Source organism: Schistocerca serialis, chromosome 7 (genome assembly GCF_023864345.2).
Source record: "Schistocerca serialis cubense isolate TAMUIC-IGC-003099 chromosome 7, iqSchSeri2.2, whole genome shotgun sequence".
Lineage (NCBI taxonomy): Eukaryota > Metazoa > Arthropoda > Insecta > Orthoptera > Acrididae > Schistocerca > Schistocerca serialis.
Genome location: NC_064644.1, coordinates 70,790,517 through 71,078,874, shown reverse-complemented (window position 1 = coordinate 71,078,874; position 288,358 = coordinate 70,790,517).

Genomic DNA, 288,358 nt, shown 5'->3' with positions numbered 1-288,358 from the left:
GTTGCATGATTGATACATACAGGCTATACGAATGGATAGTCGTGACACATTGGTGGTCGACGGGCTATGCTTATTCTCCGCAAATTGCGAGTTCAATTAAGATTTGTTACGTGCAATTGCACGACAGGGAACACCAAGCTTCCCAATTTCCCTAATGGTAGTTTGAACACGAACTGTTCATCACGTAAACGAAGCCACATTGACTATGTCTTCAAACTAAAGACGTAATAGAGAGAAAATAAAAGAGCTGAACTTGAGAAAAGAGTAACTATTGTAAAAAGAAAAGAATAACAAGATTTCGAACAAAGTGTAAACCTAAAGTGCCTTGGAGGCACAAACTAGGAACAAGAGACACGCTTTTCGTCGGGCCTTGTAGTCACAGAGACTAAATATTTCTTTGTAAATAATTTTAGACATGATATGTATACTAAATGTTAACTGTACTTTGTAGTAATAATGCAGTCAGTAATAAATGGACACGTATATGCTGCTGCGTGTGAACCGACTATAGACAAGTAATTAATGGACACGTATAAAAGTGGTGCGTGTGAACCTTAACATGACGACCAAATAAATGTGAACACGAATTAATAATAACGTGTGAACTGAAAAGGTGATAACTCCAAGGACACGTGTGAAATACCGCGTGTGAAGTAATGTTATAAGTACTTGTACCACGAAACCACGATGTAGAAAGCCGAAGAGTGAAAGTGAACAAGTGTTGTACTTACCACAAACGGTACTGTACGCCTTTCCACGGACACATTCTTCGAAACAGCTGCGGGAGTCGCCGCATCTGGCTGCTTCCGTAATCCAGAGTCTATGAAAAACAGTGTAAAAAACTCACACCACGGCTAGTAGACACCAAACGCTCTGCTTCTCGCAGAGTACTGCTGCTAGCGTTGTGGAACTGTCAAATTATTGTCACGTGATTGTGACCAACGGACGTAACACTGAGCGCTCAACAATCAATTTTTCTTTGCACAACGAGCGCGGATGCCAAATGTGTATGAAATGCATTCAAAATAAAGTATGATAAAGCAATGAATTAAGCACTCATGTACCTTGTGAAATTATAAAGACACTAATCGTAAGAGTCTTAAGCTCGATTTTGACAATTGCTACCGAATTTACTGACCAGGCCGAGTAATGACGAAAACGTGTCGAACCAAATAAAACCAGAAAAATTGATAAATATGAGAACTAAGCATTCCTAAGAGAATGAGACCTTATGTACATAAACAATTGTTATCCTTAACTAATCCAATTTTCTTTTAGACTAAGTCATTAGTAAGTAAGCACATCCTAATACAGATTTTTTTCTGTATTTTTCATGTACGAAAACATAAATGGAAGCACGGACATGTGTAAAGCGAAATAGAGACTGCCACCATACGGCTCAACATGTTGCAGAACCAATCTTCCAGTTCCTGACCCACGACGTATTTCCAAAGCAACATCACACCCTGACAACTACTCCAACTTCCACAGTGAAAGTGATGCCCTACTTTTCCTCCACTGTGAAAGTGTAATCAATTTCCCTACTCAAGTGCAGTGCTTTCATTTATACCCGAAGTTCTACCACTCCCAATGCAACTCATACCTACCCAAGTGCAGTGAAACATTTTTTTTTGCAGGTCATGAAAGCCACAAATAAGTAAAGTGCTACATATTTACTGCAAGAAATCTTCGACGCAACAACGACAAAAATATTCCTGTAATATGTCATTGTAAAACCAGAATGTCAATTTTTTGTAACATATTTTTTCCACGAGTGCACACAGCACCCAGACTTCCTGCGAAGTCAAGTAATTTATTTCTTTGTTATTTTTTAATATTTATTATGCCATGTATAATGTATCTATGTATGTGTATCTTTATCTTAATTTCATTATCTTTTACCGAGAAATGAACATTTGTTATCCTTGTACAATACATTACAAAGAGCACAGTTCAATTGTCATGTAGTTGCCCGAAGGACAAATTACTATCAACTTCAGTCGTACGAATATACTTACCTGATACTCTGTATGTTAACCATTTTGCCTGATGTAGTGTGTAAAATCTATTGTAAAGAATTTTTTCAAGTAATACTAACTTGTTTCACGAAAGCAATAATATCACGACTACGCGTGAGTCGCGATGATCCTGACGGAGTCATCGCTCCTCACGCGGGAAGCAATCTGATATTATTGGATTTCAGACATTTTGCATATGAGAAAAGGACAGCCATCGAGCTGTAGTTTGTAATGATACTAAGCATGATATCGTGAGAGTAAAGAAACGAAATCTGTTTATAACGTGCGCCTATACCAAGACGCGCGGCCAGCGTTTAAAAGGTACTTTTAAACACTATGACTCGCTGGGCGCAGATATTTAAAATCATTGCCGCTGCGCTTGATAGCAAGAAGCTGCGAAACAGAAGAAAGAACAATTTATCATTTGTTAGGAAAATTCTAGAGTCTTTATAGTTAGTTGTACTTCTGGTCGCCGATATGTTAACATGTACTTCATTACCTTTGATGTTTGGTCGCCGACTTGTTAAGGCGTGTTGTGTAGCACCGCTACAAGTTATATTTCATTTAGTGTGGAAACCCACGTTATCACCAAGAAAAAAAAAAACGCTTTTGTAAACCTTGTGATGATAAAAAATACTTACGCGCACGCCAGGACATTTAATTTTAACAAAATATCACATATACAAAAGCAGCGATTGTTGGACTGCTCCATGTATGAGAAAAACATAAAAATGTAAGTTTTGTATTCATTGTAAATTTGTTAATGTTTATAGTTTAACGCCTTTGTTCTTTGAGAATATATTGGTGCTTCACTGTACAGAAAACCTATGCTTATTCTTTTCTTTAAATTAACCACAAATAATGTTTATGTTTAAATGAACTTTGTTACAGGTTCGCTCTTTATCGCGGTGTCTCTATTGTATTTGGGAGACCATTAATGTGTTCAATTTCCGATCTGACAACTTTTTTTTACAAAATGTCACTGTTTTGCATTCATTTCCAATTTTTTTTATTATTCAAATAGGTTCCTTAGGTAATTTCATTGAAGAGTCTGATTGCGTGAAAGCAATCCGGGTTAAGACGTCATTTGAGAAACTATTTTCGCGCAATCAATCTGTACGTCTCCTGAACACAATCGAGAACCGACGCATCGGCGATCATTCATTAATTTTTCTCTCTTTCCAAGTCGTATCAAAAAACGGCCAAGGATAACTGCCGTGAGTACGTAATCTAGTGTTAAAGGTTGCATTCTTTATCTTGTCGGCAAACATTGCCGTAAATTATCATCATCAATGTTATATTTGGTTAAATGTGAAGAGCGAAACCTTTTAACGCTAGACTGTGCAACGCTCACTCTCAAGCGTAGAGTGCTATCCTCAGAGTGTTCGTCGCCACAAAAGTGCAAACGAACTTCTTCTTGTCCATGAGAAGGCAAGGCCTCACACCAAGTCTGCGCATCCGAGAGGAGCCCACGAAACGTCTTCGAATTGTTCTTCCTCATCCATTCTACTGCCCGGATCTCGCAGATTCGAACTTCCATCTGTCTGGCCGATTGAAGAATGCACTCTGCAGGAAGCAGTACGTGGATAATGGGAAGGTTCACCTACATCTACATCTACATCTACATTTACATTTATACTCCGCAAGCCACCCAACGGTGTACATTCGTGATCTGCTCGGGAGGTATAAGTAGGGGGAAGCAATATATTCGATACCTCATCCAGAAACGCACCCTCTCGAAACCTGGACAGCAAACTACACCGCGATGCAGAGCGCCTCTCTTGCAGAGTCTGCCACTTGAGTTTGCTAAACATATCCGTAACGCTATCACGCTTACCAAATAAGCCTGTGACGAAACGTTCCGCTCTTCTTTGGATCTTCTCTATCTCCTCTGTCAACCCGACCTGGTACGGAACCCACACTGATGAGCAATACTCAAGTATAGGTCGAACGAGTGTTTTGTAAGCCACTTCCTTTTTTGATGGACTACATTTTCTAAGGACTTTCCCAATGAATCTCAACCTGGCACCCGCCTTACCTGTAATTAATTTTATATGATCATTCCACTTCAAATCGTTCCGTACGCATACTCCTAGATATTTTACAGAAGTAACTGCTACTGCTATTGATGTAGCAAGACGTTGGTGCTGATGTCGACCAGTAGAGAGAGTGAGTGAGTGAGTGTGAGTGTGTGTGTGTGTGTGTGTGTGTGTGTGTGTGTGTGTGTTGGCGTTTGTGTTTGTGTTTGGAGCCTGCGGGCGCTCAACGTCGAGGTTGTCAGCGCCCTTACACATATTAAAAGAAAAGAAACAGCCAGTAGAGTGGTACCTTGCGGGCTAGCAGACCTTGCCACTAAGGTTGCGTAACGCTGTCGCACTGAACAGAGATTACGTTGAAAAATAGGGTTTTGTAGCCAAAGGGGGAGGGGATAATATGGTGCACTGTAATCCCGAATAAAATCATCCTGCTCTCAGAAAAAAAGTATTGCGTTGTTCTATCGAACACCTCCCGTACACAGAATGTAGATGGCGTCACTCTGCTTACTTTGTGGGATTGCGCTGCATTGCTAATCATCTGCACGTGGGAGCATGTCGTACACCTTATTGCCCTTCATGATGTAGCAAATTTAATGGCTAGGAGTATAGATGAAGGACGGCGACAAACCCGGCTGAAGAGACTGGTGAGTTCAAGAAGATGATGTGCTGTACTGAAACGATTGTGATAGAAATGCGGAGGGAGGCTCCTGGTGACGTAGAGGGGAGGCAGAAGCGACAGAGGGGAGCGGCGCCCCTCTGGCGGGCACGTCGGCCGGACTTGCGGCAGTCATCTGTCTCCCGCTGCTGCGCGCACCACTTTGGCGGCCAGGTGTGGCTGGCTGTGTCTGCGAGAGCCGCTCACCGAGGTACACGTCACCCCGAAAGCTCTATTCTCTCTGTCATCGTGAATTTAACTCCAGCTTATGGTACGGTACGCCTAGATCAGTGGTACGCAGCCTTCGGTTCAAAGTTAATCATTAAATATGTTTACTAATGACACTGATGAAGGCCGCAATGTTATAAGGAAAGACGAGACATTCTAATAAAGAAAATGAAATGAATAAAAATCATCCTTCAATACCTGCTGTGGAGGAACGTAATGCGTTAGGATTACACACAAGAGAATCACCATAACTTTCACCGTACTGGGACTCTGACGCACTTTCGACTTTCGCGGCGACTCGTAATGACGCCATTCGTTGCAATGGCGTTTCAGTTTTGGCTTCGTGGCATTCGCTTCAGAACGGTTCCATAGATTCGACAGGCAGTAGACCGCTCCATTCGCACCATCAACAGAACAGGCTCTGCTAACGTTATACTGTGCCTTCCACATCGCTGGCAACGGGTTCTACACTATGCTGGTGGACAGTAAGAGGTGGAAACATGTAACTCTTTTGTATCGGTTGTGAATAAATAGTTGCCACTATTTAAGTTGCAACCCTCGTAGATGTACGCTTTGATATAGGAAGTACAGTATTTCAGTGCGCAGAATCTTTATCAATATATCAGTTATCTTTTGAAATGTTCTTATTTAAAAGTGGATTAACTGCTTCTACCCGGCCTAATCCGTTTCAGCAATAATTTGAGACGAGGCGACGGGGAAGTCTTGATCAGGTGATACAATTGATCGGCGGCTATTTTAGTAGTCCATAAGCAAATTTGCATGATCAATCACAGAACCAGCCTTCGTTCTCTGTTCATGATATATGAAGGCCGATTTTAATTTGTTGTACGTATTTTTATGCACGCCAGCGTTGGCGATCCAAACCTTTGTTATCGATACGGATCCAGCATCACCCTGTTCTAAATCTACATCTACATCCATACTCCACTAGCCACCTGACGTTGTGTGGCGGAGGGTACTTTGGGTACCTCTATCAGTTCTCCCTTCTATTCCAGTCTCGTATTGTTCGTGGAAAGAAAGATTGTCGGTATGCCTCTGTGTGGGCTTTAATCTCTCTGATTGTATCCTCATGGTCTCTTCGCGAGATACACGTAGGAGGGAGCATTATACTGGTTCACTCCTCGGTGAAGGTACGTTCTCGTCCGCAGCTCGTGGTCGTGTGGTAGCGTTGTCGCTTCCCGCGCCCGGGTTCCCGGGTTCGATTCCCGGCGGGGTCAGGGATTTTCTCTGCCTCGTGATGACTGTGTGTTGTGTGATGTCCTTAGATTAGTTAGGTTTGAGTAGTTCTAAGTTCTAGGGGACTGATGAGCATAGATGTTAAGTCCCATAGTGCTCAGAGCCATTTGAACAATTTGAAGGTACGTTCTCGAAACTTCAACAAAAGCCCGAACAGAGCTACTGAGCTTCTCTCCTGCGAAGTCTTCCACTGGAGTTTATCTATCATCTCCGTAACGCTTTCGCGATTACTAAATGATCCTGTAACGAAGCGTGCTGCTCTCCGTTGGATCTTCTGTATCTCCTCTATCAACCCTGTCTGGTACGGATCTCACACTGGTGAGCAATATTCAAGCAGTGGGCGAGCAAGTGTACTGTAACCTACTTTCTTTGTTTTCGGACTGCATTTCCTTAGGATTCTTCCAATGAATGTCAGTCTGTCATCTGCTTTACCGATTATCAACTTTATATGATCATTCCATTTTAAATCACTCCTAATGCGTACTCCCAGATAATTTATGGAATTAACTGCTTCCAGTTGCTGATCTGCTATATTGTAGCTAAATGATAAAGGATCTTTCTTTCTATGTATTCGCAGCACATTACACTTGTCTACATTGAGATTCAATTGCCAGTCTCTGCACCATGCGTCAATTCTTTGAAGAACCTCCTGCATTTCAGTACAATTTTCCATTGTTACAACCTCTCGATATACCACAGCATCATCCGCAAAAAGCCTCAGTGAACTTCCGATGTTATCCACAAGCTCATTTATATATATTGTGAATAGCAACGGTCCTACGACACTCCCCTGCGGCATACCTGAAATCACTCTTACTTCGGAAGACTTCTCTCCATTGAGAATGACATGCTGCGTTCTGTTGTCTAGTAACTCTTCAATCCAATCACACAATTGGTATGATAGTCCATATGCTCTTACCTTGTTCATTAAACAACTGTGGGGAAATGAATCGAACGCCTTGAGGAAGTGAAGAAACACGGCATCTACCTGGGGACTCGTGTCTATGGCCCTCTGAGTCTCGTGGACGAATAGCGCGAGCTGGGTTTCAGAGAATCGTCTTTTTCGAAACCTATGCTGATTCCTACAGAGTAGATTTCTTGTCTTCAGAAAAGTCATTATGGTCGAACATAGTACGTGTTCCAAAATTCTACAACTGATCGACGTTAGAGATATAGATCTATAGTTCTGCATATCTGTTCGACGTCCCTTCTTGAAAACGGGTATGACTTGTGCCCTTTTCCAATCCTTTGGAACGCTACGCTCTTCTAGAGACCTACGATACACCGCTGCAAGAAGGGGGGCAAGTTCCTTCGCGTACTCTGTGTAAAATCGAACTGGTATCCCATCAGGTCCAGAGGCCATTCCTCTTTTGAGCGATTTTAATTGTTTTTCTATCCGTCTGACATCTATTTCGATACCTACCATTTTGTCATCTGTGCGAAAGTCGAAAGTGCGTCAGAGTCCCAGTACGGTGAAAGTTATCGTGCTTATCTTGTGTGTAATCCTAACGCATTACGTTCCTCCACAGCAGACTTTCGATACAGAGTATTACTGTTAGTTTTTGGAGCATCACCTGCGACCAGCTTTGCGAAAGAAGGGGCGACACTTTCTGCGCAGCCCACCCATCATTTTGCACGACAATGCTCGCGCGCATACAGCGCAAGCTGTTGCTGCTCCATTCGGTCGATGTGACTGGGAAGTACTGTACCATGCACCATACTCCCAGGACTTAAGTCCTTGTGATTTTGATTTGATTCTGAAGATGAACCATTTCGTGGCATTCGCTTCAGAACTGTTCCAGTGATTCGACAGGCAATAGACCGCTCCATTGACACCATCAACAAAACAGGCTCTGCTAACGGTATACTGCGCCTTCCACATCGCTGGCAACGGGTTCTACACAACGCTGGTGACTACTCTGAAACATATAACATGTAACTCTTTTGTGTCGGTAGTGAATAAATAGTTGCCACTATTTAACTTCCAACCCTCGTACATCGGAAACCGAGACAGAGGAGAATGAGGGACACTAGATCGCTCACTAAAGACACTAGAATCATTTGTTTGATTAGACATTAATTCACATATGAGGAGTTACAGATTACGTTATATCACTTTTTAGTAAGTTGCGTCGTTCCGTTTGTGGAGCGGTAGGTTGTTCAACTAATTTAGAACAAGGGGTTTATAAGTTTCGAATTCGAATAGTTCGTTCGCACATCGAGCACCCTCTCGTTCAGCATTGTAGAGCCAGTCCACACACAAGTGCTGCGACGCCTGCAACTACCCGACACCTTGGGTTTTCTGTGACATCGACCGTCCTGCGTACAGTTCCGACTTGGTCCCATGCGGTTTTCATCTGTTTCCAAAACTTGAAGAACACTTTCGAGAACCTCACTTTGATAGTGATGAAGCGGTGCAAACAGACTACATCGGACAAATGACGATCATTCGTGTCTACACAATACTCGAGATGTTTCACCCACTTTTTGAAAACATCTTTCGTAACTACTGGAGAAATTCCGGAAATTTCATCGTTAATTCGATGTTTTAACTGTTGCAAGCTTGTCGGCCGGCAGGAGTACAGTGTCGCGTCCAAATAAACCCATAGGTAAAAGTCTGGCACGGTTATATCAGGCGAGCGAGTCGGCCATTCGTCATAAGCGCGTTTACATGACAATGCATATGACACCGGATTAGCGATGAGTGGACACATACGGAATATTCGGCGTTTGGGCATGTTTCCGCAATGAACGATGAGGGCTTGCCTATGCATTGCTACACACACGTTCAGTGTTCTCGGGAGTTGGAACGATTTTCCTAGAGCCAGTTGTACTTGGATTCCATGCGCTGGCAAGTGCGCAGAAGTTTATTAACCAAGAATCTGATATCGCGGCTAAAACCTGAAATGCTTTCGAAAGGCACTTTGCACACGCATGACAGATTCACTCTATCGCGAACGCTTGATGTTGCTTAGACGAGTACGACATGATTACTGACCTGTACATGGGATGAAACTTGACACTCAGCACTACTGATGGACGGCGCCACTGTTGCCGAATCTTGTTTTTAGCGCGCATTATGCAAATATGAATTCGTGAAAACGTTGTGAAACACCCTGTAGCATTAATGCGTAACATAAGGAGGTGGAGGTTACAGTGCATGAAACAAATATCTGAACAGTATATTCCTCCCTTAGCCCACTTATTATACACATTCTTTGTACTTTGCACCAAGCATTTACGCTAGTAAAATTGAGACATATACATCACACATGCTTAAATATTTCACGAATTCTAACAAATTCTACCAGTTCGAAAGTATGGAGCCCAGCAAATCTAGTGATTTACCAACAGTAAGTGTAGTGCACGCATTTTAACTTAGTTGATTTTAAATGAGGCTGCAAGGCGTGGGTGAAGTAAGATCGCTACACAGACACAGTACGCAGGAAGGTTCAAATGGTTCAAATGGCTCTGAGCACTATGGGACTTAACTTCGGAGGTCATCAGTCCCCTAGAACTTAGAACTACTTAAACCTAAATAACCTAAGGACATCACACACATCCATGCCCGAGGCAGGATTCGAACCTGCGACCGTAGTGGTCTCGCGGTTCCAGACCGTAGCACCTAGAACCGCTCGGCCACTCCGGCCGGCTACGCAGGAAGCATCTTTTTAACAAGTGCCTACCCTTAATGTGGATAGTTAGTTTTCTTTTCGGAGAAGGAGTTGTAGGTAGCACTCGCGTTGTACTGAGGATTGTTTCATCATTCTATAAAAAGAAGCCTTTAGAAATAAGCAGTACGAATAGTAACACTGACTCATTAATTTGTGGTTTAACAAAACACCTACAGAATCTAAATATCATATATCTTTCGACATTTTAAAAATGAAAGAGTTCAAAGGTAATTGTTTTTACTTGCAAAAGTTCTGTTGGGCGGTAATGTTTAAGATGGTAGGTGGAAGGGGGTACTAGCTAATATCTGATTGCACTCAGGGGCAATGGTGTCAGAAGTTTTGGGAATCATTGGCCTAGGTGGACTCATATTGAATCTAAAACAAGATGACATACAGCTCAAATCTTACCATGCTCAAACACGAAGGAAAATCGATATTCCACAGTTATCACCGGGCAGAAAGTTGTTCAATAATTCTCTGTTCAAAATGAACTACCACAAGGAACACTTTCAGGTTATCATGTAATCAACTTTTACAGGTGTGATATGACAGAAACAACCTCTCAGAATTTGTACTGCTGAAGGTGAATGGCAACAGCCTCCTAAACAAAACATCTAGATATAGAAGAACGCATTCTCACAGCATGTATAAAGAGGCTGAATAGATACTGCAAGAAATGTCCAATTACAACCTCAACGGAAAGTTGCACATACCACCTCAATAACAACTTAGAAGACAGAAAGCTGAATACATCAATTTGTAACAAATTAAAAATTATAGTAATTCAATAATTATCCAAAATTCTTTGGTACCACACCTGAGCGTTGCTCGATGTCAGTAAGAATAGTAAGAGTTAACCGGGCAAAATCGTAACACCAGAAAGAATGTACTAGGGAAATTCTTACGAACAGGTATCTTACGTAGCGTCCCACAGTCCCAAGTGTGCTCTACCGCAGAGCATTGTGCAGCAGTACGGCGCGTGAGCAAGCACACCAACAAAACAGATGAACGAGTGAAGTGAGTCAATATGAATTGTAACTGGAATACTGAAACCCACACGATCAATTTGGTTCCATGTACTTGCAGACATCGCTCCACCAGACCTAAGGTCAATATTAGATAATAGTTGTTTGTTGTGGTCTTCAGTCCTGAGACTGGTTTGATGCAGCTCTCCATGCTACTCTATCCTGTGCAAGCTTCTTCACCTCCCAGTACCTACTGCAACCTACATCCTTCTGAATCTGCTTAGTGTATTCATCTCTTGGTCTCCCCCTACGATTTTTACCCTCCACGATGCCCTCCAATACTAAATTGGTGATCCCTTGATGCCTCAGAACATGTCCTACCAACCGATCCCTTCTTCTGGTCAAGTTGTGCCACAAACTTCTCTTCTCCCCAATCCTATTCAATACTTCCTCATTAGTTATGTGATCTACCCACCTTATCTTCAGCATTCTTCTGTAGCACCACATTTCGAAAGCTTCTATTCTCTTCTTGTCCAAACTATTTACCGTCCATGTTCTGGTCAAGTTGTGCCACAAACTTCTCTTCTCCCCAATCCTATTCAGTACTTCCTCATTAGTTATGTGATCTACCCACCTTATCTTCAGCATTCTTCTGTAGCACCACATTTCGAAAGCTTCTATTCTCTTCTTGTCCAAACTATTTACCGTCCATGTTTCACTTCCATACATGGCTACACTCCATACAAATACTTTCAGAAATGACTTCCTGACACTTAAATCTATACTCGATGTTAAGAAATTTCTCTTCTTCAGAAACGCTTTCCTTGCCATTGCCAGTCTACATTTTATATCCTCTCTACTTCGACCATCATCAGTTATTTTGCTCCCCAAATAGCAAAACTCCTTTACTACTTTAAGTGTCTCATTTCCTAATCTAATATCCTCAACATCACCCGACTTAATTCGACTACATTCCATTATAGTAAAAGGTCCGGCACCTAGCGTGGTGCTACGGGATGCCACTGGGTACACAAACGATCACCTCTGGTTCGCATAGCTGGTAATTTCGACAGCAGCCGCTGTATTTGTGACGTGGTACGGCCATTGGCTGCGGACTATCTTTGAGGCCTCCATGACGTTATCTTTCAACATGGCATGTTGGCCGTGTTGTCCCGACACACCTCGATAAAGAGGGTTTGCCACTGTTGTCCTGACCAGTACGTTCTCCGGATCTCTCACGCACTGTAAATTTCGGGTCATGGATTGCAGAAAGACTGGATCGCCATCTCTCACCAACCGCTAACACTGATACATTCTGTCACATAGAACTGAACTCTAATCGCTTATATACCCCCTTATGTTGTGTACGTGTACTAAGTTACATTTCTTTTTTTTTTTTTTTGTATCCTCTTTGACATCTAAATGACTAGTCTTGGACTTATTACCTCTTTCATCTTTTCATTTAATCATTGCTTTTGTTTTAATTTTTATTTTCTGGCACACACGCGCGCTCGCACGCACGAACACACTGTACCTCTTAAAAATATGGGTTTGCACAGTAAGCAAAAGGTTAACAGAACGGGAAGGAATGTGGCTTTGTCGAAGTAGCAACTCTAAAATCAACGAGTCCATCTGGGAGAGAGAGTGTAATGTTCGTCCCGCCTCTAGCCCCTCTCCCCCCTCCCCCCCCCCCCACCAAATTCACCAGCCGGCCGCTGTGACCGAGCACTTCTAGGCCCTTCAGTCCGGAACGACTCTGCTGCAACAGTCGCAGGTTCGAATCCTACCACGAGCGTGGATGTGTGTGATGTCCTTAGGTTAGTTAGGTTTAAGTAGTACTAAGTCTAGGAGACTGATGACCTCAGATGTTAAGTCCCGTAGTGCTTAGAGCCATTTGAACCATTTTTTAAACCAAATTCACCAAACTATACATAGGAACGGTGTTTACTTCCGGGATAGTTGTCACAGGTTACACAGCTGTACTTTCCTGCTTGCATAACGCCACAGAATCAGTTGCTCCCTGCCTGCTGTTTACTTTAGAAGCGGCTGATGCAGTGCGGAGTGGCTAGAGCATCACTTACGGCGCTTCAGCGTCAGGGGGAGACTTTAAACGCAGATTAATTGAGACACGCCAGAGACCAGAGGGGAGTAGTTGGGGGGCAGGAGGGAGGGGGGAGGGGGGAGGAGGGGAGGTTCGTGTCATTTGCTGGGGAGATGTGCAGCGAGTGCAGGGCAGACGCCACTTGATTAGAGCGAGCCGCTCCTCCACAAAGGCGACGAGACGGGACGGCGGCAGCTTAGCGGAGGCGGCGTCGGCGCGCACGGGAGTGGGGGGGGGGGGGGGGGGGAGGTGGCGCGAATTAAGCGGCAGGGAGCGCGGGCGGCACTGCGGATCTCTCCGCCTTCCGCCTGCTGGGAAAGGCGACACGTGTCGACAGCGTTTCTTGCAGGCGCAGCCGCAGTGGGAAGAAAACACACGGGCCAGCCCTCACCGGCTCCAGCAGGTCTCAACGCCTTCCTCGAGAAAGCTCGAGGCGAATGCAGCCGTTGATGGATGCCCACGTTCAATACAGGGCTATTAAAGAAAGATGGATCCAGCTTCATTAATTTTTGCAATTTTGTCGTATGATAACATGATGGAGATCGTGGCTGTTATTTGAAGACAAATGTTGATGGTGTTGACACAGCAACCAGCCACAAATTTACTTTCAGTTTCTTTATTCAAAGGGTACCGTTACCGGTTTTGAATCGTTTTGTTTCATCTTCAGACGGTTTACACGCTTTCCTTATGACATGTGGTGTTTTTTAAAGATTAATTGTCCTAAAATATAAATAATACATAATTATACGCACGCCATGCACAGATGGTTGCGTTACAGATTTTCCTTGCATATGACTTACGTGAAATGACGGTGTGGAGTGTTTGTTTTCATAATATTCATCCAACAGATGTGAATACATTCCCACTGCATTCTTATTGTTGCATGTTGTGTTGGCAGAAGAGCCAACACCGTGTTACTAGAGGAGGCCGAAATGCACGCGTTTTAGCTCACGCAGGCTGGCGTGAAGAGGGAAGAACTATACTGACGTGAGGTCTGGAACATGACAAGGAATTAGAATTCAGAAAGCGGACGTAGCTAGTTGATACTTAACTTTAATCCATTTATGATGAACGTCGCTCTTGACGGTACACGATTCACAATATTATCTGTTCAGATTATAGTAACGGAATATGGCGCCTTGCTAGGTCGTAGCAAATGACGTAGCTGAAGGCTATGCCAAACGGTCGTCTCTGCAAATGAGAGCGTCTGTAGTCAGTGAACCATCGCTAGCAAAGTCGGCTGTACAACTGGGGCGAGTGCTAGGGAGTCTCTCTAGACCTGCCGCGTGGCGGCGCTCGGTCTGCAATCATTGATAGTGGCGACACGCGGGTCCGACGTATACTAACGGACCGCGGCCGATTTAAAGGCTACCACCTAGCAAGTGTGGTGTCTGGAGGTGACACCACATTGCACACGTAAATTTTTCTCACTAAACACTTTAGATTTGTCACTGAGAAGATTTTTACCACGCACCACATGTTTTGATACATACAGAGAGCTTACAAACATATGAGTATCAAAGATGCTATGATATATCGCAACATTTGAAGATGTCCTATGTTTGGAAAGGATCATATATTCACTTACGCAACTGAAATGCCTGTACACTAGTACAGAAACATTGATTTTTTGAGTTGATACTGTTACGTTAATTATAAAGTTAGTTTTTTTAGTACTGTATAGGTAAAATAGTACATTATTTAATTACATCTAGCATTATAGTAACATATTAGTTTGCTACTTGATCTGCAGATAGACGTACTAATATTATTTGCTTTGGAGGTTGGAAAATAATTTTTGGAAATTTTTCAGGAAACAGGTGTTAGCTAACTCTGTTTGTTCATTAAGGATATAGTGTGGGGTGCTGTTTGTGTGTGTGTGTGTGTGTGTGTATTTCTATTTCTTCTAATATATTCATAGTGGCCCCTTTTTCTGCTAGATGTAAAATTTTTAAGTTGTTCTCAATTTTTCCCACTGAATGGTTTTCTTCAGCAATATGGGCTGCAAATGCAGATTTGTTCAAGTTACCAAGTTACCAAATCTCACTGAAAAATCTAAAGTGTTTAGTGAGAAAAATTTACGTGTGCAACAATAAGAATGCAGCGGGAATGTATTCACATCTGTTGGACGAATGTTATGAAAACAAACACTCCACACCGACATTTCACGTAAGTCACACGCAAGGAAAATCTGTAACGCAATCATCTCTGCATGGCGTGCATATAATTATGTATTATTTATATTTTAGGACAATTAATCTGTAAAAAACACACACATGTCATAAGAAAAGCGTGTAAACTGTCTGAAGATGAATCGCAACGTTTCGAAACTGGTAACGGCACCATTTGAATAAAGGAACTGAAGGTAAATTTGTGGCTGGTTGCTGTCTCAACGCCATCACCATTTTTTTTATTTTTTTTTTATTTTTAAGGTTGTAAAATAATTTACAAAGAGCTGTATATAGAACTGAATTACGAGGTATATTCGGAAATCATGTTCCGATCGGTCACGAAAGAAACTGTGAAAATCTGTTGAAGCCTTGCACATACGTATTAGGCAATGTATCTAGTGTGCCTGTCGATAGTGTGGTGTCGCTCTTGTCACTTTTGAGCGCACAGTGAGCTCGTAAAGATGCCCAGAAAATAGCGTCTACTGCCAAGTATATTATGAGAGCCTCATATCATACAGACCACATAACATAACTGTCATAAGGTTCCTTCTTCGTGACAATTTTCGGCCGCACTCTGCAGGGGCAATGAAGATGCTCCTGCAGCGTTCTCATTGGTAAGTGTTTGATCACCCACAATACAGCCCGTAATAGGCGCCCATTAAGTTTCATCTCTGCTCACGCGAACTGCTGGCAAGGAAGACAACGTTTTGGCGCAGACAACGAGCTGTAGATCAGCGTAGAAAATTGGCGGAAAGCACAGGCGGCTGACTTCTATGACGAGAGTATTGCAAAGTTGGTACAACGCTGCGACAGATGTCTAAGCCGGAGCGGTGACTATGCAGAGAAGTCGCCGGAAGGCGTAGCTAACTCTTGCATATAAAACATTTTTGATTTTCACTGTGGTTTCCATTTCGCGACCGATCGGGACTTACTTACCGAATAGCCCTCGTATATATACATGTAAGCAAGGATTATGGCTTCGGAAGGAAAGAATCCAGTCAGATCGGAAATAATAATATATGAGAAAATTTCAGAACAACTATCCCACTTCAGTTATCTAAGATGTGATATTGGTCTCAATTACTGCAAAGACATTGAGAATGAAGTTAACAAATATCAAGCCATCTGCTGAACAATCGGAAGAACTTTCGGAAGAAGAACGAACAAGGAACACAAATGAAATTCTTTAAACTTATGGCTGCACCTACTCTTGTACACGGTTTCGAATCACGGACAGTAACAAAAAGTCCAGAAAAAAAGGAAAATAACTTACACAGGCAGCAGATATAAAGTTAATGAGACATGTAAGAGGCTGTAATAAAATTGATAACATAAGAAATGAAACAATAATATCAGTATTAAAAATCTTTTCTGTTAATGACACGATAAAAGAGAACAGAATGAAACTGAAAGATCATGTTAACACAATGCTAGAAAATAGATTGCCAAAACAGTTAATGAATTATCGATGGACTGAAAAGGGAGAGATAGGCAGAACTCGTCAGAGATGGATGGATTGATGACAGAGACGGGAACATGTGACTACAACACTCAATGCTTTAAAGAAGATGATGATAATAATGATGATGATGATGATTATGATAATGATAATGATAAAGATTGTAAAACAAAGAGACTGCGTTTTTGTTGTACAAATATTTGTTTATTTCGAACCAAGTATTTGGCTTATTAAGTGGCTCTGAGCACTATGGGGCTTAACTTCTGTGGTCATCAGTCCCCTAGAATTTAGAACTACTTAAACGTAACTAACCTATGGACATCGCACACATCCATGCCCGAGGCAGGATTCGAACCTGCGACCGCAGCGGTCGCGCGGTTCCAGACTGTAGTGCCTACAACCGCTGGACCACTAGGGCCGGCCGCTTATTAGGTCATCACAAAGAAACAACTGATCAGAGTCCGAAAGAGACACTGCTGCATAGGAAACAAAGATTCTGTCAGCACACAGACAATCGTTGGCCGTGACATTACATGAGAAACATCAAATAAATCCCTCATGTTACGCAACAAACATGTCAAACTACAGCGTTGAATTATACACTATATGATCAAAGGTAACGGTACGCAAATTAGTGGACATGGGATGTGTCCAATCTCCGCCTTTATGACGGCTTGAACTCTGCTGGGGACGCTTCCAATGAGTTTTCGAATGCCTGTGGAGGAACTCCAGCTCAGTACTCTTCAAATGCCCCAAACCAGAGAAGGTAACGCTGTTGGACGCTGGTATCCGAAGCAAAGTCGTTATTCTAATTCATCCCGAAGGTATTCCACTGGGCTTAAGTCGGGACTCTGGACAAGCCGGTGCACCTCAGGAATGTTGTTGTCCACAAAACATTGGTTCACAGATGATGTTTTGAGACACGGTGCATTCTCATGCTGACACAAGCAATTACCGTCTCCAAACTATTCCGCTACCGCGCTGAAAATTTGTTCATATCCTCCACATATAGCGTTTTTTAAGCTCAATAAAGGTGCTCAATAAAGCTCAATATCTTAATTTCACCTCCTTTGCAATTTCTGTTGGCACTGCAAATGATGATAGGCATCGGAAATCCAAAGCCTTCCATCGGATTAACACAGCGCATAGTGTGATTCATCACGCCAAATCAGTCGTTTCCTTGTGTCCAATGTCGTCCCTCCTTACACCATCACAAGAATCGTTTAATGTTGGCTTCAGGACTGTATTGTGAAGAGCTGCTTGGTCATTGTGGCCCATTCTTTTTAATTCTTTATGCACAGTCATAATAGTCGACTTCCGTAGCTTTAGAAACGCCCATGAAGGATATGTTACTGCTGTGATACCCATTGACTACAAATATTCCACGTTCGAAGCCATGAGCTTTCTTGCCCGATCATTCTGCTGTTATCGCTTCTCTGTTGACATCTCAATGAACGGCAACAGGCAGATTCCATATTCCTAGATAACCGAAAATCTTTTGACACCTTGCTCCATTGTAGACTGTTAATGGAGGTTCGAGCGTAGGGCATAGGTTCCCAGACATGTGAGCGACTCAAAGACTTCTCAAGTAAAAGAACCCACGACGTTGTCCTCGACGCTGAGTGTTCATCAGAGACCAGGGCATTGTCAGGAGTGCCCCTTTTGTAGCGATGGATCCGCCTCTCTTCATCGTTAGTCACATCCTGATTTCATAGGGCTATCCGGTTACTTTTGATCAGATAGTTTAAATTACAAGAGGAATGTCATCAAGCACAAAAAATAACGAAAACACACAAGTTTAAAATCTAGGAGCTGTAGGATGTAAAATATGTAAAATAGAATATTTGCCAGTATTTTGCAATAACGGAAAAAAATCGACTCATATAAGTAGAAATGAAACGAACGTGTCTATAGAATCCACCAGGACAGATACCGGAAAATTTTTTTTTCAATATATTTTTTTTTAATATTCCCAAAGACGTGAAAAACGTAACTCGGCCCAGGAAACGATAGAGCTATGAAGGTGAAGCCGGAACAAGTTCCTCTAGCCTAATCAATGAATGTAGATGACAGTGACGAGAAGATGCATAACTATCATATTAAAGGATTTGAGTTAAAACAATTCGGTCGTAGGAGACAAGTTTGTGGAGACGAATGTGGTCATTTGTTATGGCTTTTCTTCAGCACATGTTCGTCAAAAGCGGAGTCTCATATAATCTAGCTGTTACAGTCCTGCCTATTTGAACACTACACAGTTGGGTACAATCATTGTAAGCGACTTTATAAACACCACTATTACTAAATGAATCTGTTTTATTCACGCTTTTGAATAAGATATATGCTACGGTACCTCCTATAGCCATTGCCAGAGGCAATAAATTTAATTGTGTCTATTGTCTTCCGAAATTCTGTTGTAACATCGGTATGGATATGAGGCTGTGCACCATGGAATGGAAGGCAGCTTGCTTGTGTGTTATCGGATGTTGTGAACAAGAACTTATTACTGAGTCTGTTGTTGTAGGCTTTGCGTAAATTTTGGATCAATGTGAATTTGTACTGATGTGTACGTTAAGATTGATAAGTTAATGGATTTTTCACTAGGTTCCATGTATTTCATGAAATACAAATTGTATATGAGGAATCTATGTACACGTGGAAGCAAGACGTTTTAAAGTTAACAAACACAGATTACAAATGTTCAGGTGCCACTCTCCCGCATCATAGTAAACATTCAGTCCGTGGCCGAACTCGTCGCGCACGCGAAGAATCATCTCTCGTGTTACCAACTTCCCTACAACTGTGATACTGCTCCGCAGATCTGCCTTATCTGTAAGTGATGGATGAATGGACTTCTGTTGGGAGCTAAACAGCATCGTCGTCAGCGCCCTCTCACAAGGTCCTGTTACTGGTAGACGGTGAAAGAGGTGTTAGTACAGGTGTGAGATAAATTGCCATCATACCATGTGTCCAATACTAACTACTGACTACTGATTCCACAAGTTCCATCTTTTTTTTTATCACATAACCGTCGACGTCCATTACAGTAGAAACCGCTTGTGTCGAATTTATTGGCTAAGGTATACGCAATTTCACCTACTTTGCGTATCATCATAACGTTAATTTCTTACTAACGTTCTTGGTAAAATGGAAACCTGTGGCTAATATTAGCGATCTTCAAGTATTTGCGATGCTGTAGCGTTAGTTTTCAAACAAACAGGTAATCGTAAGAATATAAAGGTCCTGAAATCGCATACAAGAAAAAAAGTGCGACCGCTACGGTCGCAGGTTCGAATCCTGCCGCGGGCATGGATGTGTGTGATGTCCTTAGGTTAGTTAGGTTTAAGTAGTTTTGAGTTCTAGGGGACTGATGACCTCAGAAGTTAAGTCTCATAGTGCTCAGAGCCATCTGCAACTCCTCTGGCTCTGTAAACTCATTTATCTAATACTCTCCCATTGCTGGCAGCTGTGACTATGGGATATATTTATAGGTGGCATCAACGATTGCCAGTAAGACAACACTATGCTGCCCTTTATACTCGTAGTTAAAATAAAAACTGCCTCTGTTCCGTGAAGTTTGGATAAGAATGTGTTTACCACCAGTAGCATCCAAACGTTTGGAGAAGTTCCACTTCAACTCGAATTTTTGCCAAACCTTTGCCTGTCTTCTGATGTGAAGGGCAGCGGAGGAGGCCGCAAATGAATATAAAAGACTATGTGACAATCAAGAGACATCGGAACAGACAGAGGAGATGAATCGTTCAGACTGAACTGGCCCTGACCTGCTGCGACAAACTTCGAGGGGTTTGCAGATGGTTTCTTGGGGAACAAATAGTGGATAGGAGCTCATATCTGGAAACGTCTTCCAACGACGCTACAGATCGTCTTCTGCACAGTCGATCATGGTCCGTCAGCCTACAAACTCACGTTTGCTGCCGATTGGGTGGCCTTGTGACAGGCGCCGGCCCCTGTAACTTCGACGCTCTGGAACGTCGTTGGATGACTTTTCTGGGCATTGGTTCCTATACTCGATTTGTTCTCCAAAACACCGTCAAAAAACTTCTGTATGTTCGTCGCAGCATTTCCGTTGTACCCTGTGCAAGGAGTAAAATCTGTGTTCATAATTTCTCCTCTGTCATCAAAATTTTCTCTCCATCGTTGTTTGATTTATTCAACACAATGTTTTCCATTTTTGTTTGTCAAATATGATTCAAACTAATTGCTTGTAAGGCCATCAATTCCACTAAACTTAGGTTTTTCCATGAGATTAACATTACCTATGTACCGAGCAGGTGCCGCAGTGGTTAGCACACTACACTCGCGCCGGCCGGAGTGGCCGAGCGGTTCTGGTACTGCAGTCTGGAACCGCGCGACCGCCACGGTCCTTAGGTTAGTTAGGTTCCAGTAGTTCTAAGTTCTAGGGGACTGATGACCTCAGAAGTTAAGTCCCATAGTGCTCAGAGCCATTTGAACCATTTTGAACTAGACTCGCATTCGGGAGGATAACGATTAAAAACCGCATCTAGACATCCAGATTTAGGTTTTCCGTAGTTTCCCTATAACACACCAGGCAAATGCCTTAAGGTTCCTTCGAAAGGGCACGGCCACTATCTTCCCTAACATTGGCACAAATGAACTTGCTCCCCGCATTTAATGATCTCTATGTCGATGGGACGTTAAACACAATCTTTCTTCCATAACATTACCTACGTGAATAAATACATATTTTTCAGAATTTTCCGAAATTTATCAGTCTTTATTACACACTACTTTCTTCATAAGGACTTTTCTTTCTTTCTCTCCTTTGCTTCGACTCAATCAAACACACATTCACATATACAAAAGGTGATGAAAGACATTTTTCAGTAGCTTACTAGCCTCGAGAGAATACCTCTGAAGAACCATAGAAAATGGTACACCTGCCTGATATCGTGTAGGACCCCCGCGAGCACTCAGAAGTGTCGCAACACGACGTGGCATGAACTCCACTAATGTCCGGAACAGTGCCGGAAGGAACTGACACCATAAATCTTGCAGGGCTGTCCATAAATCCTTAAGAGTACGAGGGTGTGGGGATCTCTACCGAACAGCACGTCGCAAGGTCTGGGGAATCTGGTGGCGAAAGGAGGTGTTTAAAAATCAGAAGAGTGTTGCTGGAGCCACTCTGTAGCAATTCTGGACGTATGGGCTGTCGGAGTGTCCTGCTGAAATTGCCCAAGTCCGTCGGAATGCACAATGAACATGAACGGATGCAGGTGATCAGACGGGATGTTTATGTACGTGTCACCTGCAGAGTCGTATCTAGACGTATCAGGGGTCGCATATCATTACAACTGCACCCGCCCCACACCGTTACAGACCCTCTACCAGCTTGTCACCTGCAGAGTCGTATCTAGACGGATCAGGGGTCGCAGATTATTACAACTGCACACGCCCCACACCATTACTGACCCTCCACCAGCTTGAACAGTCCCCTGCTGACATGCATGGTCCATGAATTCATGAGGGTGTCTCCATACCCGTACATGTCCATCCGCTCGATACAATTTGAAACGAGACTCGTCCGACCAGGCAGTCAACACTCCGTCCAGCCGTCAACACCCCAGTGTCGGTGTTGAAGGCCGCAGGAGAGGCGTAAAGCCTCGTGTCGTGCAGTCATCAAGGCTCCGAATCGAATATGTTTCGTTGAATGGTTCGCACGCTGACACTTGTTGATGACCGAGCACTCAAATGTGCAGCAGTTTGCGGAAAGGTTGCACTTCTGTCACGTTGAACCACTCTCTTGCAGGATCTTTTTCCGGCCGCAGCGATGTCGGAGATTTGATGTTTTACCGGATTCCTTATATTCGCGGTGCACTCGTGAAATGGTCGTACGGTAAAATCTCCAGCCGGCCGGTGTGGCCGAGCGGTTCTAGGCGCTTCAGTCTGGAACCGCGCGAACGCTACGGTCGCAGGTTCGAATCCTGCCTCGGGCATGGATGTGTGTGATGTCCTTAGGTTAGTTAGGTTTAAGTAGTTCTAGGTTCTAGGGGACTGATGACCTCACATGTTAAGTCCCATAGTGCTCAGAGCCATTTGAACCAATGTTGACTTCGGTGCTTGTGTTGTCATGCGACTCATTGCTCTACAGTACTAGCATCGACCACATCAGTACGTAGCATCAACAGGTTAGTGTTCATCACGAACGTAGTTTTGCAGTCAGTGCAATGTTTACAAATGCAGAGTTGGCAGATGCCCATTTGATGTATGGATTAGCACGGGGCAATAGCCGTGGCGCGGTACGTTTGTATCGAGACAGATTTCCAGAACGAAGGTGTCCCGACAGGAAGACGTTCCAAGCAATTGATCAGCGTCTTAGGGAGCACGGAACATTCCAGCCAATGACTCGCGACTGGGGAAGACCTAGAACGACGAGGACACCTGCAATGGACGAGGCAATTCTTCGTGCAGTCGACGATAACCCTAATTTCAGCGTCAGAAAAGTTGCTGCTGCACAAGGTAACGTTGACCACGTCACTATATGGAGAGTGCTACGGGAGAACCAGTTGTTTCCGTACCATGTACAGCGTGTGCAGGCAGTATCGGCAGATGATTGGCCTCCACGGGTACACTTCTGCGAATGGTTCATCCAACAATGTGTCAATCCTCATTTCAGTGCAAATGTTCTCTTTACGGATGAGGCTTCAATCCAACGTGATCAAATTGTAAATTTTCACAATCAACATGTGTGGGCTGACGAGAATCCGCATGCAATTGTGCAATGACGTCATCAACACAGATTTTCTGTGAACGTTTGGGCAAGCATTGTTGGTGATGTCTTCATTGGGCCCCATGTTCTTCCACCTACGCTCAATGGAGCACGTTATCACGCTTTCATACGGGATACTCTACCTGTGCTGCTAGAACATGTGCCTTTACAAGTACGGCACAACATGTGGTTCATGCACGATGGAGCTCCTGCACATTTCAGTCGGAGTGTTCGTACGCTTCTCAACAACAGATTCGGTGACCGATGGATTGGTAGAGGCGGACCAATTCCATGGCCTCCACGCTCTCGTGACCTCAACCCTCTTGACTTTCATTTATGGGGGCATTTGAAAGCTCTTGTCTGCGCAACCCCGGTACCAAATGTAGAGACTCTTCGCGCTCGTATTGTGGACGGCTGTGATACAATACGCCATTCTCCGGTGCTGCATCAGCGCATCAGGGATTCCATGCGACGGAGGGTGGATGCATGTATCCTCGCTAACGGAGAACATTTTGAAAATTTCCTGTAACAAAGTGTTTGAAGTCACGCCGTTACGTTCTGATGCTGTGTGTTTCCATTCCGTGATTAATGTGATTTGAAGAGAAGTAATAAAATGAGCACTAACTTGGAAAGTAAGCGTTTCCGGACACATGTCCACATAACATATTTTCTTTCTTTGTGTGTGAGGAATGTTACCTGAAAGTTTGGCCGTACCTTTTTGTAACACCCTGTATAGGCTTTGCCGACTGCAGCGGCGTATTCTGCCTGGTTGCACATCTCTGTATTTAAATACGCGTGCCTGTGCCGGCTTCTTTGGCGCTTCGGTGTACGTCTTCCACAGTGGACGCTCCAGTGTCCAGCTCTCGCTGCGCAGTGGTCTCCTCAGAAGCAACACGCCCACCAACTCCTCCAGAGGAGGGCCTCATCGCGACCGCGACCAATCGAGCGAGCGGCGCGGTAGCGTGCGGCCTGCTACGTGCTGTGCCGGCACGTAATCACGCGGGGCCCCGTGCCCATCCTGCAGGCTCATTAGCCTAACAAGAGCAGCCGGCGTGTACCCGGCCAGAGACACACAATTACCGAACGTGTTTCGCATCTGCAACGAGCCTCATCTCGCATGCGGCCGACCGGGCGCGCGGCCGCTTATTAAGCCCTCATTCTTCGCCCGCCGGTGTTTCCTACTATTAGTTCCCAACTGCCGTTTGCTGCAGACGCGGTCCGCAATTGAGGGGAGAGACCCACTGCGCGGCGGGCGCCATTAACACACAATGAGCGCGGGCGGCGGCGCTTCTCACCGCAGACGATGTCGCGGCGGACCCGCGCCCGAGTCTTCTTGCTGACTCAGCCGCCGGTCGTTGGGGTGATCTGTTTCCTCCAAAACGGAAGCAGTCCCAGTCTCTACATCACTTTGTGGAGAGCTTAGGGGCTGACAGAAATGGATGTAAGGCGTGATACCAGCCCAATGAAACGCCCTTCGCCGAATAAATATTCAGGTTGAAAGACATACGAGAAGATCTGCCGGTCTTTTAAGACATATCCAGCTTAATGTTCTCCTCTACTCCTCCTGAGTTCCATGAAAGATGACCACGGCGTAAGGCCTCCAGTAATTCTAAAGATCCCTTCTCAGTGAGGATAATAATAAATTGCTGGCCTTCAGTGGATTGGAAATAATAGCCAAGTAGTTGCACAATACAGATTTATTAATTCCTGATTATGGTTTCGACGCTTTTTAAAACTTCTTTTAGATGGTGATTAAGTGGACGAAACGCACATGTACACTGAAGAGCCAAAGAAATTGTTACACCTCTCTGATCTCGTGTAGGGCCCCCACGAACACGCAGAGATGCCGCAACATAACATGGCATGGACTCTGCTAAAGTCTGAAGTAGTGATGGAGGCAATTGACAGCATCAATCCTGTAGGGCTGACCATAAATCCGTAACAGTACGAGCAGGTGGATATCTCTTCCCTACAGCAAGTTGCAAGGTATCCCAGATATGCTCAAAATGTTCATATCTGGGGACTTCGGTGGCCAGCGGAAGTATTTAAACTGAGAAGAGTGTTCCTGGAGCAATTCTGGCCGTGTGCGCTGTCGCATAGTCCTGCTGGAATTGCCCGTCCGTCGGATTGCACAATGGACATGAATGGACGCAGGTGATCAGACAGGATGCTTACGTACTTGTCACCTGTCAGAGGCGTATGTAGACATATCAGGGGTCCCATGTCAGTCCAGCTGCACATGTCCCACACCATTTCGGAGTCTGCACCAGCTTGAACGTACAGAGTCCATGGATCCATGAGATTGTCTCCAGCCCCGTACACGTCCATGCGCTCAATACAATTTGAAACGAGACTCGTCCGACCAGGCAGCATGTTTCCAGCCATCAACAGTCCAATGTCGGCGTTCAGGGGCCAAGGCGAGGCGTAAAGCTTTGTGACGTTCATCAAGGGTACACGACTACGACTTCGGCTCCGAAAGCCCATATCAATGATGTTTCGTTGAATGGTTCACACGCTGACACTTTCTGATGGACGAGAATTGAAATCTGCAGGAATTTGCGGAAAGGTTGAACTTCTGTCACGTTGAACGATTCTCTTCAGTCGTCGTTGGTCCCGTTCTTGTAGAACCTCATTCCAGCCGCAGAGATGTCGGAGATTTTATGTTTTCCCAGATTCCCGATATTCACGGTACACTCGTGAAATGGTCGTACGGGAAAATCCCCACTTCATGGTCCGCAGCTTGTGGTCGTGCGGTAACGTTCCCGCTTCCCACGCCCGGGTTCCCGGGTTCGATTCCCGGCGGGGTCAGGGATTTTCTCTGCCTCGTGATGACTGGGTGTTGTGTGCTGTCCTTAGGTTAGTTTAGTTTAAGTAGTTCTAAGTTATAGGGGACTGATGATCATAGATGTTAAGTCCCATGGTGCTCAGAGCCATTTGAACCCACTTCATGGCTACCTCGAAGATGCTGTGTCCCATCGCTCGTACGCCGACTATAACAGCACGTTCAAACTCACCTAAATCTTGATAACCTACCATTGTAGCAGCAGTAACCAATCTAACAACTGCCCCAGACATTTATACAGGCGTTGCCAACTCCAGCGCCGTATTTTTCCTGTTTACAAATCTCTGTATTTGAATACAGATGCCTATATCAGTTTCTTTGGCGCTTCAGTGTTTTAAACAGACTCAACGACTGCCACAATGGATATAGATAAAATGTGATTCTACGAACAATACTTTCCAACGGACACAATTTTAAAACTATAGAAACCATGGTCAAGGTTTAATATTCCTCTATTTTGCAAGTGGTTGGGTGTTTTCCATTCCGTCGAAGCTCTTGCATGGACAGTTGCTGAAGCATAGCCATGTTCAAAATCTCAGAATTGCTAGCCATTAAAATTGTAAATAAAGTCGGTATGCAACAAATACCAAATTCGTATCAACTGTATGGTTAGAGTGTTGTTTCTCGGTATACTTGTCAGACTTTAGCATCTAGCCTCCCCAGTAACACACTTTTTATGTGCGGCAGTCCTTCTCTGAATTTAGAAAAATTGTACAGGAAAATTAGGGTTTTTCCAAATGTGAAAACATTTGCCAATATAAGGCATTGTCGTGTACCTAGGAACAAATGTTCTATTGAGTTTTAAAACAGTCGCAGTCGAGAAATTGTATTTCATAGTCCGTATGTTACATTAAAGTGTAAAGTACACAAGCGGCAAGACGCAGTCAATACCTCCGCTGCGCAGTGCCGATGGTACTGTTACCGACGACTGTGCCGCTAAAGCGGAGTTATTGAACGCAGTTTTCCGAAATTCCTTCACCAGGGAAGACGAATGGAATATTCCAGAATTTGAAACACGAATAGCTGCTTGCATGAGTTTCTTAGAAGTAGATACCTAAGGGGTTGCGAAGCAACTCAAATCGCTTGATACGGGCAAGTCTTCAGGTCCAGATTGTATACCGATTAGGTTCCTTTCAGATTACGCTGATACAATAGCTCCCTACTTAACAATCATATACAACCGCTCGCTCACCGATAGATCTGTACTCACAGATTGGAAAATTGCGCAGGTCGCACCAGTGTTTATGCAGGGTAGTAGGAGTAATCCATCGAACTACAGACCTATATCATTGACGTCGGTTTGCAGTAGGGTTTTGGAGCATATACAGTATTCATACATTATGAATCACCTCGAAGGGTACGATCTATTGATACGGAATCAGCATGGTTTCAGAAAACATCGTTCTTGTGCAACGCAGCTAGCTCTTTATTCGCACGAAGTAATGTCCGCTATCGACGGGGGTCTCAAGTTGATTCCGTGTTTCTAGATTTCCGGAAAGCTTTTGACACCGTTCCTCACAAGCGACTTCTAATCAAGCTGCGGGCCTATGGGGTATCGTCTCAGTTGTGCGACTGGATTCGTGATTTCCTGTCAGGAAGGTCGCAGTTCGTAGTAATAGACGGCAAATCATCGAGTAAAACTGAAGTGATATCAGGTGTTCCCCAGGGAAGCGTCCTGGGATCTCTGCTGTTCCTGATCAACGAATAAATGACATGGGTGACAATCTGAGCAGTTCTCTTAGGTTGTTCGCAAATGATGGTGTAATTTACCGTCTAGTAAGGTCATCTGAAGACCAGTATTAGTTGCAAAGCTGTATGGTGTGGCAGGTGGCAGTTGACGCTAAATAATGAAAAGTGTGAGGTGATCCACAAGAGTTCCAAAAGAAATCCGTTGGAATTCGATTACTCGATAAACAGTACAATTCTAAAGGCTGTCAATTCAACTAAGTACCTGGGTGTTAAAATTACGAACAACTTCAGTTGGAAAGACCACACAGATAATATTGTGGGGAAGGCGAACCAAAGATTGCGTTTCATAGGCAGGACACTTAGAAGGTGCAACAAGTCCACTAAAGAAACAGATTACACTACACTCGTTCGTCCTCTGTTAGAATATTGCTGAGAGGTGTGGGATCCTTACCAGGTGGGATTGACGGAGGACATCGAAAGGGTGCATAAAAGGGCAGCTCATTTTTTATCATCATGTAATAGAGGAGAGAGTGTGGCAGATATGATACGCGAGTTGGGACGGAAGTCATTGAAGTAACGACGTTTTTCGTCGCGGCGAGATCTATTTACGAAATTCCAGTCACCAACTTTCTCTTCCGAATGCGAAAATATTTTGTTGAGCCCAACCTACATAGGTAGGAATGATCATCAAAATAAAATAAGAAAAATCAGAGCTCGAACAGAAAGGTTTAGGTGTTCATTTTTCCCGCGCGCTGTTCGGGAGTGGAATGGTAGAGAGATAGTATGATTGTGGCTCGATGAACCCTCTGCCAAGCACTTAAATGTGAATTGCAGAGTAATCATGTAGATGTGCACTACACATCACTAATTGGTTTATGAAAGAAAAAAATATAAAAATGTATCAAATGAAGTAACCGAAAGGGAGTACAAACCACCAAACAATGAGGCTAACAGGAAGTGCAAAATGGCTAAGCAGGAATGGCTAGAGGACAAAGTAAGAATTTAGAAGCACACTTAACTAGGGGAAAGATAGATAGCGCGTACAGGAAAAGTAAAGAGGCCTTTGGAGAAAAGAGAAGCACTGGTATGAATATCAAGAGCTCAGATGGAACACCAGTCCTAAGTACAGAAGGGATATCTAGAGTTTGAAAGGAGTATTTACGGGGTCTGTGCGAGGGAAATGTACTTGAAGGCATTATTATGGAACTGGATGAGGACGCAGTTGAAGATGAGGTGGGATATATGATACTGCGAGTTTTTCATAAAGAAAGACCCAAGTCGCCACAAGGCCCCGGGAGTAGACGACATTCCGCCAGAGCTACTGATAGTCTTTGGAGATTCAGCCGTGACAAAATTCTTCCATCTGGTGCGCAATATGTATGAGGCAGGCGAAACAGTCTAGGACTTAAAAATGTGTAATAGTTCCAGTTCCAAAGAAATTACGTAGTGACAGGTGTCAGTATTATTGATTTATCAGTTTGATAAGTCATGGTTACAAAATACTAACTCGAATCCTTTACAGAAGATCAGTTTAGCTTTCGGAGAAATGTAAGAGCACGTTTGGCAATACTAACTATTCGACTTATGTCACAAGATACGTTAAGGAATGGCAAACCTACGTTTATAGCATTTGTAGACTGAGAGAAAGCTTTTGACAATGTTGACTGGAACACTCTCTTTGAAATTCTGAAGGTTGTTGTTGTGGTCTTCAGTCCTGAGACTGGTTTGATGCAGCTCTCCATGCTACTCTATCCTGTGCAAGCTTTTTCATCTCCCAGTACCTACTGCAACCTACATCCTTCTGAATCTGCTTAGTGTATTCATCTCTTGGTCTCCCTCTACGATTTTTACCCTCCACGCTGCCCTCCAATACTAAATTGGTGATCCCTTGATGCCTCAGAACATGTCCTACCAACCGATCCCTTCTTCTGGTCAAGTTGTGCCACGAACTTCTCTTCTCCCCAATCCTATTCAATACTTCCTCATTAGTTATGTGATCTACCCATCTAATCTTCAGCATTCTTCTGTAGCACCACATTTCAAAAGCTTCTATTCTCTTCTTGTCCAAACTATTTATCGTCTATGTCTCACTTCCATACATGGCTACACTCCATACGAATACTTTCAGAAATGACTTCCTGACACTTAAATCAATACTGGATGTTAACAAATTTCTCTTCTTCAGAAACGCTTTCCTTGCCATTGCCAGCCTACATTTTATATCCTCTCTACTTCGACCATCATCAGTTATTTTGCTCCCCAAATAGCAAAACTCCTTTACTACTTTAAGTGCCTCATTTCCTAATCTAATTCCCTCAGCATCACCCGACTTAATTTGACTACATTCCATTATCCTTGTTTTGCTTCTGTTGATGTTCATCTTATATCCTCCTTTCAAGACACTGTCCATTCCATTCAACTGCTCTTCCAAGTCCTTTGCTGTCTCTGACAGAATTACAATGTCATCGGCGAACCTCAAAGTTTTTATTTCTTCTCCATGAATTTTAATACCTACTCCGAATTTTTCTTTTGTTTCCTTTACTGCTTGCTCAATATACAGATTGAACAACATCGGGGAGAGGCTACAACCCTGTCTTACTCCCTTCCCAACCACTGCTTCCCTTTCATGTCCCTCGACTCTTATAACTGCCATCTGGTTTCTGTACAAATTGTAAATAGCCTTTCGCTCCCTGTATTTTACCCCTGCCACCTTTAGAATTTGAAAGAGAGTATTCCAGTCAACATTGTCAAAAGCTTTCTCTAAGTCTACTAATGCTAGAAACGTAGGTTTGCCTTTCCTTAATCTTTCTTCTAAGATAAGTCGTAAGGTCAGTATTGCCTCACGTGTTCCAGTGTTTCTACGGAATCCAAACTGATCTTCCCCGAGGTTGGCTTCTACTAGTTTTTTCCATTCGTCTGTAAAGAATTCGTGTTAGTATTTTGCAGCTGTGACTTATTAAGCTGATAGTTCGGTAATTTTCACATCTGTCAACACCTGCTTTCTTTGGGATTGGAATTATTATATTCTTCTTGAAGTCTGAGGGTATTTCGCCTGTTTCATACATCTTGCTCACCAGATGGTAGAGTTTTGTCAGGACTGGCTCTCCCACGGCCGTCAGTAGTTCCAATGGAATATTGTCTACTCCGGGGGCCTTGTTTCGACTCAGGTCTTTCAGTGCTCTGTCAAACTCTTCACGCAGTATCATATCTCCCATTTCATCTTCATCTACATCCTCTTCCATTTCCATAATATTGTCCTCAAGTACATCGCCCTTGTATAGACCCTCTATATACTCCTTCCACCTTTCTGCTTTCCCTTCTTTGCTTAGAACTGGGTTTCCATCTGAGCTCTTGATATTCATACAAGTCGTTCTCTTATCTCCAAAGGTCTCTTTAATTTTCCTGTAGGCGGTATCTATCTTACCCGTAGTGAGATAGGCCTCTACATCCTTAATTTGTCCTCTAGCCATCCCTGCTTAGCCATTTTGCACTTCCTGTCGATCTCATTTTTGAGACGTTTGTATTCCTTTTTGCCTGTTTCACTTACTGCATTTTTATATTTTCTCCTTTCATCAATTAAATTCAATATTTCTTCTGTTACCCAAGGATTTCTACTAGCCCTCGTCTTTTTACCTACTTGATCCTCTGCTGCCTTCACTACTTCATCCCTCAAAGCTACCCATTCTTCTTCTACTGTATTTATTTCCCCCATTCCTGTCAATTGCTCCCTTATGCTCTCCCTGAATCTCTGTACAACCTCTGGTTCTTTTAGTTTATCCAGGTCCCATCTTCTTAAATTCCCACCTTTTTGCAGTTTCTTCAGTTTTAATCTACAGGTCATAACCAATAGATTGTGGTCAGAGTCCACATCTGCCCCTGGAAATATCTTACAATTTAAAACCTGGTTCCTAAATCTCTGTCTTACCATTATATAATCTATCTGATACCTTTTAGTATCTCCAGGGTTCTTCCATGTATACAACCTTCTTTCATGATTCTTAAACCAAGTGTTAGTTATGATTATGTTGTGCTCTGTGCAAAATTCGACCAGGCGGCTTCCTCTTTCATTTCTGTCCCCCAATCCATATTCACCTACTATGTTTCCTTCTCTCCCTTTTCCTACACTCGAATTCCAGTCACCCATGACTATTAAATTTTCGTCTCCCTTCACAATCTGAATAATTTCTTTTATTTCATCATACATTTCTTCAATTTCTTCGTCATCTGCAGAGCTAGTTGCCATATAAACTTGTACTACTGTAGTAGGCGTGGGCTTCGTATCTATCTTGGCCACAATAATGCGTTCACTATGCTGTTTGTAGTAGCTTACCCGCATTCCTATTTTCCTATTCATTATTAAACCTACTCCTGCATTACCCCTATTTGATTTTGTGTTTATAACCCTGTAGTCAGCTGACCAGAAGTCTTGTTCCTCCTGCCACCGAACTTCACTAATTCCCACTATATCTAACTTCAACCTATCCATTTCCCTTTTTAAATTTTCTAACCTACCTGCCCGATTAAGGGATCTGACATTCCACGCTCCGATCCGTAGAACGCCAGTTTTCTTTCTCCTGATAACGACATCCTCTTGAGTAGTCCCCGCCCGGAGATCCGAATGGGGGACTATTTTACCTCCGGAATATTTTACCCAAGAGGACGTCATCATCATGTAATCATACAGTAAAGCTGCATGCCCTCGGGAAAAATTACGGCTGTAGTTTCCCCTTGCTTTCAGCCGTTCGCAGTACCAGCACAGCTAGGCCGTTTTGGTTATTGTTACAAGGCCAGATCAGTCAATCATCCAGGCTGTTGCCCTTGCAACTACTGAAAAGGCTGCTGCCCCTCTTCAGGAACCACACGTTTGTCTGGCCTCTCAACAGATACCCCTCCGTTGTGGTTGCACCTACGGTACGGCTATCTATATCGCTGAGGCACGCAAGCCTCCCCACCAACGGCAAGGTCCATGGTTCATGGGGGGGAATTCTGAAGGTAGCAGGGGTAAAATACAGGGAGCGAAAGGCTATTTACAACATGAACGGAAACCATACGACAGTTATGAGACATGAGGGGCATGAACGGAAACCACTGGTTGCGAAAGAGTGAGACAGCGTTGTAGCCTGTAGTCAATGTTATTCAATCTGTATAGTGAGCAAGCAGTAAAAGAAATAAAAGAAAAATTTAGAGAAAGCGTGAAAGTTCAGGGAAAAGAAATAAAAACTTTGAGGTTTGCTGATGACACTGTAATTCTGTAAGACAAAGCAAAGGGCCTGGAAGAGCAGCTGAATGACAGTGTCCAGAAAGGAGGATGTAATATGAACCTCAACAAAACCAGAACGACGATAATGGAAAGTAGTCGAATTAAATCAAGTGATGCTATGAGAATTAGATTAGGAAACGAGACTCGTAAAGTAGCGGATGAGTTCTGCTATTTGAGCAGAAAAATGACTGATGATAGCCGAAGCAGAGGGCATCTAAAATATAGACTGGCAATGGAAAAAAAAGCGTTTATGAAGAAGATAAATTTGTTATCGAAAATAGATTTAAGCGTTGGAAGTCTTTCCTGATAGTATTTGTCTGGGGTGTAGCCATGTATGGAAGTGAAACATGGATGATTAACAGTTTAGACAAAAAGAGACCAGAAGCTTTTGAAATGTGGTGCTACAGAAGAATACTGAATCTTAGGTGGATAGATCACTTAACTAGTGAGGAGGTACTGAGTAGAATTTGGGAGAAAAGAAACTAGTGTCATAACCTGACTAGAAGAAGGGATCGGTTGATATGAAACATTCTGAGACGTCAAGAGATCACCAGGGAGGGAAGTGTGTGGGGTAAAATTTTTAGAGTTAGGCTAAGAGATGAATCAGTAAGCAGAATGAGAAAGATTGCATTAGTTATTCGGAGACGAAGAGGCTTACTCAGGATAGAGTAGCAAGGAAAGCTACGTGAAACCAATCTTCGGACTGAAGACCACGACAACACACCAGGAGTCAGTAAATGAAATCAAATTAAGCAGAAATATTATCTAGATTTACAGTTGCAAGTTAAATACATTTTGAAACAGAAGCTACAGGAAAGTAACACAAATTTCCACTTTCATGAGAAATATAACTGTTAAGGCATTAAAGAAAGACAATGTATTTGCAAATACTACATGTTCCATGATAAAAGATCCACTGCTGTTTCAAGGCAAACGATGGTGCACGACCGACGAAGTACCGCTCAATTGTCCCCATGTCATATATTAGCAAATACACTCCTGGAAATTGAAATAAGAACACCGTGAATTCATTGTCCCAGGAAGGGGAAACTTTATTGACACATTCCTGGGGTCAGATACATCACATGATCACACTGACAGAACCACAGGCACATAGACACAGGCAACAGAGCATGCACAATGTCGGCATTAGTACAGTGTATATCCACCTTTCGCAGCAATGCAGGCTGCTATTCTCCCATGGAGACGATCGTAGAGATGCTGGATGTAGTCCTGTGGAACGGCTTGCCATGCCATTTCCACCTGGCGCCTCAGTTGGACCAGCGTTCGTGCTGGACGTGCAGACCGCGTGAGACGACGCTTCATCCAGTCCCAAACATGCTCAATGGGGGACAGATCCGGAGATCTTGCTGGCCAGGGTAGTTGACTTACACCTTCTAGAGCACGTTGGGTGGCACGGGATACATGCGGACGTGCATTGTCCTGTTGGAACAGCGAGTTCCCTTGCCGGTCTAGGAATGGTAGAACGATGGGTTCGATGACGGTTTGGATGTACCGTGCACTATTCAGTGTCCCCTCGACGATCATCAGTGGTGTACGGCCAGTGTAGAAGATCGCTCCCCACACCATGATGCCGGGTGTTGGCCCTGTGTGCCTTGGTCGTATGCAGTCCTGATTGTGGCGCTCACCTGCACGGCGCCAAACACGCATACGACCATCATTGGCACCAAGGCAGAAGCGACTCTCATCGCTGAAGACGACACGTCTCCATTCGTCCCTCCATTCACGCCTGTCGCGACACCACTGGAGGCGGGCTGCACGATGTTGGGGCGTGAGCGGAAGACGGCCTAACGGTGTGCGGGACCGTAGCCCAGCTTCATGGAGACGGTTGCGAATGGTCCTCGCCGATACCCCAGGAGCAACAGTGTCCCTAATTTGCTGGGAAGTGGCGGTGCGGTCCCCTACGGCACTGCGTAGGATCCTACGGTCTTGGCGTGCATCCGTGCGTCGCTGCGGTCCGGTCCCAGGTCGACGGGCACGTGCACCTTCCGCCGACCACTGGCGACAACATCGATGTACTGTGGAGACCTCACGCCCCACGTGTTGAGCAATTCGGCGGTACGTCCACCCGGCCTCCCGCATGCCCACTATACGCCCTCGCTCAAAGTCCGTCAACTGCACATACGGTTCACGTCCACGCTGTCGCGGCATGCTACCAGTGTTAAAGACTGCGATGGAGCTCCGTATGCCACGGCAAACTGGCTGACACTGACGGCGGCGGTGCACAAATGCTGCGCAGCTAGCGCCATTCGACGGCCGACACCGCGGTTCCTGGTGTGTCCGCTGTGCCGTGCGTGTGATCATTGCTTGTACAGCCCTCTCGCAGTGTCCGGAGCAAGTATGGTGGGTCTGACACACCGGTGTCAATGTGTTCTTTTTTCCATTTCCAGGAGTGTAGTTCTTAAAATATATAGCAGTTTACTCATCATAAAATTCTGTTCCTGGAGAATTAACAGCACATTATGAATAGCTTTAACAGATTATACAGTATTTAAATGTGTAGAACGCTAAGCAATTACAAATACCGCACAAAACAGAATCCCATATCCAACAACAGCAGAAACTATAGAAAATAAGGCAAACTGTTTATGTAGGTCTCTAGTGCGCATTCCCCACGTAATAGTAAAATCAGTCACTAGAGGAGTACCTACCAAGAAACATCGTGTGTTCCTAGGTGTACTATCCTCTAGGCACAACACTCTTCCCTCCTACATGCTTGGTTACGCAAACGTTTAGCTTTTCGGCGCAACCGCAAGAAGTAGCTGGAAGTAATGGCATCATTCTGCAGGGAAAGGGCTAGCAAAATAGTCAGTGCGGGCACAATGGCCATTTGATCTAATGAGACCGTCCAGTCTTGCAATGGTTCGGTTACCGCGTAAAGGTATCACTCGAAAACCCCGCCAGTTACGTGTAATCGTTAAGAGAAGCCATGATATAGTGGTGCCGCACAGTCACGTTTTATATGGGTCTGATTCTTTCCTATCTGAGATGAGTTCTCACATCATGTAATTATCACATACTAGGAAACCCAGCAATGCCTCTCAATTGCTATATGCGTATGGTAACTGAATATAAATCCTAAACTCTTTAGCTCCCCTTCTCTCTGCCCAGCTCCTCCTCGCCCCTCTATCCATCTGGTCCTCTTTCCCCCTCACCTTGTCCATCGCCTCCATCTCCTGCCGCATTTCTCTGTGCATCATTTCTTCCCCCTCTCCCTGCTCCCCCTCTCTACACCCAGTTCGTAATCCCCCTCCTCTTAATCATCTCACCCCTCTCTCTGACCCTGAGCCTTGTTTATTGATATTGCAAACCGAACTTCGAATGGAGATGGAAGTCAGTTATAATGAATGGGTAAATTGGTTGGTATCATTGATATACTGGGTATGAGGGACACCTCTGAAACTGCTAGACCTGTTAGGATACTGGCTTCACCGACAGTATTTTGCGTAGAATTAATCTGCAGACGAGTTAGCAGTATTGTAACCATAGGCCAGTAAACCATAAACACAACTTTACTGTTTTCTGTAAAACCGACACCGAGGGGGAAAACAAAACAAAATGACGTTGTCTACATAGTTTCTGTTTCATATATAAGCAGAAAGAACATATGTAGGAGAATATAGGAGAAACAATTTCTCCAATGGCTCACATGCCCTCTTATCGTACACTACTGGCCATTAAAATTGCTACACCACGAAGATGACGTGCTACAGATGCGAAATTTAACCGACAGAAAGAAGATGCTGTCATATGCAAATGATTAGCTTTTCAGAGCATTCACACAAGGTTGGCGCCGGTGGCGACACCTACAACGTGCTGACAAGAGGAAAGTTCCCGACCGATTTCTCATACACAAACAGCAGTTGACCGGCGTTGTCTGGTGAAACGTTGTGATGCCTCGTGTAAGGAGGAGAAATGTGTACCATCACGTTTCCGACGATGATAAAGGTCGGATTGTAGCCTATCGCGATTGCGGTTTATCGTATCGCGACACTGTTGCTCGCGTTGGTCGACATCCAATGACTGTTAGCAGAATATGGAATCGGTGGGTTCAGGAGGGTAATACAAACGCCGTGCTGGATCCCAACGGCCTCGTATCACTAGCAGTCGAGATGACAGGCATCTTATCCGCATGGCTGTAACGGATCGTGCAGCCACGTCTCCATCCCTGAGTCAACAGATGGGGACTTTTCCAAGACAACAACCATCTGGACGAACAGTTCGACGACGTTTGCAGCAGCATGGACTATCAGCTCGGAGACCACGGCTGCGGTTACCCTTGACGCTGCATCACAGACAGGAGCGCCTGCGATGGTGTACACAACGACAAACCTGAGTGCACAAATGGCAAAACGTCATTTATTCGGATGAATCCAGATTCTGTTTACAGCATCATGATGTTCGCATCCGTGTTTGGCGACATCGTGGTGAACGCGAATTGGAAGCGTGTATTCGTCATCGCCATACTGGCATATCACCCGGCGTGATGGTATGGGGTGCCATTCGTTACACGTCTCGGTCACCACTTGTTCGCATTGATGGCACTTTTAACAGTGGACGTTACATTTCAGATGTGTTACGACCGTGGCTCTACCCGTCATTCGATCCCTGCGAAACCCTACATTTCAGCAGGATAATGCACTACCGCATGTTGCAGGTCCTGTACGGGCCTTTCTGGATACAGAAAATGTTCGACTTCTGCCCTGGCCAGCACATTCTCCAGATCTCTCACCAATTGAAAACGTCTGGTCAATGGTGGCCGAGCAACTGGTTTGTCACAAAACGCCAGTCACTACTCTTGATGAACTGTGGTATAGTGTTGACGCTGCATGGGCAGCTGTACCTGTACACGCCATCCAAATTCTGTTTGACTCAATGCCCAGGAGTATCAAGGCCGTTATTGCGGCCAGAGGTGGTTGTTCTGGGTACTGATTTCTCAGAATCTATGCACCCAAATTGCGTGAAAATGTAATCACATGTCAGTTCTAGTATAATATATTTGTCCAATGAATACCCGTTTATCATCTGCTTTTTTTCTTGGTGTACCAATGTTAATGGCCAGTAGTGTAGTTAGGCTTTTATCACGTCTACACCGGTTTTCGAGATTTCTGGAAACGGCTTGTCTTTGTGTAATAATATGGACTAGAACAGATTTACATAACAAGTTATGATTTTCTAACATAATTGTGTGGAAAGAGTTGTAGTCGCCACCTATAAGCAACTTTTGTGAAATGACGTCCAGACGGGCATCATGGCCGGCCGATGGCCAATATTCCCGTCCCGAGCTAAAACGTCTTGCGTTTTATTGGTATCGATGTTAACAAGTATTGAATGTAACTAAGTTTAACGTCTATTCATAATAAATAATAACAAGTTACTACTTAAATATAAACATAATAATTACAATGTAATAATAAACAGTTGTTACTATTAGATAATAAAAAATAATTTTTATTTCCCTTACAGTGGTGGTGTTCGCATACAAGCACAAAGGAGGCAATCATAGAAGCCATGTATCTTGGAGCGGACAATACGGGCAGTGATGGACGGCACGGCTTTCAAAATTACTACAACCACTTATCACGTTCCAAGAAGTACGTTGAAAAGGAGAGTTCTGAAGAAAAATCTACGTGCTATTGATGACAAGAAGGTGTTGGGAGGTTTTCAGTTCATTTTTACCTCAAAACAAGAAAAATAAGTTTACGGCCATCTTCTCCTGTTGGAGAAAAGATTTTTCGGCATAAGCGCAGCATTTGAACTGACAGCGGGTAATAAGCTTTGTTACAGTTTTAATAAGAAGACCAGACTAGCTCGAAAGGAGTAGGTTGATTGCTGGTTTCCGGAAAAAGTCTCCAACGCTGAGGTTGAAGTCAAGTGCCAAAGATCTGCACTGGTGGGCGTACGAACAATGGGAGACTATTGGTGAGGGCGGAAATGTCTGTTTGTGTGAAAACTGTGCCTTAAATTTTATGAATCTCTTTACTACGTAGTAATAATGAATTTATTCTTAAAAAAATTGTAATTGTTTTATGTCATTAATATTTTACTCTCACCACGTGTTTTTTCTCTGCACACTTTTTCAAAGTTAAAACAGATTTTTTTAAATTTTATTTAGCCCTTTTCAGCTATGTGGCCATTACACCCTACCCAGTGGATCATTTTGGAATTACTGACTATTTAGGTGCTTTCCTTTTCTTTAACGAGAATGTAAAATGTCAGGCATGTGGGAGGGCAGTCCGAATGTACAACCTGGAGTTTATAGGTCGCGTACAAGCTAGGCAGAAATGGCCAAACTTTAGGAAGGACGTTATGCCCACACCTCCCCTAAACAAGTAAAGATCACGGAGCAGGTTTCTCATTCAGACATCGTATCTGTATATTGGTTTGAAAAATTAGTAGACTAAGATGTAGACTCAGGCACGAACGATGCAAGACCACTAATTTCACGTATTTCGAAGGGATATTTCTTTTGAAATATGGATACACATGGATCTTCACTGCATGGAATACATTTATAAACGGTCATCAATGCGAGATCGCAGTTCTGACAGTCATGTATAAAACACAAAAAAATAAATACACGTAAAAGTCATATCTCACACATTGTTTACCCCAGGACAAAGCTTGTCGGGACAAGAGATTTCTCCAACAAAAGCCATGAACTCTATTTTTCACATTAAGGACAGGAAATACATGATACAGATAACACTGTAAAGTGACCCTTTAGACTCTGTAGCATGGTACATATACTCACCACGAAGACCTCAGGTTCCCACAGTTAACAAAATAAAAATACCTTAAAGCTAACTCCCTATGAGGCAGCTTTCTTACCTCGTAAAAGCCGCACCTATTCTGGCCTCATTAAGCACTAAGTGATAATAAAGAAGGACTGGGTACATACCACACAAAATGTGATACACAAAATCTCAAATTCACGAAGAATTTCCTCTCCAGGAATTTACTAGCACATCGCTCATTTTTTATTCCAGAATAATTATGAAATACGGGACCGACAAGCGACCACAGTAACAGTAAGTTAACTCACCCGGAGGAAGATGGTAATAGACTCCAACAAACGTCTTGGAACACCGATTATGAACAGATGTATCTACGGAAACGAATAAAACACTGCAAGGCAAAGCATTTATGAAACAAACTAGAAGGGCACAATAACACTGACTTTCTGCTGAGGGCAAGGTGTGCTTTGAAAATGCCGCGCTCAAGACGATCAATTTCGTGAATTAATTTATGGTAGTGATTCCAGTAATTAAACTGAGATGAGATATGCAGTGAATCTAAAGTTCATCTTCGCTCAAGCTTCGCATCACCCAAGGTACTCCAGCACCGACGGCGCCAACGTCTGTAACAGGCAGCACCGCAGGCACAAACGTCTGCACGAGAGGTCCCACGAGACCGTGTCGGCGGATCTTTGTTCGCCCGTTTCCTCTGATTCCCTATCCGACCCTCAGATACCCTACTTCACTTGGATATGCTCATCATGACAGTCATTTGTCTGAAAACTTCCTGGCAGATTAAAACTGTGTGCCAGACCGAGACTCGAACTCTGGACCTTTGCCTTTCTCGGGCAAGTGCTCTACTATCTTAGATGGGAACAGTTGAAACTGGGGCAGCAAATACACAATGTTACACGAAGCAAACGCTCTCGACAATTTTACCCCGCGAAAAGGAATGAATACTACTTTGACAAGGTCTTAATTTACGCCAGCACTTTACATCGCCTATAAATTAAGAAGTGTAACTAAAGTAGGCCCCTTTATTTTCGTGTACAGTGAAGGAGTAAACGAGTGTATATATACCGACACTCCTCCACTATGTAAATGTACGTATATGCGGTCAGGCGCGTTTCCTTTTTCATCACTCCTTCCAAATCTATGAGCGACTTACACTCAACATTGCTTTCCCTACCAGATTATCTACGCTACCCGTAATAAATACCATGTTGCGAAACTCCGACGTATTTTCAAATATCTAGAACCTTTTTGCATTTGTGTCACTGATGAGTAGTTTTGGAATTCAAATTCGCCTTGCAATTCCTTGCTTATGGAGCTCCATTCGTGTGGACAGCATTGACATGGTTCCACAGTGCGATATTCAGTTCTATAACGATTTTTGCAGCTGTCGTCCTCCTATTTTTCTACGTAAGCCTCAGCAATGACCCTCTGATACGATCACTCAACACACACTTTCGTCCGCATTATGACGTAGCGGATGATGTTCTTCCGCTTCCCTGTGTGCGATATAAACGTCCGACGCGGTGCCTCTTGAAACACCGAATACTTCAGCTACCTTGTTCACGCAGCGCCCACCATCCAGGCACCAACCATTTTCTCATGTTCCAATTCGCTGATCTCCGACACAATGCGCTCACAACCACACGGAACACTGGCAGTGTGTTGACATTTCACGGTTGCCGTTCGTGGTCAGAGACAACAGTGCGACCTGCTGGCTTGGTTAGCATCTGAAGCTTGCATTTCTCGCGGTGGTTCCACATTTCTGTTCACCCTCTGCATCAGCGACCGCCTGTTGGCCGGACAAGAGGAGCCCAGTACCGTCCCGCTGGCGCCTGCATAATGCATGAGAGGCCCGGCAGAAGCCGAGGCCGCACACTTGTCGCGGCAAGCAGAGCGGCGCCCCCGCAACAATGCGCCATTGTGCGCCGGATGCGTGCCCCCGTGCACACGCGACTTTCCCAACAAGACGCGGCGATACCATCTGGACACCAGGAAGTCGCTCGTCCGGCCATCCTCGGCTGCGATTCTCACACCCTCGCACTGGCAGATCCGAGACCTCGATTCCGAGTTCTCAGTCACGCAATACAATTTTCACTACTACAAGAGTCCACATATTGTTCTGATTTTCTTCTCCTTTACGAGGGTTGTCATAAACTCAAACTTATCGGCTCGACAAAGTCGAGCAGGATCACGTAACTGGGTGACGTTGTCAATCCTACCAGAATTACGTAGACATCTACATCTTGAAACGAATATCTACATTTATGACGTCTGCTCAGTAGTAGACGACGATACAGTAGCGTCAAATGAACCATTCGATACCATTTTCTATTCTAACGATATTTGTAATTGCAAAACTTATTTTCATTATGGGAATTCTAGCGACTATCACCAAGTTTTGCAGTTGAGCCGTGGCGCGGCTGGCGCCAGTGTTCTCGCACTTAGAATGGCATCGCTGCCATCGATTATAGGGTCACCATCTTTGCCTTCCGTGATTCAGGCCGGTGGTCGCGTGGTTGGCGGAGAGAGAAAAGAGACAGCGGAGTGGATATTCGGAGGGTCGGAGGTGGCTTGTTGACGTTTACCGTGAGGCCTGTGGTACGACGCCTGTACGCTATGGGCAGGGTCAGCGAGAGATCCCGGCAGTGACTTGATGGGACCTCGGGTTTGGTATCGCGGTGGTGCACTGTTGTGTTTTGGGGCTTTTCTGCTGCGAGGGCATGTATAGGTTCTTGTTACTGGCCATTGAAATTGAGATGTGTCTATGGCGTGACGGAGAAAATGTGTGATGCTCGCCGCTGTTGTATCTGAAAACGCTTTGTCTGCCTTGTGTCTGTGCAGGAAATTATGGGAAGTAAAAAGCTGATACCACGGCGACCTCTTGCTCTCACGCGTTGTTGAATACATTTCGAAATTACTGAATCGTGAAGATATCCCACGTGTAAAGCAAATGAAGCCATTTGCGCCATACTAAGGTAATGTTTTATTCTGCTTCAATCTGTGTCAGTTATATGTCCATTTATATCCCCTTCTTTAGTTGCAGAAGTTATAGAAGTGTATAAACAGAGAGCTATGTGGAAAGGGATGTAAAGTTGAATCCCTTCCAATAACTGAATACACTCGAACTCTGTATTACTAAAGGTGACTTTCCGTACCAGCGCCTACCTTGGGTAATAAGTGTTATTCGGAGGTTTTCATGGTACTGTAAGTAATTATTATACACAAAATTGTTTATTCTGATTATACTAAATTGGAGATGTAAGGTCGGTTGTGTGCCGCTGTAAATTACTATATTACTATTGTCTCCTCTGTGTGGCAGTCTACTTGTTTGCTTAAGCTGACACTGTTGAGTTGTAAGACCTATAAACAGGCAAGTCAAACTGAGTATTCTATGAGCTCAAGACGATATTCTATTACGTGGTACCTTAGTTTGTTATAGTTTAAAAGTATTTTACGTGTTATTAATATTCTGCTGTTTGCTTTGTCTAAGGAGGAGCTAGTTCTGTGAAGTAGTCGTTTATATATTATTAGTGTTACGCGTTGTGCCTTTTCATGTTAATTGTTTTTAAGAAGCTACAAATGACTCTGTGTATGTTGCAGGTACCTGAAACTGACGTGTTCACGTGGGTCGCGTCCTGACAATCACCTTATACGTTGAAGTTAAGTATCTCCCTTGCCAGGGCGCGAACCTTCGTCGATATAGCCGTTTTCTTATCTGTAAAGATTGATAGTGTTATTCATTTGTTCTCGTCACATGTATGATTATTTATCTTGTTATATTTAATGTCAGTAAAATGTGTTAGCGAGGTCCGAACTGGGACGTTGTATTCTACTCTTGTGGAAACAAATTTAAGTGATTTTATTCCTTTTTTAAGTAGCTTTTAGAGGCGTACATTTTGCCTCCATGTTTGGTGTTTTTATGCCTTCCACGTTTATTAAAATTACATTAAAGGTAAATTTGGCAACGGAGGGTTTCGTGTATTTATTAGTTGCTAAGTGGACCCTAAGTTAAGTGCAGGAACCCTACCAGCAGTTATAATTTGAAATTTCGTTTATCATATTGCATTTTTAACATCATGGTTTGGAAATCCGTTTCTTTACATTCTCGCTTTATCTCTGAAAACGTTAATTACCCAACAAAATCAATTTTTTTTCCTTTGCCAGTAATCAGTAGATAAACTTACTTTTGGCAGTACTCAAATTATTAAAAATCCGTTATAGAAGTTGTATTTAAGATTACATAATCATTCATTCTTTACAAAATATGTTCGTATTCCCAACAATATTTTCAATATCAAGGTTATGCAGTCTTACCGCAGTGTCATGTAACAAAGACTTTGTACTGTCGAAATGTAATATCTTTGTTTACTTCACAATTTTTCGAGAGTCGGAGAGAGTCTGTACGAAGCGGACGGAGGAGATCGAACGTGAGGAACGAAGTCAGAGACTTAAAACCATTTTACCCGAGTAAAATGTACTTACTGAAATTGTAGGATACGTAAAGACATTTATATTCAAGACGTATATGTTCATTCTGAAATATAATAAAAGTGGATCTTAAAAACTAACTATTTCAAAAGTTTACAAGTTTATCCAGTCTCATTTTTGCAAAACTGAACAATGTCTTATTATTGACAGAACTGATTTCATGAATTTATTACAACGATCCATCATCACCAGAAAAATGTTTTATTCTTAAACACGCTAAGATCTTGGTCTCCACACAGGTCACACCTCGAATTTTTACAGAACTAAGATCCGAGCCAACATCAACAACGAGCATTAATGATGAGTATATTTCTCGACTACTGTTTATTGCAACAAACAACATAGTCGTTGTCCATCTGCGACTCTGCTTCCCAAACTATAATACTATAGAACGGAATTTTCACTCTGCAGCTGAGTGTCTGAGTGTGCGCTGATGTGTAACTTCATGGCAAATTAAAACTGTGTGCCGGACCGAGACTCGAACTCAGGACCTTTGCATTTCGCCGGCAAATGCTCTAGTCTTTGAAGGTAGGAGATAAGGAACTGGCGGAAGTAAAGCTGTGAGGAGATGTCGTGAGCCATGCTTTGGTAGGTCAGTCGCCCGCAAAAGGCAAAGGTGCCGAGTTTGAGTGTTTGCCGACACACAGTTTTAATCAGCCTGGAAGTTTCGTTTATAATACTATACATTTCTACTTCTGTCAATTCCGACAGTAATGTCAAAATCCTAATTTTGTACTCAAATAATCATCTCTGTGGTTAATGGATTGTGGAAAAAGAGTTCTTAGAATGTATACTCTGCAAACCAATGAAGTGCATGGCAGAGGCTACGTCCCATTGTGCCACTTGTTAGAGTTTCTTCCCATCCCATTTACATATGGAACACGGGCAGAGTCATGGTTTAAATGCCTCTGTGCCTGCTGTAACTGATCTAATCTTATCCTAACAATCGCTACGGGAGCAATACTTAAGGAGTTGTAGTATATTCTTGGTGTCATCATTTAAAGCCGGTTCTTGAAATTATATAAGTAAAGTTTAGAGTTCCCCGGTATTGTTTTTGTCTATCTTCAAGTATCTGCCAGTTCAGTTTCTTCAGAATCTCTGTGACATTCACCCGCGGGTCAAACAAACCTGTGGTCATCCGTGCTGCCCTTCTCTGTGTGGGGCCAATATCTTCTGTTACTCCTACTTAGTACGAGTCCCCCATTCTAGAGTGGATTGCTCAAGTGATTATAAGATAAGCCTATCACCTACTTTACCCATGACCGTGCATATGTGCTTACTATGTTTCATATCCCTTTAACGTATTACAACCAGGCCGACTGCAGGAGTGTCTCACTGATACCATAGCTAACTCTGTAGCCATAGGATACAACGTTTTTCGTTTTGTGAAGTGCACAATTTTGCATTTCTGAACACTTAAAGACAGTTGCCAGTCTTTGCACCGTTTTGAAATATTATAAAGATCTGACTAAATATTTATTCAACTTCTTTCAGATAATATTTCGTTATAGATAGCTGAATCTTCTGCCAAATGTCTGAGGTTACTATTGATATTGTCCGCAAGGCCATTAATGTGCACCATTAACATCAAGGGTCCCAAAACACTTCCTTGGGGCACACGTGAAGTTATTTCTATATCTAACGATGACTGTCCTTCCAAGATAACGTTCTGCATCCTCTGTAGTAAAAAATCTTAATCTATTTACAAATTTTGCTTAATACCGCATCTGATCGTGTTTTTGTTGATAAGCGTAGCTATGGTACTGAATGAAACGCTTCTCGGAAATCAATATAAATTTCCTCCACCTGACTGACTTGATCCAGAGCTTTCAGTCTGTCATGTGAAAAGTGAGAGCTAGGTTTCACATGGTCGATGTTTTCCGTGCTGGTTCGCAAGGAGGAGTGTATGTTCTAAGATTCTAGAACAAACAGATGTAAAAGATATTGGACGGTAGTTTTATGGATCACTTTTACTACCCTCTTGTAAACGGGTGTGTCCCCTGCTTTCTTCCAGCTACTGGACACGATAGATTATAATAAAAAGATGGGATAACTAAGCCGCAAATTCAGTATAGAATGTGACAGGGATACCGTCGGGCCCTGGAGTTTTGTTCAGTTTTAACAATACATGTTCACGCTTCAGTGTGACACATTTCTTCCTGCGGTGGATGGATGACTTTGTGGAGGCCTTAGCTGTGTGAGTCTGCATTTTGGCGGTCCACGGATTGTGTCAGCTGGTCGTCTTTCTGGAGATGCCGGCCACGTGGTGGTTTCTTCATCCGAGGAAAGGGGAGCAAATCACCGCAGGACACGTCAGGAGATTGCACACCAGGCAAAATTTGATATATCCAAGAAGCAGCATGTGAGACAGTGTCCCGAGCAGAAAGAGGCGAAACATCGACGTCGAGCAGAATCACCTCCATTTGGACAGCTTGCCGCGACGCTTCGTCTTGGTGGACTTTTTCAGTTGGTGTGAATCTTCGCGCGATACAACTGGCGGTGACGTTTGTCACGTTCAAAACGTCCAAGGTGTTCTGATCTGTGACTGATTTTCCCGTTTCTCGCTGTTACCTCGATTGCGATACGCCAGTTTTCCAGCACCAAAGCCTCCACTTCCCTTGCCATCTTTTTTTTTTTTTTTTTGATGATATGACACCTTTTTATTCGTCATCCACATTTCTTTGACCACAATGGAAGCACTTGTCTTCCAAACGTCTGTGCCATCCACAGCTACATCAAACTCTGCAAGCCACCAAATGGTGTGTGACGTAGGGTACGTCTACCCTGTTCTACTCGCTAACGTCGTGTGGGAAGGATAATTATGGTACAACTCTGAATCGGCTCTAATTTCTCGAATTTTCTCGTCGTGGTCATTACGCGAGATGTATGTGGGAGAGCGTAATACGTTGTCCGACACTTCACAGAAAGTTCTCTCTCGAAATTTCAATAGCAAGGCTCTCCGTGATGCACAACGCCTCTCTTGTAGCGTCTTCCAATAGAATTTGTTGAGCACTTCGGTAACGCTCTCGCGCCGAGTAAACGATCCCGTTTGATCTTCTATATCACTTCTATCAGCTCTGCCTGGTAAGGATCCCACATGGTGAAGAATACTCAAGAATTAATCGAATAAGCGCCTTACAAGCCAGTTCCTTCGTGGAAGAGCTACAGTTCCTTACGATTCGTCGTACGGCTCTCACTATGGCACCTGGGTTTAGTGCCGTTTACTTTATGTGCTCATTCAAATGGCTCTGAGCACTATGGGACTTAACATCTGAGGTCATCAGTCCCCCAGAACTTGGAACTACTTAAATCTAACTAACCTAAGGACATCATACACATCCATGCCCGAGGCAGGATTCGAACCTGCGACCGTAGCGGTCGCGTGGTTCCAGACTGTAGCGCCTAGAACCGCTCGGCCACCCCGGCCGGCTATGTGCTCATTCCACTTAAGGTCGCTCTCGATGGTTATTCCTGGATATCTTATGGTAGCATTTCCTCATCAACAGTGTAGTTGTACAGTAGTGTCTTTCTTTTGGTATATGTGCGCAATATGTTACACTTATTTACTTTTAGAGTCAGCTGCCAGAGTCTGAACTATTAATAAATCCCCTGAAGGTCACACTCTGAATCGTTACAGTCTTCTAGCGTTTCTACTTCGTTCTGCATAACCGCATCACCTGCTAACAGTCTTAAAGAGCATTCAGTACTTTCTGTTTGATCATTTATATATATTGTTAACAGTAACAGTCATATCACACTTCCTCGGGGTACTCAGGAAATAACCTTTACATCTATAGATTTTGTTCGGTTAAGTCTTACAAAACTAGTAGAAGCCAACCTCGGGGAAGATCAGTTTGGATTCCGTAGAAACACTGGAACACGTGAGGCAATACTGACCTTACGACTTAGCTTAGAAGAAAGATTAAGGAAAGGCAAACCTACGTTTCTAGCATTTGTAGACTTAGAGAAAGCTTTTAACAATGTTGACTGGAATACACTCTTTCAAATTCTAAAGGTGGCAGGGGTAAAATACAGGGAGCGAAAGGCTATTTACAATTTGTACAGAAACCAGATGACAGTTATAAGAGTCGAGGGACATGAAAGGGAAGCAGTGGCTGGGAAGGGAGTGAGACAGGGTTGTAGCCTCTCCCCGATGTTGTTCAATCTGTACATTGAGCAAGCAGTAAAGGAAACAAAAGAAAAATTCCGAGTAGGTATTAAAATCCATGGAGAAGAAATAAAAACTTTGAGGTTCGCCGCTGACATTGTAATTCTGTCATAGACAGCAAAGGACTTGGAAGAGCAGTTGAATGGAATGGACAGTGTCTTGAAAGGAGGATATAAGATGAACATCAACAAAAGCAAAACGAGGATAATGGAATGTAGTCGAATTAAGTCGGGTGATGCTGAGGGAATTAGATTAGGAAATGAGACACTTAAAGTAGTAAAGGAGTTTTGCTATTTGGGGAGCAAAATAACTGATGATGGTTGAAGTAGAAAGGATATAAAATGTAGACTGGCAATGGCAAGGAAAGCTTTTCTGAAGAAGAGAAATTTGTTAACATCGAGTATAGATTTAAGTGTCAGGAAGTCATTTCTGAAAGTATTTGTATGGAGTGTAGCCATGTATGGAAGTGAAACATGGACGATAAATAGTTTGGACAAGAAGAGAATAGAAGCATTCGAAAGGTGGTGCTACAGAAGAATGCTGAAGATTAGATGGGTAGATCACATAACTAATGAGGAAGTATTGAACAGGATTGGGGAGAAGAGAAGTTTGTGGCACAACTTGACCAGAAGATGGGATCGGTTGGTAGGACATGTTCTGAGGCATCAGGGGATAACCAATTTAGTATTGGAGGGCAGCGTGGAGGGTAAAAATCGTAGAGGGAGACCAAGAGATGAATACACTAAGCAGATTCAGAAGGATGTAGATTGCAGTAGGTACTGGGAGATGAAGAAGCTTGCACAGGATAGAGTAGCATGGAGAGCTGCATCAAACCAGTCTCAGGACTGAAGACCACAACAACAACAAGTCTTGCAAGGAAGTCTTTAGTCTAGTCGAAAATCTGGTCCGATACTCCGATTTTTTTTTTTCTACACGGCAGTGCAGGACTGTATCAAATGCCTTCCTAAAGTCGAGGAACGCGGCATCAACGTGAGGGGAACGAATATAGTTTTTTTTCCAGTCTCTAGGTACCCTTCGTTGCTGCTGCGATCTACGATAAACTGCTTCTAGAACGGACACAAGTTCTTTCGCATAATCTTTGTAGAACCTTAGAAGAATCCTGATGCTGTTCCACTACTGAGCGATTGTAGTTGTTTTTCTGTTCCGCGATCAGTTATCTCAGGATGTACCATTTCGACGTTCGCACGATGAGTGAAAGGTGAAACAATTTCGGAAGACCGAATTCAGTATTTCGGTCTTCTCTGTGTTATCTTCCATATCGATGCCAGTGTGGTATCAGAGTGAATGAATAGGTGATTTCGAACCCCTCACAGGTTTACGTAAGACCAAACTTCTTACCGTTTTTACTCAGATCGGTTGACAAAATGTTACTTTCAAAGTCATTAAAGGCTTCTCTCATTGCTCTCATTTTTGCATTGTTCTACATGCACTGATCAGTCAGAACTTTATGACCACATATCTAATATGAAACTTCCTGGCAGATTAAAACTGTGTGCCCGACCGAGACTCGAACTCGGGACCTTTGCCTTTCGCGGGCAAGTGCTCTACCAACTGAGCTACCGAAGCACGACTCACGGCCGGTACTCACAGCTTTACTTCTGCCAGTACCTCGTCTCCTACCTTCCAAACTTTACAGAAGCTCTCCTGCGAGGTTCGCAAAGGTCCCGAGTTCGAGTCTCGGTCGGGCACACAGTTTTAATCTGCCAGGAAGTTTCATATCAGCGCACACTCCGCTGCAGAGTGAAAATCTCATTCTGGAAACATATCTAATAGTCGGTATGTCCACCTTTGTCGCGGGTAACAGCGGCATGAAAGCAATGAGGCCCTGGTAGGTCGCTGGAGAGAGTTGGCACCATATCTGCACGCACAAGTTACCTAATTCCAGTAAATTCCGGGGAAGGGGGCGACGAGGTCTGACGCCACGTTCAAGCACATCCCAGATGCGTTCGATCGGGTTCAGATATGGCAAGTTGTGAAGCCAGCACATCAACTGAAACTCGCCACTGTGTTCCTCAAACCACTCCATCACACAACTGGCCTTGTGAGATGAAGCATTATCTTGTAGCACTTCGACGACATGGCGACAACGACAGCATTACGTAACTATCGAGCAGTCACAATCCGTCTATGGCCTATATAGTGCCAACGAAGCAGCTGTTCAGTCAGTATCTTCTGTATGGCTCGGTTTTACCCTTAACTGACGCGACAAGAAGTCCGAGAATGTTTTATATCAATAATTACGCAATTTTGTTTTTTCGAGGTGGTTATTAAAAGCTTGTGACTACCTGTTGTATCCGGTATTTACATGCCTCCCCCCTCACCCCCAAACATTTAAAAGAATAAAGTTTAGAAATTTGCTGAGGTATTGGTCTTGTTGCCTTTGAGGGTGATGATGCTGCGGGCTACAGAAAACACTCCTAGGTGAGGTTTCTGAATACAGATGGGGTTGGTGAGGATCTGACATAGAAAAGGATGTCGAATAAATATTTGAAATGGTCAAGAGAAAGGACGCAAGGGTTGCTACATGTACCAAATTTACGTTACCTGAGAAAAAATGTACGTTTACGATAAAGAGCTTGTCCCAAATATCTGGAGGCTCACTCCATAGACATTTGTGGCCTGTACCGTCCGTCCAAAAATTTCCAAGACTGATTTTATTCCTGCCGTATTAGGTACGTCAGCGCAACAACTACGATAGCAGCTTGAAACAACAGTATTCGGTTGTGAGCAGGCATTGTTGTGGACATGCGGCCTTAGTGTGCCAAGGATGTTGTGTCACAAATCGCAATGGGACAACATCTCTGCATAAAATGTCAAACATATTCTCCAGACTGATTTGAAGAAGAGAAAAGTGTGTGCTACGTCTGTCCCACACGACTTGGCTCCCGAACAAAAGCAACGAGGTTTGGCCGCCTTCCATGACTTTACAGAAATGCAATACGCGGAAAATTCTTAACCTTTCAATGTTTAATCTTGTGTACTGAAACATGAGCAAAATTAACTTCTATTATTTATACTCGGTACTGCGTTGTCGTCCTGAACAATGAAAGTGGTGCACTTACGGAAACTCTATGGATAAAATGAGTCGCCCAAACTTAAACTATACAACTGTAATTTTAATTAAGTTTGCCAAAGTAATTAGAAAATCAAAAGAGTAAAGTAAAGAAGCTATCCTGTGAAACTATTTATTGTACAGTACAGTGAGCGGTGCTACAATGCGTGACGTCACAACAGGATAAAAATGCTACATAAATTTATGAAACGAATTTTGTAAAGATCATTAACCAAAATGTTTCTGCTAAAAATCCCCTGTGAATTTAGGTACGCAATCTGAATGAGTGAATTTCCAGTCACTGAACAGTACACACTCAAATGTACATCGCTCTGTGAAAAACAAAACTAACAACATTTGAATGAAATCTGTCCTGCATTTTACCCGTTCTGACCTGGCAATGGATTGTGAAAAGTAACACCAACCTATCAATGATTTTACTATTGCGACTGTAGTGCAGCTGGCCCCAGAAAATTATCATGGTTTACCTGTGGCTACGCAATCATGGTACTGTTCCAAGTGGTAAACATAAACTATGCAGCGCAGCAGCAAACAAGCTAAAAGGAAAGAAAACTTTGCTCAGTGTCAAGCAAGGACATGCAACTATTCTAAGTAGATCATGCTTCACCCTTTAAGCAACTGTGTTCTACTGTGTGCAATGGGGCGACACATCTAACCAGAAAAACGACAATCTTTCGTGAGTAGATGGTGGTGGAAATTGAAGTTGCAATGATTAAAGGAAAAGTGACCTTTAAGGAATTGTATTGCAAAAACTGAAACCCGTTGTCTTCACAAAAATTATCTTTAGAACAAATATTACTCTACCAAGTGCTTAATTAGTGAAAATGGTAGAAGTGTTGTAGAAGACTATAATTTGTCAGTCAAGCCACGTGAATAGAAAACTGTACTTATTCGCATCTGAACAATGACACCAACTAACTCAAAGCAATAAAGAGAAATCCTACTAAAACTTTCGGTTGTTCAAAAACATTATTAACCGCAAGCAAGCAGTGCGGCAACAACTGTACCTGCACATCGTCACTCCTGAAAAAATATTTCAAAATTCATCCTTCTCTGTTTCTTTATCTCTGTGCTGTGCAAGCTATTTCAAGGCCGCTCAGTTGCACAACCAACAACCGATTCACTCACTAGCTCTTCTTAGAATGCTAATTGCAACGATAATCTTACGAGCAACCAATGATCATTTATCTTGTACTTAGAACCTCTGTGGCATAACACATCGACTATTGAAAACTATGTTTAAAAAATTTAAAATATGACACATCTATTGAAAATACAAATCTCACATCGCTTTCATTGAATACCAGAAATAAACTTGAAACCTTACAAATTCTTCCCTGGAAAAAAATCATCACGGGTGAGAAGAGTTGGTGTTATCGACACGAACTTACCACGAAACTTCAAAGTGTAGAGACTCACGCCAAGCGTCAACGCTTCAACGACATACCTGACATTCAAGCCAATGTGACGTGCGAACTGAACAACATGCCAAAGAGGGACTTTTCTGACAATTACAGACGGTTTTATGAACATTCTGTATGCTGAACTCGAGTGGTTGGGGGGGGGGGGGGGGGGGGGAAGGGGGGGAAAGGACTACGTAGAACACCATCTTAACTTGTTTCGGTTTTTTTATTAATCTATTCGATGTTACTGTTTGCAGTGAGCGCTTATACAGGTCTGAGAGACAGGTAATCTTGACGCAGTAAGAAACTAAACTTTTCAACTACCGTGAATCGATCGTTGAATCTTTCGAATACTTTCGGAGGAATAATTAAAAAAATCTGCGAACCGCGAATCAATAGCTGAGTATCTAAACTACTGGCCATTAAAATTGCTACACCACGAAGATGACGTGCTAAAGACGCGAAATTTAACCGACAAGAAGAAGATGCTGTGATATGCCAATGATTAGCTTTTCAGAGCATTTACACAAGGTTGGCGCCGGTGGCGACACCTACAATGTGCTGACATGAGGAAAGTTTCCAACCGATTTCTCATACACAAACAGCAGTTGACCGGCGTTGCCTGGTTGATGTGATGCCTCGTGTAAGGAGGACAAATGCGTATCATCACGTTTCCGACTTTGATAAAGGTCGGATTGTAGCCTCTTGCGATTGCGGTTTGTCGTATCGCGACATTGCTGCTCGCGTTGGTCGAGATCCAATGACTGTTAGTAGAATATGGAATCGGTGGGTTCAGGAGGGTAATACCGAACGCCGTGCTGGATCCCAACGGCCTCGTATCACTAGCAGTCGAGATGACAGGCATCTTATCCGCATGGCTGTAACGGATCGTGCAGCCACGTCTCGATCCCTGAGTCAACAGATGGGGACGTTTGCAAGACAACAACAATTTTGCACGAACAGTTCGACGACGTTTACAACAGCATGGACTATCAGCTCGGAGACCCTTGACGCTGCATCACAGACAGGAGCGCCTGCAATGGTGTACTCAACGACGAACCTGGGTGCACGAATGGCAAAACGTCATTTTTTCGAATCGCGGTGAACGCACATTGGAAGCGTGTATTCGTCACCGCCATACTGCCATATAACCCGGCGTGATGGTATGGGGTGCCATTGGTTACACGTCTCGGTCACCTCTTGTTCGCATTGACGGCACTTTGACCAGCGGACTTTACATTTCAGAAGTGTTACGACCCGTGGCTCTACCCTTCATTCGATCCCTGCGAAACCTCACATTTCAACAGCATGATGCACGACCGCATGTTGCAGGTCCTGTACGGGCCTTTCTGGATACAGAAAATGTTCGACTGCTGCCATGGCCAGCGCGTTCTCCAGACCTCTCACCAATTGAAAACATCTGGTCAATGGTGGTCGAGCAACTGGCTCGTCACAATACGCCAGTCACTACTCTTGATGAACTGTGGTATCGTGTTGAAGCTGCGTGGGCAGCTGTACCTGTACACGCCATCCAAGCTCTGTTTGACTCAATGCCCAGGCGTATCAAGGCCGTTATTAAGGCCAGAGGTGGTTGTTCTAGGTACTGATTTCTCAGGATCTATGCACAGAAATTGCGTGAAAATGTAATCACATGTCAGTTCTAGTATAATATATTTGTCCAATGAATACCCGTTTATCAAGTGCATTTCTTCTTGGTGTATCAATTTTAATGGCCAGTAGTGTATATCTGAATGCTTCATTAAGCAGCTGAGCCAATGCAGCCAACACAACAAAGTCTGCGTATCGCAGTCAGAAAAATTTACCCTAGCAGAAGTCATACAAACTAGTTTCCTTTCACTGCGTAACGATGGTAACGAAGGAATCTTTATACTCCAGTTCTCGGATTCAGAAGCGATTCACCGTGTGGGCAACGTGAAATGTTACCAGTATCTACCATCGGCGAAGATGCCGAAACGCGACGTACGAGACCGAAGTGCCGTAAAAGCTATACTTACGGCACATTATGCACGCACCGTACCAGATAGCATCGCCAGAAAACAATACTTAGGGCGGCGATAACGTCCTTCTCGGAAGTATCGTCCCTGACGAGCGTCTCGCCAGTCCGGCCGTCCGCCACCCTGTAATCAATTAGATAAAACAAGCGATGATGTATACAAATTACGCCATTAGATTAATACGCCGCCGATGGTGGCGCATAATTTACGGCAGGTCGGCGGCGGGCGCCAGCTGTGTCTCGGTGTGGCAGTGTGATTTGTGCCAGATGCGGGCAGCCGATACGCGACCGGAAACACGTGTAGATGCTGTCGACTTCCGGCGCCGCTGCCGGATTGGAGCGGCCCGTACACAACGCAGCACTTGTCGCCGCCCGGCTCAGCTGCCCCCATGTTCTGCGGTCTGCTGCCATTAACGCCCTTGTACCGGCACACCGGCCTCCCGCGCTAACAGCTGCGTTCACCAGGATGAGGCAGCCGCGTCACAGCAAACTGACATCGGGCCCAGACCATCACGTAGTATCGCATTACAGACGGTTACATACCCTGATGATCTAAAACATTGTGGCTATTGTCAAAAATGTGTGTGAAATCTTATGGGACTTAACTGCAAAGGTCATCAGTCCCTAAGCTTACACACTACTTAACCTAAATTATCCTAAGGACAAACACACACACCCATGCCCGAGCGAGGACTCGAACCTCCGCCGGGATCAGCAGCACAGTCCATGACTGCAGAGCCCCAGACTGTTTGGCTAATCCCGCGCGGCTATGGCTACTGTCCAGCGAGAAGTTGAATACAGGTTGGTGGCGTTACAGGCACATCACTCGGCAAGGAAAGCACGAGGTACGTTCAATAACTGATGCAGCACTTCTTTTCTGACAGCAAGCGGGCTTACCCACCACTCTTTTAGCTACAAAAACCTATTTTTCAGTGTAATATCCGTACAATGTGGCGGCCCTACGCCACCTGACAGGGAGCGCCAGTATGCCAGCAGGGTAGCCCTCAGCTGGTCGACGTCGGAACAACGTCTTGCTGTGTCAGTAACCTCCCCACCACCGACGTACTGATTCTCGCGGAGTGCATCCTTCATTGGGCCAAATAGATGCAAGTTGAAAGATGCGAGATACGGGCTGTAGGGTGTGTAAGTAGGCTGTATAGGTTTTTATGTTGGTAACGCCACGTAGCGCTCTGTATGAAAATCACTGACTGTGCTGTGTGCAGTCTGTGGCTGGTTGGATTCATTGTTGGAATATTCGCTATTGTAGTGTTGGGCGGTTGGATGTGAACAGCGCACAGCGTTGTGCAGTTGGAGGTGAGCCGCCAGCAGTGGTGGATGTGGAGAGAGATGCCACAGTTTTGAGCAGACGATGTGGACATAAGTCCGTAAAAAAATGGGAATTTGTTTAATTGGATGTCACAAAATTATATGACTTTTGAACGCTATTAAGGTAAATACACTGTTTGCTCTCTGTCAAAATCTTTCATTTGCTAACTATGCCAATCAGTAGTTAGTGCCTTCAGTAGTCAGAATCTTTTATTTAGCTGGAAGTATTGGCGCTCGCTGTGTTGCAGTAGTTCGAGTAACGAAGATTTTTGTGAGGTAGGTGATTCATGAAAGGTATAGGTTATTGTTAACCAGGGCCATTCTTTTATAGGGATTATTGAAAGTCATATTGCGTTGCGCTAAAAAAAATGAATAAATATTGTGGGTCAGTTTAGTGATGATCAGAATAAGTAATGAGAGAACTGTCTAAGTACGTTCAGTTTTACTCAGCTTTGTATCAAATAACGTAGAAGTTTAACAGCACAGTAATTCATAATTTTTCTAATGTGACGTTTCAGGTGGATGAGGAAGAACAGTCCAGTGAAGTCCGGTGAGCTCCCCTCGAGTGCACGGACTTGTGTGAGGCCTTGCGTTGTCATGGAAAAAGAGAAGTTCGTTGGCCTCTTTGCGGTGATGAAAACGCTGAAGCCGTTTCTTCAATTTCCTGAGGGTAGCACATCACACTTCAGAGGTGATCATCGCACAACGGCGGGGGGACATTAAACAGAATAACCCCTTCACCGTCCCAGAACACCGTCGCCATGACTTTAACGGCTTAGGGTGTTGCTCTGAACTTCTTCTTCGGAGGAGCGGGCGTGTGACGCCACTTCTCTGATTGCCGTTTTGTTTCCGGTTCGACTTGATGAACCGATGTTTCATCGTCTACGACGGATGTTCGACGAAAAATTATCACCATCAGCCTCGTAACGCGCAATCAATTCTTCACAGATGGAACTTCGTTGCTCTTTATGGTTTTCTTTAAGGCGACAAGGAACCCAGCAGGCATACACCTTTGAGTACCCAAACCGGTGGACGAGTGTGTCTGCGCTACCAACAGAGACGTCCAGTTGTACAGCGAGGTGTTTGATTGTGATGCGTCGACCACCTCGAATGAGAGTGTCCGCACGTTCCAGCATTGCAGGAGTCACAGCTGCGTGCTGCCGACGGGTATGCGCGACCTTGTTGCGATGATGACAGACGCCTTGCCCAACGACTCACCCTGCTTTTCGTTCACTAACGTGTCACCGCATATACTGTGCAAGCGCCTGTGAACGGCTGCGATGCTCTGATTTTCCGGCAAAAGGAAATCAATGACAGCACTCTGCTTGGAACGCACCTCTGTTACAGACACCAGTTCGAAAGTTACTTACAGCGCCTGTAATATTTCTGGCTTAGTGAGCCATCATATTAGGCTCCAAGAAGCTGTTCCCAGAGCAGTGGAGGTGCAAGAAGTATATAGATGACGAAATGTGGTGTGAGGTACCTGTGACAGATGTTAGATTCGGTACCATTCCCGTGAGAAAGACCGCTTGCATAATGCTATTGCTCTGTGATTGGCTGCTGCGTTCGGAGCAAGGGCGCCAGAATGTTAAAGTATAGTTATTATTATCAGTTAAACTACTCATTGGAATGACTTCACTTTTTAATATAAGTATCTCTCAACAGCTGACTATCAATCAGTCAATTTAGAATTTAAATCAAAAACAAAAGAAAGACAAAATTGCAGACGAAGCACTTCGGAAGCGTTCGGGTCACGCCTTTCCTGGTACGGCGCGCGAAGTGTTTCGGGCTGTTCGTCACTCTGGATTAAACAGTCGAGAAGAACAGACATGTTGTCTGTCGTTGGATGTGTTTCCAATTTTTATTTAAGTTCCTGTTCGTCACTCTTGATTAGGCAGTCGAGATGTACAGTCATGTTGTCTGTGGCAAGATGTGTTTGCCAGTATTCAGTATTAAAAGATTCACTCCGGTAGTCATGAGGCACAGACAAGTGCCACAAGTACTGTAAAGATACATTTTCGTAAACATTCTGTTTGATCATGTACTTTGCTGTATCATAAGGTGTTGTATTAAGATCATGTAGTCTTCTCGTGTGGCTATATTAAAATACGCGAGAGGCATCCCAGTGAAGTGATACATTATTTCAGAACAGAACCTCGCTAAAAGTTAGTTTCAGCCTCAAGATACAGAACCTACGACCTGCGTGCTGTTTTCTGCGTTGGGGACATCAACTTGAGGACAGCAGGTTAGTTAACTATAACAGAACCTTCGTATTCCACACAGTGCAGTGGAAACAACTAAGCGCCTCACGTGTACTGCATGCACAGAACAAATGTGCTCAGTGACACGTCGTCTGCAGTAATGCAGAGGAGGTAAAGGAGAATGATCGTTATTAGCACCAACAATCAATTCATTCTTCCTTTCTTGCCGCACGCCCCCACCTGGTGGAACTTCATGAAACTATTGGGACTGAAGCGGGAATATTCGTCGATGTGTTACAACAAATTCCCCATTTTTTCAGCCGAAACTGGTCGAGAAAAAAAAAGTGTTGCATTGCTCATTGAACGCCCACGTATATTAGCGGAGCAACGACAAATGAGAAATCGTTCCAGCGGAAAATGGGGAAATCTACTAACATAATCGACTTTGATATGGGACTTACTGTTATGAACCGTCGTCTAGGAATGAGCATCTAAGAAATGGCGAAAATGATATGGTGTTCGCGTACTGCTGTCGCGAGTAGCAACGGAAAGTGAAGAACAATAACAATATCAGTACTATATATTTATTTTTTGGTTGCAATGGGTTTCTGTTACACAATCCACCATCTTCAGATCCATCTACGACACAGGGTAATAACGTCCGCAAGGTTTAGTGTGCGTTGCGTTTGGTTGCAGAGTATCAAGGTGATGACGTAGAGTGGCCTGAAGATAGTGTACTGTATTTAAAAAAACGAGCTGAAATTAATACACACAATTGATGGTGATTTGTTGCTACACATAAACATAACAGCTGCTGTCTCATTATCCATTAGAAGATGCATTAGTAGAAATCAATGGGAAGTGGTTGAAGGACGGCGAAAATACACTCAGACGACGTGTTGCACGTCTTGACCTCATCACATAATGTGGAAGTCGGAGGCTTGTCTGTGACGTAAATCAGGATGGCGGCGATGTGTAGCAGATGTGACGACAGAGTACAACGCTGCAGGTGCTAGCGCAAGTGTTCAGCAGCACGCCGTTCAGCGCATGTTGTTGAACAAAGAGCTGCGCAGCAGATAACCCCTATGTGCTCCCAGTAGACACAACAACAGCGTCAGTTATGGCTGTAGTGATCACGGCATCATCGATATTTATCCGTGGATCCATGGAAACGTGTTGCCTGGACGAATGTATCACATTTCTTGGTACATCAGGTAGATAGTCATATCGAGATACGCCGTTATCCAACCGAAAGGTTCTTCGAAGCGTGCACGGTATTGTAAGTTCAGGCCAGTTGGGGCAGTATTATGCTGTGATGGACCTGTCATAATAGTGGAAGGCACCGTGACATTTGTGAACTACTTGAACATTATTGTGGACTACTTTCATCTGTTTATGCTTGGTCTGTGAACCAACGGTAATAGCATCTTCCAACAGGATAATTGTCTGTGTCACAAGGCCATAATCGTGCTTCAGTGGCTTGAGGAGCGTGCTATTGAACTCACGTTCATGTCTTGACTACCAAATCAAATTCGCTTGATCTGAACTCAGTGGAAAACGTCTGCGACGCTACTGGACGCAAGCTGCTCACCCACAAACCACTGGCTCGTAAGTTGGGGAATTGTGGATGCCTAAAATGAACTCTGCGAATTCATATCGCGCAGATTCAATGTTGTTTTGCGTTGCAAAGGATAGTTAACACGGTGTTAAGCTTTGGCTCATCAATTTACCTAATTTGTAACGGTTGAAAGCAAAGAATTACAAGACGTGTTGGGCAGTCTACTGAGCACAGAATGTGGACTGGGAGTAAACCAAAGAAAGATGAATATAGTACGTAAGAGCTAAAGTGAGATAAGCGGCAAACTTAAAATCAAATTTCTGCTACAATGAGTTCGTCAAATTAGAGCAGGCGATCTGTTTTGAAAAATATTTCTTCATTTAGAATAACTATAATAGTCTCATCAGAACTAAGTCTACAGAAAAGACAAAATGCAAAATTATTACTAAATATAAAAAACTGGTAGATGAAAGTAAAAATGTGGCCATTATTTAGTATCAAAAGTAACACGTCGCGCAGTTAGCTAATGTTGTCTCGGTCATTTGACATGAACTGCCGCTTCTGCTGGTACGTCGTGTGCAACAGTTTATGTTCTTAGCGGTTGCATCAACCTGTGTGGAAAGAGTAGTTTAGCAGAATAATTATATTTCAGAAACATAAAAAATATATGAATTTAATAATCCACAATTTTGAGTACTTAAAGGAACTAAGACAAACAATTTCTGGATATACGGGGAGCATTCGTTGGATAACAGAAATGAACGTATCTGTTCAGAAAAGGTAACGACCATAAGCGACAACGTGCCTGTTAGATCCGCAACAAATCCGCCAGCAAAGGGCCATGATAAAACAGAGATGAATGACAAACGTCTCACGGAAGCGGCCAACTTTCACCGGTCCATTGTTTTCTCGTTACTCCTTCCAGCTGTAGTTGTGCGACGATAGGGTGCAGGTGGGCCAGGAAAAACGGCTCTGTCGTGTCTTTCTGCTACCTTAGAAGTGGATCAGTGCGTGACGGATGAAGCAAGGAGGACCCAAGACTGAGCTTAAGTATGTGCAAGGGGACTACTTGCCAAAAGAATTCTACAGAAACATGACGTTGTTAAAAACCTAACACAAAACTGAGTCCGACCCTCCCGCACTCGCACACAGTGCAAGTACCCTGGATATCGTAACTCGTACACTTGCTGGAGTTGACAGTAAACAAATGGAAACGGAGGGAAAAGGCATACAAGTCATTACTTTTCTGCTAACTTGCATTCTCCGTAGATGATTAATATTTTCTACTTCTTTGTTGGTGTACATTGTACCCAAACAACCCTTCAACAGAAGACGGTTGACTAAATGACTGTTGTGCATTTTCCTTGTGTCTCGATTCGTTTACTGTCAACTCCAGCAAGTGGACAAGTTTTTTACCCCGTGTATCTGTACTGTGCGCGAATACAGGGAGTCAAAGTCAGTCTTGTGTTATGTTTTCAATAACTTCATGCTTACGGAAATGGTAGACTGTGATAAGTTTTCGGACGCGTCTTGATGAGAAAAAGTGGATTACCCTTCTTCTTCTTCTTGCGGATTATCTATAGCTGGCGCCGTTTCTCGGTCCCCAGTCCCCATCTTCTTCTGTCTTGACTTTCCTCGACGTTCATACTCCTTGCTTCCGCTGCCTCTCCACATCATTTTTCCAATTGCCCTTTTTTCTGCTGGGATGGTACCCATCGTAGCATCCTATTTGGTACCCTGTCTTCAGCCATCCTATTCACTTGGGCAAATCATACCAGCTATTTTAGATGTATGTCGTCACATATATCTATATCCATTTTTATCATATCATTTTTGATCCTATGCATCCTAGTACAGTTTGAGCTTCGTCTTAAGTAATCCATCTCAGTGACAAGCAGTTTATTCATATTTCTTTTGTTAACGTTCCAGGTTTCTGCTCCGTACAAAACTACACTTTGGACTATAGTCTCATATATTCTCTTCTTCGTTGTCCTTCTTACCTTTTTGTTCCACAGAAGAGAGTTCACTGCCCTTGTTACAGCTCGTCCTTTATTAATCGTAATAGTGGTTTCACCATTGCTTGTGCACTGCTAATTACATGATATCCCAAGATATTTTGCCTTTCCTACATTTATAATTACTTCTCCATCTACCTCCAAATTATTTACTTTTTCCGTTCCAACAACCAAGTTCTCACACATCTTCGCGTTTGTAAGTAGGCTGTATAGGTTTTTTTTTATTGGTAACGCCACGTAGCGCTCTGTATGAAAATCACTGGCTGTGCTGTGTGCAGTCTGTGGCTGGTTTGCATTGTTGTTGGCTATTGTAGTGTTGGGCAGTTGGCTGTTAACAGCGCGTAGCGTTGCGCAGTTGGAGGTGAGCCGCCAGCAGTGGTGGTTGTGGGGAGAGAGACGGCGGAGTTTTGAGAGCGGATGATCTGGACGTGTGTCTATCAGAGACAGTAAATTTGTAAGACTGGATGTCATGAACTGATATATATATTATGACTTTTGAACACTATTAAGGTAAATACATTGTTTGTTCTTTATCAAAATCTTTCATTTGCTAACTATGCCTATCAGTAGTTAGTCCCTTCAGTAGTTAAAATCTTTTATTTAGCTGGCAGTAGTGGCGCTCGCTGTATTGCAATAGTTTGAGTAACGAAGATTTTTGTGAGGTAAGTGATTCATGAAAGGTATAGATTATTGTTAGTCAGGGCCATTCTTTTGTAGGGATTATTAAAAGTCAGATTGGGTTGCGCTAAAAATATTGTGTGTCAGTTTAAGCACAGTCATTTATAATTTTTCTAAGGGGACATTTCATACGTTCACCTTCACGCCAGCCTTGTTGCATTCCTCTTTAAGCTTTCTTGTCATAAGACCATGTTCACCTCCTGCTAGGACAATATGGTCATCTGCAAAATACAGGCTAAGTAGCTTGCTGTCCGCTACCATCACTCCCATAACTTGGCATTTTCTATGTAAAGTCTGCAGCATTGCTCTTAGATACAGCTTAAAGAAGGTCGGTGACAGTCCATACACCTGCAGCAGGCCCTTATTCGCCTCGAATACTTCTGTCCATCTGTTCGCAATCCTTACTCTGGCTGCGTTATTTTCACATAATTTCACAACAGCCTTGAGCAGTTTTTGATCTAACTCCATCTCTTTCAACTTTTTCCACAGTTTTTTGGTGGGTGTGTTATCATACGATTTCTTCAGGTCAATCAATGCGCCATGTGTCTCCAGTCCAACTTTTGTACGTTTTTAACGTGTTAGCTTCATTTTGAAGATGTTGCCCATTACCGATACTCCTGCTCGGAATCCTGCTCGCTCTTCTTGCTGCTTGTTAGTTGTCTCTTTCTCTACCTGATCTTTCAGTACGTTCGAGAACAGTCTTCCACAGAAAGGGATCACTACCAATTCCCTTTAATTATTTGGGACATAATGTGACCCTTTCTTATGCACCGGTCTTATATAACATGTTCTCCATTCCAATGGAAAGTCTTCTCCATGTAATACTCTCTCAAGTAGTCTCCTTAGCATCTCCAACAATTTCGGTGGTCAAAACTTCACCAGCTCTGGATATATTGATCCATATCCTTGTGCCTTCTACATCTTACAGTTCCTCATAACCTACTGAAGAACTTTTATATCTAACCAACATAACTCCTCCTGTTGCATCATCACCTCTCAACTATGTGAAAATTCAGGACGATTTTCCTGGAATAAATCCTTAAAATATGTTGTCGTCCACTGACCATGACTAATATCATTATGATGCAACTTGTCAACAGTTGACACTCGCATTGGTATGATTGTCCTCCTTGCTTCTCCACATATTTACTTCTTTCTTCCCATGTCTTGTTTTTCCTTTTTAACATTTTTGCTTCTAATTCTCTATTTAGTGTTACGGCGTAAAGTCAAGCGCCGGCACGCCAGTCGGAAACGAGAGAGCAGAGAGTGCTGTGAAGAAGACGTCAGCCAGTTGCCCACTGACCGACCCCACTCCAACATGACAACGCGGCAGCAGCGGCCTCTATCCGAAGAGGACGTAAGCGCCGCTCCCGACTGGCTGCGGCCCAGTTCTACGAGAAGCTTTCAGACTAGCGACCTAGACAGAAGAGCAACTGTATTATTTCTCTTGTATTAGGATTGTTATACTGAAGAACCTTGTTTGTTTGCCATGTCGCCGTTTGCTTGCGACACATCTATGCAATGAACGAAGTTAAGCATTGTAAGCTTTACCATTTGTAATAATAATTAATACGATTTGTTTGAATGTTGTCTAGCCTCCTCCCGTTGGAGGTTCGAGGCTTCCCTCGGGCATGGGTGTGTGTGTTGTTCTTAGGGTAAGTTAGTTTGAGTTAGGTTAAGTTATGCGTAAGGCTAGGGACCGACGACCTCAGCAGTTTGGTCCCATAGTCCTTACCACGAAGGTCCAATTTTGTTGTCTAGCGATTCGAGAAAGCAGGTTTCCTAGACACCCCATATTCGACAACTAGGCAGGATTTAATATTTTACCACTAGGCATGATTCAACATCTAGTGTCCTACATCTACCTCTACTTTGACTGAAATTCATATTCAGGAACTTCAAACAAGCTTCTTTTTTCCTATCAATCATCTCTGCTATTTCTACATCCCACGCAACTGATTCCATCTTCTTCTCATCTTCTCCAAGGGCTTGTTTCGCTGCTTCAATTATGGTCTTCTTTCATATTCCTCTTCTACTCTTCTCTCTGCAATCTCCAGTTTGTTTGCAAGTTGCTGTTGATATAAGTACGTAGCAGTATCTTCCCTTAAACTCTCCAAGCCATACCTTATGATCTCAGACTAGTCAGCATGTTATGTTGTCTTCCAGTCGCCACTGCTTCACAAAGTATAGGGAATATAAATTTTACATTTCACCAAATGATGGTCGCTTCCACAATCTGTCCCTTTTTAACTCTGACATCCTGAATTTTTAAATTGGTCTTTTGCCTCAAGATCAGATAATCAATAATTGAGTTCAGCCCTCTTGTGTACGCACACCATGTGAATTTAAGTACATCCTTGTGAGAAAAGAATGTATTCTCTACTCGTAATTTACTGCTCCAAAAAAACCATCAGCCTTTTCCCATTCACATTCCTAACATCCTCTTCATGCGTCCCAATAGCCTTACTATTGCTGTTTTTCCCTGCTCTGGCTTACCCAATAAAAATATAGAATGCTGTTTAAAAAAGACGTGCTGCTGTTATGTCTTCATAACAAACGAAGGTCACAAAAAAAGGAAGTCATACTGGTTATTGGCCCCTTCATTGAACACCATGTCTATACAATTTTAGCTTATTTCTAAACAAAAAGTTATTTAGGATAGTTAAGGCAAATGAGAACCTCTGTATATAGCTGTTTATAGAAATGTAAGCCAAACAATTGCCACCCACATTATGAATACTGGGTACCATTCCATTATACTAGAAATGATCTTCATATGGTACACGAATCTGGACTAGACACATCTACATCCATACTCCGCAAGCCTCCTGACGGTGTGTGACGGAGGGTACTTTGAGTACCTCTATCGGTTCTCCTTGCTATTCCAGTCTCGTATTGTTCGTGGAAAGAAAGATTGTCGGTATGCCTCTGTGTGGTCTCTAAGCTCTCTGATTTTTTCCTCACGGTCTCTTCGCGAGATATACGTAAGAGGGAGCAATATACTGCTTGACTCCTCGGTGAAGGTATGTTCTCGAAACTTCAACAAAAGCCCGTACCGAGCTACTGAGCGTCTCTCTTGCAGAGTCTTCCACTGGAGTTTATCTATCATCTTCGTAACGCTTTCGCGATTGCTAAATGATCCTGTAACGAAGCGCGCTGCTCTCCGTTGGATCTTCTCTATATCTTCTATCAACCCTATCTGGTACGGATCCCACACTGCTGAGCAGTATTCAAGCAGTGGGCGAACAAGCGTACTGTAACCTACTTCCTTTGTTTCCGGATTGCATTTCCTTAGGATTCTTCCAATGAATCTCAGTCTGGCATCTGCTTTACCGACGATCAACATTATATGATCATTCCATTTTAAATCACTCCTAATGCGTACTCCCACATAATTTATGGAATTAACTGCTCCCAGATGCTGACCTGCTATATTGTAGCTAAATGATGAAGGATCTTTCTTTCTATTTATTCGCAGCACATTACACTTGTTTACACTGAGATTCAATTGCCATTCCCTGCACTATGCGTCAATTCGTTGCAGATCCTCCTGCATTTCAGTACATTTTTCCATTGTTACAGCCTCTCGATATACTACAGCATCATCCGCAAAAAAGCCTCAGTGAACTTCCGATGTTATCCACAAGGTCATTTATATATATTGTGAATAGCAACGGTCCTACGACACTCCTCTGCGGCACACCTGAAATCACTCTTACTTCGGATCAAGTGGATTTGCACGAAGAACTTGACATTTTCCTCACTGGTAGAATACATTAAATCACATTCATGAATGACATGTTGAAAAGTAGCAACGTAAATTTCTTTAAACATTTCTTCGCTGTTAAATGCAAATTGTCATTCACTGTTAATAAAGAAATAAATTTAGGGGAGAGCTCTCAAAATCGTTTGAAATAAAGTCAGGTGTTCGACAGGGAGATGGTCTGTCACCTCTGCTTTTCAATTGTGTCTTGGAGAAGGTAGTTCGAGAGTGGAGGAAGGCCATCAATACTAAAGGGATTCAACTGGGGAGAAATCCAAACAAGATCACTGTGGACTGTTTAGCCTTCGCAGATGACATGGCATTGATTACAGATTCACTAGACAATGCCCAAGAACAAATAAGAGAACTACAAAAACAAGCAGCCAAAGTAGGACTACAAATATCCTATGAAAAAACAAAGTTAATGACAAACATCTGTGATGCTCCTCAAAATATTGCAGTTGACAACAACACAATACACAAAACAGATTCCTTTAAATACCTAGGAGAGTGGATTACATACAGTGCCAAAGGAAAGATAGCTATAGAAACTAGAGTGCACAAAACGGAAAGAGTGTTTCATATGACCAAAAACGTTTATAATAAAAAATCCTTGTCCTGGAACACGAAATTAAGACACTACCAAACAGTGGCCAGACCTGAAGCTCTCTATGCGGCAGAAACAATTAAGCTAACAAGAAATGGAGATCTTGAGAAACTAGAGAAGGTCGAAAGAAGAATTTTAAGGAAAATACTGGGAGCTAAAAGAAACGATAATGCTGAATACAGGTTAAGACCAAACAGAGAGCTATATCTGAAAACGGAGAAACTAACTGATTTAATGAGGAAGAGGAGACTACAGTTTTTTGGACATATATTCAGAATGGATAACAACAGACTAACCAAGCGGATATTCACATTACTCAATAGCTACAAATCCAAGCCAGCATGGTTCATAGAGACTGAAAAGGACATTGAAAATGCTGGAGTTACAATAGACACAATAGAAAACAGAACACATTGCAGAAAGGCAGTTCAAAAGGCAGAATTTCTGGAGAGGAAGAAAATAACTAGACGAAAGTGGACTCATGAAGAAAGGGAACAACACTCTAAAAGGATGAAGGAAATTTGGAAACTGAAGAAATTTAATACAATGAAGAGTAGCCAAAGTTGATTCATCGTACCCTCCAAATGGGTTATTCGAAAGAAAATGAAAAGAAATAACTCCGGTAATAATATACTTCATAATTTCTAAGACTTCCCCGGCGATTTGTTGTTATCTCGTAGTATCGGGTGTACTACCGGTGGTCCGCGTCTTCATGCTTGCCACTTAAACAAAATAATCTTCTTATTTAAAAAATACGGAAATTCTGCCTTGATGAAAATATGCTGCACAAAAATATCTGGACTCATAGTGTATGTATCATCTTACAAGCTGAAGAACCTTTGTCGAGCTCTAGCCACTCAACTGTTGGCAACTTTATGACAAAGTGTGAAGCAACAGTGTGTCCGTTCGTTTGCTCCATATGTCAAGCATGCATACTGCCCCACCAATTTTATATGTTTGAGATTATTTGAATAACAGATCACACGGACATAAATTTCTGTTTCTCGATAGAGCAACAATATTTCGAAACGTTGCCACAAACAATATACAATTATTTCGCACTTAACTCGTATTTAAGTTTAAAAAAGGAAATGCGCCTGTGTTATTGAACAATATACTCATTACAATGAAGAATTTTTGGCCTCAAACTCGAACAAGTGAACAACCGGAGAAGGGAAACGACCACCAGTCAGAGCTGTCAGCTACGTCATTAGCCTCGAAGCTGAGCCCAGTCTTCAGCTTTTTAGGCCGTTAATGATCCGACACCTGTTAGCGAAACTCCAGACTCTGGCTTATACCGTTTTACTCCACGAATGATTTAGTACTCTATTAGTTGCCAGAGCCGCCTCTTCAAATATTATGAAGACTAGCTATTAGCTCGAAGGTAAGCACGCATTGGGCGGATTCAGTCCCGTATCTCAGAAGGATCTCAGGCTTTACGAGGCGGCTGTTTACACCTGGGATGCCCGTGGATTTACATTTTTGCTGTTCGGACAGGAACCTGAAGCGCCACTCGACGCCGGGGACCAGCTGAGAGTTTATCACAGCAGGTGGGGCAGGTGTCGGGGTCGAGGTGGTTGACCCGTCCCAGAGGTGAGAGCTCTCAATTTCTCACCATGTGTCAGGCGGGTGGGCCGAAATAAGAACAAGAGATGAAAGGATGGGAAAAGTTTTGTGCTGCAAAATAACTGAGAATGGCAGATCTCAACCGGATATAAAATGAAAACCGACAATAAGGGGAAAAGCATTAGCGAGAAAAAAAAATACACTGCCGGAAAAATTATTGCACCCTTTTAGAGGTTTCCAGTTCACTCATAATTAATTGTTGCAAACAGTACATATAATTGTATTTACAGATCAATAGCACAAGCGGTTCTGGGGTACCAGGTATTGACCCTTGCTGATATTAGAACGTGGTGTAACCTTCTCGGACGGCAATGCAGCCGCTGACTTTGGCGTCCAGTCGATCGTACAGATGGTGAATACCATCCTGGGATGCATTATACTACGCCTGTTCAACCTGTTCACGTAGTCCTATAAGAGTTGTTGGTCGATGACTCGCACGAGTCACTTCTAGCCCCATCATATCCCACAAGCGCTCGATTAGAGAGAAGTACAGAGATCGCAGAGACAATGCTGGCCAGATAAGTTGCTCCACATCTTGCAGAGCACGTTGAGTTTCACGGACAGTGTGTGGACATTATCCTGTAGTAACAACGCATAATCCTCCTGTTGCAATAACGGTAAAACAACGCGTCTAACAACTTCCTGCACGTACAGAGCACTGGTTAGCGTCTCCTTCAGGAACACCAGAGGTGAGAGAGAGTTGTTGCTTATCGCACCCGAGACCACAAGCCCTGGAGACAGCGCTAACCAGGTCTACGCCGTAAGCGCAAACGACCATCACTTGGGTGTAGACAGAATCTCCTTTCATCGCTGAAGACCACGGCGCGTCATTCCATCTTCCAGGTAATCCCTTGACCGCACTAGTCGCACCGCACACGTCAGTAGTGTGCCGTGGCTGTAAGACGGGCTAGAGGTGTGCATACCCACAGTCCTGCTGCTAATAACCAGTTCGCAGCAGTTCGTGTTTACACGTCTGGACTCACAAGCCCTTCTACAGGGTGACAATTATTGAACTACATGGCAAAAAACGTAAATTAGTTACAAACTACGGCATGCAAACACTTTATTCAACGTATAAACGTCACTACAGGTATTCGGATTTAGCTTGGGACGTATTCGATATGCATACCATCATTGGCGATGATGTGGCGCAGGCGAATATCGAAATACTGCATGACCCGTTGAAGTGTCGTAACATCGAAACTTTCGATGACCAACTGAATGGCTGTTTTCAGCTCAGAAATGGTTCTGGGGTTATTGTTGTACACCTTGAAACGCCTGGTTAAATCCGCAGGACAGAACAGGTAGTTGGGATTGTGGAAAGGAGCGGCTGTCAGTTACACTCGAACACATATAACTTTATTTGGTTTCCCAAACATTACAGCACAAATTTCCGAGCTTAACTATCGACTGAATATTTCACACAGTCTTACGGCTTAAGTGCATAACACGGCTGAAGCCCCATGTTTCAAAACACAACTACAATAAATTTTCAAAAGGCAGAAGGCCCAATATTTTAAATGAGGCTGACGGCCCAAACAATCTAAGACTTAACAAATAAGAACTTTTAATTTTAAGACGGCTGAAGGCCCCTGATTGAAAAACACAAGTACAATAAATTTTCAAAAGGCAGAAGACCCAAAGCTTTATAAAAAAAAAAAATTTAATGAGGCTGAAGGCTCAAACAATGCAAGACTTAACAAGTAAGGAACTTTCAATTTTAAAATGGCTGAAGGCCTACTATTTAAAACCCAACTAAAAGCATCCAGGTTCAAACCATCGGCTATGAGCCATTAAAACACTCAATCAAACACCAATAAGAAAAGGCAGTACAGCCAGCGGCGCTCAGAAGTTTCCGGGGGTCGGTCTGCACTTGAAATATTAACGTTCGCTTAGGAGAGACAAGTAGTCGGCCCAACTATATCCAACCCGCCGGCAACCCAACCAAGAGTCAGTCAACGAACCCACCGACAAGACAACTTGCTTTTCACCTGACCAGTACACAAGGAACTCCAAAGCCAAAACGTAAAAGGCGTAGCCGCCCACAACCAAGTATGCATAAGCTGTCAAAACTACACACACAGGTTGGACAGCGACAACACAGTGAGGGAAGGGCACTGCCTGAATTTTACGTCAGCGTCCACGGCAGGTAACCGGAACGCTAACGGCCACAAGGCAGAAAATTCCGCTGGTGCACTTGGACTTCAAATAACCAAAATGTGGTTAAACTCCACCGGATGGTGGCCAAACTTTCACCATTTCGAACACTCGCTGTTGCTCACAGGAATATCCGCAACAGCCAACCATAAAAACCAACGGCACAATGTGAACAGACTGGCTTCGGTAATTAAATCACCATTCAACCTTGATGTCCCGGGTCAGTGAGCCACGACCTCGTAGCAGTCAGAACAACTGCCACACACTCCGACACTGCGTAGAGATCGCCAGCGGGCCCGGCCCACTGCTCCGCATGGAGATTTCCTGGCTGATCCACACCAACCGACCGATTCCTCAGAGCCAGTACGCCGACAACATTTAAAATAACTTGTCAATCAAAATCACACAAACTACACACAGTTTCATGAAAACTTGCACGAAGAACCAGCCAATGCTAACGGCAGAGACTGTACAATAACAGGGACGAATCACGAGTCGGTACACACAGCCAACCCATAAGCGATCGCCGGCCAAACACACGTCGTCCGGCAAGACGACCTACCGACGACCAACCAAAGTCGTCGCCACTCCAATCGTGTGTGTCGGCAACCGTCGGGCGAGTCATGGCGGTCCGTGCCTCACTGCTCCCGCGCACCGACTGAACTTGTGCCGCATGCCAACTCAAACACTGCCAGCTCTGAACTAACTCCTGGCGCGTTCCAACTGACTGCTCGACACACGATGACCGGGAAGTAAGAGCAATCCAGCAAAGATAATACGGCAGGGCTTATATCGATAAGCGCTGCTGCTGCCGCTCACAGGCAGGCAAAGCAGCAACTCAGTGACACAAGTAATTGAAACAAACATAACGAGGTGGCAGTACGGCAAAAACAGGATGTTAAATAAGAGATGGCACGAACACGAGCCACGCACGGCTCACACCTTGTCTTTAATATAGCCCCACAAAAAGGAGTCGCATGTGTTCAGATCCGGAGAATATGGCGGCTAATCGAGACCGATGCCAGTGGCCTCTGGGTACCATGAGCCAGAATGCGGTCCCCAAAAAGCTCCACCATGACGTCAGACACTCTCCTGCTTCTATGGGGTCTTGCATGAAACACATCTTGTCGAAATCAGGGTCACTTTGTATAATGGGGATGAAATCATCTTCCAGAACCTTCATGGACCGTTCGGTAGGCACCGTGCCATCAAGGAATATCGCACCGATTATTCCGTGACTGAACATTACACACCACACAGTCACCAGTTCATGGTGAAGAGATTTCTAGATCGCGAAATGCGGGATCTCAGTCCCCAAGATGCGCCAATTTTGCTTATTGACGAGCCAATGTAAATGAAACTGGACTTTGTCGCTAAACCAGAACTCTAATTCCCATCATGTCTCGCGGCCAGCCGTGCAGTTTGAATGTCCTAACGCAAACCGTTCAGAAGTTTTGACGATTTTATTTCATATAGTTCTATAATTGTCACCCCGTATCTGTGTTGCGGCAGCTGTGCGATCTGCCGCTGCTGCCCCTACAATACAACAATCGTTGTGGGCATCTGTGTGGCGTGGGCGTCCACGACCTCGTCTACGGGTGTGAGGATGTTCACGTCACCACTGATACCAGCATCGTTGCACAACTGACGCTGCACGTCCAACTTATGTAGCAATTCTCAGAAAGGACCATCCTGCCACTAGGAAGGCCACACTTCGACCCCTTTCAAATTTGCTCATTTGTTTCTAGCAAGTAAGAATGCGCCTCCGTGGCATTGTTTCCTGCTTGCTTCACACGTTTGCACTAACCTGAGCCTTCTGATTGTGATCATTCCCTATTAAAGTGTAGACACAGATGATGTTATGGTAGTTATGCTGCTACTGTGTCCGGAGGCGGACGATATTGAAACCATTCTAAGTATATCTGCTATCCCCCAGTTGGCACATGCCGTCATCAGATATACGAGGGCTGTCCAGAAAGTAAGTTACGATTGATCGCGAAATGAAAATCACAGTGAAAGTCAGAAATGTTTCATTTGTAACAGCTACACCTTTCAGCTACTTCTCTACGTAGTCGCCGTTCTGACTCAGACATTCGTCGTAGCGTTGTACCAACTTTCCAATACCCTCATAATAGAAGGCAGCCGCCAGTGCTTTCCGCCAATTCTCTACGCTGGCCTAAAGCTCGTTGTCTGTGCCAAAATGTTGTCTTCATAGACAGCAGTTCGTTTGAGCAGAGATGAAACTGAGTGGGAGACAATTACGGGCTGTATTGTGGGTAACCAAACATTTCCAATTGAAACGATGCAGGAACATCTTCATTGCCCCTGCATGAGGCTGAGAATTGTCTTGAAGAAGAAACCGCAAGACAGCTATGTAATGTTGGTTGCATAGCTACAGGGGAAAATTCTCACCAGGCCCTCGTACTTGGCGGGAGACACTATTTTCTATAACATCTTTACGTGCTCACTAAGAGCTCAGGAATGAAAAGAGCGACATAATTCTACCTAGAGTCATACTAGAGACACTGCCCAACACATCTTTGCAAAGCTTTATCGGATTTTCATAATCGTTTCCATTTCGCGACCGATCGTAACTTACTTTCTGGACAGCCCTCCTATATCCGCATCGTCTTTCTGGCGCACCATTTTATTTTCAGGCAGTGTATGTTAACATCGATTGTAAACGAACTGATGAGTTCTAAAAGGGTTCATGCCCACCTTTCCTCCCTCCCTCCCTCTCTCTCTCTCTCTCTCTCTCTCTCTCTCTCTCTCTCTCTCTCTCTCTGTCTCTCTCTCTCTCTCGTTTTCCTTTTCTTTCTTTTCTTTTTAATTAGGTTTACCGAAAACATCTGATCTTTACATCTGTATGCATCGTTTGTTATAATAAGGTGTCATGTACCATTCAACGAAAGACCTCATTAGATGGGTTTTGAGTTAGAGAAGGGGCCATGTCTAAGGCACATCTTCCAAATATATAAGCATATAGTGGCCTTGTTCCAATAAAAAAGAAGGACTAGGGGACGTAAGGGAAATTCTACATACCTGACGAGCAGAAACCAATTTATGATACTATCTTCCAGCGTCCAGGAAATAAAGATGTTTAAAACATACCCACAATCGTATGCTTTGCCGTATTTTAATTGTGACCTGATCATGCTTGTCCTGCAGTACCTCAGGCTCTTGAACAACTTGCAGAGATCCTTCTTGAGGACCCGTTCTGTAGTACCTCAGGCTCTTGAAGAACTTGCAGAGATCCTTCTTGTAAACCCGTCCTGACTACCTCAGGTTCTTGAAAAACTTGCATAGATCTTCTTGAGGATCCGTTCTGTAGTACCTCAGGATCTTGAACAACTTGTAGAGATCCTTTCTGGGGAATGGGAAACAATTATCCAAGAAAATGTTAGCAGACTAGTCAGGAGATTGCCCCGTAGATGCGAGACAGTAATAAGTGTATACCAGACACTGATGTGTTTCTTTTTGTGCCTTTTGTGACTTAAATGAAGGAGTTCCAACTTTTGTTTTTGACACTGTGTTCAATTTCTGGTCATAGCACCAACATGTGTGATGAGAAGAGGATACTATGTACATATTTGATAAATAAAGGTTTCATTTTCCTGAACAGAAATCTGTTTAACTCCATACATTCCTGAAGAAAATGAAAGTGTTTAAAATTTTGTCCCCCTAATTTTTTTTTTTTTTTTTTGCTTCTTTTACGCAATCCTTTCGCTGGAATCAGAATGCTAGTTGCCTCATCAACAACATCAGGTTCGAATAAGGGTCATCTCCAGTACATTCAGATTGGATTACTGACCGTACTGGATGGCTAAAGTGTGTTCTAATGGTGCATATTGTTTCACTCTGGTGCCAAATGCTACACAGGAACTCCACGACACCACCAAGTTTACCGTTGTGCAGTAAATAGTTTTCTGTGTCTCCTGAAAAGTTTACTTTCTGGCATATGACTCCTTTTCCAACACACAGATTCAGATTAAAGTACTGTTGTTGATGTTATGGACTTCAGTAAAGAATGAGAGGCACCCACATGCCTTGCTCATACTGTGGCATCAAGCAGTCAGGCCTGCAAGATGAGTGGTCTGCCAAGCGAGTGGATTCGTTCTTAATTTATCGAGTAACATGAACTCTCGTACTCACAATTTAGTTACAAATTATCCTCCTATATAATTAATACGCAACGGAAACGCATTTTCTGACTATCAGTGATTTACAGAACTCTGACTGTTCACTACGCACTGGCAACACCACATTTTCTTTTTGTCTTTTATTTAACGGCTTTTATCAACACGTGGCCACCGCACACATTAGAAATTCGGGACATTATGACAACATACAATTCGAAGTAAAAGTCCACCAATCTTTTTCTTTTCACTATCTTATTTATTCCAATAAATTCTCTAACCTAAACACACAAATTCTACAACCTACAACAATAACACATGAGAAATTCCGCCCAGTGGGCCTGGCTTTACAATGGTGAATCTCTATATTATGGTCTCGTAATTATTTTTAACGCTACAGTGCACTTTCTGGATAGGATGGTGGATCTTTTATTATACCTCACGCTTCGACTCTCACAATCATCATCACTAAACTTCCCTCCAGACCGAGGAACAAGCATAACCCACTAATCTTTTGAAACTACCTCGCTACTCTCCCATGCAAACCACACGTACCCAAATTACATTACATACACCACACTACAATATGAAATACTACACAAAGAATGGTTACTACATTTTCACTTTCAGCTTTCCCACTTCAATTAATATTTATCCCAGTTTCACACGACACTGCCCCACTTTGTAATTCTAGTTTCCTACTGTGAACTCTGGAGATATATGCACGTCTTCCTGTGCAATGCAAGCCAAGTGGCGTTGCTGGATAGACGGCCGACTCACCTTGATTCTCTCTCAGAGTTTAAATCTAGCGTCACACGGAATCATATCACACAATTTAACATTAAGAACATCACACACGCGAGTCCTCAACTGATACCATGGACGAGTACTTCTCTTTATCCTTTGTCTCATACACAGATTGAGACTCACACAGTACTCACCACGTGGAAGTACTCGTCTCTAATTTCAAGTCCTGCACACGCCATTTCTTAAATATTTCAACTTATGGTACACACGCTATTTCTTAAATATTTCAACTTATTGTACACACGCTAGTAATTCAGCTTAACTTAATCACACGGAAGTATTTCAACTTATTGCTACACGTGGTTTCATTGTGACCGTTGGTCACTTCTGAAGATTACTACAATCCCTTTAATATTACCTGCCTGACATTTAATTCTCCCCACAAAAGTTCCTGAAATAGAGAAATTAATATTTCAAACTACTCTTAAATATTCCACATGCATACCATGTCTCCACTCTTTCGTCATTACGGAGCACAACTAAAACAGGTCTTAACAGCACAAGATCCAGCGGCAGAGTGCTGAAACATGGCCGTTCTCTCAGTCGAGGTGGGGGAAGCACCTTGCTATCGTATTGGTCAGCCACATTTCAGGCGCTCAAAGCTCTGGTAAATTTCATCTCTTTGGTCCCACCAAAGGTGGCCAAAGGATCGACTCAAAGATGATCATATATTCACAGTCACTATCTGCGGTTAGCAGACGACCATACATTCATTCATTTCACAGATCTCACCAAACTGGATGTAGGGATTTACTTTGTGGGAGTGCACATGTGATCAATTAAATAAATAAATTGTCATTCTTTCCCACACTGGTATCCGGCTTCGCTGTATTAATTGAAATTGAGTTCTTTTACAAAAAAAAGTGTTGTTCTGACAAAAATAATGAAGTATGTTGTACCTATTTTCAATGTCGGGCGGTACTGTACCCTTTCAAGAAGACTGGTCTGATCCAGCTATCCATCATGTTAGTCTACTCTCTGTGAGCGTCTTCATGTCTGCACAATTATTGGACTCTGCTTACAATGGTCCATTTTTGGTCTCCCTCTACAATTTTTACTTCCCATACTTCCGTCCTTATTGAAAGTGACGATTCTTGATGCTTCAGCAAGTGACCTGTCAAACAATTCGTTCTTTTACTTCAGTTGTCCCATAACGTTCTTTTCTCCCCAAATCGATTCAGTACTTATTCATTCTTTATTTGATCTACCCATCTAATCTCCAGTATTATTCAGTAGCATCACGTTTCAAACGCTTCTAATCTCTTCCCCATTTGATTCTTCGCCCACCTCTGCTCCGCTGATACCCTTTCCTTATCGAGTAACATTCCTGTAACGCCATCAGATGGTACTGAATCTCAAACTGGTCAGAGACCATAATGTTTGGTCGTATGATTCGTGTTTCACACTGTCTCCAACTTTTGGCCGAGTTTATGTCCCAAGAGTGAACTATTAAATATTGCGACGGTTCGGTAATGATTTGGGCAGCCATATTGTGGTAACCCAATGGCCTCTTGGTTACTTTGCAAGGTCACATTACTGACAAGGATTATGCGACAATTTTGTCTGATCAAGTATATCCCAAGATACAATCTTTTTTCCCCAATGATGATGCTGTGTTCCGGACCGACAGAGCTCCTGTTCACACAGTTATTGTCCAGGGCTGGTTTTGTGCGCGAGAATGAGTTATCTCATCCTCCCTGGCTCCTACAGTGAGCAGATCTCAGTATCACTGAGCCTACTTTGGAGAGTAGGGTACGTGATCGTTAGCTACCTCCATCATCGTTACCTGATCCTGCTACTGTTTTGCAGGATGAACGATTTACACTGAAGCGCCAAAGAAACTGTTTTAGGCAAGCGTATTCAAATACAGAGGAGATATGTAAACAGGCAGAAGACGGCGCTGCGGTCAGCAATGCCTATATAAGACAACAATTGTCTGGCGCAGTTGTTAGATTGGTTACTGCCGCTACAGTGGCAGACTGTCAAGATTTAAGTGAGTTTGAACGTGGTGTTATAGTCGTCGCGCGAACAATGGGACACAGCATCTCTGAGGTAACTATGAAGTAGCGATTTTCCCGTACGACGATTTCACGAGTGTCCCGTGAATATCAGGAATCCGGTAAAGCATCAAATCTCCGACATCGCTGCTGTTGGAAAAAGATTTTGCAAGAATGGGACCAATGAAGACTGAAGAGAATCGTTCAGCGTGCTGATATTCTGGAAATTGCAGCATATTTCAATGCTGGGCCATCAACAAGTGTCGTCGTGCGAACCATTCAACGGAACATCATCAATACGGGCTTTCGGAGCCGAAGGCCCTCTCGTGTAGCCCTGATGGCTGCACGACAAAAAGCTTTACGCCTCGCCTGGACTCGTCAACTTCGACTTTCGGCTGTTGATGACTGGAAACATGTTGCCTGGTCAGACGAGTCTCGTTTCATCGAGTCAATGGACATGTACGGATATGGAGACAACCTCACGAATCCATGGACCATGCATGTCAGCAAGATACTGTTCAGGCTGGTGGAGGCTCCGTAATGGTGCGGGGCGTGTGCAGTTGGAATGATATGGGACCCCTGATACGTCTACATACGACTCCGGCAGGTGACACGTGCATAAGCATCCTGTCTGATTACCTGCATCTATTCATGGCCATTGTTCATTCAGACGGACTTGGGCAATTCCAGCAGTACAGTGCGACACCTCATAGGTTCAGAATTGCTACAGTGTGGCTCCAGGATACGTTTCTTAAACATTTCCACTGGCCACCAAACTCCCCAGGCATGAACGTTATTGAGCAATGCTGGAATGCCTTGCAACGTGTTGTTCATAAGTCGTACTCTTACGGATTTTTGGACAGTCCTGCAGGATTCGTGGTGTCAGTTCCCTTCATCAGTACTTCAGACATTAGTCGAGTGCATGCCACGTCGTGTTGCGACACTTCTGTGTGTTGGCGGGGCCCCTACACAATATTAGGCAGGAGTATTGGTTTCTTTGGCTCTTCAGCCTTGAAAGCCATTCAGGACCTGTATTTGTCCACTCCGAGACGAATGTAAACTGGTTTGAATACTAGATGTTTTCCTGTACCGTTTTAAGCATGTTAATGTGTTATGTTTTTGGTGTTTGCATGTTTCTGTCCACCCTCTGCATGTAGAAGCTGTAACTATTATAATTGCAGATATTCCTATCGCGGTATAAGTGGACATATTTCTGTTACGTCATTTGCAGACTAATAATTATAGCTATTAGAAGCTATTTGCAGACAAATAATTATACTTTTATAGGCCGTATGCCTTTAGACTGGGTACTACCTCCACGTACTAGTGGCACAAGAAGTTCATTAACGTCTGTTTACCTCGAGATCAGGAGGGGAGATGCTGAAAAGGCTCAAGCGTTGCGGCACGCCTTACGGTAACGAATGTGGAGGTCATTCTCCCGCTACTGACAACGAATGGAGGAATCTGTCAGAGGTCATACGTATCCAAATAAGCTTTATTTTTCGTACACGCATGTTTAGTGAGAAATAACGCTCAATTTTCAATCATTATTTGTGTTATCTACGCCGTCCATTACCACAAACAAGGGGCAAAACTGCGTATGGAGGTGTAAAAACGTTTCATCAAGGATTTAAAGCTATCTTTGTGCTGTTACTTTCAACGTGCAAAGCACTGATGCGTTATGCAAAACAACAAAAACAAACGGAAAATAGAAATACATGGTACCTAACACAGAAATTTATTTACGATCCAAAACAAAAGTATATCCCACATGAAATCTGGTTTCGCAGGACAGAGCGGATCAGGTTTGGAAAGGGGCCAAGGTCAATTACTGTTAGTTACACAAGAACACACACAACTTTATTGCTCAAACCAACGTACAGTTTTCTCTTTAAAAAATAACAAAGGTCAATTCACACCTGAGTGCCCATGTAACTTCTCCAGAATAAGTTTAAATGATTGCTTTTAAATCACCAGGATTTAGAGTAACGACTGAAGGCCTTACTTAAGTAAAATTATAATATCTTCTCGGCTAAACGCCGAAATAATATTTCAGGTCAGCTAAGGAAATTCTTTAAAAGCCAAGCATTTACAAATTCTTGCTAATGGCCATATTAAGGAAAATTCAAGTTAATTCTTCGGCTGAAAGCCCAATTAAAAAAAATATTTCTTTGCATAATAAAAGAGAGACTTTGGGGGAACCTGTTCCCCTACCGGGCGCGTCCCCAGGTGGCGGATAGGGGAAAGCTCTACAGATATGTAGGGTAGGTGGGAAATAAAATACCACCCGTGGACCAACACAGGACCAGAAATCCAAAGGCGACTGTCTCACATTGGGCGGTCTTTGGTCAGCGTCTGTTCCCCAGGTTAGGGGCGGCTGGGAAAAACCTCCAGGGCTAACAACCGTGGTTGTAAATTTGTGGCTCGAAGAGTCACCCCTTACATAATACTATCAATCATGGAAGAGTGTAATGTGAAACAAATTACCCCAGGTGGACAATCCACCGCACCAAGGTGCGCAAGCAGACTATCGGATTCTGGGGAGTCTGCAGCATTGCACAGAGATGAATCGGGACATGATAAGACATCAAGCAAATTGAAATGTAAAAAACAAGTTACATAGCTACTTTCAATGTAAACTCTCTTTTAAAAACAGGAAAATTAAAACATCTTACAGATACCCTCAAACATCATAGAATACTCATAACATCACTACAAGAAACTCGATACATAGATGAAAACAATTTTGATTCCGGAGGTTTCAGAATATACAAAGGAAAGGTAGGCAAAAGAATAATGAAAAACACACCCCACCTCGGAACGGGCTTTATAATAGATAAAAGTATTTTAGACTCCATTATCAGCTTTCAATCACAATCGGAAAGACTCTCCACACTCACTTTTAAATCTGCTAATAGAGTATACACAATTGTGAATGCACATGCCCCCATAAATGAAGACAATAGGAAAAATAAGGAAAAGGTGGAACGTTTTTGGGAACAACTAGATGACGTGGTGCAAAAGATCCCAGACAAACACAACATCATACTTACGGGGGACTTCAATGCTCAAGTAGGAAAAGAGAAGAAATACAAAAATATTGTTGGAAACTACCCAGCGCACAATATAACTAACCAAAATGGAGTCAGATTAGTAGAACTCTGCCAAGCGCATGGCTTGATCCTGAAATCCACAGCCTTTAAGAGACTACCCAGAAAACAGAAGACATGGACCTCACCAAACCCACACTTGGGTGAATTTCAACTTGATCATGTGGCGATAAAATGGAAACACCATACAGAAATACAAAATGTCAAAGTACTCAGAGGAGCAAACTTGGATTCTGATCACTATCTTTCTAAAATAAAACTCAAAATTATCCCCAAAAGGAAAGATAGAAACAGTAAACCCAAAAGCAGAAGATACGATCCAGAAAAGATAATGAATTCGAAGGAGTTTCCCCTCGCGACTCAAGATATAAGGAACCAAAATTGGGATCAAATGAAGGAAAGCCTACTAACCAAAGCTGAACAAATAGCACCTATAACCAAAATCAAAAAACATGCATGGTGGACAGAGGAATGTGACAAACTTATTGAGCAAAGAAAGAAAGCATGGCAACAGATGCAATCTCAGAAAAATGAATATAATAGGCAAAATTTCCTGAGTGTAAGAAAACTAGTGAGTAAAAACCTCAAAAGAATTAAAAAAGCACAAGAAGATCAACTCCTTTTGCAGATCAACGAAGACTTCAACAAAAACAAGACTAGGAGCTTTTACAGAACTTTTAAACAAAAAATAACCAAGTACAGCCCACCGACACTCCAATTACAAGATAAAAATGGTAATATTGCACGCAACAACAGGGATAATTGCAAAATTTTGAGGGAATATTTCAGAAACCTTCTCAACTGTAAAGAACCAATTGAAAAAATGGATTTCAGCAACTCAACTTCAACAAGTCCTAACTCAGAACCACCCACCGTCGAGGAACTACAATCAATCATTTTGAATCTCAAAAACTATAAGGCTTCGGGAGAGAACCAAATTACAGCTGAACTGTGGAAAAATGTCAATAGAAATGCCATAGAATCTCTCCAAAACATATTTGAAGAAATATGGAAAACAGAAAGAATTCCGGATGAATGGAAGATGGCCCTCATTCACCCAATTCATAAGAGGGGATCCAGAACAGACCCCAACAATTACAGAGGGATTTCGCTCCTTGACGTAACATACAAAATACTGTCTAAAGTCCTTTTGAACAGAGCAGAACCCCAGCTAGATTGTCAACTTGGAGAATACCAGGCAGGCTTCAGGAAGGGAAGATCCTGCCCAGAACGAATTCTAAACCTCAAAAATCTTATGGCCTACCAAAAATCGAGAGCAAAAGCGTATGTCATCACATTCATTGACTTTCAAAAGGCGTACGACTCCATAGACAGGGAATCTCTAATCTCCATATTAAAATAATTGAACCTAGACAATAAAACTACAAACCTAATTAGAGAAACCATCACCAACACATACTCCAAAATTAAATTTATGGGAGAACTCTCAGACCTATTTGAGATAAAAACTGGAGTACGACAAGGTGATGGACTCTCTCCATTGTTATTTAACTGTGCCCTAGAAAAAATAGTAAGAGAAAGGAACAAGAAAATCAATAGTGGAATCCGACTAGGAACAAAAAACAAAGGCATCAAGGTTAATTGCCTAGCATTTGCAGATGATATGGCCCTACTAGCTGAAACATGGGAAGAAGCCAAAGAACAGATCCTCGAATTACAGAAACAAGCAGAGAAAATAGGCCTTAAAATTTCTTTTGAAAAAACCAAAATAATCACAAATATAAAAAAGCCAATGAAATATCTTAAAGTAAGAGACCAAAAGATCGAAATTGTTAAAGAATTCAAATATCTTGGTGAATGGATTAGCTGGAACGCCCTTGAGAAAAAAGCAATAGAATTAAGAAGAAACAAAGTTGAACTAGCCTTTCAGCTTACTAAAAATACTTATAATAAAAAGTCCCTCTCATGGAATTCAAAAATAAAACATTACAACACTGTCATTAAACCAGAAGCACTATATGCAGCTGATACATTATCTATCACTAACCATGGCCCAATTGAAAGGCTAGAGATCAAAGAAAGAAAAATATTGAGAAAAATTTTAGGCCCCAAATTTCATAACGACAAACTAATTCATACCAAAAATGAAACACTCTACAAAACCACAGAAAAACTTTCGGATACAATGAGGAAAAGAAGAATTGAGTTTTATGGGCACATTCTCAGAATGAACCCAAATAGACTTACAAAAAGAATGTTTGACTACTTCAGGAAAAAAAAATCCAAACCAAATTGGTTTATCCAAACAGAGAAAGACTTAAGAGAACTACACATCACAGAAAAAATGCTCACAGACAGGACCGCAAAAATGATAAGCAAAGACAGAAAAGAGGGATTCCAGCTCCAAAACAGAAAGAAAAGAACGATTGTCATCTCTGATGAGGAAAGAAAAGCAAGATCAGAAAGAATGAAGCAGTACTGGGCGAAAAGAAAGGCACAGAACACACAGAAGTGATTGATTCAACGTACCCCAAAGTTGGGTGAAACGAAGAAGAAGAAGAAAAGAGAGACTTTAAAGATAAGCCTTTACGCAGTACAACAGAAAAACATCTTAAGAAAACTTGAAATATCTTGTCGGCTGATGGCCCAAGCAATTACTAAAGTATAATTAAAGACAACCTTAAGATAAACATTTACAGAACACGGCTGAAGGCCGTTTCAAGAATTCAAAATAATTAAAGAGAAACCTTACAGACAAGGATTTACATATTAAAGCCGCAGATTCTGAAACAAACGCGGCTGAAGGCCTAAATACAGAGCAACAAGAATTGTAAATGAAACACAGCTGAAGGCCTAATCTTAAGGTTGTTATGAAGTTCGGCTGAAGACCATACACTAAACATAAGACAGACAATATTAACACATGGCTGAAGGCCTGGCACAGTACCAGCGACCAAATAAAATGACAATCACAAACAACAAACAGTGGTGCTCAGAAGTGTTCCAAGGGTCGGCCTGGGGAGGAAACCCTAACCACAGTTTAGGTGAGACAGACAGCAAAGCGGAACACTAAACAATCGGGTTGCAGCACGTCCTACGGACGGCTGACGAACGAACCAACCGCTTAATCAATTCCCTTCCACCTGACCAACAACACGACAACCAAAGGTACCAGCGAAGACGAGGATCGCAGCTGGATTATGTCTTAATAATTGACATATAAACACAGTCAAGGCAGAATAAACACTCAAAGAGAAAAAGAGAACAACACGAAGCTGTCGAACTACACACCGTGCCGGACAGTATGAACACAGTGAGGAAAACACACTGCCGCAAAACTACGCTTAAGACCAGGGCAGGTAACCGGAACGTTAACGGCCACAAGGCAGAAGATACCAGTGGTGCACTTCACTAGTAAATTATAATCATTTCAAAGGTTAAACACCATACAGGGAGATGGCTGCAAAATTTTGCCGACTCCAACACACCATCACGTTGCTGCTTGTGGGGACAGCCCAGGATGCAACAACCAGCAATTAACGAAGAAATGTCACAACGGTTGAGCTTTCATGACACTTCACTGATTACTCAACTCCGATATGCAGTTGCGGTGGGCGAAGAACTGAGCAGTTCTTGCAGCTAGTGCCACACAACTCCGACCACGCCTGCACGCCGCCAGCGGCCCCGGCCAGATTACACGCCGCAGAGACTTCCTCGCTGCTCCCCCACAGCCGACCAACTGCCTGCAGCACGCAGACTGCATTAAAATAGCTGCTCATTCAAACCACACAAGCTACACATTGTTCCACGAAACACTTCCACAAACAACTCAAACAATACTAAAACCAGTGACTGTGGAACAACAAGCATGAAACACAAGGAGAACCCAGAAGCAGTCGGCGACCAAATACACGTCGTCCGATGAGACGACCTACCGAACGTCGAACCAAGGTCGTGCCCACTCAAGTCATGTGTGTCGGCAACAGTCGGGCGAGTCATGGCTGTCCGGAGCTCACTGCTGCTCCATTCCGAATCCCTTGATGTCCGTTCGGAACTCGGACACACCACGACCTGGAGACACTGGCTTGGATCCAACCATGCAGAGGGAACACTGGCCCATTGGCACCCGACATCTCTGCACAAGGAAGGAACCGATCCAAGTCCCACAAGATGACCAAATGAAGGGGCACAGAAGCGGCCAAAAGACCAAATACACGTCGCTGGATGAGGCGATCCACCGAGCGACCAGCCAACGGTCATCCCCGCTCAAGTCTCCTTCCGCCGGACAGTGCATGTGTGTCGCCAGCGGTCGGCGAGTACTGGCTGTGCAAACCTTACTGGAGCTCCGTCCCGACTGAACTCTTGACACACGGCGATCCGGAAATACTAGCAGTCGCTCCAAAGATGGTACGACAGTGCTCTTATCGATAAGCGCCGCTGCTGTCACTCACGGGCAGGCAAGCCAGCAACTTAGTGACGCCAGTAAATCGAATAAGAAACGGGACGGCAGTACCACAAAGACAAGGTGTCAAGTAATAAACGGCACGAGCACGAGCAGCGCACATCTCACCACATTCTGTGGCTTGTAAGATAATCAGGACACACCAAATTAAGGCACTTATGAGCTTCCGTAAGAGAATAACAACCATGATTTCTGTCACGTCGTTGAAAGCAAATATTTGAAATGGCCTCCGCCAGTTGTCCTGAAGGCTTCTTAGAGACGATACCACGACGCTCTGACCCGTCCCCACACTCCATCGTCACCTCTGATGGCTGTGACAGCTTCTTCGTCGTCGATGACCTCGCGGTAGACGATCTCGTTGACGTGCTCCCAGAATTAAAATCTGTGGATTTGCATCGGGGGATTTGGGCGGTCAACACACATGGCTTCCCCAGCCATCTGTTGAGAAACCGTCGATCTAAATAAAGTCAAACTATTGTACAGGCATGAGGAGGTGCCCCAACGTGCATAAACAACATCTGGAGACATTCTTGAAATGAAACGCAATCCAGAAACTCTGGCACTGAGGACTGGAATAGGTAACGACGGTAATAGATAAGGAGCAGTTGTCATCTCACAAGCAGCTCTAGTGGACCCAGAAATGTACCTCCGACGATCACAGCCCACATGTTTAGAGGAAATCTGGCTTGAAATCTGCCCATTCGAGTAGTGTGAGGATTCTCATCTCTCCAGGCGTGCAAACTATGCACATTCACACGACCTTCGGGGATGAACATGGATACATCTGTAACCAATACTTCTCGAAGAAACTCTGCAGTTTACTCTCTGGTGTTGATAAGGATGCGGTAACTCTTCACGTAACGTGCGATGAACAGTCGTCTGAGATGTTCCTACGTGACGTGCCGAGCTTCTTGTACTTACGCCGGCCGGGGATGGTCTAGCGGTTAAGGCGCTCAGTCCGGACCCGCGCGACTGCTACGGTCGCAGGTTCGAATCCTGCCGTGTGCATGGATGTGTGTGATGTCCTTAGGTTAGTTAGATTTAAGTATTTCTAAGTTCTAGGGGACTGATGACCACAGATGTTAAGTCCCATAGTGCTCAGAGCCATTGTACTTACGGTAGGTTGTTCTCCAATTATATGTAGAAAATCCTCCTCACGTCTTAATGGTGCAGCATCACTTTGTGGCCCATAGCCCTCGCACCGAGGTCGAAGTCGAGGTCGTAGTCGTTCGTGCACTGCAATGAAGACTCTTGCGTCGAGTTGGGAATCTGAGACGATAGATATCCCTTACTTGGACCGCAAATTGTTTAGCTTCTTCATACTCGTAAATTAGGTGCATATCAGCTAAATCTGCTTAGGTGTATGCTTCCACTATTCCAGAGCTGTGTTTGCGAGCTTTCTGTAACGCTAACGGCTGTCGACTACGTGGGCAGCGGGCTGTTGTTGACACTCTATACTGCCAGGCGTCGTTCACTTCGTGGCCCAGGCATTTCCATGCAGGAAACATCAGGTCGTAAAGTTTGTGACGTATTCGTGGGAAGACTGTTCGACGCTGAGAAAAAAACAACCAGCTCATTGATGCGTACATATTAAGATACCGCATAGATGAATATCTGCATTTACACCGGCTACAACCTGTATTTAGAGTACAAGAAGCTCACGGAAACAATTAAAGCTATATCAAGATACATACAGTGTGAACATTAATAAAACCGACAAACTGCAGAGGCGGATTCCTGACTGGAAATGGAGAAGGTAAGGTCCTATGAACATGTGTCCAGAAACCATTGTTGCCACGGTATATGGCGCTGACGAATAACAGGTCCTAAGACCACGTGCCGTGTGTTGCTTGTGTGTTGCAAGCTGTGCGATTGGCGCAGCATACTGTAAGCAGCAGAACAGTCCAGTATTCACGTCGGGAACAAGCCGAGATAGTGAAACTTCCTGGCAGATTAAAACCGTATGCCCGACCGAGACTCGAACTCGGGACCTTTGCCTTTCGCGGGCATGTGCTCTACCAACTGAGCTACCGAAGCACGACTCACGCCCGGTACTCGCAGCTTTACTTCTGCCAGTACCTCGTCTCCTACCTTCCAAACTTTACAGAAGCTCTCCTGCGAACCTTGCAGAACTAGCACTCCTGAAAGAAAGGATATTGCGGAGACATGGCTTAGCCACAGCCTGTGAGTACCGGGCGTGAGTCGTGCTTCGGTAGCTCAGTTGGTAGAGCACTTGGCCGCGAAAGGCAAAGGTCCCGAGTTCGAGTCTCGGTCGGGCACACAGTTTTAATCTGCCAGGAAGTTTCATGTATATCTCAATTATTAAATGTACATTTTGTAAGTAAACTTGTTAATGTGTTACTTTTTTGAAGATTTTCGACTGTCCTTATTGGCCTCCTCATCTACCGACACATCACATTCCACATGTCATTCCGAGGCCGCTTGAATGTGTGGGAGTGTGATGGTCTTAGGTGTGTTCTGCGAATACTAGCTTCGAAACGTTTTTCACACATTTCCCTCCATCGACAGCCTCATGGTACTGACTTTCAAAACCGCTTGCTAGTCTTCTGATACTATCTACTAAAAGTGCAGAGTGGTGCTGTGTCTCTATGAAACATTTTGTTTACTGTTGAAACATCGTTAACAAATGGTAGAAAATCAATCTTCGCGACATGCACTACTGGTGAGTTGAAAGTCAATCCAGGAAGATATAAGTGGATAAAAAAGACCTCTGTCTGCGAACATGTGGTGTGGGATTCTCAAGAATCGCATTAGTGACCCCTGTTTTATTGATGGGACTCTAAAAATTCACAGGTAACAGTTACTCGCACCTATACTGCCACAATTACTGAAAGACATATCCCTGGACATAAGGGAATCAAAGTGGTACCAACGTGACTGATGTCCCATCCCTTCCACACAGATAATTACAGACTTCTTAACAGAACAGTTAAAGGTCGTTGGATCGGTCGTTCGTGGAACAAGAGATGGCTTGCACGCCCACCACACTTCATATCTCCGTACGTTTATCTACGGAGAAAAATAAAACAAGACGTCCGCAAGGAACCTCAGACGATATCCACAGACGTGAAATACCGTGTAGCACGAGTTTCTCCAGGCCGGTGTCCAGATGAAATTCAACGTGCAGTACTATCTGCCGAGAATCGCTTTATACCGAGTGGTTATAATTTAAGTGCAGCTACACACAGAAGTCCAGTGTGAGTTGTAACTATCGTATGCCAGCGAATGTGGTAGATACGATAATGCGTTAATGCGTAACCGATTTACATTGGACAAAAATCAGTTCCTATTTCGACCACCAGGTGCAAATCTGGCACTGTACACTATAGGATGGTATGACATACATGCTGTCAGGCAACGTGAGTGACCAGTGTGGCTCTAGAGGAGAGAGACCGTGTGCTATTAGAGAAACTGCTTTATGTGAACGGCAGCAATTACGGTGCTGCGTGAGAGAGTGTCGCCATCTGAAAGGACCGAGGAGAGCCCCGATGTCATCAAATGCATTGAAGAAGATGACAATGAAATACGGGTGGGCTCGGTGCGGCACTTGGAAGACAGAGGAGTCCTATGCTGGTAGAAGTTACTGATGAGGTTGTTGTTGCTGTAACTGACTGACTATGCAGCATGCTCGCGGGCAGTGCTAGTTGCACTGTCACGAGAATTGTCCATCCCACGGTCAGCAGTACGGGAAGTTCTACGATCTATATTAAACTAGCACCCGTACGACATCGAGACGGTGCCCATAATTCTGAAATACACACATCAAAAATATTTACATCGCCCCAGTTCCCAGAACTCCTGGTGACAGACGTTGACTGTGGATAGTGTATCACTGACACAGTCCTTTTGCCTGTTCAGAGATTACACTCAACCAGCCCAAAGACGTAAACAACCATGCATGAGCAGCGCCTATTAGAGGGACGGGGTCCTACAGCCGACCATTTCCAGTCATTCCACCAGTAAGGAGGTACACAGCTCGTGTTGTCCGTAGTTCAACCATGCCTTGACGGTCAATACCGCGGTTCGATCGCGTCCACATTGCTACTTTGTGCCAGGAAGGGCTTTCAACAAGGGAAGGGACCAGGCGTCTCGGAGTGAACCAAAGCGATGTTGTTCGGACATGGAGAAGATACACAGAGTAGGATTCTGGAGCATATACTGTATTCAAACATAATGAATCACCTCGAAGGGTACGATCTATTGATACGTAATCAGCATGGTTTCAGAAAACATCGTTCTTGTGCAACGCAGCTAGCTTTTTATTCGCACGAAGTAATGTCCGCTATCGACGGGGGATCTCAAGTTGATTCCGTATTTCTAGATTTCCGGAAAGATTTTGACACCGTTCCTCACAAGCGACTTCTAATCAAGCTGCGGGCCTATGGGGTATTGTCTCAGTTGTGTGACTGGATTCGTGATTTCCTATCAGGAAATCAGGTAATAGACGGCAAATCATCGAGTAAAACTGAAGTGATATCAGGCGTTCCCCAGGGAAAAGTCCTGGGACCTCTGCTGTTCCTAATCTATATAAATGACCTGGGTGACAATCTGAGCAGTTCTCTTAGGTTGTTCGCAGATGATGCTGTAATTTACCGTCTAGTAAGGTCATCCGAAGACCAGTATCAGTTGCAAAGCGATTTAGAAAAGATTGCTGTATGGTGTGGCAGGTGGCAGTTGAGGCTAAATAACGAAAAGTGTGAGGTGATCCATATGAGTTCCAAAAGAAATCCGTTGGAATTCGATTACTCGATAAATAGTACAATTCTCAAGGCTCTCAATTCAACTAAGTACCTGGGTGTTAAAACTACGAACAACTTCAGTTGGAAAGACCACACAGATAATATTGTGGGGAAGGCGAGCCAAAGGTTGGGTTTCATTGGCAGGACACTTAGAAGATGCAACAAGTCCACTAAAGAGACAGCTCACACTACACTCGTTCGTCCTTTGTTAGAATACTGCTGCGCGGTGTGGGATCCTTACCAGGTGGGATTGACGGAGGACATCGAAAGGGTGCAAAAAAGAGCAGCTCGTTTTGTATTATCACGTAATAGGGGAGAGAGTGTGGCAGATATGATACGCGAGTTGGGATGGAAGTCATTAAAGCAAAGACGTTTTTCGTCGCGGCGAGATCTATTTACGAAATTTCAGTCACCAACTTTCTCTTCCGAATGCGAAAATATTTTGTTGAGCCCAACCAACATAGGTAGGAATGATCATCAAAATAAAATAAGAGAAATCGGAGCCCGAACAGAAAGGTATATGTGTTCGTTTTTCCCGCGCGCTGTTCGGGAGTGGAATGGTAGAGAGATAGTATGATTGTGGTTCGATGAACCCTCTGCCAAGCACTTAAATGTGAATTGCAGAGTAATCATGTAGTTGTAGATGTAGATGTAGAAAGGAACTGTCGATGACATACCTCACTCAGGCCGCCAAAGGGATACTACTTCAGTGGATGACCGCTACCTACGGATTATGGCTCGGAGGAATCCTGACAGCAACGCCAAAACCGCTTTTTGTGCAAACACAGGACGTCGTGTTACGATTCAAACTGTGCGCAATAGGCTGCATGATGCGCATCTTCACTCCCGACGTCCATGGCGAGGTCCATCTTCGCAACCACGACACCATACAGCGTGGTAAAGATGCGCCCAACAACATGCCGAATGGACCGCTAGGATTGACATCAAGTTCTCTTCACCTTTGAGTGTCGCATATGCCTTCAACCAGACAATCGTCGGAGACGTGTTTGGAGGCAACCCTGTCAGGCTGAACGCCTTAGACACACTGTCCAGCGAGTGCAGCAAGGTGGAGATTCCCTGCTGTTTTCGGGTGGCATTATGTGGGGCCGACGTACGCCGGTGGTGGTCACGGAAGGCGCCATAACAGCTGTACGATACGTGAATGCCATCCTCCGACCTATAGTGCAACCATATCGGCAGCATATTGGCTACGTATTCTTCTTCATGGACGACAGTTCGCGCCCCCATCGTGCACATCTTGTGAATTACTTTCTCCAGGATAACGACATCGCTCGACTAGAGTGGCTGCCATGTTCTCCAGACATTAGCCTTGTCGAACATGCCTGTGATAGATTGAAAAGATCTGTTTATGGGCGAGGTGGCCCACCAACAATTCTGAGGGATGTACGCCGAATGGCCGTTGAGGAGTGGGACAATCTGGACCAACAGTGCCTTGATGAACTTGTGGATAGCATGCACGATGAATACAGGCATGCGTCAATACAAGCGGACGTGCTACTGGTTATTAGAGTTATCGCGTGGACAGCACTCTGTTTGGTAATACAACATTCAATATGTGGTTTTCATGAGCAATAAAAAGGGCGGAAATGATGTTTATTTTGATCTCTCTTCCAGTTTTCTGTACAGTTTCCGGATCTCTCGTAACCGAGTTGATACAAATTTTTTTATGTGTGCATATAAAGAAATTATGAGCATCAACGAAAGTAAAACAAAGGCAATATAATATAGACGAATTATATCAGGCGACCTGGAGCGAATTACATTAGGAAATGAGAGACTAAAAGTAGTAGATCAGCTTACTTCAAACAAAAATGTAAGGAAGTATTTCCTGAAAATTATTTGTCTTGAGTGGAAACTTGTAAGAAAGTGAAACGTAAACGATAAACAGTTCAGACGCGAAGAGAGCAGATTTTTTTTTTGATTTTTTTTTTATATATACAGGGTGAGTCACCTAACGTTACCGCTGGATATATTTCGTAAACCACATCAAATACTGACGAATCGATTCCACAGACCGAACGTGAGGAGAGGGGCTAGTGTAATTGGTTAATACAAACCATACAAAAATGCACGGAAGTATGTTTTTTATCACAAACCTACGTCTTTTTAAACGGAACGCCGTTAGTTTTGTTAGCACATCTGAACATATAAACAAATACGTAGTCAGTGCCGTTTGTTGCATTGTAAAATGTTAATTACGTCCGAAGATATTGTAACCAAAAATGACGCTTGAGTACCACTCCTACGCTGTTCGATCGTGTGTATCGGAGAGCACCGAATTACGTAGGGATAAAAAGGGAACTGTGATGGACCTTAGGTACAGAAGAGACTGGAACACCACATTACGTCCACATGCTAACACCTTTTTATTGGTCTTTTTCACTGACGCACATGTACATTACCATGAGGGGTGAGGTACACGTACACACGTGGATTCCGTTTTCAATTACGGAGTGGAATAGAGTGTGTCCCAACATGTCAGGCCAATAGATGTTCAATGTGGTGGCCATCATTTGCTGCACACAATTGCAATCTCTGGCGTAATGAATGTCGTACATGCCGCAGTACATCTGGTGTAATGTCGCCGCAGGCTGCTACAATACGTTGTTTCATATCCTCTGGGGTTGTAGGCACATCACGGTACACATTCTCTTTTAACGTACCCCACAGAAAGAAGTCCAGAGGTGTAAGATCAGGAGAACGGGCTGGCCAATTTATGCGTCCTCCACGTCCTATGAAACGCCCATCGAACGTGTACCTCACCCCTCATGGTAATGTACATGTGCGTCAGTGAAAAAGACCAATAAAAAGGTGTTAGCATGTGGACGTAATGTGCTGTTCCAGTCTCTTCTGTACCTAAGGTCCACCACCGTTCCCTTTGGTTCCCTACGTAATTCGGTGCTCTCCGATACACACGATCGAACAGCGGAGGAGTGGTACTCAAGCGTCAACTTTAGGTTACAATATCTCCGGATGTAATTAACATTTTACAATGCAACAAACGGCACTGATTACGTATTTGTTTATATGTTCAGAAGTGCTTACAAAACTAACAGGGTTCCATTTAAAAAAACGTAGGTTTGTGTTAAGAAACATACTTCCGTGCATTTTTTTAGGGTTTGTATTAACCAATTACACTAGCCCCTCTCCTCACGTTCGGTCTGTGGAATCGATTCGTCAGTATTTGATGTGGTTTACGAAATATATCCAGCGGTAATGTTAGGTGACTCAGCCTGTATATGGTGCTGCTGGTAAATCATGAAGACTAGCTGGGGAGGCAGGATAACAAATCAGGAGGCATTGAATCGAAATGGGGAGCAAAGGAAGTTTCTGCCACACCTTGTTTAAAATAATGTATCAGTTGATAGGACACATCCTGTGGCATCAGTGAATCATAAATTTGATAATCCTGACATCGCCAAGCAGGTTCCGTTTTCGCTAAGCTACAGCGAAGAATGTGGCGAGTATTCTAACACACGTAATCAATTTTAGTCGTTTATATCTTTCGAATTACAGGAATAAAGTAACGTTTGCTTTCCAAACTTCCAACTACCTGGTTGGTTGGCTCTGAGCACTATGGGACTTAACATCTGAGGTCATCAGTCCCCTAGAACTTAGAACTACTTAAACCTAACTAACCTAAGGACATCACACACATCCATGCCCGAGGCAGGATTCGAACCTGCGACCATAGCAGTCGCACGGTTCCAGACTGAAGCGCCTAGAACCGCTCGGCCACAACTACCTGCGTAAATGGCGGAGACTTGGTGCGCCCTTGACGTGGTCGACTTGTTATCTCATCTTCGGTCGTCTAGCACGCAAAGCTGTTAAACCCCTGAGGGTGAGTACTTTCCGCGACCCATGTTGATCTCATTACGCGAGGGCCTCACCAATTAGCTGCCCACTCACCAGAAGCAAACCTACTTGGCGTGCACGAATGACGAGGTGCTGCCTATTCCCCACGCACTCGTTACCTTTAAACAGTCATTAACAAATGCCACCCTTCACGTCGAAGTTGATTCCCTTTCTCTTCAGCGGGAATTTTTGTTTAAATTAGCCATGTTTCTCTCACGCGAGGCAGTGATTTTTTTTAGGGTAGATGTTGAAAATAAATTTTTCCCTTTGTACTAATTCCGAATGAATACCTAGTTCTTCTCCACCTTCTGTATCACGTTTCTTTCCTTAAAGTGAGCTGACCACATTTAAATTCTTTTGACTATGACATGTAAATATCGAATACGTCGTTTATTCACGACTATAACATATATACGAGGTGAGTTCAAAAAAATAAAGGGAATTTCTGTTTTGGAAAGAACTTACCTCCTCAATTTTTTTTTAAATTTATTTTACACGTGTAGTTTGGTAGAACCGATTTGAGGAGCAAATCTCCAAGGCCATGCAACGTGTCAGTACATGAAATTGCAACAAAAAAGTAATAAAGGACAAAATAAAGTGTTTATGAACCCAAAAAAAGACAAGCCACAAGTTTATGTAAACTCAATGAACAATATAACGTAGGAATCAGCTTAATTTTTCAAGAAACTCCGCGACAGAATAGAAGGAGTGACCCATGAGAAAACTCTTCAGTTTCGATTTGAAAGCGCGTGGATTACTGCAAAGATTTTTGAATTCTTATGGTAGTTATTTGAAAATCAATGTTATCTCCTTCAAAGTATCCCCATTAGACATCATTGACTTATACTAGCGTTTTTTCCAATTCCGAATGCAGTAAAACGGTTATTATGTGTACATCTGACTGTCTAAATAACACTGTATATAGCTTCTTCCAATTTCCAAAGCAGTAAAACGGTTATTACGTGTGCAGCTGACTGTCTAAATAACACTGTATCTACTATACTATACTATCACTTTGTATGTATGAGAGAATGGTTCATAGTTTGCTAAGTACTAGTCATTGACCAATACTCGAATTACTACTTTCACACTCGTTACTAGTTCGTTAAAATAAACCAGAACTGAACAAATTCTCCCACTGAGATGGTACATGTACCGGGTCAGTTAGAGCATTTGTTCACTTCTGGATTATTTTAACGAAAGAGTAACGAATGAGAAAGTAGTAATTCGAGCGTTGGTGTAGCTATGTATGACTATGACTCACTTTTACCCTTACAAATAAGAGACAGACCTAATTCCACACACACACACACACACACACACACACACACACACACTCACAACTCTCACACACACACACACACACACACACACACACACACACACGCAATAGCAGATATATAAACAGGAACAATTATAATAAAGTTATTTATGTAGGTAAAATGACTTACACATTTTTTCAGGTGGGGCTACTGTACATTATGTTGCTAACACAAGTTTTCCTACTTAAATTTATGAACGCTTGAGCAGCTATGAATTTATTAGAATCTACTGAACAAAAAAATGGTTCAAATGGCTCTGAGCACTATGGGACTTAACATTTGAGGTCATCAGTCCCCTAGAACTTAGAATTACTTAAACCTAACCAACCTAAGGACATCACACACATGCATGCCCGTGGTAGGATTCGAGCCTACGACCGTAGAAGTCGCGCGGTTCAGGACTGAAGCTCATAGAACCGCTCGGCCACCGTGGCCGACTCTACTGAACAATCTTTACGTAAATAATGATCGATGAATTGAAATTATGCTGTGAGATACCTATAACGGAGTTACTATTGTTTCGTACATAGCAATGTACACCGTCCAGTCACATTAAGGTGACCACACATCAAAAGCCTGAATAACCTTTCTTTTGCTGCGCAGACCTACAGGAAGAGAGTCAATGGGGTTCTGGACCGTACCAAAATGGATGTGGAGCCATGCCGACTCCAGTACCTATACTTGAGTATTGCTCATCAGTGTGGGATCGGTATCAGGTCGGGTTGACAGAGGAGATAGAGAAGATCCAAAGAAGAGCGGCGCGTTTCGTCACAGGGTTATTTGGTAAGCGTGATAGCGTTACGGAGATGTTTAGCAAACTAACTTATACCTCCCGAGGAGATCACGAATGTAAGAGAGATTCGAGCGCGCACGGAGGCTTTCCGGCAGTCATTCTTCCCGCGAACCATACGCGACTGGAACAGGAAAGAGAGGTAATGACAGAGGCACGTAAAGTGCCCTCCGCCACACACCGTTGGGTGGTTTGCGGAGTATAAATGTAGATGTAGATCAGCTGCGCTAAGTTTCTCGCATGAGGATCCACCGCGCAAACAGCCCGATCGAGATGATACCTCAGGGTATCGATTGCGTTTAAATGTGGGGAGTTTAGTGGCCAGGGGAGTAAGGTAAATTCATCCTGGTGCTCTTCGAACAAAGCACGTACCGTGCGAGGTGCGTGACACGTCATATTGTCCTGTTGGTACACACCATCGTGTCCAGGAAAAAACAAACTGCATGTAGGGATGGACATGTTCCCCAAGGATAGATGCATACTTATGTTGACCAAGTGTGCCTCCCAGAATGACGAGATTGCCCAGGAAATGCCACTAAAACATTTCCCAGACCATAACACATCTCCTCCACCCTGGACGCTTCCGACGATTGTTGCAGGGTGTTTCCCATATGTCCGGCGGAGCATAAAACGTGACTTTTCTGGAGAGGCCACCTTTCGCCACTCCAGTGGTCGTCCATTTGCGGTACTGGCGCGCAGACTCCAACCTTCATCACCGACGGAAGTAGTCAGCAAGGGTTCATGAATCAGCCGCCTGCTAGTGAGACCCACACGCAATAAATTTCGCTGAATGGTCGGTGAGGAGACACTGTTGGCTGGTTCTTGGTTCTCCTGAGTGCTCACTTGTTCAAGAGTTGCACGTCTCTCCGTTCGAACACATCTCTGCAGCCGTCGTTCACCCCTGTCCCCTATGGCCTGTGGTGCACCACAGAAGCCTCGGTGCCCGTTTTGGATAGCGACATTTTGCCATGCACGGTATACCGTAAATAAGACGGGACGCGAACAGTTTAGAAACTTAACCGTTTCGGGAATACTTCCATCCTTGGCCCGAAAGCCAGCGATCATGGCCTTTTGGACGTCAGATAAATCGCTCTGTTTTCCATCACGACAGCGACTGGACCGCTTTCCTCCACTGCTATTGCTACCATCTGCCGTCTGTGAGTGGTTACTGAACGTTGATATCGAACATAGACTGTGGTCATATTAACGTGACTGGACTGTGTAGTACTGGATGTGTAGATAGCCTGCTACTAATTATTACTAGTTGAAACGAAACGTCCCCTTAGAAAACTTAATGAATTACTGTGCTGATAAGCTTCTTTCATTATTTGCTTTTCAAACAGCTGAGTAAAACTGAACGTACTCAGACTTTACTCTCTTTACTTATTCTGATCAACACTAAACTGACACACAATATTTTTAGCGCAACGCAATCTGACTTTTAATAATCCCTGCAAAAGAATGGCCCTGACTAACAATAACCTATACCTTTCATGAATCACTTACCTCACAAAAATCTTCGTTACTCGACTACTGCAATACAGCGAGCGCCACTGCTGCCAGCTAAATAAAAGATTCAAACTACTGAAGGCACTAACTACTGATAGGCATAGTTAGCAAATGAAAGATTTTGATAGAGAACAAACAATGTATTTACATTAATAGTGTTCAAAAGTCATTATATATATATATATATATATATATATATATATATATATATATATGAGTTCATGACATCCAGTCTTACAAACTTACTGTCTCTGATGGACACACGTCCAGATCATCTGCTCTCAAAACTCCACTATCTCTCTCCCCACATCCACCACTGCTGGCGGCTCACCGCCAATTGCGCAACGCTACGTGCTGTTAACAGTCAACTGCCCAACACTACAATAACAATGTTCCAACAATGCAAAACAGCCACAGACTGCACACAGCACAGTCAGTGATTTTCATATAGAGCGCCACATGGCGTTACCAACATAAAAACCTAAACAGCCTACTTACATAGTTTATTGATGATTATTATTTCCGAGATGCACACTACTGGCCATTAAAATTGCTACACCACGAAGACGACGTGCTACAGACGCGATATGTAACCGTCGGTGGCGACGCATACAACGTCCCAACATGAGGAAAGTTTCCAACCGATTTCTCATACTTAAACAGCAGTTGACCAGCGTTGCCTGGTGAAACGTTGTTGAGATGCCTCGTGTGAGGAGGAGAAATGCGTACCATCACGTTTCCGACATTGATAAAGGTCGGATTGTAGCCTATAGCGATTGCGGTTTATCGTATCGCGACATTGCTGCTCACGTTGGTCGAGATCCAATGACTGTTAGCAGAATATGGAATCGGTGGGATCAGGAGGGAAATACGGAACGCCGTGCTGGATCCCAACGGCCTCGTATCACTAGCAGTAGAGATGACAGGCATCTTATCCGAATGGCTGTAACGGATCGTGCAGCCACGTCTCGATCCCTGAGCCAAGAGATGGGGACGTTTGCAAGACAACAACCATCTGCACGAACAGTTCGACGACGTTTGCAGCAGCATGGACTATCAGCTTGGAGACCATGGCTGCGGTTACCCTTGACGCTGCATCACAGACAGGAGCGCCTGCGATGGTATACTCAACGACGAACCTGGGTGCACGAATGGCAAAACGTCATTTTTTCTGATGAATTCAGGTTCGGTTTACAGCATCATGATGGTCGTATCCGTGTTTGGCGACATCGCTATGAACGCACATTGGAAGCGTGTATTCGTCATCGCCATACGGGCTTATCACCCGGCGTGATTGTATGGGGTGCCATTAGTTACACGTGTCGGTCACCTCTTGTTCGCATTGACGGCACTTTGAACAGTGGACGTTACGTTTCGGGTGTATTACGACCCGTGGCTCTACCCTTCATTCGATTCCTGCGAAACCCTACATTTCAGCAGGATAATGCACGACAGCGTGTTGCAAGTCCTGTACGGGCCTTTCTGGATACAGAAAATGTTCGATTGCTGCCCTGGCCAACACATTCTCCAGATCTCTCACCAATTGAAAATGTCTGGCCAATGGTGGCCGAGCAACTGGCTCGTCACAAAACACCAGTCACTGCTCTTGATGAACTGTGGTATCGTGTTGAAGCTGTATGGGCAGCTGTACCTGAACACGCCATCCAAGCTCTGTTTGACTAAATGCCCAGGCGTATTAAGGCCGTTATTACGGCGAGAGGTGGTTGTTCTGGGTAGTGATTTCTCAGTATCTATGCACCCAAATTGCGTGAAAATGTAATCACATGTCATTTCTGGTATAATATATTTGTCGAATGAATACCCGTTTATCATCTGCATTTCCTCTTGGTGTAGCACTTTTAATGGCCAGTAGTGTATACTACTAGCAGTAAGTTCACTCTGCAGTCTGCCTCAAATTCCAACTCTTTAAATTTTCACAACAATGTTTCGCAGAAAGAACATACAATTTCCATGCAACGATTCCCATTTGAGTTCACGGAGCATTATCATAATACTCGGGTATTGGTCGAACCTACCGCTAACAAGTCTAGAGGGTATCTCTAAATTGCTTCAACGTAATCCGACCTGGTGAGGATCCCATACACTCAAGCAGCTTTCGGGGATAAGTCGCACAATTACGCTGTGTCCTTTGCAGATGAACTACTCATTCCTAGATTTCACACTGTCAACCATAGTCGACCATTCGCCTTCCCTACAACCGACTTCATGTGCTTTTTTCATTTCATGTCGCTTTGCAGCATTACCTACAGATTTTAATCGATGTGAACTGTATGAAGCAGCACACAGTTAATACCGTCTTCGAATATTACAGGATTCATTTTCCTACTGATCTTCATTGGCTTATTGTTCCCACATTTACAGCATGCTGCCATTCAGCATACCAACTAGAAGTTGTCTGCAGGTCATGAGGTATCCTCCTACAGTCAAAAATGACCTTTCGTTGTACACTCATCAGCAAACAGTCGCAGATTGATGAAGAACCTATCGCCGGCCGCGGTGGCCGAGCGGTTCTAGGCGCTTCAGTCCGGAACCGCGAGACCGCTACGGTCGCAGGTTCGAATCCTGTCTCGGGCATGGATGTGTGTGTAGTCCTTAGGTTAGTTAGGTTTAAGTAGTTCTAAGTTCTAGGGGATTGATGACCTTAGATGTTAAGTCCCATAGTGCTCAGAGCCATGAAGAACCTATCCATTTGGTCGTTTGCCGGATTTCATTATTACAGATACAAACGGATGAGGCGAGCAGATGACAAAGAAGCAAGCAAATAACCCTAAGAAACACAGGTCCAGAAACCAATGATTTCCCCGATACAACGTATTACTACTGTGTACATTAACATCTTGTAACAGATTCCCCGAGGATAAAAAAACTGATGATATGCAATTGTGGACAAACACATTACAGTAAGTGTTCTACAGTGCCACTGTTCATGTGAATGCAGACAACAGGACGTCTCCCCATTTATGGCCGTGCACGTTCAAAAATCCCGAGGGTGTTCCGAACGCACTGAATATTAACGGAGTACATCTCCACTATGAACGGGGCTTCAGTACACCTAAACTGTTAAACATCCCCACACAAAAAAGTCCAACACGTTCAAATCGAAGGGTCTGAGATGTCATGGTCTTGGCGCGCCATGACCGATAAACTTGCTGTCGATGCTCTGTTTACCAGCACCTAGGTGTCCGGAGTGATGATAAAATCAAACGAGTCTAGTTATCACTTTGTAGTCTGCACCTCCGCTGTGCTGTTTCGGAATAAACGTAGCCTTAGACATTAGCAGCGTTGCAGCGTTGGCAAAGCTCCACTTGTGAATACATCGAGGTCATTAGAGGCAGAGCATAAGCTCGGATTGAGTAATCATGGAGGAAAATCGGCCATGCCGTTGCAAAACAACCACCTTGGCATTCGCCTTAAGCGATTTAGCAGTTGGTTTTCGGACCTACAGAGATGAGCAAAAAATATGGATAAGCCGAGAAACAACACACTACCATGCCTAATACGGTGGAGGAAAACCGTTAGCATTCGCAACAGCTTTCAGCTGTCTCATAAAGGATAAATACAGGTCCCGTGTGCTTTCCGCGGTAATTTGACACCATTCTTCCTGCAACACAGTGACAACTTTATGTAACGATGATGGTTGTGGACAGCGATCACGCGTCATTGCCTCCAAAGTAGATTACAAAGGCTCACTAATATTGACATTTGGTGATTGTGGTAGAAAGATGGGATGCGACAATTCATCCTCATGCTCACATAACCAGTCCTGGACGATGCAGTTGGCAGTTACAAGAACAATGGTCCTACTTTCTTGGAACACAGCATTACCATTGAGGGACAAATATCGTACCGTAAGATGGGCCTGATAAGCCAAAATGTCACACAATCGCTGCCAGCATAGCGATCTTGCGGAGTAACTATTGGGCCCACGGAATACTCTGATAGGACTGTCCTAATCATCACCGAACTTCCACCATGTATCACCCTTGGAACATAAACTTGTCCAGAAGTCGGAAACAGTGTGGCACAAGACTCATGCGACCAAATGAGTTCCTCCGTTGCGAAAGAGTCCAGGTCTTATGGCTTCGGAACCACGTTTTCCTGTTGCGGCTATTTGTATTTCTTACGTGTGGTTTTGGAATTCGAACCCCTTTGCAATTCCCTGCTTATGCAGCTTCCATCGTGTTGTTTTGGTGCCGACAGGGTTCACGACTGCGACACTCAGTTCTGCAGTTACTTTCGCAACTATCGTCCTCTTATTTCTCGTCACAGTCCTCTTCAATGACAGTGTGTCACAGTCACTCGACATAAAGTTCCGTCCGCGTCAGGGTTCATATTTTTCCGATTTCCCTGTTTGTGGTATAAATCTTCCATAGGGTGCTTCTTGAAACAACTAAACACTTCGGCTACAATCTACGGAAATAACCACCATATGAGCACCAACAATTTCCCCACGGTCGAATGCACTAAGTTCCAATAAAGTGTGCTCACAACTACATGGAACACGACTGGTACTTGCAAAGTATCGAGTGCACTGCGCGGCTACTGTTTGTGGTCAAATACAACAGCGACACCAGGAGGCTTGGCTAACATCTTCATTTGTGTTCGAACATGCGTTACTCGCGGTCATATTTTTGTGCATCTCCTGCATGTTTATTAGGATTACCTGCTTGTTTGTCTTGTATTCGTCACTTTCGTTTGTACCTGTAGTAGTCACACTGGATTTATAGATAACAGGAGAGGTGCCCCGGGGCACTCACGACGAAACTTTACTTTTCGTAAGCATCTTCTTCCGTTGATAATGAACATTTCGTTAAGATTTTCCCAATTAATGTCAGGCTTGCATCTGCCTTTAGTACAATTTGTTATACATTGGCGTGACAAAAGACATGAGACACCTCCTAACATCGTCTTGGGCCTCCTTTGTTCCGGCGTACTGCAGCAACTCGACGTGGGATGGACTCAACAAGTCGCTGGAAGTCTCCTGTAAAAATATTCAGCCACGGTGCCCATATAGCCGTCCCATAAATGTTCGATGGGGTTAATGTTAGTCAATATAGGTGGCCAAATCATTCTCTCTCTCTGTCCAGTATGTTCCTCAAACCAGTCGTGAACAGTTATGGACCATTGACACAGCGCATTGTCATCCATAAAACTTCCATCGCTGTTTGGGAACTTGAAGTCCAAGAATGGCGGCAAATGGTCAATGTCCCGTTCAGCTGGACCAGAGGTCCCAGTCCATTCCATGTACACACAGACCACATCATTACAGAACCACCACCATCTTGCACAGTGTCTTGGTGTCTTCTTGGCAACTTGGGTCCGTGGCTTCGTGGAGTTTGCGTCACACTCGAACCTTAATCAGCTCTTACCACTTCAGACTGGGACTCATCTGATCAGGCCATGGTTTTCCAGTCGTTTAGGGTCAAACCGATATGATCACGAGACCAGGAGAAGCGCTGTTGTGATGTCAGCAAAGGCACTCGCATCAGTCGTCTGTTTACACAGCCTATTAACGCCAGATTTCACCGCAATGTGTTAATGGATACTGTGGTATCACCGTTCGATTCCAAACTCGTTAGGGGTTGCAGATATCGACCGCGGTACATAATAGTTATCGCTGTACCCACGAGAGGCGACTAGCGCCGCTCCACGGCTTGTGACAAGTATCTAGCGAGCTCTCGTCCACTCTTGCTCGGGACGTGAAGTAGTAAACTAGCAAAGCCTCCATCTGATAGGAAGCAACCTCTAAGAAGGCGCTTAGTCAAGTATGCCATTAGTAATGCCTCTATAGATATCCCTCAGTAATTATATGTAAGCAGCATGTGAAGAAGCCTGTAACACAAGTTAAGTACAATATACACTATTGGCCATAAAAATTGCTACACTAAGAAGAAATGCAGATGATAAACGGGTATTCATTGGACAAATATATCACACTACAACTGACATGTGATTACATTTTCACGCAATTTGGGTGCATAGATCGTGAGAAATCAGTACCCATAAAAACCACCTCTCGCCATAATAACAGCCTTAATACGCCTGGGCATTGAGTCAAACAGAGCTTGGATGGCGTGTACAGGTACAGCTGCCCATGCAGTTTCAACACGATACCACAGTTCGTCAAGAGTAGTGACTGGCGTATTGTGACGAACCAGTTACTCGGCCACCATTGACCAGACTTTTTCAGTTGGTGAGAGATCTGGAGAATGTGCTGGCCGGGGCAGCAGTCAAACATTTTCTGTATCCAGAAAGGCCCGTACAGGACCTGCAACATGCGGTCGTGCATTGTCCTGCTGAAATGTAGGGTTTCGCAGGGATCAAATGAAGGGTAGAGCCACGGGTCGTAACACATCTGAAATGTAACGTCCACTGTTCAAAGTGTCATCAATGCGAACAAGATGTGACCGACACGTGTAACCAATGGCACCCCATACCATCACACCGGGTGATACGCCAGTATGGCGATGACGAATACACGCTTCCAATGTGTGTTCACCGCGATGTCGCCAAACACGGATGCGACCATCATGATGCTGTAAACAGAACCTGAATTCATTCGAAAAAATGACGTTTTGTCATTCGTGCACCCAGGTTCGTCGTTGAGAACACCATCGCAGGCGCTTCTGCCTGTGATGCAGCGTCAGGGGTAACGGCGGCCATGGTCTCCGAGCTGATAGTCCAAGCTGCTGCAAACGTCGTCGAACTGAAACTTCCTGGCAGATTAAAACTGTGTGCCGGACCGAGACTCGAACTCGGGACCTTTGCCCCAGGCTGTGGCTAAGCCATGTCTCCGGAATATCCTTTCTTTCAGGAGTGCTAGTTCTGCAAGTTTCGCAGGAGAGCTTCTGTAAAGTTTGGAAGGTAGGAGACGAGGTACTGGCAGAAGTAAAGCTGCGAGGACTGGCCTTGAGTCGTGGTTGGATAGCTCAGTTGGTAGAGCACTTGCCCGCGAAAGTCAAAGGTCCCGAGTGAGAGTCTCGGTCCGGCACACAGTTTTAATCTTCCAGTAAGTTTCAGTGTATATTATTTTTTTACCAGCGAATACTAATTATTTCAGTCGTTGCAGATACCGACTATGCAGCCAGCTCCTTACCGACTTCACTGCCAAAGCTGCAATATATGTTTCTATTTAGCGTTGGCCGCGTGTCATCGTAACAACTGACGACGAGAATCGTAACAGATACGTTCATCGTACGTCTCATACTGATTTCTGAGCGTATTTCACGCGGCATTGCTTGCCATTACGTTGTCCATGGTGGAAGGTGATGCTTGAAACTTGGGATCTCTGCTGACTCCTGACACTGTGGATCTCAGAATATTGAATTACCTAAGGATTTCCGAAATGGATAGTCCCATGCGTCTAGCTCCAACCGCTATTCCGCGTTCAAAGTCCACCGTGCGGCCACAGTCACGTCGGAAACCTTTTCATCTGAACCACCTGACAAGGGAACCTCCCCATCGCACCCGCCTCAGATTTAGTTATAAGTTGGCACAGTGGATAGGCCTTGAAAAACTTAACACAGATCAATCGAGAAAACAGGAAGAAGTTGTGTGGAACTATGAAAAAAATAAGCAAAATATACGAACTGAGTAGTCCATGCGCAAGATAGGCAACATCAAGGATAGTCTGAACTCAGGAGCGCTGTGGTCCCGTGGTGAGCGTGAGCAGCTGAGGAACGAGAGGTCTTTGGTTCAAGTTTTCCCTCGAGTGAAAAGTTTAATTTTTTATTTTCAGACAATTATCAAACTTCCGGCTCTCACAAATAATTAACTTCGCTCTCCAAAATTCCAGGGCGTGTTCAGATTTGCTTGGACATATGCACAGTTTTACGGTCTACACACGGAAACATTTGAAAACGTAAAAAACATATGTTTTGACAGAGCACAGGGAAAACCGTGCGACTGTGAAACTGTTGTATTCATTTGTTGCAGTTTATGTGACAAACTCTTGTGTTTTCATCACTTTTTTGGGAGTGATTATCACATCCACAAGAAAACCTAAATCGGGCAAGGTAGAAGAATCTTTTTACCCATTCTCCAAGTGTACAAGTTAGGTGGGTCGACAACATATTCCTGTCATGTGACGCACATGCCGTCACCAGTGTCGTATAGAATATATCAGACGTGTTTTCCTGTGGGGGAATCGCTTGACCTATGACCTTGCAATCAAATGTTTCCTGTTCCCATTGGAGAGGCACGTCCTTTCGTCTACTAATTGCCCGGCTTTGCGGTGCGGTCGCAAAACACAGACTCATTACGGTGAACAGAGACGTCAATGAACGAACGGACAGATCATAACTTTGCGAAAATGAACTTTTCAGTAGACCAAGGACGTCGCGTTCCGCAGCTGCTCACGCTAACCCCGGGACCACGGCGCTGCTGAGTTCAGTCTATCCTTGATGTTGCCTATCTTGCGCATGAACTACTCAGTTTCTATATTTTGCTGATTTTTTTCATAGTTCCACACAACTTCTTCCTGTTTTCTCGATTGATCTGTGTTCAGTTTTTCAAGGCCTATCCCTCGTGCCAACTTAAAACTAAATCTGAGGGGGGTGCGATGGGGAGGTTCCCTTGTGAGTAAAAATTTTACACCTTTCGCACGTGAAGCTGCCGCCTTCTGTATATCACTATCCCACGACTTTTGTCCCCTCACTGTATGTGGACATTACTCTTTGATCGCTCCGTAGTCCTATGAGTTTACGGTAGTTATTGTTTGCAGGGGTTTACCACCAGTAGCGTAATCGAACAGTTGGCTCCACAGCCCCAGGGACAGTGCGAGCCCTTCTGCCGCCGGCATCTGTACCTCTGCAACAGGTCACGCAACTTGATCGGCGGCGGGTGTCTCGTAAACGAAGGCCTGGCCAAACTCTTGGAGGATGGGGGTGGCACGCGGGGGGGAAGCAATTTTAAAACGGTGCGTCCAGCGCAGGGGGTGTCTGGCGGCCGCCTAATTGCAGCGGGCTACAGACCCTGCAATCTTCTCCGCGTAATGAGGAAACGTACCTCTTCGGTTTCCGGCTGACAGCACTAACTACCACGCAGCCCGTTTGATTGGCACATCCCCGGCGACCGCTCGCTCTCTGCTAATAGCCGGGTGTCCGGCGGTGCGAAAAATATTACCTGCGCCGTGAAGATACTATCCAGCCGTCACGGCATGTGAGGGGTAGCAGAAATAAAAAAAAAATAATAAAAAGGGTAAATATATAACACGTGCGGCGCGGCGGGCGCCGGGCACCGGCTGCCGGTTATCTGTTTACAGAATCTTCCCCGGCCCCGAATTTAAGACGCAGCAACACGTGGTGGTTTGGCGGCTGCCACGCACGACTTACGACCGTTCGTAGCATTGTTCCCCGGCGCTGCGCGACGGAACGCACATGGCGCCGCCTGCCAAACAAGCACGCGTGCGCGCTCGCCAAATTGCGCGCGACTCTGCGAGCGGCAGTAAAACCGCAGCTTCAGATGTTGCCGCTCGCCGCGCCCTGGGCGCACACACACGCACACACAAACACACACACACACACACACACACACACACACACACGTGGCCCGGGCACCCTCTACCCTGGCAGGCGACGGGCGCGCGGTTTCGCCGCCGCCGCCTCCTGTGCTGTCGCAATTTTCCCGTCAGCGAAGATTGAAAGCTCGCCGAAACGTCTCTAGCTTCGCCTGTGTCATTAACGGTCTAGCAGCGCCGTTATGATGCTTCGCTGCCCGTAAAAATTTACCGAGCGAGGTTGTCGAGCGTTAAAGGTGCACGAGGGACCTCCGTGGAACGGTTTCGCGATGCGAGTCTCACCGAGTGTAACCGTAGTTCCCACCGCCAAAACGTCTTGCGGGAGGCTGTTTCGTGACGAAGCAGCCACCGTCGATTTTTGAGGCCGCAAAAAAGAGCCTCTGTAACATTAAGGCTTCGGATATAAATAATATTCGTAAAATGAGGAATAACTGCCTTTAGTCACAAATAGAGATTTTATTTCGGTACCCGATGCATTTCGAACCCTAAGGGCTCATCTTCAAATGCTTTGACAGTCTACATAACTTTTTTTTTTCAAATTTAGCTTAATTCTGGTCCTGGTTAGAATAAATTAGTATGTTTCACACTGGCACATTGACAATCAAAGCTTACAAACGAAGACTAATCGAAAAATAACTTACTGTTTCCAGCAGTGGATATATAGTTTTGAGCCGGCCGAAGTGGCCGTGCGGTTAAAGGCGCTGCAGTCTGGAACCGCAAGACCGCTACGGTCGCAGGTTCGAATCCTGCCTCGGGCATGGATGTTTGTGATGTCCTTAGGTTAGTTAGGTTTAACTAGTTCTAAGTTCTAGGGGACTAATGACCTCGGCAGTTGAGTCCCATAGTGCTCAGAGCCATATAGTTTTGAAGTACGCTACTGGCCATTAAAATTGCTACACCACGAAGATGACGTGCTACAGACGCGAAATTTAACCGAAAGGAAGAAGATGCTGTGATATGCAAATGATTAGCTTTTCAGAGCATTCACACATGGTTGGCGCCGGTGGCGACACCTACAACGTGCTGACACGAGGAAAGTTCCCAACCGATTTCTCATACACAAACATCAGTTGACCGGCGTCGCCTGGTGAAACGTTGTTGTGATGCCTCATGTAAGGAGGAGAAATGCGACCATCACGACTTTGATAAAGGTTGGATTGTAGCCTAACGCGATTGCGGTTTATCGTATCGCGACATTGCTGCTCGCGTTGGTCGAGATCCAATAACTATTAGCAGAATATGGAATCGGTGGGTTCAGGAGGGTAATATGGAACGGCGTGCTGGATCCCAACGGCCTCGTATCACTAGCAGTCGAGATGACAGGCATCTTATCCGCATGACTGTAACGGATCGTGCAGCCACGTCTCGATCCCTAAGTCAACTCTTGGGGACGTTTGCAAGGCAACAACCATCTTCACGAACAGTTCGACGACGTTTGCAGCAGCATGGACTATCATCTCGGAGACCATGACTGCAGTTACCCTTGACGCTGCACCACAGACAGGTTCGCCTGCGATGGTGTACTCAACGACGAATCTCGGTGCACGATTGGCAAAACGTCATTTTTTCGGATGAATCCAGGTTCTGTTTACAGCATCATGATGGTCGCATCCGTGTTTGGCGACTCGCGGTGAACACACATTGGAAGCGTGTATTCGTCATCGCCATACTGGCGTATCACCCGGTGTGATGGTATGGGGTGCCATTGGTTACACGTCTCGGTCACCTCTTGTTCGCATTGACGGCACTTTGAACAGTGGACGTTACATTTCAGATGTGTTACGACCCGTGGCTCTACCCTTCATTCGATCCCTGCGAAACCCTACACTTCACCAGGATAATGCACGACCGCATGTTGAAGGTCCTGTACGAGCCTTTCTGGATACAGAAAATGTTCGACTGCTGCCCCGGCCAGCACATTCTCCAGATCTCTCACAAACTGAAAACGTCTGGTCAATGGTGGCCGAGCAACTGGCTCTTCACAATACGCCAGTCACTACTCTTGATGATCTGTCGTATCGTGTTGAAGCTGCATGGGCAGCTGTACCTGTGCACGAGATCCAAGCTCTGTTTGATCAATGCCCAGGCATATCAAGGCCGTTATTACCGCCAGAGGTGGTTGTTCTGGGTACTGATTTCTCAGTATTTATGCACCCAAATTGCGTGAAAATGTAATCACATGTCAGTTCTAGTATAATATATTTGTCCAATGAATACCCGTTTATCATCTGCATTTCTTCTTGGTGTGGCGATTTTAATGGCCAGTAGTGCAGTTTTGAAGTACAATATGAATAGACATATTTACATACACTACGCAGTGTAGATTTGAAAACACCAAATGATTACGGGCAATACAAAGGAAATAGTTATAAAACAGCACTTTTTTTGTTTCTTAAAATTTAATAAGCTCGCATAATACATAGGCAAATGCAACTATCAAATTTTAGATTTCTCAAAGTAGCCGCCCCTGGCTTTAATCACTGCCTTGCGTGGTCTCGGCAACCTGTGGCTTAATTTTGCCGTGGTTGCATTTGGAATTAGTCTCCATTTTTGCTGCAGGGGGCAACGGCCTTACGTAGTGGATACACCGGTTCCCGTCAGATCACCGAAGCTAAGCGCTGTCGGGCGTGGTCGGCACTTGGAGGGGTGACCATCAAGGCCGCCATGCGCTGTTGCTATTTTTCGGGGTGCATTCAGCCTCGTGAGTCCAATTGAGGAGCTACTCGACCGAATAGTAGCGGCTTCGGTCAAGAACACTATCATAACGACCGGGAGAGCGGTGTGCTGACCCCACGCCCCTCCTATCCGCATCCTCCACTGAGGATGGCACGGCGGTCGGATGGCCTCGGTAGGCCACTCGTGGCCTGAAGACGGAGTTCTTTTGCTGCAGGTCCTTCCACAGACGTGTCCCACTGCCCAACTCATTCTCTGAGAAGCACTTGCAACCTATATCTTTATTTGCTAGATTTATTCCAATGTCTTGTTCCACAGTTTTTGGCCTCTACAGCTCCCTCTGTTACCACGGAAGTCATTCCCTGGTGTCTTAACAGATGTCCTATCATCCTCACCCTTTTTCTTGTCAGCGTTTTCCGCATATCCCTTTCCTCTCTGATACTGCACAGAAACTTACCTTATCAGTCCACCTAATTTTCAACATTATTCTGTAGCATCTAATAACAAATGCTTCGATACTCTCTTGTTCTGGTTTTCCCACAGGCCATGTTTCACTACCACACAATGCTAACTTCATCGACTTCATGACAATCAACCCTGATGTTAAGTTTCACGCTGTTTTCATATTTGCTACTTCTCATTACTTTTGTCTTTCTTCGCTTTACTCTCAGTCCATATTCTATAGTCATTAGATTGTTCATTCCATTTACCTGATCATGTAATTCTTCTCCACTTGCATTCAGGATAGCAATGTCATCAGCAAATCGTATCATTGATATTCTTTCACCATGAATTTTAATTCCAGTCCTGAACCTTTCTTTTATTTCCATCATTGTTTCTTCGAAGTACAGATTCAACAGTAGGGGCGAAAGACTACATCTCTGTCTTCCACTGCCCGCATCTCGTGGTCGTGCGGTAGCGTTCTCGCTTCCCACGCCCGGGTTCCCGGGTTCTGTTCCCGGCGGGGTCAGGGATTTTCTATGCCCCGTGATGGCTGGGTGTTGTGTGCTGTCCTTAGGTTAGTTAGGTTTAAGTAGTTCTAAGTTCTAGGGGACTTATGACCACAGCAGTTGAGTCCCATAGTGCTCAGAACCATTTGAACCATTTCTGTCTTCCACCCTTTTCAATCTGAGCACTTCGTTCTTGGTCGTCCACTTTTATTATTCCCTGTTGGCTCTTGTGCGTATTGTATATTACCCGTCTCTCCCTACAGCTTACCCCTGTTTTTCTCAGAATTTCGAAGATCTTGCACCATTTTACATTGTCGAACGGTTTTTCCAGATCGACAAATCCTACGTATGTTTCTTGCTTTTCCTTTAGTCTTGCTTCCATTATCAACCGCAACGTCGTAACTGCCTTTCTGTTGCCTTCACCTCTCCTAAAACCAAACTGATCGTCATCCTATACTAGCTGGATTGTGTTACAGTCAGGGAACTGGAGAGGCCATTCCATTTTTTCAAAATGTTCTGATCTTCTAGAGACTTCATATAGTTCGGAGACAAGAAGGATGTATATTTCTGTTCATTGTCTAGCTGCAACACGAACCCTTTCCCAATCAGACGCAGACCGATGTCGTGGCATGTGGCTGGAAAATGGCATGATAAACCATTTTGCTCATTCTCCCATCTGGCTTCACCAAATCTCTGGGTTTATTTTCTCCAAAAGATCTCCATACCATCACAGAACCCCACCATACTTCACTGTTAGAACTACGCACTGAGGTTTCAATCGTTCATGGAGTAAGCGACGTACAAATTGAAGGCGCTTACATTCATATTCATTCATCGATGAATAAGACTTTCAGAATCCCTTGCTGTCCACTGCTGGTATGTCGTAGCCCACTGAAGCCTCTTCTTCTTGTTAACAGGGCACAACAGTGGTTTCCTTGCTACTACGTAAACCAGGAAGTTGTTTGTGCCAGACGCCGTCTCACTGTTGACGCACTCGCTGGTGTGTCCCTACTTGTGTTTAGTTCTGCAATCAATTCACGGACAGTTTTGAGCCTATTGCGTTTACAGTCACCATCAAATACTTTTTCTGACATTCTGACATATTTTCTGGGTGCTCCTGACCGAGGACTATCTTCATACCAGCATCTCGAAGCCGATATATGGAATTGACAACTCCACGGATGGAAATCCTCCATTTCTTTGATATTTGTCGGACACTATTGCCTTCTTGGCGCAAACTGATTATCTTTACCCATGAATTATAAGGAATCTAACAGTCTGGGGCCATTTTCAATTATTTTCGCTGCGTGTACTACCTTTTTCGCGGCGTAGCCTACCTCCACTCAGACGGAACTCCAACTGAACAGAGCTGTAAACTACGTAGCTCTGCACAGTCATGCCGTCTATTGGCGCCACTTGGCGTCTTTAGTAGAACTGCTCCGACAGGTAAAACAGGTAAATACAAAATCAGGCAAACGTAAAACTGAGCAATACTAATATCTATGTGTATGTGCAATAACTATCTGAACATACAGTATCATTGTTAATAGTTATTTGAGCGTACCATCCTGTATTCTAACCAATAACTGACAAAGATCACGCTCATCTTGCTCCGTTGTAATGCGCAGAATGGTGTTTCAAAACTTATGGAGAGTAGTGTAAGTATATACACGTGCCATTTTACAACACACTTGTAAGCGTATTTCAAAACAAGTCAAAGAATTTCAGATGTATAGAAGTTGCATTTTTAAAAATACGAATGTGTTGCTCTTTCAGATGTGGAGCTGCTATATTATTAATTACACTTAACTATCATTTGTAGAACAAATGTCCGCCCCTGGTAGCTGAGTGGTCAGCACGACGGAATGTCATGCCTAACGGCCTGGGTTCGATTCCCGGCTGGGTCGGAGATTTACTCCGCTCAGGGACTGGGTGTTGTGTTCTCCCTATCATCATTTCATCCCCATCGACACGCAAGTCGCCGACGTGGCGTCAGCGCGAAAGACTTTCACCAGGCGAGCTATCTACCCGACGGGAGGCCGTAGCCACACGGCATTTCCATTTCCATAGAACAAATATTTGTTGAGACGTCAAATGTGACTGTGTGTTATCAAATGGTTGCACTAATAAATATCTGTTTCCTTAAGAAAACATAAACTTTTAAAATTACTGAAAATTATGCTGATAAACACCGTTTGTTCATTCAACATGTTCTCAGGATATTTTTCATTGCATAACATTATTTCTAATTATTCTATTAATTAAGTTTTTCGCCATTATTTTCCGTCTGGCGCACTGTCAGGCTGTTGTGGATGTCACTTAGTCTGTGTCTATTACGGCACATGTTGTTAGCTAATGTGGATTTGTCGAAGTGGTTAAGTGTAAAAGCATTACGTTCGAGTCCAATGACTTTTCTGGAGACTAGAAATCTACTCTGTAGAAATCAGACGATCATGTGAAACCCAGCACGCGCTATTCGTCCACGAGACTCAGAGGGCCATAGACACGGGTTCCCAAGTAGATGCCGTGTTTCTTGACTTCCGCAAGGCGTTCGATACAGTTCCCCACAGTCGTCTAATGAACAAAGTAAGAGCATATGGACTATCAGACCAACTGTGTGATTGGATTGAGGAGTTCCTAGATAACAGAACGCAGCATGTCATTCTCAATGGAGAGAAGTCTTCCGAAGTAAGAGTGATTTCAGGTGTCCCGCAGGGGAGCGTCGCAGGACCGTTGCTATTCGCATTATATATAAATGACCTTGTGGATAACATCGGAAGTTCACTGAGGCTTTTTGCGGATGATGCTGTGGTATATCGAGAGGTTGTAACAATGGAAAATTGTACTGAAATGCAGGAGAATATGCAACGAACTGACGCATGGTGCAGGGAATGTGTAATGTGTTGCGAATACATAGAAAGAAAGATCCCTTATCATTTAGCTACCACATAGCAGGTCAGCAACTGAAAGCAGTTAATTCCATAAATTATCTCGGAGTAGGCATTAGGAGTGATTTAAAGTGGAATGATCATATAAACTTGATCGCCGGTAAAGCAGATGCCAGACTGAGATATATTGGAAGAGTCCTAAGGAAATGCAATCCGAAAACAAAGGAAGTAGGTTACAGTACACTTGTTCACCCACTGCTTGAATATTGCTCACCAGTGTGGGATCGGTACCAGATAGGATTGATAGATGAGATAGACAAGATCCAACGGAGAGCGGCGCGCTTCGTTACCGGAGCATTTGGCAGTCGCGAAAGAGTTACAGAGATGATAGATAAACTCCAGTGGAAGACTTTGCAGGAGAGACGCTCAGTAGCTCGGTACAGGCTTTTGTTGAAGTTTCGAGAACATACCTTCACCGAGGAGTCAAGCAGTATATTGCTCTCTCCTACGTATATCTCGCGAAGAGATCATGAGGATAAAATCAGAGAGATTAGAGACCACACAGAGGCATACCGACAATCTTTCTTTCCACGAACAATACGGGACTTGAGTAGAAGGGAGAACCGATAGAGGTACTCAAAGTACCCCCCGCCACATACCGCCAGGTGGCTTGCGGAGTATGGATGTAGATGTAGATGTAGATCAGTGTGTTCTAGGTAACATGTGTGGTAAGTTCTCCCTGTTTCACCTAAGTAAACCGCAGAGCAACTGTTACACTGAAATTTATATACTGCACTGTGCACTGTTACGGGGTGTTCATGTTCACTTGTGAGGTAAGTGGTGTGCAAGTGCTTGTGAATAAGGATATTTTAATGCTGGTGTTTCTAAATAATATGAATACTTGGTGTGTTTTTCTTTAGGACATGTCCGAAAGAACAGACACCACACATTCATGTAATTGATTCACCTCGGTGGCCCATGAATCCACCACCTTCAGTGGAGATGCACAGGGTGGGAATCTGAGAGCGGTGAGCGTGGAGCACACAGACAGGGACTGTGGATAAAGTCTGGGTCGGCCGAGAGGCGTGAAGAGACAGCCCGCGCAATTGCGATAAAAACTGCGAGCGGTTGGAGCATGCGGTTAAAGCAACTTCCTAGTAAGTAGGAAATCCCGGGTTCGAGCCCCAGTTCAGCACACATTTTCACTCTTCGCCGCTGATTCTGACTTCAGTTCCGATACAGTTGACATTAATAGTTCATTTCATTTACTTTCCTTTCACCCCCCCTCCACCTTCAATTTATGTAATATTTCTAAATAAGTCAGCTAGGTGGTAGGGGTATAGGTACAGATATTTTGATCGTTGGTACGTTAATATGTACTGATATCAGAGTGGTACATTACATTACATTAGTACTTGCGCCATAGATCATGACTATGAAATTTCGTAATAATGTGGAACATGTCAGTTTAACATAAGTTTTCTGTACTAAGGCCCGTGGAAACATGGCCGCCGCCAGGCGCACAGCCATGTTGGCCAAAGAGCTTGGCGCCACAGATAAAATACTCAGAGATATTACATGCAGTTCAAGTCACGTTCTGCTTAGCACGAAACCAAGTCCACACTACATATATGATAATATTTTTTAAAAAAGGAGATAAGGAAGTTTATTGTCTATAATACAACATACAGTCACCATTGATCTTTATTTTACAGTTACCATTGCCGACTTTAGCCCATATAAACAGGTACTCATCGGCATTCAACTTCTTCTTTCTACTAGTAGACAAAACAAAAGGCATACTAGCAACAAGAGTACCATAAGGCTGTTTAGCCAACAGTCCAGTAGTCTCAGCAATACTTCAAGTCTTCCATGTAATAATATTGGCATCTGGAAATGCTTCAAGACCACCCTAATCTGCACGATTGCCCCAAACAACAACCAGTGTCAGCCGTGTACTGCTCCAAACACTGTTGCACGTCACAAGTGAAGTTCAGACGCAGTCCACGAAACACATTGCGACATCCAATTAATTGCTGTTTATTAAATTGTCCAGCCAAGTCAATATCAATTGCTTTCAAGCTCCAATACACAGGTACACTGCGCCGCCAGCGACGACGGTAACATAGACGTCGAAGAGGCATTGCTGTACATCAGGTAATTTTCTTTTTTTTTTTTTTTTTTTTTACAATTACTACTTCATATCAAAAAATTCATCTATTGATTAGAAGGAGTTTTCATCGAGAAATACATTTAATTTGTTTTTAAATGCTGGTTGGCTATCTGTCAGGCTGTTAATACTATTTGGTAAATGACTAAAGGCTTTTGCGGCAGCATAATTCAGCACTTTCTGTGCTGAACTCAGGTTTAACCCAGAATAGTGAAGATCAGCAAAAAAATTTCGTAAGTGAATATGTGTATACCAAAGATGTCCCAAGTTTCTTATATAAATACCTGCAAGGCGATCCCGGGTGGCCGGCCGCTGTGGTCGAGCGGTTCTAGGCGCTTCAGTCCGGAACTGCACTGCTGCTACGGTCGCAGGTTCGAATCCTGCCTCGAGCATGGGTGTGTGTGATGTCCTTAGGTTTAGGTAGTTCTAAGTCTAGGGGACTGATGACCTCAGATGTTAAGTCCCATAGTGCTTAGAGCCATTTGAACCATTTGATCCTGGGTGGGCTCCAGCAATTATTCTGATTACACGCTTTTGTGGAATGGATACTTTTTTTCTTAATGATGAATTACACCAAAATATGATGCCACATGAAGGCAGTGAATAAAAATAGGCGTAATAGGCTAATTTACTGATACGTCTATCACCAAAATTTGCAATAACCCGAGTAGCATCCAGAAATTTTGAATAATCTACTTTAGCAACAGACTTCTGTTCAAAGTCTATATTTATCAGTGGTGTTATACCATTTACTGTACAGAACTGTATATGCTGAGTATATACAGTGCACTCTGCTGATTTTTGCAGACTACCTGTACCGTTAATTTCAACCTTCTGCGTTCTTCCAGTTCAATTTTAACTAAACCATTTGCGCACTGTCATATTCATGCCACAGTACTTAAGGTTATATGGAAGAATTTTGTGGTTCACACAGTTAGAAGACTTTTAGAGATAACAAAAAAATGCCAATCGCTGGTTCAGAGAATTTAATATTTGATCAGTGAAAGCATATATAGCATTTACTGTTGCATAGCCTTTCTGAAAACCAAACTGACATTTCATTAGTACTTCGTTTTTCAAATATGTGAAGCTACTCTTGTGCACAGTACTTTTTCAAGAATTTTGGATAAAACTGTCAGAGGTGAGATTGAGTGTAGACGTTAGCACCAGACCTATTCCCTTTTTTATGTAATTGTTTAACAGCAGCATATTTCAGTCTATCTGGAACAATGCCCTGTTTCAGTGAGCTATTACATATGTGGCTGAGAATCCTATTTATCGGATGGTAACAAGCTTTTAGCACTCTGTTGAAAATGCTGTCAGTTCCATGCGAGCTTTCACTTTTGAGTGAATTTATTATTTTTATGGAATTGCATGGATATTGCCTTTCCCATATACAGCCTTGGATTTTATAATGAACAGCTGGGTCCTATTTTCTCTAAAACACTTAAACATATTATTACAAATATTTTCTACTTCTGACTTTTTGTTAATAAACTTTTCATTGAGTTTGATAGAAATATAGTCTTTCTGTGCTCTTGGTTGCATCGTTTCCCTTTTAACAATATTCGACATTGTTTTAATTTTATTATCAGGGGTGCAAATCTCAGACATACTGCAAATACTTTTGGACTTCTTATTAACTTTTCTTAACACAGTGCAGTAGTTTTTATAATGTTTGACTTTTTCTGGACCATCACTCTTCCTACCTATAAGATACATTTCCCTTTCCATTTACAGGAAATTTTTATCCATTTAGTAAGACATTGCTTTTTAGACGGTTTCCTACAATCACATTTCACTGTTTTCTTACGGAAACTGTTTTCAAATATTCTCGCGATGGTATCATGAAATAAGTTACATTTTACATTAGCATTAGGTTCCCTGTGCTCCTAATCCAAGTCAACCTGTTGCAAGCTCTCCCTAAAATTTGCGGTTGTTAAATTGCTAATTGAGTGCACCATTTTCGAGGGCTGTTTTGCATTACTGTATGGAGCTATGTCATATACTGTAACTAGCTGTGCATCATGATCAGAAAGTCCATTCTTAACAGAAAATGTTTTAAAAACGTTATCTATCAGGGTGCTGCTTTCCCGGACTACCTGAGTAGGAAAATCAATAACTAATGTCAAATTGAAGGAACCAAGAAATACTTCAAGGTCGTGCTATCACACTCTTTTAGAAAATCTAAGTTGAAATCCCCTACAAACAATAATTTGCTTCTCTCTGTCTGACAAATAGCACAACAAAGAATCAGATTTTCCATACATAACTGAAAATTTCCCAGAAGGAACCTATACACATCTACAAATTTAAAAGTATCGTTATTTAGCTTAAGCTCACAGGCACATGCTTGTATATGTTGAACTACACAAAAAATTTTTGTTTCTAAATTTTCAAAGTTATGATAAATTTTTGAATATATGCAACTCCTCCCCTCTCAATACGGCTGTTTTTTCTGTGTCTAACAGTCATCTCACAAATACTTTACATAATTTACTACCTGATGTTTTTTTCATTGTCATAACTACAACGCAAAGTGGACTACACTAGTCAGTATAGATAACGATTTTGCGTCCATGTGCCCAAGCTTCGCTACCTGACCTGCTACCCAGTGGAAAATAAACATTAATGGCCTGCTGGTACCATGCATACTCGGAGTTACCAATTGTTTGGAATGTAGGAGGACGGCGTAGGCTATTTTCAGTCAGAAAGGTTCTCAAAAATTAGTAATAAAATATTTATTAAATGTGAACAAATGCTCAACTTACAAGACGCTTCTTCTTGCAAAATGTCCAACACAATTATACATTTTACATTATTACAAGTCCTTTGAAATATTAAAGTCTTGCCGCTGTGCCTCTGAGTGATGTCTACATAGAGTCCAGAGCTGCCCTACGATGCCTATGGAGCTTGAGTCACGGAGACGACGGACGAACACTGCAGCTTGTAGACACGTCCGTAAATGGAGACTGTACACGACTCGGTGCAATGAGGAGAACTGCCAGCCGTAGCTCAGTGCTCCTGTTTGTAACGAGGCATCGAACAACGGCTACCCACACACGTGATACCCATGGGTTGGCGGCTGCGGCCCCTGGAGGACCTCGGTGTATTTCGCACTCCCAACACACACAGCTGCTACGCTACGAGTGTTTCGAGAGCAGCTTATCGATTGTGGTGCGGTACTCTCTGGAGTCGTGAGTATCGTCTCCACACTAACGAACCTAAAAACATATTACTCGCAATAGCTATAATTATTAGTTCGCAAATGAAGTAAATACTGACGTAATATTGCTCCTTACACTGTCCTTAGTATAATCCATAGAAATATCTGCACATATACGCCAAACGCCCTGTACATGCAGGGTCGTCAGAAAAACGTGAAAAGCTTTTAAGGGTATTGCAGGGTAAGTTGTGCTCAGAAGTAACTGTTAAGGAAAAAAACTATACGTTGCGCTGTTTCCGAATGAATTAGCATTGAAGTTATCCAAGCTTTTGCGTTGGTTGTCGTCACTAATGGTTTCGGTATAATAGCTCATCCATGAACATTCGCATTATGGAGTTCTCGGCCGACAGTGTCGATAGATACGGGATCTCGACCATGGCTATTGAGCTCTGAAGTCACTTTAGCAGCTGTAGTTTTGTATTGTTTCACACAATTCATGTTAGCGTAAGACGATCTCTGTCATTTAGTTTTGATATGGACCTGCTATTACGTTTACACGACGATGTCTTTCTACGTTTCGTGTAGGTTGTCATGACTGTTGAAACAGTTGCTCTTGAAACACTACCGGCCCGAGTGGCCGAGCGGTTCTAGGCGTTACAGTCTGGAACCGCGCGGCCGCTACGATCGCAGGTTCGAATCCTGCCTCGGGCATGTATGTGTGGGATGTCCTTAGGTTAGTTAGGTTTAATTAGTTCTAAGTTTTGAGGGACTGATGACCTCAGAAGTTAAGTCCCATAGTGCTCAGAGCCATTTGAGCCATTTCTTGAAACATTCAGTAAGTTGGCTGTCTTCGTTATTGATGCTCCAGCTAATCGAGCCCCCACAATCTGCCTTCTTTGGAACTCTGTTAGGTCTTTCACTGCACGTCGACCTCGGCCTCTGAATGCAAATGTGGAGTCAGCAGTACTCGCAGCCGGCCGGTGTGGCCGAGCAGTTCTAGGCGCTACAGCCTGGAACCGCGCGGCCGCTACGGCCGCAGGTTCGAATCCTGCCTCGGGCGTGGATGTGTGTGATGTCCTTAGGTTACTTAGGTTTAAGTAGTTCTAAGTTCTAGGGGACTGATGATCTCAGCAGTTAAGTCCCATAGTGCTCAGAGTCATTTGAACCATTTGAACCACTACTCGTAAACAAGCTGCACTGATGCCTAGTCCGTACTGAACACGCACAGTCCAGCACAACACGTGCCTTAGCTGCGTTGTTGACGGTCAAACACAACCATCCCATTACTACCACTGTTCACATTATTTTGTCTATGCCCCACATGTGTCGTACAATGACATAATTATGTTGGTACATTCTGTGGTATTGGTGAATACTGGTCGCAAAATGTGTGGCAAATAGAGTTAGTATCAAAGAAGTAATAAATTAAAACGTCATGCTTGATGCGGCAGTTGAGTGCATGTGTAGCGAAAATGTAGTAAGCGATAAACTTTTTCATTACATGATCATACGTGGGATACCAGCCAGAAGAACTATCACAATGGTTTGGTAGTATGTCCAAAGTTTGTTACAGGTCATTATGTGCTCACATTTTCAAATAGTGGATGAATAGATCCCGGGTTTTCTGCGTGTTGTGGGCGACACTTCTTTTTAACTTGCACTCCTTTGATAAGTAGATGATGCTTACCCGCACAGCGCTTCTGTGCAGATATTGATTTTTGTACCAAGTTTGGTTGAAATCGATCCTGTCGTTTAGGAGGAGATGTGGAACATACATAGAAACATACATCCACTTTTACTATATGGATGGATCAACAAAGGGCCCTCCTGAATCAATCAATCATGTGTACTGGAAGCGCTCACACTCGATCTTTGATTTACAAGTAGAACGGTGGGTTCAACAGAAATACTCTGAGGTGACAAAAGTCGTGGGACACCTCCTAATATTGTGTCGGACCTCCTTTTGTCCGGTGCAGCGCAGCAACTATACGTGACCTGGACTGAAAGTGATTCCGGTGCAGGATTTTGTGTATGAACTGACCTGTCGATCACGTATCATAAACATTCGACGGGACTCATCTAGGGCGATCTTCGAACCAATCGCGAACAATTGAGGCCCGGTGATCCAAAAGTTCCATCGTTGTTTGGGAACAACTAGCCGAAGATTGTTTCCAGACAATTATCGGTGCATTGTTCAAATTCAAGGTGAAACCTTCAGCCGTCATTTATTTTGTACAATTCGCTACTAGTTTCGGTCAATGATCATTATCAAATGGTTCAAATGGCTTTGATCACTATGGGACTCAACTGCTGAGGTCATTAATCCCCTAGAACTTAGAACTACTTAAACCTAACTAACCTAAGGACATCACAAACATCCATGCCCGAGGCAGGATTCGAACCTGCGACCGTAGCGGTCTTGCGGTTCCAGACTGCAGCACCTTTAACCGCACGGCCACTTCGGCCGGCTGATCATTATCAACCTTAGCTGGCATAAACGGCAGGAAAGCTAGAACATAATATGACTAGAAGTAAATTGCTCTTTTAAGCCCAAAATAATACGTAAAAAAATTCTCGCAATAAGGTTTCCCCATGAATTTTAATAATTACTTGGCGGCTGAATATTGCCACCGCCGGCTACGGTCGCAGGTTCGAATCCTGCCTCGGGCATGGATGTGTGTGACGTCCTTAGGTTAGTTAGGTTTAAGTAGTTCTAAGTTCTAGGCGACTGTTGACCTCAGCAGTTAAGTCCAATAGCGCTCAGTGCCATTTGAACCAATACTGCCACCTACAGGAACCGTAAATGATCGGTTCAGTTGGACCAGAGAACCCATTCCAAGTCAATGCAGCCCACACCATTACGGACCCACCACCAGTTTGCACAGTGCCATGCTGACAACTTGGGTCCATCGCTTCGTGAGGTCTGCACTACACTCGAAGCCTACCACCAGCTCTTAACATCTGAGATCGGGACTCATCTGGCCAGGTGACGCTTTTCCAGTAGTCCAGGGTCCAACCGACGGACTTACGAGCCCAGGAGAGGAGTAGCAGACGATGTCGTGTCGTTGTGAATGGCACTCGCCTCGATCGTCTGTTGCCACAGCCCATTAACGCCAAACATAGCGTCACTGTCCTAAAGAGGACGTTAGTCGTACGTCCCAAATTGATTTCTGCGGGTATTTCAGGCAGTGTTGCTTGTCTGCTGGCACTGACGACTTTACGAAAACGATGCTTCGTCGTTAACTGAAGGCCGTCAGCCACTGCGTCGTCCGTGGTGAGACGTAATGCCCGAAATTTGGCATTCTCGGCGCACTCTCGACACTGTGGATCTCGAAATATTGAATTCTCTAACGATTTCCGAAATTTAATGCCCCAGCGTCCAGCTCCCACTATCGTTTTGCGTTCGTAGCCTATTAATTCATGACGTGCGGCCATAATCACGCAGGGAACCTTTTCACATGAATAACCGGAGTACAGATGACAGCACAGGCAATGTACGGCCCCATTTGTTGTTGTTGTTGTTGTGGTGGTCTTCAGTCCTGAGACTGGCTTGATGCAGCTCTCCATGCTACTCTATTCTGTGCAAGTTTCTTCATCTCCCAGTACCTACTGCAGCAAACATCCTTCTGAATCTACTTAGTGTATTCATCTCTTGGTATCCCTCTACGATTTTTACCCTCCACACTGCCCTCCAGTACTAAATTCGTGATCCCATGATGCCTCAGAACATGTCCTACCAACCGGTCCCTTCTTCTTGTCAAGTTGTGCCACAAACTCCTCCCCAATTCTATTCAATACCACCCCCTTAGTTATGTGATCTACCCATCTAATCTTCAGCATTCTTCTGTAGCACAACGTTTCCAAAGCTTCTATTCTCTTCTTGTTCAAACTATTTATCGTCCGCCGGCCGCGGTGGCCGTGCGGTTCTGGCGCTGCAGTCCGGAACCGCGGGACTGCTACGGTCGCAGGTTCGAATCCTGCCTCGGGCATGGGTGTGTGTGATGTCCTTAGGTTAGTTGGGTTTAAGTAGTTCTAAGTTATAGGGGACTTATGACCTAAGATGTTGAGTCCCATAGTGCTCAGAGCCATTTGAACCATTTTTTTTTATTTATCGTCCATGTTTCACTTCCATACATGGCTACACTCCATACAAATACTTTCAGAAACGACTTCCTGACACTTAAATCTATACTCGATGTTAACAAATTTCTCTTCTTCAGGAACACTTTTCTTGCCATTGCCAGTCTACATTTTATATCCTCTCTACTTTGACCATCATCAGTTATTTTGCTCACCAAATAGCAAAACTCCTTTGCTACTTTAAGTGTCTCATTTCCTAATCTAATTCCCTCAGCATCACCCGACTTAATTCGACTACATTCCATTATCCTCGTTTTGCTTTTGTTGATGTTCATCTTATATCCTCCTTTCAAGACACTGTCCATTTATACCTTACGTACGCGATACTGCCGCCGTCTGTATACGTACACATCGCTATCCCATGATTTTTGCCACTTCGGTGTATACCACGAGCCAGGAGCAGAAAGACTCTACCGACACTTGATCAGTTCTCAGTTGGAACGACGACCGCCGGCCCGCGTCCGTGAGTTATGCAACGCAGGCCGCTCTTGCAGGAGGCGCCGTGCCGTGCCGTGTCCGGCGTGGCGAGGGCGGCAGCAGCAGCAGCAGCAGCACTTCCGCTTCCGCCGCCCACACGGGCCGGCACCGGCCGTTACGCGCCGCCCCCGGGCGGCCAACGGGCCAGATACCAATCAGCGCTTCCTCAGAGGCCGGCTTGCGGGGCACGGAGCGCCGGCCAAACACTCGCGGAATCCTGGCTCGCGTTTCTACAACGACCCGCCGTCGGGAGAAGGGAACAAGGTCAGAGCTTAGCGTCACGGTGGCGGTGGTGTCACTAGGGCGACAGCAGAAGCTCAACTGGAGAGGAACTGTGAGTGTAAGTCGACACGGGCGAAACCGTCTTCGCCTGAAAGTGTTAAGGGAAGTTAGAGGAAAAGTTATTTAACAACAAATAACTTTTCGGCTATCAGTCACGGTGTTCTTTTATTTGTTTTTTACAGGGTCCATTTGTTTCCCGTTTTCAAGTACCTTTTACTTGCAGGAGAAACACAATGACTGACACCACAATCCTTGCAACTTCATGTCACCCAAACATCCATAAACAAGCAGCATACTGGTCATTGCTACAAATCGAAACTAAGATACCTTTGAACCAAGAAAACATGCAACAAGAAATAAAAATAGTGAAACAGGCAGCTTTCAGTGATTCTACATCTGCGTCCATATGGATACTCTGCGTATCACATTTAAGTGCCTGGCAGAGGGTTCATCGAACCACCTTCACAATTCTCTGTTATTCCAATCTCGTACATCGCGCGGAAAGATCGAACGCCCGTATCTTTCCGTCCGAGCTCTGATTTTCATTATTTTATCGTGGTGATCGTTTCTCCCTATGGAGGTCTGCGTCAACAAAATATTCTCGCATTCGGAGGAGAAAGTTGGTGATTGGAATTTCGTGAGAAGATTCCTCCGCAACGAAAAACGCGTTTGTTTTAATGATGAACATCCCAAATTCTGTATCATCCCAGTGAGACGCTCTCCCTTATTTCGCCATAATACAAAACGTGCTGCCTTTCTTTGAACTTCTTCGATGTACTCCGTCAATCGTATCTGGTAAAGATACCACACCGCGCAGCCGTATTCTAAAAGATGATATTTATCAACGTCTGTAAGCAGCTAAAGGTCTGATATCATAGTAATTTTGTGCTAAAAGAGGACGGACAAGCGAAGTGTAGGCAATCTACTTAGTAGCTCTGTTACATTTTCTAAGTGTCCTGCCAATAAAACTCAGTCTTTGATTAGCCTTCCCCACAACATTTTCTATGAGTTCCTTCCAATTAAAGTTATTCGTAGTAATTGTAATTCCTAGGTATTTAGTTAAATTTACGGGCTTTAGATTTGACTGATGTATCGTGTAACCGAAGTTTAACGGATTCCTTTTAGCACTCATGTGGATAACCTTACACTTTCCGTTATTTAGGGTCAATTTCCAATTTTCGCACAATATATATATATATATATATATATATATATATATATATATATATATGTGTGTGTGTGTGTGTGTGTGTGTGTGTGTGCGTGTGTGTGGTGCGAAAATTGGCAATTTGTTTTGATCTTCTGACGACCTTACTAGTCGACAAACGACAGTGACATCTGCAAACAACCTAAGACGGCGGCTCGGATTGTCTCCCAAATGGTATATATATATATATATATATATATATATATATATATATATATATATATATATATAGGGTGTTTCAAAAATGACCGGTATATTTGAAACGGCAATAAAAACTAAACGAGCAGCGATAGAAGTACACCGTTTGTTGCAATATGCTTGGGACAACAGTACATTTTCAGGCGGACAAACTTTCGAAATTACAGTAGTTACAATTTTCAACAACAGATGGCGCTGCAAGTGATGTGAAAGATATAGAAGACAACGCAGTCTGTGGGTGCGCCATTCTGTACGTCGTCTTTCTGCTGTAAGCGTGTGCTGTTCACAACGTGCAAGTGTGCTGTAGACAACATGGTTTATTCCTTAGAACAGAGGATTTTTCTGGTGTTGGAATTCCACCGCCTAGAACACAGTGTTGTTGCAACAAGACGAAGTTTTCAACGGAGGTCTAATGTAACCAAACGACCGAAAAGCGATACAATAAAGGATCTGTTCGAAAAATTTCAACGGACTGGGAACGTGACGGATGAACGTGCTGGAAAGGTAGGGCGACCGCGTACGGCAACCACAGAGGGCAACGCGCAGCTAGTGTGGCCTCGGGTTTCCGTTCGCCGTGTTGCAGCTGCGGTCCAAATGACGCCAACGTCCACGTATCGTCTCATGCGCCAGAGTTTACACCTCTATCCATACAAAATTCAAACGCGGCAACCCCTCAGCGCCGCTACCATTGCTGCACGAGAGACATTCGCTAACGATATAGTGCACAGGATTGATGACGGCGATATGCATGTGGGCAGCATTTGGTTTACTGACGAAGCTTATTTTTACCTGGACGGCTTCGTCAATAAACAGAACTGGCGCATATGGGGAACCGAAAAGCCCCATGTTGCAGTCCCATCGTCCCTGCATCCTCAAAAAGTACTGGTCTGGGCCGCCATTTCTTCCAAAGGAATCATTGGCCCATTTTTCAGATCCGAAACGATTACTGCATCACGCTATTTGGACATTCTTCGTGAATGGTACAAACTGCCTTAGACGACACTGCAAACACCTCGTGGTTTATCCAAGATCGTGCCCGGCCACATCGCACGGCCGACGTCTTTAATTTCCTGAATGAATATTTCGATGATCGTGTGATTGCTTTGGGCTATCCGAAACATACAGGAGGCGGCGTGGATTGGGCTCCCTATTCGCCAGACATGAACCCCTGTGACTTCTTTCTGTGGGGACACTTGAAAGACCAGGTGTACCGCCAGAATCCAGAAACAATTGAACAGCTGAAGCAGTACATCTCATCTGCATGTGAAGCCATTCCGCCAGACACGTTGTCAAAGGTTTCGGGTAATTTCATTCAGAGACTACGCCATATTATTGCTACGCATGGTGGATATGTGGAAAATATCGTACTATAGAGTTTCCCAGACCGCAGGGCCATCTGTTGTTGACAATTGTAACTACTGTAATTTCGAAAGTTTGTCTGCCTGAAAATGTACTGTTGTCCCAAGCATATTGCAACAAACGGTGTATTTCTATCGCTGCTCGTTTAGTTTTTATTACCGTTTGAAATATACCGGTCATTTTTGAAACACCCTATATATATATATATATATATATATATATATATATATATATATATATATATAAGGAACGGCAAAGGGCCTATAACACTACCTTTGGGAACGCCAGAAATAACTTCTTTTCTACTCGATGACTTTCCATCAGTTACTACGAACTGTGACCTCTCTGACAGTAAATCACGAATCCAGTCACATAACGGCGTTTATATGCCATAAGAACGCAATTTCACTATAAGCCGCTTGGGTGGTACAGTGTCAAAAGCCTTTCGCAGATCTACAAATACGGAATCAGTTTGAAATCCCCTGTCAATAGCACTCAGAACTTCATGTGAATAAAGAGCTAGTTGTGTTTCACAGGAACGATGTTTTCTAAACCCATGTTGACTGTGTCAATAGACCGTTTTCTTCGAGGTAATTCATAAAGTTCTAACACAATATATGTTCCAAAATCCTGCTGCATGTCGACGTTAATGATATGGACCGGTAATTTAGTGGATTATTCTTCCTACCTTTCTTGAATATTGGTGTGTTCTGCGCAACTTTCCACTCTTTGGGTACGGATCTTTCGTCAAGCGAACGGTTGTATATGATTTTTTATGGAGCTATTCCATCAGCATACTCTGAAAGGAACCAAATTGGTATACAGTCTAGACCAGAAGACTTGCTATTATTAAGTTGCTTCACTACTCCGAGGATATCTACTTCTACGGTACTCATGTTGGCAGCTGTTCTTGATTCGAATTCTGGAATATTTACTTCGTCTTCTCTGGTGAACGTATTTCGGAAGGCCGTGTTTAGTAACTCTGCATTGGCAGCACTGTTGTCGATGGGAACTCCATAGCTATCGCCCAGAGAAGGCATTGATTGTGTCTTGCATACTTCACATACGACCAGCATCAGTTTGGATTTTCTGCCAGGTTTCGAGACAAAGTTTCGTTGTAGTAACTATTATAAGCATCTCGCATTGAGGTCCGCACTAAATTTCGAGCTTCTGTAAAAGATTGCCAGTCTTGGATTACATAGCTTTCAAGTTAACACGGTCCCAGACACAAGCCGCAGCACGGAAGGAAAAGACAAGAAAGAAATGTATATATAGCATTCCATACATTGGCTATATATCACAGAAGATAACAAATATTTTCAAAAACCACAAAATATAAATAGGTTTTCTGCATCTAATAAACGAATACATGTAGTGCCCCAGGTAAAAACTGCCAAATGGAATTAATATCAACTTAGAAGATTTATTCTGAAAACAAGGTGAATCATAACACAAAGTAATCACTCGTGAGCAAGTGCGTCGTCAAAGTTAATCCCCCGAAAACAGTATCACAGTAACAGCGTCACGACTGGGAGAAGACCTGCTCCGTACTCGAAAAAAATGGCTCTCAGCACTATGGGACTCAACATCTGAGGTCACCAGTCCCCTAGAACTCAGAACTAATTAAACCTAACTAACCTAAGGACATCACACACATCCATGCCCGAGGCAGGATTCGAACCTGCGACCGTAGTGGTCGCGCGGTACGAGACTGTAGCGCCAAGAACCGCTCGGCCACCACGGCCGGCTCCGTACTCCAGGAAGCCCACCACCAGAAGACTCCCCTTCCGGGCCGCGACGACGCGACTTAATCACGTGGGGCTGCATCCTGACTGGCTGCATCTCCTGTGTCGCCCCCACTGTGCGCACTTTGAAGTATGCCGCGCTGCTGCCACTGGAACGTTGGCACACGGTGCTCGAGAAGGCGGTGACCGCGTTGTATGCACGCACGACACAACAATACATAATACAAAATGTAATCACGACTCATACTCAGACTCTGGAATATACAAAGTAACATGCCAGGAATCCTACATGTGCTAAATACGACAAACAGGTAGAGATTTCAACACCAGGTACACAGAGCGCATTACAACCTACACACTCAACAGCCACACAACATCAGCAATAGCCACACACATGCACAAAACAGGACACACATTTGGAAAGTAGAGCAAAATGTCAAAGATATCCATCGACGGAATAAAGGGCATAAAATAGATCTGTTAGAAGAACTGCAGATACATTTAACTACAAGAAATTCTTCTTCTTCTTTCTTCTTTTAGTATTCAACTCTGAGGTTGGTTTGCAGCAGAGCATCGTTCCTCTCTTCTGTCTACCTTCCTCTTCATTTCCACGTACGTATTACATCCACCATAATTCATAATCTGTTGCATGTATGATATCCTTGGTAGCCCCCGCAGATTCTCCCTCAATAGCTCTTTCTGCTCTTGTTTTAGTGATGTCGTTGTGTGTTAGCATGTGTCCTCAACTTTGTCTCTTCTTGTTTGGATGTGCCTCCACAGAGATCTGGTTTCCAGTACCCTTCTAAGCACCTCTTCATTTGTTGCTTTGTCTCTTCAGCTGATCGTCATCATCCTTCTGTAGCACAACATTTAGTCGTCTTCTCTCTTCTCTTCCCATTGTTCAAGTTTCACATCCGTATAGGGCCACACTCCAAACGAAAGGTTTCAAGATACGTTTCCTTATTTTCAGACTGATGTTCTTGCTGGTGAGTAAGTTCCTCCTCAGATTAAAGGCAAATTTGTTCTGTTGTATTCTGCTCACAGTTTCTTTCTGACTTCTACCATCCTCTTCCCCTCCAGGAAGTGAATATAGTGCCAAAGTATTTATCGGTGCCCGTAATTTACTTATTGTCTATTTAGCCCGAACAGGTTTGGGCTCTAAGGCTCTGTTATATAGCACCAGCACCAATACATATCAACACATACGCAGTCATACAGTTAGCATAATGCACATAAACGTACAATAGTAATAAGTGCCATTAATAATAATAAAAGACATCAAGAATAACAATAATATTTATTATGTTAGTACATTTGAAGTCGTTTTTGGTATCATCGGAAGCAGAAGGAATAATGAAAGAGAAGCAGATTGTAATGACAAGGACAACATCGGTTCATAAAGAACGCTATTTCATTACTGGACTGCGTGACAAGGGGATGGAAAATAAGTCAGGGAGACTTAGTTGACGAGAGAGAGAGAGCTGCAGACAGTTATATGGAAGAGCTAGCTGTTGTGATAGAAGGCGGACCACCGCCGTCTTTTGAAGTTTGAAAGGAATTTAATTGAGAAAGATCATTCTAAAGTCGGGTTCCTGACAATAAAGTTTTTGAGAAGATGGTTGCGTTACGCAATGGTGGAGAGAGGTTTTTCTTCTTCTATAATAGAATATTTTGATGTGGTCTTCAGATAGTAATGTGAGAGTTGAACATAAATTTGAGTCAGTGTAATGACTGGGAAGACAATAGAGCGAATGCAATATATGATAATCCCTATCCTTATCAGCACGTCATCATGATAACTCTTCCAATAATTTTAGGGTGTGCAGCCGGATCCCGTCGACATTCTGTCACGATATTTCGGTCCCCAGAGACGTCCGGCCATCTTTAGGTGGATGGACAACTACTGAAGAGCGCAGGTGCATTCAAGATATTTACGCCAAATCTTGCGCATGAGAAATTTTCTGGTGTCTTTCGGCGTATGTGTCTGGTGATGACATGGTCGGGACAACCGAGTTGTGTGCCGCCATCGGTGGTGGAAGTGAGAAATGATCTTGTCAGTGAGTTTCGAATGACCCCGTCGATTCCACTGTGACAGAACATCGGCGGTACCGGTCACACACTTGAAAATTATTAGAAGAAAAAATACGCCGCAAAAATTTCAGAAGTTACACCATGATAAATGTCTGTAGGCAGGAGTGATATGTTCGAAACAGCGAAAGTCAAAAATGTAACATATCACACACAAGCATTCAGCATCAGTTCCAATCGGCGAGAATTTTCATACGAAAATACTTGGAGAACAGGGTTGCCACAATCAAGTATGGGAGCATTAGTGATTCTTAGAGTTTCTTTTCAAGATTGGGACGAAATATTTTTTTACACTTTCGTATGGAATTAAGTTATACTGATAACTCCTTAGAGACTGTAGTTGTGTGTTCAGTCCAGCCTGCGTTATGGTCTCAAGTTCTCTGCAGGGGGTGAAAAACTTACTTCCGTGTCGTTTATCATTAAAGGCGGAAGAGATTCCCTGAAGTGAAGAATAGAAAGTTTTCTGTGAGCAGCGAAGATTTCTTGCATTTTATATTGGTTAAGTTTCAAACCTTTGTTCTGCGTCCATTCTGATTAGGCAAGTAAATCTGTATATACAAACTGAATGGCTGTGAACAGGTTTCTTGGGTTTGCGTTTAGGTATAAGTGACGATCATCAGCGTGTGATATTTTCAGTGGGGCAGAACAGTCGACACTAACATATGATGTGAAAAGTAATGTATCTGATACTGATCCTTGTGGACACCTGATAATGCATCCCACCATTGTGACCCTTTTGTTCCGAGCATTACTTGCGGTTGCGGTATGTAAGGTATGAGTGGAACGATTGTACACCACTTGAAGAAAAAAATTGATTTGTGAGTTTAGCGAGTAGAATGGTAAAGTCGACAGTGTCGTAAGCTTTGTGTATGTCCAAGAAAGATGAAATACTTTTGTGTTATTTGTCGATATCTTGCTTCAGTTCATCGGTCACTTTCATAAGAGCAGACGCAGTGCTGCATTTTTTGCGGAAACCTGACTGGCACATGTCTAAGAGGTTGCCTGAGGTTAGTTAACTGGTCAGCTGATTGTGAACTGTGTATTCTAAAGCCTTATATAAATGTTGTAGAAAGAAAATGGGCTTGGAAGGTTGTTTGGTCGGTTTCTTCTAGGGTAATGGTTTCATGAATATCCTCTTCAAAAAAGCGATTGTACAAATTAATAAAAAAGGAACAAACATAGGTGAGAAGCACACAATAGAAAAAATTTTAAAAACTGTATCTTTACGCATAGAAGGCGGGTTTGCTTTGCAGCGCCCCCCTTGTGGTTTCTCGTTGTCATAATCAATTCTCGATGTATCACTTTATGTTTGACCTCTCCTTAAGACAGTGTTACTACTCAGGGCAGATATTCGTTGAAAGGTAAATTTGTATGTGCATTTTAAATGGTTTAATGCGTCTGTATACATTTAATTGCTTTTACGTTACTTTATGTACATTTATTCATTTGGTCACTGTTATTAATTATTTTTATTTTTATTCTTGTATTTGTAGCACCGATGACGGCTGTTAATCAGTTGAAATCAACTTGCAAAAGTAAATAAAGAAAACATGATTTTGAGACTAGTTGCTGCTTATTTGGTAATTTTTTTGGTGATTTTAATTGTGAATCAGATCACGGTAAATATGACTGTGGAACCCACTTTTGCCAGGAGTGTACGGAGAAAAATTCAGTGGACAGGCTTCAGCAGACGACAACCGACATCACTCAGTTTCTTAAAGCTAGATATAACCGTTTCAGGTGGCTGATGGGAAATTTGAGCACAAAGCCATCGTGGCGCTGTGTTCGCCTCGCCCGGCTGTATCACCGGGCACAACGGCAGCTCGGTGCTGCGTCGCCTTTGCAGAGACCCGACAAGACGAGTCGGGAGGGTGCCCGTGGTAGCGGGATGGGGAGAAATTGAGCGCAGAAGAGGTAACCTGACACCCTGCGGCGGCTGAAGGGATGGGGAAAGGGGATGGGTGGAGGGGGGAGAAGGGGTGCTCAAAGAGATGCAAATTGCGACGGCTGCGGCGGCAGAGCGCGCGCCTCCCAGGAGTCATCGGCCATGCAGCACCTTTGTGCGACGCCAATGTAATAAGCGCTGCGCAAAGTGGCGACCGTCGCAGGCACCCACCGCCTGACACCGCAGCCGCCAGCCGTCTCCTAGCGGCCTCGCCTCACCTCGCACAGCAGTCGGCCACCTCAGTCCGACGCCAGCCACGGGTTAAGCACCGTGGTGGAACTGCTTCAGCTTAAGCTCACTCGCTCTTCGGTCTCATTAGGAAATAGCCACAAGAGGCTTTACTGTTAGAACATCACGCCCGAAACCGGAATACTGCTCCAGTTGACGGTTCCTCACCATGCTGGACTAAATTGCGTCATCGAGCGTCAACAAAGTACAGCACGAATGCCACCGGTTTATTTCACTCGTGGGAGTGACTGTGAGTGGAACAATTACTGATCGAAGCAAAAGTTCTTTGACCGAGCGAGGTGGCGCAGTGGTTAGACACTGGACTCGCATTCGGGAGGACGACGGTTCAATCCCGCGTCCGGCCATCCTGATTTAGGTGTTCCGTGATTTCCCTAAATCGCTCCAAGCAAATGCCGGGATGGTTCCTTTGAAAGGGCACGGCCGACTTCCTTCCCCGTCCTCCCCTAATCCGATGAGACCGATGACCTCGCTGACTGGTCTCCTTCCCCAAACAACCCAACTCCAAAAGTTCTTTGTTCACAATCGAACCAATTCTGTGACACAGAACACATTCCGGAGACGGCAGGATGCAGAGCTTATGCCGAAGAGTGTTCGAACAGTCATATATGACAGCGAAGCAGAATAAAGATACTGCTTCTCTTCTTCGTCCATCGGACGCTAACGAGTTAGTCCAAGAGGTTTTTCCAGATCTTTCCCTCGCTTGAAATTTTATTCGATTGTTTTATTTCTTCCTGAAATGTGTTCTTAATAATGCGTTTCACTGCAAAATACGACATGTTGGTTTTTCCAGCATGTACTATCTACTGATGATATGACTTTTTTCTTGATAAATTAAGAAGTAAAGTGAGGAAAGAGTTGTTACTCCATTTACATTTTGCTTTCTTCCATTTCAGACTGCAATTTGGAATATTACCGCCGGCCGCGGTGGCCGAGGGGTTCTAGCCGCGTCAGTCCGGAGCCACGCGACTGCTACGGTCGCAGGTTCGAATCCTGCCTCGGGCATGGATGTGTGTGATGTCCTTAGGTTAGTTAGGCTTAAGTAGTTCTAAGTCTAGGGGACTGATGACCTCAGATGTTAAGTCCCATAGTGCTCAGAGCCATTTAAACCGTTTTGGAATATTACCAAATGTTCCTTCCCCAGGAAATAAGCGTATTTTCAGATGGAGAAGATAATAAACAGTCTTCCAGAAACTATTTTAAAAGTCTCAGCACAGGGATAGCAAATATCCTGTACGTACATAACTGTTGAAATTGCGTTAGTGAAGATGTGAAGCAGCTTAACAGGACATGGTATGTGCATGTGCACGATATTAGGAACAATCCATATTGGATTTTTCTTCTTCAAGACTTGCTAAGGGCAATAATAACTATAAGAATATACTTATGCACAAAATTTTTCAGTCGGTTATATTACTCAGTCGATTTAGTACCAGTAAATGGCTATATGCGCGTGTTACAAACTTGTGTAAAATACAGGGAATTCTGTTCAATTGAAGAATTCTTAGACACCAATAACATTTCTTCTTCTAGTTATAAAGGAAATTTTCTTGTAGTTGTTAAATAAACTCTTCAATTTGAGTGACAGTGTGTATGCGATTGATTGTTGTATAACCACCTCACTCTGCTCTTTGTTTTGAAGGAGCCAATTGTATGAATAACACTGAGAAGTGAATAAAGACTTTCTTCTGATTCTGACGGAAGTGAGGAAAAATGTGAACCGACGGATTCATCAGGCAACCATTAATTCTAAAGGTTTTATGGGAAACTCCGAAAACTGACTTTCTGAGGTGGATCATCGAATAGGTTCAACTCGGTAAACATCTGCTGCAAAGAGAAAGAGAAGACAAAGTCCGACTATTAACTGCTCAGATGTTGTTGTCGTTGTAGTGGTCTTCAGTTCTGAGACTGGTTTGATGCAGCTCTCCATGCTACTCTATCTTGTGCAAGCTTCTTCATCTCCCAGGAGGTCTCCCTCTATGATTTTTGCCCTCCACGCTGCCCTCCAATACTAAACTGGCGATCCCTTGATGCCTCAAAACATGTCCTACCAACCGATCCCTTCTTCTAGTCAAGTTGTGCAACAAACTTCTCTTCTCCCCAATCTTATTCAATACCTTCTCATTAGTTATGTGATCTACCCATCTAATCTTCAGCATTCTTCTGTAGCACCACATTTCGAAACCTTCTATTCTCGTCTTGTCCAAACTATTTATCCTCCTTGTTTCACTTCCATACATGGCTACACTCCGTACAAACACTTTCAGAAACGACTTCCTGACACTTAAATCTACACTCCTGGAAATTGAAATAAGAACACCGTGAATTCATTGTCCCAGGAAGGGGAAACTTTATTGACACATTCCTGGGGTCAGATACATCACATGATCACACTGACAGAACCACAGGCACATAGACACAGACAACAGAGCATGCACAATGTCGGCACTAGTACAGTGTATATCCACCTTTCGCAGCAATGCAGGCTGCTATTCTCCCATGGAGACCATCGTAGAGATGCTGGATGTAGTCCTATGGAACGGCTTGCCATGCCATTTCCACCTGGCGCCTCAGTTGGACCAGCGTTCGTGCTGGACGTGCAGACCGCGTGAGACGACGCTTCATCCAGTCCCAAACATGCTCAATGGGGTACAGATCCGGAGATCTTGCTGGCCAGGGTAGTTGACTTACACCTTCTAGAGCACGTTGGGTGGCACAGGATACATGCGGACGTGCATTGTCCTGTTGGAACAGCAAGTTCCCTTGCCGGTCTAGGAACGGTAGAACGATGGGTTCGATGACGGTTTGGATGTACCGTGCACTATTCAGTGTCCCCTCGACGATCACCAGTGGTGTACGGCCAGTGTAGGAGATCGCTCCCCACACCATGATGCCGGGTGTTGGCCCTGTGTGCCTCGGTCGTATGCAGTCCTGATTGTGGCGCTCACCTGCACGGCGCCAAACACGCATACGACCATCATTGGCACCAAGGCAGAAGCGACTCTCATCGCTGAAGACGACACGTCTCCATTCGTCCCTCCATTCACGCCTGTCGCGACACCACTGGAGGCGGGCTGCACGATGTTGGGGCGTGAGCGGAAGACGGCCTAACGGTGTGCGGGACCGTAGCCCAGCTTCATGGAGACGGTTGCGAATGGTCCTCGCCGATACCCCAGGAGCAACAGTGTCCCTAATTTGCTGGGAAGTGGCGGTGCGGTCCCCTACGGCACTGCGTAGGATCCTACGGTCTTGGCGTGCATTCGTGCGTCGCTGCGGTCCGGTCCCAGGTCGACGGGCACGTGCACCTTCCGCCGACCACTGGCGACAACATCGATGTACTGTGGAGACCTCACGCCCCACGTGTTGAGCAATTCGGCGGTACGTCCACCCGGCCTCCCGCATGCCCACTATACGCCCTCGCTCAAAGTCCGTCAACTGCACATACGGTTCACGTCCACGCTGTCGCGGCATGCTACCAGTGTTAAAGACTGCGATTAAGCTCCGTATGCCACGGCAAACTGGCTGACACTGACGGCGGCAGTGCACAAATGCTGCGCAGCTAGCGCCATTCGACGGCCAACACCGCGGTTCCTGGTGTGTCCGCTGTGCCGTGCGTATGATCATTGCTTGTACAGCCCTCTCGCAGTGTCCGGAGCAAGTATGGTGGGTCTGACACACCGGTGTCAATGTGTTCTTTTTTCCATTTCCAGGAGTGTATATTCGATGTCCACAAATTTCTCTTCTTCAGAAACGCTTTCCTTGCCACTGTCAGTCTACATTTTATATCCTCTCTACTTCGACCATCATCAGCTATTTTGCTCCCCAAATAGCAAAACTCCTTTACTACTTTAAGTGTCTCATTTCCTAATCTAATTCCCTCAGCATCACCCGACTTAATTCGACTACGTTCCATTATTCTCGTTTTGCTTTTGTTGATGTTCATCTTATAGCCTCCTTTCAAGACACTGTCCATTCCGTTCAACTGGTCTTCCAAGTCCTATCCTGTCTCTGACAGAATTACAATGTCATCGGCGAACATCAAAGTTTTTATTTCTTCTCCGTAGATTTTAATACCTACTCGGAATTTTTCTTTTGTTTCCTTCACTGCTTGCTCAATATACAGATTGAATAACATCGGGGAGAGGCTACAACCCTGTCTGACTCCCTTCCCAACCACTGCTTCCCTTTCATGTCACTCGACTCTTATAACTGCCATCTGGTTTCTGTACAAATTGTAAAGAGCATTTCGCTCCCTGTATTTCAGCCCTGCCACCTTTAGAATTTGAAAGAGAGTATTCTAGTCAACATTGTCAAAAGCTTTCCTAAGTCTACAAATGCTAGAAACGTAGGTTTGCCTTTCCTTAATCTAGCTTCTAAGATAAGTCGTAGGATTAGTATTGCCTCACGTGTTCCGATATTTCTACGGAATCCAAACTGATCTTCCCCGAGGTCAGCTTCTACTAGTTTTTCCAATCGTCTGTAAAGAATTCGCGTTAGTATTTTGCAGCCGTGACTTATTAAACTGATAGTTCGGTAATTTTCACATCTGTCAACACCTGATGTCTTTGGGATTGGAATTATTATATTCTTCTTGAAGTCTGAGGGTATTTCGCCTGTCTCATACATCTTGCTCCCCAGATGGTAGAGTTTTGTCAGGACTGGCTCTCCCAAGGCTGTCAGTAGTTCTAATGGAATGTTGGCTACTCCCGGGGCCTTGTTTCGACTTAGGTCTTTCAGTGCTCTGTCAAACTCTTCACGCAGTATCATATCTCCCACTTCATCTTTATCTACATCCTATTCCATTTCCTCAAGTACATCGCCCTTGTATAGACCCTCTATATACTCCTTCCATCTTTCTGCTTTCCCTTCTTTGCTTAGAACTGGGTTTGCATCTGAGCTCGTGATATTCATACAAGTGGTTCTCTTCTCTGCAAAGGTCTCTTTAATTTTCCTGTAGGCAATGTCTATCTTACCCCTAGTGAGATATGCCTCTACATCCTTACATTTGTCCTATAGCCATCCCTGCTTAGCCATCCAGGCTTCTTCCACGTGTACAACCTTCTTTTATGATTCTTGAACCAAGTGTTAGCTATGATTTAGTTGTGCTCTGTGCAAAATTCTACCAGGCGGCTTCCTCTTTCATTGTTTAGCCCGAATCCATATTCACCTACTACGTTTCCTTCTCTCCCTTTTCCTATTGCCGAGTTTCTGACACCCATGACTATTAAATTTTCCTCTCCCTTCACTATCTGAATAATTTCTTTTATTTCATCATACATTTTTTCAATTTCTTCGTCATCTGCAGAGCTAGTTGGCATATAAACTTGTACTACTGTGGTAGGCGTGGGCTTCGTGTCTATCTTGGCCACAATAATGCGTTCACTATGCTGTTTGTAGTAGCTTACCCGCATTCCTATTTTCCTATTCATTATTAAACCTACTCCTGCATTACCCCTATTTGATTTTGTGTTTATAACCCTGTAGTCACTTGACCAGAAGTCTTGTTCCTCCTGGCACCGAACTTCACTAATTCCCACTATATCTAACTTTAACCTATGCATTTCCCTTTTTAAATTTTCTAACATACCTGCCCGATTAAGGGATCTGACATTCCACGCTCCGATCCGTAGAACGCCAGTTTTTTTCTCTCCTGATAACGACATCCTCTTGGGTAGTCCCCACCCGGAGACCCGAATGGGGGACTATTTTACCTCCGGAATATTTTACCCAAGAGGACGCCATCATCATTTAACCATACAGTAGAGCTGCATGCCCTCGGGAAAAATTACGGCTGTAGTTTCCCCTTGCTTTCAGCCATTCGCAGTACCAGCACAGCAAGGCCGTTCTGGTTAGTGCTGCAAGGCCAGATCAGTCAATCATCCAGACTGTTGCCCCTGTAACTACTGGAAAGGCTGCTGCCCCTCTTCAGGAACCACACGTTTGTCTGGCGTCTCTACAGATACCCCTCCGTTGTGGTTGCACTTACAGTACGGATATCTGTATCGCTGAGGCACGCAACCCTCCCCACCAACGGTAAGGTCCATCGTTCATGGGGGGTCGGGGGGGAGGGGACTGTTCAGATATAAACAGAAGAGAGGTAAATTAGAAAATACTGCTCAGATATAAACAGAATTTTCTAATTTATCTCTTTGTGAAATATTAGTAAAAATATTAAAATTTGGCTCAATCACGTAACCTTGGTGCTCAGATCATAAATCGCACGACCAATTTCGACAGCAGTATCTCATCTTCAGGTAAAATACGCAAGAAACTTTAAAAAAGGTTAATACTTTAACAACGTAATAAAACAGTTAAACCGTGGGACTAAACAGTGTTCCTCTTCTTTCAGTTTCAGTCCCAATCATATTCTGATGTTACCAAAGAGGGGTGAATGTGAGGTAAGACGGAGAATGCTTAGATTTTACTTTTTTTCTGTAGTTGAAGTATTAACCTTTTCCAAAAATTCTTTCATATTTTACCTGAAAATAGAACCTGCTCTCGAAACAGGTTGTGGGATTAGTGATCTTAGTACGAATCTTATGTGGTATACGTCCCCAGTTGGCTGATCGAACAATGCCTCCCAAGTATGAGTGGGAGTATGAAATATCTCCTGCGGACCAACAGCCAATGCAGCGTCTCACACAGAGTGGGTAGCTGCAGAAGGCGTCTGTATCCCGTGTTAGAAACGCTCTTCCGGGTTGTGGAAGGCAACGGAATAGCACGACAAATTATTTTCGCTGCATAACCAGGTCTCCATACGAGGAGCAGTGATTATCACAAAGGAAGTGTACAAGTATATGGAAAATGCAGACTATGAAAGTGACAGGGTTGTCTGCAAAGGGCGGGCAGAAAGAAGTACAGAAAGATACATTGACTATCAAGATGTATGTGCCAACTATAAAGCATGTTGGGAGCTCGTAGAGAAAACATACAACAGAACAGAGCAAATGATGAACAGTAATCAAGGACACTGCAAAATACGAGCAGTAATGGCTCACAGTAGAGGATTTCAGACAGCTTCAGAGCAGTCTGCATCTTTGTCAGCTTTGCCCTGAACTGCTTTTTCACTCCTCTATGACCTCAGACAGCATTGCCAGATTTCCACCTGCCCTCCCTCCCCCCCCCCTCCCCCTATTCCTCTGACGTGTCACTCCAACCAGCACCGCCACCTCCACCACAGGGTGTTGTTGATATAAGGCTAGAAAGCTCGCCCATCTAGCTAGTTTATTTCAGACTGCTGCTGTTCACCACTGCTTTTCATTTGACTGCAAGTGGGCCAAAACTTGATGATGTCAGCGTAGCACCTGACATAGGTTTCGATGTTGTAGTGGAAGTGGAGAATGTCCAAAGGGCTAAAAAAGTGCAACTCGCTGAAATCATCATATATTTCTTTGTAAATGTTTGGATACCACTGATAAACTCGATGAACTGTACGGCATAGTGGCATTTTGATGAATGAGCTGTTATGTAACTGTGACTGTTTATATAGCAACGTGGTAGCTGGATGACGGAATTGACAAAGATAAGATTTTATGCAGTGCAGGTGACGAGAGCAGCAATGGCTTTATAAATCTAGGAGCCTGCTGCATTTCTGGCATGCTTCCAGGCCTCAAGGACAGGGCTGGTAGCTGCTGGCTATGACCCGTTTCCTCTAAACAGACGTTCGATACAAGCCACATTTACAGATTTTGTAGCCGGCCATGGTGGCCGAGCGTGCCTCGGGCATGGATGTGTGTGATGTCCTTAGGCTAGCTAGGTTTAAGTAGTTCTAAGTTCTAGGGGACTGATGACCTCAGATGTTAAGTCCCATAGTGCTCAGAGCCATTTGAACCATTTTTGAACAGATTTTGTATCTGAGCCTACTGTTGACCAATAAGCGTGAGCGCCATGCACGCCGAATCTATAGTGTATAAAAACAATTATTTGAAAAACTTTGCAGGGTAATGAATAAGGTTGATGTAGGAAAAAAAAGACTTTATTTTAACTGTCTCTTTTTATTTTCACTGTTAACAAGGTAGAAACACTGTTGATATTTTTCAGTTAATAATATACAAATAAATGTATCAAAATATATAATAATAAAATAATCTTTTTATTACAATTTGCATTCTGTTTTACTCCCATGAGGCTCAACAGTGCAGTTGTTGCTGCGTCAGACAATCTAAATCGTTCATGCCTTTTTACATGAGATGAAAATTAACAATTCATACTTTTTTATATGGCTGAGACAACGGTTCAGTTTAACAGTTTCTACATGAGAAAACATTAGGTAAGACTTAAAGTCAATTTTTTTTCTGTTAGTTGAATGGCCAGCAACAGGAAAACTAATGGCTAATATATACACTAATGAATCAAAAACGGCACAACAGTTAATTCATTTGCATATCATTTTCGATATTGAGTCTTCCACGGCAAGGTACGCGCACTCAACAACTTCAAGTTGTACAAGTTACCTTCATGTGTCCGCTACAAAAGTAGCAAACATATTTTTCAGCTTTTCATTTATTTTATTTTATTTACACGTCATGTTCCGTAGAACCAAACTGAGGAGCAAATCTCCAGGGTCAAGGAACGTGCCAGTACATGAAATTACAACATGAAAGTAATAACAGATAAAAATAAAATGTTCATGAACCCGAAAAAAGTCAGTCCTGGTGTTTAAGTAAACGCAATCAACAATACAACAAGAATCAGCTTAATTTTTCAAAGCACTCCTCGACGGAATAGAAGGAGCGACCGCTGAGGAAACTCTTCAGTTTCGATTTGAAAGAGCGAGGATTACTGTTAAGATTTTTTTAATTCGAGTGGTAGCTTACTGAAAATGGACGCATCAGTATACTGCACACCTTTCTGCACAAGAGTTAAGGAAGTCCGATCCAAATGCAGGTTTGATTCCTGGCGAGTATTAATCGAGTGAAAGTTGCTTATTCTGGGTAATAAGCTAATATTGTTAACAAGAAATGACAGTAAGGAATATACATACTGAGAGGCCTATGTCAAAATACCCAGACTCGTGAACAGAGGTCGACAAGAGGCTCGTGAACTTAACACCACTTACTGCCCGAACCGCCCATTTCTGAGCCAAAAATGTCCTTGTAGAATGGGAAGAGTTACCCCAAAATATAATACCATACGACATAAGCGAATGAAAATAAGCAAAGTAGACCAATTTTCGGGTTAAGCGATCACTCACTTCACATACCGTTCGATTAGTAAAAATGCCAGCATTAAGTCTTTGAACAAGATCCTGAACCTGGGCTTTCCATGACAGTTTACTATCTATCTGGACACCAAGAAATTTGAACTGTTCAGTTTCACTAATCATATACCCATTCTGTATTTTGTAGAATTGTGTGTTAGAAACTGTAAAAACTTAGTCTTTCTGTGATTTAGAATTAGTTTGTTTTCTACAAGCCATGAATCTATGTCATGAACTGCACTATTTGAAACTGAGCCAATGTTGCACACAACATCTGTACTACCAAGCTAGTGTCATCAGCAGACAGAAATATTTTAGAGTTACCCATAATACTAGAGGGCATATCATTTATATAAATAATTAACAGGAGTGGCCCCGACACTGATCCCTGGGGCACCCGCCATTTGACCGTACCCCACTCAGACCCCACATCACAGCCATTCTCCACATTATGAATAACGACCTTTTGCTGTCTGCTGCTACAGTAAGAGGTGAACCAATTGTGAGCTGCTCCCCATATTCTGTAATGGTCCAACTTTTGGAGCAATATTTTGTGGTCAACACAATCAAATGCCTTACTTAAATCAAAAAAATATGCCTAGCGTTCGAAATCTTTTGTTTAACCCTTCCAGTACCTCGCAGAGAAAAGAAATATAGCATTTTCAGTTGTTAAACGACTTCTAAAGCCGAATTGTACATTTGATAGCAAATTGTGTGATATAAAATAATCAATTATCCTTACATACACAGCCTTTTCGGGAACTTTAGCAAACACTGATGTCATATAAATAGGCCTAAAATTATCTTCATTATCCCATTTTTCCCTTTTTATGAGGCGGCTTTACTACTGTACTTTAATATTATGCTAGGCACTCCATCATAACCATGAAAGTCCTTAGTCTTCAGTGATTTAATTACTGAACCAATCTCCCCCCTGTCTGTATCACAGACATCAATCTCGGAAAGGCATTTGCCAAGAAAGTTATGTGATTCCCTGTAGAAACTAATTTTTTATTTAATTCACCAGCAATGTTTAGAAAATGATTGTTAAATACTGTACATGTATCTGATTTATCAGTAACAGAAATATTTTTACTATGAACTGACTTCCTTTACAACTGACCATATGGTTTTAATTTTATCCTGTGAATTTACTCTTCTATTTGCATACCACATACCCTTTGCCTTCCTAATAATATTTTTAAGCACCTTACAATACTGTTTGTAATGGGCTACTGTAGCTTAATTGTGACTACTTCTAACATTTTGATATAATTCCCAGTTTGTTCTACATGATATCCTTACCCCACTAGTTAGCCACCCGAAAAAAGTCAATCCTTGTGTTTAAGTAAACGCAACAAGAACCAGCTTAATTTTTCAAGGAACTCCTCGATAGAATAGAAGGAGTGACCTACGAGGAAACTCTTCAGTTTCGATTTGAAAGTGCGAGGATTACTGTTAAGATTTTTGAATTCGAGTGGTAGCTTATTGAAAATGGACGCATCAGTATAGTGCACACCTTTCTGCACAAGAGTTAAGGAAGTCCGATTCAATGCAGGTTTGATTTCTGCTAGTACACCAACTACTACAGGAATTTTTCCGTGAGTGATCCCACCATCACCCACTACACTGTCACCTATAAGCTTTGTCAACCTCCCCTTCCCATACCCATGGAGGTGCAGGCCATGCCTAGTGAAACCCGATCTACTGATAGACCCAACTGGCACCACTGAAATGTGACCCAAGCCCTCGCCATCAGTGCCCTCCCCAGCCCCATGTTAACGCGCCTAACAGCCGTGTTAAGATCAGACCGATCATGACACTGAAACAGTTGCATGAAATGCACATTAGTGTCACCAGTTTGAGTAGCTATCTTTACCAGGTCACCACCTACATCATATTCCCCGTCCTTATCAAGACCGTTCCCTGCTCCACGCACTACCACTACCTCATCCTCCTCCGTAAAATTCCTACAGGAGTCCCCTATGCTGTCCGTCACCTGAGCCAATCCTGCACTATGCTTCACAATGCTGGTGACCTGGTACTCACTCCCCAACGCTTCCTACAACTGCTGACCCACACCTCTACCGTGTGAACTACCTGGCAGCAGAACCGTTAGACTTTGTAACTGACCTAGGCCTCCTAACTGCTGAGGACTGCTGCACGTTCCCTACATCTACAGCTACATGAAGCTCCTCTCCACTCAACTCGGACAGTTGGTCAAATCTATTGTTTATACGCAATGTATGTCTGAATACCTTCTCCTCCTAGCTGCCTTCTTGCCACCTGCCAGTTCCCATTCCCTACCACCCTTCACCCTCCTCAACCTATCTAGTTCCTCCGTTGCGCGTTGTAACTGCACCTGAAGGGCACAGATCTTACGCTCCTGCTTCTCTATCAACTTGTTTCTACTACAGATTCTGCATTCCCAGGAGAGGAACTCCCTAGAATGCCCACTGGCTTCCCCACTGCATTCCCCCCAATGAAAATACTTTGAACAAATCCCAAACCGTAACCCAATACTCACAAACCTACGACAGAGCCCACACTTCTCAAGCATGGTAAAATTTTACAGTTACTGAAACAAACTACATCTACCTTACCTAAGTTCAGTTACACCAGTAGAACTATTTATAAAACTAACCGTAGCGGTCTCGAAATTCTTTGTTTACTAATAAAGCAACTAATTGTATTAGTACTACTACACCACAGCTACTGCCAATACCAACAAATCTTTACAAAATTACTAGCTACAACCAAAACTTCAAGCGGCCACTGTACACTCAACGAAGTTAAAAAAATGAAAAAACGTCAGCTGAAAAGCAAAGCACGAAGTTTACTAAACGACTTAAACGCACAGAAAACTAAAAAACACAGCAAGCAGACATTTCCAAAAGTTTATTAACAGTGCACAAATAACTTTGTCAGTACTTAGATTTATAACCGCTACAGGTGCAACTGCACGCCGCGAAATGTAAACACACTACTCCATAGATTTTCTTTTCTTAACGTATGTACAGGTATAACATTTCCATAAGTTTCTCTTTTCTTGTTTAATATTTGAGTTTGATCCTCAGTTGGAAACTTCGCCTGACAACATACCAGCTGTAATCAGAAGTATGCTGATAATGTTCACAACGATCGTCAGCACACTTAGTATAACCACACCACTATAAAAAAGAAAAAGAAACAAATAAATAAAATTGGGATACATATAACGTGCGAGTATAAAACATGCATGCATTCGTATTATCAATAATTCAGCTACTTCATGCACATATAACATGTAGCAAATTCATACATACATAGTATGTAATATGCATACAACTCGTGCTTACATAGACAGCTAGTTTATATGTACACTATAATAAATGAGCCACACTATTCCACATACACACCTACACACAAATTGTTACAAACAGCAAACAGCCTGAAGGCTTGTTTGTGTGGGACAGATTGAGTGCAAACAGAAACAGATCGAAAACTTATTTTGCACATCAAAGGCATGTGTTCTGGGAAGATCAAAGTTGACCGGATGCCAAAAAGGGTCTAAAACTTATTGGCTGATGATGATGTTTGGTTTGCGGGGAGCTTAACTGTGCAGTCATTAGCGCCCATACACATTTCCAATCTGAACATCCATTCATGCCCATTGTGGATTCCAACAGGACAATCCGACACCCTACACTCCGAGAATTGCTACAGAGTCGTTCCAGGAACATTATTCTGAGTTCAAAAACTTCTACTGGCCACCAGACTTTCCAAACATGATCATTATTGAGCATATCTGGGATGCCTTGCAACGTGCTGTTCGGAAGAGATTTCCACCCTCTCGTACGCTTACGGATTTATGAACAGCCCTGCGGGATTCATGGTGTCAGTTCCCTCTAGCACTACTTCAGACATTAGTCGAGTCCATGTCACGTCATGCTGTGGCACTTCTGCTTACCTGCGGGGGCCCTACACGAAGTTAGGCAGGTGTACCAGTTTCTTTGGCACTTCAGGGTATACGTAATGTACTGATGACAGTAAAAAATGGATAAAATAAGGAATGGAAAAATAATATCACTTTTTAGAAAATTTTCAGTTAATCACAAGATAGAAGAGAATAGAAGGAAATGGAAGGATCATGTTGACAGAATGACAGGAAACAGACCACTAAAAAAGATAATGAATTATCAGCCGAATGGAAAGAGGGAACCACGTAGATATCGTACGAGATGGATGGATGGATGACAGATACCGGAACAGGTGATTACACCTTAACCTTGGAAGCAGATAGTGATGACCACTTCATTGCAATGAATTAAGACGCCAGTGGAGGGTCTCGTGATCACCTGGTATTGATTCTTCGCCGCCTACATCACTCTAAAGCGAACAGTGTGTACTCGTATGGACTATTTTTTTGTAGAGAGAGCTTATGTGCGTCTTCGATATCTACACTACTGGCCATTAAAATTGCTACACTACGAAGATGACGTGCTACAGCCGCGAAATTTAACCGACAGGAAGAAGATGCTGTGATATACAAATGATTAGCTTTCCAGAGCATTCACACAAGGTTGGCGCCGGTGGCGACACCTATAACGGGCTGACATGAGGAAAGTTTCCAATCGATTTCTCTTACACAAACAGCAGTTGACCAGCGTTGCCTGATGAAACGTTGTTGTGATGCCTCGTGTAAAGGAGGAGAAATGTGTACCATCACGTTTCCGACTTTGATAAAGGTCGCATTGTAGCCTATTGCGATTGCGGATTATCGTATCGCGACATTGCTGCTCGCGTTGGTCGAGATCCAATGACTGTTGGCGGAATATGGAATCGGTGGGTTCTGGAGGGTAATACGGAACGCCGGCCTCGTATCAGTAGCAGTCGAGATGACAGGCATCTTATCCGCATGGCTTTAACGAATCGTGCAGCCACGTCTCGATCCCTGAGTCAACAGATGGGGACGTTTGCAAGACAACAACCATCTGCACGAACAGTTCGACGACGTTTGCAGCAGCATGGACTATCAGCTTAGAGATCATTGGCTGCAGTTACCCTTGACGCTGCATCACAGACAGGAGCGCCTGCGATGGTGTACTCAACGACGAACCTGGGTGCACGAATGACAAAACGTCATTTTTTCGGATGAATCCAGGTTCTGTTTACAGCATTATGATGGTCGCATCCGTGTTTGGCGACATCGTGGTGAACGCACATTGGAAGCATTTATTCGTCATCGCCATACTGGCGTATCACCCGGCGTGATGGTACAGGGTCCCATTGTATACACGTCTCGGTCACCTCTTGTTCGCATTGACGGCACTTTGAACAGTGGACGTTACATTTCAGATGTGCTACGACCCGTGGCTCTACCCTTCATTCAACCCCTGCGAAACCCTACATTTCACCAGGATAATGCACGACCGTATGTTGCAGCTCCTGAACGGGCCTTTCTGGATGCAGAAAATGTTCGACTGCTGCCCTGGCCAGCACATTCTCCAGATCTCTCACCAACTGAAAACGTCTGGTCAATGGTGGCCGAGCAACTGGCTCGTCACAATACGCCAGTCACTACTCTTGATGAACTGTAGTATCGTGTTGAAGCTGCATGGGCAGCTGTGCCTGTACATAGCATCCAAGGTCTGTTTGACAAAGAATTACGTCGCCAGTGGAGGGTCTCGTGATCACCTGTGTATCGATTCACCACCTGCATCTCTCTAAAGGGAAGAGTGCGCACTTTTATGGACTATTTTTTTGTGCAGCGAGCTTATGTACGTCTTCGATATCTACTCTGTTGGTGGTAATCCAAGATCATCGGCATCTCACGATAGACAATGGAACAGAGGAGAGGACAAAGGCGCTATAGTGCGTTGCAGACTTCGGCTGTGGAGGAAAGTGGTGGTGGAACCACTGAATACCCAGCGCGCTCCAGCGGCAGCGCCAGGTGCGGCACGACGCGATGGCGACGGCGCTAAGATGGCGGCTGCGCCTTGCGTGGGCGTCGCGACGAGTCGGCCAGGTGCGACGCGGAGCGGCACGGCGTGGCGTGGCGCGGCGTGGCGTGAGGGACGCGTGTCACGCGAGCCGGGCCGACCGGCAGCCAATGGCCGGCGTTGGGCGGGGGCGGGGCCTCGCCGAATTAATTAGAGTCTGCCATTAGTCTGTCACGCCGCGCCGATTACCTGCCGCCGCCCACGCCGGGTCGCGGGGTCACCGCTCAGACAGAGCTGCCGGTCGGCGCCGTCCATTGTTCCGGATACGCTAACGATTGTGAAACCTGCAACACCGACAATGATACAGCAACATTCCGCAGATCACGCGAACAAAAAATCGTGCACGGCAAATGGAAGAAATGCTCAGATCACAAATGTCTTCAAGAAGGGTAACAAAAGCCGCTAAAAAAATTACAGTAGAATATCTTTGACATTCATCTGCAGCAGAATCTTTGATCATATCCTTGACTACTAGGATATCGAACTTAATGAGCTATATCTAACGGAATGACTGGTGACTGTTGACTCTTGACTACAGGGGGTGGACAAAAATACGGGAGCACCAAAAACAGACCTCTTTACTATGACTAACACGTTGTAGGAAACCCAGCTGTCATTTCAAACAGTTTACAGTCGTCTCGGAATGGATAAATACAGGTCCTGTATGGTCTTCAAGGGAAACTTATACCATTCTTCCAGCAAAATAGTGGGAGGTTCCACTAATTATAACTGAGGTGGATAGCGATCACGCACTCTTCGTTCCAAAGTAGGACACAAAGACATGAGCTCTGGTGAATGTGGTAGCCAGAAGAGATGCTCACAAACCTAGTTCTGGCAGACGCGAGCCGTCGTTTTCTTGGAACACAGCATCACCATTGGGGAACAAAAATTGTAGCATAGGCTGGACCTCATCAGCCAACGTGGTCACAAAATCTTTGGCCGTAATGAGACCCTGTAGAGTTACCATGGAGTCAGTGGAATATAACGATACTGCTTCCCAGATCATCACCAAACTCCCGCCATGCTGGGACGTAAACTCGGCCAGAAGCTGGTAAACGGTATGGCATAAGACTCATCCAACCTAATGAATTGCTTCCATTAATCCGTGGTCCAGGATTTGTGCCTTTCTAACCACGTTCTTCTGTTAGGGAAATTTGCATCAGTGACGAGTGGTTTCGCCAAGCTCCAGATTGCCCTGCAAATCCCTGCTTACATTGTTCCTTTCGTGTTGTTTTGGTGCTGACACGGTTCGCAAGTGTGACATTCAGTTCAGCGCCAAATTTTGCAGATGTCGTCCTCTTATTTTTCACAACAGTCTTCTTCAGCGTCCTGTCACGGTCACTCAACACACACACTGTCCGCGTTGTGAATCAGCGGATGACGTTTTTCTGTTTTCCATCCATGCGGTATAAATCTTACACTACTGGCCATTAAAATTGCTACACCAAGAAGAAATGCAGATGATAAACGGGTATTCATTGGACAAATATATTATACTATAACTGTCGTGTGATTACATTTTCACGCAATTTGGGTGCATAGATCCTGAGAAATCAGTACCCAGAATAACCACCTCTGGCCATAATAACGGCCTTGATACGCCTGGGCATTGAGTCAAACAGAGCTTGGATGGCGTGCACAGGTACATTTGCCCACGCAGCTTCAACACGATACCACAGATCATCAAGAGTAGTGACGCGTATTCTGACAAGCCAGTTGCTCGGCCACCATTGACCAGACGTTTTAAATTGGTGAGAGATCTGGAGAATGTGCTGGCCAGGGCAGCAGTCGAACATTTTCAGTATCCAGAAGCGCCCGTACAGGACCTGCAACATGCAGTCGTGCATTATCCTGCTGAAATGTAGGGTTTCACAGGGATCGAATGAAGGGTAGAGCCACGAGTCGTAATACATCTGAAATGTAACGTCCACTGTTGAAAGTGCCGTCAATGCGAACAAGAGGTGACCGAGATGTGTAACCAATGGCACCCCATACCATCACGCCGGGTGATACGCCAGTACGGCGATGACGAATACACGCTTCCAATGTGCGTTCACCGCGAAGTCGTCAAACACGGATGTGACCATCATGATGCTGTAAACAAAACCTGGAATCATCCGAAAAATGACGTTATGCCATTAGTGCACCCGGATTCGTCGTTGAATACACCATCGTAGGCGCTCCTGTCTGTGATGCAGCGTCAAGGGTAACGGCAGCCATGGTCTCCGAGCTGATAGTCCATGCTGCTGCAAACGTCGTCGAACTGTTCGTGCAGATGACTGTTGTCTTGCAAACGTCCCCATCTGTTGACTCAGGGATGGAGACGTGGCTGCACGATCCGTTACAGCCATGCGGATAAGATGCCAGTCATCTCGACTGCTAGTGGTACGAAGCCGTTGGGATCCAGCACGGCGTTCCGTATTACTCTCCTGAACCCACCGATTCCATATTCTGATAACAGTCATTGGATCTCGACCAACGCGAGCAGCAATGTCGCGATACGATAAACCGCAATTGCCATAGGCTACAATCCGACCTTTATCAAAGTCGGAAACGTGATGGTACGCATCTCTCCTCCCTACACACACACACACATCACAACAACGTTTCACCAGTCAACGCCGGTGAACTGCTGTTTGTGTATGAGAAATCGACTGGAAACTATCCTCATGTCAGCACGCTGTAGGTGTCGCCACCGGCGCCAACCTTGTGTGAATGCTCTGAAAAGCTAATCATTTGTATATCACAGCATCTTCTTCCTGTCGGTTAAATTACGCGTCTGTACCACGTCATCTTCGTGGTGTAGCAATTTTAATGGCCAATAGTGTAGATTCGTCGCCTCTTGAAACATCAAACACTTCGGTACCTCTGCTACGGAAGCAGCCAGCATGCCAGCACTAACAGTTTTCGCACATCATAATTCACTTAGCTCCGACATAACAGACTCACATCTACATAGAATAATGTTCTGACTACGACTGAAACCTGCAACGTGTTGAAGACGTTGCACACGTACCATTCGTGGTCAAATATAATAGCGGAACCTGCAACCTTGGCTAGCATCTGCATATATGTTCAGGCATGGTTTTCTCGCGGTGTTCCCATAGTTCTGTCGAATGTCTTTATCACCTCCTGACCCTCTGATTCGTAAGGCTTTGATATCATCCCAGAGTTATCAGAGAGCTTCTGGAACTTTCGCTACTTCCTACGTGATTGTGAGTTCAGGATCTCGGGGCTGAGAATCTTTTCTTGTGGCTCACGAGGCTGTGGAACTTTCTAAAAACATTGATATGCCTCCATAGCTACGGGTACGATAGCCTTATCTGGCCTTATGAAGACCGTGAAATACAAACGTTTTGCAAAAAAAGTTCTCGGTTTACTTGCTGCGCCAAATTTGGATAAAATCCCAAGCTTTCGATGACTACCTCTGTCATCTTCATCAGGGGTAAAACTGACTGTGGTGGACCGGTGAGGCTTCCGCTTTTATAAGCAGTGGACTGCTTCTCATTGGCTGGATGACGTCAAGGTGAGAAGAACGCAGAGGGAGACTTCTTACATTCCTTGCAGTTCTCCTCCTGTTGCGACGGAAGGCGCTGCAAACAACGCTGGATAAAGCGCGCAAACAAAATCTATGGATATAGAGGCCGCCACCTCCGTACGCGCAGTTTTCACCGTGACGTCATCCAGCCAATGAGAAGCCGTCCACTGCTTATAAAAGCGGAACCCTCACCGGTCCACGACAGTCAGTTTTACACCTGACGAAGATGGTGGATGTAGTCATCGAATGCTTGGGATTTTATACAATATATATATATATATATATATATATATATATATATATATATATATATATATATATATATATATATATATGAAACAGAGACTACTCCACAGTTGGTGTAAAACAAAGCGCAGCGCTCTAGACAAAGTGATGCTAAATAAAACGCATTCGGTTGTCAAGAGGGCAACGAGTGCAGCCTTCAATGCCTACCGTAGCAGAGCACTGTCAATAAATCTCTCACAAAATTCAAAGAAATTTTGGGCATATGCAAAGGCTGTTTGTGGTACCAAAGCTGGTGTACAGACACTTATGGATGAAACTGGAACTGAAACTGGAAGAAGCAAAGCAAAATCAAAAACGCTGAACTCTGTTGACAAATGTTCCTCAACAAAGGGAAATCCAGAAATAATAACCCACTTAATTCTTACACAACCACAGGCAGTGGTCGTCAAATTGCGGCCCGAGGGCCAGAATCAAGTATTCGTGAGGCCAGCGATTCTCAGCCACATTTTATAATAATATGCATCCAGCAAATAACAGCTGCATAGAAGTACGTCATCTAACGTTAAGAGTTTCTTTAAGAGGGTAGTTTTCCTGCTCAATAACAAAAAATGGTTGAAATGGCTCTGAGCACTATGGGACTTAACATCTCAGGTCGTCAGTCCCCTAGAACTTAGAACTACTTAAACCTAACTAACCTAAGGACATCACACACATCCATGCCCGAGGCAGGATTCGAACCTGCGACCGTAGCAGTCGCGCGGTTCCGGACTGAAACGCCTAGAACCGCTCGGCCACCGCGGCCGGCTGCTCAGTAACAAATAAATTAATGGCGAATTCGGCCATGAGCTAAGTAAAGTTGGCCGCTTACATCAGGAGCAGAGGGAAATGACGAGGCCACTGCAGGGTTAGAGGATGTGAGAGGAGAATGGTTTACTGTTTGTTTTCCAGTACTGGCAAAACACGGGCGTACAGATGAGCTGCTATGTTACAAATTTTAACACGGAAGTAACACGGATTCGTGAAAGCGCATTACAGAGACATTATGTTCAAATGCGGTACATATGTATAACAAGCAATATGAAATTAAATTAGTGCTGTTTTAATGCCACGTAGTAAAGAAAATAAAGAAAAAAGAAAAACGATATTCGAGACATTTAACAAACATTCATTGTTCGTGTCTCATACTGCATTATGCATTTAAATATACAGGGTGTCCCACTCAAACCTCCTTGATTTCAAAGACACAGGGAAAAAACCACACCAGATACGATAATGAAAAATGCACCACATTGTAGAGCATCTCAAAGAATTCATTTATTTATCATCAGTACACCTCTGCATGTGAACCATCCGTAGCACAAAGAATATCGAGCCTATATTAAATTTCTTTCCATGTTCTTTGTAACATTACCTCTGTTATTGTTGCAATCGCATTAGTGATACGATGTCGCAACGTTGGAATATCGTCCACTTTGTTCGCATACTCGTGGTCCTTCAAGAATTCCCACATGAAGAAATCAAGCGGCGTTATGTTAGGTGAACGTGGTGGCCATGCAATGGGTCCTCCGTCTCCGATCCAACGGTTGGGAAATTTCCTATGCAGGAACTAGCGAGAACCCGTTGACCAATGCGGCTGAGCTCCATCTTGTTGAAAACTGATGTTGGGTTGCAAGTCTTGTATCTGAGGGTACACAAACTGCTCCAACATGTCCAGATACATTGACACATTCACTGTTTGCTCCGCAAAGAGGAACGGTCCAACAATTCTGTCGTGCATTAGCCCGCACGAGACATTTAGTTTTGGGCTATCACGAACATGTTCAATGACAATGTGCGGATTTTGCGAACCCCAAATCCGAACATTATGCCTGTTAACCCTTCCTGATACATGATAGGTTGCCTCATCTGAGAATCAACATCTTTCGAGGAAGCTGGTATCCATATCAATACGATGCAGCGTATCTGCTGCAAACTGTTGTCGGCATGGTTTGTCGTTCGGCGTCAGATGTTGCAGAATTTGCACTTTGTAAGCACACATATGAAGACGCTGGTGAACTACACGATACAATGTTGATCGAGGTACATCAAGTTGCCTAGATGCTTGACGAATTGACTTACGTGGGCTTCTGAGAAACGTTAGTCTAATGTCCTACACTGCCTCTTCTGAAACTCTGTAATGTGCGCTGCCAGAATGTTTCAGAACACTTCCTAGTAACAGAAACTTCCTATACCATTCCTTAATTGTTTCTGCATCAGGTGGGTCACACAATGATAAATTCTTTGCACAGTAATCGGCGATTTTGTTTCTGCAAACCACACTAGCGCTTGCGTGTGCTGCTGTAGAGTCGCCGTTTCACTTCATGCGAACATGCTGCACTCTGGCGACGATACTTGGCACTTCTGACGCGGGAATATAAATTCTTTGAAATGCTCTACAATGTGGTGCATTTTTCAATGTCGTATCTACTGTGGTTTCTCCCTCTGGGTCCTTGAAATCAGGGATGTTTGAGTGGGACACCCTGTAAGTACAGTTGATTTTATTAATTAGTTAATAATCCGCTCACACAGACAACACAACAATCTTTGTTGGGCAACTGCAGTGTCATAGCTTTGAGATCGCTGAGGGTGGAAGCAATCTGAATCATAACAGTAGACATGAGATATTTTGATTGGGGCGACTTATAACGATCAGTGCTTGGGCACCGGCCGCCAACTAACCGCGGCCTTACTATATAGGAAGTCTGGTAGAGGTTCGTAACATACAAATTTATGTACGTTGCCGTTTAACAACATTGGTGTCTGTGCGGTGCGAGGTGCCGCCCATAACTTCAGTATTGGTTCTTGAGCACTGACCTAAGTAGCGTCGAAAGGGTTACCTGCCCTGAGGCTGCAAGGCGCAACTCAGTTAAATGGGCATCGAAGTTTCTGACAGGTACATTTTTTATGTGCTCAACAAAGGTGCGTGAGTAGCACGGAGGGTGTTACCGAGTTGGGGGGAGGGATAAGGGTGAGGAAGGGTATCTTAAAGGGACACCTGCCGTTTTACTCAGGCACATGTCAGTGTTTCAGCCTCTGTGACCACACCAGAGCCGGACGCGAAACGGGATGGCTGAGAAGGATAAACACCCTTTGCTCTACCGGATATAGTTCAGGTTTCGTCGAATGGTTTTGAATGGTCCCTAGTGGCTCTACCCTGTATACCAAAGCAAAAATTGCAGTCACATTACACTCCAAAGGGATCAGATGACATTCAGTGTGGTTGCAGCCCCACGGCGTCCATACAGCAGGTTTGAATCGTCCAGGGTCGTCATCAGTACTGAACTTTGACAAGAATGTCGTCCTGTTGATCATTTCACTGTGAAGGGAAGCTGTGGTATCACTGATGCCCTTTATGCCACCCCCTGACGGCCTTCAGGGCCGATTCTAAGTGACGGTACGTCTGAAATATTTGTCGAAGAAGATCGCTCCACATTTCGTTGCTGTGCTCCAGCTTCGAGCGAGCACAGTGGCCTAACGTGTACAGTCGGTTACGGCCATCTAAACAAAGTGGCCACCATGCGGCGCTGCTACCGTATTTCGCATGCCCGTGCGGCCTTTTGTAACAACTGGTTCCACTTACTGTCAGTCTGGCGTAACATACAGTTTGAAGGGTCCCCTTAAAAAAATTTATGAATTACTGTGCTGATAAACCGCTTACGTTATTTGATTTTCAAACAGCTGAGCAAAACTGAACGTACTCAGACATTTCGCTCTTTTTTTTATTCCAATCATCACTAAACTGACACACAATACTTTTTTATCGCAACGCAATCTGACTTTCAATTATCCCTACAAAAGAATGGCCCTGACTAACAATAACCTATACCTTTCATGAATCACTTACCTCACAAAAATCTTCGTTACTCGAACTACCGCAATGCAGTGAGCGCCAATACTGCCAGCTAAATAAAAGATTCTAACTACTGAAGGCACTAACTACTGATAGGCATAGTTAGAAATGAAATATTTTGATGGAGAACAAACAATGTATTTACCTTAATAACGTTCAAAAGTCATCATATATATATGTCAGTTCACGATATCCAATTTTACAAATTTACTCTTTCTGATGGACACACGTCCAGATCGTCCGCTCTCAAAATTCTGCCCTCTCTCTCCCCACATCCACCACTGCTGACGGCTCACCTCCTACTGCGCAACGCTACGCGCTGTTCACATCCAACTGCCCCTTACTACAATAGCGAATATTTCAACAATGCCAACCAGCCACAGACTGCACACAGCACAGTCAGTGATTTTCATACAGAGCGCTACGTGGCGTTACCAACAGAAAAACCTAAACAGCCTACTTACAAGTTTCCAAAAGAGTGTCAGTTGTAAAGTTTAAGTTCAGTATTTATAATTATTTTTTGTTCTGAAGAAAGACGTACGGAAATTTGTGACATTCCATCTCTAACAATAATAGAATTCTGAGAAAAGCAATTAATTATTCTTCCTACATATCAGAAACAAATCAGTTTTCGAGTATCTGACTTCGAGGTATAAAATATTCTCTAACAACTCCGAACAACTGTTCTGCAACGGTCCTGCACGCAACGGACAACTTACCTCGTCTTGCCGCTGCAACTGCGTGATCAGCAAAATGCTAAAAATATTTCAAAAGCAGTACTGCGATCCATGCAGATTGCAACGCATGGTCATAATAATTGCAACAACTACTGCAACATTTTTTATGTAGAAACTGTATGATAAGGAGGGGATTGCTCAACTAGCCTTAAACGGTGTAAATAAAGACAGGAACCAATAAAGACTTTAATTTACTACAATCGCAAAACAGATCATTTAAATACTGACAAACTTTTCACAGAATTTAATTATTCCACAGTGTCTATACTCAATAAATACGTCTCTGGCCACAACAAAGATACGAATATTATTCTGAGTGTGGGCATACACAAATCTGCCAACCAAAAAACAACTAGGTGCAACAAAAAGACAAATTACCAAAAGTCCCCAATTAATATCCAAGCATCCCTCGGCGCTACTAACACAATCACAGGCGGCTGCGACCTCTCATGTCGCGCTGCTTCTCAAACGTCGTTGCCTAACATGTCACACACACATGAGGAGTGTTAGTCTCGTGGCTGGCAGGCGACCACAGTTCTGTGCACTGGGGACAAAAACTCTTGAATGCACTCATCGTTTTCAACTAGAAAAAGGGACGACCTGTCGGATACACCTAGCTTAAACTACTGGTGTCTTGAAGCTACTGCTGCCATCGTTGAATACTTTTAACTACATGAGTTTGTGTTGTAGTCTCTTCGAAAACAACGCCCCTCAATCGTAACTGAATTGCACCTCTTTAATTGGAGACCAAAAAGACGAGCGAGCGAAACAGCTGCAACAGTAGGATCCTTACGTGTAACCACAACAACTGGCAACTTACAACCGGCGCCAGGGGAAACGTTAAGTTACGACACATAAGTTAAAATACACTTAAAATGCACCCCAAGTTCCTCTTTTCAACCATAAAGAAGATATGTCTTTAACACCTCATGTAACAGAACGCTACAGGTAGAACATGTATAGAGAGTGAGTGGGCAATTTCCTCTCATCCATGTAAAAGATATAGCTTTGTGAAATCGTATGAAAAATCTTTACGACACCCTATACAGTGTAAGAGCACGCTACAAGTAGAAAACGTAGCGACAGTGAGTGGACAAGCCTCTGATGGCCGTCATTTATTTATCAGACTGCACGCAAGATGTACTCTTAGGTAGTGCCGCAAATAGAAATGCAGCTGCCTATCGACTAAAATAAAGATGTGGATTTCATAAGCGACATCAAGACAGTATTTATAGCTTCATATGCGGTTAAAGTAAATCTCATATGCACACACATCGAAAAACTTTTGCGTCACCTCGGTTCCGAGAGTTCCAGAACCTGTACAGAAAATTCGAATAGATATCAACATAAATATCAATTCCGACCTTTTTATTGCTCACGAAAATCGCACATTGCATATTGCACCACCACACAGCGACACCTTCAGAGGTGGTGGTCCAGATTGCTACACACACCGGTACCTCCAATATCTAGTAGCCCGTCCTCTTGCATTGATGCATGCCTTTATTCGTCGTAGCATACTATCCACAAGTTCATCAAGGCACTGTTGGTCCAGATTGTCCTATTCCTCAACGGCGATTCGGCGTGGATCCCTCAGAGTGGTTGGTGGGTCACGTCGCCCATAAACAGTTCTTTTCAATCTATTCCAGGCATATTCGATACGGTTCATGTCTGGAGAACATGCTGACCACTCGAGTCGAGCGATGTCGTTATCCTGAAGGAAGTCATTCACAAGATGACACTTCCTGGCAGATTAAAACTGTGTGCCGGACCGAGACTCGATCTCGGGATCATTGACTTTCGCGGGCAACTGCTCTACCATCGGAGCTACCCAAGAAGCACGACTCACGCCTCGTCCTCACAGCTTTACATCTGCCAGTACCTCGCCTCCTACCCTCACAAGTTGTGCACGACGTGGGCGCGCGTTGTCGTCCTTGAAGACGAATGCCTCGGAAATATGCTGCCGATATGGTTGCACTATCGGTCGGAAGACGGCAGTCACCTATCGTACAGCCGTTATGGCGCCTTCCATGACCACCAGCAGCATTCGTTGACCCCACATAATGCCTCCCCAAAACAGCAGGGAATCCCCCTCCATCTTGCTGCATTCGCTGGACAATGTGTCTAAGGCGTTCAGCCTGACCGGGTTGCCTCCAAATACGTCTCCGACGATTGTCTGGCTGCAGGCGCATGTGACACTCATTGGTGAAGAGAACGTGATGCCAATCCTGGGCGGTCCATTCGGCATGTTGTTGGGCGCATCTGTACACCACTGCAGTGAAGATGCGCATCATGCAGCCTATTGCGCACAGTTTGAGTCGTAACACGACGTCCTGTGGCTGAACAAAAAGCAATATTCAACATGTTCGCGTTGCTGTCAGAGTTCCTCCGAGTCATAATCCTTAGGTAGCGGTCCGTCCACTGAAGTAGCAGCCCTTGGGCGGTCTGAGCGAGGCATGTCATCGACAGTTCCTGTCTCTCTGTCTCTCCTCCATGTCCGAACAACATCGCTTTGGTTCACTGCGAGACGTCTGAACACTTCCCTTATTGAGAGTTATTCTTGGCACAAACTAACAATGCGGGCGCGATCGAACCGCGGTATTGACCGTCTAGGCATGGCTGAACCACAGACAACACGAGCCGTGTACCTGATTCCTGGTGGAATGACTGGAACTGATCGGCTGTCGGACCCCCTCCGTCTAATAGGAGCTGCTCATGCGTGGTTGTTTACATCTTTGGGCTGGTTTGGTGACATCTCTGAACAGTCAAAGGGACTGTGTCTGTGATACAACATCCACAGTCAACGTCTACCTTCAGGAGTTCTGGAAACTGGGACGATGCAAAACTTTTTTTGGTGTGTTTCTATGGCTACACAACGCGTCCCGATGGGAAGGGCCAATACCCAGGGATATCACGGGAATGATGATTCGAAGTAAATAGTCTAGCAACTATGGAATCTAAACTGCAAAACTTAAGAGCTATGAGCACTTCTTCATCTTCCATACTGTGATACATAACTCTTCTATTTCACGTCAGTAAAGATGGGCCTAATGTGCATACCTTAAAAGCTGGGAGCACATGTTGCATGGGGGCTTAATTAAATAAATAATCGAAAATATTTTTAGTTTTTGTAACTGTCTGTCCGATTACGCAGTCTCGTAATCGGTTGGCCCTGACTAGAATTGTTACGCTATCTGACTGCAAAGAACAATGTAAGAAAATTTCAGTAAACGCAGTTAATTAATTAAGTCCCCAGCAACTAAAAAAAACAACAAAACCAATAAGCACAAAAGTAACTGTTCTGTATGTGGGAGTGTGACTCAACGTCCACATCTGGCACGGTTCTTCTCAAACAAGACAAGAATTCTTAAATACCAATTATACCGACGTGACAAAAGAAATTTAGAAAAACTATAATTACGCAAGAAAACCAAAATTCACTCTAATACAAGAACACGAGCCAGATGCTTTGTTGACTGAACCTGTAGTAACACATTATTTCAGATAGACAATTAATAAAAAAAAAAAAAACATTATAAATTTTACCTTCATATATATTGACGAAATGCACTCATTACAATAACATCTGCTATCTCTCCCATCAAATAACTGCATAAAACAAGGAGCAACACTCTTTACTACCACATCTCACTCCGACTTCACGACAATCACGAGCTCTTAACACACACTGTGCTCTCTACTAGCACTGACTGCCACGAACTCTCAACAACCACTGACCTCTACGAGCTCTCTGGTAGCACTGACTGCTATGAACTCTAAACACGCACTGTGGAGGCGGCTTAATAGTACTCTTTGGCGCAATCTCTGGCGCAGTGGCACAGTGTAGCCACCTTTCATATGCCCCTCCTCCACAGGCCAGAATTTGATGGTATTTTTGCCAGCATTGGTGGTGAAAATACCACCAAATTCGTCCACAAAAATACAGACAAAAATAAAAGATAATATTAATACCTAAACATCACATAATTAGTTAAAAATTTTGGCTTTGCACTGACCTTTCACTAACCTAATGTATGAAATACAGTAAGCAATACAACTTCTTTTCATACATGTGACTTTACATAATAGTTTACAATATACAAAAAAAATTAGTTTATGCAAATGTTCACATAAAATGCCTTCAATGATTAGTTTATACAAAAAAAGAACACCAACAGGTAACATCTTTCAGTAGAAGCAGTCCATCAGTTGCACCCAGTAAAGTTTAGCAGGTACACCCAGCACAAGTCACATTAGTTCAGTAGAGGCAATCCATCAGAGGTACCCAGCAATGTTGAGTAGGTGCAAACACCAACAAGTGACCATCATTTCAGTAAAAACAGTTCATCAGTTGCATCCAGCAAAGTTGAGCAGGTGCACCCAGCAATGTTGAGCAGGTGCAGACAGCAACAAGTGACATTATTTCAGTAGAAGCAGTCCATCAGTTGCACCCAGCAATGTTGAGCAGGTGCAAACAGCAACAAGTGACATTATTTCAGTAAAAACAGTTCATCAGTTGCACCCAGCAATGTTGAGCAGGTGCAGACACCCCAAGTGACACCATTCAGTAGAAGCAGTTCATCAGTTGCACCCAGCAATGTTGAGTGCAGGTGCAGACAGCAACAAGTGACACCATTTCAATAGAAGCAGTCCATCAGTTGCATCCAGCAAAGTTTAGCAGATGCAGACAGCAACAAGTGACACCATTTCAGTAGAAGCAGTTCATCAGTTGCACCCAGTAGTGTTGAGCAGGTGCAGACACCAACAAGTGACATCATTTCAGTAGAAACAGCTCATCAGTTGCACCCAGCAATGTTGAGTGCAGGTGCAGACAGCAACAAGTGACATCATTTCAGTAAAAACAGTTCATCAGTTGCACCCAGCAATGTTGAGTAGGTGCAGACACCAAAAAGTCACATTTCTTAGCAGAAGCAGTTCCATAAAATTCACTAGCACTGATCACACTGTTTATCAGAGTTTATGAGCAGAAATTAAACATGTCCTAGTGGCTCCAATCATGTAGAAAAGGTACAGGTAACAGTCCATAATTTTTTTTTTTTTTTTTACTATCACTGATCACACAGTTCATCAGCAGAAATTAAACACGACCAAATGTCACACATCATGTTGAAAAGTGCAGGTAACAGTTCAGAATATTTATCTTCACTAATCAGACAGTTCAGGCATGAACAATAGTTTGAATGCACATACAAATGCTTTTACAGTAACATACAAATCATAACAAACACACAAATGATGTCAGATAATTGTCCTATTAACTATTACAATACACAAATACCAGTAAACCTATAATATTTATGGTGTCAGTGCAAGCCACTACCAACAAATAAAATAATATTTAGGAGATAGGTGGGTAGGATTAGTAAAGGAAAACACACAGAACACACTCACTCATCTTTCATCCACATTAAGTACTACTGTGTAACTGAATAGTGTTAATTGTGTAAATGAAATTCTGTCTAAATCTGATGTTCATCATGTGTGTCAAGTAGTACTGGCAGCAATGTATAACAGTCAATAATAGTTAAGTCAACGTCATAGTCATCATGTCAAGACCAATGTTTGCCAAACCAGATCAAAATGTACTGTTGTTGAACAACTGTCAGTGAGCCAAGATATGCAATTACTTCCTCTCTTCAAAAAAAAGTATATACTGCTTAGTGATTTAACAAAGTGTGTGTATAGACTATCTTCCTTCTACTTTAGTGTTCTAGTCTGCTATCTTCATCCTCCTTGTTCCATAAGACCAACCAAAAAAATATGCTCCTCACTTACTTTACCTCTTATACACCAAAACTCCAATAATTATCAGCATCACATAATCTCAATAATACCTCAATAATACGTCGATCATCAATATCATTTACCTTACCTCTTGTCCACAAAAACTCCAATAATCAACAACTTAATATACTCTCAATACCTCAATAATACGTCGCTACATATAAACCTCAGCACCAATATCATTTCACTTCCATAACAACTCTTTCCTCTAGTCAGTCTCCTTGAACAAGTACAGATAAAATCCTAATGCAAACCTCATCATCTCATACAATCCGAAGACACATTGTCAACACACAACCTCTGTGTAATCCATCTGACCCAAATTTTCTACTCATTATAAATTATAAACAAAGAAATGCATACATTACCTCTAACAGACTTAGTTCGAATAACTCTCAGTAATTAAGTACGATTACGGAGTGTGAATGATCATAATATTTCACAGTGTGTACACCACTTCAAGAATCATAGCAGAAGCAAACATGTGGAGTATTTTTTGTGTCAAGTGTCACTTCCTATTTCAATTGCTCACGAAAAATGCAGTGTAATGCTGTCAATAGTCTAAACCTAGTTTCGGTCTGTCATGTCGTTAGCTTCCTTCCTATTAGCATAAATTTATACAGCTTCCATAAAACCTCAGCTCATGTGACTTCAATGACTTTCTTGTACTAATGTCGTTCGTCGAATTATAGCAGTGAATTTTCTTATCTTAAAAATATAAGGCACTGAGCGTAAGCAAAACAAGCAATAGCGAGTAAATATACCAGTCAACAAGTGGATGCAGCACAATTCCTCCAACGAGGCTCTGCCAAGCGAACAATCTATAATTAATACATACTGTAACCTAAACTCTATGTTCGTACACTGTACATCAGCATTGCTATACACCAAATTAAAGAGTAGTTATGACAACAAAACAGAAATGTGTAAATATGCAATCCATACAAAAAGCAGCAAACATATATCTTACGTAATAAACAGGTCATTAGCATCATATCAGCATAAGCAATTAAATGTTCATGTGTCATCCTAATAAGTAAACATGAAGGCGCAAGCAGATAAATGACAAAGTACAACATACATACATAATCATAGTCAGCACAATTAATCAGATAACAATTATAATTTAAATAACTAAGCACAGCAGGCACATAATTAAAAGAAAATATGACATCAGTGAAAAAGCAGCGCAGCCAAGCGATGCATAATATACACAAGTTACAACCCAGTTCATTAATAATCATTGTCAAAATCAGTTAACGTACGCAAGCTCGTCGCTTCACAAGTAAATTCATAGAACCTGAAATTAGCACAAAGTATGAATCACGTAATCGCGAGCAGCAAATTACGTCTAAAGTACGTACCTAAGTGGAAGTATGTTACCTGAAAAATGAACTCAATTAACAGTTACCTTTTTTAGTTTATTAGTTTCTTCTTCGAAATTACATTCTTCCTGAAATTTTCTCGATAGCAGGTCGTCTTAACGTCGGACACGCACAGAATTTACCTGAAGTTCTTAAATACTTTATACAACCGTATCCTGGAAAATACTGAATGTTAATAACAGAATTCATCAAGTCACTATATCTTTATACTGAATTTAATCGGAGAAATTAAACTGTGTATTTGTTTATGTCTGTCAGTGCATTCGCACTGAGCGCTCGATCAGCTGTAGGCGCGTGACGTAGGAAGCAATTGTTTGCGGTCAACGACTGCCTTGTGCGGCGCGCAGACTTGACTGTTGCTTTGAGTATGTGCCGCCGCCAAAACACAGCGCGGTATCCTTGTGTATTCTCTGCGTGTTTACATGTAGCTGTGAGTTTCTCACAAGTATGTCATTCCACAAAAATTTTTACGTTAGATATATGATGTATTCCTTTAGAGCGTCGTGATTTAAGAGTTTCTACTTCGACAGTGTTATCATGAATAATTTTGCGAATTCTATATGGACCGTTATAAAGCAGAAAAAATTTGCGACACAAGCCTTTTCCTTTGTGAGACAAACGGTGGTACTTAATTAATACCTTCTGACCAACTGACAAGATTTTTGAACGACCAGGACGTTTAGCTGATTTCTCTCTTCTTGCAGCCGCAGACGCAATATTTTGCAGAGCCAGGTTGACAACTTCAGAATGTCGCAGTTTCCGTGAAGGCGGAAAAGGAACGATTTCAGAAATGCGATTTGTTGGTACTTTATTTTTTAATATCAATAGAGGCGGTAAAGAAGTTGAGTCATTAGAAAGTTCATTCAGAATGTTTTGAAAAATATGAAGATACTGATCCCAAGTTCTGTGATTCTGATGACAATAAAGACGGCACAATTTATTGATTTCCTTCATCCATCTCTCTGAAGCGTTAGATTGCGGGTGAAAAAGTGAAATGAAGATTGGTTTAATTTTACGACGGTGTAGAGTACGAAGCCAAATTTTAGAGCGAAACTGTGATCCATTATCTGATATAACCTTATCAACATGACCCACTTCTTTAAGAAAATGTTTGATGAAAGCATCAGATACTGAACGAGCTGTTGCTTTGCGTAAAGGTGTAAAACACACATATTTTGACGTCAACTCTACTGCTACGAAAATGTACGCAAAACCATTAGTAGAACGAACCACTGGACCGAACAAATCGACTGCAGCCATCTCCTTTAATTTCGCTGGAATGATAGGAAACAACGGTGCTCTGTGAGAAACTGTTGGCGGTTTAGCCATTTGACATAATTTGCATTTGGCAAGAACAGATCGAATACGTTTTTCCATATTACTGAAGTAGCAATTTTCTCGTAATTTGTGAAAGCATTTTCTGGTACCAAAGTGTGCATAACTGAAATGCGTATACCAAATCAATTTATTGACCCACTCATCAGGAATACAAACTAACCAAACAAAGCTGTCGACCGATTTTCGTTTAAAAAGAACTTTCCAGATAGATCGCAAAAACGAGGTGTGGCCAAATCGTCCAAACTAACAAAGCGTCGAAGAAAATTACAGAGACCAAGAAAACTACGAACATCACGTTTTGTGGTAGGAACAGCATAATTACGAATAGCGTCTAATTTCTCTAGATCAGGAAGAATACCTTCTGTAGAAATAATGTGACCGAGAAATTTCATCTGAGAACGACCAAATTCTGATTTTTCCAAGTTCACTGTCATGCCAACTCGTGCAAAAATACGTAATAATGAAACCAAAATTTTGTTATGCTCATTCCAAGAACGTTTAGCAATGAGAATATCGTCAACATATGAAGTAATGTTGTCACGAAGATAAACAGGTAACATTTCGTTTAAACTACAATGAATGCTGCATTAGGTACATTAAGTCCAATCGGTAATTTCCAAAGTCACTTTTGGGTAAAACAGTCATATCCGGTTATTGTTTACTTAATCACTAGATAGATTGATAGTCGAAGAGTTGGTTTGACAGATGCAAAGAATAGTAAAAGAGTAGGTAGCGGTCCAGAAAACTAAAAGAGAAATAGCACCACTACAGCTCGGGGCCCTATGCTCGCTACGGCACATATTCACTTTAGAGTAGTGAATCCCCTGAGGACCTTAATAGCTGCACATAATTTCTAGTTTGTGACTTAGTGGCCAATTTGGTGGAAGTGCGTACATAAATTGATCTAACCATGCACATGGATGTATGTCATTCTTAGAATTGCGGAAGATCTTAAATTTCCGGACAGTCAAAAAGTGTTTATAGTCAAAGTTTTCGCCTCGTGGCGACAAAGACCTACGGCGTCTGTCCCAGTCCGAATGTCGATTATTGTCAACTTCGCGCGCCTGGCGCTCTCTTGTTGCTTCTCGTAAATGAAATAAATTACTTTCTTCATACCCCTCTGCTATCTGTGATTCTAAGTTCCTTCTACTGTCCTTTCCTACTATTTCGCCTTCTATTTGTTTGACGTGCTTTTTTAAAGCCTCAAATTCCTTTTTCACGCGTTCATTAAATTTTCCCTGATTCTCAACATGCTTATTTATGTTCTGATACTCTTCGGTTTCTGCAAATGGTAATGGGGCTGTATCATCCGAATCTCTGTCCCCATGTAAACTAATATTTGTCAATTTATCTGAAATCTCCTCAACTCTTTCCGATAAGTCACCTATTTGTTCTTTCTGTTTGTTTACGTCTTCCGTAAGTATCGCGACTCGGGTTTCAGTATTGACACATTTGGTAGCTAGCTGTTCATATTGTTGTGTTAGGTTGTTTAATCTGTCATTTGGTACGGATTCCTCGATTCTTTCAAATATTTCTTTCTTATCGTTTGCACGTTGTAAATCTAACTCTGAAAATTTTTGTACTATCACGCGATCTCTTTCTTCCTGTTCTCTATCTTGTTCCCTTTGTCTGATTTCTACTGCAATTAATCTATTATTGTGAGAATTCAGAATCGGTTGTACTTCTTCCCTGATTTCTTTCTTTAATTCATCTTTCATATTTTTGAAACATGTCCCTATTCTTGAATCTAACCGTGTTTCCATTGTTCCCATTTGTGATCCCAGTGAGTCTAATCGTTTTTCCATTGTTCCCATTTGTGAGTCTAACCGTGTTTTTAATTCTGATCCCAAATTTAATATTACACCCATCAGCTGCTCCATGTTAAATGGTTCAGAATTCTTTTCGCCCTAACATTTCCCGCAATTCCAGTTTCCTTCGTCATAGCTGTAAAGCTATCTGTGTTCGATACTATTTCAGAATCTTCTATCGTTAATCTCATATTCTGTAAATTTTCTGATTGAGAAAAATTTTGAAATGGTTCTGGACTATTTTCCCGACTTATTACATTGTTTTCAACTCCATTATCCACCATACTGTTTTCCTGTGTTGGCGAGTTCGCCATGTCAACAATTTCGTTATTCTCACTATTCATCATTTTTGCCTTTTTCATTGATCGCGTAATCATTTAAAAAATATACGAAAGATTCGTCACTGTACGAAAATTACACCCAATGACTCTTTATCTCCAACAATACTATTCACATGCAATGTCTCCCTCAAACACGATCAATCGAACAATTGAAATAATTGCACTAATTTGTCAAACGCGTATACAAGACAATAAAAAAATTAAATTTTGAAAAATACCATTAGAAGAATGCCAATTACCAAATCTACACACTCAATACAGACTACAATCACTAGCTACAAATTACTACAACAATACTACAGTCTACAATTTTCACAATCAGAAAAATTCCAAGGGACGATCCGAAGCAGCGGTCGCCACGTGCATGGGGGCTTAATTAAATAATTTTGAAAATACTTTTCATTTTAGTATGTCCGATTACGTAAGTCTCGTAATCGGTTGGCCCTGACTAGAATTGTTACGCTATCTGACTGCAAAGAACAATGTAAGAAAATTTCAGTAAACGCAGTTAATTAATTAAGTCCCCAGCAACTAAAAAAAACAACAAAACCAATAAGCACAAAAGTAACTGTTCTGTATGTGGGAGTGTGACTCAACGTCCACATCTGGCACGGTTCTTCTCAAACAAGACAAGAATTCTTAAATACCAATTATACCGACGTGACAAAAGAAATTTAGAAAAACTATAATTACGCAAGAAAACCAAAATTCACTCTAATACAAGAACACGAGCCAGATGCTTTGTTGACTGAACCTGTAGTAACACATTATTTCAGATAGACAATTAATAAAAAAAAAAAAAACATTATAAATTTTACCTTCATATATATTGACGAAATGCACTCATTACAATAACATCTGCTATCTCTCCCATCAAATAACTGCATAAAACAAGGAGCAACACTCTTTACTACCACATCTCACTCCGACTTCACGACAATCACGAGCTCTTAACACACACTGTGCTCTCTACTAGCACTGACTGCCACGAACTCTCAACAACCACTGACCTCTACGAGCTCTCTGGTAGCACTGACTGCTATGAACTCTAAACACGCACTGTGGAGGCGGCTTAATAGTACTCTTTGGCGCAATCTCTGGCGCAGTGGCACAGTGTAGCCACCTTTCAATGTTCATCTTCCATACTGTAAACACACCTCCTCTACTGATCAAGAGCAAATACCTCTTAAGGCAGCCATTTTAGAACCCATAATTTTTGGACTTTTTTGTTTCCAATGATCATTTCTGTCATATCCCTGACTACTGACCATTCCTCTTTGGACCCCTAATATACTGAATCTGGGAGAAAGTTGTACTCTGATACCAGTGTATGTCCGACGAACACTATTATTAACTGTGAAAGATTAGTTACCAATTCCTGTGTCCTTGACGTTCTAGATGTAACGCCGCCATTTGTTTTACGTAACAAACTGAAGCCATCTAAAATTTCGGTGGTTGGCTGACAGCGTTGACGTATGTGGAGTCTAAGTTTTTATTACACTTTTCCATCGCCATTTAATGTATTTTATCCCAACTTGTCATTGGTATAATACTTATTCTTACGCTGTGGAAAAACAAAGACCCACCTTTCTGTACTGTCACTTAGAAAAGCTGAACCATAAAAATACGGAAAACAACTTCCTAGTTCTTGATTCTCTAAAAGCCAACACATGTATACTCCCTACATTGAGACAGCAGTGGTATTGCAGCACAAATAGGCCTACATGATTATCCACGTTACACATACCAACAAAACACCTAATGTCAGAAATGTATATTACTTACTCATAGTTTTCTGTAACCAATTATACGTCATGTGAATGATAATTAACATTTTTAAACCAACACCATGGTCAGTCTGTAAACAAAAATTATGTGTTTCGCAAAGTGAATGTACTCATATTACATCAGAGATGCATCGCAAGTTGCAGCTGTACTATGTAGGAAACGCACAAATATACAAACTGCTTGTCAACTTGCTTCTATTAACAGGTGTAAATCAAATGGCCCCCATATTGTAACAAGTCATGAAAATCGTGCATTTTTTACTGAGACAGGCTCCAATTCACCTTAATGTTTTTGTGTTGTTTTTATCAGCGCTGAAACTGAAAGTGTCTTGGAGTATAATCATGTACAGAAGTGATGCATAGACATAGTTGTATTTTACACTGTCAGAAAAGTATTATAATTGACTGCAATCTGATTCAGCATGATTTTGAAGTAGTTGGTTTTACCTTGTTGGTTTATTCAGGTTTTTAATTGAAAGTGTTAGTCACGTTGACATGCACCCAGCTATGTAGATGATACAGGGCTCTCAGTACGCTACATGCTGATATGACTTTTACCATGAGTGAGGTGCAGATGGTTGCTTAGTCAGCTGAAAGTAGGGATCACATTTTAATGTCTTACACTATCCTATCACATTAACATGACCACCTGCCAAAAACTGAATAATCATCTTTTGCAGTGCGGAGCGGATCGAGACATGCAGTAAGACAGTCAGCGAGGTTCTGAAAGGTACAGACAGGAACTGCCTCCAGCGCCACGGCCAACTGCGCTAGGCTTCTGAGTTGGGGATCCATGGTGCAAACAGCTCCATCGTGGTGATCCCACAGATTCTTGATTTGGCTTTAATCTGAAAGTTTGGTGAAGTACGTCAAATTCACCCCGGTGCTCTTCGAACTACGCACATAATCTACGATCTGTGTGAGACGTTGCACTCTCCTGCTGGAAGATGCCATATAGGTGTGGACATGGTCCCAAAGGTTATGTGAACACTTGCGTTGATCCACTGTGTCTTCCAGAGCGACGAGATGACGCAGGGAATGCCATGGGAACGTTCCCCAAATCGCAACGTTCCCCCTACACACCAACTGCCATCTGTCCGATGGAGTGTAGAACGTGATTCACCTGAAGAGGCCGTCTGTCGCCATTCAGTGGACTTCCAGTTGCGGTATTGGGCCGGCCGGGGTGGCCGAGCTGTTCTAGGCGCTACAGTCTGGAACCGCGCGACTGCTACGGTCGCAGGTTCGAATCCTGCTTCGGGCATGGATGTGTGTGATGTCCTTAGGTTAGTTATTTTTAAGTAGTTCTAAGTTCTAGGGGGCTGATGACCTCAGATGATAAGTCCCATAGTGCTCAGAGCCATTTGAACCATCTTTTGCGGTACTGGCGTGCAAATTCCAACCTTCGTCTCCAATAAACCAAAGTCAGCATGGATGCCTGAACCAGGTGGCTGTTTCAGAGGTCCGTATTCAGAAACGTCCGCTGAACGGTCGTTGAGGGGACACTGTTGGTATCCGCATGGAACATCTGGGTGATCAGTCCCTCAAGAGTTGCACAACTATTCGTCGTTACACATTGCTACAGGAACTGACGATTACTATTGAGTTGTTGTTCCTCTAACAGCATCCCAAAGAAGTTGACCATTTGCGACTTTGCTTGATATTGCTCGCACTTTAGGTACTTGGGCTATGCACAGCTCTGTTGCTCGATGTAGTCACAGAGTCGTGCTGTGTACATCTGCTTTCATGGCCCATAGCTAATTCGCTGCAAGTAATAACCTGTAGTTGTGATTAATAAAACACATAAATACAAAAGAAAAATTAAATGAATCATTTAATAACAAAAGTTCTATTCTAACGTCTGTAGTTGATGCAGACAGTAGAGAATTATGTTTAATAACATTTATTCAAGAAGGGACACCCCAAAAGAACGGGGAGTGGTCCTACGATTCAGTTAAAATACGTACAGAAAATATCAAATGCAGTAAAGTTACATTGACAGCATTATGGGAATGGTAGTAAATTTCCCAAAGTAAATAATCATCAAAGATACGTGAAAAATAAGTCTATAGCGTGATCACAATATATGAAATATTTACCAACTCAAAATAGTTCAGAGTTCAACTGATGATTCACAAATTAACACACATGGTGCAAAGAATAGTAACTCATACTCTATCTATCCTCAGTTCCACGATACAAGCGGAATAAGTTAGAACCCTATTCTGGAGTATATTCAGATCTCTCGAAGTATAAAGTTCCTTCAGAAGTTAAGGTATGATAGCGAACATTCACTACCCAGAATCAAACACCTTTATGACCAAATCACACACATTACCTCAGGCAGGTCTGCCTTCTTCAAGAACTCGACATAAAGTGTCAAAATCTCTCCATTAAGCTCTTCACTCGAAAAGTCCCAGTCTCCACTGGACTCCCGTAATGATCTGCTGCTGTCTGCTTATCCATTGGCTGAAGGCCAGCCCCATCAGAAACACATAGTTCTTACGTTCTACAAACATGATTTGACTCATCATGGGCACCCCCCGGGCTAAACTAACATAGTAGAACAACATTTAAATAAAAAAATTATTGAATATTCAGTAATATTCAGATATTTTACAATAATTGTAAATAAAGGTTTGTCTATAAATAAATAAACCAACATTCTTACACAAGTGGGCTCATGATAAATGACAACAGATGGTCCATATAGATCATTTAAGCAATTATTTAGGCCTGCTTGGCAGAAGCATCTTTTGTTTCTCTTTTCAATTGTGGTGACCGTAACACATAAGATTGAGCACTTTTAAATTAGCACAGTTTTTAACGGTACATGCAGTCAACATTTGAATGAAGCTACTGGCAAAATAGTAAACTGTACATTAAATAAATACGCAAGTATGACAAAATATGTGTTACTAATGCTGTGTTTCTTAGCAGCGACAATGTGGAGAATACGATGTTCTGACAAACATTTGCGCAATGAGATAAGAGAGATTATTAATCAAGAAATAAAACAGATACACATACTTAGCTTTCAGAGATGATGGCTATAGCTCAATGCTGTCACCTGAGATATCGTTTGTTGAAATCACCTGAAAAGTTAATTCATGGGTTCATTGTGAAAATGTTTATTGGCTGTGAAATATTAACTCTGTTGTTTTAAGGATACTGAAATATTGTTGTGCCATTGAATGCGCCTCATTTTCTGAGATCATCGCTGTATTCACATTTTCATTGATATTTGATTTTAAATTATTATAGACTCTCCAATAGCTGTAAGAAGCCTTCTTCCAGCTTGTAAGATACTCTACCGATTTTCTCAAATTCATCTTACCTCGTAGCAAATTTAGGGGCCAATTATCGCGCCTGTATATTCATAAGGTCACAACATACCCACAGCCACTGTTAACCCGTATCATCTGTGGTCCACGGTGTTCCACAATTGCCTCGGGGCCGGTTTTTGGAAGGCACCATTTTGCCGTCCACTGTATATTTTGAGTACGGTAGCACGCGAACAGTTCACAGACTTAGCCATTTGCTTCCGACCTTGGCCCAAAAGCCAATAATCATGCTCATTTGTACGTCAGATAAATTGCTCCATTTCCGCATTACGCTGACGGCGCCGGCGCTGTTTCCCGTATCCCCAGCCGGCCGCGGTGGCCGAGCGGGTCTAGGCGCTTCAGTCCGGATCCACGCGGCTGCTTCGGTCACAGGTTCGAATGCTGCCTCGGGCATGGATGTGTCTGATGTCCTTAGGTTAGTTAGGTTTAAGTAGTTCTAACTCTAGGGGACTGATGACCTCAGATGTTAAGTCCCACAGTGCTTAGAACCATTTGAACCATTTGAACCCGCATCCCCCCGCCCCCAATAGTCTCCATATACCCAACCCCCCACTTCTAGCGCTCCCATCTCCCGTCTATGGTTATTGCACGTTGACTGTGGTCTCATTAATGTGATTGGACTGCGCGTGGTATAGGCGATATAGATAATTAAATTTTTTTAATTCCAAATTTTTATAAATTTCATGAAACACGAACGATAAACAGTACATACAAGAATGTAACATAGGCTTCTGAAATGTGGTGTCACAGAATGATGTTCAAGATTAGATGGGTAGTTCAGATAGCAAACGAAGAATTACTGAATCGAATCTGAGAAAAAAAGTTTTATGTCGCATATTGACTAAAGGAAGATATTGGTCAGTAGCACACGTTCTGAGGAATCAAGGAATAACGAATTTTGTAGTGGAGGAAAGTGTATCGTGAGGAAGGGCGGGGGGTTACCAATTTACATGTGAGCCTACATATACCATCAACATACACTGTTGTTGTTGTTGTGGTCTTCAGTCCTTAGACTGGTTTGATGCAGCTCTATCCTGTGCAAGCTTCTTCATCTCCCAGTACCTACTGCAACATACATCCTTCTGAATCTGCTTAGTGTATTCATGTCTTGGTCTCCCTCTACGACTTTTACCCTCCACGCTGCCCTCCAATACTAAATTGGTGATCCCTTGATGCCTCGGAACATGTCCAACCAACCGATCCCTTCTTCTTGTCAAGCTGTGCCACAAACTCCTCATCTCCCCAATTCTATTCAATACCTCCTCATTAGTTATGTGATCTACCCATCTAATCTTCAGCATTCTTCTGTAGCACCACATTTCGAAAGCTTCTATTCTCTTCTTGTCCAAGCTATTTATCGTCCATGTTTCACTTCCACACATAGCTACACTCCATACAAATACTTCCAGAAACGACTTCCTGACACTGAAATCTATACTCGATGTTAACAAATTTCTCTTCTTCAGAAACGCTTTCCTTGCCATTGCCAGTCTACATTTTATGTCCTCTGTACTTCGACCATCATCAGTTATTTTGCTCCCCAAATAGCATAACTCATTTCCTAATCTAATTCCCTCCGCATCACCCGACTTTATTCGACTACATTCCATTATCCTCGTTTTGCTTTTGTTGATGTTCACCTTATATCCTCCTTTCAAGACACTGTCCATTCCGTTCAACTGCTCTTCCAGGTCCTTTGCTGTCTCTGACAGAATTACAATGTCATCGGCGAACCTCAAAGTTTTTATTTCTTCTCCATGAATTTTAATACCTACCCCGAATTTTTCTTTTGTTTCCTTTACTGCTTGCTCAATATACAGATTGAACAACATCGGGGAGAGGCTACAACCCTGTCTCACTCCCTTCCCAACCACTACTTCCCGTTTATGTCCCTCGACTCTTATAACTGGCATCTGGCTTCTGTATTTTACCCCTGCCACCTTTAGAATTTGAAAGAGAGTATTCCAATCAACATTGTCAAAAGCTTTTTCTAAGTCTACGAATGCTAGAAACGTAGGTTTGCCTTTCCTTAATCTTTCTTCTAAGATAAGTCGTAGGGTCAGTATTGTCTCACGTGTTCCAATATTTCTACGGAACCAACATACATATGTCGGATATTTTCTAAAATTCTGACATTTAGAGACGCACCAAGTTTCCAAAAGCAGCAATTGAAAATGGCCAAATAGCCGAAAGTTCAGCAGTGGATTTTATGAATAAATCGTTTTTGCAGTCAAAGATGACCGTGATGTACTTCAAAAAATCCCTTTTGATGCAGCGAAAGCGCTATTTCAAATGGTGGAAGCAGAAAGGATGAAACGAGGAACAAAAACTACTTCGGGTAGCGCACACCGTAAAAGAACCGCATGACAGAAGGTCTGGGGAAGGCACGAGGCAGATAACGACATAATGGCAGCTCCAGAGACCCGTCAGACGGGCAGCAAAAACCTTCTGCCCGGACGATACCGGGACGTGACTGGCCGGCGTTTTGTATTACACTAATTAGCGCAAAACTCCGTCGAGACAAAAACATTATCATCCCACACGTGTAATTAAAAGGGGGCGTGATGGAATTAAAGTTGCATTATGTGCAGCCGCATTCGTGCCGATGCCTCTCGGTTATTTTTTTTATTCGCCTCGCTACCTGCCCCTCCTCGTAATGGCGTAATAATTGTATTGCGTGGGCCATTACCGCTGCTGGGAATTAATAACGCGATGCAACGCGCTCCAGATCTGGACCGCGAGCCGCGGCAGATAGCAGCACACGGCTATCGCCGTCCAATCGCGAGCCTGTTCTAATTACGGGATGGAAAACTGCACCCTCTGTGGGCGTCGGCCGCGCAGGCCGGCGCTAATATGAAACGGAACGCAGTACTTCAGGCGGATGCTTCCGCCCTTTCTGGCACAGGTAAGATCGCCGTATAGATACAGAGCGAAGCTCCCATGCCTCCGCACCAATGGTTTTTGCGAACCGCGTCTCTGCCGTTGGAGCGAGTTGCCTAACTATGTTCACATGGACGCAACAGCGATGCCTGACAGTGTTACCATTATCTTTACTAGCTCACCAGACAACTTATGAGGGGGAACTTTCCAAACGGATAATGCCTATTGGCGAACAAAACCAAGTTTGCTACGAAATAATCCGTTTTCTGCCACGTTACACACACTCCTACACTCAGATCCCATCCAAATGCATATTAAAATCGCGAAAAGAGATTTCAAAAGTAGATAATGCAACAAAAATGATTTTGTCCTGTAGTGTGAATGAATAAAACTGCTTTATGTCCATCAATTTATTTATTTATTTTGTTTTATTTAGCTTTGTTGAAAACAATGTAAGACTGGTGGACTAAAGTGAAACCTTTTAACTGAAAAATAGCCGACTGGTATTCATCTTCAGAATTACAGCATTGTTGCTTTTTTTCTTTATTCTGACTCTTAGAAATGCCAAATCCGTATGTAAAAGCTCATTTCCGAAATCCGTATTTTTTTATGGCGTTACTAGACACGTGGTGTACTTTTTACCCCAGTTAGAAAAAAAATATTTTCTTAAATCTATTCAAGAAGCTGGAATGTTCGTGCATACATCACAAAATTAGAGTATTTTAAAGAGGTATTTAATGTTTTTTAAGTTGCAAACACCCGCTTCTCACAATGATAAAAATTAAATCTCACGATGAAAGTGTATTCTGGAGAATTTTTCTTTCTTATCTAAGCAGAATAAATTCCAATACATTCTTCCCAAACTGCAAATTAATGTTTCTTACATATCAACCTACAGCAAGTCTTGCACATAGTTTTGCAGTTCTGGCCGTTTCTCGGGGGGACGACGACATCTCACATCCACATCCCCCAGAAGACGATATAGCTTTCATTTGTCTTGGCGCTCCCAATCCAATGATGGACCTCACAGCAGATTTAACAAGTGAAGGCAATAGCATCTTGGTGGTGCAGATATTTCCACAGAGTCCCATCCATTCCTTCATGGCTTGCTTGAGATGTTTCAGCCACCTCCTTGGATCATCACTATCTAACTCATGCTCAATACCTGTATTACGATCACTCTCTGGAATGTGGTTATTCTCGTTCTCAGGCTCATTATTTATCTTATGTTCGTTAGCACAATGATCTATGTAAGGTGCCACGTCTTTTTCGTGTTCTAATCTGCAATCGATTCCCACATGTCAGTGGTTACGCTATCAGACGGGCTGGGTATTTTTACCCAGGTATTAGAGGCTACGGGACGGTTGGCTGACCGGTATATGGAACGTCACAATTGTAGAACTTATCTAACAATGCTACCAACGTATTACAGTTACAGGGTATACATTTTACCCCATGTGTGTGCTTACAGGTTAGAGATTGTATAACACAAAGTGGTTGTGCGAAGTTAGAGAGGAAATGAGTCTTGGATCAAGAAGACGAGTAAAGAAGAAATCAAAACTCGAACACAGCAAACCGCATTTAGTTCATCACAAAAGTCTTCGTAGTTTGAAAGTAAAGGAAAAAATCTACCTTGTAATAAACACGTTTCTATCCAGAGCCCCTACCTGAGTATTTTATGTTAAATTTGAAAAACCTAATAAAATCCTTTTGCTGTACAAGTTTTTCGCTTCTCCTGAAAATGTTACTTTCTGTGACAATGTGTTCTCAAAAGCTGCTCCTCATATTAGTCACCCCTTAAGAGAACAGACTGCTAACTTCGGAGCGCTGCATAAGGTTCAGAAATGGAACCATGCAGACAGGTGACCCTCCATCGGTGACGTCAGGTCATAGCAGTAACTGTGTGTATGTGTCAGTCGGTTCTCTCGAATCAACGCAGTGAGATGGGTGTCAGAAAGACAGAAAAAAGCAGTTGTGTCTGGACATACCTGTGAAACGCATGTCGCATTTTTCTCACATTACATGTTGAAAGAGTTGGATCAAAGCAATCAAGTACATGCACTATTACTCGATTTCCAAAAAGCATTAAATTCAGTACCATATCTACGCTCACTACTTTATCAGAAGTACGATCGTATGGAGTATGAAGTGAAATTTGTGACTGGGTTGAAGATTTTTTGGTAGGGATGACAGCAGATGTAAAAGTAACTTCGAGTGTGCTCCAGGGAAGTGTGTTAGGACCCTTGTTATTCATGTCGTATATTAATGATCTTGCTGACAACATTAATAATAGCCTCAGACTTCTAGAAGATTAGATTAGAATCAGTTTGTGTTCCATATACCCCAAAATGAGATGATTCTCGTGGGTGTAGAACATGCCAGAAAATATAACACAAAAAACATAGAACATTTGAATATAACACTCACTTCATTTGTCAGGACATTGTCAAGATATGTATGTTATAGTAGACTGGAACTGTTAATATTTACAGAATTAATATATTGTCAGAATGAAAAATAGTTACGCATTTTTAATAAATTTATCATACACAAAATTCCTAATCTTAACTGTTGTGACCAAGTGCTGTCAAAACTGAAATCTATGAGACATTTTTAATTAAGCTGGTGTAACAGTCCGTGTCAAGACATCTACCTATAGAGTAGAAGGAGTTGCCTACCAAACAGTCTTTCAATTCTGTTTAAACTGTGCTTTATCTGAAATCAAGTTTTTAGTGGCTGCTAGCAATTTATTGAAAATGTGTGTTCCTGAATACTGGACCCCTTTTTGGACCAAGGCAAGTGATTTCAGATCTTTATGTAGATTGTTCTTATTCCTATTATTTCTACCATGTATCGAGTTGTTGGTTGGAAACAGAGACATATTATCTGCAACAAATTTCGTTAAGAAATAAATATACTGAGAAAAAGTGGATAGAATACCCAGTTCCTTCAACAGGTTTTTACATAACATTCTTGAATTTACATCACAAATGAGTCTCATTGCATCCTTTTGCACTCTAAAAACTTTTGTTCGGTTTGATGTGTTACCCCATAATATGACCCCATATGACATAACAGAATGAAAGTAAGCAAAGTATGCAAGTTTTTTTGTTTTTATATCTCCTGCATCTGACATAATTTGCATTGCAAATACAGACTTGTTTAGGTACTTCAGCAATTCTGCGGTATTCGCTTCCCAGCTGAATTTTTTATCAAGTTATAATCCCAGAAATTTAACACTGTCAACCTCTTCTATCTGCATGTCTTCATATGTTACACACATGCTGGAAGGAATTCTACAGGTTCTTGTCAAAGTTTAATGACACTGAACAGCTATTCTGTGGTATGCCCTGCCAACTGAATTTATTATTGAACTGTAATTCCAGAAATTTAACATTGTCAACCTCTTCTATCTGCATGTCTTCATATGGTACACACACGCTGAAAGGAAATCTCTTACAGGTTCTGAACTGCTTATAGTGGGTGTCTTCAATGTTTAATGACAGTAAATTAGCTTTAAACCGTTTTTTAATCGCAGTGAAATTTTCGTTAGCAGCCATTTATAAATCAAATATGTGCTTGACTTGCTATTTAATGCAGTGTTTGCATCATCTGCAAACGAAACAAACTTAGCATCAGGCACTGTAACAGAAAAGAGGTCATTAATGCACACAAGAAGAAGCAACAGATCCAAGATGGAACCTTGAGGAACACTATATGTCATTAGTTCCCAGTCAGATGAAGATTGATTGCTTACTCCACAGGTGTTTCAGAACCACATCCTTTGTTTCCTGTTAGTTACAGCTTGAACCACTTTGAAGCACTGGCAGTGACACCATAATATTCAGATTTGTTTAAGAGAATTCTGTGATTCACACGGTCAGAGGCTTTTGACAGGTCACAGAAAATGCCAACAGCCTCTAAATTGTTATCTAATGAATTAAATACATTCTCACGGTCCGTGTAAACAGCCTTCTCTATATTGGACCCCTTGAGGAACATAAACTGTGTCGTGGGCAATATACTATTTGCAGTCTGGTATTTAAGAAGACGCTTAAATACAGCCTTTCCAAATATTTTTGGAAAAAGTCGGCAAAAGCGAAATTGGTCGATAGCTTGACAGCATCTCTTTATCCTATTTCTTGTAAAGGGGCTTAACTTCAGCTTATTTTAGCCAATCTGCAAATGTTTCGGTGATAAGAGATTCATAACACAACTAATTTACCCGGCACTCAACTCACATGAACACTCATTGATTAGTTGGGTTGGGGTTGGGTGGGGTTGTTTGGGGGAAGAGACCAAACAGCGAGGTCATCGGTCTCATCGGATTAGGGAAGGAGGGGGAAGGAAGTCGGCCGTGCCCTTTCAAAGGAACCATCCCGGCATTTGCCTGGAGCGATTTAGAGAAATCACGGAAAACCTAAATCAGGATGACCGGACGCGGGATTGAACCGTCGTCTTCCCGAATGCGAGTCCAGCGTGCTAGCCACTGCGCCACCCCGCTCGGTACTCATTGATTAACTTCGTTGATGTGTCATCGTTAAGACTAGAATACTTTGAATTTAAGGATTTTATGAAGGATGCTACTTCTTTGGGAGAAGTGAGTCTCATTTCCATTTTACTGAAGTTATTTGTAAGGACTTGTCTTATATATTCAGTTGCACTATTCACTGAACCTGATAAGCCCAAGCTGTCAGTAGCAGAAACAAAGTACTTGTTTAAGACGTTTGCAACACTACATGCACTTATTACCATCATCTCATTTAATTTTAGATCTATCTGTTCCTCTTCCTTTCTGGACCCACCTGTCTCTATCTTCTCTATATCCCATATAGTTTTTATTTTGTTGCCTGATGTAATTATCTTTTTTTCTTTTTCTGGTAATAAAGCTGGTGTATAATGACTGATACAAGCTGTATAAATATTCAGGAAGATTTAGATACCATTTCAAACTGGTATAAAGATTGGCAAATTGCTTTAAATGTTCGGAAATGCAAAACTCTGCACTTCACAAAACGAAAAAGATATATAGTATCCTGTGACTTTACGGTATTATCAATGTGTCACAATTGGAATCGGTCAGCCAAATACTTGCGCGTAACACTCGTAGGTAACGCAGGTGTCAGACTCCGGTTCATTACTGCACTGAAGCGTCAAAGAAACTGGCATAAGCATGCGTATTCAAATACAGAGATATGAAAACAGATAGAGTAAGGCGATGCGGTCGGCGAGGCCTATATAAGACGACAAGTGTCTGGCACAGTTGTTCGATCGGTTCCTGCTGCTACAATGGCAGGTTATCAAGATTTTAGTGAGTCTGAACGTAGTGTTACAGTCGGCGCACGAGCGATGGGACACATCATCTCCGAGCTAGCGATAAAGTGGGGATTTTCCTGGACGACCATTTCACGAGTGTGCCGTGAATATCAGGATTCCCGTAAAACAGCAAATTTCCGTCATCGCTGCGGCCGGAAAAAAAGTCCTGCAAGAACGGGACCAACGACGATTGAAGACAACCGCTAAACTTGACAGTAGTGCTACCCTTCCGTAAATTGCTGCAGATTTCAATACTGGCCAACAAGAGCCAGCGTGCGAGCCATTCAACGTAACATCATGGATGTGGGCACTCGGAGCCGAAGGCCCACTCGTATACCCTTGATGACCCCACGACACAAAGTTTTACGCCTCGCCTGGGCCCGTCGACACCAGCAATGGACTGCTGGTGACTGGAAACATTTTGCCTGGTCGGACGAGTCTCGTTTCAAATTGTATCGAGCAGATGAACGTGTACGGGTATGGAGACAACCTCATGAATCCATGGACCCTGCATGTCAGCAGGTGACTGCTCAAGCTGATGGAGGCTCTGTAGTGGTGTGGGGCTTGTGTAGTTGGAGTGATATGGGACCACTGATACGTCCAGATACGACTCTGAAAGGTGACACGTACATAAGCATCCTGTCTGATCACCTGCATCCATTCATATTCATTGTGCATTCCGACGGACTTGGGCAATTCCAGCAGGATAATGCGGCACCCCACACGTCCAGAATTGCTACAGTCTCCAGGAACACTCTCCTGAGTTTAAACACTTTCGCTGTCCACCAAACTCCCAAGACATGTACATTATTGAGGATATCTGGGATGCCTTGCTACGCGCTGTTCGGAAGAGATCTCCACCACCTCGTACAGATTTATGGACAGGCCTGCAGGATTCATGGGTGTCAATTCCCTCCAGCACTATTTCAGGATTAGTCAAGTCCATGCCATGACGTGTTGCAGGCACTTCTGCGTGGCCGCGGGAGGCCCTACACGATATTAGACAGGTATACCAGTTTCTTTGGCTCTTCACTATAGCATTGTAGGGAAATACCAGTCAGTCTACAAAGTAGACTGCAGATAAAACATCCTATAATACTTCTAAAATTCATGGGACCTGTACGAAACAGGACGAACAGGGGATATTGAAAGCATACAGAGGAGGGCAGCACAAACGGTAACAGGTTTGTTTGACAGGTGGGAGAGAATCACAAATATGCTACAGAAACTGGACTGGCAGATTCTTGAAGATAGACGTGAACTATCCCGAGAGAACCTACTTGCAAAATTTTAAGAACCGGCTTTAAATGGTGGTTCTGGGAAAATACTACAATCACCTATGTGTTGCTCCTGTAGTGATCGTGAGGACAAGAGAAATCATAGTGTGCGGAGGGAATTAATCAGTCATGCTTCCCGCGATACATAAATGAATGGAACGGGAAAGATCCCTAATAACTGGTACAACGGGACCTCGCCTCTGTCATGCACTTCACAGTTGTTCCCAGAGCAGCGCCATAGTTGTAGATGTCCAGAAGGAGCGGTGTACCACTAGCAGCAATGTAACGCGGCTTAAGAATCGTGCTTGTAAAAGATCCTAACCGACAACGATTGGAGGCTAGCGTTAAGTCTTGTCAGTGATGGTCGATTTCAAACCCGACAGCAATTGCTGCTATTAGTCTCAGTCAGTTGGCGAGAGAATATGGCGAAGGAAACTGCATGCACACACAAAGTGCGAGAAGCTGTTAACAGGTGCCTCAACGAGATTCTGCCACGAAATCTGGCAAGAAACCCAAAGAGATTCTGGTCGTATGTAACGTACACCAGTGGCAAGACGCAATCAGTATCTTCACGGCACGATAACAATGGCAGTATTACTGATGATTGCGCCACTACAGCGGAGTTGTTAAACACGCTTTACCGATATTCCATCACAAAAACAGATTAAGTAAATACTCAAGAATTTGAATCAAGAAAAATTGTCAACATGAGTAACTTAGAAATAGAGATCCTCGGTGTAGCGAAGCAGCTTAAAAAACTTGAGAAAGGTAAGGCTTTCCGGCCCAGATTGTATACCAGTCAGATTCTTTTTATATTATTCTGATACAATAGCTTCATACTTAGCAATCATACACAACCGCCCGCTCGTAGAAAGATCCGTCCACAGAGACTGGAAATTGCACAAGCCAGAGCAAGGGGAATTACAGACCCAAATCACTAACTTAGATTTGCAATAGGATTTTGGAACATATGCTGTGCTCGATCATTATGACTCACCTCAAAGAAAACAATTTATTTACAAATAGCTAACACGGATTCAGGAAATATCGTTCTTTTCGAAGACAACTGCATCTTTATCCTCACGAAGTAATGGGTGCTATCGACAGGGGACGTCAAATTGGTTCCACATTTTTACACTTCCAGAAGGCTTCTGACACTGTTCCTCAAGCGACTTCTAATTAAGTTGCTCACGAGTGGAGTACCATCTCAGTTGTGTGACTGGATTCATGATTTCCTGTCAGAAAGGTCACAGTTCTTAATAATTGACGGAAAGTCATCGAGTAAAACAGAAATACTATCTGGCAGGGAAGTGTTTCGTTTACCGTGATGTAAACCCATCAGATGATCGAAACAAATTGCAAAATGATTTAGACAAAATATCTGTATGCTCCAAAAAGTGGCCATTGACTCTAAATTTCAGTTACATGATAAATCAAAAAAAACTTGTGAGTGAAAACTTGACTAAGTACCTAGGGATTACAATTACGACTAACCTAAGTTGGAACAATCACATAGATAATGTTATGGGGAAAACAAACCAAAGACTGTAATTTGTTGGCAGAACACTTAGAAAATGTAACAGGTTTACTAAAGAGACTGCTTACACTACAATTCTCTGCCCTGTTCTGGTGTATTGCTGTTCGGTGTGGGATCCGCATCATATAGGATTGACGGAGGACATCGAAAAAATTCAAAGAAGAGCAGCTCGTTTTGTATTATCGCGAAATAGGGGAGAGAGTGTCACAGACATGGTACGAGTAAATGAATTTGGGTGGCAGTCATTTAAGCAAATGCGCTTTTCCCTGTGGCAGGACATCTCATGAAATTTCAAACATCAATTCTGTCCTCAGAATGGGAAAATATTTTGTTGGCGCCCACCCACATAGGGAGAAATAGTCATCATAATAAAATAAGAGAAATCAGAGCTAGCACGGAAAGATTTAAGGGTTCGTTTTTCCCGCATACTGTTCGAGAGTGGAGCGGTAGAAAAGCAGCTTAAAGGTGGTTCGATAAACCCTCTGTCAGGCACTATATTGTGAATTGCAGAGTAGTCATGGAGATGGAGATGACAGTCTAAGAAACAACTTACGAGGAGAACATAACAAATGCCTTAACCCGGTTTCTCAGAAGCTTTGCTCAGTGGAAGGTCAAAATAAGCGAACATGTGTCTCGATTATCCGTGGATACTCGGCCTTTTCTGAGAAAACGACGGTCAATGTTTTCAATGTCCTTTATGTGCCTTTTAGCGAGTAAATAATTCAAGCGAAGCGGTGGAACCGGGGTTAGTGTCGAAGCTTGGTGGTTTTGTGCACCATGTTCGAAACCCGATTGTTATTTTTGTTTTTCGTTTATCTGTTTGTGTCCATCGAAGATTACAACACGAATGATTTCCATTGTGTACTGAAATAACGTTCTCCTTATTGGCCTACTAATTGTGTCTGATGAATGAATTGAAAAAGACAATAAATGAATGAGAAAACTATTTGATATTGTTTGCAGTTCATAGGCGAAGTACTGATGCTAAACTGTGTTCGCATCGCCCCTGTGTCCAAAATCATGTTATATAAATGGAGATGATGTCTTAACTACTGACGACGCCTTTGGCACAATTGTTTTATTAATCTCCACTGCGGGGTGTAATTTTAGATATTTTACTTCTGACGAAGGTATATTTATATATACCGAAACCTTGGTCAAGAATTTTAATAAATCTTTATCCTGCAACTGTTTTGGGTGTCATCATTTACCGTGAAGAAATTCCTGTAGTCTACTTTCATTCATAAAAAGTTTTAAGCGCCTGTTTTCGGTAAAGTGATCCGTTGCTCGTGGTCTGCCGCGAATTTACTGCCAATGCATGAAATCTTCAGAAATGTCAACGACGTTTCTTACCGCAGTGAGATTCATGTGAAGAAATGCCACTATGGCGAACATTCCCTTTTCTGTGATTGGTATCGTCCAGTGGAATGCACCAAACGTTCCTGAAGAATAAAAAAAATACTGAAACATAAGAAATAATGCAAGAATTGATATGAGAATAAAACATAAGAATACGAGAATTTGAGAAGGTTGTAACACCCGAAAATACCACAGAACACATATTACACATGGTGCTTCAACTGCCTTTACCACTGGATTTTATGCAGCCGTCAACACCTTCCAACACCATGCACAAGATTTTCATATTCTCTTGCTCGCTACGCACAAACAATTAGTCATACCGAAATAATGAAACGGACTTTTCTGTAGGAAATTCAATGTAGTCACATTTTGTACTGGCTGGAGGTCATGGTTTTCGAAAAGGATTCAAGAAAAACCCGTTTGAAGGCTTCTTTTTTACGTTTTTCTTGAATAATTCGAAAACTATGGCCTCTGGCGAAAACACATTCCAGTAAAAAAATCTAACTAAATCAAATTTCCTACAAAAAAAAAAGCCCTGTTCATTTTTCTGTAGGACTGAAGTTCGCGTCATGTAAGAAGGCGGCCCAATTTTCAGTTGTTCTGCACATCCCCGTCCACTAGCCACTGGCGGCCAATAATATTCATTCTCTGTCCGAGCGACTAACAGAGTTACAGCTAGAGAGCGAGAATCTCGCTCCTACATGCTGCAATGTTGCCGTACTTCGCGACAACCGAATTATTTATTTAACTATCAGTCTTTCTGTTCCCTTTTTTTTCTTACAGCAGTATAGATGTGAATGTGTGTCTTGTTAATGTTTAAGTTCAATTAAAAGAAAAGTTAGGTGACGGCGATAAATGTTTAGTGCCTCACACGCAGGCGAGGCAGATTATTTAACTCATTTTTAACATTTTCAAAGATGAATAAAAAGCAGCTCTCCTGCTGTTGACATTCAAAAACACAAGAACGGACTCCAGATTCATATGGTGTCGGCAAGAGAACTGTAAAGAGAATTGTAAACGAAAGTGATAGAGGCCGGCCAGTGTGGCCACGCGGTTAAAGGCGCTTCAGTCTGGAACCGCGCGACCGCTACGGTCGCAGGTTCGAATCCTGCCTCGGGCATGGATGTGTGTGATGTCCTTAGGTTAGTTAGGTTTAAGTAGTTCTAAGTTCTAGGGGACTGATGACCTCAGATGTTAAGTCCCATAGTGCTCAGAGCCACTTGAAAGTGATAGAGCTGTAGGAACCGTAGAAACAGTTGGTTTCATGTCGCCTGGAAAGCATCGAAATCGCAAGGAATCTGTAACACAAATGGATGGTTTTAACAACGATGTTTTAAAATGCTCCATGTGAATGATGAATGCCCGACATAACAAAAACGTGTTACAGCTATGCAGGCTTCAACGGTAAGCGCTTCGTCAAGATAAAGAATTTTAAAAAACGTTGGTTGCAGTATGTTAAGAAGAGACTTTTTAGTTCACAGCAGTGACATAGGTGCAGCACGAACTATATCCCATACAAAAATTCACGATACAAGAGAAGGAGGTAGTTCAAGAGTGTGTTACCTTGATGAAACATGGATCAATCAGAATCATTCCAAGAATATCTGCTGGAAAACGAGTGAAGGTATTGGCGGTTTTAAAGTTCTCGTAGAGACAGGTTCTCGGACAATTTTTCTACATGCTTACTCTTCTTCTGGTTTTATTTCTGAGAATAAACTTGTATTTACGAGTAAGAAAAACAGCAGTGAGTACCATTCGGCAATGAGCGCTGTCAGTTTCGTGACGTGATACGCAATTCCTGTCATACCTTGCTTCGAAGCCCGTCATTGCGTTATAAATCTACTGTTACAGAGAAAACACCAAGCACAAACACCAGAAAAGCGGATATTTTTCTCCGGCTTAAAAATAAAAATATTACGTACCGTATAAACCAGATTCGTGCCGATCTGCAGCTCGTTAACTTATACAAGTCACGTGACAGAGCTTACAAACTTAAATCCCTTGCACGTGAATGGGATCACACAGTTTTACGTTTACCCAAGTGTCACTGTCATTGTAGCCCCATTGAATTAATTTGGGCAAAGTGTTTTAAGGCTATGTGGGAGAAGGAAACAAAACATTCAAGATAACATACTGAGTCGCTTTTGCATGAGGCAATATAAAATGAGGTAACAGACAACATCCCATCTGAAGCGTGGGCACAGTCTGTTTGGCATGCTGAAAAGCTTCAGAAAGAATAATTTGACAGGGAAATGATGATGGATATAAGCCTTGAACCAATCATCATAAATTTACCATCAGATTGTTCGGAAACAGACTCAAATAGGAGTGACGATGGTATTTCGATATAGACTTTGGAACAATGTAACAGTATTTCTTAGTTTTGAAGATTCATAGTTTAAAAAACGTGTTTGTCAACATATCAGTCGCATACGTAATAATGAGAGCTTCCTAGCCTTTTTGATTAGGACTTTGTATCATTTTAATGATAGAGACTATAATGTTCAGCATATTGCCCAAGGAGAAGTTAAGCTTCTCCCACCATGTTGCATGCTGTAATAAGACGGGAGAATGCAACTGGATGCATTTGTCAAAAGTCCGATATTTTCACATGTAAACCACTAACATTTTCAAGCCACGAACTGGGTAAGGCCCCAAAATTACAGTAACTGTTACTTGTCGAGATATCGGTGATTTTCGATGTTATCGGTCAGATTCCCTGGAGTTATTCGCTGATGATGAGTAATTGTTTGCTTGTACAGTGGATTATAAATGCGGTCTCTCACTGTAATATCGAACGTATTAGTTTAAACTCATAATGCCCGTTAACAACAAAAAATATGACAGCTTACTGAGCATTTTTACGATGGTCTTTTACATTAATCTTTTCTACCATTAATTCTTTTTTACGTGCAGTCATTACACCTCACTGTAGTCAAACACACACACACACACACACACACACACACACACACACACACACACACACACCTTACACATTGTCAAAAATTTTATTGAGCAGAAGCAGTTGTCAAGCAAATACAATGATTTCGGTTTGTGCTTGAAGTAAAGACATGAATTAATAGGCTGTTTCTCTCATGACGACTGGTCGAAATTGGTTTTAATATTTATTATTCTCCTCGTAGATTTGAACGTATAATACAATGTACCGTAGGCAAACGAGCCTGGCGGTTGTCCGCAGCAACACAGTTCGGCAACGTGGACTTTGTTTGCCCGCTGTCTGCTGCCGCGTATGCACAGTTCTCATTTCTCCACACTTCCTTTCAGCTCCGCCTCTATGCGCGGAAGCGCCGTGCTAGGTAAAGCGGGCTATAATAGTTTATGCATAGCAAGTGAGAGAATATGAGAATCTTGCGTGTGGTATTTGAAGGCATTGCAGGTTACATGAAACGCAGTGGTAGGGGTAGCTGAGTCACCCTGTATAATAAAAATAGAACAGTTATTGTGAAACCCAGTTGTAATTTTATAATTACCGTCATGAAATGCCTTTGTTTGCCCTAACTTGATAAGAACCTTCTATGTAGACAGGTAGATAAACGAAAACAAAATAAAGTAAAACAGATAAAAACGATAATCAGGTTTCGAATACCGGGCGCAAATACCACTATGTTAACCACTGTGGCCCGGTTCGGCTGAAATTTTCGCGCGGTAAAAGGCATCTAAATTACGTCGAAAACTTTGACAGTCGTTTTCTCAGAAACGGCCGATTACCCACGGATAAGTCGAGATCTGTTTTCGCTTGCATTGAATTCTCTTACACTGAGCGAAGTTTCTGGAAAATCAAGTCATTTCACTTGCCGTGTTCTCGTCAGTATCAAGTTTCCCGACGGCGTTTGGGCCTTCGCTTTTTTCGGCGCTGGTAAATCATGTTTCCACTGCTCGCTTCTCTTCTTCCTTGCGATTCACAATGATACACAGAGCAGTCGTCCACGGTATTAGGTGGTTGAAAACGTCATCTGGATTGGCCCGACACAGTTGCAACGTCTCTGCTGATGCTTCGATTCGGCAGGCTTTCTGTGTAGGGGCGAGCAGTCGCAGAATCCAGAGTACGGAGACCTTTCTCACGTTCAAAACATTCTGCAAGATGTTTAAAACTGATCTACAGGGTGGCGCACGAAATGTGTTACTAATTGTTTCTCTCACAATTTACGAAGCACGTTAGATATCCCGCTGGGATCTCTACAGCTGTACCAGCAGAGCTTGGAAAAACAAATGAGTTACGAAATGACGTGTAATTCACGAGACTGCCGCTAGGAGACTAGTAAGCAGCAATGGCTAACAATGGAAGACTGGCGACACAGCAATGATCGGCAACTTTTTCATGAAACGAAAAGCCTTGTTGTGGCTCAGAGGTGTTTTCGACAACAGTTTAACACACGATGGGTCCCTTGCAAGAAGACCATCCACAGGTTGTACGATAAATTTGTACAGGAAGGAACAGTATTGGAAGCGAAGCGACCTCGGCCTAAGCCTGTTTGTTCGCCGGAGAATATTGAAGCGGTACGAGTTGCTGTACAGAAGAGTCCAGGGAAATCTTGTAGAAAGGCAGCAGTGCTACTGGGAATATCGAGACGCTCCATTCAACGCATTCTTAAAAGTGATCTCCATATGTACCCATACAAGATGACCTGTGCACAGAAGCTCACTGAAGAACACAAGCAGCAGAGACTACAGTTTGCTCAGTGGGCGGAGGATAGGGAAGAAACTCTCAACAACGTTTGGTTTTCAGACGAGGCGCATTTTCATTTAGACAGTGTGGTTAACAAACAAAATGTACGCTTTTGGGCCACTCAAAACACACAAGTGCTTCATGAACGACAACATTATGCTCCAAGGATTACAGTGTGGGCAGCAATTTCCAGACACGGACTTATTGGACCCTTTTTCTTTGAAGAAACTGTGAGCAGCGAGCGTTATTTGAGCATGCTTCACAATCGCTTCATTCCACAGCTTTTTGCTACTGCCTTGCCCTTCAACACGCAGTGGTTCATGCAAGATGGAGCAAGGCCACATACTGCAAACACTGTGTTGGAGCTGTGTTGGCCCCCCAATAGTCCAGACCTCAATCCATGTGACTTTTTTCTTTGGGGGTACCTAAAGGAAAAAAATTTCCCGAAACGTCCGCGTGATTTAATGGAGCTCAGAAGACTTATTCTTCAAGCTTGCAGTGAAATTACGGAAGACATGTGCCGTAGGGTAATCACTAACTTCAGTGTTCGTTTGAAGGAAGTTTGGAAACGAAGTGGTGGACATATTGAACATGTGCTGAATTAGAACAAATCTCCATGGACGGCTCTTCATTGTAGTATATGTTCCTTTCAGATTGTATTGACAGTAAAGTTTATACTCAAACACAAAATGGTAACACATTTCGTGCGGCACCCTGTATGTCAGATTTTCACCTTTTGCATTATTTCCGCAATTGTGATGGTCCTGTCTTTGGTCACCAGGGCTTGCAGTCCCTGGTTAGGCACCTAGACATGGTCTGTCACTTCGTTCTCGGCGTTCAAACTTTTTTAGACAAATTGGGAAGTGTCTCCGCCACCTGATCACTGTGTCATATGACAGTGCGTTGTTGCCACACACTTCCACCAACTCTGCATGGATGTTTACAGAGTGGTTCCCCTTCAAGCGCAGAAAACGCGTTACTGCACGACAGTCCACTGTGGAGTGAGTGTAGAGTTGCGTGGCCGGCAGATGCGCGGTCAGCAGGGCAAGCATGGGGAGAGCGGGAGTTGTGGGGGGTGCAGGGAGGCGCTGTAGGGGAAAGGCTGAGCGTTGGAGGAGAAGTGCTAGTCTAAGCTGAATCCTACACTCACATTTTTTGTAAATATTAAGTGGAGCCCCTACCCACTCTTGCACATTGAGCATTCCAAAAGATCTACTGTCACCTCTGCTTTGGTTAGTATCTAAAATGAATTCCACAGAAAATGTAACAAAAGCAGCTGGCTTGTTCATCATTTGTAGCTTTCAGAGAAGCGTCATGAATGGCGAATTTTGAGTAAAACTTACATTTCTCTTGTTGACATGTTAAAATAGGTTTCTTTTGCCGAAACACAGAAGAGTTTACAAAATGTCATGTCACTAGCTTGTGTAGAGGTAATGGTGAGAGAATTCTGGTTTGTTAAGTTTATTCAGTGAGAACTGAGGAAAAGTATGGTCAGTAGCTTATAAAGAAAACATACTCTCGGTACAAAAATAAACGTGCAATATCTTCACATATGCTGTTCCTAAACCTACAGCATTTCTCGTTTCGCCAGCTATCTATGGCCCTTAAAAACTACACCCTTTCATCGAAGAACTCTGTAGTTTAGCGGAACAACACGGTAGATAATGAAATTTTATATAATAAACCTATGGTAAAATACTCTGGTAAAATACTCTCCTCTTTGCTTCCTCTCATTACCCAGAAACTCATTTCGATATCTGAAACCGTTTATGAAACATGAAGAATGTGGATATGTCATTCTGGATGTATCACTGGCAAGCACAATCGCAAATGAGTGTGCTACATCAGGTCAGCTTTCCAGAGATTGGTGAGAGATACAGACCTCCATTCAAGTCTACAGAAAGATTCAATATGTTAGCTAAATTTCAAACACAGTGACTTATTAAGTAATACGCACCAAGCGCAAAATCATAGCGATCCCTATTTTTCATTGCAAACTTTTTCGAATTCTGGGCAGTGCCTTACTTACATGCAAACGTCACAATAATTACGGCCATTAACGAAATGATGGGCACGTCATCATGAAGCTGACATATAAAGTTGTAAGAAATGCTTATTTTTTTTGTGCGGGGGAGATTGCAGGCCATGCGCCTCAATTCCGTCTTCTCCGACCGACCGAAATCCAGCAGACAACGTTGGTATCCCCTTCCGAACAAACAAATGAACCTGTCGAGCGCTCTGGACGAAAATTGGTCACTTGGCATCGGCCACCACACTCTGTGCGGACTCTATAAATGGGCTGCATCATTCTGTTTTGGCTCCCATAGCAGCATGCTATGGAACTATGACGCACAGATTTTAATGCGTACCAGAACTACAGACATTTACCTGCACACAAATAAGCAATTCACTATGTAACTTAATTTTTTCGTGGTGAACACTGAAATCTTTCTAGCGGTTCTTGTATGTGCCCTCCATCACACTGTTACGGTGTCGCTTGCGAGGTCCAGATTTAAGAATGTCACCAAAATTCAAGAGAGAACAAAAACGTACCGTGAGGTGCCAACCTGCCGGACTGTACGAGAGACGCCCCGTTTAAAAACCTGGCACTTGGTGGCCTTCCTGCGGCAAGAGAGAAAAACCGCCCGCGACGTCGAAATAAATGAGGCGAGCCGAGGCGTGTAGTGGGAAGGAGGCGCCTGGAGAATACTGGAAACAAATGAGCCCTGGAGCTGTCATTATCCCTCGTTTGTTAGGCCCAAATTAAACGCCTGCCCGCACGACGACGTTTGCTAGCCGCGAGCAGAGAGGACTGCCTGTGTGGAAGGCACCCCGGATCCCTGGCCGGCCTTGCGTCGTAATTAGTGGCGAGGTAATGGACGGGGTGGAAGTAATGTGTGAGCAGTGGAAACTTTTTAAAAGCACGCCCGTGCCAAGACCCTCCAGTCTTGCCCGGCCGTTCAAAGGTCGCAGGACTAGAGCATAACGAACCCACCCCACCAGATTGAGTTGTATTTGTCCAGCTCTAGATAAGCTCTTCATCTGTACTCACACCACGCTTATATTCTCGGAAACTAACTCAATCATTATTCTGCTGTCTCTACATCTACTGCTACGCCCCACAACCCACCTTACAGTGTGTGGTGTAGGCCACCATTATAATTCCCCCCTTCCCTGTTCCATTCACTAAAGTTATGTGGGAGGAATGATTGTCAATGTAAACACTTTTGGAAGGTGACTATCAACAGCCGTCAAGTAATATATAAAATGCATGTTTGACCATCAGCTGCTTTTATTTTAAACCCAAATATCAACCAGGTTGTCATGGATAAAGATTAAAATGGTTTAAGCCACCACATTACATTTGTCATTACTTAAATAATGTGTAGAGCATTTCATAAATATCAATATATGACACAGGACTTTTAGAAGAAAACATACTAATACCAAGTGTACACATTTAGAAGCAAACACACTAATTCCAAGTGTACACTTGGTATTAGTATGTTTGCTTCTAAAAGTCCTGTGCCATATACAGGGTGTTACAAACAGGTACGGCCAAACTTTCAGGAAACATTCCTCACACAAAAAGAAAGAAAATGTGTTATGTGGACATGTGTCTGGAAACACTTACTTTCCATGTCAGAGCTCATTTTATTACTTCTCTTCAAATCACATTAATCATGGAATGGAAACACACAGCAACAGAACGTACCAGCGTGACTTCAAACACTTTGTCACAGGAAATGTTCAAAATGTCCTCCGTTAGCGAGGATGCATGCATCCACCCACCGTCCCATGGAATCCCTGATGCGCTGATGCAGCCCTGGAGAATGGCGTATTGTATCACGAGCACGAAGAGTCTCTACATTTGGTATCGAGGTTGCGTAGACAAGAGCTTTCAGATTCCCCCATAAATGAAAGTCAAGAGGGTTGAGGTCAAGAGAGCGTGGAGGCCATGGAATTGGTCCGCCTCTGCCAATCCATCGGTCACCGAATCTGTTGTTGAGAAGCGTACGAACACTTCGACTGCAATGTGCAGGAGCTCCAACGTGCATGAACCACAGGTTGTGTCGTACTTGTAAAGGCACATGTTCTAGCAGCACAGGTAGAGTATCCCGTATGAAATCATGATAACGTGCTCCATTGAGCGTAGGTGGAAGAACAAACTAAAATGAGCTCTAACATGGAAATTAAGCGTTCCCGGACACATGTCCACATAACATCTTTTCTTTATTTCTGTGTGAGGAGTGTTTCCTGAAAGTTTGGCCATACCTTTTTGTAACACCCTGTATTGATATTTGTGACAAGCTCTACACATTATTTAAGTAATGACAAATGTAATGTGGTGGCTTAAACCATTTTAATCCTTCTCCACAACTGAAACTGGTTGGTATTTGGATTTAAAATAAAAACAGCTGATGGTCAAACAAATTGTCAATGTACCTCTGTATGAGCTCTGCTTTCTATGATTAACTTGTCATGGTCCTTTTGCAAGTTATACGTGGAAGAAAGTAAATGTTTATTTATTCAGTAGGTTCCATCTGACCATATTGCCAAGTCATTCTTTTTTGTGATCATTCAAAGGCGTTTGATTCTCTAGATTATGTTACCCTCTTAGAAAAACTTGAGTTTTGTAAAATTTATGGCCTTACACACAACAAGTTTGAATCATACTTAACATACAGAATACAAAAATGTACAATTCAGTCAGTGTTTAGTGACTGGGCAAAAATCACAAAGAGGATCCCATGGAGTCCGCCACTATTCCTCACGTAAATGAATGGCCTCCAATTCCACATTCTGAAAGCAGAATTAGCCATTTTAACTGCACAATCAGAATACATATATTCGATACTGCAATTCATCATAAAGAAACCATCACAACCTGAGAAGAATAGTGATGTCCACCCCTACAACACTAGAGGAACAAATGACGTTTACTCGCTAACATTAACGCTGACAGTGGCTCAGAAAGAAGTCCAATATGCAGCAGCAAAAATTTTTTATTATTTGCTCAACAACATTAAATGACTGGCACATAGCAAAACAATTTTTAAATCTAACCTAAAATCATTTCTCCCAGACATCTCCTTCTCTTTCATGGACGCATTTCTACTTAAAAACCGATAACCTACAAAAAATACACATATGCTGTAGACTGACTCATTCCACATCACTCCGGTATAATTATCATTCGATTATCTATGGCGTAAGGTGCCTCTTACGTGAGGAAGACATTTTCACCAGTTTTAATAAATTATTGTGTCTTATTGATGTATTCATGATAGTTAAGAGCGCTGTAGTCTGTAGCCGGCCATGAGTCGGAGAGCATTTCCCACGCTGGCTGGCTAGGTGACGAAGCGACCATATGTCGCGCGTAGTGGGATGGGGCTCGGTGCTGGACCGTAGCAACAAGCGTCAGCCTGGGAAATATACATGATGGGAAGTACCACCATCTTGGCGCCAAAATCACCGATTTTGTTTATTTATATTTAAAAATTAAAGTCATGTATGACAACATGAATGCTAGGAGGAGCCTCTGGATGTTCAAAACTATTTATCATAATTTTGCCTCGTTAAAATTCACACTCGTTCATTAACAAATGCATACCTTAGTAAGTACGAACTTGATCGGAAATCCACGAACTGTTCGAAACTAGTAAGAGATAAGGACTGCGCGCCAAAGTCGGCAGTCAGAGTTAAGAGCTCTTCCTGTCTTGTTCGTTGGTAGCCATGCTCTCGGTTACGAGTAGTTTGTGACATGAGTGTTTCATTATTGATCTAATAGGAATAAAAATCATATTACGGAATTCTGAATGTTAATTTCAAGTAAATAGATACCCCAAAGTTGATCGACAGCAATTTCAGATAATTAGCTTCCACCGACAGAGACATCCAACGCGCCAATGAAGAATATGCACGGGACGGCATTTATGAGAGCTGCACCGAACACAGGTAGGAGGAAACCCGACGACACGACCCACCAAGGCGGATCAAGGAAGGACCGACTTAACACTCGCAAGTTCCGGGAGGTAATGCTGACCAGTTATACTGTACGTCACATATACCACCCTCTAGGGACTCGCGGCTAAGCTGAGTAATAGCACTATCAGTTTAGAAGCGAGGGGGTCTTGCAATGGGACATGTAATTAGCTAACTAACTAAGAAGCCAAGACTGTTTGATGAAACATTGAGCCAGTACGTAATTTACAGATAGCCGAAAAAAATTACAAACAAAAGAATTATTAAATTAATAAAACGTGAAAAACTACAGGAGAGTATACAAATAAATAACGCATTCTGAACCACTGTGAGGAACACCTGTGCGGAATAGGAGGAGTTTATCACTAGGAAACCTTTCAACTTGGATTTGAATACTTGGGGGATTACCACTTACTTTCAGTTCTGCTAAAATCCTACTAAAATTGAAATTTGCTGAATAGTGCACACCTTTCTGTGCAACACCTACAGAAGTGTTATCTAAGTGCATACAGTTTTCCCTTCTAGTGTTCACTGGATGAATATTACAGTTTCTTCTAAATGAGTGAATGTTGTTAGCAACAAATCCCATGATGGAATAAGTGTACAGAGATGTTAAAATTAGACCTCCAACTCCAAGACATCTAAACAACAGCTTTCACAGAATTCGAGAACCGACACCATATATCAATCTCACAATCCTTTTCTTGAATAAGAATATTCTTGGTGAGTGCACATAGTTGCCCAAAATATAAGACTATAGAAAATAAAAAAAGTCAAAACAGAAAAAGTAAACAAGCCTTCACATTTCAGTGTAAGAGGCAGTGGTGATCATTCTAATAGCAAAGATAGCAGTGTCCACTTTCTGCACAATATCTTTCAATGCAATGGGGTACTTCCAAGATAGTTTTACATCTACCCTCAGTCATAATAAGTTAAAATGGTCAACTTTATTGGTGGTTGGACCAGATGGGGACAATAAAATTTCGGTTTTGCAAGAGTTCCGTGTCAGAAACTGTATGCATTCCATTTTGTTGCAGTTAAGCATTAATCTGTTCCCTGAAAGCCATGTGGTGGCATTATGAATTACAGTATTAATTACATTACTTATATTACACTCCACAATTTTCACACACCACACAGCCCCCCCCCCCCCCCCCCCCGTGCACAGTACGGAGTATGGCCTATGGGGATTGGATTGAGGGAGGGTCGTGTAGGTGTCAGCATCAGCATGCGTGGTGTGAGGTGGCAGGCGAGGCACAGGACCAGAGGCTTCACCTCCATCGGGTCAGCGGCCGCCGGTCTAACTCCTAATCCGAAAACTAGCTCACTACTCAAGAGTAGTATTCAATGAACTGTGGATGAAGCCCGACCAACAGGTATTACATGCATTGAGGGAAAATAATAGCGCATTAAGAATGGCTAGCTTCTAGTTGAAATCTAGATCTGTGCAATTAAATTTGAAAAGGACGACTGATCACTGCAATCTATAATTTACAAACCAGTCTTTCCTTCTCATCCCGTATGGTAAGCCTCCCCTGACACACGATCCTGGATGACTTTCCCAAAATCTACGCCTTTTCCTAAATATCTCTAGTCCTTTTCTTTCACCCATCTTCCTTCTCCTTCAATCCTTCTGCCTGAAGAAGCCACGGGCTCCAAAAGCTCGCAATCACAACAGTCTTTTATGTGTGTGTTCTGCTGCTGCTTGGTGAGTAGCTTTTTTATCTATCCAATGAAATAATTTCTTCAAGGATTTTGGTATTCTTGAACCAGCTTCATGACACATTACTCTTCAATCATTTCTTTTGGTGTAAAAATCAATTTCATCTTAACTTTGGTTTGCTCCAGTCATGATACAAGATTCAGATAATTTCCATGTAGACTTTGCCCTTGTCTATAGTCCAGAACGGGGTTAAGCATACTGGAGCAAAGAAATAATAATAACATCTATTCACCCTCTGAACGATTTATACAATGATACAGACAGATCACTTAGAAAGTAATATGGAAGCAGTTTTTTGTCTTAATTGTGTATAAATACAATGAAAACTCTATGTTTCAATTTCATTTATTTTTTGTTTGTTTATTTTGCCCATATATATCTCTTTTTCAGTATGTATATGGTACACAAGGTATTGAACAGAAAAACTTTTTAGCTGTTGGTCTGACAACCGTCAAACATACAGCATTTAAATTTTTATAGTGAATTGTATCTATACCGGTAATAATTACAAATTTGATTAAATACTGTATATTTATGACTCATTTTTGCAATTAAAGGGACAAAATACATATTTTTTCTTGCATAAGGAACTGTGAGATTGAATAGTAGCAATTTTGCAGTTGGTAGGCTGTCACAGACCTTTTCAAGTTTTGTAATTCAGGAAGAGATTTTATATGTCTTAGTAATCTGTTGTACGGTTTATCCATGCATGATATACACCTTTTTAGCATAATGTGGCGTTACAATTACTAACATGTATGTCACTTTCTGGTGTAAGCTTTCCCAGAAAATAATACCGTACTTCAGCATTGAATGTACACAAGCAAAGTATACAGTAATAATTGTTTCTGCACTAGTATTGTTGCGAAGAACTTTTACTGCATAGCTCATTTTTGCTAGTTTTGAATTTAGGGATGTGATATGAGAGCTCCTTTTAAGATTTTCCCAGATATGAATCCCAAGAAATTTTATTTCAGTAACAGCACTAATGTTTTGGTATCTACACATATTACTGGTTGTGCTGCATTTTTATTTTGAGCCATGTGGAAATTCGTAAGTACTGTTTTTTGGGTATTAACTATTAGTCTATTCCCGGTAAACCATTCAGATACTTCTTTTGTAATATCTTTTGCAGATGCAGTAAGATTTTCTTCTTTATTTCCATCAGTCAACAGACAGGTGTCATCTGCAAACAGTACTGGTTTTGAATCCCTAAGATGTAATGGGAAGTCATTAATATATACAAAAAAGGAAATGGACCTAGAATAGAGTCCTGTGGAATATCATGACTTAGTCCTTACAGTTCTGAAAGGTGTACCTGGAGTTGATTTCCTTCAGGGTACTGAATTTCAGCTACCTGAGAGTAATACTACAAATCTGATTTAACAACTCATTTGGCAGACGTCTTACACCACACCATTCAGTTCTTCTCAGAAGCACAGAATGATCAACCACATCAAAAGCTATTGCTAGGCCCAAGAATAAACCTGAGATTTATTTGTAGTTGTCAACTGCATTTAAGATGTGGTATGAATAGGTCATATTGACCATGATTAACACCATTTTTGGACTCTTATTGCTCTGCCGAGCCTCCATGTTAGTTTTTAGTTCTATTTTATATCTCAAGCTGTGTACACATTTATGACTAACTACGACATATATCTCTATGTGGAATTAAATGGGGATAGTTATTGCATTTGACTGATAATCGTATCCCGTTCCCATACTGGTGACCACGAAGTTTCTAAGTCTTCTGCGACTTCCATGCCAGGTGTTGTAAATCAACAGGTTATGTGCACGACGCCAAGGCTACCTCACCCAATGCTTTGTTTGAAGATTTGGAGGCCCAACTACGACAACCAGGCCACCACAATCCTTCGCCAACGGCCAGTTCTCCACTAATCAACAATGATTCGTGCAATCTCCAACCAGGTTAACCTCAAACTTTGTTGTTCTACAACGGTCGAGTGCTACGCTGTTAACTCAAACAATGGACTCAGGTTTTGTGTCACCGGACTGTGCTCTCCAACATGTGAAATGTGATGCGGATAATTTTCAGAACTGTGTAACTACCAATCGATCATGTAATGTTCAAAGTGATCTACATTCGCACACATACTTTGACTCTCAACAGGCCGCAACGTCGGTTACAGTCGTGGTATGTGCAGTGCCACCATTTGTGCAAAATGCACATGCTATAAACTGCTATCAACCTATTCCGGTTTTGCTTCACTCAAAAACTAATGATCGACATTTTCATGCACCAAATTCCCCTTGCTCACCCACCAGACCTGTTGCTCAATTTTTTGACCACATGGGCTCAAGCACTTCTTATGGCACTTTGCATTCCAGGAACGTTTTACTGCAACAATGTGACCTTCAGCAAGTTTCACCAGTCCGACCATATGGGGTGTATTGCTGATGTGCAAAGAGAACTCACACTGTTGTCTCACAAAGTACCAACCTCCCCCATAACACCCCCCCCCACCCCTCACACGCACAGGGGGGCCCCGATTCCAACTGTTCAACCACTCGTCTCTGACACAGTTCCGCCCATGTCTGCTGCGATGGCCTTCCGCATCATTTCCGAGGTGGACAATTCCAAATCTGTATCTCTAATCTCTAGTCCAGTTTACAGGACTACCGTAGGTGTTGCACAACCACTCGTTCCCACGGCACTGACCGTGCCAGCTGTGTCGTGTTTTTGCGACACGTCAAGGACAATGCAACCTGTCATTGTTTTGGACGTGCTTGCCAATAACACACCTATGTCTATGGTGCTAGACTGCAGTACAGCTCCTCCTACCATGGACCAGCAGGCCTTCCAAGACACACCGAAGCTGCCTTCTCCCCTTCCCCCCTGGCCATCTGTCAAAGCTGCCCCCTTTATATGAGGACAATCCCACATCATGGTTGCACTTGTGGAGCATCTGTTCGAGTTACATCATGTGTCCGACGACAACTCTAAATTCCTATGTCTCATCACGCAACTCCATGATCACTCGGACTTAATTTGTGATCTACTCCTCTCGCCACCACCTCCACCGAAGTACAAGTTCACAAGGAAAACAATATTGGACTGATTCGCCTGCTCACCACAAGAATTAATCATCAAGATCTTGTACAAGGAGCACACGGGGGGCCAAACTCCATCACAACTCTGGCGCCACCTTCAATTACTTGTGAGTGAACATACGATGCCAGACTTTACTCTGTGGGCGGTATGGTCCACCAAGTTACCTACCGACCTACAGATTCACTTGCTACCACACTCCTTCGAGTCAACTGGCTCTCGTCTTCGCATCGCAGACCAGCTGCGTGCACTGCTACGACAACACCAACCAGCACACCACTCACTACTGGTTGGCACAACAGAGTACGTGTGGCGTGCACACGGGGGTTTTTTAGGTTAGAGGGACCCCCCCTTGGGCGAAACGATAAAATACCTGACGGCTTACCAGAGAGGACATTATCATCGTTGATAAAGAACGTCTGTCCTCAGAGGTAGGTAGGTAGGTAGTTAGTGTTTAACGTCCCGTCGACAACGAGGTCATTAGAGACGGTGTCCTCAGAGACCAAAAACAGGAAAAGTTAACGTAATATTGGTAAACTGCAGGAGTATCCAGGGCAAGGTTCCTGAATTAGTATCTCTTATTGAAGGAAATAGTGCGCATATAGTATTAGGAACGGAAAGTTGGTTAAAACCGGAAGTGAACAGTAACGAAATCCTAGACACAGAATGGAATATATACCGCAAGGATAGGATAAACGCCAATGGTGGAGGAGTATTTATAGCAGTAAAGAATTCAATAATATCCAGTGAAGTTATTAGCGAATGCGAATGTGAAATAATCTGGGTTAAGCTAAGTATCAAAGGTGGGTCAGATATGATAGTCGGATGCTTCTATAGACCACCTGCATCAGCAACCGTAGTAGTTAAGCGCCTCAGAGAGAACCTGCAGAACGTCGTGAAGAAGTTTCGTGATCATACTATTGTAATAGGGGGAGACTTCAATCTACCAGGTATAGAATGGGATAGTCACACAATCAGAACTGGAGCCAGGGACAGAGACTCTTGTGACATTATCCTGACTGCCTTGTCCGAGAATTACTTCGAGCAGATAGTTAGAGAACCAACTCGTGAAGCTAACGTTTTAGACCTCATAGCAACAAATAGACCGGAACTTTTCGACTCCGTGAATGTAGAAGAGGGTATCAGTGATCATAAGTCAGTGGTTGCATCAATGACTACAAGTGTAATAAGAAATGCCAAGAAAGGAAGGAAAATATATTTGCTTAACAAGAGTGATAGGGCACAAATCGCAGAATATCTGAGTGACCACCATCAAACGTTCATTTCTGAGGAAGAGGATGTGGAACAAAAATGGAAAAAATTCAGAAACATCGTCCAGTACGCCTTAGATAAGTTCGTACCGACTAAGGTCCAAAGCGAGGGGAAAGATCCACCGTGGTATAACAATCATGTACGAAAGGTACTACGGAAACAAAGAAAGCTTCATCATAGGTTTAAGAGTAGTCGAATCATAGCTGATAAGGAAAAGCTGAAAGAAGCGAAAAAGAGCGTAAAGAGAGCAATGAGAAAAGCATTCAACGAATTCGAACATAAAACATTGGCAAACAATCTAAACAAGAACCCTAAAAAGTTTTGGTCATATGTAAAATCGGTAAGCGGATCTAAATCCCCTATTCAGTCACTCGTTGACCACGATGGCACCGAAACAGAGGACGACCGAAGAAAGGCAGAAATACTGAATTCAGTGTTCCGAAACTGTTTCACTGCGGAAAATCGTAACACGGTCCCTGACTTCAGCCGTCGCACGGACGCCAAAATGGAAAATATTGAAATAAACGATATCGGAATTGAAAAACAACTGCTATCACTTAGTAGCGGAAAAGCATCCGGACCAGACGAGATACCCTTAAGATTCTACAGTGATTATGCTAAAGAACTTGCCCCCTTTCTATCAGCAATTTATCGTAGATCGCTGGAAGAACGTAAAGTACCTAGCGACTGGAAGAAAGCGCAGGTCGTTCCCATTTTCAAGAAGGGTCATAAATCAGATGCGAATAATTATAGGCCTATTTCGCTTACGTCAATCTGTTGTAGAATAATGGAACATGGTTTGTGTTCTCGTATTATGACGTTCTTAGATAATACAAATCTCCTTCATCATAACCAACATGGATTCCGCAAACAGAGATCATGTGAAACTCAGCTCGCCCTATTTGCCCAAGAAATTCACAGTGCCGTAGACACTGGCGAGCAGATTGATGCCGTATTCCTGGACTTCAGGAAGGCATTTGATACGGTTCCGCACTTACGTTTAGTGAAAAAAATACGAGCTTACGGAATATCGGACCAGGTTTGTGATTGGATTCAGGATTTCCTAGAAGAAAGAACACAACATGTCATTCTTAACGGTTCACAATCTGCAGATGTAGAGGTATTTTCGGGAGTACCGCAAGGAAGCGTGATAGGACCTTTATTGTTTACAATATACATAAATGACTTAGTTGACAACATCGGTAGCTCCGTGAGGCTATTTGCAGATGACACGGTTGTCTACAAGAAAGTAGCAACATCAGAAGACTCGTACGTACTCCAGGAAGACCTGCAGAGGATTAATGCATGGTGCGACAGCTGGCAGCTTTCCCTAAACGTAGATAAATGTAATATAATGCGCATACATAGGGGCAGAAATCCATTCCAGTACGATTATGCCATAGGTGGTAAATCATTGGAAGCGGTAACGACCGTAAAATACTTAGGAGTTACTATCCGGAGCGATCTGAAGTGGAATGATCACATAAAACAAATAGTGGGAAAAGCAGGCGCCAGGTTGAGATTCATAGGAAGAATTCTAAGAAAATGTGACTCATCGACGAAAGAAGTAGCTTACAAAACGCTTGTTCGTCCGATTCTTGAGTATTGCTCATCAGTATGGGACCCTTACCAGGTTGGATTAATAGAAGAGATAGACATGATCCAGCGAAAAGCAGCGCGATTCGTCATGGGGACATTTAGTCAGCGCGAGAGCGTTACGGAGATGCTGAACAAGCTCCAGTGGCGGACACTTCAAGAAAGGCGTTACGCAATACGGAGAGGTTTATTATCGAAATTACGAGAGAGCACATTCCGGGAAGAGATGGGCAACATATTACTACCGCCCACATATATCTCGCATAATGATCACAACGAAAAGATCCGAGAAATTAGAGCAAATACGGAGACTTACAAGCAGTCGTTCTTCCCACGCACAATTCGTGAATGGAACAGGGAAGGGGGGATCAGATAGTGGTACAATAAGTACCCTCCGCCACACACCGTAAGGTGGCTCGCGGAGTATAGATGTAGATGTAGATGTTTACTGGCTGTCTCCGGGCAGAGGCAGAGCTCGCTACACCTCTGCGCCATCTACACTGCCTGGCAGTATCCGCTCGCTCTCTCCTCCATCTGAGCACTCAAGAATCGCCCACACACCATGTGTGCCAGTATACATCCCAGAACAAATCAATGAGGTCAAGCCTTCTCCGCTGCTGCAGTCACCGCCACCACCACATCCAGCTCATTTGAACTGCTGGTACCACAAGATTTTCGGCGATGACGCCAAGAAGTGTCGATTATCTTGCCAGCACCCAAACGCTGACTGCAGGTTCTATAAGACGCAGAGTCCTGCGGGGAACCTCACAAGCATCCTCACACATTGCACTCCATCCACTCGTCCACGCGGCCGAGCGGTCATTTCTACGTGACTGACATTTCGTCATGGCTCATCTTCCTAGTCGACACAGGCGCTGGCATGTTTATCATACCCACATCATTGGCTCCTCCCGCCTTTTCACCAACGAGGTCTCTTCTACGAGCTGTCAACGCATCAACGTTACAAACCTCAGGCTCTGTCAAAGTTACGGTGCACCTATCCCCTTCTTTGTGTTTTCCGTGGACTTTATACATTGCCAACATAGATAAACCAATTCTTGGTATGGATTTTTTGTCACATTGAAACTCTCTCCGAACATGGTTCACGGCTCAGTGCTATACCATCCCACTAGCACTCAGATACTGTGCTCCTGCACTTATGTTCCAAGTTCTGTTTCTCTTGCAACATGTGAGCTGGTATGTGAGTACTCCACCCTTGCAGGCGACATTGTGATCTGCATCACTAACCTACAGTCAGAATACGACTCAGCGGCACAATTCTGCCAGAAAAACAATGAGCTGAAACAACGAATAGCACACACTTATAATGAGCTCGTTGCTGCTTGTACCTCGCTGCTAAAACTGTAGTCCACAGTGCCGCCACCTGATCATGTTTCTCCAGCAGACACCAGCTCAAACACTCAGCAGGCTAGTCCAAAAACATTATTTGCTTGTAACAATTTGTGTCTGGTAGATACTGCACCCCTGACGCGCTTGCCATGTTCAGTGTCACGTGTTTCAAGCAGTGCTTCTAATGACAGTATGCGCACGATACGACCACGGCCACCAGGCCACCATGCAGGCAGCCGCCCCGCGTGTTGATAAACATTCCCCCTCTCTCGCGCACCAGCCACCTGACTCGGTGGCCATCGCTGTTCCCCACGTGATGCCAGTGCCTCTTTCGTCTGCCCGGTTACCCAAGGCAAGGCTGACAACAGACAGTCACTGCGCGTCCCGACCCACTCCGCACTGCGCATGCAGCCGACCTCTCCAAACAAGTGTACGCCACACTCATGTAATAGGCATGTGACTTTGTTGCTGCCTTTTTCCCACTCGCGCTAAAGGTTTCGCCTCGTCGCGCCCCACTCGTCCAAAAACTTCACGTCAGGACGTTGCTCAGTCTCATGTGCAGTTCTCAGTTTCTTCTGTCACTGACAGAATGACACACAAGATAGTTACTACCGCCAGCCCTCCTATTAGGGACAAGGTTAGACGCCTCAGCCTCATTAAGTTGCACGCAGCCCGACAGCAAATTAACAAACTTTTGGAGGCAGGTATCCTGCAACCACTGGACAGCAACGGGTCTTCACCGATTCACCTCATCACCAAACACGACGGTTCTTTCCGAATGTGTGGCGACTAAAGACGCTTAAACGCTCGTACCGTCATGGACAATTACCCAGGGCCAAACATAAACGATTTCACTCGTATGTTATCAGCTGCCACCATCTTCAGTGTTATTGACTGTAAATGTGCTTATCACCAGATTCCTGTAGCATCAGAAGACGTTCCAAAGACAGCTATTATCACTCTGCTTGGTTTGTTCCAATACAACTTAATGCCATTCGGCCTGCAAAATGCGGCACAAACATGGCAGCATTTCATCGACTCAATCTTACAACAGTTTGAATTTTGCTTTGCATATCTGGATGATATACTCATTTTCAGTAACTCGGCTGAGGAACACAAAATGCATTTATCCAAGGTCCTCCAGAACTTGAACTCCATCAGCGTCGAGGTCAACAAGGACAAATTCCAATTGCGCCAGTCTTCTGTCACATTTTTGGGTTACACCGTCTCCACAGACGGAATACAGCCTTCCAAATCCCATGTGCAGGTCATCACGTCACTGCCGCCTCCGGCTACTTACAAAGAACTCCGACTTTTCTAGGGTACAATAAATTACTACTGTCGGGATCTGCCTTCTGCCGCTGCCGTGCAGGCCCCGCTGACAGACTCGTTGTTAGGCAAACAGACTTGAGGCCTTAAACCAGTTTGCTGGACTGAACCTATGCTGGAGGCCCTCAAGGCTCTAAAAACTTTCATAGCTCACACCGTGATACTCACCCATCCTGACCCGTCACCCGAGTTGTTCATCGCTACGGACACCAGCGAAATTGCGATGTGGGCAGTACTACAGCAATGCAAAGGCGACGGTTTCTCGCCTTCATTTCTTGTCTAAAAACCTGGCTACAGCTCAGAAGAAATATTCTGCTTTTGATAGAGAATTTCTGGTGGTCTATGAAGCCATCAAACACTTTCGCCCCGACGTCGAGGGCCATTCTTTCTTCATCCATACTGATCACAAACCACTAGCGGATACTTTCCACAACCCTCCCGAGGACCCACCCCCTCGGCGTTTCTGCCACTTTGATTTAGTCTCTGAATTCTCAACAGACGTTCGCTACATAAAAGGCACAAAAAAATCCCTGCTAATTTTTACTCGCGGATCAATACTGTTTCACACATCATCGACTTATCCAACCTGGCTGCTGTCCAGGCATCTGACGAGGAATTTCAAGCTCTCCTCGCAGATCCTCAAACATCTCTTGTGTTTACCGAAGCCAAGTTCCCCGACATTTTGGACGAGGTGTGGTGTGATTTTTCTACCGGCACCCTGCGGCCGTTGCTCCTGCCCACATTGCATTGGCAAGCCTTCGACGCCTTGTGAAACTTCACTCACCCTGGCATGTGCGCCACCATATGCCTCGTATCTGAACATTTCATTTGGGAAAATATTAAATGGAACTGTCAGACCTGGGCACGAAGCTGCATCTCCTCTCAACGCAACAAAATCGGCCGCCACGCCTACCTTCTAGTAGGCAAGTTCGACATTCTGCAAGGAAGATTTCATCATGTACATATCGAACTTATCAGTCCACTACCACCGTCAGAGGGCCACAGATATATTCTCTCCACAATCGACGGCATGTCTTGCTGGGTGGAAACTGCTTCTTTACCCAACATCGCTGCTGAAACCATGGCCAAGGGTTTCATCTCCTCATGGATTGCCAGGTTCGGTTGCCCGACCATCACCACTGACCAAGGTTGGCAGTGTGAGTCTGCCCTGTTCATCATTTTATGTAACATCTGCGGCATTAAAAAAATTCATGCAACAGCCTACCACCTGCAAAGCAACGGGTTAATTGAACGGTGGCATCGCACCCTCAAATCTGCCCTCAGGTGCTATGACTGCCCCTGGTCTGAGGCGCTTCCATGGGTGTTAATTGGTCTCTGTTTGACCTTTAAACCAGACTTACAGGGAACCATCTCTGAATTCGTTTTCGGGGAGAACCCAGTCCTACCAGTGGAACTTATCCTGCCTCAAGCACCCGAGGATTTTCCCTCCTCCCAGATTTCATTAGTCACATGCACACTCACTTCAAACATGCACGGCTACACCCACCTATCAGCCATTCCCTGCCAGACACTTAAGTGCCAACCACACTCAACACTTGCTCCCATGTTATGCTCAGGGATGATTCCATTAGATAACCCCTGCAATCACCCTACCTCGGCCCCTTTAAAGTACACTGGTGGGCCGAGACATTATTCAACATTATGGTTAGAGATCGTTCATTGCAGAGGTTCAAACCTGCTTTCCTGGACTCCAACATGCCTCTGCTGTCTCAGTTGGACCCTCCTGACGACTTTTCCACCACAGAGCCTGAAAGTACTTTGCCTCATCCCACGGCACTATTTTCTCCAACCCATGATTCGTCGTCACCATTCAAAGGTTTTTCAGGCATGTCGCCATCCACCCCATGTGCAGGTTTCGCCGGCGTTTCACCGAATGCGGAGACTTGCTCTCCCACATTCAACCTGTGCTGCAATGTCCCACCACACCACACCGCATGGACAACATGTCAATCATCACCTTCGATGACCATGTGCTCATGCTCCTAACAGACACTGTGGCCTCACCCACCAACGGGCAGTTAAATGTCAGTGAGTGCAACCCATCAGAAATTCGTACATTCATCTCCACGGATGGCTCGATCTGCATTCGGGGTGGGCACGCCTGCACCACACCACAGGCCATTCAACACGCCTGTTCTTGGGCTGGCGATGAATCGTGCAGCACCGCTGGTTGACTGACTATGAGGTGGGCCTGCCGCCAATCACTCTGCCTTCACACTCTGCCTCGACCGAGATGGAAATCCCGGTGGTGCGCCTGCTGCCTCGTACGACTACTACTGATGCTGATGCCCACATGATCTCCACTCTTACAGGTGGTACTCCATACTGCAGGAGGGGGGGGGGGACTGTGTGCAAGTACATAACTAACTACAAAATATATTTCTATGTGGAACTTAATGGGGATAATTATTCCATTCAACTGATAATTGTATCCCGTTCTCAAAAAGACATGGTTTATCAAATTGAAAGTGACTGTTTCAGTTGGCAGCTGTGGTCTGCAGCAATGTTGACATCCAGAAATAATATTATTCTTGTTTATTAATGTAGTTAGTTGTTAATGAAACACTTTTTCAATAATTTTTTAAAATCCTGACAGTAGTGACACCACCTGATAGTTACTCATACATTGCTGATCACCTTTTTTTTTTATAAAGGGTTATTCGTTTTGCCCATTTTCAGTTGCTGTGGGGAGACACCACTTGATAAGGATGAATTTAATATGTCTAATAAAGGAGAGAGTATGTGTCTTGGAGTTATTTTTATAGTATAATCTGGAATATCATCAACACCAGTTGCATAATTACTCTTCAGTGAATTAATGGTACTGGAGTTCAATTGAGCCTACTGGACTGAGGAACATGAATGTATTATTTATTTAAATAGGTGAAAGTTTTTTTCAGTATTGTATTAGGTGGATTACCAAATTTTTCCTTCACTAATTTTCCAGCAACAGTTACATAATAAGAGTTGAACTGCCCTAGGGATTAGTGACATTTTTGCCATCATGTGATATTATAGTATTTCTGATGAAATCCAGTTTTTCAATCTGTCTGTGCTTCTGGCAATTGCTTTCCTTTGTGGAAAGTTATATCGAATGCTTGAATGTGTTCAAAAGTTTTTCCATCTTTTCAATGGTGATAGAGGTATCATACACTTCTTTCCAAGATAGTTCACTGATTAAACAATGGCAGTGTTCAATATTTTTCTGACCATAACTCCTTTTGTAGATAATATTTTTCACATGGGTTGAAATGTGATTTACAGATACGGTTAGTAACTGCAAAAGGTGGTCACCACAGCTGGTATCAAAGTTTTCTGATTTACATCTGTCCATATTTACATATACCTGGTCAAGGAGAGTGACACCAGTTTCTGTTACATGGTTTTGACAGCTAACAGTCAGACACAGACTGCAGGCTTTTATAATATTTAAGAACTGTTCTCTGTGGGGACTCAGAAAATCAGTATTAATATCTCCACACAGTACCACTGTTTTCCCAATTGCCTTGAGTTAGCCTAAAGCAACATCCAGTTTTTTGAAGAAAAAAACCCTTATATTGCTAACAGAAGATCTATAAATACATCAAATAATAGTTTTTTCAGACATTAACTCATCAACTGAGATTTAAAAGTCTCATTCACAACACAGTTTGCATACAAAGGCTATACTCCTTTAATTTACCTTTTCTTTTACATATATACAAGTTCCACAATGTTTTGATTCCACTCTACAAAAGTAGTTTGCAAGGTTAATGTACAAAATTTTTAAGTGATGAAAACACTCATTTTGTTTGTAACAAATGTTCTCAAAAACATAAAACTGAAACATCTTTCCATTCACCATTGAGGGGTATATTCACTTCATCAACTTTCTTTGTTAATGACTGTACATTTTGGTATACAATCTGTAGTGTGTATTTGCTGTTTAGTTCTGCATCTCATTTTTTGTGATATAGTCTGTTTACCAAAAAAATGTCTTTTGCTCTTTTTGATAAGATGTAGCATCTTTCTTTGTGACCCATGTGTCCAAAGTACTTTGAACTGCTTCTGCACTATGCCTCTTGTGTCTCAAGTTTACTAAACAATAGACTTCTTGAACTAAAAATTGTTTCCTGCTGTAATTTAAATGAAGGCCATGCTTGTATGCATGGATCTGTCTAAAGTGTTTACATTTATTAACTTCACACACAGAAATTTTTTGCATACTTCATCTATCTCTTTGTTTACTCTTCATATCAATTTATTTTCACATGACCAGCGAGGTAAGTCATATCTTTGTGCTTGATTTACAACAACTAAATTTCTGTTCCCCCCATGAACCATGGACCTTGCCGCTGGTGGGGACGCTTGCATGCCTCAGCGATACAGATGCCCGTATCGTAGGTGTAACCACAACGGAGGGGTATCTGTTGAGAGGCCAGAAAAACTTGTGGTTGCTGAAGAGGGGCAGCAGCCTTTTCAGTAGTTGCAGGGGCAACAGTCTGGATGATTGACAGATCTGGCCTTGTAACCCTAACCAAAACGGCCTTGCTGTGCTGGTACTGTGAACGGCTGAAAGCAAGGGGAAACTACAGCCATAATTTTTCTCGAGGACAATCAGCTTTACTGTATGGTTAAATGATGATGGCGTCCTCTTGCGTAAAATATTCCGGAGGTAAAATAGTCCCCCATTCGGATCTCCGGGCGGGGACTACTCAAGAGGACATCGTTATCAGGAGAAAGAAAACTGGCGTTCTGCGGACCAGAGCATGGCATGTCAGATCCGTTAATCGGGCAAGTACGTTAGATAACTTAAAAAGGGAAATGGATAGGTGAAAGTTGGATATAGTGGCAATTAGTAAAAATCGGTGGCAGGAGGAACAAGCCTTTTGGTTAGGTGAATACAGGGTTATAAATACAAAATCAAATAGGGGTAATGCAGGAGTAGGTTTAATAATGAATAAAAAAATAGGAGTGCGGGTAAGCTACTACAAACAGCATAGTGAACGCATTATTGTGGCCAAGATAGACACGAAGCCCGCACCTACTACAATAGTACAAGTTTATATGCCAACTAGCTCTGCAGATGATGAAGAAATTGATGAAATGTATGATGAGATAAAAGAAATTATTCAGGTAGTGAAGGGAGACGAAAATTTAATAGTCATGGGTGACTGGAATTCGAGAGTAGGAAAAGGAAGAGAAGGAAACATAGTAGGTGAATATGGATTGGGGGAAAGAAATGAAAGAGGAAGCCGTCTGTTAGAATTTTGGACAGAGCGTAACTTAATCATGCTAATACTTGGTACAAGAATCATAAAAGAAGGTTGTACACATGGAAGAATCCTGGAAATACTAGAAGGTATCAGATAGATTATATAATGGTAAGACAGAGATTTAGGAACCTGGTCTTAAATTGTAAGACATTTCCAGGGACAGATGTTGACTCTGACCACAATCTATTGGTATGAGCTGTAGATTAAAACTGAAGAAACTGCAAAAAGGTGGGAATTTAAGGAGATAGGATCTGGACAAACTGATTAAACCAGAGGTTGTACAGAGTTTCAGGGAGAGCATAAGGGAACAATTGTCACAAGTGGCGGAAAGAAATACAGTAGAAGAAGAATGGCTAGCTTTGAGGGATGAAGTAGTGAAGGCAGCAGAGGATCAAGTAGATAAAAAGACGAGGGCTAGTAGAAATCCTTGGGTAACAGAAGAAATATTGAATTTAATTGATGAAAGGAGAAAATATAAAAATGCAGTAAATGAAGCAGGCAAAAAGGAATACAAACGTCTCAAAAATGAAATCGACAGGAAGTGCAAAATGGCTAAGCAGGCATGGCTAGAGGACAAATGTAAGGATGTAGAGGCTTATATCACTAGGGGTAAGATATATGCTGCCAACAGGAAAATTAAAGAGACCTTTGGAGAAAAGAGAACAACTTGTATGAATAGCAAGAGCTCAGATGGAAACCCAGTTCTAAGCAAAGAAGGGAAAGCAGAAAGGTGGAAGGAGTATATAGAGGGTCTATACAAGGGCGATGTACTTGAGGACAATATTCTGGAAATGGAAGAGAATGTAGATGAAGACAAAATGGGAGATACAATACTGTGTGATGAGTTTGACAGAGCACTGAAAGATCTGAGTCGAAACAAGACCCCCGGAGTAGACAACATTCCATTAGAACTACTGACGGCCTTGGGAGAGCCAGTCCTGACAAAACTCTACCATATGGTGAGCAAGATGTATGAGACAGGCGAAATACCCTCAGACTTCAAGAAGAATATAATAATTCCAATCCCAAAGAAAGCAGGTGTTGACAGATGTGAAAATTACCGAACAATCAGTTTAATAAGCCACAGCTGCAAAACACTAACACGAATTCTTTACAGACGAATGGAGAAACTAGTAGAAACCGACCTCGGGGTAGATCAGTTTGGATTCCATAGAAACATTGGAACACATGAGGCAATACTGACGTTACGACTTATCTTAGAGGAAAGATTAAGGAAGTGAAACCTACATTTCTAGCATTTGTAGATTTAGAGAAAGCTCTTGACAATGTTGACTGGGATACTCTCTTTCAAATTCTAAAGGTGGCAGGGGTAAAATACAAGGAGCGAAAGGCTATTTACAATTTGTGCAGAAACCAGATGGCAGTTATAAGAGTCGAGGGACATGAAAGGGAAGCAGCAGTTGGGAAGGGAGTGAGACAGGGTTGTAGCCTCTCCCTGATGTTATTCAATCTTTATATTGAGCAAGCAGTAAAGGAAACAAAAGAAAAATTCGGAGTAGGTATTAAAATCCATGGAGAAGAAATAAAAACTTTGAGATTCGCTGATGACATTGTAATTCTGTCAGAGACAGCAAAGGACTTGGAAGAGCAGTTGAATGGAATGGACAGTGTCTTGAAAGGAGGATATAAGATGAACATCAACAAAAGCAAAACAAGGGTAATGGATTGTAGTCGAATTAAGTCGGGTGATGCTGAGGGTATTAGATTAGGAAATGAGACACTTAAAGTAGTAAAGGAGTTTTGCTATTTGGGGAGCAAAGTAACTGATGATGGTCGAAGTAGAGAGGATATAAAATGTAGACCGGCAATGGCAAGGAAAGCGTTTCTGAAGAAGAAAAATTTGTTAACATCGCGTATAGATTTAAGTGTCAGGAAGTCATTTCTGAAAGTATGTGTATGGAGTGTAGCCATGTATGGAAGTGAAACATGGATGATAAATAGTTTGGACAAGAAGAGAATAGAAGCTTTTGAAATGTGGTGCTACAGAAGAATGCTGAAGATTAGATGGGTAGATCACATAACTAATGAGGAGGTATTGAATAGAATTGGGGAGAAGAGGAGTTTGTGGCACAACTTGACTAGAAGAAGGGACCAATTGGTAGGACATGTTCTGAGGCATCAAGGGATCACAAAGTTAGCATTGGAGGGCAGTGTGGAGGGTAAAAATCGTAGAGGGAGACCAAGAGATGAATACACTAAGCAGATTCAGAAGGATGTAGGTTGCAGTAAGTACTGGGAGATGAAGAAGCTTGCACAGGATAGAGTAGCATAGAGAACTGCACCAAACCAGTCTCAGGACAGAAGACCACAACAACAACATTTCTGTTGCCTAATTCAAGTCTTGTTATCTGTAGAAACACGTGGGTGCACGCATGCGCACACGCATGCACGCACACACACACACACACACACACACACACACACACATGACACAGTACTGGCTTCACTCCTTGCACACCACTTCTTACACACCATTTTATTCAGACAGTAATTAATCTTCTACACAAAGTGCATTTCAACAGCTTCCTTAGTGTCTGACTGCCGAGAACCACCAAAACAAAGAAACATCAACAAAAACATAATATGAAAGACTTACTGGGAGCATGACATTCCAGATGTATTCTTGAACAGGTGGCGTCGATCCACTGATCGATAGGCCAGGAAATCATATGTGTATTATTTCTTCGAGTTGATCTTTGTTTTGGTGTACTTCCGGGACCTCAGTTCCCGCCTAGTCTTCGACCTGTACGTTTGTCGTGTAATAAAAGTATTGATGATTAGAAGAGAGAACCGTGGTTATTACCTTACCATCTTGATATCTCCTTCAAACAAAATGCTAAATTGAGATCATTTTTCTACACACACACATAATTTTCTGATCTTCCTATCTCAGGCATTTGTTGGATTTACTTTGGTTCTTGGTAAGATCCTTTAAACTTTTTGCACATGGGGCATCTCTGGCAGTGGCAGCTACTCTCCATAATACTTCGATGTTGTCCGAACCTACTAGAATTCTCTGAATAAATCAAAGTCAGTGGTTCACCTTCCCTGCTGCAGTCCCTACTTCCTCATTCCATTTCATATCACTTCACAACATTACGCCTAGACACATAATTGACATTTCCGTGTCAAGCAGCACAGTACCAATGCTGTATTTGAACATTACTGGTTTGTTTTTCCCACTCATCTGCATTAACTTACATTTTCATATATTAAGAGCTAGCTACCATTCACCTCACCAACTAGAAAATTTGTCTGTCATCTTGTGTCCTCCTACTATCACTCAACAATGACATCATCCCATACGCAACAGAATCATAGCGAACAGCTGCAGATTGCTGTTCCTCCTGTCTTCAGATCTACATCAACATCTACACCTATAATCTGTGAACCAACATGTGGTACATGACAGAGGGTACATCTGAGTGTAATAGTATTAGGGTTTCTTCATGTTCCTTTCATGTGGGGACTGTGAGAAGAATGACTGTTTGAATGTCTCTATGTGTGCAATAATTATTCTAATCTTATCCTCATGATCTCTATGTGACCAATACAAAAGGGGTTGTAGTGTATTCCTAGAGGTATCATTTAAAGCTGGTTCTTGAAACTTTGTTAACAGATTTTCTCAGGATAGTTTACACCTACCTTCAAGAGTTTTCCAGTTCAGTTCCTTCAGTATCTCTGTGACACTCTCCCATAGATTAAACATGCCTGTGACCATCTATGTTGCCCTTCTTTTTGTGTGTTCAACATCCCCTGTCAGTCCTATCTGGCACAGGCGCTACACGCCTGAGCAATATTCTAGAACCAGTCACACGAGTGATTTGTAAACAATCTCCTTTGTAGATTGATTGCACTTCCTCAGTATTCTACTAATAATCTGAAGTCTACCATCTGCTTTACCCATGACTGAACCTATGCAGTCATTCCATTTCATATCCTTGTGTAACAGTTGTGTTACTAAATGTGACACTTCTGTCACTCAATGTAACTGGGTTTTCTCTTTTGATGCTGTCAATTGTCAGGATGAGCATTCTAAAGCATTCTGTCAGGGTGAAAATATTAAATAAATTAACTTTTCTCTCTTAACAACATGTGGGCAGGGTGGGTTCTTCCTTGGCTCGGGTATGAGGTCGAATGAAACATCATTTTTACATAAGATAACTTTTATTGAAGATTTGTACAACTGTATCTTACGGAATGTTCTGGTTCGGAGAGCGGCAGCTGTGTCGTTTGTGAAGCCTTCTGCTGCGGCAGCGGCGGCGGCGGCGTCTGATTACGGGTAGCGGTGTGTATCTCGTGTCGCCGTCTCGCCCAGTTGACTGGAGACGCGCAGCGCGAGGTGGCCCGTTTAATTATTGCGAGCGAAGTCGTGCATCGGATGGTGATACCTTGGATGTGGCGTCCCAGTGTTTCTCTTCTCTAAGCGGCCATGTGTGTTGTGCGTCGACCAGCGGAGCAGCGCGGCGGGGCAAGGCCAGTGTCCCAAACTCGAACCACGGACTCCCGCTTGCCAGTCTTCGGCTGTCAGGTCTTCATCCCAGCTCACAGGTGACTGCTGAGGAGAGGCCGTCTCCTTCCCGTCCTCACGAGTTACCCGGGTACGTAAAAATCAGACTTCAAATACCTTTTAACTTGTGTCTTCTGGCGCCGCGGCTGTTGCTTGCTATTCCATTACAGCGGCGGACTTGGTGCGTCTGTACATGATGCAGTCTCTTCTTGCATGATGGTCTTCAGCACCGAAACTGACTGAAAACTATTGCTATGCTTTGTCACTTCTTCGTCTCTCGTCTCCATCTCCGTCTCCGTCCTCGTCTTCGTCTCTCCGTCTCCGTCTTCATCTATCTGGCCCACTGCGTCTCGCATATTTATTCACTTCAATTTACTGGAGGTGAACGACTTTACGGTCATTGCCTCTTGTGTCACGTTGAGAAGCTCCTCGAAGAATCTTCTTAACGTCGGTCATTGGCTCTTGGGATGTAGGTGAGGGCCTTTGCTCACATACGACAACTGAGAAACACGTGAGCCAGTCGGGAGATGCCCTGACGGCTGAATCGACAGCGCCCGCTTATGTGGAACTTGCTGACTTCACGGTCATTGTCTCTTCTGTTCTGCTGTTCTGCCCGCTGTTTGCGAGTATGTAACTCTCTAAGCTAAACCAAGTTTTTCATTTATGTTCTAATTTCTAATTCACTTTGACTTCACCAATTTATTTACACTCCTGGAAATTCAAATAAGAACACCGTGAATTCATTGTCCCAGGAAGGGGAAACTTTATTGACACATTCCTGGGGTCAGATACATCACATGATCACACTGACAGAACCACAGGCACATAGACACAGGCAACAGAGCATGCACAATGTCGGCACTAGTACAGTGTATATCCACCGTTCGCAGCAATGCAGGCTGCTATTCTCCCATGGAGACGATCGTAGAGATGCTGGATGTAGTCCTGTGGAACGGCTTGCCATGCCATTTCCACCTGGCGCCTCAGTTGGACCAGCGTTCGTGCTGGACGTGCAGACCGCGTGAGACGACGCTTCATCCGGTCCCAAACACGCTCAATCAGGGACAGATCCGGAGATCTTGCTGGCCAGGGTAGTTGACTTACACCTTCTAGAGCACGTTGGGTGGCACGGGATACATGCGGACGTGCATTGTCCTGTTGGAACAGCAAGTTCCCTTGCCGGTCTAGGAATGGTAGAACGATGGGTTCAATGACGGTTTGAATGTACCATGCACTATTCAGTGTCCCCTCGACGATCACCAGTGGTGTACGGCCAGTGTAGGAGATCGCTCCCCACACCATGATGCCGGGTGTTGGCCCTGTGTGCCTCGGTCGTATGCAGTCCTGATTGTGGCGCTCACCTGCACGGCGCCAAACACGCATACGACCATCATTGGCACCAAGGCAGAAGCGACTCTCATCGCTGAAGACGACACGTCTCCATTCGTCCCTCCATTCACGCCTGTCGCAACACCACTGGAGGCGGGCTGCACGATGTTGGGGCGTGAGCGGAAGACGGCCTAACGGTGTGCGGGACCGTAGCCCAGCTTCATGGAGATGGTTGCGAATGGTCCTCGCCGATACTCCAGGAGCAACAGTGTCCCTAATTTGCTGGGAAGTGGCGGTGCGGTCCCCTACGCCACTGCGTAGGATCCTACGGTCTTGGCGTGCATCCGTGCGTCGCTGCGGTCCGGTCCCAGGTCGACGGGCACGTGCACCTTCCGCCGACCACTGGCGACAACATCGATGTACTGTGGAGACCTCACGCCCCACGTGTTGAGCAATTCGGCGGTACGTCCACCCTGCCTCCCGCATGCCCACTATACCCCCTCGCTCAAAGTCCGTCAACTGCACATACGGTTCACGTCCACGCTGTCGCGGCATGCTACCAGTGTTAAAGACTGCGATGGAGCTCCGTATGCCACGGCAAACTGGCTGACACTGACGGCGGCGGTGCACAAATGCTGCGCAGCTAGCGCCATTCGACGGCCAACACCGCGGTTCCTGGTGTGTCCGCTGTGCCGTGCGTGTGATCATTGCTTGTACAGCCCTCTCGCAGTGTCCGGAGCAAGTATGGTGGGTCTGACACACCGGTGTCAATGTGTTCTTTTTTCCATTTCCAGGAGTGTACTTAAGTACCACTCAACATTCCTCCACCCTTCGGAGAAATTCGCCCTCGAATTTACCACTCAACATTCCTCCACTCTTCACACGGCAAAAGCACAAGCAATGAAAACTCTCGAGTTAGAAGATTACACACGCTTCACATTAAGTATGTGGAAAATACTTTATCACTTTACAAAAGCACTGTACGATCGTGAATCACGTAGTTCACATAAATGGTTGTAATAAGTGTAACAAATCTTGATGACAATGAATAAACAAAAAATAGATTTTGCACTTAGAAAATTACATAGCAACAGCTGTTTAATCTACCCTATACTAATGCAAGAATATCTATTCTACAGTATTGTTTACTTTAACATAAGATTGTTTAGTAAAGAGTGAAGTACAAGAAACAAAATTAATACACTAATGCTGAAAAGTAACCATTGAAGTACACCAGTTAAGAGTGTGGTATCCAATTAACAGGGATTTGATGAAGTGTCATATTATGATTTGCCTTATTTTTTCGTCTTAAATCAAAGAAAACTGTACAAAGCAGAAACACCAACACAAAGGTTGCAGATATACCCGTTTCTAGCATTATAATTTTAGTTTTGTTCACCTTTTAATTGTAAGACATGTTGCATCATAACATTAGTATCAATTCTGCCTTGCTGTGAGTTTATGACTTCAGAAGGAAACTGTCAAGGGAGTCATTGAGGTAGGACAGGTTTTGTGTAGGAAATGCTTGCATGGCGTTTTCTGAAAAAAGCAAACAACATGGTTATGAACCTACCAACCTAGTAAAAACAAAAACAAAGAAAAGAAGGAATACATTGTTAACTACAAGATCTACCTGTTTCTAAGTTCAACTTTTTTTTCTTAAAAAATAAACCATTATCATTTATTAATTATTTACATATGTATACTACAGTCTACTATGATTCCACTACTACATTCGCACTCTTGGTCGAAGATTGTATGGTGCCATGTCTGTGTGTTGTGCTGGCGTGGCCACTCTTTTTCCTTTTTGGGTACTTCCTCCACCCTTCGGAAAAGCAGACACTATTGTTGAAGGAATTACATCTGGAGTGCCCTTAAAAGGGCATGGACAATAGTAGTTCGGGTGGGCAGTTGCAGTTTAACATTGACTGGTGACGTGATCTCAATAATTTGGTAAGGACCTCTGTAGTTTGTTACAAATTTCTTTGTTTTTCCTCTCGCAATATACGGAATTGACAACATCACCCACTGACCGATTTTGTAATTTGGATATTTAGCTTGGGTATTACCTAATCTTTCCTGTCGTTCCAAAGCCTTTGTATTAGATTTTTGAACCTTTTTCCATAAATCCTTCATCATTCGACTGAAATCTCTTACTGTTTCTCCGACTTTTCCGTTTTTCTGCCTGATTGCATCAAAAGGGGACGGCATTTTTCTCCCATAGACCACTTCATAAGGTGACATGCCAGTTGCTTCATGCGTTTTGGCGTTGTATACCGACACGATTATTGGTAAATATGTATCCCAATTAGAATGTTGTTCGTTAATATAATAACTAAGCATCTTGCCAATTGTCCGATGAACTCTTTCTGTGCGCCCGTTGCACTGAGGGTGTAACGGAGTTGTGCGTTATTTGCGTATTTGCGTGGCATAGCTGTTTCATTAATTCAGACATAAAATTAGATCCCTGATCTGTGATAATAGCTTCAGGTACACCAAATTTAAGTATCCAGTTGTTAACTAAAGCTTGGGCAACTGTATTTGCTTACTGATCTGGGAGACTCACCATAGCTAGATAGCGCGAAAAGTGATCTATAATTGTAAGGACATACTTATTACCAGCCGGTGTTTTATGAAATGGCCCGTAGAGATCCACTCTGCAGATTTGAAATGGACATGAAGCCTCGGGGAGCCTCTGTAAGGGTATTTTTGAACGAGAAAGTTCAGCTCGTTGTGTGCACGCAATGCAATTACGAACGTACTGCGCAACATCCTGCTTTCTAGTTTGCCACCAAAATCGCTCTGCTACTCGTCTTTCGGTTGTCCGCTGTCCACCGTGTCCTGCAAGGATATGATCGTGGGCCTCTGCCATTATTTCTTGTCTAAGGTGTGGGGTAACAACAATTCGCGGTCCAAGTTTTGTTTTATGGCATAATACACCATCTTCAAAGCAAAATTGTTTTTGAGTTGCGTATTTTTTGCATTCTGTATCCTCATCTTGTGCCTTTCTCCAGTCCTCAGCATCTCGGCCTGTTGCTTCCAAAAGTGCTATTTTCCGACTTAGACAATCTGCATTCGTGTGTTTTTTGCCTGGTTTATGGATAACTTCGAAATCCATTTCGGAAAGACATAGGGCCCAACGGGTAAGACGACTAGATGGATCCTTTAATCCAAGCAACCATTTTAAAGCTGCGTGGTCTGTAATGACCTTGAATTTCCTACCATACAAGTAGCATTTAAAGTATTTGATACCATAAATAACACTTAACAATTCTTTCTCCGTTGTGGAATAATTTCTTTCTGCCGTTGTTAGTTGTCTTGAAGCGTAGGCTATGGGGTGTTCCGCGCCATTAATATTCTGACTCAAAACAACTCCTACTGAATGACCACTTGCGTCACAGGATAAAATAAATTCTTTGTTATAATCTGGGTAGGCTAATACTGGGCTGTGTGTTAACTTATCTTTAAGGGTTTGAAATGCTGATTCACAATCTTCAGACCAATGAAATTTTGCACCCTTTTTCAATAATTGGGTTAAGGGTCGGGCAATTTCAGCAAAATTTTGAACATATTTTCGGTAATACGATGCGAGACCAATGAAACTTTGTACCTCCTTAACGCGTTGTGGTGTTGGGAAGTCCTTAACTGCCGAAATTAATCGAGGATCTGTTTTAATTCCTTTTTCACTAGTGACATGCCCTAGGTATGTAACCTCTGTCAATGCAAAAGTACATTTTTCCATATTTAATGTTAATTTAGCTTTTCTAAGTTTCTGAAAAACATTACACAGACGCACCGCATGTTCATTAATGTCTTTGGAGAATACAATAATATCGTCTAGACATACACAACATTGCTGAGTTTTGAGTCCTCGCAATACTCCATCGAGTAGTCTTTGAAAAGTTGCTGGTGCATTTTTCAAACCGAAAGGCATTCTTTTAAATTGCCAATGGCCTCCAGCGGTAGAAAATGCTGTTTTATGCCTATCTTCAGGAGCAACTTCCAATTGATGATATCCGCTACGTAGATCGATTGTTGAAAAGTATTTACTGTTACCCAAACTGTCAATGATACCTGTAATGTTTGGAAGAGGATAAACATCTGAGATAGTTTGTTTGTTAAGGTGTCTGTAGTCACAACAAAACCTATATCGTTTCAAATGGTTCAAATGGCTCTGAGCACTATGGGACTTAACTGCTAAGGTCATCAGTCCCCTAGAACTTAGAACTACTTAAACCTAACTAACCTAAGGACATCACACACATCCATGCCCGAGGCAGGATTCGAACCTGCGACCGTAGCGGCCACGCGGTTCCAGACTGTAGCGCCTTTAACCGCTTGGCCACACCAGCCGGCGTATATCGTTTCGTATCGTCGGGAGACTTCTTTGGAATAATTATGATATTTGAATTATAAGGCGAATCAGAATATTCTGTAATTCCATCTTTTAGATGCTGTTCTATAAATTCATCCAATACTGGTTGTAAGTGATGCGCAACTCTATAAGGCTTCCTATAAACTGGGGGGCTATTTCCTGTTGGGATCCTATGCTGTGTGATATCTGTTGCTGGCAGTGGACCTTCTGCATTAAATAAATCTTGAAACTCAACTAAAACTGCTTCTATCGTGTCTCTATCATTTCCTTTCAAATGCTCAATCTTCTGGCGTAATGCGGTTTTATAGGCGTCTGGTTTCTGACCATCATTAATATCCGACCAAATGAAATCTTCTTCTACAAAAGTACTGACTGTAGCTACTAATATTCCCTTATGCAAATCTTTGTCCTCCACTCCGAAATTGTCAATATGTACCGGTACTTTTCTTTCTCCCTCAACGTCTTGAACCCGTACAACACTCCTACGTACAAAACAACGTGATACATCTAATTCCTCATTTTCCTCTAAAGGCTCTATTAGACACACTGTATCTGTAGGTACTTTGGGGTCAACGGTCATCCAGAAAAGTTTTCCTGAGCCAGATGGTATCCGATCCCACGAATCAACCTTCAAGGACGTTGCACGCAGTATAGTTGATTTCGCCTTCCGGTTAGGGAAATCTTGCGGCAGAGGGCCCTTCGCAGCGGTGTCACCTAGCCGAAACACTATTCCACGAAGTTCTACAGTTTGCTGTCTGAGGTCGATTTTAGCGTGATGTTTATTCAGGAAATCCAACCCTAGGATCGCGTCGTACCCGTCAGTTACCTTTGTTATCACTTCTACATCATCTTGAAATTGTACACCGTGAATAAAGAAAATCAATGATGTACATCCTAATGACTTCACTGTACCTCCTCCTACTCCACTCAATCTATACCTTGGAGGGTCATATTTCTTTTCTCCAATACATTCATTACTCACTATTGATATGTTTGCGCCTGTATCCACCAGTATCCTTGCCTCTTTATCCTGTATGGTAGCAGATAACCAGCATTCCGCCTTCAAATTAGCCTTAATGACATGAAATTTTATTGGGAACGCCTGGCGGCGGTTCCAACATTCCAGTTGGAGTTTAACTGATTTCTATTTCCAAAAACTATCTTAGACCTGCATTCCTTGAATGTGTGACCTATTCTTTGACAATTAGTGCATTTGGTTGTCTGCAATTTTTTGCTATATGTCCCTGTCGATCGCACCTAAAACATCGTACTCCTGCTGAAAATACATTTCGCTTCTCCTTGTATCTGGTGGCAATGTCTATTTCTTCGAAAGCCGTCGCCACAGATACAGCTTCCGCTTAATTTTTAGGAAACTCTGCCCTGACACGACGGGACGTTTCAGGAGGTAACCCACGTAAAAATGTATCCAGAGCTCTATCTTCTGCCTCTCGTAAAATAACTTTATTTGCTTCATCACTAGTTGTCAACTGATAGGTGTTAATATTAACTTTTCTAATCCTATCTACAAAGCTTTCTAACGACTCGTTTTGCCTCTGAGTGATAGTGTTTAATTGTTCCCTATAAAATCTACAGCTGTTCTGTTTTCGAAAACGTTTAAGCAATCCTTTCTTCAATTCCTCAAATGTTGGAGCATTCCGTAATTCTTCATGGTATAAGACGTGTGCTTTAGCCTCTCCTGTCAATCTTAACTTTGTCATATGTAAGAGCTGTTCATCTGACCATGATCCTAACTTTGCAGCTGCTACTAAATCATCAAAAACGGCTGTTATGTCCTCGCCAGGTTTACCTGAAAAAGGAGTTACTAAGGCTGCTGCTGAGGAATCTAGGGTGGGAGGGATTGAACTGGTTTGCCTAACCTCACTCAACTGTTTAAATAATGTATTATTATCACTTTTAAGCTGTGCTATTTGATTAACTAAGCTCTGAATAGCTTCATCAGTAGAAACCGCTTGTGGTGCTGACTCTGACTTTGTACGATTTCGTGTCATCATTTTACAAACTATTAGTTACACAATCTTACTACACTGAATGAAAAAGATGTTTAAATATTTTCGACAAACCCTTAAGATCATGAGAGAAAGTACACTTCTAAATAGAGAAAATATTACGACTACTATGCAAACCTCTATCCTTTCACACATTAAACAATACTAACTGCGGGCCTTTAGTGACTGTCATTCACACCTCATATTGAGCCAAGGGATTTTTTCTCTGACACCAAATGTAACAGTTGTGTTACTAAATGTGACACTTCTGTCACTCAATGTAACTGGGTTTTCTCTTTTGATGCTGTCAATTGTCAGGATGAGCATTCTAAAGCATTCTGTCAGGGTGAAAATATTAAATAAATTAACTTTTCTCTCTTAACAACATGTGGGTAGGGTGGGTTCTTCCTTGGCTCGGGTATGAGGTCGAATGAAACATCATTTTTACATAAGATAACTTTTATTGAAGATTTGTACAACTGTATCTTATGGAATGTTCTGGTTCGGAGAGTGGCAGCTGTGTCGTTTGTGAAGTCTTCTGCTGCGGCAGCGGCGGCGTCGTCGTCTGATTACGCGTAGCGGTGTGTATCTCGTGTCGCCGTCTCGCCCAGTTGACTGGAGACGCGCAGCGCGAGGTGGCCCATTTAATTATTGCGAGCGAAGTCATGCATCGGATGGTGATACCTTGGATGTGGCGTCCCAGTGTTTCTCTTCTCTAAGCGGCCGCGTGTGTTGTGCGTCAACCAGCGGAGCGGCGCGGCGGGGCAAGGCCAGTGTCCCGAACTCGAACCACGGACTCGCGCTTGCCAGTCTTCGGCTGTCAGGTCTTCATCCCAGCTCACAGGTGACTGCTGAGGTGAGGCCGTCTCCTTCCCGTCCTCACGAGTTACCCGGGTACGTAAAAATCAGACTTCAAATACCTTTTAACTTGTGTCTTCTGGCGCCGCGGCTGTTGCTTGCTATTCCATTACAGCGGCGGACTTGGTGCATCTGTGCATGATGCAGTCTCTTCTTGCATGATGGTCTTCAGCACCGAAACTGACTGAAAACTATTGCTACGCTTTGTCACTTCTTCGTCTTCTTCGTCTCTCGTCTCCGTCTCCGTCCTCGTCTTCGTCTCTCCGTCTCTGTCTTCATCTGTCTGGCCCACTGCGTCTCGCGTATTTATTCACTTCAATTTACTGGAGGTGAACGACTTTACGGTCATTGCCTCTTGTGTCACGTTGAGAAGCTCCTCGAAGAATCTTCTTAACGTCGGTCATTGGCTCTTGGGACGTAGGCGAGGGCCTTTGCTCACATGCGACAACTGAGAAACACGTGAGCCAGTCGGGCGATGCCCTGACGGCTGAATTGACAGCGCCCGCTTATGTGGAACTTGCTGACTTCACGGTCATTGTCTCTTCTGTTCTGCTGTTCTGCCCGCTGTTTGCGAGTATGTAACTCTCTAAACTAAACTAAGTTTTTCATTTATATTCTAATTTCTAGTTCACTTTGATTTCACTAATTTATTTACTTAAGTACCACTCAACACCTGTAAAGTGATACACCTCATATTTGTATGAGTTTGCCAATTCCAACAGTGACTCATTGATATTACAGTGATAGGATACTAAGTTTTTTCCATTTTGTGGACTCCACAATTTTACATTTCTGAACATTTAGAGCAAGTTGCCAATCTTTGCATTATGTTGAAATCTCATCAAGATCTGACTGAATATTTATGCAGCTTCTTTCAGATAGTACTTCATTACAGATAACTGTATCATCTGAAAAATGGCTGGTTTTACTATTAATATTATCTGCAAGGTCATTAATATATAATATGAACAGCAATGGCCCCAACACACTTCCCTGGGGCACACCTGAAGTTACTCCTACATTTGAGGTCAACTCTCCATCTAAGATAACATGCTATGTCCTCCCTACCAAAAAGTTATCAATGCAGTTACAACTGTCACTTGATACCACATATGATCATACCTTGACAATAAGTGTAGCTGTGGTACTGAGTCAAATGTTTTACGGAAATCAAGAAATGCTGCATCTACCTGGTTGCCTTGGTCCAAAGCCTTCAGTATGTCATGTGAAAAAAGTGCAACTTGGGTTTCACATGACCGATGTTTTGGAAATCCATGCTGGTTGGCATCAAGGAGGTCATTCTGTTCAAGATACTTCATTATGTTTGAGTTCAGAATATGTTCTAAGATTCTGCAATAAATCAATGTTAACGATTTTAGACTGTAGTTTTGTGGATCACTTCTAATGCCGCTGTTCTTGCCTTTTTCCAAGAACTTGGCAGGGTTATTTGTTCAAGGGATTTATGACAGATTATAGTTAGAAGAGGGGCTAACTCAGACACAGACTGAGTTAGAAATTGACAGGGGTTCCATTGGCCCCTGGAGCTTTGTTCAGTTTCAGTGGTTTCTTCTGTTTCTCAACACCACTGACACTAATACTTCTTTCATTCATCTTTTCAGTGGTATGAGGATTAAATTATGGCAATTCTCCTGGGTTTTCCTTTGTAAAGGAACATTTGAAAATGGAGTTAAGCATTTCAGCTTTTGTTTTGCTACTCTCAATTTCAGGTTCTGTCTCATTCACCAGGGACTGGACACTATGGTACAACCAGAAATTTTTTGGGTTTTGTGAATGATCACTTGACAATATTCTGCTATGACACTCATTGAAGGCATCACACATTGCTCTCTTGACAGCCAAATGCATTTCATTAGGCCTCTCTCTATCTATAGCCCTACACATTGTTTTACATCTATTATCCAGTAATCTCCATTCTTTAGAACCTTCTTTATAGTGACTGTATACCACGGAGGTTCCCTCCAATTGTGAACTATTCTACCGGGTACATATCTATCCAGTGCATGGTCAACTATTCTTTTAAACATGGGCCAAAATTCCTCTACATGCTCCTGCTCTGTGCTGAAAGTTTGAAGTTCCTCATTGAGATATGACACTACTGATTTTTTATGTAGTTTACTAGACATAAATATCTTTCTACTTGGTTCAGCTGCCCTTTGTACTTTGGTAATCATTGTTGCCACTACCACATCATGGTCACTGATGCCAGTTTTGATATGGACATCATCAAAGAGGTCAGATCTGTTTGTCTCCATTAGATCCAATACATTTCCACCATGGTGGGGTTGTAACTATCTGTTCTAGGTAGTTTTCTGATAAGCCATTCAGTAAATTTTTGCAGGATGTCTTAACATGCCCACCACTAACAAAACTGTAATTTCCGCAATTAATTGTTGGATGATTAAAGTCTCCACTGATAATTGCAGTATGATTGGGGAACTTACGTACAAGTGAGCTGAGGTTTTCTCTAAAGTTTTCAGTTACATCAGGAGTTGAATCTGGTGGGTGATAAAAGGATCATTATTATTATGCCCACTCCTGATATTAAGTCTGGTCCAAATGGTGTCACATGCAGCTTCAATTTCTATCTTGGTAGATTTGAGATTTTGTCTACTGTGGCAAATACACCACCGTCATTTCCCATTTGCCTATCCTTTCAATATACACTTAAATTTTCTCCCAAACTCTCGCTCCAATCAATTTCAGCTTTCAGTCAGTTTCCTGTAAATAGTATTGTATGAGCTTCATTATTTTTCCTGAGCAATTCAAACAATGGCACTTTGTTGTGAATGCTCCAGATGTTTACCATTAGGATTTTAGTACTCTCACATGTGGGAGGCAGTCTTTCAATCTTACACAGATACTTCTGGTTTTCCTACAGATATCACTATCTTGATTGGATGGAGAGTCACCTACCCATCACCCAATCTAAAAAGCCCTTCTGTGCACCCACTCTCAGTCAACTAACAGAGTAACAGCCTCTGATGTGCAGCGCACACCTGACCTAATTAAGCGGACTCTACAGTTCTCAAACCTATGTCACAATTCCAGGAGGCACAGCCTAGCTTGTCACAGAACTTTCTAAGTCTCTAGTTCAGTCCTTCCACTCAACTCACAACCAGTTCTGAGGACAATACTGCAAATTGTGAGCTCTGTTGAAACTCCACATGCGAGGCTGGCCTTCTCAACCTCCTCTACCAGAATGATCCAAGAATGACCTCTGAGCCTAGGCGACAAGAATCATTTGTTACAAAGTGTGCCACAACCTGCAGTCTATCGCACAGTGTTTGCTCAATGGCTGCTGTATAAAGAAATCAATAGCAGTCCTATCACACTTCCCAGGGGCACTGCTGATCATAACCTTGTCTCTGGTGAACACCCTCTGTCGAAGACAACATACTGGGTTCTGTTACTTAAGAAGTCTTCAGGCACTCACTTACATGGAAACCTATTTCATATGCTCATACCTTTGTTAACAGTCTCCAGTGGGGCACCATATCAAATGCGTTTTGGAAATCTAGGAATACGAATTTCCAAAAAGGAACTGACATGTTGCACAACTACAGACTGTTAACAAAGGTATGCTCATACAGAATAGGTTCCCAGATATGTGAGTGTCCCAAAAAAAATCGACCATCAATAGTACGGGTCAAATTTTCACTGAAATCACACAGAATTATGCAAATTGGCTGTCAGTATCTTGTATCAACCTAGAGTTACAATTGGATGACCTTATCCAAATCATCTGTTGGTAGATCTTATCGATCTGGTTTTCTAGTTAAGTGACATTATATGACTCAGCTGTCAATAGCTAACAATGACTTCACATTGCAGTCCAGCAGCCTCTTGCAAATCAGCTGTGAGCATCCCATGCCGACCTGGTGCTGCAGTCAGGCAGCTTTATGCAAATCAGCTGTCAGAATCTCATGGCAGCCTTGCTCTGTAGCCAGCCGGCATTATGGGAACTGGCTATCAACAGGTCATGCCAAACTCATGCTGCATTCAGGAAAATTTATGTGAAGTGGCTGTTGGTAGTTTGCAGAAAATTTGGGCTGCAGTTTGCCAAACATATGCAAATCTGCTGTCAGAAGCTCATACCAACCTCTCTGGGTTTGGCTAGAGAGACTGTGTGGAAGGGCCTCCTGCAGTCTGAAGGAAGTCTACGAAAAATTCAAGGTCAGAAAGCAGCTCACGGTTACATGCTCATCTGTATTTAGTTGACTTTGGCTTTCTGCTGACTCTGAAATTTAACACTCAACTTACTTGGGACTTAGAGATTTTTTCCACATCCATGACTGGTAATCATGAAGATGATGAGGTCCATGGCTCGCAGTTACAGCAATCTAGCCCACACGTCACTTCTACAGCCACTACAGTATAGCATATGGTGACCCATCAGCAGCCATTTCATTCACAACCATGGTATGATCACAACTGCAATAAACTCATCAAACCTCAGAAGTCATGACAGAATGAGGGCATAGAAGTTTGTTTCTCACTTTCATGGTCTCAGTTTGTGCATCATATTCTCTATGCACTTCACACACCTATGTGTATGTGTTCTATACTTTAATTTTCAGTTTCAAGATCTTTTTCTCTATCAGGTCACCTCTCATGTTTCAAATCATTGTTGATCTGATTCACAGGGGTCATGTGTCATGTGATGATCTTTCTAATCCTTTCATTATACCTTAACATATTGTGCCCTCTGTTCTGAACAATACAGTTTTTTGTAATTTGTGTGTCTGGGCACTCCTTCAACCATAATTGTCCAGCACGATGCTGGTGGTGACCAAATAAGTATCTTCTTTTTTTATTCTGTCGAAGTAAAATCATTATATAAAACAGCCACCTTTAATGTGTTTTGCTTGATTCCTATGTTTTCTGAATAAATCTCATGTTCACCAGATCAAACTCTTTGATTCTGTAATAAATAAAATAGTTTATTCAATTGAGTGCCCAGATTCTCCAACCATAAGCAGTAGGCTGGGCCCCTGATAAGTTCACGAACTTATTTTACGGAGTTCCCAGTGTGTGCAGCAGTTGATTTTTCAAGTAGCCTATTTATTTAAATGCGGTTATCTACCATTTTATATGCACTGGGATGATACAATAGGCATTAAATCTAATTTGCATACTCAGGGAGCACCTGTTGAGCTAGAGGTTGTGTTCACAGCACACCCAGCTTCTGGCAAATTGGCAACACTTCCAGTCCTTAAATTTTTAATATTTGGTGGTGCATAGGAAATATTTTGTGAAGAGTGATATTAATAAATGTATGAATCTAATACCCAATTGAATAATGAGCAGTAGTACACAACTCTTAAGGGACACATTTAAAGTTTGGGAGGTGGGGGGGGGGGGGGGGGGGGGCTTTTATTCAGTTTGCAGTCCAGTGCTCTTCCTAATTGAAAATTTTTTGTGGCTTATGGGTTCTGGTCACAAATTTTTTGTGCACTTTCTGTGTTGCTAGTATGAAAATAATGAGTGTTTCTGCACACTGCACATCATTGGCATGGGCAAGTGCATCAGAGCTTCTAGAAAACAAGCGAGACTAGGCAACTAGACAACATGGAAAGTGTTGCAGCTTTAGTTCATGTGGAAGCAGGCAAATACAGTAGTAGAAGTAGAAATGACAATAAGTGAGGGGAAATTTAAGGGGGAAGATAATAGTAATATGGAAGATGCCCTGTTTGGTATGGTTCAGGATCAGGCAGCCACAAGAAGTAATGATAGTGAGAAGATTAGCACTGGAATAGATGGGAACCAGGACAAACTGCTAGATGGAAAGGGTAGCCTGTGGGAAGACAGCAGAGTAGAAAAGCTGCAGAGTGTGGTAAGTCAGTTAACTCAGTCAGCTGTGATCATTACACCAATGGCAGGAGCAACACACAGAGAAGTGATATATTGAAAATGTTCTGGAAATTTATGACTGACAACACAGAATGAGACAGGTAGCATTAGGAGTTACTGAAGGAACATGCAAGAAAGATTGAGGAGAAATTACAGGCAAACACTGAGGCACCCAGAAATGAGTATATCACAATAGTAAGGACATACAAGAACACCAGAAAATCAATGACACTTTCCAGAACAAAATCAGTAAGGAAGTCTCAACTGTGTTAGATAACAATGGATAAAGAATAACAAAAGTATTGGAACAGGTAAAGAGATGCCAGCAAGTTGAATGCAAAATGAAGGAGGTGTTACAGAATGTAGAGACACAAGAGAACATCAGCTGATTCTGTCAGTAGCGAGAGGAGATAATTGGCAAGGAACCTAGCAAGCTGCTTCTCAAAGCATCACAAGCATTAAGTGCACAGACGTTGGTGCAGTCCAACAGATCACAGCACTGTGTCTGCACTTGAGGTTACATTAGGAATTGGCCAAAGTTGATCACCAGCTGGTAATAGGAGCATGCTATCACAAACACTGAGTGGTGCATGTTATGATCTGCACCCAGAATTGAATGAGGCCATAAGGTTATCGGAAGTGAAAGCCTTCAACCATAACTACTTCCCAAAACTCTGTAACATTCAGGTTTTTAATGAAAACAGCTCAAACCTCTATCCCGAAGCTTAGACAGAGCAGTTTGATTATTCAGTCCCATGAATCTCTCCCATTCATTTTCAGTTAGAATTCATGTGCAGTTTTATCAGGGGCAAAGCAGTTACAAATATGCAAACACTGGCACAAAATGGCCAGTCTCACTGATAATTTCATTAGAAATTCCTCATGACGCATTGGTTGCTGGAGGTCCAGGCACAAGTCGAAGATGAGATCATGTTGAGGAAAAGCTTTGCAGATTCAGGTGTACACAGCCATGTTAAATTTTTCCAAAATAATGTCCCAAAAGAATCAGTTTCTTGACATCCCTTTCACCCCATCTAACCTGATCTGGTTCTGCTATGGTAATCTGACACTAGTAGGATGTGGTGGAGATGGTGAAGTGACATTCAAGACCTTGAATACGAAACAACAAGAACAGGAATAATAACCTGAATCACAACAACAAACAACATGTAGCAAGACCCTAAGATAACTACAATGAGGGCAGCAATATTATGGAAATCAGCTCAACAGTGGGAACTGGCAGAATTGTAACATAAATAATAACTAAAATCTTTGGGGATGACAGAATAGAAAGACACGAACCTGAGAGGCAAAATGCCCTGATTGTGGAGATGAAAGCACCTGAGCCATGGCATGAACAGTTTCAAAATTATGTAAACCAATAATGATGGGAGTTTATCATGGGAACAGAGACCACAAATGAACATACAGTACATGATAACAGAGATGACTGCAAAGAAGAGGAGGAAATAGGAATAATCTCTTCTGGCTAGGGTATGATGATATCAGAGAAGGCCTGTTACAGGGAGAAGAGACTATAAACGGAGAAAACGTACACCCTACAATCATAACTGCATTAGGAGTGCTGAATTTAAGTGGCATCTCAGATAGTGGTTCCCAGTTTTCACCAGTGTCTGACGAAGTTCTGAACAAATTTTAACAGACCTCTTCCCATGATTTCCACATTCTATAAGTAGTCCTACTCCTTTGTCCACATGGTGACTTCAGGCACTACAGGAGCTTCAAATTTATAGTCCGATGTCGTTAACAAGTACGAACGGTTTGGTACTTAACTCATATCGATGGCTGCGTTGTTGTCTTCGTGAAGTCTAGAGGTGATTCCACTGCGATGTTCCTGCGGTTTTCTTTGTGTTTGGATGAGACTAACTGGTTTGTAGGGCGATGTGGTATTTTGATCTTTAGAGAGCAAACGTTACATTAGTTTTGCACATCACTATTTAATTCATTTATTCACATTTAACACTTCTACAATAATACGAAATAAGACATTGTTTTACACCACATCTGTATTACCACCTCCTCCAACCCACGCACTCCATCCAAAAAAACCTCAACCACCTCTTCCAAAGATCGACCTCCTTCCCGCATGACCAAAGATAACCGTCTCTTAGTTGTTAAACTCACAGTCAAAGGCTATATTTACATAAAACATTGCACGTAAAGAAATTACTGATATACATGATTTTATGTTCTGTTATAATATCCCCCCCCCCCCCCCCCCCACACACACACACAAGTCCATGCATGGCATGCATGGGATTGTGTGTCACTATGGAATAAAATATATCTAATACACACATCATAGTAAAATTTCCAGTTCTGAAAGTTAGTGATAAAATTGGTTTCCCAAGTGATCTTAGTTTTTTTAAAATATATATTATATATATAGACACACACACACACTCCTGGAAATGGAAAAAAGAACACATTGACACCGGTGTGTCGGGCTCCGGACACTGCGAGAGGGCTGTACAAGCAATGATCACACGCACGGCACAGCGGACACACCAGGAACCGCGGTGTTGGCCGTCGAATGGCGCTAGCTGCGCAGCATTTGTGCACCGCCGCCATCAGTGTCAGGCAGTTTGCCGTGGCATACGGAGCTCCATCGCAGTCTTTAACACTGGTAGCATGTCGTGACAGCGTGGACGTGAACCGTATGTGCAGTTGACGGACTTTGAGCGAGGGCGTATAGTGGGCATGCGGGAGGCCGGGTGGACGTACCGCCGAATTGCTCAACACGTGGGGCGTGAGGTCTCCACAGTACATCGATGTTGTCGCCAGTGGTCGGCGGAAGGTGCACGTGCCCGTCGACCTGGGACCGGACCGCAGCGACGCACGGATGCACGCCAAGACCGTAGGATCCTACGCAGTGCTGTAGGGGACCGCACCACCACTTCCCAGCAAATTAGGGACACTGTTGCTCCTGGGGTATCAGCGAGGACCATTCGCAACCGTCTCCATGAAGCTGGGCTACGGTCCCGCACACCGTTAGGCCGTCTTCCGCTCACGCCCCAACATCGTGCAGCCCGCCTCCAGTGGTGTTGCGACAGGCGTGAATGGAGGGACGAATGGAGACGTGTCGTCTTCAGCGATGAGAGTCGCTTCTGCCTTGGTGCCAATGATGGTCGTATGCGTGTTTGGCGCCGTGCAGGTGAGCGCCACAATCAGGACTGCATACGACCGAGGCACACAGGGCCAACACCCGGCATCATGGTGTGGGGAGCGATCTCCTACACTGGCCGTACACCACTGGTGATCGTCGAGGGGACACTGAATAGTGCACGGTACATCCAAACCGTCATCGAACCCATCGCTCTACCATTCCTAGACCGGCAAGGGAACTTGCTGTTCCAACAGGACAATGCACGTCTGCATGTATCCCGTGCCACTCAACGTGCTCTAGAAGGTGTAAGTCAACTACCCTGGCCAGCAAGATCTCCGGATCTGTCCCCCATTGAGCATGTTTGGGACTGGATGAAGCGTCGTCTCACGCGGTCTGCACGTCCAGCACGAACGCTGGTCCAACTGAGGCGCCAGGTGGAAACGGCATGGCAAGCCGTTCCACAGGACTACATCCAGCATCTCTACGATCGTCTCTATGGGAGAATAGCAGCCTGCATTGCTGCGAACGGTGGATATACACTGTACTAGTGCCGACATTGTGCATATTCTGTTGCCTGTGTCTATGTGCCTGTGCTTCTGTCAGTGTGATCATTTGATGTATCTGACCCCAGGAATGTGTCAATAAAGTTTCCCCTTCCTGGGACAATGAATTCACGGTGTTCTTATTTCAATTTCCAGGAATATATATATATATATATATATATATATATATATATATATATATATATATATATATATATATATATATATATATATATATATATATTCTTTTGGGACATATATATATATATATATAATGGAAGGAAACATTCCACGTGGGAAAAATTAAATATAAAAACAAAGATGAGGTGACTTATCGAACAAAAGCGCTGGCAGGTCGATAGACACACAAACAAAAACAAACATACACACAAAATTCAAGCTTTCGCAACAAACTGTTGCCTCATCAGGAAAGAGGGAAGGAGAGGGGAAGACGAAAGGAAGTGGGTTTTAAAGGAGAGGGTAAGGAGTCATTCCAATCCCGGGAGCGGAAAGACTTACCTTAGGAGGAAAAAAGGACAGGTATACACTCGCACACACGCACATATCCATCCACACATACAGACATATATGTCTGCTTGTGTCTGTATGTGTGGATGGATATGTGCGTGTGTGCGAGTGTATACCTGTCCTTATATATATATATACTTTCCATGATATACAATTTGAAGGTTACATTGGCTGTATTGAGTAATAAGTGTAATGAGCTTATAACTAACAATAAAATATGGCACCTTATATTTAATTGATCATGGTAGCTGCAGAGCCGTGTTAAGATGGGTACATAATTATATAGTATATGTATAAACTCAAGTTTACTTCAATACTGACTTAATGCATCTTAGTTACACTCACTCTTTTGACAGCAGGAAACATTGTCAGTGGTTTCTTTAGAATATATTAAGTGAACTGTGGAACGCAGCCATCTCTCACAATCTTTTAATATAAGTGCTTCAATAAAATACCTTATGGCATGGCTTGTGCCCAAAACAACCATTAAATCTAAAGAAATCATTATTCTAAAATAAACAGGTTCTTTTAACCACATACATAAAATAGACATAGTTCAAAATATTGTAATACTTATACACAATGTTAAATGGTTGTCTCTTAGGGAAAATTCATGTATACGTGATAAATGTAGTCACATGGTGAATCCAGTGCAAATTAAATTATGTGTGATCAGCACTGTATTTTCAGAGTCAGATTGGTTTACATATTTATGATTGAATGTTTCCTTTATAATAAGGTAGCTGAGACGTTCCATATATGATTGTGACTATCGTTGCAGTATCCTCAAATTGTACATCTATGTCAGCTTTATAGGTCAAATTATGACAAACTCTATACTTAAATTGTGTAAGATTGTTAGTATTTATACCTTAACTTTACATCATCATTATTAAGCAGTGTTTCATTTTTGTTTGCTCTCCTGTGCTCAAATAGCATATTGCCATGAATAGAAATTATTTCAAATTGTGTAACAGGGTATGGGATAAATTCCTAACAGCTCTTCATTCACTTTAACATTAAGTTATCTAAACTATTACAAAATATTTTCCCACAATATAAACTTCAAAATTAGTATCACATAACCTTCAATCCATCACAAGGGTTTCAAAAGTAACACACCAACATCTGTTTCCATAATGCTCTAAACCTCAATACATTCTTAATTTGCATAATTAAATTTCATGACTACCCACTATATTTTTAACACACTATAACATACCTTCAAAGCACACTCTCGTAATCTGACAAGTACCTCCAGTTTGCTTTATCCATTAAATAATGTTCCATCTGACATAGCTTACAAATGACAAGGTTTTGTCTTCTTACACACAATCACTATTCATATCTCATTACTTTAAAAGTGCTCACATAATTAACTTTGGTTTCTGTTAAGAGACGTTACTATGACACTGTAGAATGGTTCGTAGTCCGACACCCTGATCTCATACCAAATTTAATGAATGGGTATATTAGAGAACAAAGAGAAATTAGGACAGACATAATTCACATTATCACAAAATCTACATCATACTTTTAGCTGACATAGTGCCACACTTTGACATGAAGTTTTCCTTGAATGATAAAACAATAAAGTGATATAGTTGGGCCAGTCAACTAGACTTTCCGAGCAGCATTTTACTTATTAATGACTATTTTATGGATCATGTTTGTAGAGTTTTAACTCTGTAACATTGCACAGTCCAAATAACTTCTTGGATTTTGGGTAGATTAGCCTATAGGCATTAGGGTGAGGGTTTTCCTTGATTTCAAAGGGGCCTATATAGATGTCAAAAAATTTCTTTATTTCAGAACTCATCAATTTAGATTTTTCCTGTGTTTTTACTAAAACCAGATCTCCTGTCCTGAACTGTACTCCTTTACTTCTTTCATCATGTCTCTGTTTTCTTACCTCTCCTTGTCTTTTCATAGTGTTCCTAACAGCTGTCTCTCTTTCCTGGGGTGTCATAGTTTGACAAGGTGGGAAATCAACATTCTCAGAAATCAAATTTGCAGGTCGTCTATTAAACATTACTTCATAAGGTGAAAAACCAGTGGATGAATGATGTAGGCTGTCCATTATATCCTCGAAGTCAGTAACATTTTCAATCCAATTAACATGATTTTTACTACAGTATGTTCTGCAGAGCCTTCCAATTTCCCTCATGTACCTTTCTGCTGGGTTACTTGATGGGTGACAAACCAAAATCAAAATATGTTTTATTCCTGTATCTTCAATAAAATTTTTCCATAATTTAGATGTAAACTGTGACCCATTATCAGACATGATGGCCTGGGGTATACCAACATTTGTGAAATAATGATTCGTCAGCTTGATGATAATTTGTTTACTGGTTGCTCTCTTTAATGTATACAATTTTATAAATTTAGAAAAAACGTCAACTATAACGAAGATGTAACTATACCCTCCCCTTGATCTTGGTAGTGGTCCATATAGATCAATAGCTGTCAATTCAAGGTTTTTATTTGGTAAAATGTTTTGCATCAATCCTTTAGAAGTCTGGTTACTCACTTTTACCCTCTGACAACAATCACAGGTTTCAAGTTTTTTCTTCGCTCTCCTGCTGATATTATAGAAGTATACATTTTCCTGTGTCTTCTGTATACATTTTGTTGCTCTGCAGTGTCCGAAGCTTTCATGTATGTAACTGATTAACGTGTCAATACATTGCTCAGGCCAGCATAGTTTCCAATTATCTAAGTCAGGTCTAGGTCTCCTAAACAAAATCCCTTTTTGTACTTTATAATACTGATCTACCTTTTCTCCTCCCTTTTTCCCTACATAACTTTTAACCAACTTCCAATTTTCATCATGATTTTGGTTTCTATGAATATCATTACAGATTTTCAGTATTTCAGCTTCATCTTTTACACCCTTTAAGTACATAAGTTTGAACTCTTTCTCCTCTTTTCCATAAGTATTTTCAACATCTGCACCTACTGGTAGTCTGGAAAGGGCATCTGCAATGACATTATGTTTACCCTGAATAAATTTGATTTCATAGTCAAACTGTTGAAGGAATAAAACCCACCTTGTTGTACGGTCATGATAGAGTCTGCACTCCTGAATGTACGATAGAGCTTTATGGTCAGAGAAAACAATTACCTTGTGCCCTAACAGATAACTTTTAAACTTATTAAATGCCCAGTGGATGGCAAGTAGTTCCTTCTCTGTGACTGTATATGATTTTTCATACTTTTGTAAAACCCGGCTAGCAAAAGCAATAGAATGGTGTTCTGATTTTCCTTCTACTTCTATGTTTTGAAACAAGCGTGCCCCTAAACCTGTCTCACTACTATCTGCCATTATACAGAATGGTAACGACATATCAGGCCTATACAACATCTGACTTTGGGACAGTTGTTGTTTTATTTCCACGAATGCATTCTGACATTCTTGTGTCCAATCCCAAACAGTATTCTTTTTTAGTAAGTTGCATAAGCAGTTTGCATTTAAAGCTTGGGTACTAAGAAATTTTCTATAGAATCCAGTGAGACCAAAAAAGGACTTGAGTTGTTTTTTGTTCCTGGGAGTAGGGAAGTTTACAATGGCCTCAAGTTTATCCTTATCAGGTAAGATTCCCTTTTCTGAAATATTATGCCCCAAAAATTTCAGTTTATTAACTCCAAAACAACATTTTTCCAATTTTACAGTCATTCCCCCTTCCCTCAATTTTGAACAGACTTGTCTCAGAAGGTTTAGATGATCTTCCCAGGTTTTTCCAGTTACAAGAATGTCATCTACATATACTATTAGTTTATAATAGAGGGAAACATTCCACGTGGGAAAAATATATCTAAAAAGAAAGATGATGAAACTTACCAAACAAAAGCGCTGGCAGGTCGATAGACACACAAACAAACACAAACATACACACAAAATTCTAACTTTCGCAACCAATGGTTGCCTCGTCAGGAAAGAGGGAAGGAGAAGGAAAGACAAAAGGATATGGGTTTTAAGGGAAAGGGTAAGGAGTCATTCCAATCGCGGGAGCGGAAAGACTTACCTTAGGGGGAAAAAAGGACAGGTATTCACTCGCACACACACACATATCCATCCACACATACACAGACACAAGCAGACATTTTGTCTGCTTGTGTCTGTGTATGTGTGGATGGATATGTGTGTGTGTGCGAGTGAATACCTGTCCTTTTTTCCCCCTAAGGTAAGTCTTTCCGCTCCCGCGATTGGAATGACTCCTTACCCTTTCCCTTAAAACCCATATCCTTTTGTCTTTCCTTCTCCTTCCCTCTTTCCTGACGAGGCAACCATTGGTTGCGAAAGCTAGAATTTTGTGTGTATGTTTGTGTTTGTTTGTGTGTCTATCGACCTGCCAGCGCTTTTGTTTGGTAAGTTTCATCATCTTTCTTTTTAGATATATACTATTAGTTTTGAAGACAATTCATCACCTGAAACAAAATCCAGTGCTCTGATAAATTCAGCCACAGATACATTCAATCCAAAAGGGACAACACAATATTGGTAACTTTTGCCACCATACAAAAAGGCAGTATACTTCCTAGAATCAAGTTCAAGTGGTATTTGGTGAAAACCAGACGTCAAGTCTAGGCTACTCATAAATTTTACATTATCAAATTTGTGCAGGAGTTCATCCATATTGTCAGGATGGTCATTTTCTCTAATCAAAAACTTATTAAGGTGCCTAGAGTCAAGTACAAGTCTAACCCCACCATTTCTCTTAGACACAACTACTAATGGTTTGTTGTAAGCACTTCTACTTCTTTCTATAATCCCCCAAGTTTCCATTTTTTGGATTTCCCTTTCTACACCTTTTTTCCTGGAGAATGGAATGCCATATGGTTTTAGGAAGAAAGGATTATGATTTCTGAGTTGAAGTCTGCACTGATAGTCTTTTACCTTCCCTGGTCTCTCACTGAATGTATCCTGAAATTCCCATAACACTTCTCTTAACTGATTTTTCTGACTTTCACTTAGATTTACAGCTTCCTTCAATTTGACTTCGACTAATTCTTTGAAATTTTGTTCATTTATAAGGTCAAATGATGTGTTATCACTTATGGCTTGGTTATCTGCCTTGCTTACAACAGCTTCAATATGGTTGCAAGAATTACTACAGTAAGGATGAACATTTCTGTTTTCAGAATACTATTTTTCTCAGGTTCAGTAATTATAACACTCTTATCTTCCCAAGAGAAGCTTACACCCACTTTTAAGACCCAATTCATGCCAAAAATGATATTTTCTTCTAACCTTGGGACCACAAGGCAACCCTGCTCAAACTCCACATTTTCAATTTCAAATGTTAACAATACTTGACTCTTAACTGCCTTACTTTGCCTACCAGTGGCACCTCTGATTTTTACCCCTACAACCGGCATTTCTACAAAGTTCTTACCATCTCTAATTTTATCTCTAAATTTTTCTGATATTGCACATATGGGGCTTCCTGTATCAATAAGACAGTGCCCTTCCCACTGATTTACTCTTATTTTAATGTATGGACAGCCTAATTCCTTTTCATCTGCCTTTCCCTCGGGGACTTCATATAATAAATCTTTTTCAATTTCTTTATAATTTCCATCTACTTCCTCCCTCTCAGTCTTCATCAGGTTTACCTGATTTTCAGATGCTAAGTTACTAGTGTCAAGTTTACACTTTGGCTGCACACAAAATATCTCCCTACTGTTTATGTACCTTTCACTCAGACTCCTTCTTTTACTCTCCCACCAGCGTGGGCATAAAACTCTACTAATTATACTTAGATGATACTAAAACACTTTGCTACTACAACTCTCATTATACTGGTTCCACAGGATTTCTAAAAATTGGCTTCCTTTACTTTCAATAATATCACGCAAATCTAATTCTTTCACAATATTTTCACTTTTGTTATCACCCCTTTGATTAACCATGAAATCATCAGGACAGACATGTAGCAATTGATTTTCTGCTGTCACTTCATTATTCTTATCATATTCCTTTGCTTCGTCACCACAACTATCATTAAGTTCCAACACTTCATTATTTATTTCAATAAAAACATTGTACTCACTTTCTGGTTTGCTTACCATACTTTTCACATCAAAAATACTAACATCATCACTACTATGGTATAGTTTACTGCGAGTTTCATCTATTTCTCTCTGTTTCTCACTTTCTATGGTTGATTCTTTTTCCTGTTGCTTAGGTTTATCATCAGCTGATTCACTATTACCTTCTTGTGTGAACAATCCCCCCAATTCTGAACTAAAACATTTATTACTCTCTTCGTTATTAGCTTGCTCTCCCCTTTTTGCCCAGCTGTAAAAATCAGTTAACATCTCCTCATCCAGAATTGAGTCAAAACTTTGATCTCTCCTATGTTTATTTTGTGGTGGTCTACTGTGCCACATAGCATCCCAAAATTTTTTATCAAAATTTATATAATTCACTTGGTATTCCTGGCTTTTAACCTGTTTGTTAATGGTACAGTTATTTACACTATTGGGTTTTGTGTGAAAGTTAGTGGTCCTATTATGTTTAAATCTGTTCGCCCCAAAGCTGTGGACCCTCATTGAGGCGGTCCGGAGTTTTCCGGATGTCTACCTCTATTGTCACTCCTCCAATTTGTATTCATTCTGTTGTTATCTTCCCATCTGTTGTTCTTTGTTACACCATTGTTTTCCCAGTTACTCCCTCTCCCATTAGCATTGTACTCTCTAGTTCTATCATATTGGTGTTCATTCCGAAAATCTCTATCGTCCCTTCTAGGGTTCTCTCCATGGTAATCAGAATTCCACCTCCGACTGTAATGGTTTCTGTTACTAAACTGTTGCACATTTCTCTCCATTGCCCTGTCTAATTTGTCTATATATTTTAGAAACTGGTCTAAACAGTCATCAGGTCCATGCACTAATTCCCACTGTATTCTTTCAGGTAACCTTCTTTTAAGGGCATCAATTTGCGTCATTTCATCAGAGGGTTTATCTAGATGCACCAATTTCCTATTTTGATCCCTGGAAAAGTCTTTCATTGAGTGGTTTCTGCCCCTGAAACTAGGCCCATTTAAAAATTCACTTTTTATTCTACCCTGTGCAGTCTCGGACCAAAACTTATTTAAGAAACTACTCTTAAAATCATCAAACGTTTTCCACTCATCAAAATGTTGGTTTGCCCAAGACAAAGCTTCTCTCTCAAGAAACTTTTTGACAAATTTAATCTTTAGATTATCAGACATGCCAGGAACAAGGTTGTCAGAGCAGTGTTGTAAAAAATCTACAGGGTGTAAATTATCACAAGGAAAACTTTTTACAGGTGAACTACTACTACACACACTTCCACCAGTCATACATAAATTTCTAGACACAAAATTATCTTGCATTTCAGTGAATCTCTTGTCTATTACACTTAAATTACATGTTACAGACTCTTGTATCTTATTTAATTCAGCATCTAAGGAGTTAACTTTTGATTCTGTATCTAGACTTAATTTGTCTACCCTCTCCTCCATAGTTCTTTGAGCTGCAGTTAACCTTTCAATCTCTTGCCCTTGACTTGAGCTAACTGTGACCAATTTATTTTCTAAGGTCACAAACTTATTTTCTACAGCTTCAATTTTGGAGTTCACACCCTTCAAACTTTCTTCTAATTGAAGTTTTAAATTTGAGAGCTCTTCTTTCAGTACATCCCCTTTGCTTTTCATTTTTGCTTCCAGCGATTCACTAGTTAAGTTTAATTACGCTTCTAGCGACTCACTGGATGCATTTATTTTCAATTCTAGGAATTCACTATTTGAGTTCATTGCCATTGTTAATTCTGGCAAAGAGTAAACTTACCCAGTCCTGTTGATCCAGTTTTCTTTCGGTTTGTGAGTCATCTGGATCGTCACTTACACCACATACATTCGAGTCTAACATTTCTCCAACTTCCTTTTTAATTTCTTCTGATAGCGTCATGATGACACCACGTGTTTGGACAGTTTTGACGAAAAGTTTAAAACAAAGCAGAATTGTACTTATCTTTTCACACCACGATGTCGATCACAGGTCCACCTCTCTGATAAGCCAGCACTTTGTTGGTTCTCACACTACTTTTTCTGGTCCAGGAAACGTGTACAATGTTATTCACGTTTTACGAATTATAAAGTTTGTAATGTTCCGCAAACGAAGCACAATTAGTCCCATCGCATTTAACTGTAATATCCCGGACGAGCCCCCAAGTTTAACAGACCTCTTCCTATGATTTCCACAGTCTATAAGTAGTCCTACTCCTTTGTCCACATGGTGACTTCAGGCACTACAGGAGCTTCAAATTTATAGTCCGAGGTCGTTAACAAGTACGAACAGTTTGGTACTTAACTCATATCGATGGCTGCGTTGTTGTCTTTGTGAAGTCTAGAGGTGATTCCACTGCAATGTTCCCGCGGTTTTCTTTGTGTTTAGATGAGACTAACTGGTTTGTAGGGCAATGTGGTATGTTGATCTTTAGAGAGCAAATGTTACATTAGTTTTGCACACCACTATTTGATTCATTTATTCACATTTAACACTTCTACAATAATACTCTTTCAGGAGTGCTAGTTCTGCAAGGTTCGCAGGAGAGCTTCTGTAAAGTTTGGAAGGTAGGAGACGAGGTACTGGCAGAAGTAAAGCTGTGAGTACCGGGCGTGAGTCGTGCTTCAGTAGCTCAGTGGTAGAGCACTTGCCCGCGAAAGGCAAAGGTCCCGAGTTCGAGTCTCGGTCGGGCACACAGTTTTAATCTGCCAGGAAGTTTTTATATCAGCGCACACTCCGCTGCAGAGTGAAAATCTCATTCTGGAAATAAGACATTGTTTTACACCACATCTGTATTACCACCTCCTCCAACCCACGCACTCCATCCAAAAAAACCTCAACCACACAAATTTCAAGCTTTCGCAACCTACAGTTGCTTCATCATGAAATTTGTATGTGTGTTTGTGTTTGTTATTGTTTCTATTAACGTACCAACACTTTCGTTTGGTAAGTTACAGAATCTTTGTTGAACTTCGGACCAATAAAATAGTGCTTATTACATGTGGCATAATGTACATCATTGGATCTGGCGACCCTACAACACTAAACCCATACTGGCGCCCCCAAATTTATTCGTGAGTGCTACAACGAACTCTCATTCTGTCAAGCAGTACACAATGGATCGCTTGCTGCCTGCTACACCACACATGTGCCAACTAGGTTTTCCAATGGATGATCTGGCATCGTTTTTGAATTATCCACCTTGTGTTCTCAATAGTTCAATGCAGTTTCCAAACACACTGACTAGCTGTACTCAACAACACAGTGCTTCTACAGTCCCACAGCTATGTATGCTGGCATCAGGTACGAACAATAACTTTTCGTTATCGTACATGAATCAGCAGTCGTGTGACTGTGTCCCATACCAGCAGAACATTTTTCATGCACAAAACCTTGCATGCAAACATTTTATGTCAAATGTGAACTTTTCACGTATTCAGAGTGCTCAACAACGGCTGACACAATGTGCTCAAACACCAGTGACTATGTTTATAAGTTTCCAAAGTGCCAGGGTCTGACTTGTTGATTTCTCGATCACGGTCAAGCCAGCCGCACTTACCGTGCTGCGTGTCACTGACAGTGCCATGAACTGGTACACCACTACTGCACCCAAGCCATTTATGCTGCAGAGCTACAGACAGGGAGTGTCAGTTTCCGACAAACCATTACACCAAGACTTCCCCATACGTTGGCCTAAAATACTGCTCCTTCGCAAGGACCACTCGCGCACAATGTTTGCCTTGGTTGCCCATGTCCTGCAGCTACATGGCATCACTGATGACAACTCTAAATTCCTTTGCTTATTATGTCACCTCCATGATGAATGGGGCCTGATCTGCCATATTGTGGCTTCGCCTTCTGCTGTGGAAAAATATACTTTTGCACGCTGCACCATCCTCGAGCACCCATCCACATCTACAGAGGAATCTATCTGTCTCATCATCAGTCATGAGTTGCTGGGTTCCAGATCCCCGTTGCAGCTCTGGCATCATCTCCACACTATCATTGGCACACATCATATGCCGGATGCTACACTATGGACCATCTGGATGCTCAGACTTCCTCTGGAATTTCAAACTTGCCTTCTCCATCTATCTTTGGCCCCACTGGACGCTAAACTGAAGATCACAGACTAGGTTTGCAATATCCTGCCACCCCTACATACACCCCCCCCCCCCCTTGGGGGCCCATCAGGCCTTAGGGGTTGGCACACTTGCACTGCAGTTTCCATCACTTGTTGGTACAGTGTGTGCACAATGTGCTCCACACATGTGTGTGGACCCAACACCACCTGGCAGCCGGTGCCGTAACTCCTCCCCTGCTCCGGCACCACCGTTGGGGGAATCTACATACATGTCCCCCTCCAAAGCCACTTCGGGCTCAGGCAACTCAATGGACGACACTACATGCCATTCTGCTTGGTGTTATTTCGATTCCCGCTTTGGCGATGTGGCTACGAAATGTCATTCCCCATGTGCCTTCCCAAACTAACACCACTACCGCACTCAGGTGCTATGGGCCATACTGCATCACACAGATGCCTGTCTCTTAATACTTCTTCACCTCATGCTCCAGGACGCTTGTATGTGAAACACGCAGCAACTTGCTTTTCATTTGTAGTTGACACGGGGGCCAAGGTCAGTGTCATCCCTTTATGCAGGTATTAAATTCGAGGATCAACCTTCCCCCCCCCCCCCCTTTCCAAGCTGCCAATAATGCCTTGATCCAATCTCATGGCACAACTAATTTTAACCTTAAACTGCAGGACATTAACACTCCCTTACAGTGGACTTTCATTATCGTCGATGTGGATGAACCTGTGCTCAGGGTAGAATTTCTCCCAGCCCATGCTCTTTCACCAAACCTACAGTGAGGTACACTATTCTTTAACTCCATAGACTGTAACACTGTGTCCGATATTTCTTCCCTCTCATCCAAGGATGCCACTCTATTGTGCAAGCTAGCTGAATCTGCCGTTGGAGTGCTCTCTCTTAAATCACACAATGACAAGCTTCATGACAACAATGAAGCTCTCCACTTACACATCACTGCGGTGCAAGCCAAGCTCACGGATGCTCATTAGCAGGTCACCCAGCTGCCACACCCCTAGACCCATGCCACCTCTTAGCACCCGCTGACTACTCCACGTGACTTTTCTACTGCCGGACAGAAGCTGTGTTCACAGCACCACCGAGTACCTCACCAAATTCCATGACAAGAACTACCAGTGGATCACCATCACTGCTGATGATCCTCCAGCTTGGGACACACAAGCGTGCATATTACAGGTTACTCATACTTCATCGGGTACGGGTCCACCATCCCCGTTGGTGTTTGCGATCAACAACGGTACTGCCCACAGAATCAATAGCATAGAAGGTCCACTGGTGCACGCAAAGTCTGTGCATTTAAACCCGGAAAAACATAAACACAACAAAGTGATTATTCAGGAACTTTCAGGCAGTAAGACTATTCACCCTTCTTCTAGTAGTTGGTCATCACCCATTCATTTGGTGCCTAAGAAAGATGATACTTTCCGCTTCTGCAGTGACTATCAGGTGCTCAACACTACAACAATTTTAGATAATTTTCTCAGCCGAAATATTCAAGATTTTGCTACCCAACTGCATGGGGCACAAATTTTCAGTGTAATTGACTGTCACAAGCTGTACTACCAACAGAAAATGGCACCCGAGGACGTTGAGAAAACCGCCATCACCACCCTGTTCAGATTGTTCGAGTATCTGTTTACGCTGTTTGGCCTTAAAAGTGCCGCAAAGACATGGCAACAGTTCATTGACTCGTTGGTTGGAAAACTGGTGTTTGCATATGCGTACCTGGATGACTTATTAATTTTCTCTTCCTCACTCGAAGAACATGAACTACACTTAAATATGGTGTTACAACTATTACAAGCAAATGGTGCTTCAGTAAAAATGGAAATGAGTGTTTGGTGTCATTGGTCGGGAGGCCCCTTACGGGGCAGGTCCAGCCGCCTTGGTGCAGGTCTTATTACATTTGATACCACACTGGGCGACCTGGGAGCCAGATGGAGATGAAATTATGAAGAAGACAACACAACACCCAATCCATGAGTGGAGAAAATCCCCGACCCAGCCGGGGATCAAACCCGGGACCATAGGATGGCAATCCGTCATGCTGACCACTTAGCTATTGGGGCGGACAGTGTTGCAGTGAACAGTGCTAAGTCACAACTCTGCTGCACTAGCGTCACTTTTCTGGGTCACGTGGTTTCTACCAACGGCATCCACCTGCTACCAGAATGAGGCTGTTTGTACGGTTCCTTTGCCCAAAGACTTTCAGGGCTTCCGCTGCTTTCTAGGAATTGTAAATTAGTAAAGCAAACACATTCCCCACACCCCCGACATAGACAACCCACTGGCGAATGCTCTTGCAGACAAAAACACTTTAGGGTATCAGATGGTCATGTGGGCTCCTGATATGCGATGTGCATTTGATAACCTGAAGTCAGTCTTACAGACAGCTGTTATGCTCGCTCATTCCATCCCTGATGTTTTTATCTCGCTTATTACAGACATGAGTGATACAGCAGTGGTGGTGGTACTTCAGCAATCTGTGGGTTCTGTTGTACAACTGCTCAGATTTTTCTCCCACAAACTGTCTGCTTCCCAACGTAAATGGTCGACCGTCGACCAGAGACCATTTGCTATTTATGCTGCTATCAAATATTGAAGGTCACCATCTCGTGGTATTTACCGACCACTTACCACTCATATACGCTTTCTGCAACCCAGGCAAGGGCTCATCCCCGAGACGTTTCCATCATATGGTCCTCATATGCCAGTTTATGCATGACATTATGTCGAAGGGGCAGACAATGTCAGCGCTGATTTTTTATCTCATATGTCAGTATTATCTTCACAACTATACCTCACGAACTCCCTAAATTGCAAACAGATGATACTGAACTTGGCACATTGCGCTCCAATACTAAAACAGGACTCAAACTTGAGTTATGGACACTTCCTGGGTTCTTGTAACCCATCTGGTGTGACATTTAAACAGGAGGCATACATACAGTGATACCTGCACCTCTCTGCCGGGTCATTTTTAATAGTATTCAGGCAGACCCTGGCGTAAGTGCCACCACATGTCTAGTATCCGAACATTTCATTTGACCCAGTGTGATTAAACAATGTCGCAGTTGGGAGCAAGTATGTGTGGCTTGTTAGTGCAAAAATGTAGGATGTCATGCACAGCCCCCCATGGGTACATTGGACATGGCAAAATGAACATTTCAACATATACACATTGATATAATCAGGCCCTTACCCCCTCGGGGTCCTTTCATTACATACTCTCCACCATTGACAGGTTTACCCACTGGATAGAAGTAATTCCTCTCACTACTATCATGGCTGACGTGGTGGCACGAGCCCTTTTATTAACGTGGATCTCGCGCTTCATCTGCCCAGCTTCTATCACCACTGACCAGGGGTGCCAGTTTGAGTCTGTCCTCTTCCAGTAGCTTTGTGAACTATGCGGGGTGAAATAATTTAGGACAACAGCATACCATCCCCAGAGGAACAGGCTTGTTGAACATTGGTACAGAATGCTTAAAGCTTCACTGGTGCGCCACGGAGGCAAGTGGGCTGACGACCTACCATAGGTAACGTTGGGCGCACGGGCCGCATACACAGAGGAGCTAGTTGAGCCTTCACTCCCTCCATATCAAATCTGCGACTTGACATTTGTTGGGCATGTTGAGCAGCAGTCACTAACATTGGTGTGCTCCCTCCTCGGCTGCACTCACTTCCCTTGTATTGCCGCATAAGGACTTGGCATCATGCACTCACATCATAGTGCATGATGACACTGTCCTACCGGCATTCAGCCCTCCATACTCAAACCTGCAGAGTGTCATCTCGTGGCATAACACCACATTCGAAGTGCTCATTAATGACACACCTCAAACTGTATCCATCTGCCACCTCAAACTCGCATGGTCTCTAGGAGAACTGCTCAATAACCCACCTAGTCAGTCCCCATTTCCTGCAACACCCACCTCACATGAGGTATCTACCAATGGTCTGTGGGTGAGTGACAACCATCCCCGCATGTCTGATGTTACCTGCTCCCAATCATGTGAAAGTGCTATAGGTCTGTGTGACACCACACTACAGAGTGACACGTGAGATGACTCCCCCTCCTACAGGCAGCCCCCTGCCTCTCCCCTGTTGGGATTTGGCGATGTATCAGAGGCCAACTTCAGAATGTGTGACGTCACTGAAAATGATTTGTATGGAGATTCTGTCACCCGCTCTACTGAAGTGGTAGTTAATGTCAACACTGATTTCATTTTCAGTTCTAAAGTATTTTTCTAAAGTGTTTTTTATTGTGTATCACGATAACATGTTTGTATTCTACGAATGAGGCAGCTTCCCCAATGACAACTTGACCCACCTTCACCTTCTCCAGTCTATCCGCTTGCCCGTTGGTAATGAGCCATCAACGGTAAAAGTCCTTCATGCCCTAGGCATTCAGGTTCACTACCGTGGCTCCCCACGATCCATTGTCCCCTCCCCAGACACCTGCACTGCCATACGAGGATTCGCCCGGTCGAGCAGGACTCCCCCCCCCCCCCTCCTCCCTCCTCCCTCCCCCCTCCCCCCCAGTTGGCTCGAAGACTTCATTTACTAATGTAATGTATTGCTTCTGTTTAAACATCCTCATAGTGTACATCATTGGATCTGTCAATCCTACAACACTAAACCCACAATGCTTTATGCCCAAAGAACCTAATTTAGAGTTAAGGGAGTGAGAAATTGTATACTATTAGCCCAAGTTATTTTACCACTAGACATGTGCAATCCAGCTAACCATGTCGGCAGACATACTGAACAATGAATGTATGATTTCATTCTAAGGTTTTTTCTCTCTTTATGTACTTGTTTAAGTTGTACAAATTTTCTTTGCTCATCACTTTATATTTGTGAATGTTCCTTACATCATTTATATTAACAGTATTCAATTCAGATTTATGAGTATCAAACTTAATGGAAAGTTAATGAAGGGATCCAAGGATAGTGCCAGGAATTTTGTTTGTTTGTCAATTTAATTTGTTTCTTGATAACACTATCATTATAAATATTCACTTTTGCTTAATTTTTCTTCCTTTTTTAAAGTTAAACAATATGACACAGTTGTCATAATGACCATTTTTCTTTCTTTTTTCCTTGTTTGTAAAGTTCATTAGTAAGGTAAATTGTTCTGATAGGATATTTACTGCGTGAAGATGTAAGTAATATTTTTTGTGAGCCAACAGTGACACACAGTATAATTAGTGCATATAAATGTGCACATATAGCAGAAGGTGGCATGAGCACTGGCACAAGGAGGTACAGGTGGTAAAACGACATGAGGTAAGGCATCTGACTTTAAAGGACAAACAACAGCATGTCTCCATTGGGGCATTAACTGCCCAGTTCACAGACAGAGCTGGCACCACATGGCACTGGCCAAAGTAGAAAGCTCAAGAGCTGATGACGCATGCTGACATGACACAATGGGCAGCCCATGTCAACAAGGTGAGAGTGACCCACTCGGTGCTGGTGTGTGTGGCTAACAAGTGTGAATAAAAAGGAATAAAGGGCTTGTGGAGCTGTTGGTTGGTTGACTTTTCAGTGCTCCTGACTAAACTGATAGTTTGGTAATTTTCACATCTGTCAACACCTGCTTTCTTTGGGATTGGAATTATTATATTCTTCTTGAAGTCTGAGGGTATTTTGCCTGTCTCATACATCTTGCTCACCAGATGGTAGAGTTTTGTCAGGACTGGCTCTGCCAAGGCCGTAAATAAATGGTGCACATGAATATAAATGCTTTAAGCAAACACACTGTGGCTGAATAAGGCGCTGTGGGGAGGGTAGAGCCTACCCAGTCAGTCGTGCTCACCATCCTGCAGTTATGACTGTCTTTGTAGTAGCTCTGTGTGTCTCCAGAAAGGGGTTGTTTGTATCATACTCCCACCAACTGATGGAATTACACTCACTTCCATTTAGTTATGCTGCAGACATGTATTCCTGAATAGTACTGACTAACCTGACTTCTTTATTATGTGTCAGACACAACAGCTTGCTTTATTCAACAACTTGGAAGCAGTTTAGAGCTCAACAGGAAAATTATATATGTATCAACTTTTGTAATGATTGCCAGTCACAAAATGAAAAATCTCACTGCTGTTTTATGTAACACTGCTTTATTGATTGAAACCTAAACATATGGGTTTGACTACCTAAGAAATTAGTGCTCTAAGAGAGACAAAACTGTCTCAAAATTATTCTCTGTTAGCATTTCAGTTATAATGAATTGTCAGGATATCATCTACTTTTTATGAATCAAGCCTGCATTGTTTGTCGGATATAAGGTTCCCTGTCAACTGAAACTTCTTTTGCTAGTCTTGTTTGAGGTTGTAACACAACACTCTTCTTGCTACATTAAAAAGCCTGGGAAAAAGACTGTTGTTATTCTTCCATCTACCAAAGCACTCATCTTCACTGCAATCCATTCAGGTTCAGTACAAGTCATCCTCATTGGTAGATTGAGTATCACCTGTCTCATAGCCTAGTCACTCCAAAAACATGTACTTCATTTCTGTGGCTGGTGTGCACGGTTGACACTCTCTCAGTATCATTAAATAAACACTTACAGATATCACTAAAAAAAATTAAGATATTAAGGCCACATTACAGTTTTGTTTAACTCGCCTGGAACTGACATTTCATCATAAATTTGACACAGTGTTTGACCTCTCATCTTATCAGAATGAGATGGAGGCAGTGCTCATAGTATCTACAATTAATAGATGATAATATGAAAACTGAATGAGTACTGCCAAAATACCAGTGCACTGAAACTGGAATTTTGTAATTAAGTATAATTTTAATTGCTAGACACTCAGCATGTATTTAACAAGAAATGTAGCTCTATAGTAATTTAAATGTACCTCTGTAATGTCAAGCTTACATTATGAAGACTTCTTGGTCTATGCATAAGAAAACAAGGTGAAATGTAGGATAATCCTTGCCTTTGAGCTGTTTTATTGCAGCTTTAAAAGTCTCTAAAAATATCATGAGTTCTTTTCCATTGCTATTGTAATAACTATAAAGTTTTTCAGAGGTATCTTTCTCCTCAATCATATCAATGATTTTATTACACTGCCTAACTACAAGACTGTAGTACTCTAAACAAACTGTTCCACCTAGTCTCCATTTCTTGTTACAAGCTTGTCCATATTGAATTGACATCACCAGTTTTCTTGACATGATTTCCATCCTTACCAGACACTGAGAAAATCTCTCCCAAACAGTCCCATGTCTTTCACACTCAGGACATAGCCTCTCAAATCAGGTTTAGCTTTCACACACTCCTTCTTCTCATGTTCACATGCTGTGTTGCCTCAGTGGGCAACTGAGTGGTGATCTGGCAACAAGAGCAGACAGTCCATCTTTGGCACATGGAATGCCCAAGTGAGTGTGAAGGATGTTGAGTGCAGTTGCTTCCCGTATCCAAAATGGCTGTATTGACATCTGCCAGACTTTCACAGATCTACATGCAACATGAGTGCATATAAACACCAGATGCAGACTTCTAATGGATACATCCTCAAAGTAAGTACACACTAATGAGCCAAAACATTATACGACTGCCCAACACAAGATTAAATACCATCTGGGTTGTTGCAGGCATTTAGTGTGGTAAGTGAAGTATATAGGATGTTCACAGATAAGGGAAATCATTCTAGCAATGATACGGGCCACAAATGAGAAAATCCACTGACAAGTGACCTTGAGAAAGGGCAGATTGTTGTAGTCTGGTGTCTGGGAATGGGCATCTTAGAAATAGTGAAGCTGGTCAACTGTTTGTGTGCTACTGTTGTGAGCATGTATGCAAAGTGGTTGGAAGACTACGAAACCACAAGCTGGTGACAAGGTATTGGGCACTTATGCCTTATCACAGAATGTGGAGATTGTAGGCTTGCCTGTTCTGTAAAGCAGGATAGGCATCAATCTGTGCCAGACTTGTTTATAGAGCACTATGCTGGTGCGGAAACAAGTGTTCAAAAGACACTGTTCAGCACACATTGTGACAGTAATTGAAGGCACCATAATAGCTGTCAGCTTTTTGAACATTGTCACAGACCCAACTGCATCCCTTCATGCTTCATCTCTTCCCTGATGACAATGGCATCTTACAACAGGATAACTGCCTCTGTTACAAGGCCAGTACGAAGGTACAGGGGTTTAAGGAGTGTGATAGTGAATTTGTGTTTATTTCTTAGCCACCAAATTCACCTTGTGTGAACCGTATTTGGATGCTATTGTGTGTCAACTCCAAACCCAGAAGCCACATGGCTATAATTTACAGTAATTACGTGATCTATATGTAGGTTCAGGTGCCACGAACTGCAAAAAACCTACAAAGACGTTGTTGAAACCATGCCATGTTCAGCTGCTGTTGTATTGCATTTCAAAGCTGGACCAAAAGGCTCTTAAGCAAGTAGTCACAAGTTTTGGCTCATCAGTGTATGCAGGGTGTTGCAAAATGACTATAAGGGTTTAAGGCTTTGTAGCCTTTATTACATTCAACTTACAATAATAAACACTACATCAAATGAAAGAGCAACTTATATAGTTTTGTTTCTATATCTGTGCACAAAGAGAAGAGTATGGAATGACTAAGAGTGACCAAAGAAGGCACTGAGTGAGTGAGAGCCTTTCATGTGTAGCCCCTTGAAATCAGTTCAGAAGGCTAGTTATGAATTATCAGTTTCAGCGACATCTGTGTGCCATCTATTAAGGAGATGCTTACAGCTATGTCCTTATCATTGTTACATGCTATAAAGCCCACAGACTATTTTTATATGCTAACTTTGTGAACAAAATGTTGCTGGATCTTAAATGATTAATCAACATTTTACCTATGAGGAAATGTGAACACATATTCTGTGTTTATGTGGGGGTCAGAAAATCCCCAAAAGATGGTACAGTTGCAATGAGACTTCCCTAAACTGAATTTTTTCGTGCTATGTCCTGGCAGAAAGTTTGAGGTGTTCTTTCTCAGTGAAGCAACTGAAACTGTTGTTTCTTGTTTCTTACCTTGATGCACTAAAACAATGGCTCTTTCCTCAACTGGAAGAAGCTGAACTATGAAACTTTATTTGGCAGCAAGATTGTGCACTACCTTGCCGGCGTAACTCATTTGTTAAATGATGATGTACCCAACCATTAGACTGGCTGCAAACTGTCAGATGAGAGAGGTTTTTTTTTTGCATGACCTCCACATTTGTACATGATCTGACACTATACAATTTTTGCCTTTGGGAGTTCATAATGGACCAGCTGATCAACCCAATTTTAGAAACAGAATTGTTACAACAATTACTCCAGACACACTGATTACGGTTTGGGAACTACTCGCCTATCGACTCAATGTGTGTCAAATAGTGCTCACACTGAACACTTCCAAGAAAACTTGGTTTGTGTTCCTCTTTCATTTGATGTATTACTTATAACTGTAAGCTGAATGTAATAAATGCTACAAAGCTTCTCAACTGTCTGACCACAAATAACATATTATCAAGAACACAGTTTGGATTTCTGAAGGGTTCTGATACCAAGAAGGCTATTTACACCTACAGTGAAAATGTACTTAATTCATTACATAACAAATTACAAGCAGCAGGTGTTTTCTGTGATATGTCAAAGTCATTTGACTGTGTGAACCACAACATCCTTTTACATAAATTAGAATTCTGTGGTGCCATGGGCAGTGCTGCAAAATGGTTCAAGTCATACCTCGCTAACAGGAAGCAAAGGGTGTCGGTGCAAGGGACTAGTGAATTAAGTCATCAGTCATCATCAGAATGGGAAGAAATTACATGTGGTGTCCCACAAGGATCCATCTTAGGGCCATTGCTTTTTCCTGTGATCTCTCATCAGTTACACTGCCAGAAGCAGAGTTCGTTTTGTTTGCAGATGACACAAGTATTGCAATAAACAGTATGTTGAGTGTAGTTCTAGAAAGATCTGCTAATGATATTTTCATGGATAATAATAAATGGTTTAAAACCAACTCACTGACATTAAACTTCGAAAAGACTCACTATATGCAATTCAGAACCTGTAAGAGGTTTCCACCCAGCATATGCATAAAGTATGAAGAAGAGCAGATAGAAGAGGCTGACAGTCTTAAATTCCTGGGATTACAGCTTGATAATAAATTCAGTTGGGAGGAGCACGCCACAGAACTGCAGAAACGCCTTAACAAATCTGTATTCGCAATTCGAGTGTTAGCAGACATTGTTGTTGTTGTGGTCTTCAGTCCTGAGACTGGTTTGATGCAGCTCTCCATGCTAATCTACCCTGTGCAAGCTCCTTCATCTCCCAGTACCTACTGCAAACCTACATCCTTCTGAATCTGCTTAGTGTATTCATCTCTTGGTCTCCCTCTACGATTTTTACCCTCCACGCTGCCCTCCAATGCTAAATTTGTGATCCCTTGATGCCGCAGGACATGTCCTACCAACCGATCTCTTCTTCTAGTCAAGTTGCGCCACGAACTTCTCTTCTCCCCAATCCTATTCAATACCTCCTCGTTAGTTATGTAATCTACCCACCTAATCTTCAACATTCTTCTGTAGCACCACATTTCGAAAGCTTCTATTCTCTTCTTGTCCAAACTATTTATTGTCCATGTTTCACTTCCATACATGGCTACACTCCATACAAATACTTTCAGAAACGACTTCCTGACACTTAAATCTATACTCGATGTTAACAAGTTTCTCTTCTTCAGAAACGCTTTCCTTGCCATTGCCAGTCTACATTTTATATCCTCTCTACTTTGACCATCATCAGTTACTTTGCTCCCCAAATAGCAAAACTCCTTTACTACTGTAAGTGTCTTATTTCCTAATCTAATTCCCTCAGCATCACCCGACTTAATTCGACTACATTCCATTATCCTCGTTTTGCTTTTGTTGATGTTCATCTTATATCCTCCTTTCAAGACACTGTCCATTCCGTTCAACTGCTCTTCCAAGTCCTTTGCTGTCTCTGACAGAATTACATAGACATAGGTGACATAAAAATGAAAAAGCTTGCATACTTGGCCTACTTTCATTCCATAATGTCATATCGTATAATATTTTGGGGTAACTCTACAAGTCAAACAAAAGTTTTCAGAGTCCAAAAGCGTGTAATATGTATTATTTGTGGAGTAAATTCATGGACGTCCTGTAGAAACCTCTTCAAAGAACTGGGTATACTAACTACTGCCTCTCAGTATATTTACTCCTTAATGAAATTTGTCCTAAATAATATATCTCCCTTTCCAACAAACAGCTCAGTTCATACATACGATACCAGGAACAAAAATGATCTGCACAAGGACTTAAAAGCACTTACTTTAGTTCAAAAAGGGGTCCACTACTCGGGAACAATCCTCTTCAATAATTTGCCAGCACACATAAAAAATTTAGTTACAAATAAAGATCAGTTTAAAAGGAGTCTGAAAGACTTACTAGTGGCCAAGTCCTTCTACTCCATTGACGAATTTTTTAATAGAAACAAATGATGTACTGTATATACTCATACCATTAATATTGTTATTTCAGCTTAAAAAAATGATGTATAGTATATACTCATACTATTAGTATTGTTATTTCAGCTTAAAAAAAATTACATGTTCCACGTCCATGAGGATCTCCGCAGCATGGATCTATGGAACAAAAAACTAATCTAATCTAAAACCCACATACTCATTTTGAAACACCCTGTGTTACAAGTCACACGCTGTACACATGAAAGAATGCACTATGTGAATATGCTTTCTCTTTTTGTTGTTACATATGGAAGGTCTACTCCAATCTTCACATTGTGTTAAAACTCACAGTTAACAAGTGAAGATGAATAAAGTGCATAGACTTTGGTTTCAAAAATGATAGCAAAGTAAAAAAGTTAGCACTTTTTCAGAGCTCTGTAATTGTCTCCCATTGTTATGCATAAGTTTGACATTTGGCTCAGAGGTGCCCACAACCTTCTTCTGTAATGGTGAAAAGGTAGGGACACCTTGTGACATCACCCTTGAGCTTGGTAGTGGCATAAAGGGCATCAATGAAACCACCCATCCCCTTGGGACATTGATTCTCCACTATTTCACAATCTAGAACAACAGTTCTCAGTGCAATAAGCAATGGGACAATGATCTTGTCAACATTCAACAATGCAGAAATCAGCAAGATGATTCAACCCTTTTGTGAGGGTAATGAGGGGCTGCAACCCCAACGAATGAGATCTAATGGCTTTGGAGTGTAGAACGATCTCAGTTTTAGCTAAGGTATACAGGGTGGAGCCACTAGGGACCGTTCAAAACCATTCTTTGGAATTTGAATGTGATCTAAAGCAGTAAAGGGTTTTTATACTTTATCTGCCCTTCTCTCCAGTGCAGTAATGCTCATGCACACTGTTGAGCACATTAAAATTTTACCTGTCAGTAACTTCAACACCCATTCAGGTGATGGTGCCTCGCGGCTCCTCTAGCACCAGAGGGCGGACAAACCCTTCAACAGCGGGTCTTGGAAGGACCTGTGGCATCTCTGGTGCAGAGTGCCGTATCTTTGGCACCTTCCTTCTTTGGACTATTTGTCTCATGTGAACTTTCGGCCAGAAGATGTGTAACAGCCATTTTTTGTTATATGTATGAGTGAACAATAAATGTGTATTCAATACTAAGTGCATTATCCCTCGACTAATCTTTCATGATAACCACAGTAGTGACCGCAACACCCTCAACATCTCATCAAGCATTATTTGTGCTTGTTTTCGACATTCACACACATCATGTGCCAGACTGCATTGTTTACACCACAATGGGTTTACGTGTGACTTTCAGTGCAAGTGTAATGTGCCCCATCAACTTTGCCAATCGCGACCGTGTGTGGACAAGTGTACCTCCTTCGAACTTGGTTAAAAGTGAACAGTTATTTAGGCCTAACCATGACGACGGCCACCTAACTTTACCCTGTTCAACATGGCCGCCACCTAGTGTGTCAGCACAACAACAGCCACAACATGGACGGTTTTCATCACCTAATCACAACATGGAGGACATTCCAGTTAAAGACATTGCAATTTATCCTTCACGTACATCATTGCCTTCGGGTTGGGCTTGACGCCCCAGCAAATTTCCAGGACTGTGAATTGAACATTTCTATGAACGGGGTCGCACATTCTCATTTACATAGGACCACAGCTACCCCCCCATCCCCCTCCCACCACATGCCATTTCAGCGACGCCCGTTGCCTCAACAGTTTCCACATCTGTCACACCATGGTTGCACCATGAAGTCTTCTGCTCACTTTCATAATGGCACTGGCTGTTACACCAGCAGTGCGTTCTTCGTCAGGTTTCCCAATTACACAGACCTTGCCAGCTTATATGCTCGCCGCCTCCTCCACACCCTCTGCATCTTGTGCTGTATACGGCCACCACCCTATCCAGACCTCAGGTGATGTACCATTCGCCACTACCGCACATCTGGTGTCAGAGGCATCCTGCTCTGCCCACACCTCTCTCTGTCTCTGGTGATGACTCAACACATGTTACCACGTAGGTTCCCTAAGCTACCTGCTCATCAGAAAGACAAACCAAAAACTTGGTTCACCTTAGTGGACCACCTCCTGGACATCCACAGCATTTCCAATGACAGCACCCGTTTTGTCTGCCTCATGAACCATCTCCACTCACATACGGACCTCATCAGCAACTTGCTCCTCTCACCACCCACCTCGCACAAATATTCGATGGCCAAATCACTGCTTATTGAGAGCCTCTCCTGCCCTCTGGCGGAGGCTATCCATCACATTATTCACAAGGAGCATCTCAATGACCACACCCCTTCGCAACTTTGGCAGTATCTAGATGCTTTAATCGACACCTATGCATTGCCTGACGCTGCCCTTTGGACACTGTGGATGGTCAAACTGCCTTAAGATCTGCAACTTCATCTACCGTCTCACAACACTGCCCCACTCGAGGTTCAATTACGCGTGATGTATCACGTTTACGCCATCATTCATCACCAACACCGCCTGTCATGAATGACATCTCCATCATCCTCAGATGGCACACCTGTGCCTCTGGTTCCACACCCAGTCAGCAGAGGCCGGTGCACTCACCTCAGTTGCCCGTTAGGAGCTGCCACTTAGTGGCCTACAGGATGTACTGCCAGCAGGCTCCCAACTCCCATTTAGCCTCAGCACCTGCAGACAGCATACCTGCAGTCACAAGAATTCTCTTGCTCATTATGCTGAAGGCATCTCAAAGGTTCTCACTGATAGGTGCTATCCCCTAAACCTAGTCTAGGGTGACCAGACTCCAATATTTTATGGGATTATCCCTGATTTAGCTTAAATGTCCCGTTGTCCCAACAAAATACTTACAGCATGTATTTTGTCCTATTTTTTATTAACTGTCCTTTATATTTTGAAATAGTGTGTTTTTAAGAAATAAGTAATGTAACCAAATGGAGAACCGGTGTGGTCATGCCCAAAAAATAAAGAAAACACACTCTTAGAGTTAACCATACTGAATGAGCCATGATTTTTGAAATTGATGATTAGTTCTATGTAATTATTTTAACTGGTGAGCAGTTTGCCACTTCCATTTTCTTTGAGCATTCCTGTCACTTCAGTTTGTTGCATTTAGAAGTGTCATTTTAGGCCTTTAGAGTCACAGGTTTAGTGTGGAAACAGTTAAGGAAATAGTTATAAATATATGACTTATTTTCAAGATACTTCTATTTGAAAAATCAAATTTCTAAATGACATAAGCTCACCACACAAAAAATTTCTGCTCCAGTGCACACACAGATGAATCATTAAGCCTTCACAGATGGTACAGCAACTGAGTCATGAGCTCAACAACAGATGCTCTGTCTTTACATGAACATAAGGCAGTAACAATCACTGAGACATTTATGTTTCAAGTGGACATTGTGTTTGGCCATGCAGTACATGAAGTTGCTGGATTGATGGTGTTTTGTGGTGGGCTATTCAAGCATTGGTGTAGCACATCACCACAAAACACAACGTCTGAATTATGGTCCTGACTGAGAGGGACCAGAGACTTGGTTCTCGGCTTTTGAATCAAAATAATTTCAAAAACCTTCAGGAATTGCTGCAGACAATGAATGAAGGTCCATCCCAACCTGTAAGGGAGAGAACATTGTGATGGAAACTGCATGCAATGAATGTTTGTAGTCAGTCATCTCACAAGAGGACATTGCTCAAACAAATAAATAAAGATGAAAACAGCAAAGTTCATCAGTCTGAAGGAATATGTGACTGGTTTTCTGAACACTCTCACCCTATTACAAGGGTGGTTTGAAAAGTTCTCAGAACGGAATAGAAAAAAAGTACTTACATCACTGAAACTTTTTTTTATTTTTCAATGTAGTCTCCTTGTAGATTAATGCACTTCGTCCAACAATATTCCAGTGCCTTGATCCCATCTCGAAAATAAGATTCCTCTAGGCCTGCAAAATAGTTGTCAACTTCTGCTATCAATTCTTCATTTGAAGTGAATCTTGGTCCAGCAAGAAAAATTTTCAATTTTGGGAAGAGATGGAAGTCTGACGGAGACATATCAGGTGAATAAGGCAGGTGTGGCAACAATTCAGACCTTAGTTCTGGCACAATGAGCAGGCGTGCATTGTCTTGATGGAAGATGACTTTCTTCCTTGCTAAACCTGGCCTTTTTTTTACATATCATTTGTTGCAATGTGTCCAGGAGGTTAGCATAGTATTCTCCACTAATTGTTTGCCCAGTGGGGAGATAATCAACACACAGAATCCCCTTTGCATCCCAGAACACTGACGCCATGATCTTTCCCGCCAAAGGAACTGTCTTTCCTTTATTTGATGACGGAGAATCAGCATGTTCCCAATGCTTTTGACTGTTGTTTTGTCTCTGGAGTATAGTAGTGCACCCAAATTTCATCTGTGGTCACAAACCAAAGCAAAAAATCGTGTTCCTTTCTCCTAAAACGGGCCAAACATTGTACCAATATGTCCATTTTCATGCGTTTTTTATCCAGTGTCAGAAGTCGTGGCACCCATCTTGCAGATAATTTTTTAATTTCTAATTCTTCAGTTAAAATATGATATACTCTTTCACATGACATCTGGCTAGCATGATCAGTCCTCCATGACCATTTTGAGCACTTTTGCAATGATTTCTGGAGTAGTGACACATCTTGGCCGAACACTGTGCGGATCATCATCTGTTGTTGTTGTGGTCTTCAGTCCTGAGACTGGTTTGATGCAGCTCTCCATGCTACTCTATCCTGTGCCAGCTGCTTCATCTCCCAGTACCTACTGCAACCTACATCCTTCTGAATCTGCTTAGTGTATTCATCTCTTGGTCTCCCTCTACGATTTTTACCCTCCACGCTGCCCTCCAATACTAAATTGGTGATCCCTTGATAGCTCAGAACATGTCCTACCAACCGATCCCTTCTTCTGGTGAAGTTGTGCCACAAACTTCTCTTCTCCCCAATCCTATTCAACACCTCCTCATTAGTTATGTGGTCTACCCATCTAATCTTCAGCATTCTTCTGTAGCACCACATTTCGAAAGCTTCTATTCTCTTCTTGTCCAAACTATTTATCGTCCATGTTTCACTTCCATACATGGCTACACTCCATACAAATACTTTCAGAAATGACTTCCTGACACTTAAATCTATACTCGATGTTAACAAATTTTTCTTCTTCAGAAACGCTTTCCTTGCCATTGCCAGTCTACATTTTAAATCCTCTCTACTTTGACCATCATCAGTTATTTTGCTCCCCAAACAGCAAAACTCCTTTACTACTTTAAGTGTCTCATTTCCTAATCTAATTCCCTCAGCATCACCCGACTTAATTCGACTACATTCCATTATCCTCGTTTTGCTTTTGTTGATGTTCATCTTATCTCCTCCTTTCAAGATGCTATCCATTCCATTCAGCTGCTCTTCCAAGTCCTTTGCTGTCTCTGACAGAATTACAATGTCATCAGCAAACCTCAAAGTTTTTATTTCTTCTCCATGGATTTTAATATCTACTCCGAATTTTTCTTTTGTTTCCTTTACTGCTTGCTCAATATATAGATTGAATAACATCAGGGAGAGGCTACAACCCTGTCTTACTCCCTTCCCAACAACTGCTTCCCTTTCATGTCCTTCGACTCTTATAAGTGCCATCTGGTTTCTGTACAAATTGTAAATAGCCTTCCGCTCCCTGTATTGTACCCTTGCCACCTATAGAATTTGAAAGAGAGCATTCCAGTCAACATTGTCAAAAGCTTTCTCTAAGTCTACAAATGCTAGAAACATAGGTTTGCCTTTCCTTAATCTTTCTTCTAAGATAAGTCGTAAGGTCAGTATTGTCTCACGTGTTCCCGTATTTCTACGGAATCCAAACTGATCTTCCCCGAGGTCGGCTTCTACTAGTTTTTCCATTCATCTGTAAAGAATTCGTGTTAGTATTTTGCAGTTGTGGCTTATTAAACTGATTGTTCGGTAATTTTCACATCTGTCAACACCTGCTTTCTTTGGAATTGGAATTATTATATTCTTCTTGAAGTTTGAGGGTATTTCACCTGTTTCATACATCTTGCTCACCAGATGGTAGAGTTTTGTCAGGACTGGCTCTCCCAAGGCCGTCAGTAGTTCTAATGGAATGTTGTCTACTCCGGGGGCCTTGTTTCGACTCAGGTCTTTCAGTGCTCTGTCAAACTCTTCACGCAGTATCGTATCTCCCATTTCTTCTTCATCTACATCCTCTTCCATTTCCAGAATATTGTCCTCAAGTACATTGCCCTTGTATAGACCCTCTATATACTCCTGCCACCTTTCTGCTTTCCCTTCTTTGCTTAGAACTGGGTTTCCATCTGAACTCTTGATGTTCATACAGGTGGTTCTCTTATCTCCAAAGGTCTCTTTAATTTTCCTGTAGACAGTACCTATCTTACCCCTAGTGAGATAAGCCTCAACATCCTTACATTTGTCCTCTAGCCATGCCTGCTTAGCCATTTTGCACTTCTTGTCGATCTCATTTTTGAGACGTTTGTATTCCTTTTTGCCTGCTTCATTTACTGCATTTTTATATTTTCTCCTTTCATCAATTAAATTCAATATTTCTTCTGTTACCCAAGGGTTTCTACTAGCCCTCGTCTTTTTACCTACTTGATCCTCTGCTGCCTTCACTACTTCATCCCTCAAAGCTAGCCATTTTTCTTCTACTGTATTTATTTCCCACATTCCTGTCAATTGTTCCCTTATGCTCTCCCTGAAACTCTGTACAACCTCTGGTTTAATCAGTTTATCCAGGTCCCATCTCCTTAAATTCTCACCTTTTTGCAGTTTCTTCAGTTTTAATCTACAAGTCATAACCAATATATTGTGGTCAGAGTCCACATCTGCCCCTGGAAATGTCTTACAATTTAAAACCTGGTTCCTAAATCTCTGTCTTACCATTATATAATCTATCTGATACCTTTTAGTATCTCCAGGGGTCTTCCATGTATACAACCTTCTTTCATCATCTAAGCCCTCCCAATCAAATTTGAATTTATTTGTCCATTTGGCAACAGGTGAATATTAAGGAGCAGAGTCCTCCAGTGTATTCTGGAAATCGACATGGATGTCCTTTACTTTCATACTTTTCTTTACGAAGTACTTAATCACTGTTCGGATCTCAGACCTCAATTTTTTTTCCATCTTCGCAAATCGCTACGCGAGAATAACAACAGAGCCACATCACTGCCACAACTCTTTTCCAAGAGCACTGATGTGGCAAATGTTTACAGACAACAGTCCAGTGATTATCATATGAACAACTCATTGCACTAGCACTGATCTCTCATGGTAATTCCAAAACTGGCCTGCAAAATTATCTAGCTTGAACACCATGTGGGACATGTTGGAATAGTGGGTAAAGCACCAACATCAGCATCTCCACAATTTGTTGCAACTGAGTGACCAAATCCTCAGTGAATGGTTTAACCTTGATTCACTGTACCTGTACAACCTTGTGGACTCACTTTCTAAACAAATCAAGGTGGTTATCGAGTCCCAGGGCAGAATTACACAGTATTAAATGATACTTGTAATTATTCCTCAGGGGTGTATAACTTTTTGTCTGGTGAGCTTTCATTTTTCTGCAAAATATAACAAAAAAGATTTTGTAGAATCTACCCAGGGTGAAATTCCCTGGTCATTTGAAATTGAGAAATATGTAGCCTAGCAGGGCATGCTGAAAAGTAATGCCTCCGAACTTTTTCTGAGACATCTCTTCAAGTTTTTTTAAATAAAACAAACATTGTTAATATTCTACATTGTTTTCTTCATGTCTACATATTTATTTCTCAACATTATCACCTTGGACATGAACACATTTCTCCCAATGAGAGACCAGTTTGTTGGCACTGTCACTGTAGAATGTCTGACTTCATTCATGGAGCCATAACCTTACTGCTGCTTCCACTGTTTATCACTGTCGAAGTGTAGTACTCGAATGGGAGGTTTGAACTGAATGGGGCCAAGATGGGATTGCAGCCCTGGAGGGTAATCAATGACAGTGAACCCAAGGTGTTGGATTGTTGCAGATGTCGCAGCGCTCGTGTGTGGTCTGGCACTGCCATGCTGAAAGAGAGGGTGCTCCATGTGTGGATGAACTCTCTGAATTTGAAACTCAGTTACAGTGTGCTGTTTCTCATGAACCAAGATATTTACATTACACACCACACCATGTTACATGCTACAGTACAGAGCCCTCTAATGGCAGAGGGCTGCAAATATGTACACGTGAAGAATAAAAATGTAGAACATTAATAATAATTGTTTTATTTAATAAGCTTTAAGAGCTTTCACATAAAAAATTTGGAACAGTACTTTTTGCGTGCTCTCATACACAATCGTAATCATTGTTGACCCCAATTAAAGACCTTGTTATATTAAACAGATACATTGTATTTGCATCTGACAACAATAAAAATTTACTCATTTAGTAATGCGAGGTATTATTGTGTTTTTTAGTGTGAAATTTAAGAAAAAATATGATCTATGTAACTGTAGCATAAGCCATATATTTTGATACAAATTTGCTATATAGATGAAGTGTTAACAAAAGTTTCCACAAAATGTCAGTTGACTTCAATTTCTATTTTGTGTCCTGTATTCTGCAAATCTGGTCCCCCTAACCTAGTCTGCAAACAAATTTCCAGCACCATATCCTTACACACCACCACCACCACCACCACACCACATTCCTCCTGCTCCACAGGTGCTGACTCCATGGGGCCTGAGGGGGGCCCGAGCTCCCTCAAAAATTCATTTGGGGGGGGGGGGGCAGAGACCCTCCAATAATTTAAGAAAATTATTAGTTATATTATGCTTTGTAAAATCAATAAATTATGTTGACATTTTTCATTTTCCTTGTTTGACGATAGTTATCTTTTAAAATACATTCAGTAATGAGTTAACACGTGAGGCAATACTGACCTTACGACTTATCTTAGAAGAAAGATTAAGGAAAGGCAAACCTACGTTTCTAGCATTTGTAGACTTAATGAAAGCTTTTGACAATGTTGGTTGGAATACTCTCTTTCAAATTCTAAAGGTGGCAGGGGTAAAATACAGGGAGCGAAAGGCTATTTACAATTTGTACAGAAACCAGATGGCAGTTATAAGAGTTGAGGGACATGAAAGGGAAGCAGTGGTTGGGAAGGGAGTAAGACAGGGTTGTAGCCTCTCCTCGGTGTTATTCAATCTGTATATTGAGCAAGCAGTAAAGGAAACAAAAGAAAAATTCGGAGTAGGTATTAAAATCCATGGAGAAGAAATAAAAACTTTGAGGTTTGCCGATGACATTGTAATTCTGTCAGAGACAGCAAAGGACTTGGAAGAGCAGTTGAACGGAATGGACAGTGTTTTGAAGGGAGGATATAAGATGAACATCAACAAAAGCAAAATGAGGATAATGGAATGTAGTCGAATTAAGTCGGGTGATGTTGAGGGTATTAGATTAGGAAATGAGACACTTAAAATAGTAAAGGAGTTTTGCTATTTGGGGAGCAAAATAACTGATGATGGTCGAAGTAGAGAGGATATAAAATGTAGACTGGCAATGGCAAGGAAAGCGTTTCTAAAGAAGAGAAATTTGTTAACTTCGAGTATAGATTTCAGTGTCAGGAAGTCATTTCTGAAAGTATTTGTATGGAGTGTAGCCATGTATGGAAGTGAAACATGGACGGTAAATAGTTTGGACAAGAAGAGAATAGAAGCTTTCGAAATGTGGTGCTACAGAAGAATGCTGAAGATTAGATGGGTAGATCACTAATGAGGAAGTATTGAATAGGATTGGGGAGAAGAAAAGCTTGTGGCACAACTTGACCAGTAGAAGGGATCAGTTGGTAGGACATGTTCTGAGGCATCAAGGGATCACCAATTTAGTATTGGAGGGCAGTGTGGAGGGTAAAAATCGTAGGGGGAGACCAAGAGATGAATACACTAAGCAGATTCAGAAGGATGTAGGTTGCAGTAAGTACTGGGAGATGAAGAAGCTTGCACAGGATAGAGTAGCATGGAGAGCTGCATCAAACCAGTCTCAGGACTGAAGACCACAACAACAACAACAATGAGTTAAAACAAACAATTATTACGGTAGTAAGCAGGTTAACTGAAAATGAGTGGTGTGAATCATGATAATGTTATGGGTCTGCATGCACACTTAGAATTTGTCCCCATGCACGAACCTTTGGGTAAAGTATGGCACAGGTGGGCCAGCACTGTGGCCGCAGGGACATCAAAAGGACTGGAGCAGAAGCACCCAGAACCCTCCAACTCGCATCACCTTGATGCTTCAAGACATTACGATGCCGCGGCATATAAAGCCCACCCTGCTGTCACAGTCATTCAGTGTGGATAGTTTCATTCAGTGCACACTGCAGACATGTTTAGTGTTCCAACTTTATTATTGTGTCATCAACTGCTTTGTCGTCTTCAGATGAGAACCGTTCACAGCCGAAACCTGGACAATCTGGTAAGGGAAGATCATTTCAGAAGTCTTGGTTGATCAAATATACATGGCAGAATATGAAGCATCTACCGAAAAAGTTTTTTGCAAAACCTGCAAAAGAGGCAGAGGCTAAAAATCTATTACAATTTTCTTCAAAAAAAGAAGGTGCATTTACTTCCGTAGGGTTTCCTAACTGGAAAAAGGCTTTGGAAAAATTCTGTCTTCATAAAAATACATTTACACATAAAGAAGGTATTCTGAAACTAAATTCTATCACTAACCAAAGTGTGGCCTCCCAATTGAATGAACAGTTAGAGAGTGATATGAAGAAAGGATGTTTAGCTCTTGAGACAATTTTTACCACCGTGCAATTTCTATGCCGACAAGAACTAGCAATTAGAGGGCACGAAGATGTAAACTCAAATTTTTTTCAATTGTTGGCACTCCAAGAGAATGACATACCTGAGTTTAAAGATTTGTTAGGGCTTTCAGAGTATAAGTTCACATCCCACTATGTTCAAAACAAGATCAGTGATCTACTAGGAAAGTCTGTGTTGAGAACGGTACTGGCTTCAATCAAGAAGACTGAACATTTTTCTATTATGGTTGACGAAACATGTGATTATTCGATTCACGAACAAGTGTCATTTTGTATTCATACTGCCGATGATTCCTTAATCATCAATGAAGTCTTTATTGGCTTGTATGAGACCCCCAACACTGAATCACAAACTCAGTTTTGTATTTTAAAACACGTTTTTGCTCATCTTGATTTTTCAATGGATAACTTAAGAGGACAGTGCTATGATGGTGCCTTGAATATGAGAGGTAAGTTCAAAGGACTAAAAAAGTTAGTTCTGGATATACAATCAAAAGCACATTAAGTGCACTGCACTGCTCACATTTTAGACTTGGCTGTTGTAGACAGTCTCCACCATCTTACATCTATGGGGATATTATGGCTTTAGCCAAGGACTTAATAAACACCATAAGGGAATCTACGACCCCTTTGACTGACTGGATGGACTATGCGAGCTTCTAGTATCTTGAGAATATTGAAAAACTTTGAAAGACTTCTAGAATTTTTTTGAAACATTTTCTGCAAAACAGAGGCATGTTACAAATGTGCAAGCTGCCCTGGGTCAATGTTACAATTCAAGACTTACTTCTTTTTATGCCTTTATTGCCATGCAATGAACCCAGTAGAGGATGTCAATGAAAAAATTCAATGCCCTCATCTAAGTGTTGCTGATCTGGAAAAAATATATGAGGGCTTGATTTGTATATTGAATGGAAGACATGATACGCTACTGGCCATTAAAACTGCAACACCACGAAGATGACAAGCTACAGAAGCAAAATTTAACCGACAGGAAAGAGATGCTGTTATATGCAAATAATTAGCTTTTCAGAGCATTCACTCAAGATTGGAGCCGTTGGCGACACCTACAACGTGCTGGCACGAGGAAAGTTTCCAACCCATTTCTCATACACAAACAGCAGTTGACTGGCGTTGCCTGGTGAAATGTTGTTGTGATGCCTCGTGTAAGGAGGAGAAACGCACACCACCACATTTCCGACTTTGATAAAGGTCGGATTGTAGCCTATCATGATTGCGGTTTATCGTACCGTGACATTGTTGCTCCCGTTGGTCGAGATCCAATGACTGTTAGTAGAATAAGGAACCGGTGGGTTCAGGAGGGTAATACGGAACACCGTGCTGGAACCCAACGGCCTCGTATCACTAGCAGTAGGGATGACAGGCATCTTATCTGCATGGCTGTAACGGATCTGCTCGAACAGTTCGATGATGTTTGCAGCAGTATGGACTATCAGCTCGGAGACCATGGCTGCCGTTACCCTTGACGCTGCATCACAGACAGGAGTGCCTGCGATGGTGTACTCAACGACGAACCTGGGTGCACGAATGGCAGAACATCATTTTTTCAGATGAATCCAGGTTCTGTTTACAGCATCATGATGGTCACATCCGTGTTTGGTGACGTCACAGTGAACACACATTGGAAGCGTGTATTTGTCATCGCCATACTGGCGTATCACCCGGCGTGATGGTATGGGGTGCCATTGGTTATACATCTCGGTCCCCTCTTGTTCACATTGACGGCACTTTGAACAGTGGATGTTACATTTCACATGTGTTGCGACCCATGACTCTACCCTTCATTCGATCCCTGTGAAACCCTAGATTTCAGCAGGATAATGCACAACCGCATGTTGCAGGTCCTGTACGGGCCTTTCTGGATACAGAAAATCTTCGACTGCTGCCCTGGCCAGCACATTTTCCAGATCTCTCACCAACTGAAAATGTCTGGTCAATGGTGGCCGAGCAAGTGGCTCGTTACAACACGCCAGTCACTAGTCTTGATGAACTGTGGTATCGTGTTGAAGCTGCATGGGCAGCTGTACCTGTATACGCCATCCAAGCTATGGTTGACACAATGCCCAGGCGTATCAAGGCCATTATTACGGCCAGAGGTGGTTGTTCTGGGTACTGATTTCTCAGGATCTATGCACCCAAACTGCGTGAAAATGTAATCACGTGTCAGTTCTAGTATAATATATTTGTCCAATGAATACCCGTTTATCATCTGCATTTCTTCTTGGTGTAGCAATTTTAATGGCCAGTAGTGTAGTTTTGAACACTTTTGAGAATTGTGATTAGAAGAAAAACCTTCACAAGTTGGTGATCCTTCGCTTCCTTGGAATCGAAGTATTCCAAAGAAGTATGAAAACAATGAAGCCAGCTCACCGCACACTTTCAGGACACCAGAGGAATACTACAGAGCTATTTACACTGAAGTTTGTGAAACGGTGCAATCTCGCATTACTGAGCAGATTGTTTCAGCTGGACTCACACAGGTCATTGCAGTGCTTGCTTTTAGTAAACAGGGGTGAAACTAATTTGGAAAAATCAATTGAGTTTTTCAAAAATGACCTAGACATTGCAAGACTGTGCTTACACTAGAATATGTTAGCCGATATCGCTAATAAAAAAACATTTGGTCTTAAAAAACCTGCATGATGTAAGAAACTACTTTACACGAGAGCCTGCAATTATGGAAATGTTATGTGAAGTAGTGAAGTGCATGAAACTTCTCCAAGTACTTCTAATCATGACAGCAACAGCAGAACAGTCATTTAGTGCCCTTAGATGTCGGATGTCATATCTCCAATCAACAATGAGACAGAAGTGATTGAACAACTTGGCTGTTCTTCATGCCCATTGAGGTGTTTTGGATGAAGTGGATACTCGACCAGTCATCGACGACTTCATATTCAGTAATCCTGTGAGATGGTTGACATTTGCACCTTTCTAAAGACACTCTAGCCCTAATAACAGCATTTAGAGCAATATTAAAAATCTTTATAAAAAAGAGAGTTAAATATATACATAATGTTAAATTTTCAGTTTTGAAATATTAGTACTAGTTTAGTCTGTATTATTATAGTACTGTATTAATTATTTTCAAATACTTAAATAATTTTAGGGTGTAAGACCCAATTAAAACCCGCTATTTATATACTTTTTGACTGAAAGTATTAGGCATACTGTATTAACTTTACTAACTGTATTAACCCCTCCAAGAACCATGGACCTTGCCGTTGGTGGAGAGGCTTGGGTGCCTCAGCGATACAGATAGCCGTACCGTGGGTGCAACCACAACGGAGGGGTATCTGTTGAGAGGCCAGACAAACATGTAGTTCCTGAAGAGGGGCAGCACCCTTTTCAGTAGTTGCAGGGGCAACAGTCTGGATGATTGACTGATCTGGCCTTGTAACACTAACCAAAACAGCCTTGCTGTGCTGGTACTGCGAACGGCTAAAAGCAAGGGGAAACTACGGCCATAATTTTTCCCGAGGGCATGCAGCTTTACTGTATGATTAAATGATGATGGCGTCCTCTTGGGTAAAATATTCAGGAGGTAAAATAGTCCCCCATTTGGATCTCTGGGCGGGGACTACTCAAGAGGACGTCGTTATCAGGAGAAAGAAAACTGGCGTTCTACGGATCGGAGCGTGGAATGTCAGATACCTTAATCGGGCAGGTACGTTAGAAAATTTACAAAGGGAAATGGATAGGTTAAAGTTAGATATAGTGGGAATTAGTGAAGTTCGGTGGCAGCAGGAACAAGACTTCTGGACAGGTGAATACAGGGTTATAAATACAAAATCAAATAGGGGTAATGCAGGAGTCGGTTTAATAATGAATAAAAAAATAGGAGTGCAGGTAAACTACTACAAACAGCATAGTGAACGAATTATTGTGGCCAAGATAGACACGAAGCCCACGCCTACTACAGTAGTACAAGTTTATATGCCAACTAGCTCTGCAGATGACGAGGTAATTGAAGAAATGTATGATGAAATAAAAGAAATTATTCAGATAGTGAAGGGAGCCGAAAATTTAATAGTCATGAGTGGCTGGAATTCGGTAGTAGGAAAAGGGAGAGAAGGAAACGTAGTAGGTGAATATGGACTGGGGCTAAGAAATGAAAGAAGAAGCCGCCTGATAGAATTTTGCACAGAGTACAACTTAATCATAGCTAACACTTCGTTCAAGAATCATAAAAGAAGGTTGTATACATGGAAGAAGCCTGGAGATACTGACAGGTTTCAGATAGATTACATAATGGTAAGACAGAGATTTAGGAACCAGGTTTTAAATTGTAAGACATTTCCAGGGGCAGATGTGGACTCTGATTGGTTATTGGTTATGAACTGTAGATGAAAACTGGAGAAACTGCAAAAAGAGGGGAATTTAAGGAGATGGGACCTGGATAAACTGAAAGACCCAGAGGTTGTACAGAGTTTCGGGGAGAGCATAAGGGAACAATTAACAGGAATGGGGGAAAGAAATACAGTAGAAGAAGAATGGGTAGCTTTCTAGAGATGAAGTAGTTAAGGCAGCTGTGGACCTAGTAGGTAAAAAGGCGAGTGCCAGTAGAAATCCTTGGGTAACAGAAGAAATACTGAATTTAATTGATGAAAGGAGAAAATATAAAAATGCAGTAAATGAAGCAGGCAAAAAGGAATACAAATGTCTCAAAAACGAGATCGACAGGAAGTGCATAATGGCTAAGCAGGGATGGCTAGAGAACAAATGTAAGGATGTAGAGGCTTATCTCACTAGGGGTAAGATATATGCTGCCTACAGGAGAATTAAAGAGACCTTTGGAGAACAGAGAACCACTTGTATGAATATCAAGAGCTCAGATGGAAAACAGTTCTAAGCAAAGAGGGGAAAGCAGAAAGGTGGCAGGAGTATATAGAGGGCCTATACAAGGGCAATGTACTTGAGGACAATATTCTGGAAATGGAAGAGGATGTAGATGAAGAAGAAATGGGAGATACGATACTGCGTGACGGGTTTCACAGAGCACTGAAAGACCTGAGTCGAAACAAGGCCCCGGGAGTAGACAACATTCCATTAGAACTACTGACGGCCTTGGGAGAGCCAGTCCTGACAAAACTCTACCATCTGGTGAGCAAGATGTATGAGACAGGTGAAATACCCTCAGATTTCAAGAAGAATATAATAATTCCGATCTCAAAGAAAGCAGGTGCTGACAGATGTGAAAATTACCGAACAATCAGTTTAATAAGTCACGGATGCAGAATACTAACGCGTATTCTCTACAGACGAATGGAAAAACTGGTAGAAGCTGACCTCGGGGAAGATCAGTTTGGATTCCGCAAAAATGTTGGAACACGTGAGGCAATACTGACCCTACGACTTATCTTAGAAGCTAGATTAAGGAAAGGCAAACCTACGTTTCTAGCATTTGTAGACTTAGTGAAAGCTTTTGACAATGTTGACTGGAATACTCTCTTTCAAATTCTGAAGGTGGCAGGGGTAAAATACAGGGAGCGAAAGCTATTTACAATTTGTACAGAAAGCAGATCGCAGTTATAAGAGTCGAGGGGAATGAAAGGGAAGCAGTGGTTGAGAAGGGAGTGAGACAGGGTTGTAGCCTACCCCAATGTTATTCAATCTGTATATTGAGCAAGCAGTGAAGGAAGCAAAAGAAAAATTTGGATTAGGCATTAAAATCCATGGAGAAGAAATAAAAACTTTGAGGTTTGGCGATGACATCGTAATTCTGACAGAGACAGCAAAGGACTTGGAAGAGCAGTTGAATGGAATGGACAGTGTCATGAAAGGAGGGTGTAAGATGAACATCAACAAAAGCAAAACGAAGATAATGGAATGTAGTCGAATTAAGTTGGGTGATGCTGAGGGGATTAGATTAGGAAATGAGACACTTAAAGTAGTAAAGGAGTTTTGCTATTTGGGGAGCAAAATAACTGATGATGGTCGAAGTAGAGAGGATATCAAATGTAGACTGGCAATGGCAAGGATAGTGTTTCTGAAGAAGAGAAATTTGTTAACATCGAGTATTGATTTAAGTGTCAGGAAGTCGTTTCTGAAAGTATTTGTATGGAGCGTAGCCATCTACGGAAGTGAAACATGGACGATAACTAGTTTGGACAAGAAGAGAATAGTAGCTTTCGAAATGTGGTGCTACAGAAGAATGTTGAAGATTAGATGGGTAGATCATATAACTAATGAGGAGGAGGTACTGAATAGGATTGGGGAGAAGAGAAGTTTGTGGCACAACTTAACTAGAAGAAGGGATCGGTTGGTAGGACATGTTCTGAGGCATCAAGGGATCACCAATTTAGTATTGGAGGGCAGCATGAAGGGTAAAAGTCGTAGAGGGAGACCAAGAGATGAATACACTAAACAGATTGAGAAGGATGTAGGTTGCAGTAGATACTGGGGGATGAAGAAGCTTGCATAGGATAGAGTAGCATGGAGAGCTGCATCAAACCAGTCTCAGGACTGAAGACCACAAAAACAACAACAACAACAACAACAACTGTATAAAGCATTAACTTTGACATATTGTTTTTATTTAACGAACCCTGAGCCTTATTCAAAGTAAGCTTAAATTAGCTATTTCCCTTATTAATCAAACTGCCATTACTGCGTGACAGCAATATTTTATGTTTTATTCTTTTAATGATAGTTTAGGATTTATTTAAATATAATTTCAGTCTTTTCAGAGCCATATATTCACTGCTTTGTAGCAGTCTATAAGCATGATTATTAATCTAAATTAAATTAGCTTTTTTATGAAAATACCATGCATGTTTATGTTTTGCTTCTTTTTTCAAAGCCAAAAAATGCGTCAGACTTGTTGAGTTTCCTGGAGTGTTGAGTTATCAAGAGTCCAGTTTTTGGGGTTCTAATGTTGATCATATGACTCTAAAATGCTTAAAAAACTTTAAAACTCACTATTTTTCATCTAAAATTTAGAAAATTTCCCACGTCAAGACCCCCAGTATGCCCCCCCCCCCTCCTCCCCCAATATTTTTTATAAGTCGGCACCACTGCCTGTCTCTCAATATGCCCTGGACTGGAGCAAATGAACAATGTGATTTGCCACAGCTTGGACTATCACCATGCCTGGAAATGAGGGACATCCTACCCACAATACTTCCCTCCACTCATAAAATAATATTTTGAAACCCATCCAGCTTGCACAATATACTGGTCCATCCCTACTCCGTTCCAACTATTAGTCCCTTGCCACAGGAGTCATATCCCTGTGGAAGACCAAGGTGCAAGATCTACCCAATTCATACACCAGCACATCCTACTCTAGCCCTGTCGAAGGCTTATCCTATCCCACCAGAGACAGTGCCACCTGTGAAAGCAGCCGTATCATACACCAACTCTCCTGCAATTTCTGCACAGCATTTTATGTGGGCATGACCAAAAACCTGCAGTCCACCAGAGCAAATGGCCACTGTCAAACTGTAGCCAGGAACAGAGTTGACCACCCAGTGGCAGAACAAGCTGCTGAGCACAGCACGCCCAAGTTCAATAGCTGTTGCACAACCAGTGCCACTTTGAGCCTTTTCTTCAGCACCAACTTTCCTCAACCATACAAATCAAGATTACCCTTCCAACACATCCTTCACTCCTGTAATCATCCAGGTCTCAACTTCTGCTAACTCACAGCACGCACACCCTGTATCCAACAGTCTCCCATTCCTCTGTCCTCCACCTCCCAATTTCTGCCTCCATGTCACCATCATTATGTACTACATCAATTCACATGCTCTGGTGCTTGTGTGTCGCATTTCTAACTCTCTGCCAGAAATTTCATTAACATATATCATATGACATGTGATCAGAAAAATTTGGGAATTTTAATTATTCATCTACGTTAAAGTTGTCTCTTTCAAAGCAGCCCTCATCACATATTGTACACTTATGCCAGTGCTTCTTCCAATTCCTGAAATGCGATGTTTGGGATAGCACTAAACTCTTTCAGCAATGTGCTTTTAATCTCATCTCATTTAAGCTTGTAAAACAACAATCTTTTAAGGTTCTCTTTATTTTTAGAAACAGAAGAAAGTCACAAGAGGCCATAGCTGGTGAATACGGAAGCCGAAGTATCATTACAATGTTGCTTTTCACTAAAAATTTGCGAATAGGCAATTAAGTGTAAGCAGGTGCATTATCATGAATCATCAGCATGAATTGTTTCACCAGAAATCCACTTTTTTCAGATTTCTTCCTGCAAAAGGCAATAAACTTGTAGGTTAGAACTCATGATGTATTATGGCACTAAAATCAAAGAAACAGTGGCCAGAACCTTCACTTTTCATTGCACTCGCTAAGTTTTTTTCAGCCCTGGCAATCCAAAAAGCCTCCATTGGGCCAACTGAGCCTTAGTTTTGACATCATACACAAAACCCATGTTTTGTCACTGATTATGTCATGTTTCAGTAATTCTGAACTGTTGTGGACTTCATTTAGAAACTCCTGAACAACTTACATTCACTGCTGTTTTTGACTGAAATTCAACACCTTTGGCACAAATTTCCCTATCACATGTTTCACACCCAAAACATCCAAAAAGATATCATGACCTGAGCCGACTGATATGCCAACAACATCAGCAACTTCTCTGACTGTGAACAGGGGCGATCGCTCATTATCATTTCTTTCAAATTTTTCATGTTTCCTTCGGTTGTTGATGTAGTGGGTGTCCAGGACATGTCATCTTCAACTTCTTTACGGCCATCTTGGAAATCCTTACACCACTTGTAAACTTTTTTTTAACTCATAGCAGACTTGCCAAAAGCAATATTCAACATTTTAAAAATATTACCCTTTATTACATTTTGTAGCACAATGAAATGCAAATCCTCTGATCCATTAAAGAAATCAATAATTACCACTCATAAGCAAACATACATACTCTTCATGACAACTGCTGATAGACTAAACAGCCAATAAGGCTACCAATGTACAGGTACGTTTCAGACATGTTTATCAACACAACAATGAAAAATCACACAAATTGGACTAATAAGACCGACAAAATTATAAAATTCCCGATACTTTTTGAACACACACCTTATATTACTGTGCAAATATTATATACCCAAAACCTAATCCCAGGAATATTGGAAATGGAAATGCCATGTGGCTAGGGCCTCCTGTCAGGTAGACCGTTCGCCTGATGCAAGTCTTTCGAGTTGACGCCACTTCAGCGACTTGCGTGTCAATGGGGGTAAAATGATGATGATGGTGATGATAAGGACAACATAACACCCAGTCCCTGAGTGGACAAAATCTCTGACCTAGCCAGGAATCAAACCCGGGCCATTAGGCATGACATTCCGTCGCGCTGACCACTCAGCGACCAGGGGCAGACATCCCAGAAATATTCATCAGACTCTAATCATTCAGTTTATATTTTACAGACTACTGATGTTAGCAATATAAAGAGTTCATGAAGAAATGTTTTATTTAATGAAATATTAAAATAAAATTAATTTCAGAAAATGATATACACTTGTAAATACAACCTCATAAATAGTTTCTTTTATGACTGACATACCTTACCTGAAAACACTAATTCTCTTCTCCTCTATAGCTCTTTTCTGAAAACTGCAATGAAAAGGTTATCACTATTCACATTCGGTTTCCAGAATTTTCTAATTTAATTGGTTCATAATTAAAGTGTTACAGTCTATTGTCAGTTCAAATTGAGAGCTACATAGGAAGTAGTGGGGTGAAGGTTACGAAGGAGGCTCAGCACACATTCAGCCAATTCCACAACACCTGTAGCCACAGAAACCATTCCTGGTTGAAACATCTTCACATCCACCACTACAATACTACCCACTTGGATTATGCTGCAAATCCATTCCCTATGTGCTAAGATTTGGTTTGTATTCATTTCTTACAGTTGGACAGTTAATGTTTTATGTGTCATTATGACCATTTGGTGCACAATACTGAAAAATCAGGTTTGGTGAATGTTAGTCAGTGGAAATGATTGATGGTGCTCTCTTGGCCAGAGGACTGCTGTAGAAGATTATCTGAGAGAAATGGTCAGCACGTTACATGCCTACACTGTCAACAATTTTTCTTAATAATGCTTCCAAGCATTCTGTTGTTAACAAGTTGCCTAACACTACAAAACAAAAGAAGGATAAAATTGGCTTCAGCACCAAAATCTCAAAGTCATCAATTAATTTAGAAATGGAACTTATGTATCTAATATACCTCCAGAAGCCACTGTTCCCATACACAAAATTGATGAGTCAATAAAACCATGTAGGTATAGTCTTCAGACTATCACCTCGTCACTGCCATTTCAAAACAATGGAATTGACATGATTACAGTACCAACAGCAACAACAAAAAAAATTACAATGTCTCTGCAGTTGAGGCACATGGCAACAAAGCTGTTAGGAACTTGTCTTCAAAGACTGGAAAAAAGCTATCAATCTCAAAAGTCCATCATGGAAAAAGCACAGCAAAATGAAGCTATTTTACAACAAATTCAAACAATGCAAAATCCAGGATGGAATGCAACAATATGAGAAGGAAAGTTGCTACTCACCATATAGTGGAGATGCTGAGTCGCAGATAGGCACAACAAAAAGATTTTCACACTTAAAGCACTCGCAGCACCAGTGTGTGATGGAAGTGGCGACTGGGTGGAGGAAAGGAGGAGACTGTGACAGGGAGGGGGCAGGATAGTATGGTGGGGATGGTGGACAGTGAATTGCTGCAGGTTGGGCAGAGGCCATAGGAGAGGTGGAGGGGGGGGGGGGTGTGAAGTAGCAGAATAGGAGAGAAACAGAAAGAAAGAAATAAAAAGTAAAATGAAATAAAAAAAAAGGCTGGATGTGGTGGGGGAATGACAGCTGTGTAATGCTGGAATGGGAGCAGGGAAGGGGCTGGATGGGTGAGGACAGTGACTAACGAAGGTTGAGGCCAGGAGGGTTACGGGATCATAGGATGTATTGAAAGGATAGTTCCCACCTGTGCAATTCAGAAAAGCTGGTGTTGGTGAGAAGGATCCATATGGCACAGGCTGTGAAGCAGTCACTGAAATGAAGGATATCATGTTTGGCAGCGTGTTAAGCAGCAGGGTGATCCAGTTGTTTTTTGGCCACAGTTTGTCAGTGGCCATCCATGCAAACATGGTTGTCATGCCTACATAGAATGCAGCACAGTGGTTGCAGCTTACCTTGTTGACCACATGAATGGTTTCACAGGTAGCCCTGCCTTTGATGGAATAGGTGATGTTAGTGATTGCACTGGAGTAGCTGGTGGTGGGAAGATGTATGGGACAGGTCTTGCATCTAGATCTATTACAGGGGTATGAGCCATGAGGTAAGGGATTGGGAGCAGGGGTTTTGTAAGGATGGATGAATCTATTGCGTAGGTTCGGTGGATGGCGGAATACCACTGTGGGAGGGGTGGGAAGGGTAGTGGGCAGGACATTTCTCATTTCAGAGCATGATGAGAGGTAATCCGAACCCCAGAATCCATCTTCCTACTCATCCCTACCACTCACCGCACTCCTACCTTCCGTATACTTCCAAAAGTCCATAAACCTAACCGCCCAGGACGCCCCATTGTGGCCAGTTACTGTGCTCCCCACTGAGAGAATCTCTGCTCTCGTAGACCAACACCTTCCCTATCCTCCTATATAAAGATAACAACCATTTCCTCCACCGACTCTCCACAGTTCCTGTTCTTTTACCACACGGTGCCCTGCTCATCACTATTGATGCCACCTCCCTGTACACTAACATTCCTAATGGCCATGGCCTTACCACTATTGAACCCTACCTTTCCCAACGCCCGACTGATTCCAAACCAACAACCTCCTTCCTGTCACCATGAGCAACTATATCCTCATCCACAATTACTTCTGCTTTGCTGGCATTTCATGCAAACAAATCCAGGGTACGGCTATGGGCACCTGCATGGCACCATCCAATGCCAAGCTATGCATGGGTCATGTAGAGGAATCCTTCCTAAACACCCAGAAACCTAAACCCCTCACCTGGTTCACATTCATTGATGACACTTTGCTATCTCGATCAAAGGTGAGGACACCCTATCCACATTCTTCCAGAACCTCAACAACTTCTCCCCCATTTCCTTCACTTGATCCTACTCAACCCAACAAGCCACCTTCCTAGATGTTGACCTCCACCTCAAAGATGGCTACATCAGTACCTCCGTCCATATCAAACCTACTAAACACCAGCAATACCTCCACTTGGACAACTGCCACCCATTTCATACCAAGAAGTCCCTTCCGTACAGCATAGACACCATGGTTGTCACATCTGCAGTGACAACCAGTTCCTCTCAAAATATACCGAGGGTCTCACTGAAGCCTTCGCTGACCATTATTACCCTCCCAACCTTGTACAAAAACAAATCTCCTGTGCTGTATCTTTCCAGCCCCCCACCACCTCCCAAAGCCCCACTGTCCAGCCACAGAGGAGCATGCCTCTCATAACTCAGAACCACCCAGGACTGGAGCAACTGAATTACATTCTCCACCAGGGTTTCAATTACCTCTAATCATGCCCTGAAATGAGACATGTATGGCTGACTATCCTTCCCACCCCTCCCACAATGGTATTTTGCCATCCTCCGAACCTAAAAAATATACTCTTCCATCCTTACACAACCCATGCTCCCAATCCCTTACCTCAAAGCTCATACCCCTGTAATAGACCTAGATGCAAGACCTGTCCCATACATCCTCCCACCACCACCTACTCCAGTCCAATCACTAACATCACCTATCCCATCAAAGGCAGGGCTACTTGTGAAACCAGTCATGAGGTCTACAAGCTAAGCTGCAACACCGTGCTGCATTCTATGCAGGCATGACAACCAACATGCTGTCTATTCATATGAATGGCCACTGACAAACTGTGGTCAAGAAACAAGTGGACCACCCTGTTGCTGAACACACTGCCAAACATGATATCCTCCATTTCAATGACTGCTTCACAGCCTGTGCCATATGGATCCTTCCCACCAACACCAGCTTTTCTGAACTGCACAGGTGGGAACTTTCCCTGCAATACATCCTACATTCCCATAACCCTCCTGGCCTCAACCTTCATTAGTCACTGTCCTCACCCATCCAGCCCATTCTCTGCTCCCATTCTAGCACTATACAGCCATCATTCCAGCACCACACCCAGCCTTTTTTAAAATTTCATTTTATTTTTTATTTATTTCTCTGTATTTCTCTCCTATTCCGCTATTTCCAACCCTCTTTCCCCACCTCTTCCCTGCCTGCCACCCAACCTGTAGCACTTCACTTCACTGTCCGCCATCCCTACCATACTATCCCTCCCCCTCACCACTCCAGCCTCCTCCTTTCCCCCACCCATTCACCACTCCCATCACGCACTGGTGCTGCTGCTCGCAGTGTGGTTTCAGTTGCCTGAGTCTGCAGTCATGTGTGAGAGTTGCGTTTTCTTGAGTGTGTGTGTGTGCATATGTGTGTCTATTGTTGACAAAGGCCATTGGCCAAAAGCTTTAAGTGTGAATAGCTTTTTGTTGTGCCTATCAGTGACTCAGCATCTCCACTATATGGTGAGTTACAACAAATTTGTTAGAAGGTCCTTAAATGTAAGAACCACTTAGAAAATATAGCAAAAGAAGACTGATGAACTCCCCCAACAAACACACACACACACACACACACACACACACACACACACACACACTCACTCACTCTCTCTCTCTCTCTCTCTCTCTCTCTCTCTCTCTCTCTCTACCAGCGTTTAGGTTCTGTAGGGTGGCTTCGGAAGAGACAATTGGCAATATTGTGTGACCAGCTGCATTGCATCAAGTCCCCAAGGAAGACATAACTGGACCATGTCTCAATGACTGGGGAAGGCTGGAATTGCAGATGTCAGAGTCCATGTAGTATTGTAACCAACCAGGTGGCTGCAGATGTCGCTCCACATGTGCAACAGAGATCTCCAGTGTGTGCACCTGGTCACGTGGATGCACAAGTAGTGGGACAGTAATAGCGAAACTACTGTGTCAATTGATGGTGGTCACAATGTTGTCCTCATCAGCATCACTCAGTAAAGGAATGAGCAAGGGTCATATGAGTGGTGGGAGTGTTGTTGGGTGAACAACAAAAAGCAATAAAAATAAAATCACTCAGTCATGAAGTTGATGAGCCAGATCCTCAACGCGGAAGTCAAACATGTCAATGCTGAAGACCACAGCTATGGTAGAAGGGGAGGGGGGGGGGGGGGGGGTGTGGAGATTATGAAATCACAGAATGCCTGCTTACCCCAATGACATCTTTCAGTAGGGGAAGTGTCATCAGACACTAGTGTCACAGAATACACTGGAGGTGTAGAGCACTGGGAGGAGATATCATTTATCTTTATCCACAACAAGGGTATCATCTGTAGGAAATGCATCTGCATCTACATCTACATCTACACTCTGCAAGCCACCATGAGGTGCATGGCAGAGGGTACGTCTCATTGTACCAGCTATTAGAGTTTCTTCCCGTTTTATTTGCAGACGGAGTATGGGAAGAATGATTGTCTGAATTACTCTATGCTTGCAGCAATTATTCTGACCTCCTTCTCATGATCCCTATTTGAGCAAAATGTAACATAGGTGGTTGTGTACGTTACTAGAGTCATCAATTAAAGCCAGTTCTTGAAACTGTGTTAATGGACTTTCTCAGGGTAGTTTACATCTATCTTCAAGAGTTTTCCTGTTCAATTTCTTCTGTATCTCTGTGACACTCTCCCAGGGATTAAACAAACCTGTGACCATTCGTGCCACCTTTCTCTGTATACACTCAATATCCCCTGTTAGTCCCATCTGCTACAGGTCCCACACAGTTCAGCCATGTTCTAGAACCAGTTGTTTGAGTGATTTGTAAGCAATATCCTTTGTAGACTGATTGCAGTTCCCGAATATTTTACCCACACATGAGCCCATGTGATCATTTCATTTTGTATCCCTACAAAGTGTTAGACCCAGCTACTTGTATGAGTTGGCTGATTCCAACAGTGACTCATTGATATTATAGTCATAGGATACTACATTTTTTCATTTTGTGAAGTGCAAAATTTCACATTTATTAACAAAGAGAACAAGTTGCTGATCTCTACACTACATTGAAATCCCATCGAGATCTGACTGAATATTTATGCTGCTTCTTTCAGACAGTACTTCATTATAGATAACTGCATCATCTGCAAAAGGCCTGATGTTCCTATTAACATTGTTTGCGAGGTCATCAGTTTTTGTAGTCGGAATTCCACATAGGCATGACCTTTCGGAATGGTCATGTGTGAACGTGGAAATCATAAAAGCAAACAGGCAATACTCAAAGATTTGCAGGGCCTACCAAAATGCATATTTTATAAGTATGGACTCCTTGCAAAGAGACTGTTACACGAGACATGGCATGCACCTTAATAACAGAGGCAAGAAGATTCTGTGCCAAAACATCAGCATGATACTGAAAGCATCTGACAACCAAGAAGTAATTGCTGCTCTTCCAGTTCCTTGCTTGACGCAAGCAGAGCCTGAAGAAATGTTTACTTCTATTGCAGCAGTAGAAGTAGAGGTGGAAGCAGCAATTGTACCTACACACATAACAAATGCTGCAGCAGCAATACCTACCACACTTCAGCAACAGGATTCAACAGCAGCAGAAGATGAAGCAACATCCAAATCTCCACTGTCACCAGTTGCCACAACAATGCCTACAGCAGCAGCAGCAGTACCTATCACACTTCACCAGCAAGATTCAACAGCAGGAGAAGAAGAAGCAACCACCTTATCTCCTCAGTCACCAGGTGCCACAACAGTGCCTCCAGACACCATAACAGCAGTTACATCAACTCCTCTAGTAGCAGCTTCATCTACAATATCATCACAAGGAGGGAAGAGTAGGTATACAACAGTAGATGTGCTACCACTCCAAGTGAACAATTTTTTAGTAAAAGGCAACAAGAGGCAGAAATCCAAAAGATAAGCCCTGAAAAACGTTTGAAAACCAATCACCATAGTGTTCAGTGTGTTAGCAATAAGAGCATGGATCTTAAAATATGTTACCTTAACGTTCAAGGACTGAAAGATAAAGAACTTATCATAAATGAGTTTGGACTTGATAACCAGTTTGATATTTTTTGTCTGAGTGAACACTGGGCTAATGAGAATGAACTTGCAGTTGCCAAATTTGACAATTTTAGTATAGTAAATAGCTACTGTAGGAAAAAGCACATTAGAGGTGGTGTGGCAATTTATTCCAACCAGTCACTCAATTGTACAATAACCAAACTAGACCTAAATTCCTTGTGTGATGAACAGCACTTTGAAGTTACGGGTATAATCATTAATAGTCATAAGCTAATAGTAGTATCCATGTACAGATCACCAAAGGGAAGCATTAACATATTTTTAGAAAAAATGGACATGCTATTGAGTGAATTAAGTAATATTAAATGGCTACATTATGATATTGCAATAGGAGGTGATTTGAATGCTGATTTTGATGTTACTAAATGTAAGGGTAGTGTTGCAGATCTGGAAAACTTGCTAAGACAATACAATTTACATCATGTTAATAACAGGCCCACAAGAAACAAAGCATGTTTAGATAACATCTTTGTAAACTTCAAGACCACTGCAAACACATGCGAAGTTGTAGTGTTCCCATTCTCTGACCATGACTCCGTATCTCTAAATTATGCAAGTAAAATTCCCCTCAATAGGTGCAATGCAAACAGACCTGTCCCAACAGTTGTGATTACCAGACCCATAACTGAGGATAAAATTAAAACATTTCGTAATTCCCTTGCTGACAGAGACTGGTTTGGCCATTGTAGTGTCGATGGACGTTACACATCAAGTAATGATCTGCCAGCCAAAATAATATTTGACAGATTTTTTAATGCATTCTTGACCCTATTTAACCATAGTATTCCCATAAAGAAAATAAAAATAATGGACAGCAGCCACAAATCCAGATCTCAAAACAGACAAAATATATGGTACACTAAACAGCTGACAGATCTAAAGAAACAAGTTTTGTTAGTGTACAACATATACAATAGTATGAAGTCTGACTGTGCCAAATCAGCCTATGTGGAATGCAGGAATGAATACAAAAAAGCCATCCTGCAAGCCAAAAAAACCTACAATGCCAACAGCATACATAATTCCACCAATAAATGCAAAACTGCGTGGAAAGTAATTAACAGTGCTGCCAGAGATACTAAAAAAGACAAAATTAATATCCCACCACAAACACTCAATGAGTTTTTTATTAATTCAGTGAAAGAAATAGGAGACGCAATTATCAAACCAGACATTAGTCCATCAGAGTTACTCTCCCAAAATTGGGGTAGACAGTCACTAAATACAAGCATGGTAACCTTCTCCGAAGTATCGCCTAGATATGTACAAGGGGTCATAAAACAACTGAAATCATCTGATAGCTTAGATATATATGGCATATCATCCAACCTCCTAAAAAAAGTGTGTGACTGCATTCTCTACCCCTTAACCCATTGTATAAACAAGTGCTTACTTGAGGGATATTTTCCTGATGAGTTAAAACTGTCTAGGATCGTCCCAGTATACAAAAAGGGAGATAAAGACTCTCCATCTAGCTACAGGCCTATTTCAATAGTACCCACATTCTCCAAGGTAATAGAATGCATCATGTACCAACAATTATCATCTCACTTTGAGAATCTAGGAATAATTAATGCTACACAATACGGGTTTAGGAAGAATCTGTCGACCATTGATGCAATCAACACGGTAGTCAGTTACATCCTCAAAGTTTTTGAGAACAAAGGCTTTGCTCAGGTCTCATTCTGTGACCTAAGCAAGGCCTTCGACTGTGTTGAGCACATGCCACTACTAGAGAAACTAGAATACTACGGCATCAAAGAAAACAGTCTCAGACTATTAAAAGCTTATCTCAACAACCGTAAACAGGTAGTTTGTGTTGGTAAGGAAATGTCAAACATAGAAAATGTTAGAGTAGGTGTGCCTCAGGGATCTGTACTGGGGCCCTTCCTGTTTCTGATAATGATCAATGACCTCCCCTCGTTTATTAGATCCACCACTGTATTGTATGCAGATGATACGACTTTTCTCCATAGCAGTAACAGTCTTAATGATCTTAAAACCTGTGCTGAAAATACACTCACTCATGCAGCATATTGGTTCAGAGCAAATAGTTTCCTGCTAAATGAAAATAAAACTCAGCAGATAATCTTCACTCTAAGAGACAAGCCACTATCTGATGACCCTAGTTCTGTTAAATTCCTGGGAGTTTATTTAGACGAAAAGTTATCCTGGGGCCAACATGTAAACTATATTAGTAGTAAACTATCTAGAGTAATTTATTTATTAAGACAACTCAGAAATTGTGTACCTGAAACATACATCAGATCATCTTATTTTTGCATTTTTCCAGAGTATAATATCCTATGGCATTATCTTGTGGGGTAACTGTAGTCATATACATGACATCCTATTATTGCAGAAGAAAGCCATTAGGATAATTACAAATTCTTCACATAAGGCTCACTGCAAACCCTTATTTACTAAACAAAAAATTATGACTGTAATAAACCTCTATATATACAATGTCTTAATCTTTACGAAGAAGAACCTACAAGATGTGAAACGTAGAGAAAATGTACATTGTTACAACACAAGAAGCATCAAACACATATACACGCCTTACCACAGACTATCAAAATCAATAAATAGCTATGAAGTCACAGGGCACAAGCTATTTAATAAGCTGCCACATGCCATACAGGATCTTCCTGAACATACATTCAAAGAAAGACTGCATGAATGGTTTATTGCCCACCCATTCTATGATATCAATGAATTCTTCAACTGTAAAATGCAGTAATCTAACAGATGACCCACTGTACATTGATTGTAATATAAGCTAAAATATTTCAGTAGTCAATACCTTATCACACTGTATTATAAATTGTAACTTCATTTGATGTTGTCAATTGCTGTAATGGCCTAAAGACAATAAAATCTTTATTATTATTATTACTATACAATATGAACAGCAAGGGTCCCACAATACATCCGTGGGGTACACCCAAAGTTACTTCTACATCTTACAATGACTCTCCATCCAAGATAACATGCTGTGACCTCCCTGTCCTCAGTCCAGTCACAAATTACACTTGATACCCCATGTTATCGTACTTTTGACAATTATCGTAGGTATGGTACTGAGTCAAATGCTTTTCAGAAATCAAGAAATACTGCATCTACCTGATTGCCTCGATCCCAAGCTTAAGTATTTCAGGCGAGAAAAGTGCTAGTCGGGTTTCACAGTTTTGATGTTTTCAGAATCCCCGCTGGTTGGCATCTGTTCGAGATACCTCATTATACTTGAGCTTAGAATATGTCCTAAAATTCTACAAAAAATCAGTGTCAACAATATTGGATGGTAGTTTTGTGGATCACTTCTACTGCGCTTCTTGTAGACAGGTGTGACCTGTGCCTTTTTCCAAGAATTGGATACAATTTTTTGTTTGAGTGACCTACGATAGATTATAGTTAGAAGATGGGCTAACTCAGCCACAAATTCAGTACAGAATATGACAGGGACCCCATAAGGCCCTGCAGTTTTTGTTCAATTTTAAAACATTTCAGCTGTTTCTCAACAGCACTGATACTGACACTGATTTTATTCATCTTTTTTATGGTATGAGGATTAAATTGGGGCAGTTCTACTGGGTTTTCCTTTGTAAAGGAACATTCGAAAATGGAGTTCGCCATTTCAGCTTATGCTTTGCTACCCTCAGTTTCAGTTCCTGCCTCATTCACTAGGGACTGGACACTAACTTAGGTGCCACTAACTGGCTTTACATATGACCAGAATTTCTTAGCACCCTGGAAATGATCACCTGATAATATTCTGCTACGATAGTCACTGAAGGCATCACGTATTGCTTTCTTGGCAGCCAAATGTGTTTCATCCAGCATCTCTCTATCTATAGCCCTACACATTGTTGTACACCTATTATGCAGTAATCTGTGTTCCTTCAACAGTTTCTTTTCAGTGACTGTACTTATCCAGTTTATTGGATATATGTATCTCTCTGCTTGTTTCAGTTGTCCTTTGTACTTTGGTAATCATTCTTACCACGACCGTGTCATGGTCACTGATACCAATTTTGATGTGGACACCCTGAAAAAGGTCATGTCTATTTGTTGCCATAAGATCCAATATATTTCCAATTTGAATGGGTTCCTAACTATCTTTTCTGGGTAGTTTTCAGGGAAGTCATTTAGTAATGTTTCACAGGATGTCTTATTATGTCCACCATTAACAAAACAGTACTTTTCCCAGAATGAGATTTTCACCCTGCAGCGTAGTGTGCACTGATACGAAACTTCCTGGCAGATTAAAACTGTGTACCGGACCGAGACTCGAACTCGGGACCTTTGCCTTTCACAGGCCAGTTTGGAAAGTGGAAGACGAGGCAAGACTTGAAGCAGTGAGGACGGGTCTTGAGTCGCACTTGGGTAGATGAGATGGTACAGCACTTGCTCGCGAAAGGGAAAGGTCCCGATTTTGAGTCTCGGTCTGGCACACGGTTTTAATTTGCCATGAAGTTTCAGTACTTTTCTCAGTTAATAGTTGGCCAAATAAAGTCTCCACTAATGATTACACTATGGCTGGGGAATTTATGTACAAGTGAACTGAAGTTTTCTTTAAAGTTTTTGGTTACATCAGGACATGAGTCTTGTGGGTGATAGAAAGGTTCAATTATCATTTTATGCCCACCCCCAATACTAAGTCTTGCCCAAACAATCTCACATGTAACTTCAATTTCTACCTCAGTAGATTTGAGTTCCTTGTCTACTGTCACAAATACACGATCTCCTTTTCTCACTTGCCTATCCTTATGATATACACTCAAATTTTGCAAAAGAAGCTCAGTGCTCTCAATTTCAGGCTTAAACCACCTTTCTGTACCTAATATTATGTGAGCTTCACTGCTTTTCAGGTTCACTTCAAAACCTGTGGGAGGCATTTCTTTCAATCTTACACTGATACTTCTGTGTTTCCTACAGCTATTTATTTATTTATTTACCTATCTCTTGTTCCGGTGATCCATGTTGTAACACTATCACAGGATATGGAACGTGTCAATTTTACAAGCTTTTGGCCAGAATTTTTGGTAATACATAAAACAAAACAAAAATAGTAACTTAGGTATCACTACAAAAAATACATTTTAGAGCTAGATAGAGATTACAAAACAAAAACAGTAAACAGTAACTTAGGTCCCACTACAAAAAATACATTTTAGAGATGGATAAAGATTACAAAATATTAGGTGTTACAGAGAAATAAATATTGCAATATATATGTTTACAATAAAATTATTTGGTATTACAAATACAAATTTGGGCATACATTTGCAATTTACAATACAAGAAATGTTAAACACTGTAGTTCAGGAACTCTTCTATCGTATAAAATGATCCTTGCAATAGGAACTGCCTTAAGGTTTTTTTAAACAAGAAATCATCATCTACAAAACACTTAATTCGTGAAGGGAGGGCATTAAAAATCTTACAGCCACTGAAATGGACTCCTTTCTGCACCATACTTAGATTTGGCTGTTCATAGTGGATATCATGTTTCTTTCCAGTATTGTGACTGTGATATGCACTATTCAGCTTAAAGATGGATTTTTCTTTCCTTATGAAGCACATCAAAGAGAATATATATTGCGCAGTGGATGTAAGTATTTCAAGTTTCTTAAAAAGATTCCTGCA